General features: G+C 53.1%; 2 protein-coding genes and 3 long non-coding RNA genes across 12 annotated transcripts; 3 read left to right on the plus strand and 2 right to left on the minus strand.

Annotated features, from left to right (window-relative positions):
- Positions 1 to 38,747: 38,747 nt before the first annotated feature.
- FBLN2 (fibulin 2) lies at positions 38,748 to 131,333 on the minus strand. 8 transcript variants are annotated; one of them, XM_045493948.1, is made up of 18 exons: positions 131,222 to 131,321; positions 99,285 to 100,625; positions 69,050 to 69,161; positions 67,484 to 67,613; positions 65,111 to 65,291; positions 61,661 to 61,870; positions 60,931 to 61,044; positions 60,225 to 60,326; positions 57,857 to 57,997; positions 53,578 to 53,712; positions 51,531 to 51,668; positions 49,512 to 49,655; positions 49,256 to 49,384; positions 48,671 to 48,796; positions 46,460 to 46,576; positions 45,810 to 45,938; positions 42,252 to 42,375; positions 38,748 to 39,652 (listed from the first exon to the last, which is right to left on the minus strand). In XM_045493948.1, the coding sequence occupies exons 2-18, from the start codon at positions 100,564 to 100,566 to the stop codon at positions 39,295 to 39,297; spliced, it is 3,672 nt and encodes a 1,223-aa protein (XP_045349904.1). In that variant the 5' UTR covers positions 100,567 to 100,625; positions 131,222 to 131,321; the 3' UTR covers positions 38,748 to 39,294. The 8 variants fall into 8 exon arrangements, with proteins under 8 accessions (XP_045349904.1, XP_045349903.1, XP_045349906.1 ...); XM_045493947.1 differs by lacking the exon at positions 131,222 to 131,321 and adding an exon at positions 128,413 to 128,528; XM_045493950.1 differs by lacking the exon at positions 57,857 to 57,997 and having other exon boundaries at positions 131,222 to 131,333.
- On the plus strand, positions 123,190 to 124,837 carry LOC123606031. The gene is made up of 3 exons (XR_006716051.1): positions 123,190 to 123,242; positions 124,116 to 124,281; positions 124,559 to 124,837. It is a non-coding gene; the product is annotated as an uncharacterized LOC123606031 (long non-coding RNA).
- A 10,804-nt stretch (positions 131,334 to 142,137) lies between the features above and the next one.
- Positions 142,138 to 144,035, plus strand: LOC123607605. Its single transcript, XR_006716797.1, has 2 exons — positions 142,138 to 142,775; positions 143,603 to 144,035. It is a non-coding gene; the product is annotated as an uncharacterized LOC123607605 (long non-coding RNA).
- Positions 144,036 to 161,975: 17,940 nt separating this feature from the next.
- On the minus strand, positions 161,976 to 184,407 carry HDAC11 (histone deacetylase 11). Its single transcript, XM_045493954.1, has 10 exons — positions 184,296 to 184,407; positions 183,194 to 183,342; positions 180,895 to 180,995; positions 170,232 to 170,348; positions 168,955 to 168,997; positions 167,142 to 167,218; positions 166,029 to 166,091; positions 164,933 to 165,029; positions 163,861 to 164,039; positions 161,976 to 163,692 (listed from the first exon to the last, which is right to left on the minus strand). Coding segments are annotated over exons 1-10 (1,044 nt in total). The 5' UTR covers positions 184,298 to 184,407; the 3' UTR covers positions 161,976 to 163,476.
- Positions 184,408 to 184,509: 102 nt separating this feature from the next.
- On the plus strand, positions 184,510 to 188,068 carry LOC123606033. The gene is made up of 2 exons (XR_006716052.1): positions 184,510 to 184,937; positions 187,081 to 188,068. It is a non-coding gene; the product is annotated as an uncharacterized LOC123606033 (long non-coding RNA).
- The last annotated feature ends 37,679 nt before the right edge of the window (positions 188,069 to 225,747 follow it).

The raw sequence follows: 225,747 nt of genomic DNA on the forward strand, positions 1-225,747 counted from the left end.
GCCAGTAGTCACTGGAACATGGTCTAGAGGTCAGGCTCCTGCCACCCCAGATGTGTGGCAGAGTAAATGTAACATTTGAGCAGACATCACACAGTAGATCCGGTTGGGTGTTCACACATTAGTCATTTGTTCTTTCTGCTTATTTATAGGACTCTCATTTTTCACTAGGGCTAAAATGCACAGTCTGGGGGAACGAAGGATGAGTGGACCAGCTAATCATGGCACTCTCACGATCATTTGCCTGTCACCGGTCAAGGGCTGACATCAGCAGAGGTGTGCTGGAGGCTTCTGAAAAAATGTCTCCTATCTGATAAGAGACACACACGAGAAGAAAGTCACATCGGACCTTGCTCTCACCTCCCACTTCAACTCTACGGTGGCTGGCACTTCGGCAGCCATTTTGGAACCATGAGACACAACCCTGAAGGAAAGGTGAACAACGCTAAGGCAGCTACGTGGGAGAACTGAGTCCCTGATGTGTCTGTTGAACCCCTGAACCCACACTGACCTCCCCCCCCACCTCCAGACTTTGTGTAAGGCAAAAATAAATGTCCGTGATGGATGGACTTCTCACAGCCAAAAGCACCCTAAGTGGTTCTCATGCAGGGGCGAGTCAGGTTGGCAAGATGCACAGGTCCATTCCCAGCAGAGAGAACAGTATGTGTGAGGGTGCAGAGGTGCAGAAGGACTATCGCATCCCTGGAAGTGTAGCTGCTGCCAGAGCTGGGCAAGTCTGCGCGGTTGCAGGCTGGTGGGGCAGGGGGACAATGGAGTTTTAAGGACCAGCTCTGAGTTACGGGGTGAACTGTGGGTGGGGGCGGGGTGATGGGGGAGCGTGGCGGGGGGGGGGCAGGGGGCGCAGGGGGAGAAGCCAGGGAGGAGGTGAGAGGGAGGATGGGGAGGAGGTGACAGGTTTGGGAGGGTGGGGAGGGAGGAGCAAGCAGGTGTTGATGGCTGAGGGACTGAGGCAAGGTGCAGAGGAGGAGCTGAGAATGCCTCAGGAGGGAGAGAACTGAGAACAGGGCCCTGGGGATAAGGACGCCGGAGAGAGGGAGGAAACTGAGAGGAGACAGAGAAAGAGGTCTGAGAAAAGACCAGAGATAAGTGCAGAAAAGGTTTCCAGCAGGAGGGGTGAAGATATGCAGCCTCCCTCATTCCACAGCAGACGGGAGGCTGACCAAACTAAGCTGGGCCATGCTCCTCCTGCTCCACACCCTCCCGTGGCTCCCATCTTCCTGAGGTAAGAAAGAGCCAACATCCTCACAGCCACCTTTGATGCCCGAAGACCCCACTCCCCACCCCACCTCACCTGCCGCTACTCTCTCCTTACAGTTTGAGTCACACTGGCCTCCTTGGTGTTCATGGAATAGGCCAGGCATAGTTCCCCCCTCCAGGCAGGACTTGGCACTTCTTGTGCCCACTGCCTAGAACATGCTCCCTTTGAATCTTTGCAAGACTCATTCCCTCACCTCCTTCAGCGAGGTCTTCCCTGACTACCTTGATAAGACAGCCCCCTCCCACAGTGCTCCCCAGGTCCCCTCCCCTTGGGTTATCCTTGTCCAGAGCCCCTGTGTGCAGGATGCTATATGTGTGCATACACAGCTGACCCTTGAGCAATGCAGGGGTTACAGGCGCCGACTCCCTATGCAATCAAAAATCCCTAAAAAAAAAAAAAAAAGGGGGGGGGGCGCCTGGGTGGCTCAGTTGGTTAAGCGGCCGACTTCGGCTCGGGTCATGATCTCGCGGTCTGTGAGTTCGAGCCCCGCGTCGGGCTCTGTGCTGACAGCTCAGAGCCTGGAGCCTGTTTCGGATTCTGTGTCTCCCTCTCTCTGACCCTCCCCCGCTCATGCTCTGTCTCTCTCTGTCTCAAAAATAAATCAACATTAAAAAAAATTAAAAAAAAATCCCTGTATAACTTGTGACCGCCCCAGAAACTTAACTATTAATAGTCTGCTGTTGACCAGAAGCCTTACTGATAACATAAACAGTCAATTAACACATTTTCTGTACATTATATGTATGATATCCTCTGCTCTTACAATAAACTAAGCCAGAGGGAAGAAAATGTCACTAAGAAAATCATATAAAGAAGAGAAAATACATTTATAGTACTGTCCTGTATTTATCAAAAAGAATCCACGTACAAGTGGACCCACGCAGTTCAAACCTGTGTTGTTCAGGGGTTCGACGGGACTATAGCTACTTTTATATTTAGCAACTCGACTCGAGCTGAATGCCTGGCCCATAGGAGTGAAGGAGGAACATTTGCAGGGCTGCTGAGCGTATGAGGATCCAGCACAATAAAGACCACAAATACTCCTTCGGAGTTTGGCGACGAATCCGGAAAGCGGAAAGTGAGGAAGTGGAGACAGCAGGTACGGACGAATCATTCAGGAAGTTGGGGTGTGAAGGCAGAAAAGAAACAGGACACAGGGGAAAGGCAGCGAGGGAGGCCTTTCTTTCCCAGACGCATGTAGTTGACACAGGTTTGAACGCTGATGGAAGGAGCCAGTAGAGAAGGAGGAATTCAAGACACAGGGAGAGATGACTGGTGGAGAGGCTGGCCAGGGGCGGCGCGAAGGAGAGGGACCGAGAGCCTTGGAAGGCTGTGCCCGTAGAGGTCCATTTTGTTACCCTAGCTCTGAAAGTGGTCCCTGCAACTGGTAATAAGCAGGAGTGTTAATCATAACATGTGGCATTTATCAGGTGCCTGCTCTATGCCAGGCCCTGGGGGAAACTCTGCCACGTACCTACAACCAAATACCAGGAAAAAACTGAGTCTCTCTTCGCAACGCTCCCTCCTTAGGGATAATGAGCATCATGTCAGCGTTGGTGTTTCCTCCTTTACTTGGCTACCAGGAAGCTCAAAGCCAAACTTGAAGATCAGCTTTTAAAACTGGGTAGAGAATTGTGTGGCCCATGAGTTGCCTTCTTATTTTCTTCCCCGACTTGACCACTAGTTAGATTTGTATCTTGTCTTGACTGGAAGTTTTCATTTGTCATTGCAAGTCTGTGGGGCTGCAGTTCACAGAAAATCTACCTAGCAGTGGATCAAAAGAAGACAGTACAGTAAAACCTGGGGCTGTGAGGAACTTGGTCTGCTAACGTTCCGCGAGACGAACAAACATTTCTAATAAATTTTAACTTGATGAGCGAGTGATATCTTATAATACGAATAGTACATGATGAAATGTCACACGATCGCAATGGAGCCAATGGTTCCTGAAATTCACTTTGATAAACAAGTGCTTTGGATGAAAAGCATGTTTCCAGAACGAATTGTGCTCACAAACCAAGGTTTTACAGTAGTTTGTGTTTCTCTCTCATAACCAGGAGCCAGGAAGTATATAGATCAGGCATAGGCAGCTAGGGACCTGGGCTCCCCCTCACTCTACTCTGCATTCCTTCAGGTGTGCTCCTGGAACTCATGCTCACAAGGTGGCTGCAGAACTCCAGCCTCAAATCCAAATCCCAGGCAGAAAAGACCTACCAGAGGATAAACAGTACGTTTCCTAAAAGTCCCTCCTAGCAACTTCTTCTTAGAACTCATCAGCAAGGGCGGTTTCCCATGCCCAATTGTACCTCAAGGGAAGCTGAGAAAGGTAGTTCTTTACCTGGGCAAAGTGCAGCTCTAAACAAAATCGAAGTTCAGTTACTGAGAAGAAGGGAAGATGGGTAAGATGCCGTTGGGTAAACGGCAGTATCTACCATGGTTAGCTACATTTTTCTCTTTCCTCTTTCATAGAATAAAGACAAGTACACATGTTGCAGTAGAGCATAAAAAGCCCTACCGTTGGCCAGGTAGCCATAAACTCTGTGTCTGTCTCATCTGTGGTTTTGTCTTCGGTTCCTCAAAAAGGAACCAAGCACCTCTCGCATGGAGATGTCATGATCCCCATTTTATAGGTGAGGAAATAGCTCTTCCCACAGTCATCGGGCTTAAGGTTATTATTCTGTAGAGGAGGGGACGTGGTCCAGAGACATCAAGTGACCTGCCCCAGATCACACAAAGTCGTGGCGGACACTACAGGTCAGGTCTCTGGAGAAACAGTTCAGATTGAACCTGGTCTGGACACAACTCAGCCCTGAAGGTTGACTAAGACAGGCTTCCTGCATTTCCCCAAGATACTGGAATCCCTACTTATACCATTACCTGGTGAGTTGGGATACAGTCACCTGTGAGTGAGTCAAGCAGCTGCTGTAGGGTCAGGCGAATGAAGAAAATAATTAATAATAACTTTCAACCAAATTCAGGGTGAAACCGCTAAACAATGAACTCGAGTGCTGAAAAAAAAAATTGTTTTCATCTAAAATTCCATTTCCTTGGGTCAAAAGCATTTTCGGCAGGATGGCTTTCCAATAGACCATGAAAACCTGACCGTGCCCATCCCTTAATAAGTGCCGGAGAAACCCTGGGTTGGCGCCCTGACAAGCTGCCACCCAAATCACAATACAGTTTCAGCCCCCAGAGAGGAATCAAAGTCCCCATTATTAAAATGTGTTATTTATGGCTTACAGAAAGTCCTCCAGACCCCTGACAGCTCAGGAATGAGCTCAGAAGTTAACTCTTCGATATTATCGGGGTCAATCCATGTCTCCGGATTCTTTACCCCATGTTCTTCTTCTTCTTTTTCTTCTTCTTTTTTTTTTCCTTCCTTTTTCCTGAAAGGCACGTACTGAAGAAGAATTTCATTCAAGACACAAAGAAATGACGAAGCTGTTTGGGGAACTGCCTGAGTCCTTTCGCTGCTCAAACCTCTGATTCATCCGCCCTTTCTGGAAAGACAGAAATGACTTCTCACGTAATTGAAGGTGGCCATGAGGACAGGAGAACACAGGAGGTGGCCGGGGATGCACAGCATGAAGCTGGACAGCTCCTGGAGACCCTCTCATCCCACAGAGGCTCACAGAGGGCACAAGGCCTTGCTGTTGTCACATAGCAAGACTGTGCCCCAGTGCTGTGGGAGGTGGCAGGAAACCAGAGTCCCGGGGCCAGTGCTGCCCTCCTGAAGGTCCTTGGCAAAGTCCTGACTCTGCTTGGAGCCTCAGTGTTCTCATCCGTAAAATGGCTATGGACATGAGCCCAGTGCATTTCAAACACTTTTTTTTAGTGGTTCAATCTTATTTGTTTTTCAAGCAAAACCATGCAAGGAATCCCCAAAACATACTTTAAAATGAAAAATGCAGTCACTTTCCTCCTGGAAAACCCAGATGCGAAAGGAGCCCAGGAAGGCTGTGGTTCCACAAAAGGCTGTTTGAACTTCAGGCATGAGCTGAGCATTGAGACACTTCCTAGTGGAATCTGAAGTCCTGCCATTGAGGGAAGCTGTTCTTTTAACCCCCACCTGAACTCTGACTGTGGTGGCACCACACACAGGGCTCCCCAGTGCAGAGACGGGGCCCTTGCTGGCTGATGGGACCCTGCTGGGAGGTGAAAGAATAAACCCTGCCTTGCTGGATGCTGGGGGCTTCGAGCCCCCTACCTGCTGATCCTTCCCCAGAGGCTGCACTAACCAGGGTAAAGCACGGGAGTGAGCAGCAGAATGCGGGCTGGAGGCCAGAGGGCCTTCGGTTAGGTCCTGTGTCTGTGAACCGCTCACGGGGTGACTGTGGCCAAGTCATTTCCCTCTCTGAGTCTGTTTTCTCTACAGGTGCAACGCCAAGGGATATATCTGCCGGGATTATTTTAGGTACAAAGGATAGCGAATCCAAGCTGGCTTCAAAAACTGGAAAAGTGGGAACCCGTGTGCACTGTTGCATAAATTGGGGTAGCATAAATTGGGGCGGTCGCTATGGAAAAGAGTAGTATGAAAAAATTAAAAACACAACCACCGTGGGATCCACCCATCCCACTGCCGGGGACATATCCAAAGGACATGAAAACAAGATACTGAAGAGACGCTTGCACTCCTATGTTCACTGCAGCATTATTTACAATAGCCAAGATAGGGAAGCAACCCGCGTGTCCATCAACTGATGAGTGGATAGAGACGTGATGTATATACACAACGGAATACCACTCAGCCATAAGAAGGAAGGAAAACCTGCCATTGGCAACAACACGGATGGGCCTGGAGGGCATTATGCTACATGAAACGAACCTGACAGAGACAGACAAATGTCCCATGGTATCATTTATAGGTGCAAAACTAAAAAAAAAAAAACCCCAAAAAACAATAAAAAGTCAAACTCTTAGAAAAAGAGAGTTGGAAAAGGGTTGCCAGGGGCTGGGGGTGGGGGAAACAGGGAGAGGTTGGTAAAAGGGTACAAACTTTCAGCTACAAGATGAGTAAGGTCTGAGGATATAATGGACAACATGGTGATACAGTTGATAACGCTCTATCTTAGAAGTGAAGTTTGAAAATCACTAAGAGCGTAGAATTTATTTGTTCTCACATATTTGTGTGAGGTGATGAATGTGTTCATTAACTAGAGGTGAGGAACCCTTTCACAATGCCTAGGCATACCGACCCATCACCTCGCACACTTTAAGTACGTCACAAATGTGTCAATTATACCTGAATAAGGCTGGAGAGAATAAATAATTAAAAATGCTTAAAAATGAAATTACAAATGCCCCGGGCTCCCAAATTGCAGCCATGTAGCTCCAAGCCCCTAGAAAACAAGAAGGCACTCCCCTGATGGCACCAAGCAGAATCTCAGACTGGGACCAGCTGGCCAGTCTCAGGTCACGTGACCACCCCTGACCCTCAGTCACTGTGGTTGGGGCATACTTTTGTCTGACGGGCCATGTCTGGGTCACATGCTCATGTATGAAGCCTAAAGTGACAATTCACTCCCCTTCCAACCCGTATTATCCCCCCAAAATAGTAAGTGTCCCCTAAGAAGGCCAACGGAGTGTGGGAAGGCCAAATCCACAGAGGACCACTAGAGAGAACTAGGGTCTCCAGCGGGTGTAAACACAGAACCCCATGCTCAAACTATAGCTCAATGCAGTGCCCAGTGATCTGATGCAGAAGAAAGTTCAAGTTGCTTTTGTTGAACGAATAGGGTAATTTAGGAGCCCGTTCACACACCGCCCTTCCCTTCTCTGTGGATCCCAGCTGGGATGTTGGAGGACCCATCTAGCTCCCTAGAAGTGATGTTCTGATGGCCTCTGGAGGCTGGAAATCATGGTCCGTACTGCCAACAACAGCTTGAGATCACGGACACTGTGCCAACCTGCCCCTTCCTGCTGACAGGCCCTCAGATCATCTTGCCTAACCTCCCATCAGACAACTAAACCCTCTTCAAAAAGCAGCCTCTCCAACCTCCTCCACGCCTCCTTGGTGAGGGCCCTCATGCTCCTGGTACTCACCCCACTGGGTGCTATTGTCTGTTTAGCCTTTACGCCAGCCTATGAGCTTTGCGAGGGCAGAAGTGGTGCCTGTTTTCATTGTTGTGGTCCCAGCCTGAAGCAAGAAGGCTTGGTAAATATTGTATGGATAGGCAAGTGGGTGAATGGATAGATGGATGGATGGATGGATGGATGGTGAGTGGATGGATAGGTGGATGGGTGGGTGGGTAGTTGGATGGATAGGTGGGTATGTGGGTAGTTAGAAGGATATATGGTGTATGTGGATGGGTGCATGGACAGATGGATGCACGGATGGAAGAAATACACGTATCCTAAGATGACCCATCTGTTTCCCAGAAAATAGGACTGGGAAATAGCAGTTACTCAAACAGAACTACCAGCTTCTCGCAGTGTCATAAATACACAGAGGGTCCTGTCCCCTGCCCTCTGATCCAAAGACTTGCCTGAACCCCCTTTACTATTTCAGGACAGCCCTGCAGATACTAGAGGAGGTAGTGACCAGGATCCCTGGGGCTGCATCTCTAAGTTGAGTGGCCCAGCTGCTCTAATCGAGCCCCAAGAAGCGAGGTCTCTGCTGCCTGGCTGCCCCTTGAAGACATACCCAGCCTACACCTGTCCTGTCAAGGATCTCAGCTCTAGCACTTAAGGGATTCTGAAGGATGAAGGCAGCGGTCGTCTTCTTCCTTCTAGGCTCTGTGACTTAAGTAATATGGTCTGGGGCACATTTGCTTGTCTGTACCACACAGGGACTGAGCTCCTGACCACCATGGACAGTGCTAAGCCGTACCTCCTGAACCTGGCCACGTGTGGCTTGCATTTTAGACCATATCCTGGATTCACATTCATTTCTAGTCAGATGCACTTTGCATGAATTCTGCCAGTGTGACAAGGCCATTCTGATTCCTGACTCGGTCTGTGGCCTGTCCACAGCTTTGGGCCACCTCCACCTCCATTCTTGGAGCAGCCAAGGGCAGGACATGGTGGCATGTCCCCCTGAGAAGCCGTGGCAGAGAAGGAGGGGGTTGGAGGGAGGAGATGGGATAGAGACGGGAGAGCAATGCAATGCCCTCGCAGCGAGTCCCTGGGTCAGACCCTGACCCTTGACCCTCCTCTAAGCATTTTTCCACCCTTTGCTTTCCCCCTTATCCGGTGCTCAGGATTCCAGACCCCCTTTGGCCAGAGGCTTCCCAAAGACTCAATCCTACTTTCCCTCCAAGAATCACTAACAAATACATGAAACACAGTGTGTTTTTTACTTTCCAGATGGGGAAACTGAGGCCCATTGAGAAGGTCTCTCAGAGCATCAGGAGCCAGATTGGATTCCACCTCTTAACTTATTGCCACCACTTAAACTGCAGGGCTGCGCAGTGGTTAGACAAGGGGACCCAGTTTCCAGGGTAGAATTCCACTTCCATCCTCGGTGAACCAGGCCACCTTGGGCAAGGACCTCTCTGGGCTCAGTTTGCCCCGTTGTGAAATGAGGATAGCGTGGCACTTACTCCACACTACACAGGTATTACGTAGATTAAACGAGATAGTCCGAGTCAAGTGCACGAACAGCGCCCCAGGCATAGAAAGTCCGCGTGGTTTCACTATCATGTGCCAGACGGAGTGCTGGGCACTGGACACATTGTCGCCTTTTTCCTCACTGCACACCGGCTGGTTAGAAAGCATTCTTCCCATTTTACAGCTGGGGAAACTGAGACTTGGAGAATGAAACCAAGTCAGCCCCTCTGCTCGCCCCTCAAACTTCCCAGTGTGTGTCCTGTTGAACAAGAGGAGGACAGCATCCCCTGTTGGGTCGCTGCCCACTTGCTTCCAAGTTCACGGTTATCCTAATTCTCATTTCCAGGCTCCAGCCTGGACCCGAAGGAGACTGTAGAGAATGGAACAGAGAAGGCTCATTTTTCCCTGTCGAGGGAGACGAGGGCTGACCCTCAGCCGGTGCCATCCCTACTTTCACTTGGGTGCCCCACCGTACCCCTGAAAGACCTGGACCTTAAGCAAGTAAACAAATACACAGAAAAGACAAATTGCAAAAGTGACAGTCTATAATGAAAAGAAACAGGACAATAAAGAGATGGGGTGGGCAGGACTAGGATGGCCAGGGGACATCTCTTAGGAAATACAATATGAGTTAAGAAAAGGATGGATCGGGGCTATCTAAAGGAAGAGGTTCCAGAGAGGGGAACTAGCAGGTGCAAAGGCCCTGAGGCAGGGATATTTGACGTTTGAGGAACAGTGAGGTGGCCAGCATGGCTAGAAAGCACTAGAAGAGGCACTGAGTGGGAAGAGACGAGGCTGATATTAAGGATAGCCAAGAAAGCAGTCAGCCTCTCCGGGTGGTATCAGCTCTTGCAAAGCATGGGAAATTGTGCTTGGAAAAGGGTAAAAAACAGAGCACAGATCACTTTCAAGCCCAGAACATTTGGCATACAAACTGACACACAGATGCTGGGAATATGAACTGATATCAAGAATCAAACATTAAAAATGCACATCCTTTGACCAGACAATTTCAGTCACGGGGAATGGGGAATAATAACTATAGCAGGGAAAATCTAGAAAACACCTAAGTATCAGCGGGGGGTCTGGTTGTGTGTATTCCATGTCAAGGCCACAAGGTACGATGTGGCCGCGTGAAATGATGCTGCAGAGAAAAGTTTACCAACACGGGAAGATGCGCGCTACCATTAAAATGAAAAATGGCATGGTCCCTTCTTTCTAAATATAAATCTGCATGCATAACCACAGTGAAAGAGACTAGAAATGCAAATGATCCTCTCTGCGGATCCTCTAAATGCTAATGACCAGCTCTGTAGGAGGAAACTGCAGGCAAATGTTCAGCTCTTCCTTTTGTTTAGCTGGGGTTTTTCCCCCAAAGTTACTTCAAGGCCCCCCCGAGTTAAAATGAAAACTTTAAAGAGACTCATGGCTTTGCGGTTCTGTCCCCAAGATGGTGCCCAGAGTGCTGGTGAGTGCTGGGCTGCGGCTCCGGGGGATGTAAAAGATATGGTGACCATCCGCAGCCCTCTGGCCATGTGCTGACCCACAGCTGAGTTCTCTAACAGGACACTCTCCAGGGCCTGGGGGAGCCCACGCTGCCCTGGGCTGACCCAAGGGGAAGGGAGGTGCAGGGCAGGGCAAGGCCAGCCAAGCAGCCAGGACATCAAAGGCCAGCACCCACAGGACCGTGCCAGGGGGCGCTTGCCCTGCACAGCCTTCCTTCATGTCTCCACTCACCCATTTTGGGAGATACTGCTGTCCCCACTTTACAGATAGGGAAACTGAGGCTTAGAGAAAGGGGCCAACCCACCTATGTTCTCACAGCTAAGCAGCACTAAAGCCAAGACCCAAATTCAGGCCCGGAGGACTCCAGGGGACACGTGACTGGACAAGAGGGCACACTTATGGCCAGGAGCCCACCTGCACATTCAGCATCTCTCGGTGCCTACCATATGCCGGGGCCTGCACAGGGCAGCTCAGCACATGCCCTCGCCACAGCCTCATGATGGGCAACTAGGCACAGAGAGGTTAAACAGCTTACCTGAGGCCACACAGCCTGCAGGTAGCAGAGCCTGGGGCTCCAACTCCCCTCTGCACACTCCAGCTTCCATAAGGGGTGAGTCCAGAGAGAGCTAGGAAGAGAGTCACCTCCTGCCCCTAAGGACTAGCTGGGGAAACCGAGGCAGTTGTGGGTGGTTGCTGGGAGCGGCTGATGATCCCCTTCCCAGGCACCCCAGCCGCCCTGCCCTACCGTCCAGAAACTGAGGATCTTGGGTGGAGACTGATCAAAGTATCCCCTGGAGGTGTCCCCAGAGCCATGGAGTCCCACAGGGGTAGTGACTTGCCCAAGGTCACACAGCACAAGGGCGAGGCAGGGCCCACAAACCTCCCCCCAGGGCCTGGGCTCCTGGTACTATGGGCTGGAGTAAGGGGGTTGTCAAGGAGAAGGAAGGAGAGAGCCCACGTCTTCCAGGCAGAGAGAGATTCCTCACGCCTGGCGATCACGTCATCGGCCGGGACGCCACGGCCCCCGGAGTCACCGTCCCCGTCCTTCATGACCTCATCTCTTGGCTGGGCCCCAGCACAGCGCCTGGTGCCTGGAATCAATACCTCTTGGCAGGGCCCAAGGCCCCCTTGTCTTCCTGTCCGCCCCTCCCAGGCGGCCCTGCCCAGCAGCACATCGACCGGCTCCCAAAGTCCAGTCGGAGCTGCCTGTCGCCACTCACCACAGGCTGGGAGTGAACCCCGAGATCTTCAAGGAGCTCAGACTGATTCTCCTCCTGACTCACCTGGGCTGTGCCACTGAAGGTGGGAAAGGCAGCTTGCACCGAACTCCAAAGGCCCCCCTGACACTTCCTGCCCCATCAGGGCAGCTCACGCAGCCTCCTTGTGATGAGAGGGTGATGGATCCAGCTTACAGAGTGGCCTTGGGGTTGCACTGGCAAACACAGTGCCTGGCAAACAGTAGGTGCTTAATAAGTGCTAAGTCCCTTCTCCCTTTAGTCTGGATGCTTGTGAATGCACGGTGGGGGCCGTTATCGTGCATAACGGGAACCTTGCACAGGAGGCTGGGTGGGAACTACAACCTCCACTTGACAGATGGGAAAGTGGAGGTCTGGGGAGGGCCACGTGGACACAGGTGTAGAGTCCAGCACTGCAGGACTTCAAAATGCAGCTCGAGGCTGCAGCTCAGGGCCTGGGCTGGAAGGCCTCTGAGAGAACCTGTCACCCAGCCCATTTCCTGTTCACAGGTGGGAAAACCAACAACCCTGGCCCCGAAAAGGTCAAGGCAGTGCTACAGTTCACAGAGCAAGTCAAAGGCAGAGGCAGACAGGGGCTGGGTGTCCACACTCCCAGGCCAGTGGGGAGGAGAGGTCTTCAGGACCCAGGACTGGAGGGTACAGAGACAGGAGGGGCCCTCCGCCATGCTCTGTCCTCACTGGGCTCCTGAGGAACTGATCTCCCCGGGGCATGCTTTACCAGGAAACCGGGTCCCTGCTGCCCAGCCCCCACCAGCTTCGGGGCCTGGAGTCAGGTGGGAGGGGCAGACGGTAGGGAGGACCTGACCCTGACCAGTATGTATGCGAAATCAATGCCCAGGTGCCAGGCAAGCAACAGGAGAGAAATGAGAGAAGCCGTTGGGGCCGACAGACTGGAGGGGGTGGTGGGGACTGAGGCAAGCAGGACAGCATGGGCCCCATCAAAAGGGAGGCGGACTCGGTGCCAGCCAGTTGTTGCTGGAAATGTGGGCTGGGGTGGGGGCGGGGCTTCTGGATTGTTGTCATAGTGTTGTCAAGAAAAGCAATAAACACAGATTTTAATTTAAAATCTCCTCATTGAATCACTGAAAACGCAGTCTCAGACAAAACCCACGTGCAGGCTGAAGGAGGCCTCTCCAGAGAGGGGGGGAGCAGGGGGAGGGACAGGCAGGAGTAAGCATGGTGGACAGGAAGGCACCTGGGGAGCGGCCAAGTGGCCAGGCCAGTCAAGGGAGGCCAGCGGGGAACCCAGGGGGCCTACTCGGGGCTCACCACTCAGCCCCAAGTTCACTGGGTGATTGTGCACATGCTTCCTGGCCTCTCCAGAGCTCCGCACGCTCCCTTTCCCCTTTGCTTTTCTCCAGCTTCTGGAAAGGAGGCGTCCATCCCTGAGTGGCCCACCCTGCTCTCTGCAGCACAGCGTTCGGGCCACGAGGCAGCACTGTGGGACAGGGACCCTCGCGCAGGCACCCTGAGATTCATGAGACCCTCGGGAACAGCCCTGAATGTGCGGGTTTGGGATAATTCCCGGTGTCTTTGCTGATGCCTTTCCTTTCTCTCCCAACCCAGGGAGCAGAGGGGGGCTGCTGAGAACCGGGATAACGTGGATGTGTTCTGCCGGGGGGTGGGGGCAGTGAAAGCAAACCCTCGCACCCCTTTTATTCAGGGCACAACCCACCCCCTGCAGCTCACTCTCACTGGTCCAGACCCCCCCAGAGGACCCTAGTCCCTGGAGCCCCTGAATGTGTTACGTCCCATGGCAAAGGAGACTCTGTGGATGCGGTCATTAAGGATGTGGAGGTGGGGAGACTGTCCTGATTATCCAGATGGGCCCAGCATCGCCATAAGGGTCCTTAAAAGGTGGAGGCGGGGCGGGGGGGGAGGGGGCAGAAGGCCAGAGTCACAGAGAGACCGAAAGCTGCTGGCTCTGGAGGCGAAGGAGGAGGCCACCAGCCAAGGAAGGCAGGCAGCCAACCAAAGCCAGAAAAGACATGGAAGGAGATGCTTCTCTCCTGGTCAGTCCAGGAGCAGCGAGCCCTGCTGACACTTTGGGTTTATCCCCATCCGACCCATTGTGGATTTCTGACCAGCAGGACTGTAAGAAGAATAACAGCGTTAAGCCACAGTGTTTGCGGGAATTGGTCACAGCAACAATAGCAAATAATGCAGATGCCAAGTCGGCTAGAAGAGGGAGTCGGAGAAGAGCGGCCGGAGGCTGGGGGCGAGGGGGCCCTAGTGCTTCGGCCCAAGCGGCAGGCAGCCCTGGGAATGTGCCCCCTGGGACAGCGCCCTAGCCCCCGGAACGGCTACACGCCTTCCTTAGGTGCAGCTGTGGGGAAACGGGTGGCCTCGCCTCACCCAAGCTAAGCTGGCCTCTGGCATCTAACCCAGGGCAAGGCCAACGGGAACATGCACCCTCCTCCCCCAGAACTGCCGCAGGAAGGGCCCAGTCCGTGTAAAGGCCAGAACCTTCCCTAGCTCTGCCAGAAACCCTGCCAAGTGAGGCCTAGAACCACAGCAGCCCCTTTGCCATCGTGAGGATGATAAAGCCCAAGGGGGCCAGGACCAAGAGAATGACCGGTGAGAGCTGAGGACAGTGGCTGCGGAGAGGGCAGAGGGGCAGAACAAAGAAGACTGGGGAGAGAGAATGGGAGACACTCCCTGTCGCTGAAGAAGGGAGGACAGCCCGTGGGGACACTGAGCCACCAGCACCTCGCCTACATTCTCCGCACGGGGGCCAGAGGTGTCCCATGAAAACCTAGGTCCGATCGTGACACTCCTCTGCTCGGACCTCCCATGGCTCCCACCTCCCCCTGAGCAAGGCCAAAGTCCTTCCTGTGGCCACAAGGCTCTGCACCATCTGGCCCCATGGCCTCCCCACCTCCTTCCCCCTCAGGCAGCCTGCTCTGTAACTCAGACACACCAGCACAGGCCTGCCTGAGGGCCTTTGCCCAGGCGATGCCCTCCGCCTGGTTCACCCTCTCTCAGATGCTCACTGGGCTCACCCCCTCCTCCCTCTCTTTCAAGTCTCTGCCCAAATGTCATCCACCCAGGAGAGTCCTTCCCTGACCCCCAGGCATCAGAACTGCAATCCCTGCCATCACTCGCCACCCTAGGTCCTGCTCGGTTGGCTCCCTAGACCGTTTATTCACTAATACGTTTTCTTAATCGACTGTAGCTCCCCGAGGGCAGTGCCTAGAGTGCTGCCTTACACACAGTAGCTGTAAAACACACACCTGAGCCAGAACCTGGAGGCCTCCAGGTGGAAGTTCCTGCGCTCTGACCCCACCCTCCCATCCCCACCCAGGGCCCGGGCTTGCTCTCGGGCGCCCCCCACTGCCCGAGCCGGCCCTTGGCGCCAGACCCTGCAGGCTGCACAGACAACTCTGACTTAAAAAGAGCAGGCATTCCTGGGCGCCCCCCTCCCATCAGCCCTGGCCCCAGGCCTCCCGTGCACGAAGGCACGTGTGCTGACAGGCCGCACGAGTGGATTCCAGGAGCCGAGGGAGCAGCCCGCCGGGCCCAGAGAGGCTGTCCACCGTGGGGCACCACCTGCCCCTGCCCCCCGAGAGCCCCAAATCTGCTACTTGAGCAGGGGGGGAGGGGGGGCTGCTCCTTGGCACACAGGCACGCACACACATGCACACACACTCTATTCAGAAGTTCTACGACCTCAGAATCTTAGGGGTCGGGAAACTTGTTTAATCCTTATTTAGCTTGCGTGGTATTCTTTAAAGTCTGGGGCATGGCGAATTGTACATATCCAAGCCCTCAGCCCCCTCATGAGTCCACGCACAAAGGCCCATGAGATCATTCTGAGGCAGAGTCAGCTGGTAGCCCCAAGCACCGTCTTCCCCTTCTTTCTCTGATTTTCAGCTGGGCTCCCAGAATAAAGGCCTCATTCCCAGCCTCTCTTGTATTTAGAAGTGATCACGTGACTAAGCTCTAACCATTGGGAAGTATGAAGTGATGCCCAGCATCAACTTCCAGGAGCCTGTCTTAAAAGAAATCTCATACCCGCCCTTTGTCCCTTTTTCTCCTTCTATCCTTCCTCTGTCCTTCTGCTTAGAACTCTGATGTGACGGCTGGAACTCCAGCAGCCATCTTGGACCACAAGAACCAGATGTCCTTGGTTTTGTGATGCCAGAAGCTAGAAGAAGGCTGGTCTCCACGCCAGAACTGTACCACCTAGCTCTGGACTTAAATATGAAAGAGAGATTTCTTCCTCATTGAAGCCATTGCTCTTTGGGGTTTTCATTTACAGTCTGACCCTCTTGTTGCATAGATGAGGCAAGTGAGGCTGGGGTCAGGCACAGACCGTGAGTCAGAGCAGGGCCAGCACAGAACTGAGGCACTGGCCTTATCTTCTTGTAATCCCCTGGGTGGATTCCTCTTGTGATCCCCTGGGAAGTTTCCTCATTTCTGCTTGAGTGGATTACAGAACCCACTTCCCTCAAGGTCATGCAGGCCAGCCTTGGGACCTTCCACTCATGGAGGTCCCAAGGCCCCCAGAGGCAGCCCTGGGCGGAAGCCACCCAAGGCCTGGGCTCCATCAGAGGCATCTGTGCGAGCCTGGGCAAGGCCCTCCGCCTCTCTGGACCTCATGTACACTTCATCAGCCCCAGTAACTTCCCTCCATGTCTTCCTTCCCTCACTTCCTCCAGAACCCAGGATTCCTGGGTTCAAGACCAGACAGAGGTCACCAGGAGTCCCCCAGCCCAACCCCTGTCCCTTTCCTGGCATCCCTAGTAGATGGTCACCCAGGTGCTGCTTGGACACATCAGGTGCCAGAGAGAACACTTTCTCCCCGACAGTCCACCCCAGCCCTGCTGAGTTCTGACTGGGACACCTGGGCCCCCAGGCCTCTGTCCCAACCCCACCCCCTGAGCTCACCTGAGGACAGAGGCCAGGACCCGAGGCCGCTCCTGTCCTCACTCATGGGCATTTGCCGCCCTGCCACCCTCTGAATTCTGCATCCCCGGAAGACAGACAGGAGAGTGGAGGGAAGGGAATGCCCACTGACTGGGCTTCCCCTCAAGTGCCGGATTTTATTTCCGCAGATTCAAGGCTGCAGAAGCTGACCCGGGCCCCGCATGCTGAGCCTTGGCTGTTAACCCGGCAGAACTCTGAGTGCCTCGTACATCCTCGCTCTAATTTTCATAACAGTCCTCTAACCCTATCATTAGCCCCATTTCCGAGATTAGGAAACTGAGGTGCAGAGAAAGTCGTTCATGGTCGTGGCCCTAACAAATCCAGATTCGACCCCGATGTGCCCGACTCCAAAGTCCGGGCTCCTTTGGGGAGCCCAGCCGCCCCTTGCCCCCAGAGCAGGCCCCGGCCATGGGGTCTGAGCACTGACTGGCCCACCGCCTCCAGGGCCCCTCCCATAGCCCTCGTCAAGACAAGACTCCAACTTGCAGGAGAAATTATGAATAAGGCAAAAGAAAGTTATCCTGGCCCCTGTGCATGCCTTAAGTATTTAAATTCTTTTTCATAATTATCTCAAATAGTAATTATTGCAGGAGCAGATGCGCTTATCACAGACAAGAAACCACCTGCCTTCCCATTTTTGTCAAAAGTGGAAACACTGACATTATTTCTGCGATTTGCTTCAATAGCTGTTTTCACTGTAAATACCACCTTAACCACAAGAAAAATACCCTGGGAGACGCTGGAGGTATTCGAGGTTTCAGAGGAATTATTCCAAGTGGGCTGTAGGTGTTTCACAAGGACGCGGAAAGAGAGGGGCACAGGAAAGTGGCTTCCCCTCCACGCCAAGGGAACAAGGGCACGAGCCGAGAGAAGGCCTTTATCCCTCTGGGAGGGAGTTCGCATGATACTTACTCCCCAACACCCCGTCCTCCTCTCTGCCCCCAGAGCCCATCCCACTGCCACCTCCCTGGGCTGGCCGCCCTCTGGAAACACCTCATGTACCCCGAAGGACATCAACATTAGGAGGCTCCCTTCTGGGCTCTACCAGAAACGAGGGGACCCCCTTCTGATGGAAAGTTCTAGGAATTCAAAGACCGAAGGAGTAGGTTTCCAAGCACAGAGCATTGCTCTCTCCTCTGGCACCGGTGGGCACAGGGGAGGCTGGGAAAGAAAAAGGAACCTCAGAAGCTATGGCCTGAGAAGCGCCCACCCTAGCAAGCTCCTTCCTCTGGGAGCACTCCCTCTGCCAGAGCTGGCTACCTACCGCCTACAGGGAGTGTGCAAGAGGGCCTGGGTGGTCCAGGAGAGCCCAGGGCTGGGTGAGAGGCTGGGGACAGGGGCCTTGAAGGGGCAGGTGCCAGCTCCAGTCAGGATAAGCTGTGACCAGGAAACTGGCATCTCAGATTCTAGTCCTGTGTCTGCCACAGGGTGGCCCTGGCCAGGCTGACAACGGGGTTCCCATCTGTCAGATGGACAGGCAGTCTTGGGGGGGGGGTACAAGTTAAGCAAATCCCTCCTGCTCAATATTCCCATCTGAATAGCCAATCTCCCTCCCTCCCTCCCTCCTTCCCTCTCTCTCTCTCTCAGCTCTATACCCCCAAGTCATTAATCCTCATCATTATAAATTATCATCACCGAGCATTTACTAAATGCCAGGTACTGTGCTGAGTACCTAGCATGCATTATTACATCAGCTGCCTTGCACAGGATTCCCACACCACAGCCCTACCATCAGCCCCGTCTTCCACATGGGGAAACCGAGGGTCGGGTGTAAGCAAGTTGCCCAAAGCAAGTTAATGAGCCAAGGCACACATCACTGCAAACGATGTTACAGAGACCTACGACGGCCCCCACAGAGATGGAGCTCTGACTGTCCCCATTTCACAGACGCAAGCATCAGGAGTTTAGCAGGCATTGTTCCTGCTGCTGAGGAGGGAGCAGCTGCAAGGACTGGCACAGAGACGCGGGGGCTCTGTCCCCAGCCCCAGCTGCCCGACAGCCCCCCAGCGCTCAGGTTCAGCCCTCTGCCCCCCATTCTCTCCCAGTCGTGTTCTCTGCTGCCCCCGTGTGGCCACCAGAGCTGACGCAGCCTTTCACAGCCTTTGGGGTCCTGTGAGACGGCTTGAGTGACGAAGGGGTGGCGGGAGTGGGAAGAAGGCAGGGGGGGCTGGGGAGTGGGGCACAGCCCTTCTCTTGAGTCCCTGTCAGCCCACTTCAGCCACTCCAGCACATTCTTACTTCCGGCCTTCGCCCCGCAGGTCCCTCTGCCAGCCACGTCCTCCTCATTCAGGCTTGCAGCCCTACGATGCCACCTGTCTCCTACCCAGGCCTCCGCTGTTGCTCTGCTCCCCCGTCCATCTTCCTACTTGTCACTACCTGCCATCACATTCTAAACTTATTTGTGGACTGTCCATTTCTCCGGCAAAATAATGTCAGCTCCAGTGTCTGGCACACAGTAGGTGCTCAATAATGACTTTTGAACAAATGACTGCTTCAACATTCCCATCCAGTGGTCATTCCAACTTGCTCACCCCCATTATGGGGCAGCTGTGACTAAAATGGGAGCACTTACTCACAAACTTGGGTCCTGTCTTCCTAAGGGTCCCAGCCCTACCCACAGACCTACTGGCCCCTCCTGTCCCTCCTGCCCCAGGACAATCTTACCCAGAATGAGGGACAGGAGCTGGGACCCCTGGGGCTGCACTTGTCCTGGCTGAGCCACTCCTCACAGACAGGGGTCTCCAGGGTTCACTGCACATCTCAGAGTCCACTGAAGGGTCTGGACCCGAGCACAGGAACCAGGGAGCTCAGACAAGAGCAAAGTTGAGCTGAACATCTCCTTCACTGCAAGCATAGATCTGTGGTAATGTGGCCTGACAGACGCAGCCATGCACTCAACACAATAAATTCATGCTGTTCCATGCTGATACGAAGAGGTTTGCAGAAATGAATTTGGTCTGGATATTGATCATGGAAGAGACATATAGGCTCAGCCATCTTCGTCCCACCCACCTCTTTCTGGCCATGTGACCTTGGGCGAGTCCCTTAGCCTCTGACTTCGGTTTCTCTTAGGTACAGTGAAGGGTTAGTGAGAATGGCCACCAAGTTCCCTGGCACCCTGGGGGCCCCCAGGTCATTGCTGTTGAGTGTGTCGCCCCTCTGGACCTGTGCCTGGCAAAAGCACCGCCTCCTGGTAGGCCTTCCCACCCCTGCAGCTGCTGCCATCTTCCGTCCGTGGCTCAGGGAATGGCAGCCTCCGCAGGCAAGAGGGACATATGGCTGGGAGAGGGGCGGCGCCCAGGCCCAGAGGGACAGCCAGTGGCACTGAGAGCGACTGTCACCCACTCACCCAGCACCCTTCCAAGATGGCCTGACAGCAGCTGTCATTGTCCCCTTCTGGATGGCGGGGGATGGCCTGTCCCAGGGCTCCCTATACAAGCCTCTCTCATTGTGTGACGCAGCTAGGGGAGGCAGCCGCTCAGGTCTGTTGAATACCTACTGTGCGCCATAGCCCGTCCTGGATGCGCCCCCTCAGCCCCGATGGGGGAGGTGACTGCGTCCCGTTCTACAGGTGGGGACCCTGGAGCTCCGAGTGCTCAGCAGCTACTCACAGTCGTGGCCTGGCACAGACCCTGCCTTCTGCAGCTCGACCTGCTGGGGCCTGCCATGTTCCTTTTTTTCCCCGGAAGGGAAAGTTTGGGCCAAAGGTCTCCTGGAGGCTCCCGGCCCTGAGGATTTATCCATCTGCTTTTCTCGACTTCCGGAGGCTCTGCAGCTCCTGCTGTAAGTGTCTCGGTTTCTGAGCCCGTGAGTCAAACATGATGTAATGAGTGATAATAATTCCCACTCCATGGAGGCAGAACTGCGCTGCCTCCTTCGGCCCTCCCCGCAACCCTGTGAGGCTGGTATTGTCATTAACCCCGTCTCACGGGCCAGGAAACGGAGGCACAGAGAAGGTAAGGGAGTTACCCACAAAGAGCTGGTACCCGGCAGTGTCGGGGTTTGAACCCAGGGCCTGGCTCCAGGGTCTGTGCTCCTCACCACTCTATACCATACTGAGATTCAGAGTACACAGAGTCCAGAGTTCTGAGGCTGAGATATGAAAGCTGAAGTATCACAGACACAAAAGAGGGCGTAACCTCCTTAATCCAACGTCCCCCTGATCTCTGCCTTCCCTCTCTGGGAAAACGGGGTGCCCAGAAATCTCTGGGTGCCCATGCCCTTCCGAGAAGTGACCCAAGATCTCTTACTACCTCTGGGCGGCCGCTTCCTTGAGAAGGGGCACCCCAAGGTGGGCTTGGGGCCGCTGCTCTGGCTCCCTCCAACTCCAGTCCACTCATAGAGGCGCTTACTGGGGGAAGTCTGAGCCGGCCCCATCAGCCTCCCCACCGGCAGTGGTGAGTGACCAGACCAAGGAGAGGGTGGGACCCCACATAACCCCCCTCTTGGGGAACGGGATGAGACCCTCAGGGCCAGGCCTGCCACCCACAGGGCCTGGGCTCCTGTACACATTTCCCACGGCGCCGCAGCGCCCCCTGGTGGCGTCTGGCTCCAGCGGCGCCCGGCTCTGGCCTTGGGCGCCTGAGGCCCTTCCTGCTGGAGCGGCCGGCGGGGAGTGGGGATGCCCTGGGCGGCAGCGGGGCAGGGGCGCGCCCCGGGAAGGGGAGAGGCGCTCAAGGCCTGGCTGGGAGCCGCTCAGGGACAGGGCGGCTGGCTCCCTGGGAGGGCTGGGCCTCACCACCTGCCAGAGGAGACTGACTGGCCCTTCAACAGAGCCCTGGGCTTCTTGCCCCCTTCCCCACACTCCGTTCCCCAACCCCCACCCTCACCCCTTCCAGGCCTGGGCAGCAGCCAGACAGACCGGAAGACAGAGACCACACCCCCGAGCCCAGAGGTCACGGACCTTCCGGCTGGCAGCTCTGTCCTGGGGAGGCATGGGCAGGGGTTCAACCTCCCCACCAATCAGTTGTGCCCAACAGGCAGGCCCTCCCTTCCTGCAGCGCCTGAGGGGACAGCCGGAGCCCAGGGGATGTCTTCAGTTGCAATCCTGCTGACAGCTGTCACTGTGGCCAGTGACGCCCACCCAGCAGGGCCCACATTGTGCCTCAATGGGCACGGGAGCAGGGAGATGGGCTCAGCATTGATTTTTCTTAAAGCAGAACCGTGTGCGGGTGGAAATGCCAGGGCTGGGGACATTAAGGAGGGCAGGGGAATGGAACACCTAAACACAGTGGGTTGGGGCCATGCCGGTGGTCCAGATGCCCTGGGTTTCCTGTGCCCCTGATCCTTCACCATTCCGCAGTACACTTGGCCCTTTCATCATCTGCTTCACACACGAGACGAAAGGGAGGCTCAAGGGTAAGGAGGGTGGCCAGACTGGGGGTCCCCAGTCTTGGGCACTGGCCCTCAACGAGCACAGACCTCAGGCAGAGTTCCTTCCCCAAATCCAGCAGCAGGTGGGGTGGCCCCCATCAGGCAGCCCTTCCCGGATCTCACAAAGGGAGGTTAACGCTCCCTCTGCTGGAGCCTAGCGCCTCTGTTTCCATGGCAACCTCTCTACCCAGGACAAAGCGAGGCCTCTGAATTACCCACATCATGCTGGCAGGCTGCCGGAGAGGGAGAGCCCAGGCCTTAGGGTACAGACGGGGAAACTGAGGCAGAGCCTCAGTTGCTCTGAGCCCCCCGCAGACTCCTGTGTCTTCCCCATCATAGCACTCATCACGCCACAGAGTCCATCTACGAGGGACCCCCAGACAGTAATCGTACAACTAAATACATAAAATAACATCAGTTGAACATGTTTGGAAGAAAAATATAAAAGGGTAAGGATGTGGGGAATGATACGGGGGCAGGGAAGGGCAAGGACTTACTGTAGATACGAGGACAGGGAAGACCTCCATGAGGAGGTGACAGTTGACAAACGAGCTGATACAAAGGAGGGGAATCTTATGAACACCTGGGAAACAATGTTGCAGGCAGAGGGATCAGTAAGTGCAAAGGCCCTAAAGTGGGAACGTACTAGACAAGGTCAGGAACAGCGAGCAGCACTATAGTGGACGTGGAAAGAGACTGAAACAGAGATGAGGTCAGAGAGGTGAGCAGGGGCCAGAACTCAGAGGCCTTACAGACCACGGGAAGGAATTTAAATTTATCCTGGGTGTTATGGGAAACCACGGAAGGTGGGAGGCATTGAGGACAGACAAGTTATTTACAATAAATGTTCAGGCAGCTTTGAGGAGAAAGGGTGGCGAGGATGGGAGGGGTGTGGATGAGGGAGGAGGCAGGTGCAGGGCTCCAGGTGAGAGATGAGGGCGGGAGCCAGGCTGGGGGCAGCACAGGCAGGGGACATGGCTGGGTTCCAAAGTGTTCTGAGGACTGATGCTGAAGGAACTGCCTGTGATTGGATGTGGGGGTTAGCAAGAAGTAAAAGCTAAAGAAGAGGTTGGGTTCTAGAATGTTCTGAGGGTCCAGCAGGCCAGACTCCCTGATGGTTTAGATGTAGGTAGGGGGTGAGAGAGAGGAGCCTGGCTACCCCAGGCTTCTTTTTTGTTTTAATTTTTTTTTCACGTTTCTTTATTATTTTTGAGAGAGACGACAGAGCACAAGCAGGGGAAGGGCAGAGAGAGAGGGAGACACAGCATCGGAAGCAGGCTCCAGGCTCCGAGGTGTCAGCACAGAGCCTGAAGAGGGGCTCGAACTCATGAACCAGGAGATCATGACCTGAGCCAAAGCCAGACTCTTACCCGACTGAGCCACCCAGACGCCCCGCTACTCCGGGCTTCTAAACGAGCAACTAGCTGACCAACAGTGCCGCGTCCCCTGCATCCCCAATCCCACTCAGGCTTGCCAGCCCCTCCCCCGCCCCCACCCTTCCCACTGTGACTTCCGGAACTCCCGGTGAGGCCAGCAAACCTCTCCCCTTACTTCTTCACCATCTGAGCTGCCACTGTGGCTCCTGAAGAGCCCTGCTGAGGGGGCTTCCTCTCTGACTCCCGGGGCCTGGAGGGACGGGTGGGCAGCGGTGCAGGGGGATGGTGTAGCTAAGGCCTTGTGGCTCGGGGGTGGGGGGAGCTCCCCCAAAGTTAACAGTGTGGGGTGGCTGGTACAAGAAGGGGAGGGCCACCAGGCAGACACGAACTACTGGTGCCCTCTGCAGGTGCACACTCGTCAGTGAGCACACACTGCCCCTTATGCCTTCCACGCTTGAGGAAACTGAGGCTCATGGAGGCGGGACGTCCTAGCCATTGTCAGTGAGACCAAGGCTGGACTGGCCTCAGGCCCCACCGGTCGGAGACTTGCCCCTCACCACGGCTGCTGGGTGGGCCTGCCCGGAGAGTTCCCGTCCCACAGCACTGACAGGGTGATTTGTGTTCACTTTGGGCCCAGTCTGCAGGGGGACGGTTGTCTCAGGGTGCCTCTGCTCCTCCTGCCCCCCTCCTGGCCAGCTCCTCCGGGCCCCCAGCTCTTGGGGTGGGAACATCAAGGCATAAATCCTGACTCGGCCGACAGCGCCCTGGGGCCGACGCAGAGACCCACTGTCCCCTTCCTGTCCCCACCCTTCCTGGCGTGTTTCACAGGGTCAGAGTGGCTGGGGTGGGGAGGACCAGCTCATAAACCTTGGCCCCGGTCGGGCCGGACCAGCCTTGAGCTTCCGACCTGATACACGGATGGAGGAGAGGATGAGGCCTCGCCCAGCAGTGACCTTTCAGGGCAGAGAGAGAGAGAGAGAGAGAGCCACCGAGGGCTGAGCCCCACTGGGGACCCTCAGGGGCCTGTGTGGAAGAAGCAGCAAAGCCCCCGCAAGGTGCCTACAGAGAGGAACCTCGGGCAGATGCTTCAGTTATTTGGTGGTAGTGCCACAGACAAGCCCCAGCCTAGGACCCCCCACCCTGACTGCCACTGTCACCACCACTCTGCCCTGCTCCTCCCTTCAGCAGACAGTCGGACAAACTCAGATTACCACCTGAATAGCTGGAAAGGCCCCAGCCTTTCTCCCAAGCAGCTCATGGGGGTGGGGAATGCACAAGTATGTTCGTTTATTCACTCAGCAAACATTCATTAGTGCCTCCTTTATGCTGCACCTGGCGCTAAGTGCTGGAGACGCAGAAATGCCGTTTATCCGCATAAATCCCGAGATTTACGGGCTACCCTGCAAGGACGTGTGAAGGCAGTGGGGGCCCGAGCAAGGAGGTGCCAGCTCTCTGGGGGCAGTCCAGATGAGTAGGAGTTCGCCAGGCACTCCCAGCACAGGTAACAGAATAGCGGAGGCATGGAGGTGCGAAGGTGCTTGGAGGGGGTTGGGAAGGGCTGGCAGCTGGGGTGGCTGGAGTGCAGGGAACAGATCGAGAGTGATGGGTGATGAGGCCGGAGAGGTCAGGGTCCCCAACGCAGGACTGAGGAACTTGGACCTGATGCTGTGGCGAATGGGGAGTCATGGCGGGAGTTACACAGGGGAGACCGAAGCTGAGGGCCTCGTCTGCCGGGTCAGCCTCAGACATCTCCTGACATGGCAGGTGGAGACAGCTGAGGCTCAGAAAGACCAGGCATCCTGCCCCTCATCATCCATGGCTAGACAACCTGAGCAGCCCTGGGCAAAATACCGAACCTCTCTGGGCCTCGGTTTCCACATCTGTAAAATGGGAGTGGTCACAGAAAGGAGGATGAGTTTGGTGAGGCGAGGAGGCTTCACTTGTAGCCCACCTGCCTCTCTCAGCGGAGGCAGGGAGGCAGGGCAGGCCCGCCCCCCCAGACCACTCGCTAGCCCCGGGCACTCCCGGGCAAGGTCTCCTCCGGAGGCCAGAAAGACCGGGCTGAACAAGGGGCTATAGGTCAGGCGGCTGCCAGAACCCAGGCACCAGAGATCAGCATCCCCCCCGCCCCACACGCTCCCACCCCTGCCACCGGAACAGCGGTGGACCCCCCCCCCCACACACACCGGATGCTCCCTGCTGAGTTTCCACTCGGCCACAAAAACACAAGCACAGACACCTCCACTGACACAGATACCACTGTAGGCCCCGGATAGGGGGTAGCCCTTAAGCTGGTGTGCTTGTGAGAGTTCCTTTACAGCTGCTGTCCCTGCCTAACTGTTAGTGGTGCCTCTTTCTCAAGTGTACAGACCTAGGGGCTAAATTATATGCACAGCCGCCTCATACTGGACGGACACTCACTGCTGTAGCCTTTCTTCTTAAGAGGGCTTCTCAGCTAAGTAGGTGTGTACATATGCAAATTTGTTTTGTGTGCAAATTTGTGTCCTTGTGTGTGCAAACATGCGTGTTTGTGTGTGCATGTGTTGTGTTTGTGTGTATACGTGCACACGTTTGTGTATACGTGTGTGTGTGCCCATGTGTTTCTGTGTGTGCATGCACGTTTGTGTGTGTGCCAGAAACGTCTTTGGCCGTATGGGGGCGTCTGTAAGCTTTTAAATGCCAATTAGACTGAAATTACAGTTATCAAAATACTAAAAGGAAATCCATAATATGGCATTATGCGGGCTCCCTTCTTAACACAGTGAATAGCACGGTCTGGCAGCAGGTCTGACACCCACGGTAATTTCAAAGTACTGATGAGCTTCGATGATATTTTGAGACAATCCGAGAGGCGGTGTGAACACAGCTAATGCTGCTGTGGGTTTGCTGCCTGTGTGAATAAGGAAAGGAAACTCTACAACTCCATTAGGTTAGTAACGAACAAAAGATATCGGTCTTGCGCATCCCTAGGCACAGATCCCCTGATTTCTGCCCTGGGATGCAGAGCCTCTAGCCCTGCCCCAGCTCCCCCGCCCCCTCAGGGACTCTCCCGGTCCGTGCCTGCGCGGCCGCCTGCAGTCCCGCTCACCAACGCCAGGTGTCGCCGCATACACGCCCAGCGGGCGGCAGCCTCCGCAAGCCCAGACCTCGCTTCAACCTGGGGCGGGGTCTGTGAGGCTGGAGGGAACGGCACCCAAGAGTCCACCGGCCCGCCTCTGGGGAGTTACCGCTGCGTCTCCACTCCGCGCCTGAGAACTTCCGATGCTTCCCCAAACCCCTCACTTCGGTGTCAGCGGGTTCCCCTCCCTGGAATGCCCGCCCTGTTTCTTCACGTGGGAAACTGGGCAAAACCCACTGGAGGCAGCACGTCCTCCAGGAAGCCTTCTCTGATGCCAGTGTAATAGCCCCTCTAAGAGTCCACAGCCCCCTGCGGCTTCCTTCTCATCGCAGTGACTGTGCAAATGGTCGTACCTGTTTCTATGTCTAACTCCCCAGCAGACCGTGAGCTTCTGGAGTCTGGGTGGGGCAACACAATGAGGTTTTTCTTTTGTTGTGTTTCTAAGAGACCGTTTTTCAGGGTGGTTGTAGGCTCGCGGCAACATTGTGTGTAAAGTGCAGAGCTCCCATGTACCCCTTTCCCTACACATGCACAGTCTCCCCTACCATCAACACCCATCCATGAATCTACATCAACACGTCATCATCTCCCAAGTCCACAGTAGACAGGACCACTCTTGGTGGTGTACATGCTTTGAAGACGTATGATGATATGTGTCACCATTAAAAGTATCATACAGAGTGGTTCCACTGCCCTAAAAACTCTCCGGGCTCCCCTCCTAGGCATCCCTCCCTCACTCCTAATACCTGGTGACCGCTGATCTTTTTACTGTTTCCCTAGTGTTGCCTTTTCCAGAATGTCATATATGTTGGAATCATATACTACGTAGCCTTTTCAGACTGGCTCTTTTCACTTAACAATACGTATCTCAGGTTCCTCCGTGTCTCTTGTGGCTGGATTGCTCATTTCCTTTTAGCACTAAATAATTCCATTGTCTGGATGGACCACTGTTTATGTACCCATTCACCTACTGAGGGACAGCCTGGCTGCCTCCACGTTGGGGCAATTATGAATAAAGCACAACATCCATGTGCAGGTTTCTGTGTGGACATAAGTTTTCAACTCCTTTGGGTAAATACCAAGGAGGGTGAATGCTGAATTACACAGTTAAGAGTATGTTTGGTATGGTTAAGAAATTGCCAAGCTGTCATCCAAAGTGGCTGCACCACTTTGCAATCCTTCCGACAACGAATGGGAGTTTTCACTGTTGCGCATCCTCACCAGCATTTGGTATTGTCGATGTTCTAGATTTCAGCCACTCTACTACATGTGTAGCGCTATCTCATTTTAATTCACACTTCCCTAATAACATATGATGTTGAGCATCTTTTCTCATACTTGTTTGCCATCTGTATATCTTTTTTGGTGAGGTGTCTGTTCAGGTCTTTTGCCCGTTTTTAAATCAGTTTATTCGTTTTTTAACTGTTGAGTTTCAAGAACCCTTTGTATTTTCTGGATAACAGTCCTTTATCAGTGATATCTTTAGCAAATATTATCTCCTGGTCTGTCACTTGTCTTCTCGTTCTCCTGAGCCCTGAGCTTTTGCAGTCAGAAACACCTGGGCCTGAATCTATGCGACTTTAGGCAAGTCACATGCTCTAAGCCTCAGTTTCCACTTCTGTAAAATAGGAACAGAAGCCCTCCCTTCTGGTTGTAGAGGGGTAGAGTGAAATCTTAGCAATGCAGAGCTTCTAAGCACAGAGGCTGAAACCTGGCAGGGGTTGCCGGGTAGATGCTGGTGGAACGGAGGCATGTCCGTTCTCTGGGTGGTGCACTTTGCCCACAGCTCCACCATTAAGGCAACTGGCCGTCAATAGTGGCCCCGTCCACGGCAGTCCAGGCCCGGCCAGGTCAATAAGTCCATTTGCCAGGAAAATTCTTATGGGTGGGAATTCTTGGTCCCACAGGCGAGGCAAAAGAGCAGACCCCAGGGCGACCACAGCCTTGGGGCGAGGGACACACCTGCTGTTCAAAGGGAGGGTTGACCACTCTGCCGAAGTCAGGGCGCCATCCAGGCCACGTCCCCTTGAGGACCATTCCTCACTCAGCATCCAAAGCTGTTCCCATCTGGCCTCCCCCAGACCTCGAGCCACTACTCCTGGCATGCCCTTCCCCCCAGCCACATTGGGCCATGGGCAGAGCCTCTAGTGTGTCCATGTGGTATCACGGTCCTCCTTACCATCAAAAACACCTTTCCCTCATGCCCACTGGTCCCCATCCATCCCTCTCCATTGGAGGTAGAGCGTGGGCTGAGGCTGAAGCCACCAGGGGGCGCCATTGCTCCACAGATATGCCAGAACTCAGCTGAAAACTTTGGAAGGAGCCGCCTTTATCCCACTGGCTGCACAGCAGCAGGGAGGGGAGGACAAGGGACCTAACAAAACCATGGGATCTGGCAAGACAGAACTTCAAGGCTCCATCCTGTGTCCTGACCCTCCAGGCCCACCTTGCATGCCTCCTGTGACGGGGCACTTACTACCTCTAGCCAGGCTGCCTGGCCATCACAGGCTGGCTCTTGTGAGAAAAGCGGACTTTGATCTTTACGGACACCATGAGGTTTTAAGGGACCACAGGGGCTGCCTCATCAAGATATTTTAAGAGAACGGCTTTACCCTGGGAAACTATAAGCTGATGTGAAATACTGGCTCAACCAAGCAATGGAGCACATGGGCCCAGGCTCACCGGACGGGGCCCTGGTTTGTGGTGTAGCTCAGGGACTCGGATAAAGCAGGCCTTGGATGCCCGGTGGGGTGCTCAGACACCTCCACCCCCACAGGGGCCACGGCACTGCTCACCCCGTAGCTTGGCCTGTGTTGGACAGTGAGGTCATCCATGGGGACAGAGGCTGACGTGCTGCCTTTCTGGAAGGCAGCGTGACAAAATGTGGCCAAAATAGGGGTGCAGGCGTCCCGTGACCTGCAGTTCACTCCTGGTTTCCTGTCCTGAGAAGTCCCGAAAGAGGCCCCAGAGGCATGAGGACGTGGACGTTCACGGTGGCAGAGTCTGGGGCGTCGGTACCCAGGGGCGGCCTGGGTGTTGTCACAGGGTAAACTGTGGGGTGTAGGGGGCGCCCTCGGAGGGCTCTGCAGCAACAGGCCAGACGCACGCAGCAACAACAGTAACAGTTTAAAACGGGACGAGTGCAAAGTGATTAAGCAACTGAAGCCCATCTGTAACACGAGACCGTCAAAGAATTAAAAATATGCGCACAAAAGAAGGCAGCAGGGGAAGAGGGAAAAGGTAACTTTATGTGGGCGAGACCGACAGACACGACCTCGGCCAGGTGGTCAAGGTCAACACCAACCGTGATGTGTCATGGTAACAGCACGCACCCTTGATATGCTGTGACATCCGGAGTCTTCCTCCCCCCAAACCACAGTCCCTGTGGAGTCGTAAGGAAAACAGCAGACGAGTTCCGTGGGGCGGCGTCTTACAATGCACCCGATCAGCACTCCTCCAATGTCAACGTCATCTCAGACAAGGAAAGTCTGACAAGCCATCAGGGCCAAGAGGAGCCATGACTAACGGTAATGTGGTACCCTGGGTGGCATCCAGGGACAAAGAAGGGCACTAATTAACAACCCAGGAGATCTGAACGAGAGGCGGACTTCAGTTCATAAAAGCATATCAGAGTTGGCTCACTCATTATGACGAATGTGTGGAATAGGGTAAGACGCTAACAATAAAGAAAACTGGGCGGGGAGGTGTGTGGGAACTGTCTGCACTGTCTTTGCACTTTTTCTGTAAATCTAAAACTACTCTAAAATAAAGGGTTTGGGGCACCTGGGTGGCTCAGTCGGTTGAGCATCTGACCTCGGCTCAGGTTGTGATCTCGCATTCGTGGGTCAGAGTCCCGGGTCTGGCTCCGGGCTGACAGCTCAGAGCCTGGAGCCTGCTTTGGGTTCTGTGTCTCCCTCTCTCTCTGCTCCTCCCCGCCGGGAAGGGCAGGATGGGGATGCAGACCCAGACCCCAGGGATACGCGTGTGGGCGAGTGCCAGCCCTCCCCGCAAGGTCTTAAAATCAGTGCAACAGAAAGGCCAGTGGCCCCGGCGCTCCCCGCACGGCCCTCTGTGCACAGACACACCGGCCATCCCTCGTGGGTCCCAGGAGGGAGGTAAGTATTGTGACGGCACATCAGCACAGACACCCCTCCCAACCCCACCGTGCGGGTGCCTCTGTCTCTAGTTGGCTCTGCCCAGAGAGGGCAGGCAGGTTGAGCACAGCTGGGCCCCAGAGGCACCAGGAAGCCTCAGAAGGGAGGTCAGGGGGCAGGCGGGGGGCCTGCTGGAAGGGGTGTGTGTGTGTGTGCGTGTGTGTGTGTGTGTGTTGTGTGTGTTTGCAGGGTGGCTGGCCTCCACCTGACACACCTCCGTGAACTGCCTATCCCCAGGGTCTGGGGGGCAAAGTGCATGCAGAAGAGCAGAAAACAAAAACAGGAGCTTGAATGTCACCAGTTTTGGGTAAGATAGTTCCAGCAGACTTGTCTAGTGTGGTGAGTGAGTCACTGGCTTGTCCTGGAGGTAAGGAGGCAGGGACCTGGGCATGAGATAAGGCTAGAGTGATAAAACCAGGTCCAGAGGCCTTAACCCACCAAGGTGCTTACCTCCCCAGAGGGATCGACCCCTATAAGGACCTGCCTTCAGCCCTGTAATCCATTCTCCAGACTGCAGCCAGGGGGATGTTTGTACAACACAAATCTGGCCCTGTCCCCACCCCACAGGGGCTCCGCAGCGCCCCACGCTGCCTGGATGAGATCAGAGCCCTAGCCGAGGCCTCCCTGTCCAGCCTTCAGTCACTCCCCGCACTCCTCACCCAGTCTCCAGGCGTGTCAGCCTTTGTGCCCATCTCGGGAGTTTGCATGTGCTGTTCCCCTCACCTGGCACACCCTTCCCCACTTTTTACAGCATCCCGTTGGATTTTCCTGTTGCATTTAACAGACGACTCAACCAAACTAGTTTATGCAGAAAAGAAAGTAGTCACAGGAAAATTTAAAGGCCATTGGGACTGCAGGGCTGGTGGTGCTCGGGGCTCAGGTGCTGCCGTGGGGACTGTTGGTGGCCTTTAGCAGGGCTGGCTCCTGCCTCAGCATTCACCTGCAGCAACATGGGGGCAGCAGCTCCAGGCCTGATGGCCCCTCAGGTTCAAGGTCAGCCCAGAATTCCCAGGAAAGGTCTCACGGCACCTCCCTGCCTCTCGGACTGCATCAGGGGCCCACCCTGGAACCAATCACTGTAGCAGGAACACAGGTGCTAATCGGTCAAGGCCGAGCACAGACGGACTCCAAGGTCAGGCAGGGAGTCCCAAACAGAAAGTGAGGCGCTGTGCTCAGAGCCGGGGGCTTGCAAACGCAGATGCCCTGAAAAGCCCACCCCTTTGGCCTCCCAGCTTTATACACACTTTCCTCCCTCTGCAAACTCCCAAACAAGCTCACACATCAATCGAAAGCATCAAAGCCAAGCATCACTGAGCCCAAGCCTCGGCTCTTTGGCGACCGTGAAATGTGGGTATAACTCCTCATGCCGTAAGTCACCCTCCATACCTAATGTCCACGGTAGAAAGAGGCAGAGAACAGCCATAATAATCCCCATCGCATTCATACCCTTGGGTGCTTTCTGATGAGATCAACTTCAGGTTCAGCTTGTCTCTTGCTGTGGGATCACAAGGACAGCAGAAAGAGGTGCCCGCTGCTGTCCGAACTCCTTATTTTTCCTTCTAAGACCTTGGATGATATGGCAGGCGGACCGTCCAGCACCTTCACCACCACCAGACGGCAAGAAGTACCATCTCTGGGCCACGGCAGGCCCCCCCCCCCCTGCCTCTCCCCATCCTCAGCCAGCTCCACATTCAGGGCTTCCCCTTTCTAACACCACACTCCTGGCCCGGTTTCTGCACAGGCCGTTAAGTGGTGAGTGAGAGAAAACCCAATCTAAACCAGTTTATGCAGAAAGGGGTTCACAACCTCACATAACCCAAAAACCCCAGCGTAAGCCTAGTGCCTCTCTCCCCTGGTCCCTTGAACCTTTTGGCTAGGATCGGTTTGCGACAGAGATGACATCACAGAGTAACTATCGCCTCTTCAGCGTCATCCATCCGTGTGTGTGCACGAATTCAGCTCTAAAATCAATGCCAAGACAGGATTAAACGTGCCAGGACTTAGTTAGGGGAAGTGCCTGAGATAGAGAATGGGGAGAGGTCTGGGCAAGAACCCGGGGGCAGGAGAGGGAGAGGGAAGTGCCGAGTGGAAGCATCCCTGACACCATCGGTCTGAGGAAGCTGAGCAGCACTGTTGGGGACCCTCTGTCCGGTCGGCCATCCATCAGAGGACATCAGGAAGGCACCTGCCTCAGTATCCCTGCAAGGCCAGCCCCTACTGGGAGCATCCTTTGGGAAGTGTGTGTTCTTGTAACATGGCAACGGCTTGCAAAGCTTGGCAGCTCCAGGTGAGGGTGGGGCGCCTGGGTGGCTCGGTCCGTTGAGCATCCGACTTCGGCTCAGGTCACGATCTCGCGGTTCGTGGGTTCAAGCCCCGCGTCGGGCTCTGCGCTGACGGCTTGGAGCCTGGAGCCTGCTTCAGATTCTGTGTCTCCCTCTCTCTATGCCCCTCCCCCACTTGTGCTCACTCTCTCTCTCAAAAATAATTAAAAACTACATTTTTTAAAAAGCTTGGCAGCTGGGGTCTTGGGTCACTTACACACCCATACTTGGAGGTCTGCAAGGCGTATCCTCGTGGTGCCCTCCCTCTCTACACAGAGGGTCTGGTGAGCCCATCTGTGTGGCAGGAAAACTCAGAAAAGGGAGGTGAGGAGGGTGACCACAGCTCCTGTCACTAGGGCTGGCCCACAGGTGACCGCCGATACTCGTCCCCTCCTCCCTCTGCCATCAGAAAATCCCCTCACACCTTTTTCAGGAGTTGGGGGCTCAGCTGGTGGTTTGACCCAAACCACATCCCGAGATAGCTTTTGCTATTTCGCACCTTGACCGTCATGCCTGTCACTGTCTGGGGTTGCTGCGTGCGTCTGTTCACAGGCGCAGGGGCGCAAGGGCTCCTGAGGCAGTCAGGGCTCCTCACATACCCTCCCTGCCCCACTATGTCAAAGCGGCCCTGCCCCCTCTGCTAACCAGGGTCAACGACACCATCAGGGTGGAGGCCCCACTCATCACCTATTCGTCCTGGGCAAATGAGGAGACCAACGCACCTGGACAGCGGCTGTCACGGGTAGGCTGATGGGACCTTTGCCGTTCCCCCTGGGAAAAGTGTGCTCCCCTTTAGGGACCAGGACCTCCAACCCTGGGGGCCCTGAGTCGCAAGGACAGGAAGACAAAACCACTCAGTGGCAGGCAAGGCCTCTTCTGCTGCCTCGGATCCCAGACGGCTTACCCTTCCTTGGGGACACAGCATCATAGGGGGTCTCGGATTTAACGGGGTGCCCCCACCCTCGTCGTGTTAGCCTGCTTCCCTCCAGCTGGCACTCCACTTGCACCTTCAGAAAGCCATTCCCACACTCTGTGAGGCTGGCGGCCTCTGGGTCATGCGGTATGCACATGACCCGTGGGTCCCCTGGTCACGGGCCGGTGTCTCAGCTCTTCCCCTGTGCCATGTGCCGGAGGGCCACATACTCTGTAAGCCTCCATCTATCCCAGAATGGAAGGGGGACAACAGAGTCACCTCGCTACCAAGTGGTCCGTTGGTCTCCTTGCGGAAGAGAGACGAACGGGGGCTCCGCGTTCATGCTTGTTGTACTCAGAGGCACATGACCTCAAAATTCGTGTGCTCATGTGGGGTGGCCAGTCGTGAAGACCGGCTAACGTCGCCCGGATGAACCATTTTGTTCTCCTGGCTGGCCGTCATCCTTCCCTGGCGGACGCACACTCGTCGGCATTAACGTGTCACACAGAAATCCTCACGCTTGTGCCCGCTCCCACCTCTCTACCCACAGGCCTCCACCCAGAACCCCTGTCTCCAGTCATCCCGCCCTTTCGTGTCTAGACCTCTGGCCAGATGGCCCGTCAACGGCCACCATCCACACTGCCTCACCTCAGGTCACTTCTCCTTCCACACAAAGTGGCTGGCTGGGACGCTGCCCACAGCACCACCCACTGGGAAGATGCTCCCTGTCCGCTGTCTTCCCAGGTCACTTCTGGATGTGGCTGTTAGGCAGGTGCATCCGTTTCCAATTCGCACCTGTACTGAGCTGACCGTTCCTTTAACCAAGCTCTGGCATTTTCTTCCTCTTCCAGCTGGTTGTAGAGAAACTTCCACAAGGCAAAGGGGAGAGGCTTGGAACATGGGTGACATGGGGGTCTGAACCGCCTGCTCGTGGAGCCCGCTCCCGCCTCTGGTCCTGCTCAGGCCTACCCGTGGATATGTTTCCACCTGACGGCGGACTGTGATGGGCTCATCCAACTTTACGACTTGGTGGGTCTGACAGACCCAGCATGGAGTGAGTGGCTCCAGACGCACAGCCACGTGGTGCCTGTGGTCGATTGTGTGGCCTCCACTAGGGCCCAGATGAACACACATCTGGCCCAAGTGGGAAGGCCGCCTGCATGTCTATCTGGGCCCGCTGCAGACCCCTTTCCTGCTGCAGCCCCGCCCAAAGCTGGCAGCTTCTGCCACAGAATCAGCCATCAGTTTAGTCCAGGCCGTGAAGAGACACTCTGGCAGTGAGTATGCCCCATCCCCCGGGTTCCTCGCCCAGGTGTCCCACAAAAGTGCCCCGAGCTCAGTGAAGTCCTGCTTATCCAGCCTCTCATTCTGGCTCTGCTGGTCAAGTACCCTCAAAATCCATCTCAGGATGGCTCTTCTCAGCACCTGCTGGAGTTTTTACAATTCTTGGGTGTGCAGTCTCTTTCCTTCTTTATCAAGTCCAGCACATCTCCTGCCAGGTTATGCTGGGATTTAACCCGAGTTATTGGCCCGGCAGCCAGGAGAGGTGAGGGTGGCTCCCGAGGGGGCACAGGCTGCCTCGCAGGGTAGTGGCAAGCCCCCCCCTGCGCATCTCCAGAGGGTCAAATGCCCAGATGTTTCCCTCCATTTTCAAGGCCTCGGGTTTCTCACCCTGGGGCCCGTGGGTTCCCATGACTAATCTTGGCTGAGCAGCAAATGTCCCTGGAGCTCCGTGACTCCCACAATCAACCAGGTCTGCAGCCTGCCACTCAGGGGTGTCTGCCCTTCCCCTGCAGCAGGCAGGTGCCTCTTCGTAAGCTGCCTTTGAAGGGCTCTGCCTCACCGTCAGCCATTACCTGTTAACAGCCCCAGATTTCTCCTTGTCCCTCTGCAGGCCAATACAATCTAGCAGTAACCGGCCAGTTCTGCTGTCTCTATGAGCATGGCTCCCTCGTGTTTTTCAAATGCGTGCATCATCGCACCTGCTGCAGCATCCCCTCCGCTGGGACCACACGCTCCGGGTGACGTCATTAGCAATGGTGCTGCCACCTTGTGCCGGGGACTTTGCGCGCCCCAACCACCCATCAGCCCCAATACAAACTCCGGACTCCAAAGGTTCCTGTGAGCGTCCCTGTTGGGTGATGGTCTGTGGGGATTATCACACATTGAGCCCAGGAGAAGGTAATGCCATCCGGGAGGCCACAGTGACAGTGTAACCAGAAACCCCATACTCCGAGACTCCTGGATTCTGCCTTGTGCGTCTCTTCCATTGGCTCGCTTTGATTTGTATCCTTTTGCTGCAATAAAGCTGTGAAGATAAGCAAGACACTTTCTTGAGTTCTCTGAGTCATTCCAGAGAGTTACCGAAACTGAGGGTGGTCACAGGACCTCTGAGTTTGCAGCCGGCTGATCTGAAGTGTGCCCGCAGCGGAGACCAGCACGGTGGCCGAACCCACCGTCCCTTCCAAAGGTGGAAGAAGTGGCATACACACGGAGAGAAAGGGCGTTGTAGCTGAGGGGGAAGAAAGGAATGGGTTATGCGGTGAGGGAACCCTAGCATTCCACTTATCCAGCGTTACGTTAATATCTCAGGAGAGGCTTGGAGGGAGCGGTATGGTCTCTTAGCTTGATTATACCCGATGGGCAAAGCCAAGCCCTCTCCTGCCTCTGGAACCTGCCAAGGTCGAACGGAAGCTGCCAACCCGAGTGGGCCGACCTGGGAGACGTTTAGTCCTACAACACACAATGGGCTGGGCAAGGTGTCAGTGACAGCGTGGGACCCAGCCTTATCAGCCGGGCCTCACCCACCCGCTGGACATGCTGTAGCACCCGCACCGTAGGTGGGTTTCCACGTGGCATCGACGGCCCCGCGGGTGGCAACTCTGAGTTACAGCCTCCTCGGGATGGAGGAAAACAGCCGGGCTGAGCAACAGCTGAATCTGGCTAACCGCTAGCTCATTTCTGTGCTTCACAGCTCTGCCCAAGCGTATCTTGAGGTGCCAACGGCGGCAGATCAGGGGGTGAGAGAAGTAAGTCTACACGCAGATGCCCAAACATGACCCCTCCGGGGGCTAGAATTCGGCTTACCTAAGGGCAGAGCCCTCAGCGCCTGGGAGGTGAGCTCTGGGCCCCTGGAATGTCCCGACAGGACTGGCTTGGCCTGGGGACGTGGGGCACTGGACAGTCTAACAATGTGACTCATAATGGGGGCTTTGGGGCAGGCCAGATGGCTCTGACCTCCAGGAAGGACTGGACACCAAAGGTCAGCCGTGCTCTCAGTATGAATGACCAAGCTCCAAAAAAGTGCTGGGCACCAACGGCTTCCTGGTTGGGAACACCCTGTGTGCGAACTGTCACCCATCACACCAGGAGAGGCACCCCTCCTGGGGATACGGACCCCTCCTACCCTATGCATCATTCCCCTTGGATGATTCTACCTCGTTCCCCTTTGTCGTAACAAGGCTATCATCCTGGACTTGGCACTTCCCCGAGTTGTTCAGGTGAATTAACGAACCTGAGGGTGGTCACGGGGACCCCCAAGTCTGTGTCCGGCATCCTAAGCAAGAGCAGTCTTGTAGAGACAGTCCCTCAAACTACGGCTTGCTCCTTGCACTTGTCCTCAAACTCCTCGCAGACGTGGAATTCTAGAATCGCTGAACCTTAAAACCTCTAAAGTCAGAAGGAAATCTTGCTCTCCGAGACCCTCCGGGAGAGCCAGGCACCAAGTCAGATCCTGTGGGCGGGTCGCACAGCAGCCCCGCGAGGGAAAAAGTGCGGCACTCCCCTCCACTGATGACGCAACTGCAGCCCAGAGGGGTGATGTCACTTCGAGGGTGCACAGGGAGTCTCCCTTGAGCTGGGGGAAGAAGACATAACCGTGTGGGACAGGGCCAGCAGCCACCAGCCAGATGCTGCCCTAGCCCCTGCTGGTGTCCCTAACCTGCCTGTTGAGCACCTGCTGGTCCCCACCTGCTAAGTGACTATGCCTGACACGGCCACTAGCCCTGGTTTCCCTTGAGGACGGAGCCAGTGAGGAGGGCAGGGAGGAGAGGAAAGGCCATGAGACAGTGAGGCCTCCCCGGCAGGCTTACAGCAACCAGCTTTGAGGCCGGCTCATACCACTGTTGAAAACGTTTAAATAATCGCCGCATCTTACATTGGAAGATTTTACATCAAAATGTGGTCTGGGAGCTTGCCTTGAAGAATGAGAACATCTGGCCGTGCGGTGGGGGTTCCCAGGTGGCAGCATGGCTGGAGCCGTGTGGCACACACGTTCGCACGCGCACACACACACACAGACATGTGCACTGCTGTTCTGTGGCACAAGCCTTCCTTCCACTGCCAGGCACAGAGCACTGTGATTCTGTCTCTGCTGTTTCAATGCCGGCTGCCACCCACCTGCCACCCACCACATCTCGTTCAAGGCCCCTGGAGTCACACACTGCCTCCATCTGAAATCCGCTGGCTTAGAGAAAGAGCCAAGGGGGGCGGCAAAGGTGCATGTGGGGGACTCAGACCTAGGCCCAGACGCCCGGGTGGCCTTGGGCCTGTCTCTTCCCTTCTCAGCCCTCCTCCTCTGCCCCAGCCTCAAGGCCCCAGAAACCTACATGGGAGAAAAAAGATGAATTCTCATCTTGGGGTTCCTGTCCACATCCTTTGTCTGACCTGATGCTTTCAGGCCCCTGTGACCAGGACCAGTCCTGGAGTCTCTAGATGATATCCCGAGTGACAAACAAGCAGAGGTCCACATTTGGGGAAGGAGGAGGAAGAAAAGGAAGAGTAGACAAATAAGAAGGATCCCAAAGCTGGCATGCATTTATACTGCGATCCCTTCAACCCCAAGGGAGCTCCTGGTTCGGGGCAAACTCCCTGAGTGAGGCCTCGAGGAAGGTCCTGATCAACAGACGCATGGGTCAGGCTAGGGAACCCTGAGACACGCAGATACGGTCGTCAAACGCAAACACTTTACAAAATAAGTAAACTTTTTTCTTTTTTCACTTTATAACCCTTTGTTACTATTTGAATATATTTTTTTGCAATGTGCACGTACTACAATTCAACAAAACACTTAACATGGTTTTTTTTTTTTTTTAAAGTAAAGAGCAAATCACAGTGGGATATGAAATGGAATATCAACTTTGGGGACAGGTCACCCAGTGAAGTCCAAACACCCCGTCGTGGCTGCTGTGTTTCCTCTTCAGTCACTGTTCGGCCTTTGGCCCTCTGACTCCACCCACAGAGCACCTACAGTGACCCTGAACTGCCCTCAAAGCTTCCTCCCTCGGGTTGGGGCACGGGAGAGGCCCAGGAATTCAGTAGGAATCAAGTCAGCAAAATTAAGTTAATTTACAGAGTTATAGTAAAAACACCACCGTCACCCGGCCCCACACATGCGGTGTTCAGCAACCACGGAAAGGTGTGCACCGGCAGGGGGCGCACGGGTTGGTGCAGGGACACAGCAGGAGGATCCTGGGGTTCCGTCGCCCCCGCGGGGCGCTCAGGCGGGCACAGGCGGGCAGGCGTCTCACAGGGCAAAGGTGGTAAAGAAGATGTGCATCTTGGCCAGGAAGGTGGTGACGGAGCCCTGACGCCAGAGCTTCATCTCCACGTCCAGGGCGAAGTCCCGGGGCTCACGCACCAAGCGCTGCAGGTAGACGACGCCCGTGAAAGCGTTGAGTGGGCGCGTGCCAAAGTAGCCCTCCTCGTTGCCCTTGGTGATGGTCAGGGAGATGGTGTCGCCCGCGAAGACGGGCACCGGGCTGATGCGGAAGATGTGTGCCGGCACGAGCAGGCCCGTCTGGAAGTTGAGCTGGTAGTACGTGATGCGCGCCGGCGAGTTCTGGCACTCCAGGAAGTCACGGCATGTGGTGCGCTCGCACTTCCTGTGGGATGCACGGGGGCTCGGTCAGCGGGCCCGGGGGCTCGTGTGCGTCCACGCCTTCCCGCCCCTGACGTCCGACCTGTCTGCGACACGGCGCAGGCCTCAGACGCGGGCTTGAGGGCCGGCCAGCCCCGGCGTACCGAGTCACCTTACCTCTCTGGGCCTCAGTTTCCTCATCTGTAAGACGGGCTACTAGCCCGTGGTCTCGCCAGCTGGCTGGGCTGAGTTAATAAACGCGCAGGGCTTCGCGATCGGCCTGGCACGGTGTGTTAGCAGCCCTCGGTCATGCGTGTGTCCCCCACTCGCCTTCTTCCTCCCTCCCTTCATTCTTACCCACCTTCGTCCGCCTTGTTTGCACTCGCACGCTTGCCATTTGCACAGATTCCTTCCCCGGGTACAGCGTTTTGATGGTTTTAATCATTTTCCAAATTCCTTTTCTTCTGCAACTGACTCTCCGTTGGAGCCATTTCCTCTCCTCACTCGGAACGGCCTGCCCTTTTCCAGGGGAAGCCTCTCCGCAGACCGGGGCCAAACGCCCGTGTGGGGCTCCACCTCACCCCCCACCTGAGGAAGCCTGGAGGCTCGGCCAAGCCACGCAACAGTGACAATGGGGGGTGAGCCTCCACCAAAGCCACCGGGGGCCTCGATTTCTGAGCACAGCACCCCTCTGTCCCTTCCTGACTCTCGGAGCCACTAAATCACCGTCTACAAGCTCACTGCTTCCAAAACGGACACTGCTCAGGCGCCAGGCCCCAGCAAGCAGCTGTACAGGATCCTCTGAGCAGAGGTCCCCAACCGGCGAAGCGCGACAGGCACCACGACAACCACCACGTCACCAGCCACAAGTGACTGAGGCCACAACTCACCGCTGTCTTTCCTCATCTCATACGCGTGCCTGCCCCCAGGTGGCGCTGCTCTCATCCCCACGTTGCAGAAGGGGCCACCAAGACCCACAGAAGGGAGGCTACCTGTCCAGGCCGCCCCAGCCACACTCCCCTAAATGTCCCAGCGCGCATGCACGTGGATGCTACGGTGTATGTGGTGCTGAAAAACGGCAAACTGCCAGCAGGGCAGCCGGGAATCATGAAGGCATCCATACTGCTCGTGGTGTGCTGCACGCACAGACGTGAGACAGCTAAGAGGGAGAAACTTGTGCCAGGCAGGCTAAGAGGGAAGGTGGACACGCTCAGCAGCCATGAGATTTGGCTGCAAGGCGGGGGGGAGGGGCAAGAACTTTGGCCTTGACCACTTGTTGTTGAACTACTTTTTTTAAATGTGTATTCATTTTTGAGAGAGCGAGCACAAACAGAGAAGGGGCAGAGAGGAGGGGGAGAGAGGATCTGAAGTGGACTCTGAGCCTGTCAACACGGGGCTTGAACCCACAGACTGTGAGATCATGACCTGAGCCGAAGTTGGACATTCAACCAACTGAGCCACCCAGGCGCCCCTGTTGTTAAGATAGTTTTAAAAGCGGATGTCACGTTTGCAATTCTAAAAATGTACATCTGGAAAATACCTTACAAAGTAAAATAAAGTGGGCAACAACTGAATTATAGGAAAAACAAAAGCACTCTATAAGAACGTATGTTTAGTAAAGAAAGGACAAGAAAGGGGAGTCTGGGTGGCTCAGGCGGTTAAGCATCCAACGTCAGCTCAGGTCATGATCTCGCGGTTCATGAGTTCGAGCCCCACGTCGGGCTCTGTGCTGACAGCTCAGAGCCTGAAGCTACTTCAGATTCTATGTCTCCCTCACTCTCTGCCCCTTCCCTGCTCATATACACTCTCTCTCTCTCAAAAATAAATAAAACGTTAAAATTAAAAAAAAAAAAAAAGGGGGGGGGGACAGGAAGTATGGCAAAATGCCAAGAAGTTATCAACAAGAAGTGTGGTCACCGGTCCGTAAGATGGTCCCGGGTGTCCCGCCTCCTGATGGTCATGCCTCATGTGGTCCCTCCTCAGGGTACCCCACCTCTCGTAGTGGCGAGCTGTGTGGCCAGTGGCAGAAGGGATGGTATGTCACTTCTAACATTAGATTAGGTTACAAAGGGCTGTCACCTGCTCTCCTGATGACCCGTGCCAAGGGAGGCCACATCACAAGCAGCCTCATGGAGAGGCCCACGCGGGGAGGAGCTGAGGCCTGCTGCCCACAGCCACGTGAGCGAGCAGCAGGGTCCTGCAGCCCCAGTCAAGCCTTCAGATGACGCGGCTCCATGAGACTTTGAGCTGCAACCACCCAGCTAAGCTGCTGCCGGCTTCCTGACCCTAACAGCCATTTGTCTGTAAAGAGGCTGAGTGTTGGGATAATGCATTACACAACAGCAACTCGTGTGTGTGTGTGTGTGTGTGTGTGTGTGTGTGTGTGTGTGTGCACGCACGCGCACGCAGGAGCAGAGATTTTCCGCGAGTTTTCTTCCCTTTGCTCTCCACACCCTGAGCAAGGTGCTTCTAACTTATACCACGTGTGGTCAGTTAGACCACAGACCCAGTGGCTGGGGCCTGTGAGGAGCAGGAGGGGCGGAGGCAGGCGCCACGGCCTCTCCCCCGGACAGCACGAGATGGGTGCGGGGGTCCCGGGCCTGGGGCCGGGCGGGGGCACTCACGTTTCGGAGACGCGGACGTAGTTCGGAGGGCACTCGAAGCGCAGGCAGCGGAAGCCGCCCCGGATGTTATAGCAGGTCTCGGCCTCAGAGCAGTTGTGGGTGCCCAGCGCACACTCGTCCAGGTCTGGGGGGTGGGGGAGAGGAGGGTGAGGAGTGGGGTCCCCTGGCCGGGGGCAGGAGTCCACACCACCCTGGCCCACACTGCAGGCCCGGGTCTCAGGGCAGCTCGTCCCAACGGTAAGCACACAGCTCCCAGACCACCCTATGCCACACGTACCCGCCCAGGGGCCGAGGACCCTGCTCTAAAAACAATCATTTGTGTCTCCTGAGGGCTTCCCATGCTCCCAGAATAAGAACCTAGTCCCTTCATGGACACCACAGGCCCCTCTGGCCCTTCTCCGTCAGAGCTTCTCTCCTTCTCCTTAGGCTGCAGCCCTATGGGACTTGTCTGGGCTGCTCCAACACCCTGACCCCTATCCCACGGCAGGGGCTTTGCATATGCCGTTCCCACTACTGGAACTTTCCCTACATCTTCCCATGGCTGGCTCCTTCTCATCTCTTGGGTCTCAGCTCAGGGCCACCCCCTGCAGGATACCCTCCTGTCCACCCTATAGTGGTCCCCTCCCATTTCATTCTCCTTCTACTTCCTGTCCTGCTCTGAAACACACTACTTAGTATGTCCTGTGTCCAGCCTTCCCTCCTCAGTGTGAGCTCCAGAAGGCCAGGGGTGTGTGTCCCTCTTGGTCCTGTGGTGTCCCCAGCATCCAGCAGGGTGCCTGGCACACAGCAGGTGCTCCACACATACGGCCAGATGGAAGTGAGGGACCCATCCCTTGTAAATACAGACTCAAAGATGCACGGCGACGAATGCCCCCCCCCCACACCGCACAGACATGCTCACACTCCCTGCGTGCACACACACAAACAGGCAGATGGCTGAGCACACCCATATGCTCACGCATACCCACACAGATTCACAGAATCACAGCCACAGGCATACGAGGAGGGCCCTTTCAGGATGCTGAAATACACACACGCACACACACACGCACACACGTATGGATACATATCTGACAAACGCTCAGAGAAGCACCCATGGGTGTGTGTGTGCACGCATGTTGCACAGGCAACCTGTAAGTCAAGTAGGATAAAATAAATGGGTTCCGGAGACCCCGTCCGTGAAGACCAGCTGCTCAGCTCAGACAGCGTGGCCCCCGGGGGCCCCACAAGGGCTGCCCCTGGGGTGAGGGGAGCAGAGTCCCTGTCAGGAGCTTCCCTGGGAAGCTTCTGGTTTCTTTCTCCAATCCTCCACACTGATCCAGTTTAGGGGTTTCTCCTCACTCAATCCTCATGCCAGGCCTGTGGGGTGAGGGTCGTGGGCCTCCCCAGACACAGGAGGGGCACAGCCTTGCTCAAGGTCGCACAGCAGTCAGCAGGCAGCTGGGGCTGGAAGCCAGGGGTCCAAATGCGATGCCACGCGGTGGCAGTTACAACAACGGCAGCCAAGCTGCATCCCGAGTCTACCGCCTGGCGTCCATGCTTGAGGCCCTGCTGCACTCACTCACTTGTCCCCACAACCCCACGAGGCAGGAACGGTGTTACTTCCCACCCTCACGTGTGCTCAGGGTTCAGGGCTTGAACCCCCAACCCGTCCCAGACTCCAGGCTGTGGGCCACCACCCCCTGTGGCGACAGATCAGCTGACATTCATTCACCTCTCCAAGCCTCCCTCCCTTTCCTCCTATGCAAACTGGGTCACGATCCCCATTTCCCAGGGTGGCGCAAAGGCGAGTGGGAGAAAACAGGGCAGGAGTCAGTGGGACCAGGATGGGCGCGGTTGTCGTCCTGATGGTTCATTAACTGAATCCACATGAAAGGAGGGCCTTCTGCTCTTCCCCCTTTGGCCCCAGCTATGCTTGGGCGGCCCACAATGGGAGCAGGAAGTCCTGACCCGAGCTTGGGCAGGGGTGTGGCGGGAAGCAGGAGGGAGCTGCTTCTTGCTGTCTGCCCACCCAGTGCTGATGGAGATGCCTAGAAGTAAGCAGGAGGAGAGCCAAGGGTCAGCACCACTGCAGCCTGGCCTCACCACGCTCACAGGAAGCTACCAAGGACTTCCCTGTGAGCCCGGGGTCGCTGCCCCTCAGTGCTTCCAGGCCCCTCGTATCTGCGGGGCCCTTGACCCTGGAGCCTCTCTCGGAGAGGTCAGGCCAAAGGGAGAGCTGGACAAGGCCATATACCCAGGGGGTGTATGTACACACACACACACACACACACACACACACACACGTATCTATACTGGCATAACGAGACTGGAAAAAATGCATCTAAGTATCAGTAGTAGTTGCCTCTCCATTCAGGTGAGTGGTTGAATGTTCAGTAAGCACCTACTGTGTGCCGGGCACTGCCCTACATGCCAAAGAACGAGTCACAGCCTGTCCTTCACGGAGCACGTTTCTAGAACACGCTGCCGAGTCTCAATTCCTTCACATTTTTCTGTCCTTTTTTTTTTTTTTTTTTGACCACTGAAGAGAGGCAGGATTTACTGTGACATATTAACCAGCAGGTTCTGTTCTCTGCTGGCTGTGCTCCCATCCTCCCGCTGGAGCCGTGAGACCTCGGTGGTTGGCCTGAGTCACAACAGGACCAGGGAGCACAAAGAGGGTCACCCCTTACATCTGAAGGTCAGCGGGCTATAGACGTGGGTACCACTGGTGACTCAGGAAGTGGACATAACCAGGCAGAACCACCAACCCGCGCTCTGTCCCTGTCCAGCCTGTGACAGCAGGGAGACTTTTCCAGCAAGAGAATCTGGAGGGGAAGCAAAGGCTATCACATGTGCAGCGGGGCCCCCGTCTCACCTGACCTCCTGATGGAGGCTACAGATGTAGCAGGGACAGAAGAGAGGTAACCAGTGCCCTCCACCTTGCCCAGGTGGCTTGCCAGGCCTAGCTTTGGTGGCTTCAGGAAGTCCCAATGGAACCGAACTTATAATCGTGACTTCCCAACTTAGAAGGAAGATTAGAGGTCACAGAACCTGGTCCCCATCCACGGAAGTAGCTGCAAACTGCAAAAGCAGGTGACTGCCCACCTAGTCTGTGCATCCCCAGTGACGGGAAGTCCCCCCTCCCCAGTCCCGTGTGGCCCTACCCAGCTCTGCATAGCTCTGGCTGGGACAATGTCTTTCTGCATGCAAGCTTAGTAGACGCAGCTGCCTGCGGATGGACATTACAACCCCTGAGCTACAACCCTGAGGCTGCTCTCCAGGTTCCTCACCCGCCTTTTAGGACCACCACTCAGGATGCCTGTCCCTGCCCCAGGAGAGGGCCCAGAGCTCAGCCCAAACCTGGAAGACTAGCCCAAAGTGAGTCAAACAGAAGAAGACTGTCTCCTTCCTCATCCCGGGCACAGACCTCAGTTAACGTGGCCACCAGCGACATCGGCCATTCCCCGTTTATGCACTAGGTGTCGTAGCTCCCATCGCACAGCAAGCTGTGTAAGGCTTTCTGGGCCTGCTCAGAGCCTGCCCGAGGCACTGGTGGGGCAGGGACCCCTTGCTTACCCTTGCAGGACCTCCCATTGGCCGTCATGGCATAGCCGTGCTCCGGGCATGCACACTGGTAGCTCCCTGGCACGTTGATACAGCGGAAGGTACAGAGGATGCCGGCTCCCTGAGCACACTCGTCAATGTCTGTCAGAGAGAGGTCAGCCCCTCGTGAAGCCCCTGTACCCGCAGGGCCCAGACACTGACAGTCATTCTGGCCCTGCCACAGCCCGGGAGCCCAGGGGCCCATTTTACCAATGAGGACAACAGGGCACAGAGAGGGGGAAAGAGTTGCCAAAACCCACACAGCAAAACGGGACTCCCATTCCAGTGCTCACTCCCTGGGGCTGCTCCATCATTGCTGCTATCGGCGCAGGGCCGAGAAGTTACCAGGCACAGGCCTGGACAAGGTCTGTTAGCGCAGCCTCCGTCTCGCTGAGGCCAGGACCATCGCTGCCACTTTATGGCGGAGAAGCCTGAGGTCAGGGCTGGGGAGCTCCCGCCCCGGGTCACGCAGCCGAGCAGATCGCAGGGCTCAGAGTCCAGCTCTGATGTGACACTAAAGCCTGTGTGTGTCCTGCGTGTCCCCGCCCGGCACGGAGCCTCTGGAGGCCCGCAGGGGAAGGCATGCCAGTGGGTCAGGGGGCCCCCGGGCAGGGGAGGGGTACCTGTGCAGGTGTGCCCATCCTCGGCCAGCTGGTAGCCTTGACGACAATAGCACTGGTAGGAGCCATAGGTGTTGGTGCACTCCTGGCTGCAGCGCCGGGTCTCACACTCGTTCACGTCTGCAGGGAGACCAGCCTGTGGTCGAGGCACAGTCCTCCCGGCCCAGCAGTGAGGGCCAGGGCCCCAGCTGACCTGGAGCCTTAGCTTGGGAAGCCACTCATTCCAGCCCCTCTCAGGGGCCAGTGGGGAACCAGAGACCCCGGAAAGGGCAAGGAGCCCACCGGGGGAATGCAGCTGAGGCAGGGGCAGGGCCGGGGCTTGCTGGCAGAGTCTCGGCCTGCTGCCTGGAGGAGGCAGCTACAGAAAGATGGGGCTCAGGTCTCCCAGGCGGGGAGTTAGATGCCACCCTATGGAGAGCCCGTAGCGCCTGGGAGAGACAGCTCTGGGAAGTATCATCTACGCGCCAACCCCTCGAGGGCTGGGGCCTCGCCTGCCTGCCCTGATCCCCAGGCCTGCCACTGCATGGGGCTGGGGGGAAGGGTAAGAGCTGCACATATGGGCGTATGGGCCAAACGATGTGGCAGCCGATGAACGAGAGGTCAATTCGTGGCTCCGCTTGAACATCTGCACCCTGAGCTCCTTGAGGGCAGAGACGCGGCTTTCCCTCATCCAACCAGGAACTGCTGAGCTCCTACAACATCCCGGGTCTGTGCTGAACTTGGGAACTTAGCCGGGAACAAGATGGACAAAACTCCACTTTGCGGAGCTCATGCTCACACGTGTGCTGGTAAAGAAGGGGAAGGGGTCAACTAAATGAGTAAAATAACCAGTATGTCAGAAAGGGCAAATGCTGCGGGGAAAGAGCAGAGAAAGGGACAGGGAGGGCTGCAGCTCTGCAGGCGTGTGGGCATCTGGGGGAAGTGTTCCAGGTAGAAGGCACAGTAAGAGCAAAGACCCTGGGGTGAGCGTCTGCCTGGTGCCCTCAAGGGACAGCAGCAAGGAAGCCAGCGTGGTCAGAGCAGAGTGAGCCAGGGGAGGGGAGCAGGAGCAGTCAGTCATGTGGAGCCTGGTCACACTTCCCTGCCCCTGGGCTGTCCCACGGGAGGGCCAGCCCAGGGGTCTCAAAAGGCTCTCCTGCCCAGGAGGGAGGTAAGAGCCCCTAAAATGGGAAGGGCTGGGGAAGACGGTGCCAGCTAACCATGGCTGGAGACCCACATCCCCTTCCCTCGCCGACCCCCTCACCCCTCCACCGAGCCACCTCGGGACTTCCCTCCATCCCAGTCCTGCCAGGCCTGGTCCGACCATGCCACAAACACACATGGGAACAGCATGACAGTCCACACATCTGAGAACTTGGCCTCAGATGCCAGCCCGTGGGCAGGGTCCAGCCCGTTCACGTGCTTGGCTTAACTCACAGTGTGTCTTTTGAAAGTTTAAATCCGGGGCGCCTGGCTGGCTGAGTCGGTTAAGCGTCTGACTTCAGCTCAGGTCATGATCTCATAGCTTGTGGGTTTGAGTCCCATATCGGGCTCTGTGCTGACAGCTCAGAGCCTGGAGCCTGCTTCAGATTCTACGTCTCCCCCTCTCTCTGCCCCTCTCCTGCTCGTTCTCTCTCTCAAAAATAAACATTAAAAAAATAATAATAATAAATTAAAAAAATAAGTTTAAACCCACTGTAACATGTAAAAACCCAGCAGATTTTACACAGATACCTAAATGTCTAGCATCTGGAAAACCAGGAAGATCGGGTCGCCCCGGACTGATGCTGCTGGGTGGCACCACCCACAGGTGCCGTGCGGCTGCTGCTATTTGGTGGCCGCTGGGCTCTCCGGGTGGCCAGGAACCCTGCCTCATGTTTCACTCACTTCTGTTCCTTGCCTGGACCCCCAGGCTGTGCGGTCACGACCAGATCAGAACCCACGAAGAGGCAGAGGCTGGGCTGCCACCCGGGTCTGAAAGGAGCTGCCGTCCAGGGGTACAGACGCCTCAGAAACCCATCCCTCTGGTCCGAGATGGCCGGGCTCTGGGCCCTCCAGGAGGGCCCACGGCAGGAAAGAGCCGGACCAGCTGAGGCCAGGGTGCATTTGCAGAAGTAGGGAAGTGGCATGAGGTAGGGACGGGGTCTGTGAAGCTATGAGGCCAGGACCCGGGCGAGATGGCTTTCCATGGTGGCTCTGCATCTGTGCGGGGTCGGAGGTCGGGGCCAGTGGTACCTTCGCAGCGCTTGCCATCGGCGGCCAGCAGGAAACCGGAGGCGCAGGAACAGCGGTAGGAGCCCAGGGTGTTCTCACACGTGTGCTGGCACAGGCGGCCGGGTGAGGTCCAGCACTCATTCACGTCTGCAGGCGAGCGGCGGGCAGGGCGTGGGTGGCCCGTGGCGAGGGCCAGGGTGGCCCGGAGCCCGCTCCCCCCACCCCCAGGTAGAAGAGGGGGCTGGGTGAGGACAGGGACACAGACACCCGGGAGGGACAGGGAGGAACCAGGACAGGGAACGGGAGAGGCAAAAAGACCGGGGCAGACGAGAAAGGCAGCAAGGGTGTTGGAAGGAGGCTGCAGGCAGAGCCAGGGATGAAGACGGACACAGCAAGGGGCGAGAAAGGAGGGTGGCAGCAACCAAGACCGAGAGAAGCAGGGAGGACAGCAGCAAGGAGGCACCGCCGGGGAGGATGGCAGCAGGCGGTCCAGCCGGGGCCGCCCAGCGTGCCAGCAGAGCAGGGCGGAGGGAGGAGGAGGCCTGAGGGCCGGGCGGGGGCAGCCGGACCCCACGCGGGGGCTCCCGGCCACCAGCGCCCACCTACCGACGCAGGCCCGTCCGAAGGCGTCCCGCTGGAAGCCAACTTTGCAGTCACAGCGGTAGGAGCCGGGGAGGTTGTGACACACCTGCCCCTCGCCGCACTGGTGCACACCAGTCTCACACTCGTTCACGTCTGCCAGGGGAGGCGAGCAGGGCACCCTGAGGCCTCGGCTCTCCCTCTGCGAGGGCCTCCCACAGGCAGAGGAACCCAGGAAGGCCCAGGCTGGATGGGAGGCAGGGAGGGGGGAGGTTGGCCTCACCCACACACTTGGTCCCGTCCTGGCTGGCATGGTAGCCTCGCCCACAGAGCAGCGGGTTCCTCTGGCACGTGTAGGAGCCCACAGTGTTGACGCAGCTAAAGCCTGGCCGACAGGGCTCGGACAGCGACGTACATTCGTTGATGTCTGCAGAAGCGGTGCGGGTGATGGGGGGCCTGGCACAGCTGAGTCCAGGGTCACACAGGGAGGTGGCCGGTGTGGGGCTCCAGACCAGCCCTGGATAGGGCTGCAGGGTCACACCGTCCCAGTCCCATGTCCTATGACCCCAGGGCCTTTTCCTCCAAGAACCTCGCCCGCTGGGCGCTTCCTACCTTCTCACAGTTGCCCTGATGAAGCAGCTGAAGGCAGAGGTCCCCCTACGGCTTCGAGCTGAGTCCTAGGCTACCTACAGTAAGTTGTGCCCCTGCTCTGCGTTTTCCCACCAAACCATCAAGCTCATCGTCCATCTCTCCCTCACACTCTGCCCTAGCCTCACTGTTTCCTCATCATCCCATGATGCCCCAGCCCACCACAGGGCCTTGGCACATGCTGCCTCCCCCCCCCCCCCCACTCTCTGGCCAACACTGCCCTCAGATATTTTCAGGGCTGGCTTCCTCTCTTCCTCAGGTCCCTGCCCCAATGCCACCTCCAACCATTCTAGGTAGATGAGCCCACCCCCCTTTTTAAGACTGTTTTCTCTACTTGCTTTATTATTTATCAAAGCACCTTTGAATAACTGCCACTTCTATAAATATGTTTGCCTATTCAGTCCCTCCTTCTCCAAAATGTCTCATTAAAGTGCCAGAACTCCCTGGGGCACCTGGGCGGCCCAGTCAGTTAAGTGTCTGACTCTTGATTTCGACTCGGGTCATGATCTTGCAGTTGTGGGATCGAACCCTGCATTGGGCTCCGTGCTGAGTGTGGAGCTTGCTTGGGATTCTCTTTCTCTCTCTCTCTACACCCCCACCCCCTCTCCTGCTCGTTCTCTCTCTCAAAATAAAATAAACTTAAAAGGACTGCCAGAACTCCCTGACATGTAGAACCAGGCACATTTTCAGTGCTCCAAAAATGTTGTCAACGAACGAATCAGTGAGGAACTGTTGGCCATCGGGCAGACGCCTCCCACCTTGCCCTGACCCCGGCTGGGTATCCCAGGGCAGATCGCAGGGACCTTCTTGTGCCCACGACCCTGCAGTGACCACGTGACATTGCTAGGGTCACACAGTGAGGAGCTGTAAAGGTGGTGCCCCAGAAAGGCGTGTGACAGAGCCACACTCTCACACACCCCCGGTTTCCGTCCACACCCAGTGGCCGGCCTTGCACACCTGCCTGCCTTCCCACCTCTCCGTCTGCATCTTTCACCCCGCCCCACCCCCACAGGGTTGAGCACAGCCTTGGCCATGCCCGCACCAGACGCCGTCAGTCCTGCGGGGGCTCTGGCGCCCTGCCTCTGGGCCAGACGCACTCAGGAGCCCCGGGGGAGGCAAGGCTGCCAGCCAGCAGCTGTGTGGACGGAGTCGGAGAGTGTGCGATCTCAGACCCACGCAAGGACAATCAGGCCACCATATGCAGGCCTTAACCCAGGAGTGTGGCACGAAATCAACCCGTCCTTTCGCCTCATCCGTCTCACTAGCATTCTCTACAAATAGAAACTGTAGTGAGTATCACATATAGCAGAGAGAGTAACGTTTTGTGGCGTCTGTGTTCCGGCCGCATGTAAATGTGTCTCTACCAAGTCAAGATATAAAAACATTCCCTGCGGCTAGCTAGGCTAAAAGAATCTGAGACGCACTCATGCCCACAGATGGGTAAGCAGAGGCCACAAGAGAAGGAGCCCAGCCAAGGTCAGACAGCTCGGGATAGTAAGCGTTCCGATTCCCAAGTGCCTCCTGGGGCACGGACATGTCTATTCACGGGTAGGGACGCTAAGGCTGGGAGAGGGGACGAGCAGCCAGCAGGGAGGCCCCAAAGCCCCCTCCCAGAGACCGCCCTCCCCCCGCCCCGCCCCTGGGCCCTGCTCACCCACGCAGTTGCCCTCGGGGTCCTGAAGGAAGCCATCCATGCAGCGCGGCCGTGCCTGGCAGTAGAAGGAGCCCTTGGTGTTCTGGCACGTGAAGCCCGCCTGGCAGTTGTGTTTGCCCAGCTCACACTCGTCCACATCTGCCACGCAGAGGCGGGGTGTCAGGGCTCAGCGGGGTGGGGGCGGGGGGGGGCTGGCAGGCCCCTGCCCGTACTCCCCACCATGACCTTGACGACGACATCGCCACACTGACCGAGCTCCTCTGCAGTACCAGGCACTGTCCCAAGCACTCCGAGATGGATTTATTTACGCGACGCTCGCGACAAGCCTAGGAAGCAGGTGCTGTGACAAACCCCATCCTCGACAGGGGGGACTGAGGCACACACACGGTTGGAGCGCTCGGCGGCACTGGGCTGGGCCCTGCTGTACACTTCCCGGGGCCGGCAGAAAGGAGCGTGAGCGCTCATGCTCAAGGGCCTGCGTCCAGGCCTCTTGGGAGGCGGTGCGGCCAATGGAGCCACACCCAGACAGCTCCGAGCAGGTCACCGAGGGCCCCTCACCTCTGCACAGCACTCCACTGTTTACAAAGTGCTGGCACTGCCCTTTCCCTCACGCTCCCTGAAGCAGTCACACCAGGCCTCCTTCACAGATGAGGAAACGAGGAAACGGAGACGGGACGCGGGAGGGCCACACACACGCTCAGCCGCGGGGCGGACGCTCACTCAGGTTTGCCGCTGACTGCCAGACCAGTGCCTGCATGTGTGTCTGTCTGTGCTCCTGCCACCTGTCCCTCCTTGCCTCCATCCACCCCCTGTCTGGTTTCCAAGGCCTCCGCCACCTTGTCACAGCAGCCCAGTCTCTGGGAGGCCCTGCACGGGGTTCCAGGCACCCGGATGTGAACCAGGCATGGCCGCCTTTCAGGGACCACCACATGCCTGCGGAGGCAGCCCCTCCACAGACCAGAGTGGCTAAGAAGGAGGTGGCCAGCACCCCGAGGCGACAGAGCGGCAGCGGGCGTGGGACACGTCCAGGGGGGCGGTGCCCCTTGCCAGGCGTCGGCGTTCTCGGGTTGGGGGTGCTGGCCCTGGATCCATGTGTGCACACATGTGTGCCGAGGGGACGGGGCTCATCTCTCATCCCCCCTCCCAGCTGCTGCCCCTACCCACAGCTCAGGGCCGGACATGGAGCTTGCTAAGCCCCCCCCCCTCCCCTGAGCTCATGCCCGACCCTGGGCCACTCCTCATCCACGGTTTCCGGGTTTGCAACAATTACGCACCTCTGTAGGTCTTACCTCTTTGGTGACATCCTCCTGGACATTTTTAGTTAGAAAAAAAACCATGCTTCCCATCACCTGTGAAACAGGCTCTCAACCTCCTCCCTAATGGGGCCTGCCAACCCCACCCCCATCCTTCCACACTCCCAGCCTGCCTGTAACCCCGAGACTTTCCGCTCTTTGACCATGCCAAGATCTCCCCTGTCCCCAAAGGCCTCACACTCGCTGTTCCCTCTGCCTGGAGCCCCATGACTCCACATCTGGGTTCCTCGGACATCACCTCCGTGGGAGGCCTCTCTGGACCCCCACCGAAGGGAGCGCCCAGCCCACAGACACTCCTGCCCCCCCATTTGCTTGTGCAGCCTCTGTCTCCCTCATCAGGGAGTGACAGAGAAGGACACCGTGCCCCAGCAGCTCAGGATGTATCTGTTCAAATGGTTCAAGGAAAATTCTCCCTCTTCTTAGGAGACTAGAATTTTCCAGTGGAAGGCACACAAGTGAGCCTTCTGTGGAGCTCTACCCCAACGTACAAACAGGGGAACAACTCCACACCAAGACACCAGCAAAGGTCGCAAGCCCAGGAGCACACTCTGGCTCCCCACCACCAGCCTCAGATGCCCCCACCCTGCCCCAAACACTGTCATCCGTGGGGGCTTCCCACAGGCAAGAAACCCAAGTGCTTGGGGCCTGCCAGAGGGAGAAGGCTCTGGGCAGCGTGAGGGTGGGGCCAGGGGCAGGGCACAGCAGGGGTGGGGTGTCCAGCCTGCCCCCCTCACCTGTGCACTCGCCGTCCTGGAAGGCGTAGCCGGGCTCACAGGTGAGAGCCTTGTAGCAGTGGAAGGAGCCCACGGTGTTCACGCAGTGCTCTCCCCGGCTGCACGTGTGCAGGTCTGCCACACACTCGTTGATGTCTGTGGGGGGAGGGGCCGTCAGAGGCCATGGGGTGGCGGCAGGACCTTGCCCTGGCTCAGCCAGCCCTGCCCTCGAGGCCTCAAGGTGCTCACCACCCAGAGACTCACACGTGGTTGGTGTCCACCTGTCTGTGCATCCATTCATTCAACAAAGATTTATCAAGCATCTGCTGTGCCAACAAGCATTGTTCCTGGCATCAGATCACATCCATCAGTGACTAAGACAGACACAGCCCTGGCGGAGGCCCAACAGATAAATACACAAAGTAGGGAGGGGGGTGGTCACGAGTGCTGTGGAAAAGACAGAGCAGGGCCAAGGAAATAAGGAGTGTGTAGGGGCAGCAGGGAGGTCAGGGAGGGATCGTCCGACAAGAGGGCCTTGGAGCAAGCGTCTGAAGGGGTGACAGAATGAGCCAAGCAGACATTCCTGGCAGAGAGGACAATGCACGCCAGGGCCCCGAGGAGGGAGCCTGCCAGGCAGATTGAAGGACTGGCCAGGAGGGGGTGTGGCTGCAGGGGAAAGAAGAGAAGAGAGTGTTCGGAGATGGCAGAGCAAAGTGGGAGCCACAGAGGGTTCCGGCAGAGGACTGAAATAGCCTCGCTCATTTGTAACAGGGTCCCCTGGCTGGGTGGGAATGCTCGGGGGTGGGGGGAGCGTGGAGGCTGTTAGGACAGAAGATGGATGCTGGGGTTCAGACCACCACCCACGGAGGTGAGGAGAAGCCAGCTGTTTCTGGAAAGGCAGTGAAGGTAGAACCGACTGGATCCGCTGATGGATGAGACGGAGGTGAGCAAGAAAGAGAAGCTGAGAGGTGTGCAGAGCTTTCTGGCTGAGCAGCCAGACAGGCAGGGGTGCCAGCCCTGGCGATGGGGACGGCTTTCAGAACCAGGCTGGCAGGGAAGGTCAGAGCCTGTGGACACATTGCATTCGAGTGTCAAGAGGCAGCCAGGCACACACGTGAGTTCACTGAAGGGGTCTGAGCGGAGACACTAACCGGGGAGTGGTCAGTCGCTGAGGTCACCCAGGGCACAGGACACAGAAGAGGCCAAGAACCCACTTGGGATGAGCAAGTGGGAAGGGGAGAAGCCGGTGACGGTGTGCAAAGGGAGGGCAGGACACTGGAGAGTCAGCCAGAAACTGCCCCAGGCCTGGCGCTCTGGATGACGGCCGGCCGGCCCAGTGCCTGCCGCCTCCACGCTCCAGCAGGCAGGGAGGTGCCCCAGTCAGCTGCTGATGGGTTCCTCCCTTCACACACAGTAACCAGCACCCATCCTGTGCCAGGTGGCCAAGCGGAGGCGTTGGCCACAGCGCCTGCCCTCAAGGGAACTGCCAGCCTGCCGTGGGGACGGGACAGGGAGGAGAGATGCTGGGGAGAAAAGCGATAGGCTCGGAGCCCTGGCCTGTCAGAGTCACTTCTCGGGGGCAGCGACAGGTGAGCTAATTCCACGAGGATGCTGGAGACCAGGTGGAAGGGGGCAGAGCAGGGCAGTGAGGGAAGAGACTCCCCCAGCCTCACAGGTGAGCCAAATGGCATACGGGCCAGGCTGACCGTGAGACTTCAGTGGGGGTGGGGAGGTGGGAAAGGGAGTTTGGGGCCAGCAGTTCCCAAGGAAGGCTTGGCTGGGCAAGATGAAGACTTCTGATTCACAGGATGGATGGACAGGGGAGGTATGTTCCCACGACCCCAGAAACGCCAGAGCCCCAACAGCCTGGGAGGAATCAGGTAACAAATAAAAGCAGCCGGTGCTCAGTGAGGTTCACTAGGGGCCTGGCGGTTTACAGATGCAGCTTCACAAACGAGGAAATAGGTCTCCCAGAGGGGCTGTGACCGGACCAAAGTCACATAGCCTGCACGTGGCAGCAGCAAAAAGGGAACCCAGAGCACCCAGCCTAGAGCTGCGCCCTTTCCACGCTGCTGTGGGAGAGGCCCCAGAACCCTCCCATCATCTAGCAGCACGGCCCATCTGGGACACTTTTCCCAGGGGCCAAGATGGTCCGCAAAGGGCTGGGCACAAAAGGCAAACAGCAGAAATTGCACGTCCATCAGGAGTCTTCTGAACCTGGCCCCACCCGATCCCACTGTGGCTTCCATACCTCCGGTGATGGGGGGCTCACTACCTATGCAGGCTGCCTCGGCATGACACATTTGTTGAATCATAACAATGACGTCAAATACCAGGACATTCTTCACACAGACAATCTCTACAGTGACTAAGGCGGATGTTATCACTATCTCATTTCACGGATGAAGAAACAGGCTCAGAGAGCTGAACTGATTTGTCTGAGGTCTTACAACAGGAAAGCTCAGAGCCAGGATTTGAACCCACACAGTCTGGCCGCAGAGGCCATACTCTTCATCTGCGTGTGAATCTCCCATGTCACCAGCCAGGGTTCATGAGCATGCGTGGAGCGAACAGATGACCGGCAGAAGACACCGGTACCCATTTGTGCATGAATAAATGATGGAAAGACCAAGTGCTAACAGATGGTAAGACAAGCAGGTCAGTGGAACAAGAGGAAGGACAGGAGACGCCCATGTGTCTGTGCAGAATGAGCAAGGAGGGAGACACGAAAGAATGAGAATGTGAGCTCATAAATTTTGCTGAATGAAATACATCTTTGCTCTTCTAGTCCCAGAACCTGTTTTCTGGCTACCTGGTGACCCCTTTTACTGCAAGATCTTCTGTCCAGGCCACCAGGGGAGCCCGCACACCCAGGCACGGCACGGGCATCCTGGGAGGGGTGCTTGCAGGCCTGGGCAGGATCCGCCTTCCCAGACATACACACACAGACACGACCCAGACAGGAAGAGCCGCCCAGCCACTGACAAGCAGGTTCAGGAGGGCTCATGTTGTGCCGACGGCTGGGGGGCCAAGGGCAAACATGTCTGCAGCCGCCCCTCAGCCCAGCGCCGTGGGCCCATCTGCCCAGAGGCGGAGGGTGACGAAGAAGAGGACATGTCCAGGCTGGACATGGTCCCCAAGCACAAAGAAGACAGACGGGGCTCTGGTCACGTGCCCTGGACGCGCTCTGCACTGCTCCTACCTGCACACTTGTGTTCAAGCTGTTCCTCCCACCCTGCACGCCTTTCCCGATTTCCAAGTCCCGTCCATCCGTGGAGATCACTGCAAATGCCACCTTCTCCGGGAAGTGTGTCCAGATGCCACCAGGTGGAGTGACCTCTCCCTTTGCCTGTGCCTCTGCTGGAGCACTTCCAAGAGTCTGTCCTGAGTCCCTGCTACTTTGGGTCTATCTCTCTGTACAGGACCATCACGTTTCCTCCATGAAAATATCAGACCCCCACACTTGGTGCCCTCCTCACTCCCTGTGGGGCACGCCTGAAGCCCTAGCCACTGGCCCACATGAGCACCAAGAGGCAGGAGGGGAGGGCCGTTACAGAGCACCGGGCCCACCCATGCTTGGGCCAGGAGCTGGGTACCACTCGGTACCACCCCCTGCCCAGTCCTCTGGCCCCAAGGTTAGAGGCAAGGAACCAGGCTGAGAGGGAGCTCCACTGTTCAGCGTCACACAGCAAATGAACACTGAGTGGGGGTGCAATGTGGGTCTGCCAGACCCCAGCTCCATCTTCCGCCTCTGGAGGGGATTCTAGTTGTACCTAAGGACAACCTCAGCAGCTGACATCACGTGCTCACGATGCCCCAGGTCTGGGCTCCGGCATGCACATGTCATATAATCTCCAAAGGAGCGTCAATGTCTCCTCTTTTCACAGATGATGAAACTGAGGCTTGGAGAAGGGAAGACATTTGTTCAAGGCCACAGAGCTACTAGGGGCTCCTGTTCCAAACCCAGGCCTCCCTGCCTCCAGACCCCACGGACCCCCATCCTGCTGCCTGGACGTGCGACCTCCTCATCGCAACGCCCCAGCCAAGTCACGCATCAACTACCTTTCTGACTCGCAGGCACGTGCGTCCCTGAGGAAAGCAGCCTCCCAGTGGTGTCAGTAGAGAAGCGGGACAGGACACCAGGACAGACAGGGCATGGCACGGAGCAGGGGGGTGCCGGCCGTGCTGAGAGCTCATATGCAAAGGGCAGGCCCTTTAGCATGTGGCCACGGCATGGCCGCTTGGCGTGGAGCAGAGCAGAGAGCCGTGACAGTGGCGGCAGGCGGGGGCTCTCGCTTACCCACGCACTTCCTGTGCATGTTGAGAATAAAACCCTCAGCACAGAGCACCGTGTGGCTGACACAGTAGAAGGATCCCAAGGTGTTGACACAGAACTGTCGCAGGCTACAATCATGAGTGCCCATCAGGCACTCGTCTTGGTCTAGGACAGCCGCAGGAGGGAAAACAGAAGGGCCATTAGAGAGGCGTGGAGCATTCAGTGACAGAGAGGGAAACTGAGTCCCAGGGAGGGGCAGGGACCTGCCCAGGGCCTTCCAGCGCATCAGTCGTACCTCTGGGCTTCGGGCCCAAGTCTGCGTTTGTACAGTCACATGATATCAGAGCCAGAACCCCAGTAAGGACAGGTGGCAAGATGAGGCTCAGAGAGGATGGCAGGGTGGGACCAGAGGCCGTCTCCCACCCAGCTCCGGAAATATTCCACCTCCAGAGGCAGCCAAAGGAGCCACACAATGGCAGGTGTTGCAAACTCAAGTGCCTAAGGGACCAGGCTGGCAACATATACAGGAGAAGGGGTCAAGAGGGAGGCTCTATGGGGCACTTTGGGGTCTGTGCTCTGTTCCACTGGGGGACCAGGACTGTGAACCCCTTGTGGGCAGAAGTTTGAAGAGAAACCTGAAATCTTGTCTTTTTTTTTTTTTTTTTTAAGTTCTTGAGTTTTCACGGTTGGTAACTTGCTTGATTATTTTAAACGGAGCAGAGCCCAGCAGGACTCCCCTGCAGGGCTGGCTGCACCACTCCAAATGCCACCTGTAACCTCTGGCCTGGACCCCACAGCCGTCACCACCAGGGGTCCTGCAGAGGCCTGGAGACACACAGACACTGGCCTGAGGCCTGACTGGGACCCGGAGGAGTCCCGACACAGGAGAGACACATTCCTCACATTTTCAGGGCTCTGAGAGATGGGGAGCAGGGCCCAGAGGGCACTTGAGATCTGCTCCTACTGCCTGGCCATGGGGTGGTTTTCGTCCACAGCAGAACACAGTCTTGGGATGACCTGAGTGGTTCAGTTGGTTGAGTGTCCAACTTCAGCTCAGGTCATGATCTCACAGTTGATAAGTTTGAGCCCCACGGACATCAGGCTTGCTGCTATCAGCACAGAACCTATTTGGGATCCTCTGTTCCCATCTCTCTCAGCCCTTCCCCCATGCATGTGTGTTCTCTCTCTCTCAAAAATAAACATTCAAAACACAAGTAAAATAAAATAAAACAAAACAAAAAAAGTAAAGTAAAATAAAATAGGAACACAGTCTCAGCCAAGGGGCTGGATGTGGGGTCCCAGGATGTGGCAGGGATACGGGTATTTTCTCAGATAGACTTAACCCTTTTAACAAATATCATATGACGTCACTCATACGTGGAATTTAAGAGACAAAACTGATGAACATAAGAGAAGGAAAGCAAAAATAATACAAAACAAGGAGGGGGACAAACCATAAGAGACTCTTAAATACAGAGAGCAAACTGAGGTTGCTAGAGGGTTGTGGGGAGGGGGATGGGCTAAATGGGCAAGGGGCACTAAGGAGGACACTTGTTGGGATGAGCACTGGGTGTTGTATGTAGTGATGAGTCACTAAATTCTACTCCTGAAATCATTATTACACTCTATGTTAGCTGACTTAGATGTAAATTTTTAAAAATAAGTAAATAAAATTAAAATAAAAAACAAAAGACTTAAATTAACCCTTTTACCCTTGGACACCCATCAAGGTCACATCTCCAGAACCTGAACCTGAACTAAAGCATTTCCTAGCCCGTCCCACGCTCCAGGCCTGGGAGGTCCTGCCACCAGATATGAGGAGGTGTAGTCTAGAGGTCTCTCAGGCATCATTCACTGTGGGAACCACCCCAGCAGGTGTCGGATCCAAATGCCCCCAAGTCCTGGTCCACCGACGTCCCACCAAGACAAGACCCGGTCCTGATGGGGTCGCAGGTGTGAAAGCCACACGCTTTTGGACCTTCTTTGGCCCTTTTGTGAATGGCAGAGTTACCAACATCTACTGCCCCTTCTTTGGATTCAGTAACAGAACTGAGCGCATGCCATTCAACTGGGGCTCCTACTCCCCAGCCTCGCTCCCCATCAGAGGCAAATGTCACTTCCAGGTCCCGCCTTCACAGCGGGGCATGGACATCCCCCTTTCTCTTTCTCCACACATGACCACAACAAGGACAAGGTGGTCACAAACCAACCTCAGCCTCGCAGACAGGGCGAGTTGGGAGTGTGGTCCAGGGATCTTGTAGAAATACAAACCCTCAGGCCCCACCCCGGACCCAGGCCGCCTCGTTCTGCCTGCCCCGTCTCCCTTCCGGGGCCCCCACCACAGGCCAGCTCAGGTTGGCACAGGTACGAGAGCAGCCCCCGTGGATCTCACCTTCACAGGACACACCATCCGCCATGATGGCGTAGCCAGGGAAGCAGGAGCACATGGCTGTGTCCCCAATGACGCTGCACACCTGCTTGCAGGGCCCGTTGTCTGGGAAGAAACCACACAGAGATCAGGGACCACTGGGCTCATTACCCCCGGCTCCGCCCTCCAGGCAGAAGGAACCCCACACTCCTGGTCCTTTTCACGAGGTCCCCGGTAAACCAGCTAGCACAACTGGTTGGTATCTGGGACAATCACCACCAACACTCGGATACCAAACCCCTCCCAGGAGTCACAGTGCTGCCAGAAGGGAAGGGGACAGAGAGGACAGAGAAGAAGGGACAGCAAAGATGCAGAGACAGAAGGAACAAGAAAGAGGAAGAGAGGAAGAACAAAGAGAACTTTCTACGCAGTACTGCAAGCAATCTCCAAGACAGTTCTCAAGCAAGGATTTTATTCTCTCAGTACTCTAGGAGCTGAGACAAAAGCAGCTAACTGACTTGCTTGGGGTCACACCCTGGCCCTCAGCTCCCCCCATCCACAACCTCTCCTCCTACCAGCTACACTCTCAACTCCTGACCTCAGACAGGTGAGACCAACCAAATCCCCAAAGCAGAAGCACCCCTTTGGCAGGAGGCCAGCTTGCACATGCCCAGCACTGGGGAGTTCACCCCCTGCAGGCAGCCCAGACCCACCCCATGGCCCAGGTTACCTTTGCAGGTGTTGGGTTGTGGCTGCGGTAGCAGGATGGTGTTGGAGGCCACTTGGGAGGACTCTGGTTTCAACGCGGACTCCTCTGGGGCCTCCGGCTGTGGGGGGTCACTGTCTGTCATGGGCAAAGCAGACAGGAGGGGAAGGATGCATGTCTTCAGCCTGGCCTCAGACTCAACTCACACCCTGGGCACCACGCCAGGCATGTGTCAGAGACTGCCTCATTTAATCCTCTCCTCCTACCCATTTCACAGGAGAGAAAACTGAGGCTCAGAAAGCAACATACTACATTACAGTTATTTGGGGCAGAGGAAGAGAGGAAGCAGGGGAGTGAGTATCTATCCCTGGAAAAGCAGCAAGCAGAAAGCACCCCCAGAGCAGGCGCTAAGGCAGCCTTGTAGGCTGTCTGTCAGAGCCTGACCCCCTTGGGCCCAGTGCTGGGTACACAGCTTGAGTTGGGTTGGTGGGAGCCTCTGCAGCCTGGGTCCTGGCCCTGCACTGGGGTCTAGGGTGGGGTTCTGGGGCTGCCCGGGCAGACGAAGCTTCAGATGGAGCAGATGGAGTTTCAACCTGCCTGCCTGGCCTTACAAATCCCATTGCTAGAGGCTTCCGATTCCCAGAGATTCCAGCATGTAGGGTGACAGGAGGGCAAGGAGCCCATTGTGGCCATCACAGGACCACCATGCTCCACTGGCAAGATCAGCCCCTGCCCCAGCCATCTGGGTCCTTACCTGGCCGGCAGGTACGGCCATCGTCCTGCAGTGAGAAGCCAGGAAAGCAGGCACAGCGGTAGGAGCCCACGGTATTGATGCAGAGATGCTGGCACAGCTCCCCTGGGAGGAGCAGGCACTCATCCTGGTCATCGCCAGGCAGGCTGTTGGGCAGCTCAGTCTCCGTGCCCAGTGACAGGGCCTCCCGGCTCGCCAACTCTGCCTCTGAAACTGGAGCGGGGGTCAGTGCTCATGATGGGACACGAATTCACCCAGCGGGTGGCTGACACTACAAGCCCCCAAGGAAATCAGTGTAGGTCCTCGTCAGAACCTCTGTGTGCCCAGCTAAGATAACATGGATGGACAAAGGATGGATGCATCGATGCATCGATGCATGGGTGAATGCGTGGATGCATGGATGGATGGATGGATGGAAGGATGATAGATGATGAATGCAGGGAAGGATGGATGGATGGATGGATGGATGGATGGATGGATGGAAGGATGGAAGGATGATATATGAACTCAGGGATGGATGAATGGATGGATGGATGGATGATAGATGATGACTCCAGGGAAGGATGGATGGATGGATGGATGGATGGATGGATGGAAGGATGGAAGGATGATATATGAACTCAGGGATGGATGAATGGATGGATGGATGGATGGATGATAGATGATGACTCCAGGGAAGGATGGATGGATGGATGGATGGATGGATGGATGGATGGAAGGATGACAGATGATGAATGCAGGGAAGGATGGATGGATGATGGATGCATGGATGGATGGATGGAAGGATGATAGATGATGAATGCAGGGAAGGATAGATGGATGGATGGATGGATGGATGGATGGAAGGATGATATATGAACTCAGGGATGGATGAATGGATGGATGGATGGATGGATGATAGATGATGACTCCAGGGAAGGATGGATGGATGGATGGATGGATGGAAGGATGATAGATGATGAATGCAGGGAAGGATGGATGGATGGATGGATGGATGGATGGATGGATAGATGGATGGATGGATGGATGGAAGGATGAAGGAACAGACCTCCAGCAACAAGAATGCACCCATCAGAGCCAGGTCCAAGTCTTTGTGCCCTGCAACATGACAGGGCCAGGCCCACAACAGTCCTCAGGAAGCTTTGGCTAAAGTGTTGAACTGGATCCAGACCCCTAGTCTCAGTGACATCTGGGAGGACCACCTCTAGCAACAGAAAGACCCCAAACATGTGTTCTGTCAAACAGAGATCTGAACTCTTACTCAGGCCTCCCTTAGCCATGTCACTTGGGCAGTACTGGGTCTCTCCATGCCTCCCCAGGCTACAGTGGGGAGCAGGTGAGTGTCGCAAAGAAGGCTCCCGGGGTTGAGCTGCACTGGAAGCTCTTCATATAACAGTAATAGGATGGGGAAGGGAGGGGGGCCTGCAGCCCTCCACATTCCTAGTCGGCATGGGGCTTCAGCCTTGCTCACTAGCCCTAGACAGCTGAGCCCCACAAGAGACCAACTGCATGAGGTCACATCTGATAAACATGTTTCGTACTGAGGATGCTTACACTGTGCTCCAGCCCGGTCAGCCCTGGCCTGGCACATGCAGGTGGGGCCGTGATGACTGGTGGTCCAGCCCGGAGTCCTGGCACTATGGGTGGGCAGCAGACAGACCTGGGCCCGGGCTCCAATAAGCATGCCACACCCTGGGCATCATTTCTAGGATTCATGTTCAGCCCACCCTCATTAGCATGCTCTTCAAACAATCTTCCTGGCAGGGGGGAAACTGAGGCTCAGAGGAGCAAAATGATTTTGCCCAAGGTCACCTGAGCAGGACTGGAACCCAGGTCAACTTGACCCTGCCATCTACGTCCCCTAAGGCCCGGGTTATCCACCAGTTCCCCACTAAAGGACAGGAACATGTACCTCTGCATCTGGACCCTGACTAGCCCTGTCCCCATCTTGTGACTCCTGAAGCCTAACTTCCTCCCAAACTTCACCTTGAACCAAACACTTCCGGGTACTCACCAGGCCTTCACACTGCTACAACAGGCCCCTACAGCCAACCCCAGCGAATGGTATTTCCTTGGACTGGACACAGATCAGTGTCCACACTAGCCTGGTAAGGCTAGCCACTCCCTCTTAGTGGAGTCTCTGTGGGTTCACTGGGACACTGCATCAGGCTCCTGCTGGCCCACAGGCACAGTGGAGGCTAACGGTCATGAGTCCAGAAGACATCCCTAGCTAGGGTGACAGAAGCTGGACATGGCACCTAGAACAGTGACCACAGCACGTGGAGGTCAGAAGAAGGAGGAGACCCCGGAGACACTGAGGGCTCAGGCAGCAGCAAACAGCTCCAAGCTCTGCACTGGCACCAGAGTTCTCATACCCATAGCCTATGGCTGTTTGGGAACAGGGACACAGAGGAAGAGGGCGCAGGGCTGGTCAGCCCTCAGAGGGCTTGTGGTGGTGAAGGGAAGGCCACCAAACAAACCCATAATCCATTCAGTTATTGGTGAGTGACTCTCAGGGGCCGAGCACTGAGAATATAGGGAGAAAAGACAGGGCTGGTCTGAAGGGGCTGATCAGGTGGGCAGGGCAACATTTATGAATGCATTCTCTATACTGGTTATATCCTGTACCCCGAAGACACAGAATGGCACAGTGAGAGGGATGGAGAACACATGGATAAAGGAAGGGTAAATGAATGAATGGATGAGTAAGAGGTTTCCTGGCTGGGCTGGTAGGTGAATACATGAGCAGAAGGCAGATAGATGATGGATGGATGGATGATGGATGGATGATGGATGGATGATGGATGGATGGATGATGGATGGATGATGGATGGATGATGGATGGATGGATGATGGATGGATGATGGATGGATGATGGATGGATGGATGGATGGATGGATGGATGGAAGGATGGACGGGCAGAAGGTAAGTGGATGGGCTGCTGGGTAAGTAGATGGGTGAGTAAACAAATTTATGCAAAGATTGATGTGTGAGTGGATAGATAAGGGACAGAGGAATGGATGGTGTACTGGAAGCATGAATGGATGGAGGAATGGACCAGGGGCCAGGAGAATGTGCAGGGGATGGTGAGATGGATGGATGGATAAAGAGCGGACGGGAAGGAAGACATATGGATGTGTGGATGAACAAAGACACGGGAGGGTGGGTGAGTGGAGAGTGGAAAGGTGGTAGGGGGTTGGTGGTTTGGTGGCTGGAGTACATGCATAGCTGTATTCGATTACCATCTCAGAAATAATAGGGCAGAGTCACCATTGGAGGGTACAGAAGAACTCTACCTAAGAGCCGAACTTGTGCCTCAAGCCACAGGTGACAGTACACAAAAGGTTCCTACAGGAGGCAAGAGGGCATCTGACCTTGGCTAGAAGCCCCCAAAGCTCTCTCTGCCTCTCACTCAACTGGCCTACACACCGTGGCCCAGTGGGCAGCACTCACCTCTCCGCGGTACGGCTTCGGGTTCCAGAGGCCGGCGGACCTCGGGCACAATGAGGGGGTCTTCACCCTCACAGCAGGAGAGCATGACGTGGTTGCAGGGGTAGCCCAGGTTGGGGTTCGACTCACACGAGTGGCCCTCGGCCCGCACACGGAGTCCCAGCCCACAGCAGTCACAGCATTGCTGGAAGGAGAGGGGCCATCACTGCCCACACTCTGGCCCCTCAGAGCCCATCTGCCTTCCTCACAGACCGTGAGCCCATGGGACTCACTCAGGGCCCCCAGGGCACAGCCTGGGTCCAGGCTCGGGGACTGGGATGAATTCATCCTTGTCTTATTTCTTCCGGCCCCGTATGTGCTCCCTGAGAGCAGTGCTCCCTGTCTCCACTTCCCATGTCTGGCTCAAAGCAGGGCCAATATAAGCTTTTTGCAATAATTAACAATTGGCCACCTATGAAAAGAACCACAAACTAACCCCAGACATACCCACCCCCCCACACACCAATATTGACTAGCAGAACCCAGTTCTACTCAGGCCCCCTAAAAGACAGAATTTCTCTTGAAGTTAGAGACAGGAGTGATATGATGCTTTCAGGAGAGCTTCAAACTAGGGCTGACTCAGCTTGGAAGTGTATCTCTTTTGCTCTTCTCTTTCCTTGATTTTGGTTGGTGTGATGGCTGGAACCCCAGCAGCTATCCAGGGTCATGAAGTAACCCGGAAGATGGAAGCTACAAGCTGAAGATGACTGTGCAGAGAAGCAGAAGCCTGGGTACCTGAAGGTATCACATAGATCCACCCCATCCCAAACTGTCTACCTCCAAAAACAAAATATTTAATCTGTTGAAACTCCTGTGGTAGATGGATTACAACAATAGCCCCGTTCGTTCACTCTTCACTGTTCTGTTGTCTTTGCAATGTGATAGCTCAGTTTCTCCTTCAAAGGAGAGAATCTATGTCCCAATGGCTTGATTGGGCCTCAAAAGGCCTTGCACATTTCTACGCCCGGTGTTGGAACCCAGCCACTAACGGAATAAGCCCAGGTTAGGCTGCTGGAGGTTGAGAGACCACATGCAGCAAAGAAAAGCTGGCACAGCCATCATCATCCCAGAGCGGTGCCAGGAGAGCCATCGGCTTGTGGCAGACGGGTAAGCGAGCCCAGCCAGATCAGCTGAGTATGGCCTAGGTCAGCAACTCATGAGTTAACTCATGAGTTAAGTGAGGCATAAGCCACTAAGCTTTGGGCTGGTGTGTTATGTAGCAATAGCTCATGAATTCTCCAGACCTGCACTTCCCAATGGTGAGCACAGCCACCATGTCCTTAATAGTTTGCATTATCTCTGACCCTCACAGCCACCCCAGAAGACGTGGATTATTAGCCCCACTTTACAGATGGAGAAGCTGAGGCCTAGAAAAGAGGACTGGTCCAGGGTCGAACACACACAGTGGAATGCCAAACTTGCCTGGCACCAAAGTCCTTTCCCTAATATCAGTTTTTAGGAAATTGACCCCAACATGACAAAAATCAAAGTCCAAATCCTCTCCCAAATGGTGCCCTCCTTGTCACAGTCATCCGGGCTCGTGACACAGGCTTCTTTCCACTCCTTCCCTTCCTCTCTCTCCCAGTCTCCCGCAAACACCTCCTCCCGTGGTTTGTTCCTGAGACTATTCTACGGTCTTAGGTTTGCTCTCGGCCCCTGCTGCAGACAGTCAGCTGTCCACCCCCACGGTCTGTTTCCCCTTCCTCCTGACGTTCAATGGACACACGACCTCCCCAGAATACACTGCGTTCCCCAGCCTCCCTTGATGCTAGGTGTGGCCACTGGGCTAAGTTCTAGCCAATGCAGTGGAAATGGAAATGCCTTCTGTCCTCAAGGAAGGCTCTTCTTACCCCCACGTTCACAGCAGCATTATTCACAAAGGGTACCAGGCAGCTGTCGGTACCCACTGACAGAAGACTGAATGAACTGTGTTACTTCTGTACAACGAAGTGTTATTTCACCTTGAGAAGGAAAGACAGTCTACACATGCTACGACATGGGTGACCGTGGGGACAAGATGCTAAGTGAAATGAGCTGGACACACAAAGTAAAAAAAAAGAAACAGAAAGCCCTCCGGGGGCAGGAATTTTCACGTGTTACTCATTCCTGCATCCTTAATGCCTAAGACAGCCCGGCACATGCTGGTATTGAATAAATATTTCCTGACTTAATTGGCCGCTATAATAACCGATGATGTTTTCTGTACAGATGAAGAGGCCCCCCACCCCAACCCCAGGCAAGAGTGTCACTCCCTATGGGGGAGTCCCCCAGGGAGCCTGACGCCCCAGCCCTCAAGGACCTCGGGCCCAGGCTACGAATGCCGCAGGTCAGGCTTGCCTTGTACAAGGAGACGCCACAGGTGTCGTTGTCCTCGGCCCCACAGGCCTCGCCCTCCTTGGCCCCCATGACGCCAGCCATGCAGCTCTTTTCCTTCAAGTAGGACACGCAGCAGTGCTTCTGGGCTGTCCTGCAACAGAGGTGTGCATCAGCCGCACCCGAGCGCCTGCCCCCATCCAGGAGGGATCACAGGTCCCATTTCACAGAGGAGGAAACTGAGGCTCAGAGAAGGAAGCCCCTCCCAAGATCCACTGCAAGCAAGACCAACGCTGGTGGCAGGGGCATCAGCAAAGCTAGCCCATCCCCCGCCCAAGAACACGCGTTCTATTTCTGAGCTTAACCAGGAACACTCGGGGCCTGGAGACCACCAGACTCCATGCTGTCTATTCCTGACCAATGTGGGAGGGGGTCAGCATCCTGAGGTCCCCACAGGGCTGAGAAAGACAGGGGGACTCAACCCCAGGAAGCAGAGGGCAGCTCAGCCTGGAAGAGAGTAGCCTCCAGGCTCCCTGGCCATGCCTCCCAGGGTCTGTAGGGCTACCCCGGGCAGAGGTAGCTGATGAGCCAGCACACTAATAGGGGGGCTCACAGGGAGGTGGGGTTCAGCCTCACTTGGGAAAGGGCATGTCGCAGTGGGAGCTGTAAAGTGATGGGACTGTCTATCTATGAAGGGGTGAGTTTCCCATCACAAGACAACACAAGCACACTCTCAGGGCCCCTAAGCTCAAAACTCCTGAATGATAACATTCTCTAACTCTTAAGTAGCTCCTGAACTGGTGCAATGACAGAAGAGAAAGGAAAGAGACAAGGCTAGAACTTAAATGTTTCCAAAGGGCACACAGTGGTCCAGACATTAGGTGACAGGGGGTCTAACCCTGGCCGTGCTCCTGGGGAGCCGTGTGGCTTCGGGTAAGTCATACCACCTCTCTGAACCTTGCCCTCGTTGTCTAGAAAAACAGTAGGTTGGAAAAGAAGGCATCCTTGGGGAAAAGGAGGTGAATGGCCGGCCGAGACGTCTTCGGGGCCTGGCACCAAAGGGGCAAGGGTATAAATTCTTCCTTTGCAGACAATACAAGTCAGAAGAAACAATCAACACAGGCAGCAAAGGACAGTGAGAGGCCAGCCTTTTGGAGACCCCAGGGTAGCAGAGTGGGGAAAGAAAGAGGGCTGAAGGCTCCCGGCTCAAAGCCAAGGAGGAAAAGCCCGTGCGGGCCAAGCACTGCCCCGGCAGCAAGGGCAACATACAGCGAGTGAGGCACCCAACCGTTCCTGGATGATAGTGGTTCTTTAACACTTGCTCCAAATCGTAGGATCTTTTTACTCTGCTCATCAGTCCAGCTACAAAAGTACGTGCTTAGCTTAGTCCTGCAGCCAGGCTTGGGCTCCCCACACCTGGAGAAAGCCGGCCAGCAGGCTCACAGCAGCCACAACCCAACTGCCCCCGTACACCCAAGACAGGTGAGACTCGTGCTCACCTTGCACTGCCAGGGCCCCGGGGCCAAAGCAGGCAGGGATCTGGAAAAGGCGAACAGGCAGCTCTTCCTGCTCCAGTGTGCCCACCCCTACCTGCAGGCGTCACCCTCAGCGCCACTCTCGGGGATTTCCAGGCATTCATCATTGTCGATGGCCCACTGCTGTCCGGCTGCACAGCACGTCTCGATCAGATCCTTCGTGGAGACTGTGGGTGGCAACATAGGCAGAGTCACTACTGTGGAGGAGGCATCTGGTTCCAAGGTCTCCCAGGGCCAGCAAGCACAGTAGATGTTGCTGGTGCTGTCCAGACCCCCGTTACTGGGCTGGAGACTCACTCGCCCCCAGCCCACAAGGACGACCTTCTTCGGAGAGCTGCCTGCGAGGTTAAGTCCACCCCACGGGGGAGGAGGCTGGGGAAGTATGGCCAATACGGGAAGAGTGGGGGTACAAAAGCCCAGCCCTGCCTCTAAGGGGACAGCCCTGTGGAGCTTCCTGTGGGATGGAGAACATTGGCCAGCTCCTTCCCTGCCCCCCTCCCCAGGCAGCTTCTCCAAATGAACCACCACACACACAAAACCCTCAAGTCAGGCTCTGCTTCTAAGGAACTTGACCTATGACACCAAGATAAGACAAGGCATAAGAAGCAAAAGCAGCAGTGAGGGAAGTTTAAAACTCGTCCGGGAAAGTTCGTGGGGGAAATATTTGTGCCTGGGGAGAGAAGGAGGAGGCAGAGGTAGGGGAATGTGTTAAAACTGAAAGGCACAGACCACAGCTTAAAAAAACAGATGAATTTGCCCACCACCAAATTCAAACTGTATAAAAAAGAACCCCATAGACAAATAGAAGAGACTGCTGACAGGTTAGAAGGCATTTCTGGAATGTCTAAAACTGGCAGGACGTCTAGGTGGCTCAGCTGATTAAGTGTCTAACTCTTGATTTCAGCTCAGGTCACAATCTCATGGTTCATGAGATCAAGTCCCACATCAGGCTCTGCACTGACAGTGCAAAGCCTGCTTGCGATTTTCTCTCACTCCCTCTTTCTCTGCCCTTCCCCTGCTCATGTGCGTGCGTGCTCTCTCTCTCTCTTTCAAAATAAATAAACTTTTAAAAAAACTGGCAAATAATTGCCAGTGAGAAAATATAATAACCTCCTGAAAATTAATATTAAAAAAAAAGTAAAATACCTATTAAACTAGAAAAATTTTAAAAAGCAATGCATGCCAGGCACAGGTGGGAACCCTCCTGCCCTGGGGGTGGAAGGGGTCACCGGCACAGCCAGTCTGGAAGGAGATGAGGTACTGCTGACACAATTAAGTATATACCTCATCCTGACCCCAGTGGTCCTGCTCCTGGCTGTGCATGCCAGGAAAGTCCTCCCCCAGGCTCACTACAAGGATGCAATGCTTTGGCACCATTTGTGGAAAGGGGTTGGAGGCAGCCTAGGTGTTCATCAGTGGAGGAGTGGATGAATAGAATTTGGGGACGTGCTCCATGGAGGACTCCACGTCTGTCAGAAATAATAGAATAGACGTACACCCAACAACATGAAGCAGGACACACACACAGCAACGTGGAAGCTCACAAAACAGAGCGCTGGGGGGGGGGGGTGGAGCGGGAGGGGGAGGAAGAAACCAAATGAGATCTATTACACAAATTAAAAATATTGCACACAAAATTATAATATGTTTTTGCACATAAATTAAAAACACACACATGCAAATTAAACAGAAGAGAACATTTACCTCGGGTGGGGCAGAAGGTGGCGATGGGGACAAGGGCCAAAAGGGAATATATACATAAATAAAACAAGAGAGAGTCTTACAGAGACAATAACATGTCAGGTGCCAGAGATGAGTACAATTCACCCAACCATTTGGCTCTGAGATCTAAAAATAAATGACATGCAAAGATAAATCACATCTAAGCCAAAAGACACATGAAAAGGTGCTCAACATCACTAATCATAAGGCAAATGCAAATCATAACCACAATATTAAAAAAACACAAGAAATAACAACCACTGGCAAGGATGTGGAGAAAAGGGAACCCAAAGGGGTTCCCAAAAGGGAATGCAAAGTGGTACAGCCGCTGTGGAAAATATATGGAGGTTCCTTAAAAAATTAAAAATAGAAATAGCCTATGGTCCAGTAATGCCACTACTGGGTATCTACCTAAAGAAAACAAAACACTAATTTGAAACACCTCTGTTTATTGCAACATTATTTATAGTAGCCAAGATATGGAAGCAACCTATATGTACATCTATATATAATGGAATATTACTCAGCCCTAAAAAAAGAATGAGATCTTGACATTTGCAATAATATGGACGGATCTAAAGGGCATTATGCTAAGTGAAATAAGTCAGACCAAGAAAGACAAATACCATATGATTTCACTTACATGTGGAATGTAAACACACACACACACACACACACACACACACACACACACACAACAAATGAACAAACAAAAAACCCCAAAGAAAACAGACTCTGCCAGAGGGGAGATAGGTGGGGTGGGTGGGATAATGAAGAGAATTACAAGTCACAAATTTCCAGCTACGAAATAAACAGAGATGAAAAGTACGACATAGGGAATACGGTGGATAATGTTGTACTAACATAGTATGGTGACTACATTTATGGTGCTCTGAACAATGCACAGTATTGTTGAATAGATATTTTGTACACCTGAAACTAACATAACACGGTATGCTATTATACTTGAATAATAATTTTGAAAAACAAAGGCAAAGCTCGTCTAGAATACCTGCATGCATGCTTGGGGGCAGCAGGGTGTCACAGAATAACTTTGAGCCTGGGTCCACCTCTTTGTGCTACCATGTGTAGGCATTTCTTCTCTCTAAAGACTCCATGTCCTTCTCTGCTATGAAAACCCTTAGCTGCACAACCACTGAAACCTACGAAGACTCTCTAAATGTCTTTGAGCAGGTCATATAACCCAGCAGAGCTGAGGAATAAATGTACCAAGGGATGTCAGCTGCCTGCAAGGTTCCAGGAAAAGAGTGACAGCTCACTAAGAATCATCAGTTTCATCCCCTGAGTGGGCATTTCAAGTTATTGAACTCTTCTAAGTTTCAAGTCCCGTTCCTTAAAAGAGGGAAAATAAATTTCAGTAACAACCTGAGGGCTGTACGAGAAGGAATGAAAACAATTCTTAATAACAACCATCTACCAGAAACAAACTCAACATTAGACGCCTGCCTCACTGAAGTGAGAGATACGAAAAAATGCCTACAACACTCTATTTGGTATTGTTTTAGAGATAGATACTAGCAGATACAATAAAGCAAGAGAAAAAAAAAAGAGGCAGTAGAAATAGAAACAAAGAGATAATGGGCAGCTCAATCCAACTTTGGCTCAGGTCATGATCTCCCGGTTCGTGAGTTCAATCGCTACATCAGGCTCTGTGCTGACAGCTCAGGACAGACTCGGATTCTGTGCCTCCTTCTCTCTCTGCCCCTCTCCCACCTGTGCTCTGTCTGTCTGTCTGTCTCTCTCTCTCAAAAATAAACAAACAGCAAAAAAAATTTTACAGAGAGATGATGGTCATTATTTGCAGATGTTATGGTTTCATCTTTCTAGAAAATCCAAAGGAATCAAAACTCACACAGTACTCAAATGAATACTAATTAATAATAATTATTATTATGTGGTAGCCAAAATCAAAACCAACGTACTCCGTTTAGTGGCTTTCCTATACGAGAGCAACAATTAAATAGGAAAATAGTAGAAAAAATTCCATTCAAAACAGAAACAAACCTAGAAATAAATCCATCATAAACACGCTAAATCCACATGAAGAAAAAAATTTAATTGTCTAAAAGATATAACAATATATTTTATTAGAAATATATATCATGAGGCTGGACAGGAAGGTGGGAAGATTCAATACCTTAAAAGATGTCAATTCTCCTCCATTTAATCTACAAATTCAATGCAACCCAAAATCCCAACACAATTTATCATGAAACTTGTCAGGCTAAGATTCTAAGATTCATCCAAAACAAGAAATGTCTAAGAATAACCAGGAAAAATTCTGAAAAGAAAAGAAGAGCATACTTTAAAGTTCCAATAACTAAAGATACAAGGAGATAAATGAAACAACAGAATTTAGAAACAGAATGATATACATTTGGGAATTTAGTATGTGATAATGGTGGCATTCAAACTCAGTGTGGAAAGGACTGAATATACAATGTTGGGACCTACTTCACACTACACACAAAAATAAAGTCCAAATCCAAAGGCAGGATTAGAAGAAACCTAAGAAAATAATTTTAGGATAAAGAGAGCCTTCTTCAGAAGTAAAATCCACAGAAGAATGAAATTGGACCCTACCTCACACCATATACAAAAATCAACTTAGGGCGCTTGGGTGGTTCATTGGGTTGAGCCTCTGACTCTTGATTTCAGCTCAGGTCGTGACTTTGTAGTGGTGGGATCAAGGCCCATGTCAGGCTCCACGCTAATCATGGAGCCTACTTAAGATTTTCTCTCTCTCCATCAGCCTCCCCATCCCTGCCCACACTCTGTCTCTCTCGACCTCTTTCTCTAAAATAAATTTTTAAAAAAATATGTTTTCCTCTAAAACATCAACTCAAAATGGGTTAAACATTTAAACGTAAGACCTGAAATTGTACAAGTCCTAGGAGAAAACACAGGCAAAGATTCTTGACATTAGTCTTAGCAATGAGTTTTTGGTAATGACACGAACACACAAGCAACAAAAGCAAAAAATCAACAAGTAGGATGACATCAAACTAAAAAGCTCCTACAGCAAGATAAACAATCCATAAAATGAAAAGGCAAGTTACAGAATGGGAGAAAATATCTGCAAACCACATATCTGATAAGGGGCTAATATCCAAAATACAGAAGGAACTCATATGATAGCCAAAAAAAAAAAAATATATATATATATATATATTTTATTTTAAAATGGGAAAGGGACCAAAATAGACATATAAATAGTCGACAGGTATGTGAAAAGGGGCTCAACATCACTCATCACCGGAGAAATACAAATCAAAACTGCAATGAGATGTCACCGCACACCTGTTAGGGTTGCTAATGTCAAAAGGCAAAAGATAACAAGTGTTGGTGAGGATGTGGAGAAAAGAGAACCTGCCTGCACTGTGGGTAGGAATGTAAAGTGGTGCAGCCACTATGGAAAACAGTATGGAGGTTTCTCAAAAACAAAACCAACAAACAAAAAACTATGGTTTAGCAACTCCATATACAAAATTTTCCAGGTATACATCTGAAGGAGATTAAAGCACAATCTCAAAAAGATATCTGCACCCCCATGTTCATTGCAGCATTATTTACAATAGTCAAGACACGGAAGCAACCTAAGTGTCCACTGATGGATGAATGGAGAAAGATGTGCTCTGTGTGCGTGCGTGCGTGTGTGTGTGTGTGTGTGTGTGTGTGTGTAATGGAATGTTATTCAGCCATAAAAAAAAAAAAAGAAAGAAGGCAATCCTACCATTTTCAGGAACATGTTTGGACTCTGAAGGTATTATGCTAAGTGAAATAAATTAGAGAAAGATAAATGCTGTATGATCTCACTTACATGTGGTATCAAAAGAAGCCAAACTCAAAGGAACAGAGTAGTTTGGGTGGGTCAGGGGGGTACTCTGGGGAGATGGGGAGATGTTGGGCAAAGGGCACAAACTTCCAGTTATAAGATGACTGAGTTCTGGTGATCTAATGCCCAGGATGGTGTTTGTACACTTGAAAGTTGCTACGAGAGTAGATCTTAAAATGTTCTCACCGTAGACAACAACAAAAAATGGCAACTATGTGCGGTGATGGATGTTAGTGTTATTGTTGTAATCACCTCACAGGGCATATGTAGAGCAAATCATCACACTGTATACTTAAACTTACACAATACTGTATGTCACCTATGTTTCAATAAAGCTGGCGGGGTGGGGCGGGGGGGAATAAAATCCACAAGTACAAAGGAAAACCTGAATACAATAAAGTGTAAAATACCTGTATGGCCAAAGACAGCATATCCAATCAGCCCCAGCTACTCTCTTACCCCGTCACTCCTTTTCAAGGCTCCTTGAGTAGCATTCATCACTATGTGAAATCTTGTTTACTTATGAGCTTACTTTTCCGCTTGCCTGTTTCTTTCTCTACAACGGCACTGGGGTCTCTGTGGCCACGGAAAGTGATGCCACCATTCCGTGCTTAATCCTTTCGCATTACACTCCGGGCACGTGGGAGTCACGCCTAGCTCAAATACTTCTGGTGATGGGGAGCTCCCTCCACCCAGGCAGCCTGTCCCTTTTCTTCACAGCTCAAGTTCACAGCTTTCTTTTGCTGGACAGAACTCTTCTTGCCCCAAGCCTTCCCCAAGACTGCCTTACTGACATTAGGAGATTACAGTGGATCCCTGGGTCTTAGCCAGCTGATATGAGATGGGTGCCCTATCGAAGCAACAGTAGCAGCTAAAATGAAGTGGGAGCTGGGCTCGGGTCCAAGCACTCTCATCCTCACAATTTCGATGAGTACTCTCGTTTGCCTTATTTACAGCTCAGGTGGCGAGCCAGAACTCCCAAGCCTCAGTTTCCTAACTTCTCTTTCCCTCTCCAGGCCTCGGCTTCCCCACATCTGTGGCACAGGCTGCTTGATGTAGCTGATCCTGAAGGCGCTGTCTGAGAATCTAACCAGAACCAGCCTGAGAGGGGGTGCTGCTTCCCTGTGGATCGACTGGAGTTCTCTTCCTGCCCCCTCCTTGATCAGAAGCCAGGTTCCAGCCTGTGCTTGGCAGACTTCCCACCATTCTCCCCTGGCCTTTCCCACTCCAGCTTCCCCCTGTTTCAGACAAAGGAACTCAGAGGCCGTGAACCCTTATGCTGGGAGGGCCACCCACTTGGAGCAGGAGGGGGAATCCGTATAGGGGCCAAGCCTGGTGCTGCTCGGCACTGTCCAAGATGTGGGAGGCAGAGCCGGGCAAAGCCCAACAAGATGTGTACCCCTGTATCCTTGTCCAAAAGACACACCCGCCTCCCCTACCCCAGGGCTTCGAGGCTCGGCCCAGAGGCCCTCTCCTCCAGGTCTCCTTCCTTGACCACCCCCTCTGAGCTCCCCAGACTCTGTCTTTCCCTCTGGTTCTTTTTAAGTTCCCAGGCACCAATCATTCAAATTTCCAGTTCTAGGGTTTACTTCTTCCCTTCTCCGTCTCCACCCCGGCCCTGGCTGATCTCATCCAGTCTGCGAGCTTCAAGTGCCTTCTCCAACACGATGCCCTCCCCCCACATCTGTCTCCAGCTGTAGTTTTTTGCACACACATGCAGCTGGCTAAGGAACCACCACCGATGCTCCCTGGTGTTCCCACTGCCAGAATCTGTTCGGCAACAGATTTCCCCGGGTCTTCCCTGTGTCAATGAGGGGCCCCTGGAAACCTCAGGACCCTCCCGGGCCAATTCCTCCTTGCTCACCTCCCTCCATCACTCATGGGGCCACCTTGGAAGTGATCCCAGTCCAGCCACCTGGCCCCTCACCCTGCCACCACCACTTGGCTCAACAGGGCCCCTGCTCTCACGGGTATCCTCCTCCAGGCCATTTTCCAGAGGGTGTCAGAATGAGTTCACAAATACAAATCAGATTGTGTCTCTCCTCGACCCACAGGCCCCCAACTGTTATCCCTTCTTTACAAAGCCCTGCTGACTGCCTCACCTCATCTCCTTTCTCTGACCCTCTTTCTCACTCACTCCGTCTACTCCTTGAACTCCCTGGGCTCATTCCTGCCCCCAGGGCTTTTGAGTGTTCTGTACTTTCTGCCTGGAATCCTCTGCCCTTTTCCTGTGCCCTGTCCCAACCCCACTGTCTACAGGGCTGCCTTCCTTTTCTCCTTCAGGGCTCTCACCTCCTCAGAGAGGATCTCCCTGACTCCTGTATCTAAACTAACCTCTATGCCAACCCTTTTCACACCACCCTACTCCGCCTTTTAACCCTGGCCTTCCCCAGTCCAGAGTCAGCTCGGGGAACCTATGGTCCACAGACCCCACTGGATGGCCACTGACGTATGGGATGAAGCACCCCTCCCTGGTGTGGCAATCACAGCCCAGAGTCATGCCCAGCTCTCACCCTGTACCCTAGCTACACATGCTTCCCCTTACCACTTTGTCTTTGCACATGCTGGTCCATGTTAGGAATGCCCTTCTCTGCGCTGTCCAACTATCCATCCCTAACCAGCCAATTCATATATGACTGCCTCTGAGCTCCCACTGGCACCCACCTCCATCCCGGGGGGACCAGCAGCCCCCTCCTCTGGCTTCATTCATGTCAGCACTCGGTACATGCTTTCACCATAATGTCACTCTCAGATGACATGCTTGACTCAGCCACCAGACGGAGAGGGTCTCGGGAGCCAAGACTGGGTCTGAGTCCTCTCAGGACTCCCAGGGCCTGGTGCTGAATGAAGTATCCCGGGCCCTTGGTGTATATCATGTCAGGGAAAGCTTACATCAACAACATGAAGTCAGATGATTATCTTGATCTTCCAGATGTGTAAATAGAATTTAAGATACACAGCCCAGGGCACAAGCTTAGGAAAATGAGGAAGGAGAAAGAAGGCACACCATGGCCCGTCCACCTTGCCCGCACCGCCTCTACGTGGCAGTTTCCACCGGGGGTCCCAGTGGGCCCAGACACGTCCGTACCATCACCGTGAACATGGGCTGGGGGACATCAGCAGGCCGCTCATCCTCTGAGCCTCCATTTCCTCGCCTGTAAGATGGGCGAATAACCTCTCCCTGCCATACTTCACAAAGTGGGGAGGTGAGAAGATTCAGTGTCTGGCAAAAAACAGATGCTCAGGAATCAGTTCCTCCCCACCCCTGGCACACAGCAGGTGTTTGGGGACTACTCCCCAATTAACTAATTAATTAAAACACGAAGGAACTGGGGTGCCTGGTTAGCTCAGTCGGTTAAGCCTCTGACTTGGGCTCAGGTCGTGACCTCACAGTTCGTGAGTTCAAGCCCCGCGTCAGGCTCTGGGCCGACGGCTCAGAGCCAGGAGCCTGCTTCGGATTCTGTGTCTTCCTCTCTCTGCCCCTCCCATGATCACGCTCTGTCTGTCTCTGTCTCTCTCTCTCTCAAAAATAAATAAACATTAAAAAAAAATTTTTTTTAAAGGCAAGGAATAGACTAATAAAGGGGCAGATAGGACAATAACCCCTTTAGCACTGGTAGCCAATGGGGCTTTCAGCAATCTCTCCCTGCCTTTTTTGCTCTCCTCTGGGCTTTCACGGACTCCCTCATTTCTGGCCACTTTGCCACCTTGCCTGAGCTCTTGGCCAAGAGGCCGTGCGGTGTCCCTCGCCTGCTGGTTATTTGCAAGCACTATGGACAGGACGGGAGGGGCATCTCCCACGTGACAGCTACAGCCTGGCCCTCTCTCTGGCCTCCAGTGACATGGGCCAGCATCACATCCTGGCTTCCAAACACTCCACCACCATCTGCCTCACGGACTCTGGCAGGGAGCCTGCCTCTGACATCCCCGAGTAGCAGAGGGGGAACAAACCCACTCTGGGAAACAATCACCTTCATCTACTAAAGCGGAAGATACCCAAAGCCAATGATGCAGTGATCTCACGTTCGGGTATATGCCCAGGAGAAACAGGTCCCCACGGGCTCCACCTGGAGACCCACAAACAGAAGCCCCGAACTGGAAACAAGCCAGGCGCCCCTCCACAGGAGAAAGGGTGAATAAGCCGTCACAGGACCACGTGATGTGAGCACATGCATTACAACCACACACAACAACACGGACGGATCTCAGACAGGACCTTGGGGGGAAGAAGCAAGTCACAGAAGAATACGGCGTACTGCCTTTTACATGAAGTTCAAGAAAGGGAAACAGCGGGGTGCCTGGGTGGCTCAGTCGCTTAAGCGTCCAACTCTTGATTTTGGCTCAGGTCATGATCTCATGGTTCGTGGGTTCGAGCCCCACATTGGACTAGAGGCTGACAGCACAGAGCCTGCTTGGGATTCTCTCTCTCCCTCTCTTTGCCCCTCCCCTGCTTGTGGTCTCTCTCTCTCTCAAAAATAAACATTTAAAAAAAAATTTTTTTTAAGTAGTATGATTACAAAATTCTAAGACCCAGACTAAAGTCTAAGTCTTTAAAAAAATAAATAAATAAAATAAAGTCTAAGAGTCTTTTAAATTGTGACCTAAACAATGACATTAGCCAGACATAAAAGGACAAATATTATACGATTCTACTTACATAGGGACCTAGAATAGGCAAATTCAGAGAGACAGAAAGTAAACTAGAGGTTACCAGAGCTGGGGGAGGAGGGATGGGGAGTCTGTTGGATGGGCACAGGAAGTCAGTTTAGGAAGACGAAAATGTTCTGGAGACGGATGATGTACCATGTGAATGTACACGTGTCACTGATTTGCACACTTAAAGCTGGTTCAGGGTGCATGGGTGGCTCGCATCTGAGTTTGAGTTTGGCTCAGGCCATGATCTCAGGGTTCGTGAGTTTAAGCCCCACTTGGGGTGAGCTCAAGCCTTGCTTCATTCAGGTGAGCCCTGGTTCTTTCTCTCTCTCTCTCTCTCTCTCTCCCTCTCTCTGCCCCTTGTGGAATTCTCTCTCTCTCTCTCTCTCTCCCCCTCTCTCTGCCCCTTGTGGAATTCTCTCTCTCTCTCTCTCTTCCTCTCTCTGCCCCTTGTGGAATATTCTCTCTCTCTCTCTCTCTCTCTCTCTCCCCCTCTCTCTGCCCCTTGTGGAATTCTCATTCTCTCTCTCTCTCTCTCTCTCTCTCTCTTCCTCTCTCTGCCCCTTGTGGAATTCTCTCTCTCTCTCTCTCTCTCTGCCCCTTGTGGAATTCTCTCTCTCTCTCTCTCCCTGTCTCTGCCCCTTGTGGAATTCTCTCTCTCTCTCTCTCTCTCTCCCTGCCCCTTGTGGAATTCTCTCTCTCTCTCTTCCTCTCTCTGCCCCTTGTGGAATTCTCTCTCTCTCTCTCTCTCTGCTCCTCCCTCACTTGTACCCTCTCTCTCTCAAAAACCAAACCAAAACAAAACAAAACAGTTCAAGCGGCCACTGTTATGTGTATCTTACTGCAATGAAAAAAAAAAAAAAAATGCATTGCAGTGTAAAAAAAAAAAAAAAAAAGTGACCCAGCACTTCCGCATCCAGAAATCTAAACTGACAGACTCCCCTTCCCCACGGGCTCAAACATGCAGGACTGGGATGCTTGTTACAACTGAATTTGTGACAGCAAAGATCCAGAAACAACCCAAATCTCACCAACAGGGCAGTGATTAAATAACTGATGTTCTATCCGTCCACTCTCATGCAGATGTTAAAAAGAATTAGACAGAACTTCATTGCACTTCTAAGGTACAATTTCTGAATGTACTATGAAGCATTAAGAAGAAAAGGCTCAGCGCTGTAAAGATGTCACCATCTATCACTTTAAAGGGATGCGTGGACGTACGTGGAGTATTTGTGGAAGGACATTCGGAGATACCGATGACATTGGCTGGCTTGGGGAAGGACCCGACCGTGGGAGGGAGGAAGCAAACTGACATTTCACGGTCTGCCCCTTTTGTATTGTTTATCTGTTTCCCGTTCGTGTGCAGGTACTGCCCATTCAAGAGGCATTCTGTGATAAAAAGGTCCTGAATTCTGGAGATTATACCCTCCTTTGATCACAGGACAATGGGTGCCCTGAACAAGCCAGCCCAGAGGTCGCGACCCCTCTAGACAGTCCCCCACCTCCCAGACATTAAAGCCCTAAAGAACTGTGCTTGGGAAATGCCGCCGAAAAATGTGTGCACCTGGCAGGAGGGTGATGAACAGGCCATCTCCGCCAGCGCCCTGTTTGGACAGGATGTTTGAGGGGCCTGAGCAAACAGCCCAGTGCTGCAGCTCTGATGCTCCCTGCAGCCTGGTATTCTTAGGGGCGGGTACCTGCAGGCCCTGGGAGTGCCTGGAATCCTCTTATAGTGACTGCAAACTGGACAAACAAGAAAGATTCCTGAGTTCCGTGTCCCTGCACCAGGATCACAGACACGATGGCCACACACAACCGGAGCTCCTGGGCTGAGCCCACCCGCCAGGGCCCACCCAACTCAGCCCCTCCGAGATGTCTTCCTCCGCCACCCGCCACCCAGCACCCGGGAAGGGCAGTCCCCAGCCTCCGGTGCCCTTTCCAGCACCTCCCATCATCCTGCTTCCTTGTGTGGGGGTGTTTACTGCCTGCCCACATCTGCCCAAGTCACAGGCGCTGGGCTGGCTGCTCTTGCTGATGGGCTGCAGGCTGGGTCTCTGCTCTGGCTGAGCCGCCTACAGGGGCGGATGGGGGGGTGGTGGGTGGGGGCCCTGCTGGCACTCACTGCATCTTCCCTTCAGCTCTAGAAAGGGGCTCCTATGCACACCCCCATTTTACAGAGGAGCAGTCTGCTGCCCAAAGAGGAGGTCCCACTCGCCCCAGACCACATAAGCAGCCAGGAGCAGCCACAGGATCCTAGGGGAGCGGTGCCTCCAGACTGCGGGCCACTGAGCATAGTGCGGAAGCCAGCAAAGGAGAGGGTGAGGAAGGAGGCAGGCAGGGGGGGTCCAAGATCCTCTGTAGCAGCTGCTCCAAGGGAAGCAGCCCCCCCTCAACTCCTCAGGCTCCTTCCCCATTGTCACCATGGGCAGAAAAGAGACTTACTTGTATACAGCCCCTCTCGATTTCTGACAAGGCCAACAAGGACAGTCTTTTCAACACCTGGTGCTGGATGAGCTGAATATGCATTTGAAAAAAAGAATGAAGGGGCGCCTGGGTGGACTTCAGGCCCAGGTCACGACCAATGGGCTGTGAGCTCGAGCCCTGCATCAGGCTCTGTGCTGACAGTTCAGAGCCTGGAGCCTGCTTCGGATTCTGTGTCTTCCTCTCTCTCTGCCCCTCCCCTGCTCAGACTCTGTCTCTCTCTGTTTCAAAAATAAAAATTTTTTACAAAAAGAAAAAAGAATGAATTTTGATTCCTACTCACCACCCCCCCGCGAAGAAACACATCTAAATATGATCTAATGTGAAAGGTGAATCAAGTTAAAATGTCCAGAACATAACATAGGAAAATATCTTCACAATTCTGCAGCAAAGATTTCTGTAAAGAGACACAAAATACATTAACGTAAAAGTAAAGATCAGTAACTTGGATTTCATTAAAATTAGGGATCTGGGATCCTCAGAAGACAGCATTTGCAATGTACTCATCAGATACCATCATTAAGAGAGTGGAAAGAGGGGGGGCACCTGGGTGGCTCAGTCGGTTAAGTGTCCAACTACGGCTCAGGTCATGATCTCACGGTTCCTGAATTCAGGCTCTGCATCCAGCTCTGTGCTGACAGCTCGGAGCCTGGAGCCTGCTCTGGATTCTGTGTCTCCCTCTCTCTCTGCCCCTCTCCCGCTAATGCTCTGTCTCTCTCTCTCTGTGTCTCAAAAATGAATAAGCATTAAAAAAATTTTTTTTGTAAAGAAAGTGGAAAGAGGGGCACCTGGGTGGCTCAGTTGGTTGAGCGTCCAACTCTTGGTTTTGGCTCAGGTCATGAGATAGAACCCCACCTCTGGCTCCTCACCAGGCATGGAGTCTGCTTAAGATTCTCTCTCTGTCTCTCTCTGTCTCTCTCTCTCTGTCTCTCTCTCTCTCTCTCTCTCTCCCCCTCTCTCTCTGCCCTGCCCCCACGGACCCTCTTTCTCTCTCTTAAAAAAAAGGAAGAAAGTGGAAAGAAAAGTCACAGAACAAAATACGGTAACATGTGATCCAAAAAAAGACACACAGAATAAAGAACTCCCACGAATCAGCAAGACAAAGAAGGCCAATTTCAAAACAAGCAAACAACAACACAATGGCCAACAGTAATATGAAAATGTGCTCAACATCATGAGTTATGAGAAAATGCAAATTAAAACCATAACGAGATATCACTACATAGCCACCAGATTGGCTGCAATGAAAAAGAATGACAACATCCAGCGTTGGCAAAGATGGAGAGCAACTGCCCGTGGGGAGGCAAACCGGTGATATACTTTGGAAAAAGGGCAGTGTCGGCTAATACTAACCAAATCGCTTATCGTAGCAATCTGATTCCTAGGTGTCTATCCACCGTGAATGCCTCTGTTGTCCAAAGACTCTTGATAAAAACGTTCACAGCAACTGTATTCATCACAGCCCAAAACTGATAGTGGCCCAAATGGACCTCCATGCTAGAATAGAAAAATAAACCATGACTTGTTTCCACAATGGAACAACAAAGAGCCATCTTGCTAAACGAACCACTGCCATATGCAACATGGTGAGTCTCCAGCTATCTTGAGTGGAAGAAGTTAAATGCAAAACACCACACGGTTCCCATTATACAAAATAAATTCAAGGACTGGCAAGATGGCGATAAAAGTCAGCATCGTGGTTCCCACGGGGGAGGGAGAGTAGGAATGGCTGAGAAGGGGCACCAGGAAAATTCTCAAGTGCTTCAAGTGTTTTATGTCTTGATTTGGGGTGGGGGGCCGCCCTGGTGTATTCGTATGTGAAAATCCGCTGAGCTCTTCTGTTAAGATCTGTGTGCTTCACATATGCTGCACTTGACAAAGAGCATAATAAATACAATAAAAATACGAAAATAAAAAGTTGTAAAGGGAGTACTGTTACATTAATCAAGACTTAAAAACACTCAAGAGTATCCATGGCATAATTTAGCACAAACTTCTAGAAAGAAGGAAACTCAGAAGATGTAACAACTACATATGAACCAAATAATGTCTAAATCACCCTTGATTAGATATTACTTTACAAAACTAGGCAAAAATACACTTTGGGGACAAGGTGAGGAATAAGAATATAGTCTGAGAATCGGATGGCATTAGGGAATTAGTAACTGAGTTAAGAGTAGGATCATGGTACGCAGTAGTATTGGAGAGAAGCGTCTTTATTTTTTAGAGTTACGCCATATACACGGCGCCAAGACTGAAATGCTTCCATCACACGCATACACACATATGTGTGCACACGCACTCCATCTCAAAGGGGACAGAGGAGCAAGACCTACATAATTAGGGGGCTGAGACTTCCCTGAGCCCTTAGAGCAGCCCCACTGAGGGTCCATCCCAGCTGCCTGGTGTGGGCCGGGTTCCAAGTGGAATCCGGGGATGCTGGTATGTTGTGGCCGGTAGAGCCACAGATACGAAGGGGACTCTCTGGTGGGCTTTGCCGATGTGGAGGGCCTGTGAGGCCCCACGGCACGTGGCCGCAGCATGATCTTTGGGAAGCTTTGGGAGGTGGTATCTGAGCAGCAGGATGACCCATGGACAGGCCCCACCCTCCACGGCTTTCCAGGGAGCAGATGGTGGGATGGGGTGTGTGCCTGCCTTCTGCATTTTAACTGGCCATTTTCGCTGAGGCATTTACGGTTGATGAAAAGTCAACTCTGTGCAAAAAAAGAAAAGTAGCTTGCACAGAAGAACAGGCTTTCCTGATCAAGAACAGTGCAAAAACGTTTGACAAGCTTAGTTCTGTTCAAAGGGAGTATGCAGGGGCATCTGGGTGGCTAGGTCGGTTGAGCCGCCAACTCTTGATTTTGGCTCAATTCATGGTCCCACGGTCTGTGAGTTCGAGCCCTACATCAGGCTCTGCGCTGACAGCATGGAGCCTGCTTGGATTCTCTCTCTCTCTCTCTCTCTCTCTCTCTCTCTCTCTCTCTCTCCCCCTCACTCACTCTCTCTGCCCCTCCCTCAAAATAAATGAAATTAAAACAAACAAACAAACAAACAAAGGGAGTATAAGGAAGTGGCATCATTTTTAGAGGATGCCACCCTAGAAAGAGTCACCAGACATAGAGAACCTTGAGGCAAACTCTGAAAAGCTGAATGGGACCAGCCCCATCTTCTGAGAAAATAACTTTCCCAGAACAGGGACAGGACAAAGGTCCATATGCTGGGACACAGGAGTGGGCAGCTCACATTCTAAGAATGAACCAGTCATTGGAAGATCACTCCAGAATTAGAACATGGCAAAGAGCCTTCTGAAACAGTACACGTGCCCAAGGGCGGATGCCCATTACGGTCCTTCACCAACTGCTGGCCTTCATCTAAAACACGAGACGAGCTATCCCTCCTCCCGCTCAGGATCACCCCAGGCTCCTGGCCATGTCCATGGCCTGCTGAAGCTCACAGAGGCACCAGATCCAAGGGCGAGACCCCTCACTCGCTGTGCTCCTGGAGGAGGCCTCTCCCAGCCCCCACCCAAGTGCAGCCTTCCAGTATCACTCCAACCTCAAAGCAAGTATGTGGACCTTCCAGAACTTCAAGACACTCGGGATGTGTTCTGTTCCTCCTCAAAAAGCACTGTGAATTACATCTCCTTCGTTATGAGTTTAAGAAACTTGCTGCTACTTAAGACACTCTATGGACTTCTGCTCACAGAGGAGTCTGATGAAATTCTGGTTCTCGGGACGGCGTTTTGTTCTATACCTGAATCTTACAAAGGACTGAATTCTATTTCACTGGTCTTTCTGGATAGTTCGATTTAATTACCCGTCCATACATACCACACATATATACAGTTTAGTAAGAGAGGTTTAACTATAAGGCAATTTTGGTTTCCCCAGGCCAGTTTTTTTTTTTTCCATAAGAGCAAGGTAAACATTTATTTTTACCTTAATAAATAGTGATGGGTTGAAAAATTACAAAAATTAAAATATCGCATAAAAAATTGGGTCAGTTTTTTTTTTTTTTTTCCTCCTCTTAGTGGCAAACAGGAAGCAGGGCGTCACCAAGGTTTCCTGCAAAGCCCCAGGTGGCGGTGCTGACGTGGAAATCTTGCCTGGAGAAGAGGCAGTGGGTGCCCCAGGCTCAGTCACCAGAAGAGGCAGAGAGGCTGCGAACCTGTGATCTCAGGCTCCCAGCATTCCCAGGGGGGATACCACAGGGCCAGGCTGGGGCCCTTCCAGAACCAAATTCCCAGTGACTCTGCCCAGCAACTTTACATTTCTCTTAACTGACATATTTGGGACTACAGCCCCACCAAGCCCTGACTCCACCTAGATCTTTATCGGATCTCTCCCCCACCCCCCACGTACCTCCATCTTCTGTCCCCTGCAGCCTCCAAGGGATTGGCAACTCAGTACTCAGCAGAGCAATGAGCCCATCCCAGGAGCCCAGGAGAGGTGGGCTGACAACCCCACAGTCTACACTGAGGGCCACATCTGGGTGTCAGTGGGAGCAGAGAGCTAGGATGCCAGAGAAGCCACCCAGAGCCCCGTTCTGCCCTCCACTGACTGAGCACCCTCAGGCAAGACCCTTGGCCTCTCTGTTCCTGCATCCAGGTTTCAGGGGCCATGGGGTGACAGACAGGGAATCAAGGATCCTTCTTTGGGTGCTTACCCACCACCCACGCACTGCCTACCTGCCAAGTGGGGCAAACTTGATGGGGAAGAGACAGAAACCCAGCCATTCTCTAGCCAGGTTCCCACCTCTGGCCGAGATCTCGGCCTGGCACTCCAGACTCACACACCCACTGTCAAGGCAATGTCTCTACTGGAGTGTCAGCAACTGTCTCCCACGCCTCCAGAACGAGACTGTGAGTAGCCCTTGACCGTAGATTTGGGGTCACTCCTCTCAGGAAGCACATCCCCCAAACCATACCTGGGAGGTGTGGCATCTTGGAGAGATCCTGACCCCTCCCCAGCCACACCTATATATCCATCCTCCACCAAACCTGCTGCCTGTCCCCATCTGTCCTGGATCTGCCCCTGGCCCCGCTCTTCGCGGACAGAGGCTGGCCTGGAGGGGCTGCAGCACGGGTCCCCAAGCAGGCATGGCCACCTCTCCGGAAGACCACAGCTCCTTTAGGACCTCAGCTCTTGCTAGGTTCCCCTTCAGGCCTGGGTGTGAGAGATGCCAATGCTTGCACGGGCCCTGCTGGTCCCCTAACCCCACCCTCACTGTGCATGTGGCCTCTTCACTCTCTCCAGTGGCCCTTCGAGTGTGTCACTGGTTTCCTGGGCTTTGACTCTGCAGGGCAGGGAGGCCTGGGAGGAAAGCACGCTGGGCTGGGAGTCGGGATTTCGGGGCCCATCCCCTGAACTCACGGAGAGTCTTTGGCCACCCCTCATCCACCTCCGGCCTCTGTGTCCTAGCTGTGTAATTAGGGGTGGGAAGGGGTAGGGAAGGTGGTGCTCTGTGGGTCTAAATTGTGGCAAACCGGACCACTGCATGCTTCACCGGGGCTTTAATGTATGTGAATTCGTTGGCAACATTTACAAATTGGGAGCCTTCATATAAAATTCCAGATCCCTGGCTTCTTTTGGACAACCCAAACTTAGGGGCCACGCTGGACCTCCCCTGCCCCAGGGCAACAATCGGAGCTGGAGAGCAGCTGCATTCCAGGTGCCTTCCTGGTCCCACGGCCCCCACAGGACCCCATCAGCTGGTGGCTCTTGCCTTCCAGCTGCCTCACCTCAAGCATCTGGCTTTGCTTCCCCATCCTGTGCCTCCAAAGGTCTGCTCATTATAGCAGGTACACGCACCCCAGGGTGGGGCTGGGGGGTGTTCTCCTTTTCGGTTCCCACCAGATCCCTGGCTCAGAGCGCGTGGCCCATAAACATGCTGAGTGAGTGAGTGGGACAGACGAGAGGGTGGAGGCTGCGGGCTCAACAAGACAGGTTCTCTCACTCTCCCCCACCCCACCCCACCCCTCTCAGGGGCTGGGTGCTCTCTGTACCCAGGCAGGTGGCTCCCTGCAGCCAGACTGTGTTCCTCAGCCTCTTCCACCCTCCCCGACATGGATCCCAGAGAACCCCGGAATCCCAAACTCTATCCCAGGAAGGGTTCCGAGGGCCAAGGGCACACACACCGCTTGGACCCTGTGTGCCCCTTGTGGGCCTGTGACACAGGGCAGTCCTGGAGCCCCGGTCTGCTGACGAGAACTACATACTCGTGCCGGGCAACTAGGCAAACCCGAGGAGGCAGTCAGGGCAAAGGGCTGAGAGTCCGTGGTGGCAAACGTCTGCTTCATTGCCCTCAGTGGCCGTGGACAACCGCCTAACCTCTCTCTACACCTCAGTTACCCCACCTCTCGTGACAGGGGCGTCACGAGGCTTAGCACCCCGGTACACATCCCGTGACCAGCACGGCAGCAGCCGTGGAACGAAGGCTCCCACACACAGGCCAACCTGTGATGGTGGAGACTCACGGAGAGCAACCCCTCCCCATCTCTGGGCTGTCGGCCTCACCGTCAGGCTGCACCACTGAAGCAAAGACCTCAAGACAGGGCGTTCGCTGACTCAGTTGGCAGGTGCTGAAACAGAAGCGCAGGGTGGGGAGGGAACAGCCGGGAGGAGCCCTGCACATCTGGAGGCAGCTGGAGTGACAGCGCAGGGGTGGGGAGCAGGGAGTGAACGCCCCCCACCCAACCCCACTAGGCCTGGCCTCGTTGCTTTTTCACCAGCGGGAACAACTGTCAGCCACCAGAAAAGACACACACATCTGTTCACGTAAACAAAAACATAAGTCCGCACCCGCACCCCCACCCCCAGAGAGCAGGGGCCCTCTGACCAGGGAAAGATGGCAATTCAGTCCTAAGCAGCTGCCCCGTGGGGGCTGACAGCCCCTCTCCTACTCCTCTCAGTAATCCTGGGCCAGTAAGATGGCTCCCCCATCTTGCGGATGCAGAAACTGAGGCCCAGAGAAGGAGAGTCAACTGCCTGAGGTCACACAGCCACAGCGGCAGAGGCAGGATTCACACCCAAAGATTCACCCTCTGAGGACCAAGCTGGCTCATCTCTGATACGACGGGCCCCAAGCCCATTTTCCCAGTATGGAGACTCCTGGAGTGGACAAGGAGGGCCCAGGAGAACTCCAGCCCACACGATGCTGACCTCAGTCTGCAGAGGCCTCCCCCTCAAAGCCCCAGATGCTGCAGGACAAAGGACCCAGAGGCCACAAAAAATCCTAGCGGGGGCTTGGAGGAGATGCTGGCAGGCAGAAGATACTGACACCGCCCTTGGGGAAGCCCTGAACACAGACTCCTCAGCTCTAGTTCAGCAAGGCACCCAGGATTCTGGGAGGCTCAGGGTACAGGAGGCCAAAGGGCTTGGTTCAGCCTCAGGACAGCCACATCTGCTGTCTCAGGTTCAGCAGATAAACAGGAAGCAGCCCAGAGCACAAAAGAGACCCTGGGGCTGGAATCAGCACACAGGACACCAGCTGTGAACAGAGCCCTCCTATGCAACAGACCCCAGCCCAACACCAGCCTTCTGCCAACTGAGAACACAGCTGTAGGAGGCAGCCCTCAGGAAAGCCCATTTTACAGATGAGAAAACCGAGGCCCGAGCAATAATGCAATTTGCCTAAGGTTGCACAGTCTAGGGAGGGGCAGAGCCAGCTCAAACCCGGGGAGCTTTGTACCAGGCCTACCTAAGGAGGCAAGCAGGAAATCCAGACATGCCTTAAGCATTGACAAACCCGGGTTCAAACCTGGGTCCGCCACTTGCTGCTGGGCCACGGGCCACACAGACGTTTCCCCCGTTGTGGGAAGGGACTCACTGTAAAGTCGTTTGGGACTAAGTGAAATGAGGTACATGGGGCACCCAGGGCAGCGCCCGGGGTAGATTCACTGCACTGAAAGCCCCAATTCTCCTCCCTTCCTTTATGCACACCCTGCGCAACGTGACCTCACAGCCCTTGAACCTGGGCTGGCCTCATGACCGGCTGGCAACAAAACGTGGCAAACGAAACAGGTCTGCTAGTTCTGAACCTAGGCCCAAGCATCCTTGCCTGCTTCTGGTCTTTCTCCCGGAGCCCTGTTTCCGGGGTGAGAACAAGCCAGGGCTAACGCGCTTGAAAGGCACAGAGTACAGAGAGAGGAGACGGGACACCCAGGCAAGGCCGTCCCAGACCAGCCAGTCCCCACGGAACTGCCAGCCGACCACAGACACTCACAAGCGTGAGCCCAGCTGACATCAGCCACTCCTGGCAGCCCCATGGACTTGGGAGCAAAACTGAACGTTGATTGTGCGGTTGGTTGCCCCTCACACTACTATGGCGATAGATCGTTCATACCGTGACCAAGGTATGTCCCCAGAAGGAAGGGCTGGCGCTGGTGTGCTGAGAGGGGCAGAAAGACCAGCTGGCACCCCCACACGGGGTTGGCCAGACTAGCCGAGGAGCCCTAGGCTCCTCACCCTAGGCGGGAGGGGTGGGGGAGCACAAAACCCTCATGTACACTAAATCCACCCCACCCCACATGCCATCTTCCACCTCCCAGGCTGGCCAAGTTGAGAACATTTTAGAGCACCTGCTTCATTTTCTCCTTAGCGCCTTGCACCATCTCACACAGATCTTCCATACTCCTGTGACTGTGTGTCCCCCTCCAAGCCCACCACGGAGTGGGAGCTCCGTGAGAGGGATGGGAGGTCCACCCATATTCTGATCACTGTGCTGTGTCCCCAGCACCCGAAGCCATGCAGGAGGCACTCGGTAACTATTTGTGGAATAAAGGAACGGGAAAACGCATTCTCCTGTATTACAGGTATGCGCAAAACGTGGCACCCTTTTCAAAGGAGGTTGAGCCGACATCTACCAAGGTTGTTAAGTACGCATCCTGTGTTTTCTAAAGAGGAGCACACGGGAGCCAGCACCTCCCAAAAGGGGTGTGTGCGAGCAGTCACGAAAAGACTGGCTCGAGCAGTTACACGGCAATACTCTTCCTAATGGTCAGACTTGAAACGGCCCCAACACCCCTTGACAGGACAATGAACAACGGGACTGGGGTCCACACATACAGCGGAGCACCCCTCAGCAATCAGAAGGACCAGCTAGAGCACACGTAACCCGGGGAACCCCGGAAAGGCTGTGCTGAGCCAACAGGAGCCAGACGCAACAGAGAACAGACTAAATGGTCCCATTTATAAAAGTCTGAGAGCAGAAAATTCACGTCTGCTGTTAGAAGTCAGGGCGGTGCGTCCCCGGGACGTGCACTGAGGGGGTGACCTGGCTGGTCGCATGATGCTTTACGATCTGAGTGCCTGTCACATGGGTGTGTTCATTTGTGAAGACGTATTAATGCGCTGTGTGCTTCTGATAGGTTCTATTGATTATACTTCAATAATAAGGTTACAAAAAATATCTAAAATATGTAAAGAAATGCACAATGACCCAGCGCTCCACACCATGGATATTCAAAGATATTCACTAGAGGGGCGCCTGGGTGGCGCAGTCGGTTAAGCGTCCGACTTCAGCCAGGTCACGATCTCGCGGTCCGGGAGTTCGAGCCCCGCGTCAGGCTCTGGGCTGATGGCTCAGAGCCTGGAGCCTGTTTCTGATTCTGTGTCTCCCTCTCTCTCTGCCCCTCCCCCGTTCATGCTCTGTCTCTCTCTCTGTCCCAAAAATAAAAAAAAAAAAAAAAAGATATTCACTAGAGCATTGCCTTTTTTTGACAGAGAGAGAGAGACAGAGGGAGAGAGAGAGAATCCCAAGCAGGCTCCACACCGTCAGCACAGAGCCCGACTTGGGGTTCCATCTCATGAACCGTGAGATCATGACCTGAGCCAAAATCAGGTGTCAGATACCTAAGCGACAGAGCCACCTGGGGAACTGCTAGAGCGTTGCTTTTCAATGGCAAAAGGCTGGAAACAAGCTGAACATCCGTCAGGAGGGACTGGAAAGTAAAGCTGGAACACTGGCTGGTAAGGGGACTCTCCACATACTGACAAGGAAGAACTCCAAGATGTGTTGTTAATGGCAAAAAAGCACAGGGCAGAACGGTGCGCATGATATGTTAGTGTTTGCATACTGACCAGTGGTTCTCAAGTGTGGTCCCAGGCCCTGGAGGGCTCCCAAGGCCTTTCCGGGGATCCCTGAGGCAGCATTATTTTCATAACAACACTACATCACTTGCCTTCTTCATGCTCTTTGTCCCACGAGTATACAGCAGAGCTTTCCAGAGACAACATGACATTGTGATGACGCCATCGCTTCAGCGGCTCATGGAATGTGTGCTGTGTGGTCTGTGTTTTCTAGAATTTTCTAAAGTGAGCTCATGAAAAGATGGTCAACATCATCAGCCATCAGAAACACTGCAAATCAAAACTGCAGGTACCACTTCCCAGCTGGTGGGATGACTGTACTCAAAAGGACAGACAATAACAAGTGTTGGCGAGGATGCGGAGAAGTTGGAACCCTCACGCATTGTTGGCGGGAATGTAAAATGGTGGGGCTGCCGTGGAGAGCAGTCTGGCGGTTCATTCGATGAGTAAACATGCCGTCACCACATGACCCAGCAATTCCACCGAGAGAACCAGAAGCAGCTGTCCGCACAAAAGTACGTACGTGGGCATCGACAGCAGCAGTGTGCCCCTAATAGCTGAGAGGTGGAAACACAATGTCTGTCAGGGGATGAATGGATGAAAAACACAGTAATCCACACCACAGAATGTTATTCAGTCACAAAAAGGAACAAAGTACAACGCTCGCTGCAATACAGATGAACCTTGAAAGAATTATGCTAAGTGACAGAAGACAGTCCCCCGAAGACCACATATTGTATGATTCTGTGTCCAGGAATGTCCAGAATATGCGAATCCACAGACAGAAAGTAGCTTGGTGGTTGCGGGGGGCTGAGAGAAGGAGGAAATGAGAAGGGGCTGCTACTGGGCATGGGGTTTCTTTTGGGAGTGATGAAAATGTTCTAAAAGTGGAGTCTGATGATGTCTGCACAACTCTGAAAAAAACTACTGAATTGTACACTCTTAAAGAGGGGACTTTATGGTGCATGATTATATCTCAATAAAGCTGTTCTGAAAGAAGGAAGGAAGGAAGGAAGGAAGGAAGGAAGGAAGGAAGGAAGGAAGGAAGGAAAGAGAAAGAAAGAAAGAAAGAAAGAAAGAAAGAAAGAAAGAAAGAAGGAAGGAAGGAAGGAAGGAAGGAAGGAAGGAAGGAAGGAAGGAAGGAAGGAATAAAGAAAAAGGAAAGGAGAAAGGGAGGGAGGGAGAGAGGGAAGGAGGGAAGAAGGAAGGAAGGAAAGAAAGAAAGGAAAGGAGAGAGGGAGGGAGGGAGGGAAGGAACATAGTTTTAAAAATTAAAACAAAGAAACCCACTACAGGCCTAGCCTTGGCCTGTGACCCTAACTATGGGGAGTGGCCATGAAATGCACCCATTTCCTCCAAGTGCTATATGCTGTGGGACAGGCAAATACAGGGAGGGCCCAGCTAAGGCCACTCAGACCCACTGTGTCTCCAGGTGCCCCGTGGGAGCCAGGAACCCACCCACCCCCCACACTGGGAGACTGCAGCCCCCTGCCCAGTTCTACCGACACCTCCAGAAAAGCCCCCATCCCCTCTCAGGATGCCAGTTTCTCTTCCATGAAACAGAATGGCCACACAGACCACGGGAAGAAAGTCTCTGCTCTCACAGGTGCCCCCAGCACAGGACCCGACCCCACTGCCAACCAGGGCCAGGCAGGGGGTGGAACCGGGCAGCGCTGGTCCAGCCAAGCACAGAGCGCGCACCCAGTCTGCAGGGTGGGCAGCCCCCTCCCAGCTCCCCCCACAGCTCGCCTGGGGCACACAGGCCTGGTGTGCCCACAGCTGCCAATGTTCAAGGAAAGCCCGAGAGCTGAAATTTACATGAAACCTTCCCATTTCAACCTATTCCCAACAAAATTCCACTGCTTACACAAGTGCTCTGCAGAAAGAAGGTAACGGGTGGACCGAGGGGAGGGGCGTGCGCCATTTTGACAGCACAGCAGGGAGACGCGTGGGCAACACCGGCCCACGTCCTCACTCCACGCAGGCCTTGCTCCTAACGCCTTCGTCCTCACCCCAGCCTCGGGCCCGTGCAACCATGCCATTCTGTCAACAAGGAAAGTGGGGCTCAGAGGGGGTGACGTCCCAGATGTCCCAGGCCCCAGATCACACAACAAGTCAGCGGTGGGCTTCAGACTGAGGACTGACGGCGGATGTGCAGGGTTTGGGGGGGGGGGGGGCGGGACCCTTGTCTGCCCATCCTGTCGCTTGCGGTAGGCCCCACACGGCCCTAGCAGTCAGATACCCCATTTCAAGGCCCTGTGGTTTGGGGTGAGGACAGGAAGGGCTGGCCGGGCCCTCTTGTGAGCTCTCCCGGCCGGGCTCTGCTGCTGAGTAGGGTCACAGCCCCCACAGGGTGATTCCGTCCCCAGCCTGCTCCAGGAGCCTGGAGCTCTTGCAGGAGGTAATTCTGTTGCATGCAACCTGGGCTCAGGGGTCCAGAATCCCAACCAGGTTCCCTCAGGCCCCACACAAATTTAAATCTCCCGCAGGCCAAGACGAGAAGAGAGGGAAGGGTCTGTGAGGATCCTCTGGGGAACAGGAAGAGTCTAGGCAAGTCCCTTTCCTAGAGTCACGGCCTGGTAATTCTGGGCAGGGGGTAGGAGGGGGCGACTGGAAACCCACAGACATAGGGAAGGCCCAGTGATTGTCCTGTGTCCCTCCTTCCAGCACCCAGAGGGAGTGCTGCACTGCACAAATAAGATCATACCACCTCCTGCCTTACACCTTCAATGGCTCCCCACTGCTCTTGGGACAAAGACCCAAATCTTCATCCTGAGGATCAACACCATCACGGTCCCCTACCCCTCCCCAGCTTCATCCCAGCCACACAGCCTCCTTTCCATCAATTTGACTCCCTCCAGCTACAGGGCCTTTGCACGTGCTGCGTCCTCAGCTTGAAGCACTCTCTTCTCTCTGCTTGCCACCTACTGGCCACTCAACAAGCCTTCATGCTCAAATATTACTTCCCCCAGGAAGCCTTCCGTGATCCCCAGAAGTCAGATCCCCGAGACAGACTCGCAGAGCACACCCACCTCCTTCCTCAGCCCTAGTCATGGCTCAGAATGTCACTGGGTTATCTCCCCCACTAACCCGTAAGCTCCCCAGGAGCAAGGATGGTGCTGGGTTTTGTTCTACACTGTCCATTCAGCATCTGCCACAGCCCATGGACACACGAGGCACTCAGAAATGACAGGGATGAAGACAAGAAGAAACGCAAGGGAACCCTGGATCCACCATTCCCTGCATGTGTGTCCGCAGACGAGCTGCCTGATTCCTCTGCTGTGACCTAAGGGGGCGGCAGTGAGTATTAAAGGGGTTAATTATCACAGAGTTCTCACGACGGTGCTGGCACAAGTCACAAACACTACAAGGGGTGTGCAATTAATACAGTTATTTGAGTTTACAGTTTCTCTGTTAACCGGAATGTCAAAGCATCCAAGGACGCCTGCCCTGCAGAATCTGGTTACATGAGGGTCCTGAGTAAGGGGCCCCTTTCCTGCCACGTGGTCTGGGGGCCCACAGGGGTTTGGCTGGAGCCTTTTCCCAGGAGGGGGAAACTCCGACTTCCTGAGGGCCACCCTGCCCCTTGGGGCCCAGAAGGGCAGTGGGGAGAAGTCCCTGGCTCCCTCCATCATGCCAGCCCAGTGGCAGAAGGGGAAGGCACTCTCACAAAGCCCCCTGAGTGACAACAGACATCAGACCCCTTCTCCCCGGCCCAGAAAGCCGGGCATGTGGCTTCCATTAGACCACATCTGGACATGCTCAGAGGCAGCCGGGATCCCTGGCACGGCTCCGCCTCAAAGACGAGACCCCCACCCCAGCAGGGCCTGGGGCAATGGCTGGAAACCTCCTTCTCCTGGCCCCAGGGCTGCCATGGCAACATGGCTGGGGGTCATTTCCGGCCCCACGGCCTGCCTCTCAGCCAGCCCCACTGGTGAGCAGGGCAAAGCTACCTCCCCAGCTTCTCCCCACTGAAGGCCCCTCCATCACTTGGGATGCCCCAGTCCTCTCCCCCCACAGCAGCAGCCAGGGGCCTCTAACGTCCCCACTTCCCAAAGGATGCTCAGTCAGGCACCTGACCCCCACCCATGAGCTGTGTGTCCTCAGTTGCGGCCACGAAGAAATCTGTGTGTGTGCTTATCCATTTAATACCCATCTCCACCATCACACCTCGGAAGGGAAGAGGCTGTGCCAGCCTTGTTCGCTGGCACACCCCTGGCACAGACAGCGTGCTCCAAAAACATCTGTAGATTGGAGAAGAGAGGGGGAAGAACCATGGCTAACAGTTTTAACTACTCAGCAAGCGCTGAGCTCCATGCTGAGCACTGGGCACGCATCAGCTCCCTGAAACCTCAAGACATCCCCATGAAGCAGGGACTTTCCTGCTTACAGATGGAGAAAACGAGACCGGAAACGGCGAGCCGCCTGCCTAAGTTGTACAGGTAGTGGAGCAGAGTGCATGGATTGGTGGGTGACGTTGGGAACACTGGGTGAGACGAGGAGGAAAGACGGATGGGGTGGTGGGAGGCAGGCCGGTCCTTGTTTATCTGGCCAGGGCCAAGCTCCCCCAGCTCCCAGCATCCCACACCTTCCTTTTCTTGCACACCAAAAAGTGCAGCCGCCTGTCCATGCCCTGATGACTCTCTCTGGGCTTTCCATGTGCTGGGCCCTCTGCCAGGACAGCCCTCAGATGGGATAAGGGACACCCAATCAGGGGCCCCTGCCCCCAAGCAGCCCTCCTCAAAGGCCACACCCCAAAATCCATCTGAGAAAGCTCAGGGCAGAGGAAAAAAAAAAAAAAAAAAAAAAAAAAAAAAACTAGGGCTCCTCAGAACAAAGAAAGTCTCCAAGATTCCAAAGGCCCAGAACCACAGAGAGGCCTCTGGAGCAAGAGGCAGGGGTGGGGGCGGAGGCTACAACCCAAACACACTGCATGTACCATGCTCCAGCCAGGCCTGCAAGCTCTCCCCGGCTACACATGTACTTCATTACAGCCCCCACCCCACCGCACCCCACACAGGCTCCCCACATCCTGCAGGCTCAGGGCTAGGTGAGGAGGAGCCCCCCTGAAGCCCACTGCCCTGGGTCCGGCCCACCAACTCCCCCTGTGGGACCTGGAGCCACACCTCTCTGACCCGCATGCTCTCAGTGCTCAAGAAGAGCCCACCTCCCTGGCATGTGGGAAGGATCCAGCCACGGCAACGGGGCCTGGCACCCGGGAGGTGCTCGGCAAGGGTAAGTTCTGCGCCCCACTCGCCATGACCGGGCTGGAAGGAGAGCCATCTGGCTGGGGAGACTGACTGCAGGTCAGGGGAAGCCTGAGGCGTCACCCCCTCGCCGCAGAGGCACAAGCTGTGCACAGTCTATGTCCGACCAGAGCCGCAGGACTTGAGAGCTGTGGGCAGCAGGGTGGGCGTCCGGGAATGCTGCAGAAATCCCAGATCCCTCTCCTCTCTCTCTCTCCCTCTCCCTCTCGCTCGAGAGGAAGAGAGACAGGGGGAGAGGGAGAGGGAGGCCCCCTCGTGCCCCCCGCTCCAAGAAACCTTCCCAGACACCACCCAGGCATCCCTCCCTCACAGCCCCCAGCCTACGGACATGGGCCATAGCGGTCCATTTCTGCCTCCCCAGGGCCCACCAGGGCCTGTTCACAGTGGATGCCTCAAGAAGGCTTATAAGGAACATTTACACAGAACACAATAGGGATTGAACGGGACGCAGACTCTCAGCTATGGGGAGGGATCTCTAGACCATCAGACACCCGCCTAGGGTACCCTCAGAGGTGAGCCAGGGAGCCAGGGAGGGGTGGTGGTGAGGGGATCAGACAAGGCATAAAGATTCAGGGAAAAGCTTCCTGGAGGAGGTGCTGCCTGAGCTGGCTGGGAACAGTGTGAGCAAATGGGTGGAAGAGAGGGAATGTGTCAGTATAAGGTGCTTGTGGGATGGAAGGGGAGCTAGGGTGAGAGAGGGTGACAGGGGGTGGCCAGAAAGCCCCCACCCATTCCCTTTCATTCACCTTATGTTTACAAAACACCAACGGTGTTGCAGGCCCTGCTGGAGGCCCTCAGGCATAGCAGAGGAGATGACAGATGCGGTCCCTTCACTCATGGTACTAACATTCCACTAGGGGAGACAACATTAAAGAAACTATATACTATAATGCCAGGTATTTCTAGGAGAAATTCAAGCAGGGTAAGAGAAAGGTGGGGTGCTCTTTTAACTGGTCAGAGAAGGCCTCTCCGGGGAGGTGACCTTGAAAAGAGAGCTTACAAGAAGGAAGGAATGAGCCAGATGGACACCTGGGAGAACATTTCAAGAGGGGGGAGCAAGTGCAAAGGCCCTGGGGCTAGAAGTTACCTGACAGGGGGTAGGAAGCCAGTGCAGAGCGGGTGAGGGGGAGAGACCCATAGGGACTGAGTGTTTAAGCCCCAGCCACAAATTCATATGTTAAAACCCTAATGGGGATGGTATATGGAGATGGATCCCTGGGGACATAATTAGGCCATGAGGGTAGAGCCCTCGGGATGGGATTAGTGCTTTTCTAAGAGATGCAAGAAAACGCACCCCTTCTCTCGTGTATCTCAGGTGAGATATACCCTCATCGGCCAGGCAAGGACATAACGAGCAGACAGCCAGCTGCAAACCGGGAAGCAGGCTCTCACCAGACACCAGGTCCGCCGGCACCTTGATCTCGGCCTTCCCAGCCTCCAGAACCGTGAGAAACAAATACTTGTTGTTTAAGCCCCCTAGTCTGTAGCATTTCTGTTAAGAGCAGCCAGAAGAGACCAAGACAAGGGTGACAGAGAGGTGGTCCAGGAGGTCACACTCCAGACTGTGCCGAGCCTGTGGCCCGAGAGTGAGTTCTGGCTTCTACTCTGAGTAGGTGGGAGCTAGAGCAGAGTGCTGAGCAGAGCAGGGACGAGAATGACAGGTGTGTAGACAGGACCCCTGGCCGAAAGGGGTGGCGACCTGGTACCGGGTTCTCACAAGGGGCCCCAAGAGGCCACATCCCTTCTGCTGCCACCGCGGGATGGAGAACACAGCCCTGCCCAGAGGCTACTGTCAGGGAGAATGTGAGCAATTAGCTGTGTCTGCAAAACTCCCCACTTCCTGCCAGGGCACCTGTGGACCCCACTGGGCACCGCCTGTCCCTGAGCTAGAACCCTCCTCAGGGACCCTCCAGCCCTGATAAGGTATGCCTAAGAAGCCCTCAAGCACAGCCCTAGAGGCAGCCCAGCGCCTACCGCAATGGGGACCTCACCCCTACCTACCCACCCCAACCCCAGGAGCAAAGCCAGGGAGAAAGCTCCATCATGTTAGAGTCCCCGGCCCCGTAGTGTGGGGGCTGGGCTGGCTGCCTCTAGCCTGGCCCCACAGACTCAGCTTCCCCTGCCCCAGGTAAATGTGCAGGGACCTGGGGCACTGAAGGGGCCCTAAGGCTGCCCATCGCTGGGCTGAGTGCTCCTGGAGGAACTAGAAGAGAGTCTTACCTTCAGGGTTACCTCTGGGGACAGAATGGACAGAGTTGGGATCCGTGTCCTCCTCTGGCCGAGAATGGAGCAGCACCGGCAGCTGCCTGGGCGCTTCCTGGGTAGGTGGGACCCAGGCTGCCTCACGAGGAGATGTCGTCAGGATGGTGTGGGTACTGGGCTTCGTCGTGCCCTCGGGAGAGCTCGGTGTGGACTGCGTCGGGGGGACGCTGGCTGTGCTTGACACCGGAATGGGCCCGGCTCCCTCTTGCCCGGCCCCGCGGGGAGTGACCTGGGCTTCCGGGATGAGGTTCTCTTCAGGCCCCGCCCTAGCCTCTGCCTTGTCCTTCTGGGCAGGGAGACCAGGCCCAGCTGGGCCTTCAGTGGGCCGGCCATCCAGCTCCCCGGGGCCACCTGCGGCTGGCTGCTCCCTGAAGGTCAGCTCCTCTGTCTGCCCCTGCCCTGCCCCGTGGCTGTCCTCCGTCACTCTCCTGGCTTTGGCTTGCACGGGGGCCGGGGGACCCAGGGCAGCAGCCGCCGTGGGCCTAGGGAGGGCGGCCGGCCAGGGGGTGGCCTGGATGGCGGAGGACGGCTGACTGCCACCTCCCAGAGCGGCTGGGCCCCCTGGGCCCGCCTGGAGCTCTCCCGCCAGGGCTGCTGCAGCTTCCGCCTCGGCCACCTCCTGGTCATAGCTGTAGGGGTCCTCGTAGTGCCTCTCGGGGTCACCCTCCTCAGCATCCGAGAAGTTCCCGGCGGCAGCGGCACCTCCATGGCAACCGGGGAGCTGGTAGCAGATGAGCTCACCCCCGCTGTCGGGACAGTGGCAGGCCCGGCAGGGCGGGAGGTGGACCGTGTGGCCAGCAGCATACTTGCGACCGCTGTGGATGCAGCCCACCTGGCCGCACTGCGGGCAACTGTCGGCCACCAGCACGGCCTCGATGCAGTTGGGGGGCAGCTCCGGGCACAGCATGAACTGGCAGCTGATCTTGCCACCACCAGGCGGACAGGTGCACTCGGTGCTGCCGAAGTCCACGAAGTAGGACTGGCCGGCAGGCACCCGGCCACGCACAAAGCCCCCCTGCAGGCAGTCGTAGTACTGGTAGCCTTCACAGGCACAGCCCCGCTGCACACAGGTAGCACAGCAGGCGCCCGGCTCCAGGGCCTCCTCAATGCAGTTCTCCAGCGGCGGGCACTCGACACCCGTGCAGTCCTGCCTCGGGGCCGCCGTGCCGGCGCTCGGGCCCAGGGCCAGGGCCACGGCCAGGGCCAGCCAAGCTCCTGCGGGCTCCCAGAGCAGCGCCATGGTCCCACGGCCAGTCCAGATGCCGCCTCAGGATGAACTGCGTCCTCTCCTGCGAGGCCCTGGGGGGAGCAGAAGGAACACCCGTCAGCACACAGGTGGACGGAGCCTCGGCCACCTTCACGCAGGCGTGTGCGCCCCTGGAACACGGCACACCCACGCACACGCTCCCGGTCGCGACTGCTCAGACGCACAGACGGGGGCATCCACAGTCACTCAGGCACCACAGGTACTGCCGTCCTGTCACCAACACGGCCCCAACTCAGGGCCGCTGACCCCCCCCCCCCCCGCCCTCACCTGCCTTCTGACATATGCCTCCTGAGAGGGAGCCTCCTGCCCACAGTCACACACACACACACACACACACACACACACACACACACACGACCACCCAAAAGATTTCTGTTCTGCAGCCATCCACCCAGAGGCTCGGGCTGCCAGCCAGAGGATGTGGTCAGACAGACGCTGAGCAGGAACAAGCCCCCCCTCCCCGCAGCCAGCCGAGCCACCCCACCCCGACTGCAGCCCTCAGACCCCAGGGCTCAGGAACACCCCCCAACAGACCTCCTTGGACTACAAGCTTAGCCACAGGAGAGGTTCCTGCCAATGTCCTCAGCTGCCTCAGCAAATGTCACCACCATTCCCAGAATTATCCCCGAAAATTCTGTCCTTCATACCACCCACCCCCACAAGACCTGTCCACTCGCTCCCAGAACAGCTCTCTACCCTCTGCCCTCTTCTCCTCATTTCCCTGGCCCTCCCCCACCTCCAGCCTCACCTCCCATCTGCCCTAGGATATGCCCGTCACGCTCCCCGCCCTCCCCAACTCCACTCAGCCCTTTCTCTGCGAAGCCGTGTGACCTGAGAGCAGCTGACCCCAACACGCTGTGGCCCCAAGCTCTGTCGACGCTTCCCTGCTCCGGCAAGGGCAGATCTGCCATCCGGGTGGGAACCGCCCTGACCCTGCCCTCACTCCCAGACATGGGCTCCTTCTCCACCCACCGAAGCGACCTAAGCTATTGTTTGCAGTCACTTTGCTAAAACCGGCTGGCTTTCTAAAAACAGGAAGGAGAAGAAATACACAATAAAGTGACATCTCTAGTATTTTAAGTGTTTGTCATTGCAAACCTAAAAATATATAATAATAACTTCATCGAAGTTTCTGATAGGAGGAGAGAGGAAGCAGAGAGCAGAGCCACCAGTTTCTAGAAGACGCAGCCTCATGCTGCCCGCCTCCTGGCTGCGCCCAGGCAGAGCGGGCGGGCGGGACTGGAGTTCAAGGGTCAGGGGGACAGTGACAGCAACTCAGCAGCACCCAGCACGGCGGGACAAGAAGGTCTGCCTCTGCTGACCAGTCAACCAGAACTGGTGCTGGGTTATGGCTTCATAAGACGGCTTCATGGCCGTTCTGCCCGTGCAGACACTCTGGTGTGGGGAGGCAGGTAATAAACCCACAGCAATTTGGCAGATTACTGAATGCCTGGCAGTAAGAAGCACAATGGAGAAATGAATGACAGAAAGCAAGGAAATGTGACAGGAAGTTACTGGGCTGTGGGAAAGCCTATTTTAATAGCGGTGGTCAGGCAAGGCTTCTCCAAGGAAGTGCCATTTCAGCTGAGGCATGAATCAAAGGAGATGGCCATGTGAATATCTCTGGAGGTAAAGGCATATCTGTATGTCAGCTGGCCAAATAGCAAGCGCAAAGGGCCCGAGGCAGGACCAGCAGGGGGGAGATGAGGAACAGCAGAGGGCCACCATAGCTCGGCAAATGAGCAAGGATGAGTGTGGGAACAACAGTCAGATCAAGCAGTGCTTCTGGAAGCCTTGGATTAGAGTCTGGAACCATGTGATGGGACTCTTTACTTAAAGGAATTCACCTGGCTGCTGTGTTGAGAACGGGGGAGCTAGACAGGAGCAGGGAGACCAGGGAGAGGGCATGAGATAGCCAGGGTGGCAAGGGAGGGGAAGCAGGAGAGGATGATGGAAAGGGGAATTACTGAGAAGGTAGAACTGACAAGATTTGCTGATGGACTGGATGGGGTGTGACGGGAGAGGAGTCTGGGATGAGCCAAGGTTTTGTTCTGAGCCCCTGGAAGGATGGAGCTGTGGCTTCCTGAGGCAGAGAAAGCTGTCAAAGGAGGGCCTGGTGGGGGGTGGGGGGGTCAGTGGGGACAACTGCAGCCCAGTTTGAGCCATGCCAAGTTTGAGAAGCCCAAGGAAAGCCCAAAAGATGGCAAAGACACCGACAGACGTCCCCACCCCCGACCCGAGCTGAGAAGCTATCTCAGAGGGCGGGTGGCTCCATAACGTGCAACTAGGAATGGGCCATGGGAAGACCTGGGGCCTGTGATCCCCACTGACCAGGGGGATGGCCCTCTACCTGGAGATGGTGGGGCACAAAGGCCCCAAAGCGGCCCTTGAGTCCACTGTCAACAGTGTCATTTAAGGAAGGAAATCTTCGCAGACCAAGACCAAAACCCTCTTCCCACCTCTACCCCAATCACACAAACAACACATCCCCCAGGGGCAAACATTCCCACCACCGGCTGGCAGCCTTCTCCCAGACCTTCTCCCAGAGGAACTTTGGTCCCAGCCAGCCCTGCCACACTCCACCCACCCCACCTCACTTTCTCCCACGAGTTGGTCCCCTAGTTCCTCTCGGCCCCCTGGGTGCCCTGGCCCTTGATCCCCCCAAGCGTCACATTCTGCCCACACCTAGGTGATTGCAGATCTTGGGTTCGCCCATCACTCCCACCCCAGGCCCAGGGGAACCATAAAGAACATCAGGCCCTGGCTTTGTGTTATTTGCTGTGCAACCCTGAGCAAGGCCCTCACCCTCTCTGAGCCATTTGTATATAGTGAAGAGGCTCCATCACACCTTAGGTCACAGCAGGGGGCCCACAGGTGCTGGTTAGCCGAAAGTGTGTTTTGTTTGTCCCACACAGTGGGTTTTCGGTTTTAAATTAGTTACCAGCATTTACAAATTAGAAATGTTCATGTGAAAATTCAGGTGGGAAGGGAAGGGGCGGGGAGGGAAGGGACGGGGGGGGGGGGGGGGGGAAGGAAATCCAGGTTTCTGACTCTTCCTGAAAACCACCAAGCCCTGGCCACCCTCAGATGTCACACAGGGAATGGGCTCCTATAGTCTCCATGGCCTCATCACTCACATACATGTGGTGGGGTGTGCTTGAATTCAAGGTCCCCCAAGGTCTGCCCCTAAACTGGAAACCTCACGGTCATTCTATGATCTCCAGCTGAGAGAATGCAAGCCTGGGGCCCTCTACACGCTGCTCAGAGCCTCCTGGTGCCATCTGAAGGTTGCGTGCCCACCTTTGAGAAGGGTCCACAGGTGAAAAGCTTTCCTCCGTTCAAGGATGGACCAAGCTGCTAGGGGAAGGGGTGAGCTCCCTGTCCCTGGAGATAGGCAAGCAGGGCTGGAAACACACAGGTGAGAAGTAGGAGACCACAATCTCCACATTGCTGGTTCTCAGATTCAAACATTTCCCTCCTGGAGACTCCAGCTGCTGTTTTCCCACGGCCCCCACAGCAAGTGGCCCCCTTAATGTCTGGCTTCTGCCGACACCCCCTCCCTCCAATCTAAAAAGAAGAGCCACAAGAGGAGGGGCTGAGAAAGGGAGCCTGACCTCCCTGCAGGGGGGAGCCCCAGCAGCCAGACTGTGGTCACAAACAAAGAGCCTAGAGCCAGGCTGCCCAGTGCCTGCAGGCTGGGTCACACACTCCCAAGGTGGGAACTTATTAAGGGCCAGGGAAATGCAAAGCAAAACTCTCACAGATCAGACTGGCAAAGCTGGCAAGTGTTTGCACATTAGTAACAAGAAAATTGTTATTATTATAATGCTAGTTGGCCTAAGTGACCACTGGAGCAGACACCCTGGAGAGTGACCTACATGCCATCAGGCCCAAATGGGCACGCACTGCGGGCTTGCAGAGTTCTGCCGCCAGCAAACTATCCAAAGAAATCTGCAGCAGGTCCACAGGCCCACGGTCGTCACCGGGTATTCATCCCGTGGTCGGTGGGGATACCACAGCAGGTGCGGGCCACTGTGCCAGTTACCTGTCCCTAGATCCACTCCCCTACCCTTATCCACCCTGCTCTGCACCTGGAAGGCTGACCTCTTCAGACTGGAGGTTCCTGCATCCTTCAACAGCAGCCAGAGGGAAGGAGAGAGAGAGTGGGGAATCTATTCCCCATCTCCCTCCCTTCTTCCCTCCAGGGCAGGGGTTTGGTCACAACTCCAGTTGGGTGACCCTGCTGGGTTCTGAGAGCTGCCTCTCCCCTACCCCTGCAGGCCCAGGGCTCCAAGGACTCCCCACCCACAGCCATGACTCCAAGAACTGCCCCAACCCTGCCCACACTTCTGTTCTAGGTCTCCTCATTAACCACTCCTCTGGTAAACCGTGTGAGCCCCACCCCCACCCCGTTTCCGGCTAGGACCCTGACAGACACACACCCACAAAGACCCTACAGAACTCTAAGTCAATGATTTGGTGTGCACAGAGCAACAAGGATGGACCTTAAAAACAGAACACTAAATGGAAAAGGTAAGAAAAAGCACAAGCCAGCCCGACACCGTTCATGCGGAGTAAAAATACACCCGCCCAAGGTAAAATACACCATTTGCAAAACTCAGGCAAACAGAAACGCACTGAGCAGAACTGGATGTCTGCCATAGTGGGGAAATGGAATGGCGTGGGGAGCAAAGATAATGGGAATAAACCAACCAATAAAATAAAAGCAGGACCCTGCAGAGACCAAAATAATAGTGTGTTATTATTGAGGAGTATAATTAACTTAACTATTAGTGCCTGAGGTCTAGCTGAATAAACAAAAAGAATCCCACGTCCTAACTGGGCCCCCTCTACAAGCAGGAACCCCACCAGCCTCAGGGAGGGTTCAGTGGGGGGGTCCTTCCTGCACCCAGCTCCAGGGTGGGGCACGGTCCCATGACCACACTCAGCCAAATCCACAAAGCTTATCCCCTCTTCACTGTGACTGGTTGAGGGATGGGCCTAGGAACACCAGTGAGACTCAGAACCCCAAGTCCTCCCATAGGGGAATGGCAGTGGGGATGCAGGGCCGCCTGGATGAGGCCCGGCAGCTTCCACCTGGGTCTCTGAGGGCCCTGGGCCACCAGGGAAGAGGTGTGACCACCCTGCCAGCGAGACCACATGAGCCCAAGATCCATCCCTCCTCGTCACAGCACTGGGCGTGTGAGTCCACTCTGGATGCCCCCCATCAGCCCAGAGGCCAGGTGAACACCACTGATGTCCCCAACTGATGCCATGTGGAGCTGAATAAAGGACCAAGGCAGCCTGAATTCCTGAGCAAATTCCATGCTGCTGTTGTTGTTGCTTTCCTCCGCCAAGGGTCGGGGTCGCTGGTGATGCAGGGACAGGTAACCAGAACCACTGGGATCTAAGCAATGAAAAGCAGATGATCCAGAGGGGGACACCCCATGGGACAAATGTCCCCCACCTGTTCAGCACATAGGAAAAGCAGAGAGAGGAAACAGACCTGAGATAGAGCAGCCCAATTTGTGTGGGGTCCTGACCGGCCCCAGGTGTGAACTAACCACATGAGAAAGACATTTCAGCTACTTGAGGGGTTGCAAGGACAAAGTAAGGAGCAGCCCATCATTCTGTGAGGTGTGATGGCTGGCACACACTGGCATTTTTTAAAGATGAATACTTCGGGGTGCCTGGGTGGCTCAGTCGGTTAAGCGGCCGGCTTTGGCCCAGGTCATGATTTCACGGTCCATGGGTTCGAGCCTCGCGTCGGGCTCTGTGCTGACAGCTCAGAGCCTGGAGCCTGTTTCGGATTCTGTGTCTCCCTCTCTCTGACCCTCCCCTGTTCATGCTTTGTCTCTCTCTGTCTCAAAAATAAATAAACATTAAAAAAAAAAAAAGATGAATACTTCACCTTTTTTATTAATACTTAATTTGGTCATTGTGTCTGTAATATGCCCTAATATATTTCAGCATGAACAAAGGTCAAAAGCAAAATGGCAAAATGTTCACAACCGTGAGATCTAGGTGAGGGGTGTCTGGTGTCCTTACGGGTCTCTTCTGTTTCCGTTTGCCACTCTCTACAACGAAGAGCCACAGTGGGTGTGTAGGGGGGACTGAAGGCCAGGAAGCCACTGACACTCACATCCAGGAGTGTGTCCCGCTCGGGGTGGGGGGGGGGGCGGGGAGGGGGGTGACTCTTTGACTCCCTGAACTGGAGATCCCAGAGCGGCCTCCAGGCAGGACCAGCAGGGGGTGGGGGGTGGGGGTCGCAGTCACGGTCTGGGCTGCCACAGCTTCCGTCTTTGTTGATCAGACACCTGCTGTGGGTGGGGGGGGCCAGTGGGCATTCTGATATAGCCTGGGTCAGGTTCTCACGGGTGGGGGTGGGTGCACACTCAGGAAGGATCCCTTCCCAGGGAGCATCCCCCAAGATAGGTGGCTAAGCGCACTGTGTGGAGACATGCCTGCTCTCTCACCACCCCTCGCAGGGTTCCAGGGGCTGGCAGCATCAGGAAGGGAAGTCCTTGGCACAGCGGAGTCAAAGGTGCCCTGGGTGCTCGTCAAACCTCAGCTACCCTCCCTCGCTCTGTCTGCAAGCTCCTCTCTCTGCTGCCCTCACTGCTGCTGCTCCCAAACTCAAACACACATCTCTGCAGCACCTCCTACAGCTCCCATCCACAGCAGGCCCAGATGAGAATGGTCTGGGCCGGCCAGGCCACCCTGGTGTCCCCCAGATGGCCCTGGGAGACACCGATTCATCGCCAGGGCCGTTATCAAAAGCGGGGTCTGGCTCTATACAGCGTCAAATCACAAGATAAGGAAATGCTTCCTTTCGCCCGTTCTCTGATCCTTCTGATCTCGACAAGAGCAGGCTTGCCAAAGCCAGCAAATAAAAGCATGAGACATGCAGTCACAGTGGAACTTCAGATAAGCAACGCATAATTGTTTAGCACAAGTATGTCCTGTCTATCTTAATCATCGTCTATCTGAAATTCCAATTTAACTGGGCATCCCACATTTTTACCAGGAAACCCCAGACAGAAAGAAAAGCCCAGGTTGGTGCTGGTATGGCTTCAAAACTTTTTAAATATTTACAGGGGGTTCTCTCTTTTTACACAAGAGACAGCTATATGAAAACAATGGGACTTTCAAGCACCTGGGGATGACAGAAGGGAAATAAACACACAAGACACTTGTAGACTCACCAGTTACAAACATGTGAGTCATCAGGACCACCTGGCCCTGCTCCTTCCAGAAGCCCGGCCCACACAGCTGCCCCCTGTGCCCCCCCCGCCCCGCCCCCCACAAGTCCAGCCAGAGAGGGTCACAAACCAGCTGTCTGCTCACCGTCCACGTTCGGGGGCCCGTGTGTGCTTTTGAAATTAGTTGCTGATGTTATAGCATTTCAGTGTCATTAATGTATAATGAACTTAATGATAACATTTAAAACCAGAACACTTTGGGGGAACCTGGGTGGCTCAGTTGGTTGAGCATCTGACTCTTGGTTTCAGCTCAGGTCGCGATCTCACAGTCATGAGATTGAGCCCCACGTCGGGCTCTACACTGAGCGTGGAGCCTGCTTGGGATTCTCTGTCTGTCTGTCTGTCTCTCTCAAAATAAATAAACATTAAAAAAAAAAAAAAAAAAAGAAGACTTTGCACTGAAGCTAGACCCCCAACTTCTCCAGGAAAACCAGAAGGTAGGACCTGACAGCAGGGTGTCTCTGGTCCACGGCAGGTCCACAGTCATTCCCCGTTGGCATCATTGGACTCCCTGGTTCCTCTCTATCCCCTCGGACCCTCCTGGGCCTCGGGCTTCTCTTGTCCACACCCAAAGGACAGAGGCCCAGAGGAGGTGGGAATTCCTGCTCCCTCCTGCCCGGGGTCACCTCCTGAAAGTCCTGGTCTCCTGGGTTAGGACCCACCTCTTCTCTAAGTGGTAGACAGTGGGGATTTTGCCCCTTGCAAGGATCCCCCTACTGTCCAGGTGGCGTAGGAGGCCACAGTATGTCAATCCTAGCAGATTCCGACAGCATCCCAGTCGTACAAGATACACAACCATGGCGAGGAATGTGGGAGTTACAAACTGTCTTTCACGGAGACCCCCAGAAGCAGAGCCTGACATGGGTTCTCATGCATGTGACTTAGTGGGGGACGACTCTTGGAAGAAAGGGAAGGGACAGAGGGGACAACACTGGGCACAGATGTGCTACTGGCTGGAGTCCGGCACCAGCCTGATCCCTGGGGAGCCTTGTAGTGCGACTGGCACCCCAGGGCTCATCCCATTCAGGGACCTCAGACAGTGACTGGCCAAGGGCCACAGTGGGGTGAAGGGGGAAGGATAACTTGCCAGGCATGCAGTGGGAGGCAAGACCTGTGGGCCAAGGACGAGGATCTGGAGAAGGATGCAGGTGGGAGCCACTAGCAGCCAACACCTGGGGCAGCTGGGGGATGAGTGTGCCCCCAGGTGACAGGGACCAGACAGGGCACCAGCAATGGCCACAGCATCACACACACACACACACACACACACACACACACACACACACACACCAGGCAGAGGCAGATAAAATAGTACAGTCCTACAAAGTGTCCCAACACCTACCTTTAATTTATAATTCAGTCTGAGATCACCCCAAGCTCAGAAAGGTGAGAAATAATGTACTGAAACAGCATTTGCATACCAACGTTCATTGCAGAATTATTCATAACAGCCGAACGGGAGAAGCAGCCCAGGTGTCCGTCAACCGATGAGTGGATAAATAAAATATAGTCTCTATATACAATGGAATACTACTTGGCCTTAAAAAGGAAGTTCTGACACAAGTCACAACACGGATGAACATTGCACTAAGTGAAATAAGCAGGCATGACGGGACAAATACTGTATGATCCCACTTATATGAGGTCCCTGGTGTCATCAAGCTCATAGAGATTTAAAGTAGAATGGTGGCTGTCAGGAGCTGGGGTTGGGGGAGGTGGGGAACTGTCCAACGGGGACAGAGTTTCAGTTTGAGAGACACAAGTCCAGGAGATGTGATGTTTGCACAGCAGTGTGAATGTACTTAATGCCACCAAACTGCACAGTTAAAAATGGCTAAGATGGTCCATTTTATGGTATGTGTATTTTACTACAGTAAGAAGCAAAAACGCATGCACTGTGGGGCCAGAAGTGAGTTATTAGAGAGCACAGAAAGGCAAAGAAAGAAGGACTGCACTGAAGGCCCAACAGGAAACCAGGGCTGTTCCTGAGACCTCCCCTTGATAGTAAGCTTCCTGGCAGCCAAGGCCAGAAGGGAAATCAAAGGATTATCCAATGCTCCTTGTCTGATCAGAGGAAGTCATCTAGTTCATCAAGAAAAATAAACTTGTTCTTGGCACAAAATATTAGCGGGGATTTTAGCTGCTGGCTAGGTTCATATTCAACGATCACTTCCTCAGTGCCAACACAATGCCAAACCCTGGCCCCAGAGTTTCCAGGGAAGGTCAGATCACCAGTAAAAGGTGGCATGGGGGTTTGAACCCAGGTCTGTCCAGCTAAGGGAATACAGCCAGAGTCCTTTAGCTTGTAGATATTTATCACACACTTGCTACCTCCCAGCTCCTATTATAGGTACTGGGATGTGGCAGAAAACAAAACCAGCAAATGGGGCCAATGTCCTGGTGGAGGGAAAAGACAAGGAACAAATAAATAAGAAGATAATACGGGCATTGTTTAGAACAGGGACTGGGACCCTTCTTTGGCAAGAGTGGTCAGAGTAACCACATGTAAGAGGCGACATCTCAGCTGAGACTTGCCTGGCAAAAATGTGGTGGCCGTGCAAAGATCTGGGAAATGGCATCTCAGCAGAGGTAACAGTATGTGCAAAGGCCTTGAGGCAGGAACCAGCCTGACACACTGTGGCTGATATGCAAGGAACAAAGAAGAGAGCAGGATATGGCAAGGTGAGCAGCAAGAGGAGAAAAGGTGGAGGAAGCGATGTGAAACTGAAAAAAGAGAGAAGCTCTGAAGAGGAGGTCCACCAGTCCCCCAGGTGCAGTGCCCCCCAGAGAACTCAGCGAAGCATCTAGTGCATTTAGCAGACACTGTTCCAACAGGGTGGTGGGACCAGCACTGCGTCCAGCACACTGAGAGTTCAAGAGGGAACTGCAGACATCCTTTTCAAGGAGCCTGAGGAAGATTCCAGTCTATAAGGTCCAAAACCAGGTAAAATCTGAACATCATACAGGGAATGCAAATATAGGAGGCAGAACTGAAAAGCCAAGCTAGAATAGTCACCATAAAAGTCTGGTGGGGGGTACCTGGTTAGGGGAGGGAGACAGGGAAGGGCCAGAGGAGCTCCTGGGGGTGGGCGGGGGTCCTCCTGATTCACCCAGGTAGTGGTTACACGAGGGCTTGTTCAAAGGTACGCTGACTTTTATGTACTTTCTTTGTATGTGTGCTTTTTCACAATGAAAGAGTTTTTTTAAAGAAAAGAAAAAAGGGCCAATTATAGTAGCCCAGGAAAAGAAAACAAGAGCGAGAGAGGGTGTTGGCAGAGACATGGGAAGGGGGGGGGGGTGTGAAAAACAGTCACAAATTACCAAAAGAAAAGTGATCACGTTTGGCTTCTGTCTTTGCAGTCTTATTTTCCTTCATTTCCTTGTGGGCGAAAGTCTTTATAATTGCTGGCGTCCTTTGCAAGAAGACAGGGCTGGCCGTGAGGAGAAGGGTTACAGGGCCAAGGGTTTGTCCGGGAGGTGGGGGTCTGGGACAGCCTCAGCGGGAGTGTGCCGGCCAAGAGCCAGGCAAGGCTGAAGGCACAGGTCAGTGGCCTGAAATCCCCGAGGAGGCGGGAGGAGCTGGGGACAGTGTGCAGGGGGACACCGCATTTCGGAGCTGGGTGCAGAGTGCTGAGGAACATCAGGGCCCTGGGGGGGGCCATAGAGAGGGGCAGGGAGCCTTGTGTCCTCACATGCTCACTGGCCCTTGGGGATGGCCAAAGGGGTGAGCTCATGAAAACACTGTGAAAAATCATCCTTCAAATAGAACAGCCAGGGTAGTTTCCCCTCCCTACCCTCTCCTCCCTTTAAAAAAAAAAAAAAGAAAGAAAGAAAAAAAAAGGAAATGAATAAAAAGCTCCTTATAGGCTGAGCGAGAGCTGACCCTGTGTATATAATCACTAATCTCATTACCAACATAAGCAGGTGAAAAATTACAAAGATGAATGTCCGTGACTTATAATCAACCTTTGAGGAAAGAAAATGTTGCTTTTGGCACCGGGAGGGAGCTGCTATTTTCCTTCCCCACAAGTCACAACTCTGGAAAAGAGGAAATGCTCCCAGAGAGGAGCGATGAGAAATGGGCCTGCCCACAGCCACGCTGAGCTCACTGCTCTCCCCACCTGGCGTCCTACGCCCTCCACCCGGCCCCAGACGGATGGGCAGTGTCACACCCTTGACCTCTCCCTCTCTCCGGGAGATCCAGGCATCTTCCACCCAGCCCGCCCTGTCCCACCCTCAGGAGGCTTTTCGTCAGATCTCCTCACACCCCTGCTCAACATCCTGAATGGTTCCCTTGGAGAACCCAGGAAAAGCTATGCATAATACACCACCCTCCACCAATGAAAGGGAAAATGTGAGCAAAGCTTGGTAGTGGACAGGGGGTGGTTTCTGACCATCCCATTGTATGTTTACCTGCCTTCCAAGAGCAGCCTGGGGGCTTCATTCTGGCATCCACACTCCCCACCCCGGCCCCCACTATCAGGGTTTCCTATTCCTGTCACGACATGCAGAATTCAGACCCGGACACCAGGCCAGCACGAGCCCAAGAGATGCAATACAGGTGAGATTTGGGGCAAGGAGTCTCTCTCTTTCCCACTGGACTGGACATGAAGTGATTTAATGTCCAGGATCCCTGAAGCCATCTCATCCTCAGGTGGAGGATGGCACCAACACCCAAACAAGAAAAACCCAAGAGGTGGGGAAAACAGAAACAGTGATAGCTGTCGAGAACCTGGACCCAGCCACGCCTAATTGAAAAACTGACAGGAACCCAGCGTGTTAAGCTAACCGGGACCAGGTTTTCTGTCGCTTGCAATTGAGAGTCTTAACAGAAAAACGGGCAAATACCAAAAACTTCTGTGTATCATTTTAGGCGTCTCACAGACCCCTGGTTGAAGACCCCTGGCCCAGGAATAAAGTGAAAACCCCTAAGGGTGGCATTCAAAGTCCATCACCATCTAGCCCCACCTGTCTTCCAAGCCCATTTCCCTCTGCTGTCTTCCATTCACCCAATTCTTGATAAACTGGAAACTCTGGTTCCCAACCCCTCATCTTTGCTTATATCGCTGTCCCAGACCAGGGTGCCCTCTGTTATGAATCTCTGAAGACTAAAATCCCAGCTCCTACTTTAAGGCTAAGCCTTGTAGATAGATGGACAAGGGGATGGCTGGGTGGGTAGGTGGATGGATGGATGGATGGATGGATGGATGGATGGATGGATGGATGGACGGACAGATGTGTGGGTGGATAGGTGGATGGATGGGTGGATGGGTGGGTAGATGGGTGGATGGGTGGGTGGATGGGTGGGTGGATGGGTGGATGGGTGGGTGGGTGGTGAGTGGCTGATGAGTGGGTAGCAGGTGGAAGATGGATGGATGAGAAGGTGGATTAGTGGATGGGTACGTGAAATGGTACGTAGATAGAGAGTTGATGAAGAGATGGATGGGTGAACAGACCGATGGTGGACAGATCATAGATTCATGGGTGGGTGAATGAATGGCACACAGAGGACAGATGGAGGGGAAGGTGGGTTAATGGGTGGGTGTATCAGCGTGGGAATGAATGGCTGAGGCACGACTCGATGACCAGGCAGGCAATGGATCAGTGGACAAGTGGAGGCATGAATGGTAGGTGAGTACACAGGTGGTCGGGCAGCAGACAGGTAAGTTCTCCTGATGCTCAATCAGTGCTCTTCCCAGACCCCCCAGAAAACCCTAGAACAAGGCCAAAGGCTCTCCTATAGGCCAGCATCTCAGACAATTCTTGGCCACGGTGAATAGCTCGGAAGCATAGGCCCCAGCGTCGCATTGGCCTACATTCACAGCCTAGCTGAGCAGATTCCCACTGTGTGACCACAGACCAGAAGCTGAGCCTCATTTTCCCCATCTGTTAAATGAGAAGCATCATGCTCTCCCTACAGGGTGCTGTGTGCTAAAATAAAGAATTATGTGCAGAGTCTAGCCCTAGGCATGGCATAGTCAGAGCCGACAATAATTTCCATCCTATTAAAATAAAATTGTTCCAGGGCCTAGAAAAAGAAAAGGGGTGGCCTTCTCTCATTTTGTAAGACTAGGAAAATCCTGATACCAAAACCAGACGTGGATACTATAAGAAGAGAGAAGTATAGGCCAGTTTCACTTATGAATCTAGCTGCCAAGTCCTAAATAAAATACCAGAAAATTGAATCCAGCAGCATATTATGGGGATAATAATATATTGTGCCCAAACAGCATTACCTCAGGAATGCAAGGGTAGTTCAATATTAAAAAATCAATGCAGTTCAATAAAAGAAAAATCCTAAAGGATCATCTCACTAGATGCTGGGGAAAAAAATTCAATAAAATTTGACATTTTGCGATTAAAAGCTCTGAGACTAGTCAGCTCCTTCTGGTAAAAAGGACCACCTCCAGGCTCCTATGGAAATGGATTCACCCATCCCCCCCCCCCCCAGAAAATAAACTGGCCTTGGGGGAATTTAATGCTTTTCCCAAAGGAACACAGAGGTGGGATTTTAGGCACTGTGGCAGGCCAGTGGGAGAGAACACACGAGGATGTGTGCATGTGTACGTATGCACACACACACACACACACACACACACACACACACACACTCCACACACGTGCTGGGCCATCCTCCCCTTCTCCAGCCCCAGGCAGTGGGTCACTGCTCCCCAAGGCTCCTGACCATTCCCTTCTCCTTACCTTTGCCCCCTCCCCTTGGCCCAGACCACACTGTCTATTCAACACCCCAGGGACTTGCTTCCTGCTCCCTGCCACATCCCTGGCCCCCCACCTTGTTCAGAGCTCCAACAGAGCCCATCCGGTCCTACATCACTTCTCTAGCCCCAGTGTAGACAGCCCTGCTGACATCACCACACGCTGTCCTGGACAGGCTCATTCTGCCACCAACCACATTTCAGAGATCCTATCCCCCACCTAACCAGATGGAATGCCAAGACTGGAAGTTTCCTTACCCCTACTTAGGAGCTGACATCTTACACTGACATGTCCACCTGCTGGTCTCCCCAATTGGACTGTGATTCTGAGGCAGGAATCCTGCCCTCCTGTTCAGCCTTGACCCAGGGTCTAGGCCACAACAGGTGCTCAAAATGTTTTGGGTGGGTGGGTAGATTAATTAATTAGTGTGTATGGCCCCAGAAAAGGACTGACAGAAGACACAGGATGACTTATAAACGTGAGTGTTACCAACACTCATCCCAGAAGGGTCTTTTGTTTTTTTTTAGTGTTTATTTATTTTAGAGAGAGAGAGAGAGGGAGAGAAGGAGTGGATGAGTCAGGGAGGGGCAGAGAGAGAGGGAGACACAGAATATGAAGCAGGCTGCAGGCTCTGAGCTGTCAGCACAGAGCCCGACGGGGGGCTCGAACTCACAGACCGTGAGATCATGACCTGAGCCAAAGTCAGACACTCAACTCATTGAGCCACCCAGGCGCTCCCCCCACCAAGAAGGGTTTTTGAAATTGGCAAAAACTTGCCTGAGGTCACCTGGAGAGTCACGGCCCAAGCTGGGAGCCCCACACCATAACCGCAGGTGCGCACCCACCCTTTATACAGAAGCCCTTTTTTCATGTGTGCTCTTTGAGCCTCATGACTCCATGAAAGGCAGGGGTGGAGTGTAAAGGGACAGGCAGAAAGAGACGAGACAGAAAGGCAGACAGAGAGCAGCAAGAGCAAAAGCCAAGCAGACACACAGACAAGACACAGACAGACAGGAGGAGGAGATGATGGAGACAAGCAGGCAGGGCCGGCCCACAGCAGCCCCAGGCTCCCCTGGCTGCCGCGGCATCTCGAAGGAGGCACCAGCCGGGGAAACTCTGTGACTCCCTCCGGCCTTTGCTGTGCCCAGCGCCCCTATTTATTCTCACGGGCCTGAAATTCAGGAACTTCTCAGGGCTGCCAGTGGGGCGGCAGTGTGCAGCAAATGGTGGGTTCTGGCCCAGGCTGTGGCATAACCGTTGGGCCCCTGGTGCCATCAGCCGCCCCACCACAGCACAGACAGACAGCAAGCAGGACCGAGCTCTGGACTCGCCCAGGCTGCTGGGCCACTCCAGTGTGTGACCCTCTGAGAAGCCATCTGCACATGGGCCCAATAAAGCAGCCTCTCAGCAACATGGGCAGTGGGGGATGGGGGGTAGGGAAGGGACTCAAGGAGATGATGTAGAGACCCTAGCACTGTGCCTGGCAAACAACAGGCACTCAATACATGCTCAATATTTTTAAAAATTACTGTTCCCAGCTACTCTAAATCTGTCACACCTCCTCAAATCTGCCCGTTTCCTCGGTTCCCTCTGCCAGGCACATCCTTCTTCCTCTTAGCAAACTCCTATTCATCCCATCCCCTCACCATCCCCTCCTCTGAGAAAGCTTTCCTCAGAGTTCACAGATGCTTCTTTTGACCCCCCTGCACTCTGTACGTGGAGTGCCTGAATCTTCACAGGGTTCACAGACCAGAAGGATGTGAACAAGAGGGTTAGACCAAACCCTCGGAGAGTAACGGACTCTGCCCACATCCTCACCACGGGGTAAGTGTGGTTGGGTTGGAGGCCAAGACCCCACAGCCCCCACCTCCTCTCTCAACTCCCTATTTAATGAAGGTCTAGCCCAGATGGGCCCCTCAAGTGAGATAGGAATGGGGAAAGAAAGTGTAGGCCATTTATACAGAGCAATCCAGTGATGCTGTGGGGATTCCCACCCTTTTCTCCTGGCAAGAGAACCCCAATTTCCCTCTGGGGAGCCATCCTCTCTCGGGCTACATGGACCACATGATCCCAGAGCTGCCAGGCCACCTGACTGCCACATGGCTGAGTCTGCCTGAGAATAACACAGCATGGAGGATGGAGACACAGTCCTAAGGGCATCTTTAGAGCCCCTGGATACAGCCAAGCCTGAAACTACACCCTGTACTTTTCATTCCATGACTTTTCTTTTTTAAGTTTATTTATTTTGGGAGACAGCGAGCATAATAAGCGTGGGAGAGGCAGAGAGAGAGAGAAAGAGAGAAAATCAGAAGCAGGCCCCACACTGTCAGCATGGAACCCAACCTGGAGCTCAATCTCATAAACTGTGAGATCACGACCTGAGCTGAAATCAAGAGTCAGACGCTTAACTGACTGAGCCACCCAGGTGTCCCCATTCCATGACTTTTTTGTTTATGTGATACTTTCTCTCACCTACGATCAAAATAATCCTGACACTTATGATGAGAAAGTCAGACTAGCAACCGTGTTGTCTGCTGCTGACATGACTCCAAGGATGTTTGTTTCTGGAATTAGTAAACTTGGTCCCTGCCATAGGCCCCTCTGGCACTGGCAGTCTGCTCCACTCAGGGCCCGTTCTCAGGGACTGTCTGGAGACAGCCCAGAGAGCCATGTCAATATCACGACCCCACCGCTGGCCACAGCCCATTGGCCAGGGGTGGAAGTTTCGCCCAAGCTAGGCCAATCAGGGCTCTTCCCCGGGACTCTGAACTGGGAACTAAAGGAACATACGGACCATCCGGTGGAAGAGACTGTGAGCCAGGAGGCCTCCAAGCTGAGGGCAGGCACGTTTCAGTCAATTGGAGAGAATCAACCAGGCGCACAGAGAAAAGCAGAGACAAAACGAAGTTGGGGTGTCAGGCAGGCTTGGCGGCATCGGGGTCCCTAGCTGCGGCCTTCTGGGGCCAGTAGGTCCCTAGTCTTTCCTGACGATGCAGCGGAGCCCTCTGCTCCTCCTGAGAGGCCTCAAGCAAACTCCACATGGAGGAGAAATCCCTCACCCCACAACACATAGGCCCCCTAGGAAGCCGGGAACAGGGGAAACCATCCTGAGGGACAGAGCCCAGGGCGTGGCGGGGCCACCGTGCCTTAGGCTCAGGCCCTACCACCCCCGTGAGACCCCCGAGGTCTGGAACCGAGGGAGGGTCACTGCTCCCAGCCCATGCACAGGAAGCCACAGCCATTCCAAGGGAGCACACCTGGGTCAGGCATGTCTTGCCTTGGGGTCACAGTGGGGCATTTCAGGCACAGGCAACTGACGTCACCATATCCTCTCCATGGCCAGCACTCCAGTAAACTAGTCTGTCTCCCTCGTCAGGGGGTAAGGTCAGCCACTCCATTCAAGAAAACAAGTTGCAGGGGTGAGGGGAGTAGGGCAGGACTTTCCCTCACGCCAGGGCACGTGGCTAACTAAGGGCTCACCGGCCATTACTGTGCGTGTTACTGGCATCACCCATGAGAAGGAACGTTAATGGCATCCGCTCACTGCACTTCACCGCCTGCGAGGCACTTTGCTGCCTAGGCAGGCCTAAATTCCCCACGTCACCCAAAGACTGGGCCCAGCCTCACCTCACCAGGTACCATCAACCTCTTTCCTCAGCGCTGGAGCCCTGGCCCTAAGGCCCCAGCCCCTTACCCCCTTGGCATGGACCCTGGGCCACCCGACGCCTCAGGGAAGGCTCCCCACCCCCCCGGCCTGAGAACCAGGGACTTGGTCTCAGAGAAGACATCCCTGCTGGAGGGACTGCAGCCTCCTCTCACAGCCCTGCCCAGCAGGAAACATGCCAACAAGCGCCCAGAAAGTGGGAGGGGGGTCCCCAGCAGACGGGAGGTGTGGCATGACCAGTTAGAGGGGTCTGTCCAAGTGGGGCTACAGAAGACCGTGCAGGGTGAGGTCAGATCTCAGGCACAAAGCAGGGGTCACGGAGGCCTGGGGACAGTAATTATCCCCCTCCTCATTCTCTTTCACAGAGAACATCTCCCTGACACTTGCCAACCTTCCTCTGTACCAAGAAAGGGCGGGTCCCACAGCCGCAGGCTGAGGCAGGGAACAGAAGCAGCTATAGGACCCGAAGTCCTGCTCGGAGGCTGTTACCTACATTTTCATGGGTATTGCTGATTTAGGGCAAGTCTGATTTTTTTGTCTACTGTTGTGACAAAAGATCTCCTTTTAAATAAATTTAACAGGGGAAGGATTTTTAAAAAGATACTATGGGGCGTCTGGCTGGCTCAGTCAGTTAAGCGTCTGACTTCAGCTCAGGCCATGATCTCACAGTTGATGGGCTTGAGCCCCTTCATCAGGCTCTGTGCTGACAGCTCAGAGCCTGGGGCCTGCTTTGGATCCTGTGTTTCCCTCTCTCTCTGCCCCTCCCCTGCTCACACTCTGTCTGTCTCTCTCTCTCAAAAATAAACATTTTTTAAAAAAATTAAAAATAAGTAAAGAATAAAAATATACTATGTATAACATCAAGGCACAGGAGGTTGGGAGATATGGCAGAAAATGTGCTAGTATTATGCTAATTATCCCTTTATCAGAAGAGGAAGCCGATACCCACTGGCTTTTTCCCCAAGAAAGGACACAAGGCCCCCTACGGGGCCTGCCTTCATCAGCCCCTGTAATCAGACAACAGCAGCCAGAGACCCTGGGGTGCTGATGGTCAGACAACATTTGAAGGAATCCGCTCTGAGGACATGCCAGGGGAGCAGATAAGGGACACTGAGATGCTCAGCCAGCACCAAACCACCACGAGGACAGCTAATCTCTCAGCTCCTGAGGACCAGGAAGGCTGACGCGGAAACCACAGTGAAGAGCTCTGGCCGTGTGTGCGTGTGTGCGTGTGTGTGTGTGTGTGTGCGCGCGCGCGCGCGCGCGCCCGCACATGTGTATGCGCACATGCCTGCAGGGGGTCAAGGAAGGTACAGTGTGTCTGTGCCTTTGAGGAATTGGCACAGGTCAAGCCCACCCATGCCTTGACCCCTTGCGCTGCCCTGGTCCTCTGAGATCCTGTCCCACTGTGCCTGTCCCATGCATTCCCAGCCGGCTGTGCTCTCCTGCTCAGACTCCTTCCCTGGTCCCTAGGACTCAGGCTACAGACTCTTTGGGGGCTGGGGAGGTGTTCTCAGGGGTCCTGAGAGTTCTCTACCACAGTATTTTTAATGTTGTATTTTCATTGTGAGGAGACAGGAGAAGAACAGAATTTTCTGCGTCACCTAGAGCTCACTTAGGGACCGAAGACACAGCTGGGAATTCAGGGCCAGGATGGGAGACCCAGGCTGAGGAAAGAGCTCTGGGAGGCTCATCAAGGCCTGATGTGTCCTGGGGGCACCTGAGTGGCTCAGTCGGTTAAGTGTCTGACTCTTAAAATTTTGTTTAATGTTTATTTATTTTTGAGAGAGAGAGAGAGCCACAGAGTGAGAGTGGGGGAGGGACAGAGAGAGTGGGAGACCCAGAATCCGAAGCAGGTTCCAGGCCCTGAGCTGTCAGCACAGAGCCTGATGCAGGGCTTGAACTCACAGACCTCGAGATCATGACCTGAGCCGAAGTCGGATGCTTAACCGACTGAGCCACCCAGGTGCCCCAAAGTGTCTGACTCTCGATTTTGGCTCAGGTCATGATCTCATGGTTCATGAGTTCAAACCCTGTGTTGGGCTCTGTGCTGAAAGCATGGAGCCTGCTTGGGATTCTCTCCCTCCCCCTCTCTCTCTCTGAAAAATAAATAAACATTAAAAAAAATAATAATAACTGATGTGTCCTGACCACAAGGCCAAGGGCTGGCCCCTACGCAGACCATGGCGTCTCAGTGATCAGAATATAGAGACACAAGACAGGAGAATGGGGTCATGGCACTCAAAGAGCCTAGCTAGCACGCATCAGAGAAGCACTGTGTACCTACCAACAGTCGTGCTTGGGGCTTTCCACATGTCCTGCAGTCTGCTACTAGGCAGGCCACGACTACCAGGCCCACTTCACAGATGGAGAAGCTGAGGCTGGGAGACACGGCCCTCATTATCCAGGGTCATGGGACGTGTGCCAGCACCCTCCTTGCTTCCCTGGCCTGGCAAAGCCCTCACCCCACCGTCACTCCACACGTCAGGCCCTCTTCCCACATTTCAGGCCACTCCTGGGCATCAAACAGCAGAGCCGGGATGAGGAAACTGAAACCCGAGGAGGTGAGATTAAAGGCCCAGGAGGCCAGGGTCTGCCTGAAGGCAAGAAGCCTCCGGTGGCCGCAGGCGGCCATCCCACCCCAGCAGCAACGGTGTGCATTGCCCCTGCCCCCCACCCTCTGGGCCTGGCCAAGTCTCCCAGCCCCCGGGCGGGCAGGCGGCCCACTTCCTCACGAGCACTGTGACCCGGGTGGGGTCACTCTGGCCTACAATGCAGCATCCCCCCCACCAGAAAAGCTAGGCTCCCCACCCTCAAGGAAGGAAATAACCTTTCCCCAAACCAGCACTTTCTTTGCAACAATCTCCATATATGAGAAGACAGAGGCATTTTTGCAGTGTTTCCAAATTCCAATAACCGTGAGGACAATGGTGCAAAATGACGCATGGCCTGACCTGACAGGGGCCCCGGGAAGGGACCCGACCGGAGCAGGAGAATGAGCAGTGCGTGCCAGCCGTGCCTGTAATGAAAGGGCAGCCCATCCGGAGCAGGACCCAGAGGCGGACAGACCTGGCTCCCGCTCCGTTCCTCCTCCCCACTTGCCGTGTGACTACAGGCAGGCATGCCCCTCTCTGAGCCTCAGTTTCCCTGCCCTGTCACTCTCACAGGACTTCCACCTACCATTTTACCCTCTCCGGTCCCACCCTCGTGCTTGGGCTGCCAGAGGGACCGTCTAATGCTTTGGCCACGTCCATCCTCTTCTAAGAAATGCCCCAAGGCTGCCCAGCTCCAGTTCACAGACCAGGATGTGAGGTGCTCCATTGTCGGAGTCTAGTCCACGAGCACACCCGTACTTCCCACCTGCCCTTCTCCAAGACACGCTGGGTTTTCTCCCGTCCTTGTCTCTCTCTCACCCTTTTACCTTCACATCACAGTGCCTGTATCACCTCCTCCAGGAAGCCCTCCCGGACCACTGCCAGACTCAGCTAGGTGCCTCTCTGGTTCTCATGACCTCTAGGCTGTCCTTCGGGACAGCCCTGACTGAAGCATGTCAGAACTGCCTGTGTGCACCCCTGGGGCCCTCGGGTTAGCATGGGAGGGACACCAAGCCACCCCACACCAGAGGCTACTGCAAGCACCCCAAAACCTTGGGCACACATCCTTGGCGTGATGTCTAGGGAGCCACTGACCAGGAACCTTGACTTCATAAGCCTCTCCCTGGCTGTTCAAAGCAATGCTCAGCCATGGTTCCTAACCCTCCCAGAGAACGACCACAATTCCACTACTCGCCATTGCCCCATAAGGCCCAGCTCTAGGCCCCAGTGGTCTTCCCCCAACAGCCCAGGGGTGCGAAACTTTAAAATCTCAATATGGGTAACCTGGGTGGCTCAGTCGGTTAAGCGTATGACTTCAGCTCAGGTCATGATCTCACTACTCGTGATTTCGAGCCCCGTGTCGTGCTCTGTGCCGACAGCTCAGAGCCTGGAGCCCGCTTCAGATTCTGTGTCTCCCTCTCTCTCTGCCCCTGCCCCATGCTCTCTCTCTCAAAAACAAATAAACGTTAAAAAATAATAATAATAATAAAAAGTTTTAAATCTCATTCAGAGCTCACCCCTCCCTGAATTGAATGTGTCACACCAAGAATAAAAATGAAAGCCCTCCTGTGGCCCCCAGACCCGGCCTACCAGTGGCTCTCCTTGAGCATGGGGGTCCTGATCTCCACCTGTTCCAGGTCATTTGTACCTGCTGTGACTACTCCACCCAAAGTGTCTGCTCCCCTGCTTCCTCCGATGTTCTACCCCACCTCCCATTCTTGGACCAGCTTTGCCATTTCTTCATTGCATGCACGGCCAGCACAGGACATCACAGTGAGCACCCGTAAGTCTCCTGTGTGTGTTTCCTGCCAGAATGTGCTCTGTGGGGGCAGAGGATGTTGTCTTGGGCACTTATTCCCAGCACTTAAAGCAGAGCCCAGTACCCAGTGGATGCCCAAGAAATATCTGCTGAATGAAGGAATGAGTGATCTCATTTTCTCCTTCTGTTAACCCTAACAGAGAGAGATATGACACCCATTTTACAGAGGAGGAAACTGAGGCTCAGTGGGGTAAGTCACTGGCCTGATGGGAGCACAGCCTGTGGTGTCAGGACTGTGAATCTGAACCCTACAGGATGCCAAAGCAGGGGATTTCCTGCACCTGACTGCCCCCGGTTCTGGACCTGTAGCCAGCCCGGGGCGGGGGGGGTGGGGGCTGACTATGGAAACAGTCTCAGGACTGAACAGTCAATGCCATGGTGCCCACGCCAGGAAGAGCCAGCAGTCAAATCACCAGAAGGAAGCACACCCACAGGAAAAGGGGGTAAGAAACAAGGAGAGAGAAAAAGGGTGGGATTTTTCTTTTGTCCATTGGCCAAACTTTGCAAAAAGTGACTCTGTTACCATCTAATTTGATCACAGTGGAAACTTTTGCATGCCATGCCAGGAAGAAGTCCGTCTGCTCAACAACAAGGTCAGTAAAGCAGGGAATTTAAAAACCATCCTCAAACACTCCCACTTAAAATTCACAAACCAACAGTCACCCACCAACTGCCCGACTGCTTTTTAATTTGATGTTTTGAGCAGGCAATCCAGTCACATGGTTCAAAAAGCAGAAAATATAAACAAGGCACAGCGTGGGGGGTGTCACCTAACCCTTGCACCCCAGGTCCCCACCTGCCCACTCCAACCCACCCCCACCCCCAGGTAACCACACCAGTGAACCTTGTTCTTTATGCACATACAAGCCAACGTGCATTTGTATTTCTTTCTTCTTCTTCTTTTTTTAGTTTATTCATTTATTGGGGGGGGGGGGGGAGGAGGGGCAGAAAGAGCAAGGAGAAGAAACGGAGGATCCCAAGCAGGCTCCACACTGTCAGCACAGAGCCCGATATGGGGCTCGAACTCACAATCCTCAAGATCATGACCTGAGCCAAAATGAAGAGTCAGACACTGACCCGACTGAGCCACCCAAGTGTCCCATGAATTTGTTTTTCTTATTTGACATAAGAGTAGCATGTTTTAGGGGCACCTGGGTGGCTCAGCTGGTCAAGCGTCTAACTTCGGCTCAGGTCATGATCTCACAGTTCGTAGGTTTGAGCCCCACGTCAGGCTCTGTGCTGACAGCTCAGAGCCTAGAGCCTGCTTCAGATTCTGTCTGTCTGTCTCTCTCTCTCTCTCCCTCTCAGCCCTTCCCCCACTTGCGCTCTCTCTCTATATATATACCAAAAATAAATAAACATTAAAAAACTTGTTTAAAAATTAAAAAATAAAAATTTTTAATAAAAATTTGTTTAAATAGTATGCTTTACATGCCATTCAGCACCTTGTTTTCCTCTCTTAACAGATCTTGAAAGACCTTTCTTTCCACAGAGAGCATCCTCATTTTTTGTAGCTGCATAATATTCCATGGCGAGGCTGTGCCAACATCTACTTAACCAGCATCCGTCACCCTGGATCTCAAACGTCTGCCCACAGACCCGTCTCCCCCACCCGCCCATAGCTTCTCAAGGGTGAGAACTGCACCCCAGCACGGGGCCTGGCACAGGCCTCCTGATCTTATGGCTCGAGGGTGTGTTTTAAAACAGAAATCAGATCTCACTGCTCCTTCCCTCAAAACTTTTCAGTAGCTTTCAAACTCCCTGCCCTGCCCCTTCTTCACTTCCTCAGCCCCCTCCTTCCCCTCCCTTACCCACTCCCACCTCCTCAGGGCCTTTGCACTAGCTGTGCCCCTTGCCTGGCATTCTCCCTCACCACTCTGGTCTCAGCTCAGAAATCCTCTCTTCAAAGGACCCTCCTCGCCCACCTGGATTTGGTTGTCCTGCGGACTTAAACTTCTCTACAGCATCTGAAATCAACCTAACTCATTTGTCACCTGACTCGCCCCACCTCACCCCTCCAACTAGAAAATAAACTGCATGGGAGCAAAGACAATGTCCGCACTGTCCACCGTGAGTCCCTACCTGGACGGTGCCTCACCTAGGATGTGAGTCCCGCACTTGGCCCAGGGGAGCCAAGCTCCTGCAGCAGCTCCGCCTGACAGAATTATTCCTGCCAGCCCTCACAGAGATCATGGGACCATGGGAGCACAGCGGCCAGAATCCTGTTGCAAAGCTACAACTGAACTGCATCCCGGGGCCAGGCCTTCGTCCGGGGGAGGCCCTTCGGAGTTCAGGAAGCCTGGGAGGCGGGCTACACCCAAATGCCTCCTGGAGAGCAGAACCCAGGATTCCATCCTCCCCTCCCCACTTCAGGACCATGAGCACTGGGAAGCCATCAGAGGATATCCACTTTACGGAAGGTAAGACTGAGGCCCAGAGAAGGGAAGGACGGGCCCTCTGCACTACCTTGTACAGCCCAGCAGGAAAGAAAACCTTCGGCAAGTATGAGGAAGAGGCCAGGGCTGCCCATCACCCCCAGTCACTCTGGAAGGGCAGGTCCTCATTCAGTCAGGCCAGCAAACGTCCAGGAGGTGGCACATCACTAGGGCACTTCACTTACGTGAATGTAGCCACGTACATGTACTCACAAGAGACAGCATGGGAACTAGGTCTTAAAATAACACAGCAACTGCCCCACCCATGCCACCCATGGAGAGGCCACCCAAGGAATGGGAGCCGGGAGCTGGAGCCTGTTCCCCACCTGGGTCCCTCCTCGCAAGGCATCTTGGGCACCAAGGCCAACCTGGGCTTACTGAGGAAAATGCTCACACCCACGGCCCCCAGATGTAAGACCAACGTGAAACCTGACGTCCAACACAGCACACAATGATGTTCCTGAGGCCATACAGACTTGGGACTCAGGAATCTTCACCCTGGTGGTCACGGGGTCACAGAGACTATGACCATAAAGACTAAAGCAGAGGGGCGCCTGGGTGGCTCAGGCGGTTGAGCATCCGACTCTCGATTTTGGCTCAGGTCATGATCTCACAGGCATGGGATCAAGCTCCTGAGCGTGGAGCTGGCTTGGGATTCTACCCCGGCCCTCTCTCTCGGTCTCTCTCTCCCTCTGCCCTTGCCCCTCTCCCTGCCTCACTCTCTCTATATAAAATAAAAAAATAATAGTACAATTTAAAAAGCACAGAAAACTGCTGAGCTTTCAGGCTGATAAAAGGAACCTGGGTGGTCGGTCAGTTTGCATGAAATCTTCTTCACTTTAGGCCCTGAATTTAGCTCTACCCTGACCCCTGAAGAGAAAGCAGCTGCACTTTCCTAGGTCATTCCACAAGCAGTTATTAAGCATCTACCGTGTGCCAGGCGTGGACCTGACTCAGGGAATTCGCCCAGGGTGGATGAGACCCAAGTCCCTCCTCTTGTGGATTCCTTGGGGGGAGGGGGAGAGGGGGGACAAAGAGCTTGGCTGTAGGGTCAGGAAAATCTGGGTTGAAATCCCAGCTCTACCATGTGGCTGCTGGAAAACTCCGAGCCTCAGTTTCCCCATCTGTCAAACAGGGTAAGGATGTGACCTTGCAGAATCAATGACAGGAGCTAGGAAGAAATGTGATGGTCAAGGTCTGGCTCTGAGATCATTGCCTCCCTTCCATGGGGCTCCCAGGACACTGTCCCCCACAGCCCAGCAGAAAGTGCCCGCCATCACCACAAAGATGCCTTGTGGTCCAGGCCCTAGCATGCCTTTCAATGCACTGAAGAAGTATGAGGCTCACTCAAGGCTTCCCCAGCCATGGGTGAGTGGACTAGCCTAGACCCCTTCAGGGTGGGCAAGGCGGCAAAAACAGCCTAGTTTATGCAGCAGGCACAGCCAACACAGAGGCCTGTGCAAGGCAGGTAGGAGCTGAGAACGTACAAGCAGGCCTGGTGGAGACTTTGGCCAAATGGTGCTCCCTCCCACCCTCAGGGGCAGAAGGCAGGCAGCCCTAGCCAATGGGTACCGCAGGGGGACGTGGACCCTGAGCTGCCAGGCACTGCGATTTTTCAAGTGAAGATGGAAATCCGGACTTTTATGTGAAACCTGCCAATTTGCAAATGCTGGCGCTAATTAAATATTTAAAAATAATAACAACATGGTAAGAGCCAAACAAAACACACAGAGCCAGTCAAAGCTAAGGCTGGCAGGTTTGCACAGCCGGAGTAAGATTCTTTGATTTCACCCATTCCCTGCCCACTTCCCCCATCTCCCAGCTCTGGATGCAGGAGGGGAGGGTGAAAGTGGAGGGAGCGACACTTACAGGTCCCTCCCTCCTCCTGGCGGGGGTCTTCACCCTCATCTGCATGTGGGGAAGGTGAGGCAGGCTCAGGGCCCCAATCTTTCAGCTGCAAACCCACGCCGGGACCACTGTGGGGGCTTGCTCTGCCAGGGACCTAGACCAGTCCCTATTCGAGGGGCTATGGGTGATGCCCCGCACCCAAATCTTTTTTTGGTTTGGCTTGCCATGGTAACACCTGCTGGCTCACACCAGCTTTGGACCAGTCCAAGTGCAATCACCTGGTAACAGTTAAGACAGAAAAGGGCAACCCTGCTTGGGAGAGCAGGGTGGGGGAAGGGGAGAGGATGCAGGGGCTGATAAGGAGTGAGCAGGCTGGTGGAGTCTGGCCCATCCCCGAAGGCCCCTCCCTAGGCTCCCAATGCTCCCACAGCCTCCCAGGCCCCAGGGCAAGACAGCCTCGGCCAAGAGACATCCCCCTCAGCCCTACTCTGGCTCCCAGCAAACTCAGGAGAGCAGTGCCCGTTAGAGTCGGGAGTGTCAGGGCACAGGGGGACCATGAAGTTGGCGGCGTCTGTGACTCTGTGCAAGACTCAGTGCGTGCGGGGATGTTTGTTACTCCAGCTACACGCAAGACACGTGTGTGACACATGTGAGATAGATATGCCTGTGTGACAGACACACGTGTGGCAGACACGCATGCGTGTTAGGGGAGGCACACGCGTGGAACGGAGACACAACTGTGTGAGAGAGGCGTGCGTGTCTGGGAGACGCCCGAGCGAGAGGCACGTGTGTATGAGGCATGGGTGTGCAAGAGCGACGTGTGTGGGAGATGAGTGTGAGGACCCGGATCGTGTGTGTGAGAGATGGGAGGGGGGGCAGCCCTGAGCACGGGACTTTATGACTGGGGGGATGGGGTGAGGGATGGTGGGTGCGCCCAGGCAGAGGGTGCAGGAACTTCTGGATACCGGTGTGGGTGCCTGTGTGGCAGTGCGCGTGACGGGCGGGGGGGAACTGACGATGTGAGCGTTGACGGTGGGGGTGGTGCCCAGACGACGGAGGGACCTGAGGGGCAGGGGGAGAGGGGGAGGGGGCACAGGGAAGGAGTGGAGCCATCTGGGGCTGGGGGGCGGTGACCGGCTGGGTGCAGCGGAGGGAAGGGGCGGCAGCACAGGGGGCGGGGAGGGGGGGTGGCTGGGGGGACCCTGCCCGCGGACCCCGAGACCCCCCCGCACCCCCCTCCCGGAGCTGGCCTCAGTGCCCGCATCCGTCCAATGGGACCGGGACCGGGATGGCGAGCCCGCGGCGGAGCGGGTGTGGACACCCCGTGGCTCCGGGCGCCCGTCCGCGGGGCGGCCGAACCGTCGGGGCGTCCGAGGGCCCCCAAGCCCACCGCGGCGAGCGGCGAGCGGCGGGCTGGCGGGGGCGCGGCGCGGGAGAGGAGGTGGGGACCCCGCGCGGCAGGGGCTCGGCGCGCACTCACCGCGGGGCGCTCCGCACTTCTGGCCGCCCGTCCGTCAGTCCGCCCGGCCGTCGGCGCGTCGAGAGCCGCGAGCCCCGGCTGTGCGCGGCGCGGGGCGGGGCGGAGGCGCGGAGGGGCGGCCCCAGCCGGCCCCGGGCCCCCTCCCCTGCCTCCGCCTCCGGGGCGGGGTCTCGCCGCGGGCCGGGGAGGGGGCCGAGCCCGTGTCTCTGGCGGCGAGCGTAGCCTTGCGAACCAAAGCCCAAAGACTGCCCCCCCGCCGCCCCCCGCCCCCGGCGCGTCCGCGGCGGAGCCCTGAGTACCCGACCCGCCCGGCACCCCTCTTGCCCCGCCCGGTCTAAACTCCGAGTTCCTCAGCCAGCCTGGGCCTCAGTGTTCCCACCTGGGAGATGGGCTCAGCAACCCGGGGCACGCTGGGAGGGCCTGAGGGTGTGGGTACCACACTGCCAAGGGGCAGGCGGTGTGATAGGGGCAGAAGGCAGGCTTCTCCGTCCCCCTTGCTGCCCACCCTGGGAGCTCCCGCGCTCCGCCTGACCTGCATGCACCCCCACACTGCTACCGTAGGTCCTTGGGCAGACGGTTCCCAGCCCCGGCTTCGGGGCAGTCCAGGTTTGTCCTTTTCCTCGGCGCATCCAGCTAGCTGCCTGTGACCCCGGTGTGACCTCAGCCTCCTCATCTCTTGAATGGGTTAACCCCGACTGGTGATGGGTAGCCCAGGAGAACCGGGTGTCATACCCACACCACAGGCCCCAACAGAGAGTGAACACACTGCAAAAGGGAAACTAAAGTGTCAGTTACTGTGGCTGTCATGCCCCGAGTTGAGGCAGAGTGGGGCATCCCCCGTCTGACTAGGAGCGGACCAGGAGCCTGTGCCTGGCAGGAGGCCCCGTGGGGAGCAGCAGTTGGCCCTGAGCTAGCCTCCCGCCACTTCCTCTCTGCCAAGGGCTCGAAACCCCATCCCAAAAACACACAAGCAAAATCTGGTGCTGCCAGTCCCACATTTAGCCCCAGGACAGCCCAGGTGGAACAGAACTGACCCTCAAGCCTTTGGGCCCTGCAGGCCTGGACTCTGGCACAGGGACCCCAAGCCCCCAGCCCCTTCCCACTGTCTAGCGTCCCAAAGGCCAGTCAGCCCCGAAGAGAGTCAGGATCCTGGAATTCTGTCCTTCCATCCCTCTCTGTCCCTCTCTCTTTGCCATCTTCTGTCTCCCAATTTCTCTTTTTATTGTGGCAAAAGTCACAACAGCATAAAATCCGCCATTTTAACCATTTTAAAGTGTCCAATTCAGGGGCATTTAGAACATTGACAACTTTCTCTGTGGTCCTCTCTTGGCCACGTCATCTCTACCTGTCTGTCCGTCTGTCTCTGTCTCTCTCTGTTGCTGTGAATCAACTTCTATCTGCATCTATCTTGGCCGGGTCTCTCTCTCTCTCTCAGGTCTCTCACTCTTGCCCCACTTTGTCTCTCCTTTCCATGTCTCTGTCCGTGTCTCTGTCTCTGCTTTCATACCACTCTATCTCTCCATCTGACTCTCTCTTCCTTGGTCTCTTCGTTTCCCTATGACTCTATCTCTTGCTCTCCTTGTGTTTCTCAGTCCCGGGGCCACACCTCTAGGACCCGAATCCCAGACCAGGACCTCCAGGACTGTCTTCCACCTGCCCAGAGACAGGTAGCCCAACAGTTGCCACCTCCCATCTGGGCAGCAGCCGTGTCCCCCCACCCCCACCCAGAGTTCTTGCTGTAGCCCAGGACAAGGATAAGGCCGCCAAGAGCAAAGGCAGAGAGAAGGGAAGCAGCTTGTTCAAGGTCACGTGGCCGGGAGGAGATGAAGCCAGGAAGTGCCCAGGGGCGAGGACGGGGCTGACCAAAGAAGAGCCAGGAGGGGATGGAGGGCCAAAGCCTGAACTGAGAACGTCGGTCCAGCCTGCCCCAGCTTTCGTCTAACCCTGGGCTCTCTGGGCCCTTTTGCCAGCTGGAGCTTGCTTTTCCCCAAGGGCCTTTGCACATACCTGCATCCTCATGACTGGCTCATCCACGTCACTACCCTAAGACCCCGGCAGAGGTGGAAACTACCACTCTCTCACTGTCTACCCTCTCTACTCTCCAGAGTACTTGTCACTAGCTGACTTTTTTTCTTCATTTAAAAGCGACTGTAGGGGCGCCTGGGTGGCTCAGTCGGTTAAGCGTCCGACTTCAGCTCAGGTCACGATCTCACCGTCCGGGAGTTCGAGCCCCGCGTCGGGCTCTGAGCTGATGGCTCAGAGCCTGGAGCCTGCTTCCGATTCTGTGTCTCCCTCTCTCTCTGCCCCTCCCCCGTTCATGCTCTGTCTCTCTCTGTCTCAAAAATAAGTAAACGTTAAAAAAAAATTTTTTTTTTAAATAAAAGCGACTGTAGGCAGCATAGCCTGCGGTTAAGAACTCCACCACTCACCAGCTTTGTGACTTTGAGCCTGTTACTGCACCTCTCTGGGCCTTGAATTCCTCAACTGTAAAATGAGCAGAAGGACGACAGGGCCTATCTCAAGGGGCTATTGGGAGGATTAAGTGAATCAAAAAATAAAAGTACTGTGAAGAGGGCTTAGCCCAAGGGAGTGTTTAGCAAATAGCTAATGAGTGAGTGATAGATTGAATCCTTCCTTCTGTCAGCAGGGGAGGAGTCCTAGGGTATAGAAGGCACTGGGCCTTGCCTCCCTTGCACCGTAACTCACCTAACTCACTGCCCCCTGGCGAGGCTTCCCCCGCTTCCCCCACCCCCACCCCCCACAGGTCCCAGGCCTGGAGGAGAGGCAGTGAGCCAAGATTTGGCCTCACCTTGCAGCGGAGGCGGAACCCAAGGCCTGGCCAGCTTTCACAAGATAAAGTGGAGACACGTTGCCCGTCCTCTGTTATCTGAGCTGCAGATGTGGCCAAGGCAGCTGACTCCTCGGAGTCCTGCCAGGGCTGTTATCACACACAGAGCGCGCATCACCCACCAGGAATTTGGAGCCCGGGGCCTGGCTGAGACGCCAGGGTTGGAGGAAGTTCCAGGCCGATAAGGCACAGATAGTGCTCACAGTGGGCAGTGGAGTTATTCACATCAGCGACAATGTGACCAGCCCCCCAGGCACCGAGGCGCCGCGGCTCGCAGGCCGGGAGCACACCTGTACCACCTGGCCAGCGGGGCTGGGGAGGAGAAGGCTCGGCTCAGGCTCACTGGGCTTCATGAGACGGAGTCCTCGCTCGGGTGGCCTCCGGGAGGTCACCACACCTCTCCCGTTTCTCTGAGAAATGGGAATAACGATAACACCCCCCATACAATAGCCTAGGGTCTAGGAGCAGTGAACTTGCAGCCAAATGGCCTTGATTTAAAGCCACATCCCCCTGTGTGACGTTCAGCAAGTGGCTTCAACCCTCTGGCCTCAGCGCCCTCATCTATAAAATAGTTGCTGCTTCATAGGATAGTTTTGAAGTCAAGATGCGGAGAGCAGAGTTTGGCGTGTGATAAGCCCTCAATTAAATGTTGTTGTCGGAGCACCTGGGCGGCTCAATCGGTTAAGCGACCGACTTCGGCTCGGGTCACGATCTCACCACTCATGGGTTCGGAGCCTGACACTGGGCTCTCTGCTGTCCGCGCAGAGCCCACTTTGGATCCTCTGTCCCCTGCCCCTCCCCCTCCCCCTTTCATTCCCTCTCTCTCTCTCTCTCTCTCTCTCACTGTTTCAAAAATAAATAAACCTAAATTTATTTTTAAGATTTGTTGGTGTTAATTGCACACAGCCGAAACCAACGTGAGCCCGCAACCCACCTGCGTGCAGACAGCACGGGGCTGCCCACTCCTTGAATGATGGGCCCGGGACTCCACACCAGAACTTCTCCGGCCGCCACTTCTGAGAGCTGATGGGAGGGGATGGGAGACCCCTTCCTCTGCGCTGGGTTCACTTAGTTGTAGCTCCTGCCTTCCCTCCCACATCTCTTGTGGCCACAGTGACTGGACAGTATGAGGCAGCTGTGTGTCCCTGGCCACAAAGAAAGCTAGGAGAGAGGGTGTTTGGGCCCAGCCAGACCGCCAAAAGGGAGAATCCCACAAATACGGGAACGATATTCAAGGATGATGGTGGCAATTTGCAGACAGAGGCTCTCCTCACCCAGGGAGGAGGCATTGCCTGCCATCCTGCTATCCAACTGAGACCCAGAACAGCATCTACACTCAAGCTCTGGAACAAGGCAGTCCTGGAGAATCACCCAGGCCCTTTTATTTTTATTTTTTTCAAATGCCAATGTCTGCATTCTACTCCAGAACAATTAAATCTGTCTCCGTGGGTGCGGCGAGGCCTCGGTATTTTTTCTAACCCCCAGCCGACTGTAAGGAACAGCCAAGTATGGAAAACACTGCTTCAAGGACTTCCCTCTGGCTTTCTTCTTCCAGCTGTGCCCCTCCCCAAGGAGACACCAAGGAACTGTGCCCACCTGGGGCCCATGACGCCTCACACCCGTCCTTGAATTCCCTCCCGAGTGGCCCTGAGCCCCCAGGTTTGTGCTGGCTTCTTCCACTCATCCCTCCCTCTCCCCAGGAGTGGGCCATAGCACCAGCAGACACATCCCAGGCCCGAGGGGTGGCTGCGGGCAGCTGCCGGCAGGTGACGTGAATGACGTTCCCAATCCGTGGGCACACAATCGGTCCTTGGAACCCAGGCCTGGACCTCACCCGGTCCTCTGGTCTCTGCCCCCACGCACACCCCTGTCTCTACTCTTCAACCCAGTGAAGAGCTGATTATACACCAGGGACTGATTCTACACCCCACTTCCCTGCCTTTCCATCCACCTGAAAGCTGTTCCATCCAGAACAGTCATGCCCCACTCTTCATGTTAGAAACCTAACTGTAGACGTTTTACGCAGACCCCTGGCCTCCTAGCTAAAGACACATCCCCAGCCCCCCGGCGGCCAGGTAGGAGGTGTGGCACCACTGAACGGAAGCAGAAGTGATGTGGCCTTCCCCTTCCCTCCCCCCTTCCTGCTGGCTGAGTGAGGACCTGGTGGTGGATAGAGAGCAGGAGAAGCCAGACTGTAGAGTGGGCAGAAGTCCTGCTTGGGTGAAAGGAACCCCTGAGCATCGCGGAGCCACCATACCCAGCCTGGATCATCCCCTGAAAGAGAAATAAGCTTTCAAATGCACAAGCCAGTGTCTTAGGGGCTCTTGGATAGAGCAGCCTAACCTGTACCTAACTAATAACCCCCATCCCACTTCAACCGCTGGCCCCGGTGCTCCATGAACAAGTCACAGACGCATTGTATGCACTGTTCTTCCACAGGCACTGCGCTCATGGTTCTGAGACCTCCGTGAATACCCATGCAATCTACATCGGCCGTGGCCACCAGCCTCCTGAGTGTCCTGCACAGAACCCTCTTCTCTCCATTCCGAGTCCACGGGTTTTGTTCGGATGGAGCCCTTCCTCCCTTCCGGGGAGGAGTGGGGGGCACCTGCTAAAGTAATCCGTCCAGATGAAGGGAGGAGCCCCTTTATTTCAGGTGGACTTCCTACGTCGGAGCCCGGGACGGAGGCGCTCTTCGTGCCGCATTGCCCAGCGGCGGGTATGAGCCTGTGGCATGGGAGCCACCGCGTAGGGAAGCCTGCTAAGAAGGAAACACCAGCTCGGAGGAAAGCCAGGCAGAGAGGAGAGAGAGACGGCTTTCGGATGGCCTAACATTTAAGCACCTGATTATAGCTTGGCCTGGCCAAGCCACCTCTGGATGTTTCAGTCACAAAGGCCAATACATCCCCTTTGGGGCTTCAGCCCATTTCAGTTGGGGCTCTATCACTTGCACCCAAGAGTCATGACCAACAGAATTGGTCTCATCGAGGCAACGTTACCAAGCACGTCTGGCGCCTGCACTCCCCAGGCTTGCTTCCGACACCGGGGCTAGTTAGCAATTAGGGATCAGATTTTATGATGTCCAGACTCTCCCCAAAGGTGCTTTGTCCTGAATGAAGGAGACAATGACTGGAATGAAAAATAAACTCCTATCTGTTAATCATACACTGCGTGCCAAGCATCGATTTGAATAGGCACCTTCTATTGATTCATTCATTTCATCCTCCAAACGATCCTAGAGATGCTGGATATTATTACCCCCATTTTACAAAGAGTCGGGCTTAGCGGCATAGCCAGGGCCCCTGCCCAGAGCTGTCTGACTCAGAGTCTGGACCCTTCGCCCTGCCCTTGCAGAGGGAGGAATGGAGCACGCTGCAGTGAGGCCGTGGGCTCCCCTTCCTCGTGTACGTGAGCAGGGACTGGGTGACCCCTTGCCATAGTGGTCGGAGGGGCTGAAGCACGCAGAACGGGGTGTGTGGAGAGAAGAGGTGGGGAAAACGTTACAATTTTCCTTCTGCTCTGGGGCTTCTCTGCACTTTCCCAAGCTGTCTGCTTCTTACAGGAAAGCTGGCCAGCCCGACGCCTCCCATCTGGGAATGGTCAGCCCCTACCTCCTCGAGGCCCGGCTTGCTCAGCTCATTCGTGACTCACTCCCACCCGTCTCTCCGCCTGGTGTGATGAAATTTCTGGCACTTCTGAAAAGTTCTGGTCACCCCAGACAAGACTTGGTTCAGCCTTGCCGTTTAAGCCAGCTCTCCTGGCAGTGGGCAAGACCCACTGAGCGCTGAGCTCAGAGGCTGAGATCTACCCAGTGGGCTGCAGGCTGCAGTGGGCTCCCTACTGGAGCAGCCCAGAGAGGGAAGGGATTTGCTTAAGGCCACACAGTGAAGCCCAAAGGGGCCGAAAGGGGCCCTCGAGACAGCGAAAGCAGCCCAGAGACAGGAGGCCTGGTCCCAGCAAGCGTCTTGTCCACTCTGAGCCTCAGTTTTCCCACTTGTGAAATGGGAGAGGCTGGCTCTGACTTTAATAAATAAGTTGGAGAAAACATACAATAGAACAGTTAACACCAGCAGATCTACCTTCGCAAGAGAACGCCTTCCAGCCGCTTTTGTTCTATACGTATGTGTGTGTATACAGGAAAGTGTGCGTATGCATGGATGTATTTACATACAGATGTGCACAAATTCTAACGGACATTTTTTTTTTCTGCTCCATTTTCCTCTCCATATATCGAAGCCATTTTTCTATGTCAATAATGTATCTACACAATCACTGTCAACAGCTGCAGAGAATTCCACTGTCCGCTTTTGCCACAGTTTACTTATTTGACCCTCCACTGATCATTCCTAGTTTTCTTTATTATAAAAACTGATTTGGGGCGCCTGGGTGGCTCCGTCGGTTAAGCATCCAACTCTTGGTTTCGGCTCAGATCATGATCTCACGGTTCGTGAGTTCCAGCCCCACGTCAGGCTCCACAGCTGGCAGTGTGGAGCCTACTTGGGATTCTCTCTCTCTCTCTCTCTCTCTCTCTCTCTCTCTCTCCCCCCCCCCCCACTCGCACTGTCTCTGTCTGTCTCAAAATAAATAAATAAACTTAAAAAAAATTAAAAGCTGATTGGAAAAACAACCCTCAATCTGTGTATTTGGACACTTGTCCCCCTCCAAGAAGTTGCAAGGGCAAAAGGCATGTACATTTTTAACTGCTTTTGAGATATACTGCCAAGGACCCTCCCCGGAAGTTGTACAAATTTCCTCCCACCAATAATGGTGAGAATACCACCTCTGGGTGTTCTCAGTCTTGCTGATGTTTAGTCCATCTCTTAGGTGAAGGTAGTATTCTGTTATTTGAAGTTGACCATCTTTTTAAACAGTTACCAACCACCTGTGTTTCTTCTAGAACTCCCGTACATATTCGTCATTCATTTCCACTATTGAAGTGTTCGACTTTAGCTCGACCATTTTTAACCATTCTTTATATAGTAGGAGAGCTGGCCCTTCATCTCCCACGCACACGCAGCAAACACCCCTGTTTTAACTTTGGTGCTATACTTTTTTTTACATATACAGAACCTGTAAAATGTGATGTAGAAAAACCTACCGCTATTTTCCTTTGTGCCTGGAAAGGCTTTCCCCATTCTAAGGCAGACATAGTAAGCTACCTATGTTCTCTTACGGTGCCTTTTTCACCCATCCATCCATCTTTCATTCACCGTTGCCCTTGCATCTAACCCCAAGGCCTCTGGCCACCCCACCCCGCACAGCTGGCGGCTGGGTCCTCCAACACACTACCTTGCTGTGGGGCAGAAATTTTCAGTAATCCCTGGAAGCTTCCCCTTCTAGGAATGTGCGGAGGGAAGGCATCTCTGCTTAAATAACAAATCTTGGCCTCTGAGACTCAAAACAATCTCTGGTTACCTGACAGGGCTTGCCCAAGCAGTCCTCGGATATCAAAAAGGTTAGAATGCGGGTAATTATGGCCACCAGGAAGGCGCATCACTGAGACCTCCTGCTTCAGGCGGCACAGGTGGCTGCCCATCCCTGTAGAGCCACCATTGCATTTCTGCTGAGGCCACAGTGAGCTGCTCCCCACCCCACCCCTCCCCGTGACTACTAATGCAGGATCATTCCAGCAAGACTGGGGCTTCCCCCAGCAGGAAACTGGCCAAGGGCTCCCCCTCATCCGGCCTGAAGCTTTCAGGAATTGCGCCACATTCCGAGATGCTTCCTCCCCGTCCTTCTCCCTTCCCCATCTCTTGTAGCAAGTGTCTGAGCTGCATTGGCCTGAGTTTCTCCTGCCTTCTCCCGCTCCCTCTCCCAGTAATGTCCTCTCGCATTTATCCTGTCTTGGCAAAATTAGTTTCGGCTTCTTGACCTAAACTAATGAGATGATAAAGGTAGTAACTAAAGTCGTCACTGTTACATGCTTATAAAGCTCGGCTACAGCCATCTCTCTTGTATCCCTCTCTCACACGCTGGAGGTTAAACGCTGTTCCCACTTTACAGATGAGAAGACTGAGGCTCAGAGACAGGATCTCTGTCTTTGGTCAAAATCCAGGCTCTCTCCTTCCCACCAGGAATCTGGGGAGAGCCCCGTGGCCCCCGGGAGTACCAAGGTCTTCAGTCTGGGCATCCAGGTCCGTAGCGTTTCCCCTGGGGCCACAGCCCAGAAGGCTCTGTGTTTGCTCCTCCAACTCTGAGACCCTTGGGCCCCTCTAAGCCGTAGGAATGTCAGGCAGACAGTGCCCAGAACCCCCTTCCCTGGGTGCAAGGAGCCCAGGTCCCCCTGCCCCAACCGAACTCAGAGGATGGAGCCAGAAACTCAGCTATGGGATGGGAAGGCAGCATGTCCATTCTTAGGCAACTTTAGGTGTTGAGCGAAAATCACACACAGAGTGGTGATTGCCTTCTTCAATTCCAGTCGTGCCCTCTGTTGCTCCAGACTTTCCTTCTCTTCTTCAGTCAGAGCCCCAAGGCTGCTATTGTCCACGCCAAGCCACCCCAGCAACTCCGGTACCCCGTGGACAGCTCGTCCTGTCCCCCTCCCAGGGCCGGGCCAAGCTGAGCACAGGACCCGGGGGCGGTCTGCACGGCCCAGAGAGCATTCACCTTCCACATTCCAACCTTTAGACTTCAGGTAATGTGGTCCAAGGTAGAGGCAGTTATTTCATGCCAACACACACTGACTCCAGGATCTCTCAACTTCCCAGCTGAGCACACAGGGCTCCTTGGCTCTGCGCTAACCCAACTGGGCTCGGAAACCTGTGAGCCGGCCAGGCCATCTGTCCTGGGCATCTGCACTGAGCTGCCCTCTGGTCCCTTTCCAGCCCACGCAGTTCTTCTTGAAGCCTGCTGGGCCTCGTCTTCCTTCCACCCTCCTCACCGAGGCCCTGATAAGGCAGCCGGCAGGGGACTCGCACCCTCTGCAGCACATCAGCCAGCTGGCTCCGACCCCAGTGGGCAAAGAAGGTCCCCGGTGAGGTATATCTTAATCCCGCATGGCTATCTGTCCAGCCCTGGCCTCCTGACACGCTCGGGACGTGGGCCCAGTCTTGGCTTCACACACCTGATCTCCACTCACCCTGAACTGCCCCCCCCCAACGGAATCCTTCCTCAGTGTCCGTCCATCCATCTGTCCACCCACGCACGGGTTCTGGAGCGACACTGCTTGGGTTCGAGCCCAAGCTCTGCCGCTGACTAGCTATGTGACCTGGGAACGTTCCCTGCCTATGTCTCAGGGTTCATAGCTGGAAAGTAACCTCCAACAGCAGCGTGCTATTGTGAGGACTGAGGGAGCTAATACGTGGGAAATGCTTAGGAGGCGGCTTCCACACGGCAAGTGCTCAGTGAGTCCTGGCTATTCACTCCACAGGTCTTTCCTGAGCACCCACTCTGGGCCAAGCATGGGGCCCAGCAGGAGGGCAGACTCCCCCTTGCCGTCACGGAGCCTGCCACGGATATACATTCAGCAGCCTCGCCAACAAACAGTAAGAAGCACCTGAAGAGGCCGTGCAGGGGAGGCAGCGTGGGGCAGTGGTCAGCCCACAGATGCTGGCGCCTCAGTGTCTGGGTCCTAGCTGCATGATGACCGGGGGAGGCTCCCAACCTCTCTGGACCTCATTTCCTCCTCTATACATGGGGACAGTGGCGCCTAACTCATCAGGTTTCCTGAGGGTTACATGCGCTCACAGGTGGGCAGGACCTTTACAGGGCCAGGCACATGGTAAATGCTTAAGGAAAGTGCTCCCTGGGGGTGCTGTGGAAACTGGGGCACTTTTTGAAGGAAGGGCTGTGGGACAGAGGATGTGGCAGGCAAGGGGCCACAGGAAGAATTAGGCACTTCTTCTCAGAGCAAGGGGAGTCCTTGGAGGATTTCAATGGAGCCCCCAACGAGGCGGGTGGTAGACTCCAGGTGGGAGATGATAGGGTTCAGACAGGGGTAGTGGCACCGGGAGGTGACAGGATCGGAGAGATACTGAGAAGAGAGACTGTGCACTCACGCGGGCATCTCACCAATGCAAATAGGAACATTTACAGTATGTCTGCTTACATCGGTTCCAAAACCAGCCCGAACTAAATAACAATTTGAGAAAGTATTAACTTGTTGAGACCTTGCAGCTGGGGAGGGGCTCAGGAGAGGATGTGATGTTGGGAGCCAGGAAAGGGAGAGGCAGGGATGACTCCCCAGCTTCTGGTTCAGGAGGTGCCCCTGATTAGCTGGGGAGGGGTGCTGGTCTGCAAATCATAGTGCACTTGACTCAAACAGGCTTAAGCCCAAAGAAGGGAGATGGTAAATTCCATAAAAGAGCAGAGGGATGGACTTCAAGCATAGCTGGATCCAGGTCTGCAAATGTCTCCAGGAACAAGTTTCTCTCCCCTCGTCCCTCAGCTCTCCTCCCCTCTCCTCCATTTACCACCAAAAGCACCTCTCCTGGTGACCAAATTTCCCAGCAGCTCCCGCCTCCAACCCTTTCCATCCAGACAAAATGAAACACTAGTCCACTCATCTTAAAGTTCTCTCTGATTGGAGGGTCTTAAGTCAGATGCCCAGGCCTAAACCAATCACTGCAGCCAGAAGAATGGGCTGTGCTGATTGGCTCAGCCCAGGTCCTATGCTCTCCCCTAAAAGCCTGAAACAGGGGTGAGATGAACTTCTAAATGGAAACTGGGGGCTGCTGCCAGATGCTGGAGAGGAATCCATGAATGGCCCTGGCAGGGTGGGTGACTTGCAGCCTTGGACCTGAAGCTGATTTTTGTCGACATTAGATTCAGACAGTGTCAGATAATAGCACATATTTTTAAAACATGTTCTCTGTAAAATCCCCAACAGTCACAAGGGGACTTCATCAAGTTTGTCAGTGGTTGGCTGTCAGCCAAGGGAGCCCCTGGCTAGTCCAGCCAATGAGAGCCCAGAGATTCCTGGATCTCACACGTCATTGACTCACACTAGGCTGGGTACCAGGGGCCAGGCGCAGCGCAAAATGCGTCTGATAGGAAAGTCCTCGCCTGTGGTTGGTGACTAATAATAAAACAAGCAGGTTACGCCCATTGCAAAACTGTTAAGCCGGCAGGAGGGAATGTGATACGAGCCCAGTTCTGATTCCAGTTATGTGGAAATACCAGAATGGGGGACTCGGAGAGACAGAGATACCAGACCTAGAAATCCTCTCCCGCGCCCCTCCTTAGCTGCAAGCCCTCTCCAGTTTATGCATCCTCAAATTGTTATTGAGTTCGGGCTGGTTGTGAACTTGACGTAAGCAGACACACTGTAAATGTTCCTATTTGCATCGATGAGAGCCCCCTATCAGTGCCTGTAGCCGTTCCTTCCTTTCTTTTTAGTGCTGTATAGTATTCCTCCGACTGGCTAACACAGAGCGATTCTCTCGTCTACGGCTGTTTAGGTTGTTTTCTGGGTTTTCTTTCCTCTTAACAAATAGCGCTGCTGTAATGATCCTTGTACCGGTCTTCCTGTGACATTTGTTTTAGTGCTCTGGGGCCAGCGGCCAGGAGAGGGAGCGCTGAGTCATGGGGTGTGCACATGTTCAAGTTCACCGGCTCATGCCAGACTGTTGTTTCAGAGGGTTCGTACCCATCCCGCCAGCTGCTGCTGAGGGCTGCACCTCCTCGAAAAGCCTTGTCAACATTTGCCCACGCAGCAGGTGTGAGATGGTATCTCGGTGCGGTTTTAATTTCCGTGTCCCTTGTCACTAACGAGGATGAGCATCTTGACATGTGTTTGTCAGCCATCTGCGTTGCCTCTTTTATGCAATTTCTGCGTATGTCTTTTGCCCCTAAAAAACATTGTATTCTTCTTGGAAATCACTGATTTCTAAAGCACAGTCTGGCCATGTGACTCCCTGCCTTTAAGCCCTTCTGTGACTCCCAGGGGGCCTCAGAGTAAAGCTCACGCCCAGTGGCCTGGCCAACAAGGCCCTACAGTGGTTTGGCTCCCATCTGTGTCTCCATCCTTGATAGGAGCTGTTTCCTGACACTCTCTTCTCACATTCTCCCCTCCCCTCTTCCACTTGCTTGCCTACACCCTGCTTCTGCAACCTTCCAGCTCCTGCTTGCTCTGAGTCACTGCCAAAAAATGCCTCCCTCTCCCTACGGACCCCACATCCTTGCCTGGCTACTTCTTTCTCAGCCTTCAAGTCTCAGCTAAAACATCACCTCCTCCAGGGAACCCTCCTGGCTTCTCCCCACCCCCACCCAGACTGTAGGGCCACAGCGCCTGCTCACTCTGTCTCAGGGCCACCACTCCTGTGCCGGAAACTGGACGGCAAACTTCCTGAGGGCCAAGACAGTGACTGCTCTGCAGGCTTATATTCTTGGTAACTGGAAATGTGGCCGCAGTCGGCCAGCTCTCTAAGAATCTGTGGAAGGGGGAGAAGGAGGGAGGGATGGCAGGGGCAGCACGGGACTGGTAAAGAGAAGTGCTTTCACCAACGCAGACCCTGGGAGGGACCCAGGGGCCACTAGGATCCAACACTAAGGTGGAGGAGGGGAACTGGGTCCTGCCTCCCCCGCTGACGGATGGAGCTTTCTAGACAAGCCTGATATCTTCTCTGTCTCAGTTTCCCCATCTCAAAGAAGGGATCCCCAGCCTTCTTCCCAACAGAGATGTGCCCCTGGATGGTCGGCCTGAGGTCTGACCTACAATTTCAGGCCCAGTGAGCTGGCAGACCCCGGGCCAGACAAAGGGGCCTTGTTCCCAGCCTCTTTCACGGAAACTCCCCCCCAACAGCTTGGCCCCAGCTGAACAAAACCACATGCCAACACGTGGGAGGAGGGGGTGGGTGTGCAGGCAGCATCCCAGCACCCCTCTCAACTCCAGGCCCTGCCCAGAGTGCCAGAGGCCACAGACGCTGAGGAGAGCTCCCCTTCTGCTGCCCCCCACACCCCCAGCCACTCCCGTCTGAGTCTCCTGTGGGGCAGGGGGAGCCAGCCAGAGCGTATGCCCTCTTCTCCTGTCAAGCGAGGCTCACGTCAACCCTCCAGGCAGGCTTTGCCACCAGGCCCACTTAGCAGATGAGAAATGCGGGAGGCTTAGAGGTCATGGTCACGAGCCCTGGGTTCAGCCAGGAGAGGCAGAGGGCAGACCACACGTGGGCAGCCTGACTCCACTGCTCTGCTGCCCTGAGGGGTCCTGCCCGGGACCACACCCCAGCGCACTCTCTGCCATCAAGGTGGGCTGCAGGGGGCGTCCTCTTCCACCAGACCTCACCCTGGCCTCCCTGCAAGAACACCCGGGCCGTGCGGCTTCCCCTCAGAGAGTCCGAGAATGGAAAGGGACAGGGTGTCAGCGCCGGCCTGCTCGACAGCTTCCAGGGGAGGAGGGGGAGGCCCCAGCCCCACTCGTCACTTCACATCTGGAAATCTGAGTATCCACCCTGCCTGCCTGCCAGCCCTCAGAAGGTCTCCTGCAAAGAACTCAAGTTCCCAGCCTGCCACCCACAAGCTGTGTGATGCGGGGCAAGGGCCTCCCCTCTCTGAGCCTCCATTTTCTCACCCTCGAAATGTGAGTGAGGGCTGGGGGGGTGGGGGAGTGGGGGGGGTGGGGACAGCACAACATGGAGAGTATGCCAAAGCCGAGGCCACTCGACCCCCCGGAGTTACAGAGGGAAAATAATGGAAGGATCAAGTGTGGGCAAGAAAGTGAAGCAACTGGAATTCTTGTCCGCCGCTGGTGGGAGTCTCACATGGTACAATCATTTTAGGAAACTATTTGGTGGGATTGACTAAAGCTGAGCACATGCACAGCCTATGACCCAGAAATTCCACTCTTGAGTGTCGACTCCAGAGGAGGACAGCATGTGTCCTCCAGAAGTGAGGACAAGACCTTGGTCCCCAGCAGCCCTGTTCGTGATTCCCCAGCCCGGACACCCACACAAACGTCCAACAGCAGTGGGATGGAGACGCAGGTAGCGGTGCGCTCGCACAGCCGAGGGTACCGCAGCACAGCGAAAGCAAAGAGTTCACGGCCACGCGCACCAACACGGATGTAGCTCACTAATACAGCTCCGAGCTCAAGTTGGGCTCAACAGATTACACACGTATGAGTCCGTTGTTTACCAAGTTCGACAACGGGCGGAACGAATCCCTTGCCGTTAGGAGTTGGGAGCAGGTTCCCTGTGTGCGGTGGTGACCGGAAGGGGGCACGGGGGCGACTCTCAGGGGGCCGGCTGGGTTCTGCTTCTTGATCTGAGTGCCAGTTTCATGACTGGGTTTGATTTGTGAAAATCCAGCATGCACACACTTAGGACGGAGGCCTAAGGAGTTAATAAAGGACAGGGCTGCGGGGTGAGCTGTGATGTCCCTCACTGGTCTGCTTCTGCTTTTATTAAGACTCTAAAGGGATGGCTAGAGAGTGGCCCAGTGGCAGACAACATCCATGCCCTGCCCATCACCTGTCAGCCTGCGAGGGACGTCACTGTGGCCTCCGTGGTCCCCGCTGCACACACCAATGGCTTCTGTTGACAAGAGAGCACCTGGCCTGCAGGACAGCCCCAGGTGCCGTGGGGTTCGTGCCTCCGGGAACAGCCTCAGCCAATAAGGGGCAGGACTGGTGGGCGCACATCCCAGCTTCCTCGGCCCATGCCGGGCAATTCTGAGGTTTGCTCTGCACAGTCCCCTCAGGGTCCCCAGCTGGCTCGCGCCCCAATTGCCTCCAATGGTGACTCTGGTAAACGCAGCTTTTGTTGGCTTTCTTCCTTCCCCTGCCTCACATCGTCACTGTGGTTTCTGGAATCATATCCCAAATACACTACCTGCACTCAAATCCTTGCCCCACGTCATCTTTTATAACCCTAAATGTCAGGACAAGAGAGAATGACGGAGGGAGGGTCCCCATCAGGGGAGGGAAGCCAGTCCCAGATCTGACGAGAAGACCCCATGTGGCCATGGGCAAGTTACCTGCTTATCTGAGCCTGTCAGTAGCACAGGGTGCTGAGATTCTCACTTTAGCAGGAACTGGTGGCCATGACCCAGAGCTGAGGACAAAGAAGTCCCTGAAGCCCACATTTTAAAGAAAGCCAGACGAGGTTCCTGGGTGGCTCAGTCGGTTGAGCATCCAACTTCAGCTCAGGTCATGATCTCACAGTTCATGAGTTCGAGCCCCGCGTCGGGCTCTGTGCTGACAGCTCAGAGCCTGGAGCCTGCTTCGGATTCTGTGTCTCCCTCTCACTCTCTCTCTGCCCCTCTCCCGCTCACACTCTGTCTCTCTTTCTCTCTCTCAAAAATAAATAAACATTAAAAAAAGTAAAAAGAAAGAAAGAAAGAAAGAAAGAAAGAAAGAAAGAAAGCCAGAAGCCGATGAGGGACGGAAGCAGCCTGCAGCTCCAGCCGTCATCCCAGGAACCCTCTGCCCTACCCCATCAGTCTGCATATACAGACCACCAGGAGGAGGGGCATAAACTGTTGCTTATGGGGGCAGGAGCCAAGCTTCCTTTCCCCCCCGAAAAGTAAAGCCCCCTCAAAAGCCAGATTGCTAAGGGATTGGATAGATCTGCAAGGAGGGGAGGTGGGCACCCCACTCTCTGTTCGGATGTCATCTCTTGGAATGGACCAGGACCCCTGGGTCCTGGGCCTGTGTGCGCAGGGGAGAAGAGAGTGGGAAAGATGGGGGCAGGGCAGGCAGAAGGCACAGGGACTGCCTGTCAGGGCCCACGGATGGTCACCACAATAGGGGGCCAGGTGTGGACTGCCTTGCCAGTTCCTTGCCCAATGGAGATGCCTGGCTATGGGGGGACGACAGCAGCAGGGGACCTTGCTGGGAGCAGGAAATGAGCAGGTAGGAAGGAATCCAGCGGCATCTAGGGGCTTTTTGCAGAGGGGGCTTCTCCCAATAAGGCTTCAGGAAGAATTACATGTGCCCAGGAATGTGCTGGTGGGGATGGAGGCCACACTAAGGATACCGTCGGCATTGATAGCCTGTCAGTGCAGCCTAGGAGGCTACAGAGATGGACAGAGAGAGGCTGGCCTTCCTCCCGGCAACCTCCTGCCTCCCCGTGTTGGATTGCAGAAGAGGGTGGGGAGAGCAGGGGAAGACAGGCCACGCCCTCCCCACCCTGTCCAGGGCCACAGGCAGAATCCAAATCTGAAGGAAAAAGGAGGGGTGGGGGAGGGAGGATATTTTAAGTCCCCAGTGACCTGAACCTGACTCTTCCTGTCAGAGAACTCCAGGTTTTGCCCCCAAACCCTGTCCGCATCTGCCACACCAGGCCCCTACCCACTGTGCAGACTAGGGGAGTCGGCGGGGGGTCTCTACTCCCTTAGTGATTTTTCCAGGAGCCACCAACTTCACACATCATGAACCCTACCCCAGAGCCCTTCAGGCTGCACAGATGGGCTCGTGCCCACCCAAGGCCCCACCCAGGGCCCTCCGCCTTGGGGCCCTGTCCAGCTTTGCTGACTGAGCTCATGAGCATGGCCGGGGTGTGGATGTGCTGAGAAATAGAAGCTTTCCGCCCACCCCCACAAGTATGGCAAGGTAAAGCACAAGCCAGACTCATCCCGAGACACAGAGGCAAAAATCCTAAACGAATAGGGACGAACCAAATTCAGCCATCTCTAAAAAGGCAATGCAGCACGTGCAAGTATGATTTATCCAGCGGCACGAGTCCGGCTTAACTCTGGAAGAGCAAATCCTTTCGTTCGTCACGTACGTAAGCGAAAGGAGAACAACCATACGGGCGTCCCCATAGGTGTGGGGAGAAAAATGTCTTTCCTCAGGTCAGCATCTCCTCGCAAGCCAGGAACAGAAGGGAGCTTCCTTCATCTGATAAAGTAGACGCGCACCCGTAAACTTGTATACGCAATATGCAAACTCAACTTCTACCGAAAATTGCAGGTAGAGCCTGAGCTGAACGCGCCCGTCTCACTTCCATACCAGTTCCCTCCTCCCGTCAACAAGCGTCCCTCTGCTGGGTGTGGAGGTCACAGCAAGGCCCAGGGCGTCTGTGGAACCAAGCATGCTCATCGGCTGTGCAGAGCCCTCATCCTGTTGCAGAGGGATTAGATGCCTTAGAGGTTTGGGAACAGACAGGACCCACCCCAGTGCCACCACATTAGCCTCCCGGCCTGCCTTGGCCTCCCCTCCCTCCCAACATGAATATCATTGCCACTTTTTTTTTTTTAATGTTTATTTATTATTGAGAGACACAGAGAGACAGAGCACGAGCAGGGGAGGGGCACAGAGAGAGGGAGACACAGAATCTGAAGCAGGCTCCAGGCTCTGAGCTGACAGCACAGAGCCCGATGCGGGGCTCGAACCCACGAGCCGTGATATGACCTGAGCTGACCCAGGCCTGAGAGACCCAGGCCTCTCAGGCTGCATAACAGACACCGAATGAAAACCTGACGGTGTGAGTGGTGGCTGGATGCTCAAAGAGAAACGTGGTGATTCAGCCGCACACGCCACCTCCAGCCCACTTTGCTCTTGGGTCCCCACCGCCATCTGCCCAGCCCCACAACCAGTCCTTCGCCAGCAGGATGAGTGTGGCCCTTTCGCCTGTGTCCCCATTCTTCTGCTCTGCCACCTCTCCCCTGGTTCACGCAGACCCCTGTGCCCACCTCACTGTGTCTTGCTGCTGCCTGGCTCCCCTCTGATCTGCCCAGAAAGCGGCCATGAGGAGGCGCTTTTGGAAACGCACCTTGTCCGCAGAACTCCTTTCCCTAGAAACCTGCCTCGGCCCTAGTGCCTTGAGGATGGAGTCTGACCGCATCATCCTGGCCTTCAAGGCCCATGTGAGCGGGCTCAGCCCTCCCCTACTCCCTGTCTCGTGTCCCACACATCTGCCCCCCTTGCACACCACACCGTTCGTACTGCCGTGCCTTTGCAGATACTGTTTCCTCGCCTTTTTCCCTGGTAAACTCCCACTTGCCCTCCAGAACCCGGCTCAGGCATGGTCCCCCGCCCCTGTGTGTCTGCCTTACAGCTCTGATGACCCTCACACCTGAGTCATGACTGACCCCCCACGGCCAGCTGAAGGCCTGGAACAAAATGGGGCCAAATGGATAAATAAGTGGATGGAGGGATGGATGGGGGCAGAGATGGGTAGAGAGGGGACTAGGCAGAGGGATGGAGGGATGGACAGAGGCTGAATGGAGGGAGGAAAAGACAGGGAAGGGGGCTGGAGCAAGGGAGAGGTGACTGGAGGGACAGACGGAGGGAGGGAAGGGAGAGGGTGGGACGTGACAGCTCTCCTTACTCCGCTGCTGGTGAGGCCCTTGGAAAGGGGACGGCATTTTTATCTGCCCTGCGGATCTCCCACAGAGCCTGACCCAGGGGTGAGTGTGCAGCAGGAACTCAGTAAGCTGACAATGAGCCCAACATGGATGTGCAGGAAGCGGTGACCAGGGTGAGGAATGGGGCCCGGCGGGTGGGGTGGAGGGAGCAGTCAGGAGGCTGGGGGCTGGAGAGGTGAGACACTGATCAGCAACAACAGAGGCAGAACCAGCTGGGCTTGGTGACTAGGGACATCGAGGAGGAGGAGAGGGGGGCACGGGGTGTGGAGCCAGCTCAGGGAGCAGGGGTGAGCCTGGGATGGACGTGCTGAGTATGACTGTCCATCGGGGCTCCGCCCAGAAGCAGGATTGGAGTTCAGGGGAGTGCTCTGGGCCAAACCAGGTTTGGAGTTTCTAAAAGAGAGAGGCTAAAGGAACATGTGGGATTGAGGGAAATTTCCAGAAGATCTGGGTGGGAAAAGCCAGGGAATGGAGGCAGAACCTTGGGGTGGAGTGAAGAGGGGGGTGAAGCCAGTCAAGAGGAAACCAGAGAGAAAGGGTTGGGGAGGAGCCAGGTGGGAAGCCCCAGAGAGGCGCAGTCCACAGAGGGTGGCAGAGAGGGTGCACAGGGGGCATTCCGTCAGGGCATGCTCCCTGCCCTGAGGCCCCCTCTCCCGTGCTGTCCTGCCCTTGGTGTCAGACAAATGAGTGCAGAGAAAGAATGAAGGAGCTAGGGCTTGGCAGAACAGTCATCATTTGCTGCAGAGTGGTGGGGTTGTCCACCAAGCAGAGGCAGCCAAAGGTCATGTTAACAGAGATACAATGTGCAGAAAGTGGGAGTGGTGGTTCTGGTAAACTCGTCCCAGTCACAGCTGCCCCCAACCCTCTCTGGGCTCCATCTGGAACCTGGCCATCCACAGCCTCAGTATGGGACCTCTTACCTCCTCCTACTTCAGCTGTGCCTTCAGCAACCCCCTCCCCGGCCCAGCCTTGCCTTCTACTCCGACTTGGGATTTAGAGCCACCTTCTGTAGGACTCAGTTTCTCAGACCCAATTCAGCTCTTTCTGTGGCTGCTTTGACCCAGTGGCCGACCTAGTGTGTTGGACACTCAAGATCACTGTTCACAAGCCCTGTTCTCTATATGCCAAACTTTTTGCTTGTAATAATCACAAAATGGAAATATTTTATGTGTGAACAAACATGTGCACTTACCCAGCAAAAGCGTTTCATTCCAAGTTTGCATTTCTTTTCACTGTACGAAATTTTAAGCTTAAATAAAAACTCTGTGTGGTCACACAGAAAGGACCTAAGTCAAATACTGCTCCTTCCATCGTTATCATCACTGTGCAATTAGTGATTGTTTCAAGTTCACTGCCCCACACGAGAGTAGATGGTGCCACAGGCGGGTGGAGACGCCAAGTTGCCCAAATGTGGGTGCCTGGGTGGCTCAGTCGGTTAAGCATCCAACTCTCGATCTCGGATCGGGTCTTGATCTTGGGGTGTGAGTTCAAGCCCCACCTTGGGCTCTGCACTGGGCGTGAAGCCTAATTAAAAATGAACGAACGAATGAATGAATGAATGAAATTGCCTGAAGTCTTCCAAACTGTCACAAACTTGCCCTCCAAACATATGCTCGTTGTTAAGTCCCCACGTGTCTGCGTGTCTGTGTAGGGGGAGTTTATACATTAGCAAAACATGCGAATCTGCGGCACGCATCTATATTAAAACTTAACAGTATCTACTGTAATTGTTTACAACAGGGAGGAATATTTTTATCACTGATCCTTTTTTAGAATTCCCAGAGCATGGTGATAATAAAAAGCAGACCGCCTTTTGGTGGGGTTTGTTACTGATTCAAATCAAATCATGTACAGTCCACACACCCCCTGTGGGCTGTGCCAGGAGAAACTGGTCCCACCGCCTGCCCTTGGTCCATCGTGGTCCTCGAGTGGCACCAGCTGTGAAAGAGGCTTTCTCCTACTGCCCGGGCCTAGCATTGTGACCACCACACAGGGCTGTGGCTGGAGCCTTTGTCTTTTTCTCTCGGCCCACCTGGTAGGCCGGTTATCAATCGGGTCGCCACCCCGACGGTGTCCTGGCCAGGGCAACCACCAGGCCCCTGACATGAGTGGCAGGACAAGCCCCGGGGGGGGGGGGGGGGCGTCTCTGAGAATGAGGACACTTCTGGCTCTGCCCTATTATTCCAGAAAGACACTTGTCAGGGTCCCTTCCTCACTCTCCCAGCCCGGATGGTCATGAGCCCACTGCCATGGAAATGCAACCTAGTGGCCAAGCCCCCCTCCAGCAGGAATCCCAGGCTCGGCAGGCGGCCTGGATTAACCCATGTCTGCTCTGCCAAGACTGATGACCCTCATCCCACGTGCGGACGGGGCCAGCCTGAAATCTGCGTCTCACAAACGGCCTTTGTTCTTCTGCCCCTTGCCCCCGGCCCCCATCGCGGCCTTCCCCACAGCCCGGGAGAAAGGAGGCTTCCTGCCCTATGTCTACCACCAGCAGGCTTTGTGCTGGCCTGCCCTTGTCCTGCAGCTGGGAAAGTTGCTAGAGAGGCCAAGCGTGGGCTTTGGTGTCCCCCCCCAGGGGGGTTTGCTCCCGATGGCCACACACGAGCTACACAAATACGGGCCCGTTCCTGAGTTGCCCTGTGCCCCACTTCCTGGATCTAGAGATGTTCGACCTCCCGGAACATATCTGAGGGCGACGGGGGATCACGTCCCCCTCCCTCCTTGCCACGATTCCAACACCCAAGCCTGGACCAGGCCCCTGGTAGTCACAGAGACTCCTGTGTGAGCTCCCTCCCCTTCACAGTCCACCCAGTGTCAATGACACTGAACTAGTGATCTCCCTCAATCTCTGGATTATTACCCAGAATAACACTTGTACATCATACCAGCGGTCCTCAGATATTTGGCTCTCACGGTCTTCCAGGTTTAGTACATGAAAACACAGAATGCCCAGTTCAGTTTGAATTTCAGATAATTACCAAGTAACCTTTGTAATATGAGTGTGTCCCAAAGACCGCGTAGGACAAACTCACATTTTATCTGGCGACCCTATTCTTTACGCTCTTAAATAGCATTGAGAACTTCAAACAATTTTAGTTTATGCGAGTTGTAAATATCACCATTGGATATTTGGAAACTAGAATGGAAAACTTGTTTGAACATACATCTATTTTCTTAAATAATAAATAACATATTTGTGTGAAAAATAGCTACTCTTTCAAAATGAAAAGCCAATGAGCTTGCATTTTTGCAAAGCTCTTTCTTTAATGGGTGGGAAGGGATGCTTAGAGGGCAGGGGCCTCCCAGATGTGGGACAGAGCTCTGCCCCAACCTGGGCAGCTGGCCACTCAGCCTTTCCCGCTGCAGGCCTCGGAGTCCAATGAGAAGTCCCCAGGAACAGTGTGGAAAGAGCCGGAGTTGAGAAAACAGAGTCCCAGAAGAGCGGGGGACTCTCCACATCTCTGCAAAGCTCAAACTACAAAGGGCTGGGTGCCCCTCAGAGACCTCCCCAGCCTGGGGGAGGAGGAGGGAAAGAGGGGGGCAGGCCAGGGCCAGGGGCGCAGGCGGGGGGCATCTCTGCCGTGCTGGGAAGCAAAGAGGGAGGGAGGCAGGAGAGCACAGGGTGAAGGTGCAGCCCATGAGCCCACGGCTGTCGATGGGGCAGCCGGTCATTCACAGTGAGCTCCGTGGTCTCCCACTGGTGACGCTCCACTCTCACTTCCCTCTTGTCCTAAGTCATCACAAGTTTCTGTAAACAGTCTAACCCTGGTGCTGCAGGGCCCCAGGGCAGGACCTCCAGCATGCTGGGGCCAGGGTGTCTGAGAGAGAAAGGTCACCCGACCCCCACCGCAAGGCCTGAAGTTGCTGAGGAGGGAGGGAGGGAGGACGTGGGTCCGAGTCAGCGGGGGCACTGTGATCCAAGCCCGCCCCCCCCCCCCCCAGCCCCTGACTAAGGAGGCCGCCGTTTCAGGATCAGCCTGGGAAGGCATCAGCTCTGAGGATGCCCAGGGCTGCCGTGTCTAGTGACATGGGCACTGGTGGAGCGTGCCAGCTGTGTCTGCCGAGGGGGCACTTTCTTCTAACGTGCACGGGGGCATGCTGAGGTCTAGCACTGGGGCCTGCTGCGTCTTGCCAGCCCTCCCAGAGAGGGAGCTCTGGCCCCTGGAGCTTTGGCCCCAGGCCAGGATGCCTGGTCCAAGTCCCAGGCCCTGCGGTCTGACTGTCAACCCCGGCTGGACACCCTCTCCTCACTGTCGGCAGGTGCCGCCTCCCTCCCCCCACCCAGCATTCCATGTGTCCAGCCACCATAGGGAGCTCCCTGAGTGAGCTTTGTTCCAGCATCCTTTGGGAAAATATTTACTCACCGCCTGCAGGCTTCTCCAGGCTCCCGTTTCCAGCTCTCAGTGGGGAGCGCCACGGTTCGTACTGGACCCTGGCCGCCAGCCCCTGGCGCTGGGCTCAGCAGGCAGGGCCCACTCTCCATCCTGTGACCAGGAGACCTTGGCAGAGCCCCGGTCGATCCTGCACCTTGCCCTCTCTTTCCCACCATCCGGCCCACGTTCCTGGGATGGGCCCAAGTTCCCATGGGCAGAGAACGTGTCCCTGGGCTGGCATCGTCTGGGAGAGGCAGCTGAGGCCTGGCCTAGAGGTTGCCAGGGACTTGGGAACCGATGCCAGCATGAGCATCACCCGTGCCAGCTTCCTCGGGCACCCTAGACAGGGAAGTGAAGGTGGAGGAGGACAGAGGCACGGAGCACCGACTACACCTTGGGCCTTTCGTGCGCACTGTGTCCAAAGTTCACACATCGAGGGCATGACTCTCCTGTTTGTAGAAGAGGACGTGGGGACTCAGAGAGGAGAAGGGCCTTGCCCAAGGTCACGCAGCTAAGAAGTGACATGGGTGGGATTTGAACCCAGGACCCAGTCTCCAATGCCCCTCAAGGCAGCCTCTCCCTGTTTGGGGCTGGGCCTGACCTGACCAGTGACGGAGCAGGCCACAGCCTCCTTTCCACCAGCAGGTAGGGTTTGGAGTCAGTGACCTGGAGCCCCGGGTTCACAGTGACCCTGGGGCCCGAGTGCCACACAGGAGCCATGTTCCTCAGGCCCGTGAGGGGGCTCCTGTCTCAGTTTCCCCTGCTGCCAAGAAGGCTGGGCTCTGCTGCCTCTCCCGGTTCCAGCGCACAGGAATGAGACTGGGGTCTGCCTCCCCCGGATCTGCCCGCCCGGGACCCAGGGGGTGCTCCCCCAGCCCCTCCCCTTCCCGAGGGCCCCCGCGGCTCGCTCTGCAACCCTGTGCAGTTCTGGGGAATGTGGTCCATCCGCGCGGCCCAGGGGCCGCTCTGCCCAGCCCAGACCCAGGCTGGGTCCGGGCAGGAGGTAGGTGGTGGACGAGGTGGGATGGCTGAGGCTGTGGTAGGGGAGACGCCGCGCCCGCCGGACATGCATACTCCACTCATAAAAGGGCAGTGCCTGTGTCTGCCTCCCAGATGCCATCAGGGGTGTGGAGTCCTGAGTGGCTCCTGGTGCCCAGCGGGCACTCGCCAAGTGTCGCCCCTTTGTGCCACACCTCCTGTCCTCTTGCCCCATGGTCTTGGGGGGGAGGGGCACTCAGAGAACAGCAGCTCCGTGCACTGGTGTTCAGGTGGAGGCGAAGGACCGAGGTCCTGGGGGCAGCAGGGCTACCCCGGGTCACCTAGCATGACCTCCACCGGTAGGGGCCGCGCAGGCCAAGGAGACAGGGGAGCCAAGGGGCGGGCGGGGCTGTGGCTGACAACTGCTCTCTCTTCCAAACAACAGCAGGGGACGGCAGCCAGAGAGTCGGGACAGCCTGTTCCCATAGCTGGGCCCAGGGGAACCTGGCTGACCACACCTAGCTCTGCTGGACCTAACATCTGCTCAGCAGCCAGCCCTGTCCCTCTCAGGCCTCCATTTTTAATCCCATGCAAAGGGAGGTGGGACGTGAAATACTCCGGGGCCCACAGGTCCACTTTTTCTGCTGCTGATCGAGCTGGCAGACGCTCCCAGGGGGCAGGTGGCCCACGCCCTGCCTCGGGGGCAGTTCCCAGGCTAAAGGAAGAAGGAATGGAGGAATGGTGGGGGGGGGGGGGGGGAGGGAGGAAGGCAACTTTCACCTACACTCTGCCTCCTTCGCACAGCCTCGGGGCACCCACACACTGGGCACACTGAGGTTCGGAGATGGGGAATGACAGCCCTGCGCCACTAGAAGCCCGCCAGGAACGACTTACGGTCATAATAATCGTGACAACTCATTTCTGGAGCATTCACTACACGCCAGGCATTGTTGTAAGTGCTTGGCCTGGGCCCATTAATCTATCCCTCACAGCCTGGCTAAGACCCACCCCCCATACTGAGATTATCCCATTTTACAGATAAAGAAACTGAGACCAGGGAGATTAAGTCATTCACCCAAGGTCAAAGGAAAGTGGACCCCAACCAGTGCCGTCCAGAGGATCCCAGAGCTCCCTCATGGGCGGAGAGGGAGAATTTGGTTCCTCCCACGCCCACTGGCGTCTCACCCGGAGCCCCCCAGGCTGGCTGCCAGCAGCAAACCAGAAGCCTCAGGCAGAAAAACCATTGTGTTGGCCCAGGGCTCCTGGAGGGGCCTGGGAGCTCCCCTTCTCTATGTCCCGCTGCCAAGAGGTGCTGACTGGGAGAGCAGGGAAGGGCCCGGAGGGGCGTAGGGAATGGGGAGTGCTTGCTCAGGAGTGGGGTGGGGGCCCCATGGATCCAGAGGGGACACGGGGGCCCCCTGCCCCCAGAAGTGTCAGGGAGAAGTGCATCTCTAGCATGACGGGCCAAAGACCATTCCTGGCCTGTTCCCCCGCAGCCTGGAGGGCAGGGACAGCCCCGACAGGCACAAGCCAATTTCCCTCACAACTGGAACAGTGACAGGGTGTTTATGGAGCACCTACCAGGTGGCAACAGGCCCTGCTGTGAGTGCAGGCTGGCAGGGCAGACCAATCCCCGCCCCCTCACGGCCTGGCCGCGGGGGCAGACAGTGGGATGAGCTGTGACGAAGGCTGTTCACTGAGCACCAACTACAGGCTGGTGGTTCCCACACCCACCTGACCCTCCCAACAACCCCGCAGGTGGGTGTCAGCATTCGCATTTTTGATAAGTGGCGACTGAGGCTCCAGATGAGGGGGTGGGGGGTACTTGTCTGGTGTCACCCAGCTAGAAAAAAAAGGCAGTGTCAGGACCCCGTCCCAGATCATCTGACGCCTGGGCCCACAGCCTCCCCTAAACCTTTCCTGGAAACTCCTGGCGTTTAGGGTCGTGGGAGTGAGCTATCCCGCACAGGGCAGAGTGGGGTCAGGGCCCCGGCTGGTGAGGAAGCCTCCCCCTGTGCTGGGAATGGTAGGGGGGCTGGACCTCACTGGACACCATCCTTCCTTTTACGATGATACATTATTTATCCAGCTTAAGCCACACATATGTGAACTCTCCAGATAATGTTGTTAAGCAACAACATAGTTATAATTTAACCATTGAAGAGGAAATGAAGTCTATACAATGTCTGCTCTGTGTCCCTAGAAAAATTACTATTGCAAACCATTTTTAGGCCACAGCACCGTAGGGTAAGAACCGAGCTGCTTATTGAGATAAGAAAATGACTTGTATCTACACAAATGGCCTCAAACCGATGCTGCTGTTGTTGTTGTTGTTGTTGTTGTTGTTGTTGTTATGTCTGTTCGTTTTGTTCTGGTTTGTTTTTAGGCAGGCTTCATGCCCAGTGTGGAGCCCAGCACGAGGCTCAAACTCATGACCGTGAGATCAAGACCTGAGCCAAGATGAAGAGTCAGATGCCTAACTGACTGAGCCCCCCAGGCACCCCCGTTAGGTCTGCTTTTAATGGTCGTTCTGTGTCCTCTCTTGTTGTTGGACTGTATCTCTTTTCTTTTTTTAAGTTTATTTACTTATTATGTGAGAGAGAGAGAGAGAGAGAGAGAGAGAGAGAATCCCAAGCAGGCCCTGCGTTGTTCAGTGTAGAGCTCGACACGGGGCTTGATCTCACGAACCTGTGAGCCAAAACCAAGAGCTGGACACTTAACCGATTAAGCCACCCAGGTGCCCCTGGACTCTATTTCTAAAAGCACTTCAAGGTCTGCTCTGGAAAGTGAAAAACAAGCTTGATGCATCTTGTTGGTGACTGGAGTGTCAATGATTCTGTTGTGAGCATGGCTCAGCAACAAAGGCAACTTATCAGAAGAATAAATTCTACTAAGCTCGAGCTCAGGAAGCTCTGGGCACTTAATGACTGAAATTGGGGACTTGACACAGCATGGTTTTTAGCCTGTATAGCAAATTTGTGCCAAATAGAGAAAAGTTCCACTTCCTTAAGACACTTTACTGCCACCTGCTGGGAAATTGTCCTGATAAATACACAAATACATTGTGATAGCAATGCACATAGCCCTATTTAGAATTGTGTAGTGCACAACTTGTACAGCTGTTCATGGCAGTTCTGTTTTGATGTCACCAGAATTTTTATCACATCTTATCACATTTTATCTTTTTCTGCCTCCATTTTACTCTTTCATACGTTAGATGGGCTTTATCTTTGTGGTCAAAATATGACTGCTCTATAACTCAAGAAACAAGGTCCCTTCCCTTGTCACCCCAAAATAAAAAAAAAAGTCTAGGTAAGGACTCTGGTCCAGGTTGAATAACATTGCATCGCTAAACCACCTCTGTGATCATGGAAAGGGGACGTGTGTCAGTCAGAACAGGCGAGGTTATGCTGTGTAAGAAGCCACCCAAGACCTCAGTGGCTTAAATGACAAAGGGTTATTTCTCACTCATACTGAATGTCCACCCCTGTTTGAATGGGGACTCTGCTCACCTTGGGCTTTCAGGGACCCAGACTATCAGATGCTATGGCCCAAAACATTCTCCCACCATCACCATGACAAAGGGGACAGGAGGACCCAGAAAATCACCCACTGGCTCGGAAAGCTTCCACCCAGGAGGTGCACAAGCCCCTGAGCTCACAGTTCATAAAGAAAGTTCATGGCTACATCCAACTTCAGAGGACAGGGGAGTGGGGAGGCGGGTACAGCCCTGCCCTGGCCTGGAAGGAGGGGTCTGGATGAGGATGCTCTGAACTTGAGTCACGTTGTTGCCTTTGGGGCAGGGCAGCTAGGCTGGGAGTAGGCAGCGGACTGTGATTGTTACAGCCTGGGACTGGGGAGTAGGAGTTCCTCAGGAAGCAGGGAGGGTACCGGCTGCCCCAACAACTGCCCAGGGTAGCAGCCAGGAGCCAGCCAGCGCAGGGTGGGAGGCCGTGTGTCAGTCAGGCAGCGCAGAGCAGCCACACCCAGCCCCCCGGACACTGTAGCCAGCAGGAGCCCCGAGGGCCCCACAGGGACCAGAAATCCAGGGAAGAAACACACAGACTGCAGCACAGGGAGAAGCGCCCAGGTGGCCCTGCCTGGATTCCTCAGAGCTGTCTTAGAGGCAGCATCTCTACCTGTGCAGTTCTTGGGGCGGCCGCGAGTGGGTGGACAGGTGCCAGGTGAAAAAAGAAAGCTTGCCGACACCCCTTAGAGCTGTGGAGCCCATTTTACAGAAGCTACCAGCGCTTAGATGGGTCAAGGAACTTTCTCAAATTCATGGAGCTAATTGGGAAACCTGCATTTACTAAGCGACCACCACATGCCACTTCTCGGGGGTTCCTGTCTCTGCTGCACGGGCAAGAAAGCACAGAGGTCGGGGGCATATCGCAAAGCTGAGCAGGCCCACCTCTAAAGCCTCAGCCCTCCCCGTGGTGCCCTCAGGATTCGAAGGGGTTGTCTGAGGCGGGGGGAGCCGAGGGGAAGGAGCGGTGGGCATTTAAAAGGATGATGGCTCTGACACATGATCAAGGAACTCGGGGAACCAAATGGGCGGCTGCGGGCTGCGTTTAAGGCACATTCCTGAGCTCCGAAAGGAGAAATAAAAAGTGTTCCCTTGTCTGTGAGTTGAAGAGACAGCAATATTGTGGTGTAACTAGGACCAGATGGGCTCCAGGAATTTCCAAAGGCCTTTTAGCATATTAGACAAAATAGCCTCCCAGCCACACACCATAACTTTGTCTGGCCGCCTGGGTATCGGTTACCGAGACGACCAGCAGGCTGCGCGCTCTGGCTCCAGGGTCCCAGAAGGGAGTGGGCCTCTGGCCCAGCAGGAACCCCTCCCCCTTTGCGTGTGACACATTCCCCTGAGCTCCAAGGCCATTGCACACTCAGAGCAGGAAAAGGGGTGGGAAGTCCCAGAAACGGCCTAGCCAGAGGGCCCCCTGATGTGCAATCCTTCCCCCCACCACTCCACCTTCCAGAAGGAGGAGGTCACGCTCCCCCGGGACACCCAAAGGTGGAGCATACACAGTGGCTCGGCACCAGACTCTGGGGCGAGCCGGGGAGCATACCCCGGCTGGGACACAGACCCTCCCCGCACCCCCTTTCCTCGTCTGTGAACACGGCTGCGTGAGGATGAAGCCAGGCAGTGCACGGCCGGTGCTTGAACCGTGCCGTGAACCCAGAAGCGCCACGCTGTGTCGGCCGCCATCCTGATGATCTTTGGAAAGCTCTGACTGTGAGAGCAAGCGTCCTGCCTCATTCCCGTCCGAAGAGCATCATTAGCTGATATCGGTTGAGCACTTGCCTATGACGGCACGTCTTCTGGGGGAAAAGACGCGGGCTCAGGGCAGGGATTTGTCTCACCGAAGGGCGCGCAGCTAGGGAGTGGCCCCGCAGGTAAACTCATCCCGGCTCTAGCCACTGTGTTTACACTGCCTCCCAGGGGCCCAGCGTCTCCAGGCCTCGGGTGCACTGCCTGTGCAACAAGGGGCTGGACAGGGAGGCAGGAGGGTCCCTCCCACACTCACTCTCTGGATCCGAATTCTGTCCTCGAATGACCCAGAGACCACACGACAGCCCCTCCTCCATCATCTCGCTCAGTCCTTGTCGAGGGAGAAGTGGGTCTCAGAGAAGGGATGCTACCTGCCCGGTGTCACTCTGCAGGCCGGTCGTGGAGGCAGGTTCGAGCCCAAGGCTGGCCAATTCCAAAGCCTGTGTCCCTTCTCTGGAGACCTCCTCGGCAGAGCTCCTACTCATGCTGTCACCTGCGTCTTAACCCTAATAGTGACAAGGGAACGCAGAAGAAAGCACGTGGTGGGGGCGTGGGGTTGTAGAGCCCATTCTCCTCCACTACTTGGCTGCGTGTGGCTTTGGGCAAGTGCCGTGTGCCTCTCTGAGGCTTGGTTTCCCAGCCTGTAAAACGAGGCTCCAGGTCCCTTCCCAGGGAGGCCACTGTGAGCATGAACACAGGGAGGTCAGAGGTCGTGTGGCTCACGGTGGGAGGGCTTCCTCAGGTCCTCTTCCGGACACTACTTTCTGCACACGCTCGACACGGCCCCTCTGTCCCTCCCTCCTGCCATCCCCTAGAAGAACACTGAGGGAGGAAAGCCAGGATTGGGCTCTGGTTCATTTGCTTGCCAGGACGTCAGGCTCCTTAACACCCTTCCGTGGGCCTCACGTTTCCTAGAGACAAAGTGGTGGTGGTGCCAGCACCGAGCCAGGATCTGAGCAGGCCCTCGGACAAGGGCAGCCTTCCTTCCCTCTCCTCCAGCCCAGCACGCCCCAGCCAGCTGCGGTGGCACGAGGCTGGGCCTCCGTGTGCTGTCTGCCCAATGAGCAGGTGGGACAGGTTGTCCGGGGACCCTCGGCTCTGACTGTGCACACGCCAGTTCACAAAGCACTTCTCAGCTGCCTGCCCTGTTTTATTTTTAAAAATTAACTTTCTGCTTGCAAAATTCGAGCTGCAGAAAGCCCAATGTGCATCCTCCGGCCGAAGAACATCTCAAGGGCAGGACAAGGAAGCTGTTCATCTCTCCAGGCCCCAGCTCAAAAGCAGACAGACAGCCACCTACCCACGTGCTGCCACAGTGCCCTCGGCCTGGCCCTGCCCCACTGTCCAGGGGCCACGGAGGCTGTCTTTCCCCTCCAGGTTCCTTGTCTCATCTGGACTCTGGGGTGCTGACATGTGCCTCTCCCAGGATTGCTAGTAAGGGTGTGAGCCACGGAGGGGCTGACAGGTCCAGGTGGGCTACAGGACACGAGCTCCCCCACATATTCTCATTCCAAACCCCTGCCGACAGGTCTGGTTATAGGAAAAGGGCACTAGTTTGGGGGTCACATGGACACGGGTCCATTCCCTGGCTTTTCCATCGCCTGACTTGTACTCTTTACTTCTCTGAGTCTCTATGTCCCCATTTTTAAATGGTGATCATGATGATGGCTAACCTATATAGAGGACTTACTCTGAAAATTAATAAAGGAAAAGCTTCGCTAAAACGGAGCCAGGAGGCCAGAAGGGGGAGCTCTCACACCACACCACTGGCAGCCAATTACAGGAAGAAGGGTCAATTAGGTCCCAAGGGAAGAATCCCCAACAGCAAAGAATCCTCAGTTATAGCTCCCAAAAGGAAAAGATGCACATCACATCTCCTACGAGAAACTGACTACCCCAGCAACTCAGCCAATGAGAAACTGTCTGAACTCATGCTTCTCTCCAACTGGGCCTTCCTTCAAAACAACCCCTCCCAACTTCCTCCCCTTCTCCATAAAATAATGTTCCCTCTCCTTGGTCAGATTACTCTATGGTTTTTGCCATAGCTTGCTCGTCCCAAGTTGAAATTTTCTGCCGTTCCCAAATAAATCCAGTTTTGTTGGCAAAATAACGGGTTTCTTTTTAAGATCAACTCCATGCCAGACACTGCTTTAAGCACCTTACAAACTCATTTCATCCTCATGACAACCCTGTGAGGTAGGTACTATCAGCCCCATTCTACAGAGACATAAACTAAGGCACAGAGAGGAAGTGTCGCCCAGCTAGCAAGGGGAGGAGGCAGGACTCCAAGCCAGACTGGTGAAGGATGGGAGGCTCCTACTTTAATCCCCTGCAGCCTCTGAGGTGCCTGGGTGGCTCAGTGGTTGAGCAACCCACTTCAGCTCAGGTCATGATCTCACTGTTTGTGAGTTCGAGTCCTGCATTGGGCTCCATGCAGAACCTGCTTGGGATTCTCTCTCTCTCCCTCTCTGTTCCCCTCCCCAACTTGTGCTCTCTTGCTCTCTAAATCAATAAATCAATCAATAAATAAAAATACCCTGCAGCCTCAAAAACCATCACGGGATCGTATCGCTCCCAGGACAGGGCACTGAGCCTCCCCATGCTGGCCCTGGGCCCAGAGCAGGATGTCCCCAGCCAGTGCTGGCTGACCTAAATGAAACCAACTCAAGAACAGGCTGCTTGCAGGAGGTCTTGGCCCTAAACGCTAAACATTTGGCTGAGGATCCAGGGAGGGTCCTAAAAGTCTCCTTCAGATCTGCCTGGGAGTCCTGCTAGGCAGGGAAGGGCCCTGGGCCAGCACCCACCTTTGTTTATGCCCAAGGCAGTGGGCTGGTACATTCATTTCCGGCCTCTGCCCCCCACCAGGGCTGTATTAGCCTAGCCTCGGGCATTCCGCGGGTGGCTTAGTCATAGCTGGGCGCTGCCGTTCCAACGCCTGTCTGAGTGCCCCCCAACTGGCCCCAATGGAGAACAGAGCTGTAACTTAGGCAGATGAAACCCCTTCTCCCCAGGCCTCAGCCAGCCCACCAGCCAGACGTGGCACCAGGGTCTACAGGAGGAGCAGGGAGGGGGCTCTAACAGGCTAAGCCACTTGTCTAAGGCCCCACATTCAGGCCCAGGTAGAGCATGGCTCCCACGTGGGCTTGGGTTCCAAGGTCTGCCCGCTCCCCTGTGTGCTGGGGGGGAGGGACTGCCCTGCCTCCCATGCCAGATGTTCATGCTCCAGATCTCTAGGAGGCTCTGGATGGAGTCTCCTGCAGAAATCTCATGCCTCCTGGGCATCAGGGCTGCTCCCAGCGGGCTCCACCAGAGAGTGCTTTCCCAAGCTTTCCTGTCCCCCAAGTTCTCCCTATAGCACATGTCCGACCCCGGACTTCCCCCAGCCTGTCCCCCCTCTCACCTGGGCTGCAGGACCTCCCCCTCCCCCCCCCATCCTGGTCAGCAAGGTGCTCGGCTAGAGACTCAGCACTTCACAAAGTTGGCACGTTCCCTTGGGTTTTTATAACTTGGGGTATCACTTACCAAAAGCAGACAACTCAGGTCTTAAGAACAGACACTAGGGGCACCTGGGTGGCTCAGTTGGTTAAGCGTCTGACTTTGGCTCAGGTCATGATCTCACGGTCCGTGAGTTCGAGCCCCGCATTGCCTGCTTTGGATTCCGTGTCTCCCTCCCTCCCTCCCTCCCTCTCTCTCTCTCTCTCTCTCTGCCCCTACCCCCGTTCGCACTCTTTCTCTCTGAGAGAGGCCATGTCCGGCCTCGTTCGATGTGGATTTTAAATCTTTACTTCCTCTAATCCTTAGGAGGTAAGGATGCTCCATCTCAAGAACACACAGCAGCCGGTCCGATCAAGAGCCTTTATGGTTCTCTACAAACATAAGCTCAACGGTGATGAAGCCAGCCCACTGCCTGCCCCCACGTGTCACAGGCCCCAGGTGGAAATGAGGGGATGTTAGGTACCTTGAGTCAGATGCAGAGAAACCAACGGCAAGGGCAGGGGGCGGGTGAGGGGGTCCAAGGGCGTGGTTAGTGCCTCGAGGTCTAGTCCAGGAGGTCAGCCGTTTTGACAGTTCACGATTTTGAAGCCCTTCCTCCCGTCCCCCAGCAGAGGGAGCACCAAGGGAGTGTAAGGGAGAAAGTGGGGAAATGCAGGAGCACCCCCAGATGGTAATGAACGGGAGTCCCCCAGGTGTGGTTGACCGGGGACCGGGATGTGCCTCCGCTGGCCCACTTTTTCTCCCCACCCCACCTTTGATCGCTAAGAACACACTCAGGTAATGAAGGGTGGATGCTCTCCCCACCCAGCTCTCTGCGGGGGGGCCAGGGTGCCCCCTTCAGATTAGAGCTGAGAATAAAGTCAGGGTCTGGGGTTTTTCAAAGACCAGAAGTCAGGGCCCACTTGGGACCTTGGACACTGGAAGCAATAGCCCCACCTAAGGCCCTGCCCCAGGTCCTACCCATTACAACCCACGGGCCAGGATGGATATGTCTGCCCTCCTTCCCAGAACTCCAGCCTGACCACCGGCATCACCTGGGGCCTCAGCTCCTGTAGGACCTGGCTTGGCCACCTGTCCCCATCCCCAGTGTCCCCTTCCGGGCCTCACCCTCCTCTGTCCCCTCCTCAGCGGGGTTGGCAGCCCCCTCAAGCCCCCAGTGCTGAGGCCCATCTCTGACAGGCAGGACCATGACTAAAGCACAGATTTGGAGCTCCTCAGGCCTCTCCTCTCCTTATCAGCACCGAGGAGCCCTAGGAAAGCAGGTCCAGCCCTTGCTTTATTGAAGGGGAACACCAGAGGGGAGATGCCACTAGAGCCCCGTTCCCCGCCACCCCTTACATCCAGGACACCCAGGACCAGGTGTCCTGCCTGCTGGCTGGGAATCCAGAGTCCCCCTCCAGAGGCCTCGCTGCAGCACCCAGCTTTCAGGCTCCCCCACACGGACACGGGCACCCATGGCTCCCCATGCCCTGCCCGAGGTGAGGGTGAAAGGGTGGGGCAAATCACATGACTCGTGCCCCCAAAGCCTCACCTGCCCTTCTCCCTCCTCGGGAAACTGCCTGCCTCTGCAGGGCCTCGTCAGACCTGGGGCCCCACGGGAGGTCTTCTGGGACTCAGGCCCTGCCTTCTGCCCCCGCCCACAGAGGGGCCTGGAGACCCTCTGACACCCAATGGGGAGAGCGGAGGGGCTCCCCCTAAGGCCAGCCCGGTCGAGGACGGGCCCCTGCCCCTCGGCACCTCCTGGCAGCTGCCCCCACCACCCCGTGGTTAGAAAAGGAGAAGCGCTGAGGGGCGGGCCGGGCTGAGGCAGGCAGGGAACCGCGCAGAAGAGCAGAAGGGTGGCGTGGTCAGGGCACCTCGGGAGGCAGCAGAGGGGTGTCCGAGTTCTGTGCCGAGACGCTGGGGGACTCAGACCCAATGAGCCCGAGGCTGTACAAATTAAGGATGGAGTCGGCAATGATGCGGGCCGTGCGCTTCTGGTATCCGCCCGAGGTCACCATGAGGATGGGCACCCGGCGGCCGCGGACCACCCGAAACACCAGTTCGTCCCGCTTCACGATGCCCTGTGGGGGGGAAGGGGAAGGCTGACTCGGGCGAGCGGCTGGGGCTCTGCGGCTTCCGGAGAGCCGGCTTCCGGCTTCCGCTGTGATCGCCGCTGCTTCCGCCCACCTTCCCTACTGCACACAACCCCCCCCCCCCCCGCTGGCACCCCCCTCAGGGCGGGGACGCACCTGGGGGCTGATGGACAGCCCCCCAAGGCGGTCGCCCTCAAGGATGTCTGTGCCTGCGTTGTACACGACCACGTCCGGCAGGTGCTCCTGGAGGGCTTTCTGGAGGTTCCTCTCCACTTTATCCAGGTACTCGTCGTCCTCCGTGCCCCACTCCAGCTCCACCTTCCGCCTGATGGCCTCTGAGGGAGAGACAGAAGTAGCCCCGTAGGCAAAGAAAGGCCAACGAGCTCAGGAGGGCCCAGTCAGTGTCCCAGCAGGATCGGACGCAGTCTGACTCCAGCACTGCTCCCCCTCATTCATTCCGCCCCAAATGAAACTAAAGAGCGCCAAGAACCGCAAAGGGGGCGCGGCCAAGGGAGAGAAGGGAGTGCAGAAGAAACACTTTGCCCTGGGGATTTCCAGACCCCTGTCGATGACATCTGGAGCCTCTGCCCAGAAATGAGGACCCTGCTGTGCCCTCAGGCCCAAATCCAGCACCTTAATCAGAAACCAGGCCCCTGGGCCACACCTGGGGCTGAATGACCCTGAGCAGATGCACCGGCATAAACGTGCCCTTCCTGCACTTGTGTCCCCTATTGGCAAAGCGGGCGGGGCCCTGTGTCTTCAAAGTTCATCTGAGAGTCTCCGCCTTTTGGCTGGTAAGTTTAACCCCCCTGCATTTATTTTCACAACTGTTACATTTGACATCTGAAAACGCATTTTGTGTTTTCGACTTCTATTTTGTATTTTCGACTTCTCATATTTTTCCTCTCATTTCTTTTTTGTCATTCCCTATTTGCCACCAGACAAATGCATACCGAGGAGGGGTCTATTTTTATTCTCCTGGTGGGTACCCTGATGTAAGGACCCGTGCATGTGTTTGTCGGACAGGTTTATGTGATCTTGGGTGGGTCAAGTGACTTCTTTAGGTCTCAGTTTGCTCATCTATAAAATGGGAACACACCCCCACCTCCAGGGCTGCTGAGGACAAATGAAGTGACTTCTGCAGAGGCCAGCATGTAGGGAATACTCAGGAGAGAGCTCCATATGAGCACGACCGCACTTAAGACTGAGGGATGAGGGGGCAGCTTACGCTTGGCGAAGCGGTCCCCGGGGTAGATATGGCGGTTGTACACATCCATGATGTACACGCGCTTGTCACCCATGAAGTCCCGTTCATGCCCATTGCCCTGTGGAGAGGACACAAAAGCTGCTTGCACACAGGGGCCCTCAGCAAGGCCAGGAAGCCTGCATACGCCCACCCCAGGAAATGCCCCATGAGCCTGCGGAGCTCAGCTGGTCCCTGGAGGCAAAGGGTCTCATGGCTATTAAGTAGCAGAGCTGGAATTCAACCTCAAAACGCAGCCCCATGACCTTCTAGCATGACCTTGAGCGGGGTCCAGCCCTCTGAGTTTCCTCTCCGTGGAATGAGAAAGGAGTTCTAACCCTGCCACCCTCTAGAGTCTGTGGTGGGATCGGCTGGGATCAGGGACGTGAAAGGGAACCCGTAAAGGGCTGTGCGGGTGTGGCTCAGTTCCGGAGCTCAGTGTCATAGGACTCCACTGCGGGGTGCCCAGCGGCACACAGGCACAACAGCAGTGGGGGGGGAGGTGTCCTCAAGAGCCCAGGTGACGCCCTGCCCAGTCTGACCGGAGGAGCCAGCCCCATATTTGGAGCCCTGAGGAAGAAGTAACCCGGAACCTGAGCAAGCCTGAAATCATGCGTGTGAGCATCTGTCTGAGGTGCAGCCCCACAGTAGTCCTCAGCTCTGTGCAGGGGTGGCACCCCAAACTGACTAGGAAGCACTGGGGAGCCACAGCAGGCTTCAGGGCGTGAGAGTGGTGTTGCCACCCTGGGCTTTAGGAAGAGCCATCAGCCAGGTGTGTTGGGCACTCAGAAGGGAGGACGGATCCTTTGGTTTGACAGAAACAATGAGGCGGACCCCGTGCCCTGGCTGGGCTGAGTGGCGCAGAGGGACAAAGACCGACCCTCCACTTTTGGCCTGAGGCACAGAGGATGAGCAGCGAGGGGAAAGGCAGATCAGGGTGGGGGGAGCAGAGGCCCAGCTTGGGGCTTGCCAATGTTCCCAGGGGGAAGGGAGCCCCCCACAGTAGGGGGCTGTGGGACAGCTGATGGGCATCAGCTGGGGGGGCGGGGCCATGAGACTGCAGCCCCCACAGGGTACTCACCTGATGGGCATCGAGATCAACGATGGTGGCTCTGGAGATGCCCTCCACTCGCTCAAACAGAAACTGCCAGGGGAGGAGAGGGGGAGGTGAGGACTCAGACAAGCCAGAGGACATAGCCCCTTGGGGATTCCCAATTGGCAAGGGGTCAGGTGGGAGGCCTTACAGGCTTGTGGGCAATCAGGCCACCGGGCAAAGACCTCACACACTCAGAACTGTGTGGCTCAAGAGAAGCATGTGTGCATGGTTAAGGAAGGCTCCCTGGAGGAGGCAGTATGTGCTGTGCCCTGAAGGGCTGGAGATTAGGAGTGGGGCAGTTGGGCTAGCTCTTAGAGAAAGCCCGGGATTCCTACAGGAATATATATGGGTTAAGAAGGTGAAACCTCTCCCCAAGGCTGTGCCCTCTGCCTTATCCCACAAGGCCAAGTTCTCATGCCTCCTCTGGGAAGCCCTCCTTCCCCTCCCTACCCCCAGGAAGGTCTCCTGTGTGTCACCCTCTCTAAATGACCAGGGTCTGTTGACCTGCTTACTCCCACCATTAGTCTGTGTGCCCTAACACAGAGGCCCCTGAGAGAACAGGGGCCACGTCAGTCCATTCCTGATGCCCAGAACAAGGCCAGGCACAGGGTGGTTAAGGGGGGCTCTGCAATCCAGCAGAGGTGTCGGCCAATGCCAGCTCTGCACCTTTCAGCCGTGTGACCTTACCTCCCCAGGCCTGGTTTTCCTCATCTGCACACATGAGGATTAAATGAGGGAAACCTGGGTGGCTCAGTCGATTAAGCGTCGGACTCTTGATCTCATGGTTAGTGGGATTGAGCACGGAGCCTGTTTGGACTTCTCTCTCTCCTCTCTCTGCTCCTCTCCTGCTCCCTCCCTCCCTCCCTCTGTCTCCCTCTCTCTCTCTCTCTCTCTCTCTCTCTCTCTCTCTCTCTCCCACCCCAGGGGGAAAAAAAAAAAGGCACAGAAAGTGTCAGATCTGCGTTGGAGTCCCTGCCAGCTTCCTCCCCTTCTGAGACTCAGTTCCCTTCTCTGTAATGTGGAGGAGAACCCCAAGTTGGGGGGTGGGATTCAAGGGAGGGCTCCTGGAGGTGAGCCCCCACGAGTGCTCGGGCGCACCTTGATGGCCAGTGTGATGTCCGCGTAGGCACAGAAGCCTCCGCCCCGGTCACTGGAGCAGTGGTGGAAGCCTCCACCTGAGGAAGGGCAGACACAGCGTGCTCAGGGCCAGGCACTGCCCCGCCCCTACATCCTCCCCGCATCCCGTCCCTGCTCAGCTCCCAGGGACAGGCTCCCGGGACTCCAGGTCGGCAAGTTGAACTGAGCACCTGGGCGCGTCACCATCCCTGGGTCAGGAGGTAGCTTTGCCATCACAGCCATCCCTACCCGGAGCAAGAAACCTCTCAGGCTGTCCCAACAAGCGAGTCCACAGTGCCTGTCACAACCCCCAAGGGCTAGGAGCTTATCTTTCCCCAAACTGTCCCTTGCCTCTGCAGAGCCAGGCAGGCCTCCAAGAGACTTCCCATGCCAGGGAGGGGTGGTGGGGCTATGGGGGACCCATTTACCCTGGGACCACCCAGATTCTGCAGGTGGTAGAAAGGGATGGTCAGGAAGGCCACCTTCTGATGGTCTTGGCCACCCATGGCCATGGGGAAGGCCTTAGACACCAGGGTCCGGCCACAACCTCCCCCCTGAGAGCCCATTGCCCTGCAACCTGAGTTTCGGGGGCCTCTGAAATTGAGCCCAACAACTGCCCCACCCAGCAGTTAGGGTCCAGGGCCCACAGCTACAAAGGATTTGCCTATTCTCATGCCAAGAGGCTGTCAACGGACCTTAACAAGATAATAGCCAATAATGAACTCCTAACCAGGCACAGAGCTCACTGAAACGTCCCTATAGCCCCTAGTGGGGGCACAATTGCCATTACCTCCATTCTACAGATGAAGAAACTGAGGCACACAGAAAATCAAGCAACCTGCCTGGGATCACACAGCTCACTAACAGCAGAACCAAGATTCAAACCCAGGCTGGATCAAGACCTGGCCTCTTAACCTCTATCAGGTCATAACATCTTCCACGGGGGAAGGGCCTTCCGAGGCCCTCGTGGGGACCCCGCTGTAGACACACACAGGGTGTGCCTCTTTCATCCATCTGTTCAGCAGTAGACCGTCACATCACGGTGATGTCAGATCTGATGTTCAGTACCTGGCAATACCAAGATGGAAGAGACCAAGCCTTGTGGAGCTCACAGCCAAAGGCGGGGGTTCTCTCCCACACCCATTTCTTCATCGATATGATGGGGCTGACATGATAATGCCCAGCTCAAAGGAGAGGCCAGACAGTAAAGAGGTTTGCTAACTGTGAAGTGCTGTACCTCAGTGAGGGACACATAAGGAAGGGATGAGGAAAAACGTCTGTGTAACCCTCCCATGAGCCAGTCTTGGGGGAGAGTCCAGGGGACCCCGGAGTGCTGGCCCTCAGGTCCCTGACATGGCATTGACCCTGGGCCTGTCTTCCCATTACGTGACCGTGGCCCTGAAGGCTGTCCTGGGCCCCGGGAGGCTGATGGAGTTTTTCAGGAAAGACTCTGAAATTCTGCAGGTTTCAGCCCCATGCAGGGCTGCCCAGGGGATGACCCAGGCTTTTGCAGACAGAGTGAGCCCCTTGTCACTGGAAGTATGCAAAGGCAGGGCTGGGGAGCCATCTGGAGAACTCTTTTAGATGAGAATCCCACACCAGATGGAGGCACTGGTTGGTCCCTCCCAGGCACCAGATGGCCGAATCCCCACCCCCCCTCCAGACCACTTTAAGAAGGAGGTTCAGGGTGGCTCTGAAGGCACCAGAGCATCTGAACTCACAGTGGTTGCCTTCAGGTTCCTCCTGGCCCTCCCAGCCCAAGGACCCAGCAAGCCAGACAGGCTGGGGTACTCACCCACATTGATGGCCCAGCCTCGCTCCATGGCCAGCTTCCCTGCCTTTGGAGACAAGCACAAGTTGAGAGGCATAGGCAACCAATTCCCTCACTCATTCATTCACTGATTCACTGATTCATTCATTCATTCCATAAACACCATTTCCAGAGAGCTCTGACATAGGATGATCTATGAGGTAGGGTTCAGGAGACCCCCACCCTCCAGCAGACTCAGACTCAGTCTTGGAAGTACCAGACTGGCTGCTGTATGAGAACTGCAAAGCCGCAGAACTGCAATTCTGAGAGGCGACTAGAAGAAATCAAAGTTAAATAGTTATGATCACACGTGAGCTGACAAGGATTTTGATGAGGCTTTCAGTGGAAAAATAGACAATCTTTGACCCACAGAAATACGGTAGGCTGAATACCAAAATCTTGTAGGAAATCATGGTTTGGGAGTGGGCAGTGATATTTAAAAAAAACAAAAAACAAAAAAAAAAATTCCAAAGCTAAAAAGAAAACTATAGATCAATAGGTCTTGATCTGGCTCTGGATGAATTCATCCCACACCTAGGGGGCACCTGGGTGGCTCAGTGCGTTAAGCCTCTGACTCTTGCTTGCAGCTCAGGTCATGATCTTGCAGTTTGTGAGTTTGAGCCCCACATTGGGCTCTGCACTGACAGCTCGGAGCCTGCCTGGGATTCGCTCTCTCTCCCTCTCTCTCTGCCCCTCCCCCTGTTCATGCTCTGTCTGTCTCTCAAAACAAGTATTTATGAAATATTCTTTAAAAAAAGATTATCCTACATCTAAATCTGAAATGTTTCTCTACCTCCAATTAACTCGGCAGCCTGTGGCTAAATTTAAAGACAACTACATATGGGATGAAGAAGCTACTTTTGCTGTAAGTATTCTTTACTGTCACCCCCATGATGGGCAGTGAGAGAGCATCGCCCATCACTGAAGCCATGGGGGCTTGGTTTTGCCATCTTGACTTGAGAACACTATAGCCATAGCTTGAGGATACACCCCCTGGGGAAAGGGGATATATCTTATACACCAGCAAATACTGTAACTCTCATAGGAGGTCATGGGGGAAGGAACAAGGAATTCTAATGTCCCCAAGTGGGAAAGGCTTTGGGAGAAAGAGTCATTGTTACTGTGCCTTGAGGACTATTTAGGATTTTGTGCAACTACAAAGTGGGAGGAGAGTATTCCGGATGGAGAGCCCAGAGTGGGCAAAGGCCCGGAGGTGTGGGGTCCCAAGCCCAGCCCTTCCTCCCACCTGCATCCCCACCTACCATGATGGTTCCTCCCGTCTGGGTCCGAAGGGGCTTCAGCACCTTCCTCTGCACAAGGAAGTTGGGGAGAAAGATGACAGGGGGGATCTCTGTGATGGTGGCAACAGCAAAGGACCACTGTGGAAGGAGACACAGGTCGTTGTGCCCAGAGCGCAGAGGCAACAGCTGGGAAATCAGATTGCCAGTTTCCAGGTGACCTGGGAGAACTTCCAGTCAAGTGCAGTTCCTTTGGTAAGAAGTGAGAGCCCCTGACCCAGCTTTGGGCTCAGTAAGAACCGTTCCTTGCCTTAAAGCTGTTGGCCCACATTCCTCCAAAGCCCTTGGCTGCCCTCTTGCGCCCAGAGCGAGAGCTGCAGAGGACGCCAAGTCACAGGGGCGTTAGACCCAGCCCTGGCCCAGCCCACCCACTGTACAGAAGGGGGAGGACACTGAGGCCCTGAGCTGGGAAGATCTTTCTTTCCAACGTCACACAGTGAGTCACTGGCAGAACCAGCACTGGAAGCCCAGGTCCGCTTCCCCGCACATGATCTCGTCATCCACTAGGAATCGGTCCTCCCTTCAAAAGGCGTATCAGGCCCTCGTTTCTGGCTACCGAGGCAGGAGGGTCTAGGGTACCCAAAAGGCATTCGCACGAAGATTAGGACACAGCTTTCCCTGTGACCCTCCCAGACCCCGGGGCAAATGTCCATGGGCCCAGATCCCGAACCATCTGCTGCCTGGCTGAGAATGTACCTGGATCCGTGCTCCCTGCTCTCCTCTGACCCCAGGCAGAGCCTCAGAGGGGCCCAGGGCACTCTGTAAATATTTACTGAGGCTCCAAGGTGGGGGCTACTCCTGTCCTTCTGACACAGCCCACAGCCGAGCAGGGAGGCACTCATATGCAATGTGGCAAAGCCTTTTGATGGAGAACATGGTCTGGGTCCAGGTGGGAACGCAGTAGCTTTCTGGAGGCAGTGACCTCCAAGCTGAGTCTGAAGGTGAACGGGAGTTGCCCGGATGTCACAGTCAAGGTGAAAAGACAACTACTGGCAAAGGGAAGTGAGTCCGCGCTCACGAGAAGTTGGGTACAACTGGGGCGGGGCCGGGCCTGTCCCGTAGGGCCTGTGCTGCCAGAGAATGTTCTCTCTCAGACAGCCTCATCCGAGCAGCAGGGAGCCATCAGATGGTGCTTGCCCAAGCTGTTCTGGCTGCAGCAGAAGAACCAATTAGGAGAACTTGAATAGAAGCAGCAGCAGCCCCAGGGAGGAAGCGAGAAATAATGAGGGTCCAGAGGAGGGGAGATGGGGAAGGTTAGCAGATAGCACGTAGGGGATGGGCAGACAGAGGAGTCCAGGATGCAAGGTTGGAACCCCAAGACTCCAACCCTGAAGGCAAGGGCCAGAAGGGTAGCCCACTGTGAAAATCGAGGGCTGTCCTGGGACAGGGTGGGGGTGGGGCAGAGGTATGGCCCTCAGGAGGCCAGGCCAGGCAGAGAGGAGTTTCAGGAAGGAGTAAGCCAAGGGAGGTGTTGAGAACGGGTAGCATGGCCACTGGGTTCTCCCACCAGGGGAGGAGATTTAGGGCAGGAGAGGCATGTTCAGTAAGGGTGAGGAGCCAGCAGAGAGGAAAGAGGATGGGCCAAGGATGAGGTAGGACAGCAGAAAGGGCATATGCCTGGGAAGGTCCTGGCAGGCGCCTTAGCCGGGGGCACTACTTGAGGCCAGGGAGAGAAGGCAGAACAGGCCCCATGTCAACTTCCATAGGGTCCAGGTGTGCTGGGAAACCCAGGCTGCCTGAACTGCACTGAATACCTGTGTGGCCACCCCCAGCCCCCACCCAGGCCACCAAGGCTGAGGACAGTTGTAGGCTGGGGAAGCCCTCACTCAAGTGAAGGAGCTGGTGAACGTGGCCTATGGCCCACAGACCACTTGAAAAGGGAGGTGCCCCTCCAGCCTTCCTCAATCCCCGGCCTCCCAGCTGCACCATGGAGGCATCACAGGGCCTGGGAGGTGGTACGGGTGCTAGACCTGAGACCAGCCAGGAAGGCTGGAATGCTCCAAGACCTGTCCGTGTGCGTGTGTGTGCATGTGGTGGGGGACAGACCCAGAGAAGGGAAGGTGGCCAGCTCTGACTGTTCGTCACACCAATCCCACTGCCCAACACAGGCTTGGCCTATGGGAGGCATGGAACCATGGTTTTCTTCCTTTTTTTTTTATTTTTCATTAGGCTCCATGCACAACGTGGGGCTTGAACCCATGACCCTGAGATTAACCGTTGCATGCTCTACAGACCCAGCCGGCCAGGAGCCCCAGAACCACAGTTTTCTATGAATAAACAGTGAACACAACAACTCAGCCACTGAAGGAACACGTTAAGCCACTGCCTCCCTCTCTCCCTCAGCAAGCTAGCAGGGAATAAGGATTGGAAGAAAATGAAAGCTTATCCCAGCCTCCTGAGGGGTCCCATATAGACACAAAACCACGAAGGGGGCATGTTTTAAAGTATGTTCCGCAGCAACTGCCTAGCCCAGCGCGCTATCAGGAAAGGGTTCCACATCAAATGACTCTGGGAAACACTGCTTATGTTGTCCACCTCTTGGAAACTCACATGGGAAACATGTAAAGGGCTCGAAATTTTGCCGTACAGAATCCTATCCACTGCCCAAGTTTTCTGGCCACAAACCTCTGCCGGCCTGCCTTACTTTTTACACAACGCCTACTGACCTTTGGGAAGCTGCAATCACGTGGGACACACTAGGGAAAGAATCTTCCACAGGCCGGGTATAAAGTCACCAGAAGCGCGTCTGGGATGTAGCCAAGGGGACCAGTCCCCTTGGGGGAAGAGTCACGTCTGCCAACGTTTCTCCACTTCCGGCAGTGAGAGATGGTGCCAGACGGCTCAGCCCTCTCCCGGGCCCAGCCGTGGCCTCTGTGCAAGGCAGTGGTGCTGCCTACTGATGAGCTAGACTCGTGCTGTCCCATCCAGCGGCCACCAGCCACACGTGGCTACTTGGGTATAATTTTAAATGAAAAATTTTTTATTAGAATTTTGTTACTTCAATCAAGAAAATAGAATTTCGTTCCTCAGTCTCACTGGCCATAGTTCAACTGCTCGATAGGCACGTGTGCCTAGGGGCTACTGGCCAGGGCCATTCCAGAACATGTGCACCGTGGCAAAAAGTTCTATTGGACGGAGCTGCTCCAGAAAAACCACCAGTGGCCAGGGTGAAAAATAGACGGGGTGGGAGGGGCAGGCTGGCGGCTGGGCCCTGGAGGAGGGGGTGGGCGGGGAGGTTCTACACAGGGGCATGCAGGGCAGCAGGCTGGGATGAGGGCACCCAGATCAGGCCCTCTGAGAGCCTGGCCCCAGGCAAGGGCATTGAGGGATGGGCTAGATGGGAGTACGGTGGGGACAGGGCTCAGAAGTCCTCCTCAGAGTAAAAGCTGGTCCGACTCTGGGCTTTGCCACTGCTGTGTCAATTTGGACACAACCCTTACTTCTGTCTCGTCTCCTCATCTATGAAACAGGGACCCCTCCCCACCAGGCCTAAAACGGGGCCTTAGACCAATCTGCCAGGCCTGTCCTCAACTCCCCATCTGAAGACCCCCCCGGCTCCACCCTGACCCCTGCCCTTGCCTCATCTTTCTGCACAGCACCTGTCTCTACCTGGCGTTACAATATGTCTCAGTTGTTATCTGTCTGTTCCAGAAGGATGCCACAGCCAGGAGTGTAAGCACACACTCATTCTCATTCCTGCTATACAGATGATGCTGAGAGTGAAGCCTGCACACAGCAGGTGCTTAGAGCACATGCCGCCCACCCTTGCCCAGACTCCTCCCTGCCTACACACTCCCTGGAGGAGGCCACCTCCCCTGCACCCTGCACCGCCCAGGAGAGCTGGATGACTAGCTGATAAGGGGCTAGGACAGTCTGGCCCTCTGTTCCCAAGACAGCACAAATGCAGAGCCCTCCTGGGGTCAGGTGAGGCCATACGTGTGCCCAGCTGCTTCCCCTCCCCCCCTTACAAGTGTCACCCGAGGCTTGCCCTCAGGGAATTCCTTGCACCTCCATCCCCACCACAGGCTCTGCTTCTAGGGCCGTGCTTCTCCAAGTATAGTTCCCAAACCAGCAACACCAGCACTTGAGAACTTGTCAGAAACACAGAGTCTCAGTCTCCTCTCCAGACCTCCCGAATCCAAAACTCTGGGAGTAGGGACCAGTGATCTGCATCACGACAAGCCTTCCAGTGGATTCCAATGCTTAAGCAAGTTGCAGAACCACTGCTCTAGTGAACTTGAGCCCATAGTGCTGAATGAATGAATGAATGAATGAATGAATGAATGACATAAACAGAGGAGGTTTTACCACCCCAGCCTAATGCCCACTGCCCACCAAAAGGCCTGGCCTGCGAGCTTCCCCAGTAGAGACTGGCTGCAACCCCATGTGGAGGCCCCAACTGCTTGGTTTGGGTCAGAACTTTCCACCAGTGGAAGTGGGAGCAAAAGGAGAGAAAGGAAAAAAATCCGCACCATCATCTCAGTTGATGAAGAAGGAGCCTTTGACAAAATCCAACACCCTTTCATGACAAAGTCCATCAACAAACTAGAAATAGAAGGGAACTCTGCCACACTGGCAGAGGGCATTTATCCACATGTGCACATGCAAACACACACACACACACACACACAATCACATAGCTTTCACCATACACAGTGCTAAAAAACTGGAAACCTTCAGCCTAAGATCGGGAACAAGAGAGGGATACCCACTTTTGGGATAGAATAGAAGGATGCCCCTTCTATTCAACCTCACACTGGAAGTTCCAGCCAGAGCAATTAGGAAAGAAATAACAGGTCTCCAAACTGTAAAGGAAGAAGTAAAACTAATCTCTATTCACAGATGGCATGATGTTAGCTACAGAGAATCCTAAAGAATACACACACACACACACATACACACACCCCTATTAAACTGAAGAACTTATCCAGCAAAGTTGCAGGATCCAAGATCAACACACAAAAATCAGTTGTATTTCTATACCTTAGCAACAAATAATCCATAAAGGAAATTTAAAAAGCAATTCCATTTAAAATAACAATGGAAATAATAGAATACTTGGGAATAAATTTAACCAAGGAGGTGCAAGACCGGTATACTAAACACTACAAAACACAGCTGAAAGAACTTAAGAATCTAAACAAATGAAAAAATAACCTGTGTTCATGGGTTCAAGACCTAATATTGTAAAGATGGCAATACTTTCCAGATTCCTCTACAGATTCAACACAATCCCTATCAAAATCCTGATGGCCTCTTTTGCAGAAATAGAGAAGCTGATCCTATAATTTATATGGAATCTCAAGACACCTCAGACTTAGAGAACACGCAATTTCCAATTTCAAAACTTACTACGAAGCTTCAGCGATCAAAACAATATGGCAGTGGCATAAGAGAGACATATACATCAACTGAATAGAATGGAGAGTCCAGAAGTAAATCCATACATCTATGGCCAACTAATTCTTTACAAGGGTACCAAGACTAGTCAATGGGGAAAGTGTTGTGTCTTTAGCAAATGGTGCTGGGAAAACTGGAGACCACATGCAGCAGATTGAGGTTGGGCCCTTACCTCACACCATATACAAGAATTAAGTCAAAATGGGCCAAAGACCTAAATACAAGCTAAAACTCTTAGAAGAAAACATCAGGGTCAATCTTCATGACCTTGGATTTGGCAATGGATTCTTAGATGTGACACCAAACACACAAGCAACAAAAGATGAAAAAGATAAGTTGAGGTTTAGCGACATTCAAAACTTTTATGCATCCAAGGACACCAGCAAGAGAGCGAAAATACAACCTACAGAATGGGAGAAGATATTATTGGCAAATCACATAACATCCAGAACATACAAAGAACTCTTAAAACTCCATAACCAAATGTTTTATTCGGCCCGTGACTTGAGCAGACACGTCTTCAAAGAGGCGATATAAATGTCCACCAAGTGGCTGAAAAGATGCTCAGTGCTATTGACCAACAGGGAAATGCACATTACAGCCACAATGAGATACCACTCCATACCCACTAAGGTTGCTGCAGCCAACCAACCAAACAAGCAAAAATCATAAAATAACAAGCGTGGGTGAGAATGTAGAGAAATTGGAACCTTTGTGCACAGTTGTTAGGAATGTAAAACATGCAGTTGCTGTGGGGGTCATTTTGCTGGCCCCTTGGTTACCCTATGACCAGCAATTCCACCCCTAGGCATATAACCTAAATAACTGAGTACAGGGATTCAGATATGGACTTGTACATGCATGTTCATAGCAACAAAAGGCTAAAAGCTGGAAGCAGCCCAAATGCCCATCAACTGAGAAACAGATAAACAAAATGTCTATCCACACAATGGAATATTATTGAGCCGCAATGAGGAATGAAGCGCAGACTCACGCCATGGGATGGATCATTCTTGAAAACGCTACGCTTGTGCTTGCTGATAGAAGCCTCACGCCAAAGGTCACGTGCTGTGTGACTCCACGCATGTGAGGCATCCAGAAAAGGCAAGTGCAGAGAGCTAGAACACAGGCTGGTGGTCGCCAGGGGCCGGGGAGAAGGGGAATGGGAGCGGCGGCTTTGTGGGTACCAGTTTCCTGTCGGAGCGACGAAAATATTTTGGAACTAAACAGCAATGGTCGCACCACATCGTCAATGTAACAAATGCCACCGATGTTTACCCTTTAGGATGGCTACTGGCTAAGCTATCTGAATTTTACTGTAATTAACAAGAAAAGGAGACAAGAGCCCCCTCGGGGAAGAAGAGAGAAGTGAGAGAGAGAAATCAGAGGCCCGGGGAGGGGGCCCAGTTCCCCAGAGACTCTCTAAGCCTTTAGCCTCCTGGTATTCTGGTGCGAGGGTCTGTCTCCCTCCCAGACAGGACTCCGAGTGCTGGGAGGTCGGTGACCAGGCCCAAGAGGTGTCTGGACTTCCTGAGGCTCAGATGAGCTTGGCTTCTCTCTCTCTCTTGCATGCCGCATACCCAGTCTGAACCGCAGAAAATTCTACTGTTTCCTCTTCTTTGCAAACTCCAACTCCTACCACTCCCCCAAAACCCACAGCCGCTGTTTCCAGCCTCGTCTGAGAGCCCGGATCTCTCACCAGATTACTGTGACGACCTCCTTCTTCATTGATCTTCCTGCTTTTGTCTTGACAGCCTCTTCTCATCACAGCTGCCAAGCAATCCTGCTAAACCCTAGATCAGACCACATCCCTCGGCTTAACACACTCCTTGGCTCCCACCTCCCTCAGAGCAAACAGCAGTGGCACAAAAGGCCCCTGTGTGGTCTGGCCCCTGATCGTTTTCTGACACCATCTCTTGCCAGTCTCCTTCCCGTTCCCTCCAATCCAGTGGCAATACTGGAACACACTGCAGATACTCCTGCCTCAGGGCCTTTGCACTTGCTAATCCTTATACTCGGAATGCACTCCCTCCAGATGCCCACACAGCTCACTCCCTCACTGCCCTCAGTCCATGATGACATGTCAGTAAGTCCCTCCCTGACCTCCTTATTTCAAACTGCAGCCCCTATTCCCCCTTTCCTGCTATACTTTCACCCATGGCACCGAGTGCCTTCTAACACACCAGATCATTGACTTGATTATCGTGTCTATTGGCTGACTCCCCCAGACGTCAGCTCCATAAGGAGAGGGACCCCATCTCTTTTGTTCTATCCTACCTCCCCTGGAACAGAGCACAGTGCTCACTGAACAGTTGCCGGATCCAAAACAAAACAAAACAAAACACTTGCCGTATAAAGGTATCCCGAGCACTGCCTAGCTCAGGGTGCACAAGGACGAGACGTCAGATCTGTGTCATGCCACCCCGCACCCCAGGCAAACCGTCACTGGGGTTAGCAGAAGGCAGGAGCCTGGCCCTGGCCCAACCCAACCAGCACCTTCAGTGGGGCAAACTCTGGGCCTTGCGCACAGTAGGCGCTCAATACACATTTCTCTCCCTGAATGGCCATCACCTGGCAAACATCAGGTACTGTATCCCCATCAATGCCTGGATGACTAAGCATCGAAGGCCACACCAGGCCAGGGCCAGGCGTGAGCCCTGGAACATGGGTGAGGCAGCGCAGGGGGAGAGGGTGACCTCCCACAGCGCACACAGAACAGCCGAGGAAACCAGCAGGAACTCTCCAGGGCACTGTTCCAGATGCCCGCAGCAGAGAAAAAAAGAAAAGGAACATTGCAGAGAGCTGGGGGGAGAGGCGAAGGGGAGGAGGATGAATAGAGGCAAGGGGAATGCTCCTGAGCTGCAGCCCCTAAGTGCCAAAATGGGCATGGTGGTTCCTGCCTGAGCATCAAGGGCACATCATACCATGTGGCTCTCCCATGGTATCTGGAACAAAATCCAAACTCCGCCCACGGCTTGCAAGACGCAGCGTGGCCTGGTGCTGCTGGCCTCCCTGACCACATCTTGTGCCACCTCAGCTTTTTATTCCCTTGAGCATCCTTCTTCCCTCTAGGAGGCAAAGTCCCCTCCCCCTGTAGGTATGTGGTTCTGGAACATTCTTCCTTCAAAGCTCCACACGCTCTTCATTCTTTTGTCTCAGCTCAAACCTCACCTCTGTGAGGCCCTCCCCGACCACCCAGTCACCCTCCACCCTCCACTTAAGTTACCCTCTATTTTTTTTCCCTTCACAGCCCTTGGTACTCTGTGATATCCTCTCGGGTCGTTACTTCTTTATTTCCAGTCTTCCACAACAAAAATGCAAATCCATGGGAGCAGAGAAACTTGCTTATTCTTCATTTTGTACCCAGTACACAGTCAGTATTTGGTATAGATGTGTTGAATGACTGAATGCTTCACCTTAGTAGGTGTGATGGAAATCAGCCTGTTTCTCTTTTTGCTCTTGCTGCCAGGGAGCTTCAAGCCAAATATATAAGCTCAACCATAGCATCTTGGTTAATCCTTTCAGTTGGCATGTCTGAATGCTCCTGCTGCCCTTGACCTCAATTGCCTACTCAGGTCTCAACCTGTTAATACTTTTTTTAAATTATTACCTATCACATAGTAAGCTGTCTTTAGGCTTTTGGGGGCCCAAGGCCAGGGACACAGTCAGCCCTGCACAGTTCCCCTGAAGGCTCCTCAAGCAGGTGGCATCCTGGAGCCTAGCCCCCCCTCCCCCTCAGCCTTATTCTGGCACATTCACATTCAATCCACCCTGGTCCCACTCTGTTCTGGTCTCTCCCTGCCTGGACCTGTCGCCATTGGTCCCTGTTCCCCACCCTCACCCTCTGGACTCTGTAAGGCATGTCCTCCTGGCCCAGCTCCTGGGCTGTGGACTGTGACCACGCATGTCCAGGCCCCAGGAAACCAGGGCAGCCAAGGACTGGGCTTCCTGCCAAGGCCTCGCACACCTCTCTCTCCCAGGAGCCAGGTTGCAACCTCTTCCTGGTAATCTTTCATGAGCTGACACTGTCACGGCTTCATCTAGAATTCTCACAGCTCCGGCCAGAGTGGGGGAGGAGGGCAGGTAGCAGCCGTGACCAGGAACCAGGAAGACAGACTGGCTTCTGGATGCCCTGCTTGGGGTCTCCCTGAGGGCTGCTGGACCTCCTGGGTGACCTTGAGCAGGGCCTAGGCTTTTCCACCTATAGAGGGGAGGGGCCTGGTGACCTCTGGCATGTGCTGTGGCACTGAGTCTAAGACAAGGAGGGGGTCAGGGCTCTGGGCTCCCACACTGTTGGCAGAGGACCTGTGGCATCCCCGACCATGCCCCCACCAGGGCAGGCTGGCAGCACCAGGTTCTGACGCACCTCCCCAGCCTCACTTCCCCTCTAGGCGAGCTTCCCACGCAGAGGCCTCAGAACCTCAGCACTGATGACAGCTTCACGAGCTCCTCTGGAAAAAAGTCACAAGCAGGCAGCCTAGAGGCCCAGTTTGGTCTGCGGGTAGGATTTACAAATGTTGAAATGAGCTGCCGCATTAAGAAACCAGGGACTGCCACTTAATCTGAATTTCTCACTTTTCTTTGAAAGCCAGGCCTTCTGGCCACGTGGGGCCCCCAGGGCAGCTGAGAGGCAGCCACCCACTTGGGAAGGGGCAGGAGCCCCCCAGTTTGCCCCATACACCACCACTACCACCTGCCTGGCCACTTGTGTATATCCCTTGCTCAGACCTGGGGAGTTTCACACTAGTTTTTGGCCCAACAGCTTTCAACAAGTCTTTAGCAGCAGAAGCTCTTAGAAAAGAACCTCAAACGTCAGCCCGATATAAAAATAGACCTATGTGGGACAGCTTTGGTTGGATAAGGACAAGGGGCTGGCGTCCCCTCACCCAGCATGTCAGCAAGGGTCTCCGAGGCCTGTTCATAGAACACAGATTGAAAGGCACTAATGTAGAAGCTCTATGAAGGTGCAAACTCCGCCAAGTGGTCATCCCTGCTTTCATACCCCCAGGGATGGGGAGCTCACTACCCCCTGGAGCAGCCTAACCCATCCCTGGTATCTGCCTTTTTGACACCTCTCTCCTTCTCTTGGGGACCACAAACTCACATGATCCCCCTGCATGAGGGGCAGGAATGGAGCCCCTTGGGACTGTGCTTCCCCAGACCGAGCTGCCCCTGCTCTGACCACCCCTCCCGGTCAGCAGCCCTCCCCAGGCCCCAGACCCTGTACCTTGAGCTCGTTGAGATAGCGTCTCGTGTGCACCACCAGCAGATCCTCGTCCGAAGCCTCCCGTGCCTCCACCAGCATGCCATCTGACAGAAGCTTCTCTTCTGAAACCACAAAGTGGGCACCCTGCTTCCCTGATGGCCTCATGGCCGACCGGCTCCAGACCACCCCTCGGAACAGGCTGCAGGCTTAGCCTCTGCTAGCCCTGCCCCAGAGGAGGTGGGAAACGGCTGGCTTTTGAAAACCGGTCGCCTCCCAGGCCAGTGCGGACAATGGCCAGAGGGCATTAGGCATTGGGCATGAGGCGATCCTTGGGTTTCCCAAGCCACCAACAGCTGAGAGGTGAGCTGGACAGCTTTCACAGGAGGTGGCACATGGGTCGATAAGGCTGACTCAAAATGAGAAAAAGCCTTATCAGTTCTCCCTCTCCACCTTCTGGTGATGTCACGGGAGGCCCAGGGTGGTGTGGTGTCTGCCTAACCCTCGCTCATCTCCCTTAACCCAAAAAGCAGCGACCTCACAGACTGCAGCACCCTGAAGTGAATCACAGCTTTCCTGCATTTATTTTTTCACCACGACCTTCTATTTATGGCCAGTGAAACTGGCTTTTCCCATTTAGATGATATAATGTTTCCTTTTAAAACAAGTTTACTTCAGTTTTTTTTAAGCAGAGTCTAAGTCAATAAAAAAAAAAAAAAATGAAGTAAATAACGGAGCAGGTGGTATAAGGAAACGGCAAGGTCCCCAGAGTGGTTTGCAAATAACTGATGTCGGGGAAACACTGCAGTATTTTATCACCCCTCACATCCACCAGACAAGATTTGCTCTGTTTCGCCAAAGAAGAAACAGGAAGTGGTCTGGGGCACAGTGAGAATAGGACCATGATGCTCTGGGTTTTAGGGAATCAAAGGGACAAGGTCAGAATCCAAAGAAACTGTTTTAATGTGTAACCCTTAGAAAACAAATGATCCCATACATTTTCCGCACATAGCTCCACATGCAGAAGGCACTCTCCATCGCCCCTCCCCCCAACAACATTCCAAGTCTCCCCACTGCCTTCAGGCAAAGGGCCAGCTCTTTTCCTGGCAGCACCATGTGGCCCCTGCCTCCTTTCCACCCACATCCTCCGAGGAGGAAGGACTCAGGAGGACTGTCAGCTCAGAGATGAGGGAGACAAGGAATCCTATGTTGAGCTACTGGGTAACGCAGGATCCCAAGAAAGGGCAATGGGGGGAGTGACTCAGGCTGAGTCTGCTGGAAACAGTGCATGAAGGACCACAGTCAGGGAAGCAAGATGAGCAACAGGCTGGCTCCACTTATTCTCACCATCCTGGCACACCACTTGTCCTTCTTCTACTTAATAGTTTCCTTTGAATGCTCACTCTGGTTACTATTGCAAATGGAAAATCCAAACCAATTGCCATAAATAGAAAAACCAAAAATAGAAAACATATGCGATACAAACAAACTGTTATTAATCTGTAATTTGATTCTATTTTCTGCAACAGTGTGGCTCGCTCTAGATTTGTTAAAAAGGGAGATGCGCTTAGGTGTTAAAGACAGGCTAGCCCCAAAGCGAAACTGTCTCCGTGGCATGATCAGGATTGTGTGATTTAAAGATCCACAATGCCTCGTCCTATGCCAGGTAATGTTCCCTACTTCTGTTAACTGAGGAACCCCTAATGCAGGGAAAAGGGAGAATATTCTCGCACTAGCCTGCTGTGATGCCTGAATTTCCCACCTAAACCAGACCCCTGGATTACAAACCGAAGTAGAAAGCACAATCCGGAGCACCACCTTGCTCAGTGGAATGCGCTGTGACAGGTGCGAGCCTGAAGCTCTGGATTCCAGACCCCACTCTGCTACTTGGTAGCTGTGTGACTTTGGGCCTGTTTCCTAACCTTTCTGGGCTCCAATTTCCTCCATCTGTAATCAGTAGGGTTTGGAGCAAAGGCTCTCTAGTTCCTGGACTCTCGGAGCTTATGGGGAACAGACACTGGATTGCTCTAAACTTCACCTTCCTGGTGTCCATCCTAAATCAGCCCCCCTTCTACTGGGCCTCCACGGACAGGGACAGGACTTAAGCCCACAGTGATGGGGAGCAGTGAAGGTCTGAGGCAGGGACATATCATGCTCAGACACCTGTACTGAAAAGACTCTGCCCGCATGAGTGGAAGGCAGTCTGAGGGCTGAGAGTGGAGGTGGGAGACTGCGGCTTGTGTCAGGGAAGACACAGGGAGGGGCCGGGAGAGAGGGGTGGGTTGGAAGAAGCAGCCGTAGGGTCTGATAGGGCCTTCCATACCTTTCAGGAAGCTGATCACCTTGCCCCATTTTCCCGCATCAAAGGGGTGCAGTTTCTCCAGGCCCATGAAGGTTATGTTGTAGCGTGGTGAATACACGATGGGCCAGCGTGTCTCCGGCACATGCTGGTACAGCTGAGTTGTGTGTGGCCTTCCGTGTGCACAGGGACAGACACAGAGACAGGGACAGTCTCAGTGTGGAAAGCAGCCTCCTCCTCGCTGCCGGCTGACTTTGACCACACAGCTCCACAGCCGCAGGAAAAGGGCCTCTTAGCAACAGCAACAACGGTCATGAGAACAGCTCCTCACTGAGCATTGGCTCTCTCCCTGCACTGTCCAACCCAAACCTCACCGGAGCCCTGGGAGGTAGGTGCCACTGGTCCCAACAAAGGCTTGGAGGGGGAACCAGGTGTGCCCAAGGTCACACTGCGGGTGGGTGCAGCACCGGCTGTGCACCCAGGTGTATCTGGCTGCCAGGCCTCGGCACGTCCCCTCCACATTATTACAATTATTCTAAAAAGCTGTGTGGCCCTAGGCCTCAGTTTCCTTAAGTAAAACATGTGGCTGTCGCGAGATGATGCACCGAAACAGCTGAGCACAGAGAGCGCCCTATCCCTGAGAGCTGGGGGTGGGGATGACAGTTCCCAGAAACAGCAGGTCGGGGTTCACGCAGACTGAGGCCCAACCCGCACGCAGCCAGGAATGGAGATCACCTCAGCCTAGCAGCGCAGCTGACCCCCCTCCCCCCCCATTACACCTCCGCACAGGGACCAGAAACACGGCGCCAGCTGTTGCCACTGCGGGAGGCCTCCGCACAGCCGGTGGAGCCCGGGATAGGGCAGACGTCAGACCCGCGCCTGTAGCTGGGCCCCGCCCGGGTCGGAGCCCCGCGACCCTCACCGATCCCTCGGACCGCAGAGAAGTGGCGCGAGGCCGGCCTGGGCGCACCCGACCCGAGCGCCCCCTCGCCCGCCATACCTGGGCACGCACCTGGCGGCCCGCCGGGTAGCCCGCGCACTCGCGCTCCCGCCCACGGGGACCCCTAGGAACCCCGGGGTCTTGGGTTGGCGCCCCATCCCGCGCCCCCACCCCTGCCTCACTCACATCCCGGGGCCGGGCCCTCCCTGCGCTGGCCACTGCTCGGCGACCGGGCGGGGCAGGGCACGGCCCCGCCCCGGACACGCCCCCGGCCTCGGCCTCCTCCGCTGGGGGCGGAGCTCCGGCAGGCTCGACTCCGCCCCGCTCGGGCCCGCGCCTGCGTCACAGAGCGATGGAGTCCCGCAGCGCACTCGCCGGCCGATCGGGGGCCACGCCTCCAACGCCCATCAAGCGCGACGTGCCGCTTTGCGCAGACAAATGCCCAGTAGAATCCCGCTTTGCTTGGAAGGTCACGCCCCCTAAGGGGAGGGCCGCGCGAGTTTTCACCAGGCTCGCCGCAGACATTTGCCAAGTGCGGGGTCGCCCCGCCCCGGAGGAGGGGCCACCCTATGCCCCGCCCCCCGCCGGCCGGGCTCCCCTGCGCTCTCCCAAGGCTGGGACTTAGGCCGCCTGGTTTCCCGGCGGACTTCGCGGCATGCGCGCTGTGTGACCTTGGGCCAGCGTGCGCGCTCTGGGGTCTCTGTTTCCACGGGTAAAATGGGATGGTGTGGTGCTCTGGCCCTGCCATCTGGAACCTACTGGAATCCATGACCTCTCCGACTTGAGTCCCTTGCGCGCCCTCCCCGCCCCATCTGTGGGGACTCCCAGGTGAGACAAGCACGCCCTACACGTCAGTTGGGCTCTGAGCCTCAGTTTGCTCGTCAGTACAGCCGGGCTGGTGATCCAGTCTTAAGGGGACAGTCGGGTGTCCGTGCTCATTCCCCTGTCTCGCTTCCCCAAACCAAGCCAAGCCCGAGCGACAGCTGGGAGTGTCTTGGGGCTGGACCCTGGGACGAGGCTCCAACAATACAGCCCCAGAGGCCAGAGACAATGGGCCTCTCTGTAGGCCCAGCTGTCCCCGCCAGCCAAACAAGCAGCTGACCCGAGGGCTGCCAGGAACAGGGATCCCTGGTGGCTCCGTGAGGGCGCCCGTGGGCGTGACAGAGTGGGGACCGCGAAGGGGAAGGACCCAGACTTTTCAACAGTGCCCTCCAAGTGCCTGTCACTTGAATGCATAATGGCACTGGATTCTCACAACCAAATCCTATGAGGGGCTGCTGTCATCACCTAATTTTTTCATGAGGTGAGCTGAGGTCTGGATTAAACCTAGACTAGGCCACCTGTCAGCACCATGACCTTGGGCAAGTTGCTTAGCTCTTTAGTCCTTCATTTCTGCATGTGAAAATGGGGTGATGCCTTCCCACCTACCTCATGGGGAAGTTGAGATCATCAAAAGAGATCATAATACTGATTATTGTTTAAAGAGCACCTAGTGTGTATTAGGTTCAATTCTAAGAGCTATGCTCACTTAATCCTTGTAACAACCCTAGGAGGTGAACTATGGTTATTCCCATTTTACAGATGAAGAAACTGAGGCACAGAATGGTGAAATAACTTGCCCAAAGGTCAAGGATATAGACAGATGTAAACCATAGCCACAGAAGGAAAAAAGTAATATCTGTATCTATATATATTTTTTTAACATTTATTTATTATTGAGAGACAGAGAATGAGCACGGGAGGGGCAGAGAGAGGGGAAGACACAATCCAAAGTAGGTTCCAGGCTCTGAGCTGTCAGCACAGCCCGACGTGGGGCTCAAACTCACAAACCACAGAGATCATGACCTGAGCCAAAGCCAGATGCTTAACTGACTGAGCCACCCAGGCACCCCCCCCCCCAAAAAAAATATTTAATAACAAGAGGCAAGAAAGTGTGTGCAGTGACCCTGTTTCATTGTGAGAAGTTCATCTCTGGGAACTTTGTGTGGTTTGGAAAGCCACACAGATAAATAAGCCCGTTGTTGGGAGAACGAGGGCGTGGGGCAGGCTGGAACGAGGAAAGCCACAACCAAAAAGAGTGTGAGATTGCTCTGGGTGAGAGGGTTTTTAAGTTGTCCCCTGTGTGGCTGAGGAGGGAGGTGGTCTGACGAGCCCGGGGGCTTGGGAACACCTTCCAAACAGCATGCCAGCCTGGACCACTGACCCACACTGTCACCCGAGGGAGAAATAAACTGTTATTATTCATACTGAGTGTTTGGGAGGCTCTTTGTTACAGTATCCTAGCCAACGCACTGCGCTGGGACACAGCCGTGAACATGAACCCGGCAGGCAAGATCTGAAAACCTTGGTCAAGCTCGGTTTAGTGGCAGATACAAATGTTAAACAAGGAGACAATCAAATTGCAAACTAATCAGGGCATGAGCGGAAGAGTGGCAGAGAAAGAAGGTGCCCCCTGATTTAGGCAGTGGTCATGAAGCACCTTTGAAGAGATGTTTTTCGCTTTTTAATCACGTCTACCTTATTTTAAAATGTCATTGTGATGTAACAAGACACTGACTTATTGCACATTACAGACTTATTACCCGCCCCCCCCCCCCCGCTTTGTGCAATCTTAGAATATATTTCATCTTCAGATGAATACAAAACCCTGAAAACATAACACCCCTTTTGGAAAATGCAGGCATGCAAATGACAACGTTAACTGCAGAAATGCACCGAAGAGGAATAATAAATGGCATGGATCCAATATTTCAATATTAGTTAATATTAGTTAAATCGGCATAATATTGAAACCAGGCCCTTTAAGTTCTAGTAAGCACTCTATTTCCATTCTAGTCCCTTGCAACAATAACAACATTAGCTAGTGTCCTTTAAACTCTTAAGAGTGCCAAGCACTATTAAACATATGCAATGTGGTTTATTATCTGTTTTATTGATAAAGAGATGATTTATTTCCTTATTTTTATTTTAGAGAGAGAGCAAGCTAGTGGGGGAGAGGAGCAGAGAGGAAGAGAGAGAAGAAATCTTAAGCAGGCTCCACACCCAGCATGGGGCTTGAAGGGGAGCTTGACGATGGGCAGGTCAACCGGGAGATCCATCCCATGACCCTGAGACCATGACCTGCACCGAAATCAAGAGGGGGCCGCTCAACCGACAGAACCAGCCAGGTACCCCGATAAAGAGATTATTTTCAAAGTTTATTTATTTATTTATTTGAGAGAGACAGGGACAGCACAGCTGGGAAAGGAAGAGATGATGTTTCAATGAGCAGAAGACACGGCAAGTGCAAAGACTAGAGGCCAGGTGGAGCAGGAGAAGGTAGTGTAGGTTTTATTCCTACCACAATGGGAAACTGCATACCAGGCAGAGTCCCAATAGGATAGAGCAGACCCATTCAATAGGGTTTAATGAAAAGGGTTCAGCAAAGGGGCGATTTACCCCGGTGTGTGGGCATGGGGAGGATGGTGTTGTAAGGAAATCAATGGGCTGGTGCAGTCCCTGGGCTGGCAATAGTGGGGAGCCACTAACCCCGAAACCTGAAGTAAGGAGGAGGGGGGGCGGTTTCCTAGAAGCAACAGGAGACTCAGTGATGGGGTGAGGGGCCCCCCGGTGAAAAGCTGTGGCTAGAGAGACACAGTCACTGCCGAAACTGGGAGTAAGTCAGGGAAATACCCCAACTTTTCTCTCCTCCCACCCTCTGATGCCCGTCGGTGCCTCCCATTGGCCGAAACCAACTGGGAGCCAAAGACCAAGGATGCCCAGGTGATGGCATCCAGGGGGATCAGCTTTGTTGGGGGTACACAGAGCGGGTGAAAACTGTGGCCAATGGATCTGGGAGGTGGGGGCTAAGTGGAGAATAACCAGAGGTGTTCTAGATGACCTTGAAGATCTCTCCAGCCCTCTCTGAGCCAACTCTGTAACAGAAATGGATTGGACTCAAAAACTTCCCCTCTTGCTAATACTGGCTGCAAGCATCTCGTTGTTCTTGAGCACTTAACAGGGACTGTCACTGTGGAAACCTGATACTCAGGGTTGGTCACCGGTACCTACCATCCAAACCACCAGCCCTGGAGCGGGTCCAGCCAGGTGACCAGGTGATGCCCAAAGTTGGAGAAATCATGGCACCTGTGAGATCCCCTGGCCTCGGGCTCCACCAGATCAGGTTGGCGGGGCCTCTGGAGACCAGCAGAGAGGTTTGGACAGCCTGGGAAGGATGAAATCATTACTCCCATCTCTGGGCTCCTACGGGTTTGCTCTGCCAGGGAGGACTGGCCCTGAGGGAGTTCCACAGCCACGAGAACTCATTAGCTCACAGTGCTGCCTGGATACTCACTCCAGGGCACGTGAGGCCAACAAGAAAGCACACAGGCACCCAGATTCTCCCTCAACTGCACACATGGAGGGAGGCACAAACACCCCACAGCTACAGGCACACCCCCAGGCATGTACACACAAATGCACAGACACAGGCACAGATGCTCACAGGCAGACACGCACCAGCCGTGTGTTCGGCCACGGCCCAGCCCACGTCCGGCCACCCTGCTGATCCTTTGATCCTTCCTGTCTCGGTTTTCCGGATGGTCCCAGGATGAAGAGGGCACGCCCCGCCATATGCTCCTGTGGATCCCTGAACCTCCCTGGAATGGGTTGTCTTCTTCATCACTGTCCCTCTGCCCCAGAAGGGGAAGTTCCTGGAACACAAATATTGAAGGAAGAAAGGAAAGAGGGAAGAAACGGGGAACAAATGGAGGGAGGCAGAGACCTAATCGTGATAAAGATGCGACAGTATGATGTAAATATGCCAGGGCCCATTCAGGATTTGTTGGGCCCGGTGTTTATACAATGGGGGAGGGGAGCTGTTTTTCAACTAGGAAGACCAAAATGATGAACACCGATGAGAGAAAGAGCCTTGGAAGGGGCCTGTGTAAGTGAGGGCCCTGGTGCTGAACAGGAAGGCTGCACCTGTCAACATGCTTGAAACATGGACATGTTTCTAATACTAACATTCTAACACATGCAGGAACACAGACACTAGAAGCCTTGAGTCCCAGACACGTATGCACATGCACACACACACACACACACACACACACACACACACGTGTGCACAGCTCTAGGCTCTGGTTGCTCTCCAGCTGGGCCCTCTGGACACCAGTCTTCAGAGGCCCCTGCAGCCCTCACTTAGAAATTAGGCCCTGGCCCAGCTGCCTGCACATCAAATGAGTGTGTGCTGATGGACCCACCCTCAGGTGTGCACTTTGATGTTTCAGAGGAGTGGACTCTATTCCTGCCTCCTCACCTGGAGCCCCAACCCCATGCCTACCTGCCCGCTATGAGCTGCCTTCACGCCACAGGGCCAGGGGGACGAGGTGGGCGCTGTCTCTGGAGAGGGGCTTGGTCAACATTCAGTGAAGTGTCAGCCGCTGGCCCTTAGAGCCGGCAACACCCCCCAGCATGCCTCCCCAACACATTCTACTGCCTTTTCCCAAGGATGGGACACCAAGGCCCAGACAGGGAGGTCGTGGGCCCTGTGCAGGTTCTCTTGGGGAACAGCAGTATGTGACACGCACACACCCATCACAAGCATTTCTGGAATGCCAAAGATTACAAAAGGTTTTCTTGTTCAATGCAGGAAAGCATAAAGCAAACGAAAATGGCTTGTAATGCTGCTGTGCAGCTAATCCCAGTGCCATTTTAAAAATAATGCAGGCACACATTTAGAAAATGCAAACGGTTCCAAAAGATTACAAAGTGAAAACCCGAACCTTCCTTGCTGTCTCAGTCCCTCTCCCCGGAGATGATCACTCTTTGCATTTCCTTCCCGAATACGTTGCTATACTGGCTTTTACTGAAGAAAAGAGGAGAATCACTCTGCCCGCTATTTCGTACCTTGCCAGTTTCCCACCTAAAACACATCTCTGCAGATCTGTCCACGTCAACATGGCCCAATCTGCTGCCTTCTTTTTAATGGCTGTGCTTTATTCCATGGTCTGTGCTCTCTGTCAAGGTGTATTTATTCCCAGTTTCTTTGCTCTTAAACACTGTACCTGGATGTACTATTAGTATTTCCGTAGGGCCAGTTAAAGCAGAGGCACTCCATCAAAGAGTATATGCGTTTTTAATTCCGGTAGAAATTGCCAAAATGCCCTCCAAAAGGGTGGCATTAATTTGCACTTTTATCAGCAATATACAAAAGAGTCTGTCTCCCTACACTGTTAACAATTTTGTCAAACAGAGTGAAAAGTCAGATCTCAGTGTTTCTTAACAGCTTTGCTGAAACATAATCCACATGCTATACAGTCCACCCGCTTTACGTGTTTACAGTGAGGTGTTTACAGTTGTGTCTCCATCAGCATGATTAATCGTAGGGCATTTTCATCGCTCCAGAAAGAAACCCTGCAGCCATTAACAGTCACTGCCCAGTTTTCTCCCTCCCTTAGCTTCTGGCAACGGTCAGTCCACTTTCTGCATCTATAGATTTGCCTATTCTGGACATTTCATAAAAATGAAATCGTATGGGGCGCCTGAGTGGCTCAGTGGGTTAAGCGTCTGACTTTGGCGCAGGTCAAGGTCTCACGGTTGGTGGGCTTGAGCCCCGCATCAAGCCCGGTGTGGAGCCCCACAGCACGGAGGCTGCTTGGGATTCTCTCTCCTCCCTCCCTCTTCATTCCTCCTCCACTCACGCTTTTCTGCCTCTCTCAAAATAAATAAACTTTAAAAATGAAATCATATCGTATGTGGTCTTTTGCGTCTGACTTATTTCACTTCGAATAACATTTTCAAGGTTGTTCCAAGTTGCGGCATGCATCAGCACTAACTCCCTCTTTATGGCACAACATTCCGTTATGTGGATAGACCACATTTTGCGTATCCATTCATCAGACGATGGACGCTTGGGTTGTTTTGGGGCTTTGGGGCTCTTGTGAATAAGGCTGCTGTGAACATTCATGCACACATTTTTGCGTGCATGTGTGATTTCATTTCTCCTGGGTATATAGGACTTGGTGTCGTTTTAATAGGCGCTTCTTTTGAGTGAGGTTGAACATCTTCAAGAATTGCCTGTTCAAATGCATTGCCTATTTTACTGTGAGGTGGTCTGCATGTTTTCTATCTGTGATATTGTGATTTATGACAAGAAATATATATTTGGTCTTCATCCCTTTCTGGGCATCAAGCCCCTAAAACCCTTGGGATTTTCTAAGCAATGAGAACCATACAAGGTGTCTTTTTTATGTTAATGGGGGTACTTTGGGAAAGCATCTGTGGGTGGGAGCTGGTTGCCAAGGGACCCATTTGATGAGAGGGCTGGAACTTTTAACTTTTAACTCCGACCTCCAAGGAGGAGAAAGGGGCTGGAGATTGAGTTCGGTCACCAGTGGACAAAGGTTTAATCAACCATGTCTAGGTAATGAAACCTCCATAAAAACCCTAAAGGACTGGGTTTGGAGAGCATCTGAGCACATGAACATGTGGCGATCTGGGGAGAGGAGGATACGGAGGCTCCTCACCCTTTCCCCACACACCTTGCCCTTTAGCTCACTCTTCTATCTGGTTGTTCCCGAGTTCTGTCCTTTCATAATAATCCAGTAAGTAAACTTTTCCTGAGTTCTGTGAGCTGCTCTAGCAAATTAATCAAACACAAGGACGGGTCATGGGAACCTCTGATTTATGGCCAATCTATCAGAAGCACAGGTGACAACCTAGACTTGCCGTTGGCATCTGAAGTGGGGCAGTCTTGTGGGACAGAGGGATCTGAGGCTGTCTCCTGGTAGAGAGTGGCAGGATTGAACTGTAGGATTCACAGCTGGTGTCTGGGAATGGCTTGGGAGTGGGGAAAACACCCACACGCTGTACTTGGGGAGCAGGATTATAACTGGTGTCGGAATCACACTATCGATCTGAGCTCTTTGTTAATCAAGAAAATGTAGTATCGTAAACACACTTTTCCAGTTTGCCATTTGTCTTTTGACTTCATTTGTGGTATATTGTGACATTCAAACATCAACATTCTTTATGTGTTCACAGTTAACTCACCTTTCCTTTTTTTAGGCCTATAAGCAGCTTAGGCAGGTGTTTCCCACCACGATGATAAATCTATCCATGACATCCTGGTTTTCGTTCCTCCTCCCTCTTCTTTTGTAACGATTCAAACTTGGATCTATGTGGGGTTTATTCTGGTGCCAGGGATAAAAATCCAGTGTTCTTTGTAGATGGTGAAATAATCATTTCAACATTATTGATGGAAGAACCCTTCTCGTCACCACCAGTTTGAAACTTCTTTACCATAAATTCACCTTTTACCACTTTACCGTAAATTTCATGTTCCAGTGTCTTCAAACCTGCTTCAAGACCCTCCAACGCAGTGCTTCTCGATCCTGGTTGCACATCAGAATCATGTGGAGGCATTTAAGGAAGCACCAATATCCGGATCCCACCCATTGGATCAGAATCTCTGGGGGGTAGGGCCAAGTATCGCTTTGTTTTATTCATCTGCTTTTTTTGGAAGCACTATATGGGTCCTAATATAAAGCCAGGCCCAGGAACTAGTCACCCCACTGACTCTTCTAGCTATTTCTTCTTTTCTTAAATTTTTTTAAATGTTTTATTTATTTTTGAGAGAGGGAGAGAGACAGAGCATGAGCAGGGGAGGGGCAGAGAGAGAGGGAAACACAGAATCTGAAGCAGACTCCAGGCTCTGAGCTGTCAGCACAGAGCCTGACGTGGGGCTCAAACTCACGAACTGGGAGATCATGACCTGAGCCGAAGTCGGACGTCCAACTGACTGAGCCAACCAGGCACCCTTCTTTCTTCTTTTCTACCAAACTCTGTTTTAATAGGGTTGGCCCTGCCGTGACTCTTCTTTTTCAGAATGACCTTGGCCATTTTTCACATTTGTATTTTTCCAGATGAACTTTATTATCATCATCAAAAAAAAAAAAACCCTGTTATTAAAAATTAGGCCACACTGATCTTATTTTCAGTCAACAAATATTTATTGAGCACCTACTACTTGCCAGGCACTAGGGGATGGAGGAGTGAACATGATAAGAATTTCTGCCTTCCAAGACCTCACCCACTATTGGAAGGGACATGCGAGTGCGGTCCAGGAACAATTCTCTGAGGAGGTGACGTCTGAGTCTAGTCTGCATGTTATCTCTGGTCCCAGGAGGCAGACCTGGCAGTGGTCTCCCCAACATCCCCTTCCCCTGTGCCTTGCTGACAACACCCCAGCTTTGTTTAGGGCAGCAATGTGGCTTGCCTAGGTGACACTTCGTTTTCCCGGGCTCTGTAGCACACAGTTCTGGCCAGTTCTGGCCAAGGAGGCCAGATTACGCGGGATTACGAAACCAAATGGCATTCAAAGACAAGAAAACCTGACTCAATGCCAACTGCTTACCTCTAGTAGCATGAAGAAAATAAATCCTTGCGTTTAAGTCACCAAGAAATGGACTGTTTGGGGGTGCCTGGATGGCTCAACCAGTTAAGCATCTGACTCTTAATTTCAGCCCAGGCCATGATCTCACAGTTCATGAGTTCGAGCCTCACATCTGGCTCCATGCTGATAGCGTGGGGTCTGCTTGGGATTCTCTCTCTCTCCCTCTCTCTGCCCCTCCCCCACTTGCACATGCTCTCTCACTCTCTCTCTCTCTCAAAATAAATAAACAAAAAAAAGAGAGATGGACTTTGTTACTTATGCCTGAAAAGCATTCCTGTTACAGCCTCCACCGGAGGCTTTGTCAAATAACCCATCCATGTTCTTGACATTGCAAATTCAATAAACAAGTAGGAATGACTTGGCAACATAGAACAGTAGAGGAAGCATTCTAAAACTTAACAAGATCTGGGCACCAGCATCTCAGGTTTTCTTTTAATTATGGTTTAAAAAAATAACAAGATTAATCATAACTATTTTGAAGTTTACAGCTCAGTAGTGTCGAATATATTCACATTGTCATCCGACGGAATTCCAGAACTTTTTATCTTATAAATTGGAAACTCTCTACCCATCAAAAAACAACTCCCTGGCCCCCTCCCCGGCTAGCCCTGGTAACCACCATTCTACTTTCTGTGTGTGTGAATTTTTTTTTTTAATATATATACATTGCTTATTTTCAGTAACAAATAGATCCTATTTTCTGCGCATCAAAACAAGAGTAATTGTGGCCTCCTTGATCCGGAAAAGGTGTGCATGTGAGTCCAGACAAATAATATTTGTCTAATGCTAACTATTAGTGTTCTTGAAGTGCCTGCACCTCTAAAGTAAAATTATATTAATTTGATCACTCTGGGGATGTCACAGAAATGGAATCATACAGTATTTGTCCTTTAGTGACTGGCTTATTCCAGTGAGCATAATGTCCTCAAGACACATCCATGTTGTAGCATGTGATACGATTGCCTTCTTTTTTTAAGTCTGGATAGTATTCCTGTTTTCTTTATTCATTCTTCCACTGATGGACATTTGGGTTGTGCCCACCTCTTGGCTAGTGTGAATAATGCTGTTATGAACATGGATGTGAAAATACATCTTTGACAGCCCGCTTTCAATTCTTTTGGATATACACCCAGAAGTGAAATGTGCTGGGTCATATGTTTAATTTTTTGAGCAATTTCCACAGTGCCTGCAGCATTTTACGTTCCCCAGAAGAGTGCACAATGGTTCCAATTTCTCACATCCTTGCCAACACGTGTCATTTGCTGGTTTGTTTGTTCTTGATAGTGGCCATCCTAATGGGTGTGAAATGGTTTCTCATTGTGGTTTTGATTTGCATTTCCCTGATGATGAGTGACGTGGAGCATCTTTTCACATGCTTGTGGGCAAGCATATATATAAGATATATATATATATAAGTATATATATAAGATCTGTATATCTTCTTTGGAGAAATGTCAGTCTTGTCCTTTGCCCATTTTTTACTTGGTTGTTGTTGAGTTTTAGGAGTTCTTTATATATTCTGGACATCAGCCCCTTATCAGACATACAATTTGAGAATATTTTTTTCCCATTCTGTAGGTTGCCTTTTCACTCTATTGATTGTGTCCTTTGCTACTCAGGAGTTGTTAAGTTTGCTGCGGTCCTATTTATTTTTGCATTTGCGGCCTGTGCTTTTGGAGTCACATCCAAAAAGAATCACTGCCCAATCCAGTGTCATGAGGATTTCCCCCTGTCTTTTCTTCTAGGAGTTTTATGGTTTTGGGTTTTACGTTTAGGTCTTCTATCCATTTTAGCATGTGAGTTTTTGTGTTTGAAACATGCTCTGTGTGGCCAAGAAGTGTGTGGGCCTCAGGAAAATTGAGGTTCTGACATTTGGCCATGGTTGGGCCTAGACACCGTTCTCTTCAGATTATTGGATCACGGGGCTGGTACATCTTAGGTGGGACGGGCCCTTCCCCAGTACCAGTGAGGATGCCCACTGGTCCTCATCTTAGGGACTTTCATTCAGCAATCGCCAGACCTTCATCACCCCCACCATTATCCACAAGGTCAGATGTACATCATTCAGGCAGCACACATTACCTTGATCTTCCCAAGGGCCACTGGGGGTGGTGGGCAGGCCAAGAAGGATGCTCCTTTTGCAGACAAGAAATGGAAAACTTAGAGGTATCCTCATGTCCCAAGTATGATTCTAACTGCAGAACTCTTCCTTCTATACTGAGGTTTTCCTCTCTATGAATATTTTTAAAAATTGCTAATACAATCATATGGTATATACAACAATCCATCCTGGGAGAACTGAGCTGAAAGAAACAATTTTAACGAAATTTTAAATCATTATATATAAAAATGCTGCTTTCAGCTTTGTTTGGAGTAGCCACAAACATTGGCTTGGAATTGGGTTGGAATGTTCCCAAATACCAAACAATAAAGGAAATGGTTAGACCAATGAGTGGAATCCTTTGCAGTTAAGGGAAATCCATCCCATGACGGCTCTGGGAGATGTAAAAATGCATACCCTAACCTAGCAGAACTGTGTGGAACCCGTTTATAAATAAACACTGACTACATAAAAGCCATTTATACCGTGTTGGTCAACTTCTCACATGTGCTCACAGCCATTTTTACCCTTCTCTTGCCCTCTAGCATCGCACGCAGCCAATGGTCAGCAGTGGAACAACACTGAAGGATGGGAAGGCAAGAGAAGTCAAAGTATTTCTCCTTTTCTCTGCTCCCTGTGACATCTCTGGTAATGTGGCAGGTAGTTCTCCTCTGTGGCTTCTCCTTCTTGTCCCCCAGGGATTTTTGTGGCCCTAGCTCCTACCAGGAAGGCTCCTCCCATGATTCTAGCTCTTGCGAAGCAACCCCAGCTCCTGGGTAACATGGAACACTGATGCCTGTCGCTGTCCAGAGGAATGATGGTGGCTTCCTTCTGGGCTAATCAGTGGGATACCTCATCCATTTGGCTCCCAACTGCTCTATTACCTCAGGAACCAATTCCCTGTATTAAATTCCATCTGAGTGGTTTGCGTTTTCCTGGCTATACCCAGGCTGATACCTACACTGATGGAAAAAAAATTTTTTTTCACATCGTAAAGATGGTATGTGTTCATTGTGCAAAATATGGAAAATCCAGAAACATATACAAATGGAATAAAAATCAGCCATAATACCACTACCTAAATTTTAGCTCTATTACCATTCCTCACATTTTTAAAATACGTGATACTGTATCCTATATAATTTTATAATCTGCTTTTTTAGCAAACAGCATAGCATGCAATTTCTCCATGTTGTTTATGAATTCCTTATAAATAATGTTTTGGATGGCTATGCATAATATATCATCAACTGGATGTAATCTATTGTTGGACATTTAAACAGGTCTTTTTTTGCTAGTATAACTAATGCTATAATTAAAATCTTTTTGTATATAGGATTTTCCCTCCTGAATTTCAGATTACTTCTTTAACTAAATTGAACCAAAGGTGTGAATAATTTAAAGGTCCTTGGTATACATTATCAAATTACATCCTATAACTACTGAACCTGTTTACACTCCCAGAACCTCATGAGAGGACCTTGTCTACCACTAAGGATGGGACCTTCTATGCTTTGGATTATAAAGCTCCTTAACTGATAGGAGAAGTGCTCTTATACATGACATAAAATGTCAACAATCCCAGTGGGTCTAGGCAGAAGGGTTCATTTCCTGGGGGCAAGCATAGGAGTATAGGAAAAAGCCATGCATCCATTAGCTATTGTTGCATCCAAAACTTAAAGCCTTAAAACAACAAATACTCGGGGCACCTGGGTGGCTCAGTCGGTTAAGCTTCCAACTTTGGCCCGGGTCACGATCTCGTGGTCCATGAGTTCAAGCCCCGCATCGAGCTCTGGGCTAACACCTCAGAGCCTGGAGCCTGCTTAGGATTTTGTGTCTCCCTGTCTGTCTGCCCCTCCCCCAGTCATGCTCGCTCTCTCTCGCTCTCTCTCGCTCTCTCTCTCTCTCTCTCTCAAAAATGAATAAACATTAAAAAAATGTTTTAAAAAAACCCAAATGCGCATTACTTCCTGTGAGCCTATGGATCACTTTGGTGGTTCTGCTAATTTGGGTCAAGCTTTGGTGATCTTGGCTGGGGTCAGTTAGGATGCCTTGGCTGGGATGACTCAACCTTCTGAGTTTGTCTACTCTTAACTCACTGAGTGTATCTCTCACATCCTTCCAACCAGTTAGCCCAGGGATGTTGTCATGGCAGTGACAGGATTCAAGAGACAAAGCCACAACAATCAAGGGCTTTTTCAAGCTTCTGCTTGTATTAAGTCTCCCTCTATTCCACTTGCCAAAGCAAGACACAGGTCTTGACATAGGTCAAGCCTATGGCCAGTGTGGGATGGCACTACCAATGGATGTGACTAGTAGGAAGCAAGAAACATGGGGGCCCTTGCTACAGTCCATCTACCACAAGCTGCATCCTTGGCAGATGGGAATGTGATCGCCCTAGCAACCAGCAAGGGCCACTCCTGAGGCCCAGAAGGTATGAAGACAATATCTCAGTGGAGGCTGCTGACCTGCCTTCAACACATACGTTGCATTGCATTGCATTGCATTGCATTGCATTGAGGGAATAGGAAGGGTGGAATGTTTGAATCAACACCCTAGAGGAATGAGATCTGGAAAGAGAAATTAAGTTGGGGGACAAAAAATAAAGAAAAGTACAATTCTTACATGCCCGAGTTTAGCGACTAGCATTCAAATGCACAATGAATGAGAAAAGAATTGGCCTCGGGTAGAATGGAGAGAGGGCAGGAAAACACTAGCATGTTATGAAAAAATTTCCAATGTTGGAGGGATACAAAGCCTCCTATTCCTTTGGAATTGCCAGTTTGGGGCCAGTAGGGTCCTTAAATATCAACCAGCATAATCCCCTCATTTCAGAGCCCAGGAAACAGAAGCTCAGGGAGGTTAAATAACTTGTCTGAGATCTCCTGGCGAGCTAATAATGCAGGAGGTGAGAACCCGCCTGTGGTTCTCTCTGCTACGCTGAGCTGCTGCTGGGGTTTGCTGCAAACACTCAAATTGCTTCTTAATTGGAGTCTCCTGCTTAATTAGCTGCTTCCTGAGCAGCCTGTGCTCCCTGTTTGGAAATCTCAATCAACATCATCATCTCTAAATTGGTGTGACCCCGCTCTTCTCATGTCTTCCATACAGGGATTTGCTTCATGGTTTTGCCCAGTAGGACAGCTGGGGACTGGAGGAGGCTTGCAAACGGCATTTGGAGAGCGCGCGGCTGTTCTCACCACCACCCCCTGCTCCTGGGACTTCTGAACAATTCACAACCTCACCAGGAGGGTCAGGACTGGGCAACAGGCAGATTGGGCTCAATGCTAAGTTTGCCACTCACCTCCCCTGTGATCTTGGGTAAATCTCTGCCCCTCTCTCAGTCTCAGTGACCACTAAAAGTCTCCCCTACATTAAGTTTACCAGGTTTAGTGGGGCACCTGGGTGGCTCAGTCTGTTGGGCATCTGACTTTGGCTCAGGACATGATCTCATGGTTTGTGAGTTTGAGCCCTGCAGCGGGCTCTGCGCTGACAGCTTGGAGCCTGGAGCCTGCTTCAGATTCTGTGTCTCCCTTTCTTTCTGCCCCTTTCCTGCTCACGCTCATGCTCATGCTCTGTCTCTGTCTCTCAAAAATAAATAAACATTAAAAAAAATTACCAGGTTTAGCAAATAAAAATGCTCATTTACATTTGGATATCAGTGAACAATAAATAATATTTTAGCGTAAGTATATTCATGCAGGATGGGACATACTTATACTAAAGTTTTTTGTTGTTGTTTAACTGAAATTCAAATTCAACTGGGCATCTTGTATTTTGTGTAACTCTACCCCAAATGGAAAATTCCATTCCATTTTGTTCTATATAAGCTGCCTGGTGCAGCACTCAGAGCAGAGAGAGGTTGGGCTAAGGCATCTGCTGCTAAGTATGAATCCCAGATCTGTCACTTGCTCCTTTGTGATCTTGGGCAAGTCCCTTTCCCTCTCTGAACCTCAGTTTCCTAAGTTACAAAACGGACATGTTAATTTCTGATTGGTTTTCTCTCAAGACTAGGTGAGCATAAGTGAAAAGGTATAATTAGCCTCGTATAGACTGCAAAATGTGCTACAAGCTAGAACATTTTTTAAGAACCCACTGCATGTGACACACTCCACCAGCTATTATAAGACATAGTGATGGCAGTGCAATTGGGAAGACGTTTGTGTAAGAAACGAAATGCCTGAGACTGCCTTTCAGAATTCCTTCATACAGTGAAATTTCGTCAGGAACCTCAATTTGGCCTGCTATGAACTGATAAGGAATTAGACGCTTTAGGGGAAAATCTGTGACGTGCTGGGAAAGAGTCACGCCTGGGCTTGATTCCAGAAAGAGAAGGAGTGTCTTTGGACAAGTTGGGCTTTCCAATTTCCACTGGGGAGGGGACCTGACTGATCCAGTGATCACATGCTTTGGTTCGAGTAGAATCTTTCCCATCTCACCTTCGGGCCTTGGATATGCCTCTGCTGTTGGGGTGAGCTGCATTTGATTCCCACCTTCTAGGAGACTGGACTGATGGGGCGCACATCAGTGGAATTGCCAGGCCAGAACAGCCTCTTATTAAAAGAACTCTCTTAGCCACCCGGAGTATGGGAGAAAATATTTGCAAATCATCTATTGATAAGGGATTTGTTTCCAGAATATATAAAGAACTCTTCCAACTCAAAAAAAAATCAAAAATGGGAAAAGGATTTGAATAAGTATTTCTCCGTAGGAGATACACAGATGGCTGGTAAATGCACAAAAAGATGGTCAGTATCACTCATCGTTAGGGAAATGCAAGTCAAACTACAGTGAGATGCCACTTCACACCCATTGGGATGCCTATAATTAAAAAAAAAAACACAAAAACACCAGCAAACAAACAAAAAACAGAAAACGACAAGCGTTGGTAAGAACGTGGCGTCATTGGAACCTCATGCGCTATTTGTGGGAATGTAAACTGGTGCAGCCTCTGTGGAAAACAGTATGGCAGTGCCTCACAAAATTAAACATAAAACTACTATATGATCCAGCCATTCCACCTGTGGATATGTACCCCCAAAAAATTGAAAGCAGGGTCTCCAAAAGGTATGTATACGCCGATGTTCAGAGCATTATTCACGACAGCCGAAAGGTGGAAACAAACCAAACGTCCGTTGACAGATGACTTGGTAAACAAAACGTGGCCATACCCATGCAATGCAGTATTATTCAGTCTTTTTTTTTTTTTTTAACATTTATTCATTTTTGAGAGACAGAGTGCAAGCAGGGGAAGGGCAGAGAGAGAGGGAGACACAGAATCTGAAGCAGGCTCCAGGCTCTGAGCAGTCAGCACAGAGCCCGACACGGGGCTCGAACTCGTGAACCGGGAGATCATGACCTGAGCTGAAGTCGGATGTGTAACAGACTGAGCCACCCAGGCACCCCACAGTATTATTCAGTCTTAAGAGGTAAGGAAATTCTGTGCTTGTTTCGGCAGCACATATACTAAAAAAGAGGGAAGGAAATTCTGATACATTACAACATGGGTGAAACTTGCAGGCATTGTACGAAGTGAAACAAGCCAGACACGAAAGGACAAACACCGTATGATCCCACTTATATGAGGTCTCTAGAGGAGTCAAAGGCACAGAGACAGAAAGTACGATGATGGTTGGCAGGGGCTTGGAGAGGGGGATGGGGAGTTAGAGTTTGATAGGGACAGAGTTTCAGTTCCAGAGGATGAAAAAGTGTGGACGTGGATGGTTGTGATGGCTGCACAATGACATGGAGGTACTGAATGCCACTGAAGCGTGCACTTAAAAACGGTTAAATGGCAAATTTTATGTTATGTGTGTTTTACCACAATGAAATACAATGAGGGGTAAGGAAGTGGCCCAAACGGGTTAAAAACGAAAGAACCCTTTCCCTTTGGGAAAGCAGCCCCCACCCCCACTTCAGTCCAAAAGGTTCTCCAGGGGTGGGCGTTTAATTCACACGCAGCCCATGATTGGTCAGGGACAGGTGTACGACCCGAGTTGGACCAGTGAAAACCCTTTCTGGGACTGGGGTTGGAGCCTTCGGAAAAGGCAGCTCCTCCGTGGAGGCTGCGAAATTAATGGATGAGGAACGTACACCGGAACTGCTGGTGAGCCCTTTGCCTCCGGATCTGAAGAGCCTAGCTGAGAGTGAGGCCAACTCATCAGGAAGCAAAGTGGGGAGACAGAGAGACAAGACCCCAGATTGTTTGAGCCATGCTTGAAGCCAGTTCAAGGCCTGCAATCAGTTCCTGCAGTCCGCAAACTCCCTTTGTTTTGGTCTGAGCTAGATTTTCTGTCACTCACCACTGATGGATGCAAGGCTCCGTTCCCCTAAGATATGCAGAGAGAGGCTTCAAATGAGGGCAAAAGCCTCCAGTGGCTCAGCCCCATGTTACTGATGGATTCATACACAACTCCTATACATTGAATGCCTGCTCCCCTCAGCCCTTAAACAGGCAAACCTCAAGGCAGGCAATTTCCACCAGTGTTTGGGATCCAATAGCCACACTTTGTGGGCAACCTGAACAGGTCTTTAGGAATGTGAGCCATATCCCATGCCCTCTCCCCCAAACTCACCCCTCATGGTGGCACTCAAGGCTCACCCTAATTTGGCAACCCCCCTGGCTCTCTACCACAGAACCTTCCCCACCCATGTGACTTCAGCCCCACTCTAAAGCCCAGGAGATGGGCTCTGCTTCCCAGCCTCTCCACTTTCCCTCTTCCTATCCCTTCTGCCTGATGAGCCTTTCTGCCCTGTTAATCCCCATCTTTCACTCATTGACTATCTACACAAACATAGCACGTTGCCATCCCCTCGGAGACATGTCCTTGATTCCTGTGCCCCTAATTGACACTTAGCTCACCCAGTTTGACAGCCTCCAAGAGCCCTTGGTCTGAACCTGGAGCAAAGAGCATTCTGGAATATCTCAAGTATCAGAGCCCCAGCCTGAGCCTATGCTGAGCTTGCCCTGGGCTCGGAGTGGTCCAGGCACATCTGAGAAGCCAAGAGGGCTAAAGAAGAGTCACCAAGTGGCCATTCTCGAGACTCGAGGCTACATATGGGCCCTCTCTGAGCTTCAATTTCCACATCTACAAAGGGTGGATAGGAAGTAATACCATGGGGGCATCTGGGTGGCTCAGTCAGTTAAGCGTCTGACTTCAGCTCAGGTTATGATCTCATGGTTTGTGAGTTCAAGCCCTGCACTGGGCTCTGTGGTGATAGCTCAGAGCCTGGAGCCTGCTTTGGATTCTGTGTCTCACTCTCTCTCTGCATGTCCCCCGCTTGTGCTCCGTCTCTCCCTCTCTCAAAAAAAATAAATAAACATTTTTTTAAGGAAAGAAATAATACCATGTACCTCATATAGTTATGATGAAATTAAGTAACATAAGCTTTCCATGACTACTATATCCCGCCATACATTAGCATTTACATGCAGGGGTTAAATCATATGCACATTCACTTTCAGTAAATTAACCCCTTAACACTCCCTGAGTTCCCACCCATGCAAATTGGGTGTTGGTCTTCACTGTCCCAAGGAAAACAAGGCCACAGCCAAAATGCAAAGAAACAAGAAGTTAATGATTAGCTTTTGAACTTCTGAGGGCCCTAAATTCTGTTAATTTCAGGACTTTTCAAGGGAAAATTGACTATAATGCATTTTGAGTCTTACATGCAGGCTTTAGAACGTAACCGCCGCTTAAGACAGAAGTTCCTGTATGTCCTCCAGCCGCCTCCTCTGCCAAACCACTGGATCTAGGGTGTTGGAGGCTAGTCCAAAGACCTCAGTTGTGGTGGCTGAGAGGGCCAGGCAAAGAGAGGGCCAGCTGCCAAGTCCCATCTATAGCTCCATTGCCTGAACTGTGGAACACCAGCCCTGCAAAGTCTGGGGGAAGCTCATTTTCTGCCTTGCCGGTTCTCTCCTGGCCCTGATGCCTGAATAGCTCTGTAAAGATAAGTCTGCCTGTGGTGGTCAAGGACAAGAAGGAAACACACAGCCATCATTTCTACGTTGTGACAGGGTGCCATGATGGTGGATGGTCATTTACTCTGTGTTGCAGTTGCCCAATTAGAGGGATTTAGGGTTTTGGTTTTGTCTTGAAGAGATGTTGCTGTTTAGAAGTTGTATTTCACTTCCTAGTCCAAATGAAGTTAAAAAAAAAAAAAGTCACTTTAGAGCAAATTGTGTTTATTTTCAGAAGATTTATTAAGTGCCTCCTTTTATTTTACCTAAGTTACAAAGTTAGCTTACCTAAAAAGCGAGTGTGGAGGGTACTGATTGCCTTGGGAGGAGATTACAAGGGGACCCACTAGCTAATCAAAGCTAGTGGCTGGGGAAAAGTTGGGAAAATTTGCATTAGCACCAAATTACCTCTTGGGCACATAGTAATCAAGATCCCATCCCGTTCTCTTTAGAGATTCCACTATAGTAAACCTGTCTGGAAGATTGGGGTGTTTGGACTAAAGACCCCTTGCAAGAATGGACATGAAGAAATCACCATTGGGACATATTGACTCAATGCTCAGTGTGTGGGTGGAGGGAAGACTTGTACCAGAACTAGGAACCCTGGCATGGTGGGTGTGATTTGAAGACAATGGCTGAACATGAGAGTATACACCACAGCCTCAAACAGGGTGGGACAGTGCTGTGGCCAACGGAAGGATCCAGACCAGTGAGAACATCAGCACAGGATCAGGTTGCATGGGACCAACGTTCAACAGAAATACCCTGTGGCAGGGACAGAAATAATCCCAGCTAAAAACCGGGCACTGCCACGGGCTTGGTCAAACTCTCAAGAGTTCCTCTGGGGAGGGGTGCCTGGGTGGCTGAGTCGGTTAAGCAATTGACTTCCGCTCAGGTCATGATCTTGCAGTTTGTGAGTTCTGTGCTGACAGCTCAGAGCCTGGAGCTTGCTTCAGATTCTGTGTCTCCCCCTCTCTCTCTCCGCCCTCCCCAACTCGCGCTCTGTCTCTCAAAAATAAATAAAGATTAATAAAAAGTATAAAAAGAAAAGCTGTGTTAAAAAAGAGTTCCTTTGGGGGTAAAAAAGAAAAAGGAGAGTTCCCTTGAATTGCTAGACTGAGTAATTCCTCAAAGATTTCCGACGATTCAGGAAGAAAAACAACTTATCTAGTATAGGCAGACTCAAGTCTGTTTTAATATGAAAAATTAGACGTGAAGTTCCTTTGTACTCCCAAACTGCTAAATTAAGCACAAGCTATCCTTAATTTTGTTGTTAAACTGTCTTTTCAATGACTCCTCCCCCCCCCCCCCCCTTTTGTCACAGTCCCTACCTGAGGTTTCTCTTTTCCTTTTCTTGTTTGCTCCTAGGTCTGCAGCTGTGACTGCAAAATCATGGGTTTGATTATTGGGATAAGGTTTAATTACCTCTCACTTGAAAGGGAAAGCATAAACTAGACCAGGTAGGCATGTAAGGTAACTAATTTCAATTTTTTCCCCAGTCTCGGCATCCATCCAGGACTGCTAAATTGATCACTTTGTCAATACATCTGAATTCCTTCTAATCGTGGTTCCGTTTCCCAGGAACCCTTGGTTGTGCTGGAATTTGTGCAGGGCGAGGGAAACTTGAGCTTTGGGGCTGGCAGAGAGAGATCACGTCCTCAAGGGGCTGTGTCCAGGTTGTTCGGGGAAATCAGAACCCTCTCTTCCATATACTGATCTTTCCATACCCAGCCTTCCTTTTACTGAATCCTCTGTATTGGTTAGGATGAAAAATTGGCCTTTATAACAGAGACACCAGAAGCAACAACAAGCTTAGATTAGCTAGAATTTTATTTCCCTGTCTCATGGGGTTCTTTATTGGGGGGTGGGGGGGTCCAGAACAGGTAACCCAGCTCAGGAACGATCCAAGCTCTAACCGTTGTTCTGCCATCCTCAAGCAGGGCTCTGGGCCTAAATCAGGCGCTCCTGCTTCCCACGGCGCGCCTTCGGTCCCCACTGTAGAAACAGAAAAAGCGGAGAGGAGGGCAAGCACCTTCCTTCAAAGGGCACGCCCACAGGCTGCTTACAGACTCTGCTTGGATACTATTGGCCAGGAGCAGCTCACATGACCCTGCTTACATACTATTGGCCAGAACGGAATGACGTGACGGCAGCTGCAAGCGATTCTGGGAAATGTGTTGCACGGGTTACCCGCGAGCTGGGCCAAAATGCCTGGGCTCCTGTAACCAAGGCCAGAAGAGCAAGAGGGTCCTGGGGGATGAAGGGGCCTCCCCACCAGCCCCGTGGAGTGGATTTTTGATGGGAGAACATGGAGCCGACCAGTGAAAACAATGAAGAGCCACGTTCTCGGTTGCAGGCCGGGTTCCCAGGGAAGCAGTCTCTGAGAGGTCTATTTGTGTGCAGGAGGTTCGTTCGGGAGTGCCCTGGGGGATGACACCCAGGAGGGCATCAGGGATCGAAGGAAGCAGCAACGCATGTTGGGAGAAATATAACTGCCACACAGTTGCAAAAAGATGCCTCAAGGGATGCCAGGATTGGGGAGCCGGTGGTGGAGAGAGCTCGGGAGCTACAACATCCATTGCATCCTTCTTTTCCTACCCCACCCCAGCCAGGGGAGCAGAGAAAGGCGTGGAATTAGGTTTGGCCAATCCCATGCCGTCATCCAGGATTGGATCCTTCAGCAGCAGGAAGCCGTGGTTATGGGTAGTTGGAGGCCATACTTTGACTGTTGAGGAATAGGGACAGGCAGAGGGCCCACTCCAGCAGCGGACATCTGCTAAAGATCCCACTGCCCAATTCCCTACCACCGGCACCCTGGGTTGTGGCTCATTTTGGAAACCTTTCCTCCAAATATCCCGGATCTCCTAGAATCCTTACAATAAGCCCCCCTTCGGGACTAAGTCAGCCAGAGTCAATATTTGGTCTTTGCAACCCCAAAGCCGCTAATCTCAGGGCACCTCTAGGATGGTTCATTGAAAGAAGAATGTCAGGGTGTGACTGTGTTTTTAAACACACCGTGGAGCCCAGTAGATGAGATATAAGCAGGAAGCAGTTTTATTCTTTCTCACAACTGCCCTTTTCCAACCAGCTCTGGGGACTTGTGTCTCCCCATCCTTTAGGCAGATCTCATGGTTTTTGGTCACTTTCTGGTGGAGGAAGCAGCTCACTGGGTAAAGCAGAGGAAAATGGGGCTCCCAAAACGGACCTAACGGAGCATCTCCAGACATTGCCCACTCCTTCCCTTGGCTCCTCATTGTACCGGTAGAGGAACTGAGGCCCAGAGAGGGAAAGTGACTTACTGGGTGTAACTCAAAACAGAGGTGGAGGACAAGAGGGAACTGCATTGGTCTCTCGCGGACAGGGCATGGTACTGGGCAAAGTTCGCCCTGCTCTTGCATGGCTCCAGGTGGATCCCACTCTTCATGGCCATCTGAATTTGTGGGACTGGTTCATTGGTGATGTTTATCCTCCAGATATTGTTGTTCTGGAGCAGCCGAAGGACCACATGACCCAGAAGAAGGCCAAGACCAGGGTTTTAATCTTAGGGCAAGGACATCAACTCATTCTCCTCCGCAAAATGGAAATAACACAGAATGAGGTTCATCATCAGTTCAAAGGTAACCGATGCTCAGAGAGGGGAAGGTAACCTGGGAAATTCCACAGCTCAGAACCCAAGTGTGGCGGGTCTTTTGCAAGAATGGTTCCAATCCTCAACCAATCTCCATACCTGTACTGTTTAAAAAAAAAATTTGGTAAAATACACATAACGTAAAGTTGACCGTCTGAACTATTTTTAATTGTACAGTTTGGTAGTGCCGAGTGCCTTCACATTGTTGTGCAGCCATTCTCTAGAACTCTCCACCTTTACAAGGTTCAGTTTTACAAGCTGAAACTCTACTCGGTAAACAACACCTCTCCATGCCCCCCCACCCCGTCCCCCAGCCCTGGCACGTGGCAGGGTTTCCCTTTTTAGGGCTGAATAATATTCTGTTGTGCGCATATGTCACATTTTGTTTATCTGTCAATGGCCACTTGAGTTGCTTCCACCTTTTTGACTATTGTGAATAATGCCACTAGGAACACGAATGGACAGATACCTCTTCAAGGCCTTGCTTTCTTGTGTTTGGAGTATATACCCAGAGGTGGGATTGCTGGGTCAATTTTTGGAGGAACCACCCTACCGTTTTCCGTGGTGGCTGCGCCATTTTACATTCCCACCAACAGCGTACAAGGGTTCCAATGTCTTCATGTTCTTGCCAACACTTACTATTTTCTGTCATTCTCCTAGTAGCCAGCCTGATGCGTGTGAGGCGGTACCTCATTATGCTTTTGATATGCGTTTCCCTAGTCTGTGCCTTTTGCAGTGTGACGTGGGGAACCCTCCCATCAAGAGGTGGAGTCTGTGCTGGTTTATGCTTTGCTTTGGTGGTTACTGGTGGTTATTTTCCGTGGCAAGCCTGGACCAAAAGAGGCCCCACACGCGTCTGCTCTCTCCCTGGAACCTGCCCAGTACCATGTCAACAGGCCCAGGCTAGCCTGCTGGAGGATGAGAGACGTGTGGCCCAGTTATTCCTGTTGCCCCAGCCGACAGCTGGCCAACTGTCAGGCACGTGCACATGGCCACGCTAGGCGTGCCAGCCCAGCCAGGCGGTCACTTGCACCTAGGAGGAGCCAAGCCTGGTTCACATCAGAGCCGCCCAGCTGCCCCATCGAGTCACGAGCAATAAATGATTGGGTTTTGTTGTTTTTTAAGCCACTAAGTTTGAGAATGGCTTGCTGTGTAACAATTGCTCACTGATATATCGGTGTCCAAGCTCCTGCCCTGGGGTTTGATTCTCCACTTTCCATGGACTGAGACTCTCCTGATTTAGGACAGGTGAAACTTTTACCTAATTCCTGGAAGAGAGAAGACCAGCTCCTTCTCTGGCATCTAGCCCACAGAGGTGGAGGGACTCTTTTGGAATACCAGTCTTCCCCCCCCCCCCAACCCCACTCCCTAGTTCTATCGAGATCCAATTGACCCACATCACTGTATGAGTTTCAGGCATGTGGTATGAAGGCTTGACTTCCATATATTTTGAAATGATCACTACAATACGTTTAGTTAACATCCATCACCTCACCTCACGTAGATACAATAAAAAGAAATGGGGAAAAAAAGAAAAAGAATTTCTCCTTGTGACGAGAATTCTTGGTTCTTAACAACTTTCAGATATATCACACGGTGGTGGTAACTACAGTCATCGTAATGTTTATCAAAGCCCTCGTATTTATTTATCTTACATCTGGAGGTTTGTACCTTTTTTCCACCTTCTTCCAGTCCCCCCTCCCTACCCTCTGCCTCTGGTGACCACAAATCTTTTTCTATAAGTTTTCTTGTTTTTTGTGATTTTGAGATTCCACATATAACACACATTATACAGTATTTGTCTTTCTCTGACTCATTTTGCTGAGCATAGTACCGCCAGGGTCCAGGCATGTGGTCTTGTTTTTTAATGACTGAGGAATATTCCATTGTATATATGTTTACTCATGTCTTCTACCCATTTCTTAACTGTTTCTTTCTTTCTCTTTCTTTTTTCTTTTTTTTTTTTTTTTTTTGTGTGTGTGTTGAGTTTGATAAGTTCTTTACAGATTTTTGGATGCTAACCCTTTATCAGATATATCATTTGCAAGTATCTTCTTCCATTCCTTAGGCTGCCTTTTCATTTTGTTGATTGTTTCCTTTGCTGTGCAGAAGTGTTTCATCTTGATGAAGTCTCAATAGTTCGTTTTTGCTTTTGTTTCCCTTACCTCCTATATGCACAACCTCTTTATCCATTCATCTGTTGATGGACACTTAGGTTGTTTCCATGTCTTGGCTATTGTGAATACTGCTACGCTGAATGTGAAGATATGTTTTCAAGTTAGTGATTTCATTTCCTTTGGGTGTATTCCCAGAAGTACAATTGCCGGATCATATGGTAGTTCTAGTTTTGATTTTCTGAAGAACCTTTACTGTTTTCCATAGTGGCTGAACTAATTTACATTTCTACCAAGAGTACACAAGGGTCCCCTTTCCTTCACATATCCACCAGTGTTTGTTATCTCTTGTCTTTTTGGTGATGGCCATTCTAACAGGTGTGAAGCCATGTCCCTCTTGGTTTTGATTTGCATTTCCCTAACAGCTAGCAATGTTGAGCATCTTTTCAGGTTCCTGTTGGCCATTCATATATCTTCTTTGGAAATGTCTATTCAGGTTTTTTGCTCCTTTTTTTTTGTTTGTTTGTTTATATTTATTTTTGAGAGAGACAGAGCATGAGCAGGGGAGGGGCAGAGAGAGAGGGAAACACAAAATCCAAAGCAGGCTCCAGGCTCTGAGCTGTCAGCACAGAGCCAGATGTGGGGCTCGAACTCGTCAACCACGAGATCATGACCTGAGCTGAAGTCGACACTCAACCGACTGAGCCACCCAAGCACCCCAGCTCCTTTTGTTTTTTTAAGCAAGCTCTATGCTCAACATGAACCCATGACCCCAAGATCAAGAGTTGCATGTTTCACCGACTGGGCCAGCCAGGCACCCCATTTGCTTTTTTTTTTTTAAAGCTAAGTTTTAAAAATTTATTCACTGAGAGAGAGAGAGAGAGAGAGGGGGGGGGGGAGGGGCAGAGAAAGAGAGGGAGAGAGAGACTCCCAAACGGGGTCTGCACTGTCAGCACAGTGCCTGACGCAGGGCTCAGTCCCACAAACTGTGAGATCATGACCTGAGCCGAGATCAAGATCCAAACACTTAATGCACTGAGCCACCCAGGCACCCCTGCTCCTTTCTTAACTGGATTTTTAAAAAAATTATTATTACTATGTTTGCTACTGAGTTATATGACTTCTTTATATTTTTTGGATATTATCCCCTTATCAGGTATGTGGTTTGCAGATATTGTTTTTTTTTCATTCTGTAGGTTGTCTTTTCACTTTTCGCTTCGTTGATGGTTTCTTTTGCTCTGCAGAAACTTTTCAGTCTGATGTAATCCTGCCTGTGTATTTTTATTTATTTTTAAAAATTTTTTTCAACATTTCTATATTTTTGAGAGAAAGAGAGAGGCAGAGCATGAGCAGGGTAGGGGGAGAAAGAGAGAGATACAGAATCCGAAGCAGGCTCCAGGCTCTGAGCTGTCAGCACAGAACCCGACACGGGGCTTGAACTCACGAACTGCGAGACCATGACCTGAGCTGAAGTTGGAAGCTCAACCGACTGAGCCACCCAGGCGCCCCTTGCCTGTGTATTTTTAATATTGCTGCTCGTCATATCCAAAAAGTCATCACCAATGGCCATGTCAAGGAGCTTTTTTCTATGTTTTCTTCTAGAAGTTTCATGTCTTCAGGTCTCATATTTAACTCTTTAATCCATTGTGAGTTAATTTTTGTGCATGGTGTAAGATAAGGACCTAGTTTCATGCTTTTACATGTGAATATCCAATTTTCCCAGCACCATTCATTGAAGGGACTATCTTTTCTCCACTGAATATTCTTGGCTCCCTTGTCCCTCCAAATATTAGTTGACTGAATATACTTGGGCTTATTTCTGGGCTCTCTGGAATCTCAGTATTTTTTTTTTAATGTTTATTTATTTTGAGAGAGAGAGAGAGAACACGCTGTCATGAACTGTGAGATCATGACCTGAGCCAAAATCAAGAGTCAGACGCTCAACCAGCTGAGCTGCCCAGGCACCCCTGGAATCCCAGTCTTAATTACTGCCCTTAATGGGATGCCTTTGGTTCAGTCCTCATGTGGGCCTCAGGACCCATCACGTACTTATCTTCCTTGTCTCCCCAGAAGGCAGACAGTCATTAACCAAGCATGACTGAGGTCCATGCCAACTTCTGTGTGCCCTTTTGAAGGTGAATGAAAGTGAGGAAAGAGAACATACTTCCCCATAGTGGCTGCTTCCAGTTTTGAGACCCTCCACGGGGGCTGGAGAGATCTTTACTGTTACTAGGCCCCCAGGTGGATCCAAGATGCACCCTGGTCTGGGAACCGAAGTCAGGATGCCTGTGGAAAGGCTCAAGCAGGTGAGACACCAGGTCAGATCCATGTTTTAGAATGATTCCTCCTGGTGACCAGCATGCTCACTGGGTTAACAGGCCTCCCCTGCCACACCCTGCCCCCTTCACCATCCTCCCAGGTAGAGTCAGGCCTTGGCCCTGATGGTCTCCCATGGGCCCCTGAGGTACTCTTGTGGCACGCACCCACACATTCGCCATCTCCTTCACCAGCCCCCAGGCTCACAGAGGTCTCCCAGTAGCTAGCACAGGACCTAGAACAGGTCGTGGTGACAAAGAGAACAGCCCGCCCCCATCAGACTCCCAGGATTCCGCGCCCGTACCTGCCGTCCCACCTTGAAAATCGTGGGCGGGGGTCCAGCCGTTCTATAGGCTTACAGATATGTTTTCTCATCCGTAAAGTGGGAATGGGAATGGCACCTGCTTCGCGATGCGCTGTGAGGTTTCAACAGCTTCCTGCAGGAAACAATACATGGGCATGCGCTGGGGTCCTCACGTGTCTTGCTGATTCATCATTAAAATAAAATTTGAAATCTGAATTCAGGTATAATGCAGAGACCTAAAATATATGTTGTCTTCATTTGCCAAATCACGGTGTGGAGCCCGTCCCACTTCAGAAAGTTGTCCTTTTCCGATGAATTTCCCTCCCCACTAGGGGCCACCACTGCTCTGATTTCTAAAAGGATAGATTGACTTTCGTCTGTTCTTGAACTTTGAGGAAACGGAGGCATACAGATTGCACTGTTTTTGTGTCTGGCTTCTCTCATTCAGCATTAACGCCTGTGGGGTTCGTGACTTCACGCTTATTATGGACTGACATTCCATTTCCTGAACACACCACTATTTCTGTGTCCTCCTGTTGCCAGACAGTTGGGTCACTTCCAGCCTGGAGCAAAGAGGAATAAGCCTCCTGTGAACAGTCGTGTGCAAGACGGGTGTGGGGGGCATATCTTTTTACTTGGGTAAACACCTAGTGGCGGAGTTGCTGGGTATAAGCAATTGTATAATTAATTGTATAAGCAGCCGCCAAACAGTCCTCCAAGCAGTTTTGTCCCCACCAGCAAGGAAGGAGGGTTCCAGCTGTTCCACAACCTTGGGGACATTTGGGGTTGTCACTCATATTTGTTTTAGTTGGTGTGGTGGGTGGGAAATGATGTCTCACTGTGGCATTACTTTACATTTCTCTGATGAATGATGGCGGGCACTTTTTCATGTACTTATTGGCCATTTGTGTATCTTCTTTTATGAAGTGTCTGCTCATTTTTACCCACTTTTTTTTTTTCAAACTAGGTTGTTTGTCTTTCCAGTATTAATTTGCTAGAGTTTTTTTTTTTTTTTTAAATATATTCCAGAAGCAATTCCTTTGTCAGATATAAGTGTTGAGAATATTTTCTCCCAGTTTATGTCTTGCCTATTCCCTTTTTTTCCCCTTTGGTGTGTAATTGATAAATAATAAACGGCAGGTATTTAAAGCATATGAACTGATACATTTTGATATATACATATATAAGTATATGGAAACACTGTGAAAACCGTCATCATAATTCAGACACTAAATACATCTGTCACCCCCAAAAGTTTGGCGGTGCTGCTTTGTGATTCTTTCCTCCTGTGCCCCCCATCTCCTGCCACCCAGCCCCAGACACCCATTTATCTACTTTCTGTTACTACAAATGAGTTTATACTGTCTAGATTAAAAAAATTTTTTTTAACATTTATCCATTTTTGAGAGAGAGCGAGACAGAGTGCAAGCAGGAGAGGGACAGAGAGAGAGGGAGACACAGAATCTGAAGCAGGCTCCAGGCTCTGAGCTGTCATCTCGAAGCCCAACATGGGGCTCAAACCCACCAACCGAAAGATCATGACCTGAGCCATAGTCAGATGCTTAATCGACTGAGCCACCCAGGCGCCCCTGTGTTGTCTAGATTTTTGTATAAATGAAACCATAGAGTATGACTCTTTTTATGTCTGGCTTTTTTCACTCAGTAAAATTATTTTGAAATTCATCCGTGGTATAGTATGTGTCAATACCTCATTCATTTTTACTGCTGAAATGTACTCCATTGTATGGATACACTATTCCTTGTTTATCCCTTTTTCTGTTGGTGGACATTTGGATTATTTTTAGTTTTTTGGCTGTATCAACCAAAGCCCCTATGAACATTCATATACAAGTCTTTGTGAGACATATAATTTCTTTTTCTGGGTAAATGCCTAACAGTAGGATTGCAGTGAGATTGCCAAAACATGTAGCAGGTGTATGTTTGACTTTTAAAAAAACTGCCAAACTAGGGGTGCCTGGCTGGCTCAGTCAGGGGAGTGTGCAACTTTTGATCTTGGGGGTGTCAGTTCGAGTCCCACATTGGGCATAGAGATGACTTAAAAAGATTTTTTTTTTTAATTTATAAAAACTGCCAAACTAATTTCCAAAGTGGTTGTGACATTTTACACTCCTGCCAGCATAGGATTCCAATCCCACTGCATCCACCCCAACATTTGGTGGTCCTTTTCATCGCAGCCATTCCAATAGGTATGTAATGGTAGCTCAATGAGGTTTTCATTTCTATTTCTTTAATGATTAATAACGTTGAGTGTCTTTTCATGTACTTATTTGTCACCCGTTTATCTTGGGTGAAGTGTTTGTTCAAATCTCTCATGTGTTTTTTTTAGTGGAGTTTTCTTATTGAGTTTTGAGGGTTCTTTATGTGTTCTGAATACACAGTCCTTTATCAGATACATGATTTGCAAATACCTTCTCCTGGTCTGTGGATTCTTTTCATTCTCTTACCAGAGTCTTCAAAGAGCAGAGATTTTAAGTTTTGATGAAGACCAGTTTATCCATTTTTTTTCTTGTTTGGTTTTGTTATTTAGAAATATCTGCCTGCCCCAGGGTCACAAAAGTATGTTCCTGTGTTTTCCTGTAGAAGGTTTATGGTTCCAGCCACAATAGATTGCACACTATTTTTTATGTATGGATTTGATTACTCCGTTGTTATAGCATCATTCATTAAAAAGTTTTCATCTCTTACTTGAATTATCTTTATATAAGATATCTTTATAAGGACAAAGTATCTTTGTAAAGGGTCTATTTCTGGACCGTCTTTGTTCTACAGATCTGTCTGCTCTTATGTCAGTATCATAAATGCTTGAGTACAGAAAGCTTGATTGCTAGCTTTATAGTGAGTCTTTCAGAAGTTTAAGTCCTCTGAACTTGTTCTTCAGAATTGTTTTGGCTATCCTAGACCCCTTGCATTTTCATACACATTTTAGGATCAGCTTGTCAATATCTACTAACCAGCTTTGTTGGTTTTATTGTTTCCTTGGATTCGTGTTGAAATTTCAGGTGAATTTGGAAAAAAATTTTTCGGTCCTCTAATGGATGAACATAGTGGTGTATCTGCCCATTTATTTAAATCTTTAATTTCTCTTGCCATTGTTCTGTAGTTTCCAGTGTAGATATCATACCCCTATTTCATTAAATTCATTTCTAAATATTTTATGTTTTCGTTGCTATTACAAATGGTGTCCTTTTACATTCTCTTCTACTTGCTTGTTGCTAGTATATATAAACACGAGTTTTATGTATCGATCTTGTATTCTGAAGGCTTGCTAAATTCACTTAATTTTTCTAGTTTTTTTTATTTTGTTTATTAAGATTCTTAAGTTTTCTGAATACAGGATCATGTTGCCTGTGAATAGAAACAGCTTTATTTCTTCCTTCCAGTATGTATTTTGTTGTTGTTGTTATTGTTGTTACCTGTGAGAAGTAGGCCCACCGACCTAATCAAAGGAGGGACGCAGACACTCAGAGCACAGTGAAGCCAGACTTTAATCAACATTCTTGCAAAAGCAGGTATCTGATGGACAGACACACTGGGGGCAGTTATAGCAGACAATTTATCTCCTAGCGTGCAAGTCCCTCCCCTGATTCCTCATTGGCTGAGCATTACAGAGGTAAGTCCCTCCCTTGGTTCCTCATTGGCTGAGTACTACAGAGCTTACAGCCTTACCTGGATGTCACCTATGCCCATGTAAGGCAAAAAGTAGTCTGATTGGAACAAATGTACATTCCGTGAGGTGAGGCACAGACTCAGTCCCTCCTCCCTTTGTTCTTTGGTGTATGCTCATTGCAGAGCCCGTGAAAACAACCTGGCGAAAATGGAGCCCAGGAAATGGACAGGGGAGGAAGAAGCAGGAAGTGAAGTGTCTAAGGGTTTGGGACTCCATTGTGTGTGTGTGTGCGTGTGTATGTGTGTGTGTTGGGGGGGGGGGTTGGTTGTACATATTTCCATTAGGTTGTAAATCTACTGGTAACTAGGCAGCACAGCTTCTATTTGATATTTCTGAGAATGAATCCCTCCCTTACTTCTCCCTTCTGAAAATGAATCCTTCTCCCTTACATTACCTTGCTGCACGGGGCTAGAACTTCTGGAACGATGTTGAATAGAAGCGATAAGATTAGACATCCTTGTCTTTTTGCTGAGATGGAGAAGAGTCTTCCGTGTTTCAGTATTTCCAAGTTTCACCAACAACAAACATGTTGGTAACTGAATGCATTTCATACTGCACCTTATTAGCCTGAAGATGTTTCCTTTTCTTCCTACTTTGCTGACAGTTGTTATCACAAATGGGTATTGAATGTTCTCAAATGCTTTTTTCTGCCTCGATGAGATGGTCCCAATATTTTCCCCTTTTATAATGTTAATGTGATGATGTGTATTGACTGAGTTTTGAATGTTAAACCAAATTCGCATTCCTGGGATAAGGCCCTGGCTTCTATTCTCCCAATATTTTGGTAAGGATGTTTATGTTTCTAGTTAAGAAGGATATTAATCTGTAATTTTCTCTTCTTGTGATGTTTGGTGTCAGAATTATGTTGGCCCACTAAAAAGAGTAGGGAAGCATTCTCACCTCCTCTATGTTCTGGAAGAGATTGTGTAAATTAGAATTATTTCGTCCCTAAATGTGTGATAGAATTCCCACTGGGAAGCCATCTTGTCCTGGAATTTTCTTTGCGGGAAAGTTTTTTATTGTGACTTTAATTTTTTTTTTTTTTTTACCAGCCAAAGTGTCATTCAGAGTTTTAATTTCTTTTTTTTTTTTCTGTTTTGGTTAGTTGTGTTTTTCAAGGAATTTGTTAATTTCATCTAGGTTGCCAAATTTATTAGCATAAGTTGTTCCTGATACTGAAAACTTTAACATCTCCTTCAGTGGACAAGAAAGTAAAATGAAACATCATGAAGATATAGAATATTTAAATAATACTATCAACAAACACGTCCGAATTGGTATTTGTAAACTATTATACCGAATACTTGTAGGATACACATTCTTTTCAAGTGTCGTAAAGTATTCACCGCATATATACCACATGCTAGACCCTAAAACAAGTCTCAAAAATTGTATTAAATCAGACATTAATCAAAATAAGCTATTCTTCACTTATGATAAATAAGTGTATTTATACAAATAAGTATTAAATCAGACATTAATCAAAATAAGCTATTCTTCCACTATGATGGACACAATAAAGAGAAAAACAGAAGCTAACAAGTGTTGCCGAGGATGTAGAGAAGTTGGAACCCTTATGTGCTATTGATGGGAATGCAATTGAAAGCAGGGCCTCAACGGTGGTATTTGCACACCCATGTTTTTTTTTTTAATTTTCTTAACATTTTATTTATTTTTGAGAAACAGAGAGACAGACCATGAGCAGGGGAGGGGCAGAGAGAGAGGGAGACACAAAATCCAAAGCAGTCTCCAGGCTCTGAGCTGTCAGCACAGAGCCCTACAGGGGGCTTGAACTCATGAACTGTGAGATCATGACCTGAGCTGAAGTCAGACGCTTAACTGACGGAGCCACCAGGCGCCCCTGCACACCCATGTTTATTGCAGCCGTATTCACAGTAGCAAAGCAGGGGAAACAGCTCAAGAGACCATAGGCCAGTGAATGGGTAAACAAATGTGGTCTACACACCCAGTGGAATATCATTCAGCTTTAACAAAGATGGAAATTCTGACCCAGGTTACCACAGGAATGAACCTTGAGGACACTGTGCCATATGTGAAATAAGTCTGTCACAAAAAGACAGATCCTGTACGATTCCATTCATATAAAGTTCCTAGAGTCAAATTCATAGAGATATAAAGTAAAATGCCATTTGCCAAGCACCTGGGGGAGAGGGAAGTGAGAGGTGTTGTTTCATGGGGACAAAGTGTCAATAATGCTAGATGAAGAGAGTTCTGGAGACCGATGGTGGTGATGGTCATACAAAACTGTGAATGTACTTAGGGCTACTAAACTGTGCACTTAAAAATGGTGAAGAAAGTAGTTTTCGTGTTATGTTTATTTTACCACAATTAAAAATAAAATTAAAAGGCTATCTACACAATCTCAAGAACACTTGAATATTAAACAATCCACTTTTAGTTAAGTGATGAATAAAAAAGCCACAAGGGAATTTGAAAGTATTTTGAACTGAATGATAGTGAAAACACAGCGTTTTGAATTTGTGAGAAGCCAAGAGGCTTAGAGGAGATTCAAAGCCCTTACGATGGTTAATTTTCATGTGTCGGCTGGATGGGGCCACGGGGGCGCACAGACATTTGGTCAAAGGGTATTCTACGTGTGTCTGTGAGCGTGTTTGTGGGTAAAGTTAATATGTGGAAAAGAAAAGGTGGGGGGGGGGCGCCTTGGCTGGCTCAGTCAGTAGAGTGTCTGACTCTTGATCCCACCAGTGGTGAGTTCAAGCCCCATGCTGGGCATGGAACCTACTTAAAAAACAAACAAACAAACAAACAAAAAACATCTGACTGGGTAGCCTGAGTAAAGCTGATTGTCCTCCCCAGCGGGGGATCCAATCGGTTGAAAACCTGAAGAGAATAAAAAGCTGAGTAAGAGGGAACTTCAGTTGCCAGACTATTTCAGCTGCGACATCTGGTCTCCTGTCTTCAGACTGGAACTCACACCTGAGAGCTCTTCTGGTCCCAGGCCTTCAGACTCTGACCAGAACACCATTGGCTCTCTTGGGTCTCTAGCTTGCCGACCACAGATCTTGGGATTTGCAAGCCTCCGTAATCGTAATCTTGTGAGTCATTCCTTATAATGAATCTCTTTAGACATGCACACACATATACTCATATCCTATTGGTTCTGTTTCTCTGGAGAGCCCCGCTAATACAGCTCCAAACAGTTATATCAGAAAAGAATAAACTTTGGGGTGCCTGACTGGCTCACTCAGAAGAGCATGTGACTCTTGATCTTAGGGTCATGAGTTCAAGCCCCACATTGGATGTAAAGATTATGTAAATAAATAAAACAAAAAAAAAAAAAAAGAAAAGAATGAACTTTTTTTAAAGGAATACTTTTCTCTGTTTTTTTTAAAATGTTTATTTATTTTTGATAGAGAGACAGAGCACAAGTGGGGGAGGGGCAGAGAGGGGGGAGACACAGAATCTGAAACACACTCCAGACTCTGAGCTGTCAGCACAGAGCCTGACGTGGGGCTCGAGCTCACGAACTGTGAGATCATGACCTGAGCCGACGTTTAACTGACTGAGCCACCCAAGCACCCCAAGAATATATTTTTAATAAAGTACAGAACCAACTCGCTAAGGTCAGGCGGAAAGTTGAGATTACTTGGTCCGGCAGTCTCTATGTGGGAAGAGCCAGGTGAATGCAGACAGCCGGGTTCCAGGATCGAGGGCTTAACCCCCAGGCTGCATCTCAGCTTATGGTCCTACCGTTGGCTTGTGTCAGGCTTGCAGGGGACGTCAGTCAGATGGAGGCCAGTGGTCAGGCTGACCCTAGGGGCGTGGTATTCCCAAGGGCAGAATTTGGACCGGTGGATGGAGAACAGCTCTAGCTGGCAAGGCAGATTTGGGATTGACCTACAGCAGAACGCATGACAGGCAGGTGAGATGGCAGTGAGTCCTTTGTCCCTGGACGTGTTCAAGAGCAAAGTCAGACACTAACTTGTCACTATGCACAGGCAAACCCTATAATTAATGTTCAAACCAGGATTTAATGGACACTCCTCAGGAAGCTATCATGTTCTGCCTAATTTGTCTTGTTTTTTTCAAGGATTATTTTTTACAAGTTATAATTTTCTGGTTCTTGGTCTAAAGACTGAAGATACTTTATTTTTTTATTATTGAAAAAAAATTTTGATTTGTTTATTTGCTTTGGTAGAGATGGAGACAGCATGAGTGGGGGAGGGGCAGAGAGAAAGGGAGAGAGAGAATCCCACACAGGCTCTGCTGTCAGTGCAGAGCCCAATGCGGGGCTTGAACTGATGAAACCGTGAGGTCGTGACCTGAGCTGAAACCAAGAGTCAGATGCTTAACCGACCGAGGCACCCAGGTGCCCCAGACCATGAGGATATTTTAAATGGAACATGGCCCGTTTCCCTGTCTGAAAAGAAACGTTTAAACAAACAAAATGGTCTTGTCCTCAGGAGTATGGAGAATGCATTCGGATTTCACCCCAGTCTCAGCCCCCAAATACATCGGGCCCAGGCTCTGGGTCAGGCTCTGGGATCACAGGCATGTCACTCTACCTCTCTAGGTCTCAGTGCACTCATCTGTAAGATAGGTATAATCATAAAAATGTGCATTTGCTGGGTCTCTTAAAGCACCTTCCCAATTGCTGTGTCCTGCGCTTTGATTTTCAGCGAGGATAAAAAGATCGCAGAGGAAAAGCAGCCTCTGAAAAGTAGAAAGCTGAGTGCACACAGAGGGTGTAATTTTCTCCTGCCTGGGAGGGAAAGAATCCTGAACTTTAGAGACGAAGCTTTACGGGATAACGTCTCTTCAGCATCCGAATGCAGCCCATTTTTGGCAAAAGACGCATTTAGTTCCGTGACAGGCAAACATCTCATCCCAGCTCAGGGATCAGAATTTGGCATTTGAGAACAACAAAATGTTTCATGGCAGCAACTGGATAGCCTTTTTATTTATTTATTTATTTTTAATAACTAATCTCCTTGGGTCGGTGTGTCCCTGGGCTGACCCTAGCAAAATAAAACTGAGACTAATTAGTGTAGAGGAGATAATACAGATGGGACCAGTTCCTGTTTTCATGGACATCTCCAACCCAGAGAATAAAAACAAGAAAAGAGTTCTGATTTTTAAAAATCACGTCCTTGGAAATATCCTTGGCAGTGGCCTGAATGTAAGGTGAACTGGGTTTTAATTCTCGCTCTACCAACCGAGTGGTTATGTGACCCTTCAGAAGCTATTTTCCTTGTTCGGTTTCCAAATCCGTAGAGGGGATTGGTTTTACTTACCTGCTGTGACATACCCCCAGTTTCTGGCACAGAGCTCCTAAAACCCTTGTGATTTCCTATGTAATAATTGCACCAGGAACATCCTTTGTTCTAATATTTGGTCTTTGACTCTGGTTCCTGACACAGAACTCCTAAGTCCCTTGGCACTTCCCGAATGATAGGAGTGTGTTTTGTTCTAGTGAGGTGACTCTTGGTGATCTCTTGGCTAGCTTCAGCCTGGAGGCTGGTCCCCAGAAAGACCAAGCCATGATCAGAAGCTTAGAACTTTCTGTTCCCCCCACTCCCAATCCTCCAGGGAGGGAAGAGGAGCTGGAGATTGAATTAATGATCAATCACGCCTGCATGATGAAGCTTGAATAAACACCCCAAAGCGGAGTGTTCAGAGAACTTCCGGGTTGCTGAACACATCCATGTACCAGGAGAATGGCACACCACAATTCACGGGGACACTTGGGACTCTTCCTGACTTTGCCCCATGCACCTCTTCATCTGACCATCCGTCTGTAGCCTCTATACTAAACCAGTAAGTGTAAATAATTGTTTCCCTGCGTTCTGGAAGCCATTCTAACAAATTACCAAACCCAAGGAGGGGATCATGGGAACCTCAGTTTAGACCTGATCAGTCAGAAGGGTAAGTGAGAAGACGAACTCGTGACTGGTGTCTGAAGTAGGGGACGATCTCGTGAGACTGAGCCCTTAACCTGTGGGATCTGACACTATGTCCAGGTCGATAGCATCAGAAGTGAATTGAATTGTAGGACACCCAGCTGGTGTAGAATTGCCCGATGGGTGGAAAATGCACACATCTGGCACCAGAAGTGAAGTGAAGTGTGGTAGCAGTGTGAGAGTAATGCAGAAGCACAGGAGTGCTTTGTCTATACAGCTGCCGAGCTGTGAGGAGGGAATTACATTAGGAGAACAGTGCTAACCCTGTAAAGAGCTCACCACCCAGCAGAAAAGGTCCATGCTTCTTGCTTTAGAAGCGTCCTCTGGGACACCTTCCCCCTTCCCCACCCCTACTTGACACTGGGTTGGGAGGTGTCTGATGGGCCCCCAGAACAGCCTCTGTTTTCCACTGTCTAAGCTAGCGTGCACTCTGTTACTTTAAACTTTATTGTATTTTTGTTAACAACCATTAGACACGTCCTTGCAAAAACCCAAACTCTAGGAAAATACACAGGCGGAAACAAAAGCTCACCTACTATTCCATGCCCCAAATGAAAGCCTTGGTGGTCAGTCTTCCCCGCTAGACTGTTCGAAGTTCTGGTCACCAGGTCTGATATAGGGTGGGAGTTGGGGGGGGGTTCCCCCTACACCACCAAGCGATGCTCCGATGCCAGCCCAGCTGTCTTGGAATTCACCGCAATTCTGACGCTCTCTACCCGGGGATAGTGCCATCCCACAGGCTAAGGGCTCAGTCCCACCAGACTGGCTTCCATTTCAGATGCCAGTTGACAGTCCAGGTTGTCACCTGCGCTTCTGACCAGTTGGCTATAAATCAGAGGTTCCCACAACCCACTCCTTGAGTTTCTGTGAATTTGCTAGGAGCAGGAAGCCCATTTACTCACTTGATAGTCGATTTATTACAAAGGATATTAAACGATATTTATTACAAAGGATATTATTTATTACAAAGGAAAAAAATCAGTCAAATGAAGAGATACCTGGGGTGAGGTCCCAGACAAAGGAACTTCTGTCCTCATGGACTTTGGGGCACATGGAAGCATTCTGGTCCCCAACTTGGAAGCTGCGAATCCCCTCCTTTTTTTTTTTTTTCTTAATGGAGGCTTCATTACATAGTTAATTGATTAAATCATTGACTGTTGGTGACTGATTCACCCTCCAGCCCTTCTTCCTTCCCTGGAGGTCAGGGTGCCGGACTGAAAGTTCCAGCCCTCAATTCCTGGTTGGTTCCCATGGCAACCAGCCCCCACCCTTAGGTGCTTCCCAGAAGTTACTTCATCACCTAAACCCACTTGTGGTGGAAAGGGGCTTGGGAACGACAAGACTCTCATTTTACTGCAAGGGCTCTGAAGCAACGTTGGCAACTGAGGACCAGAGACCAAATACTGTGACCCAAGTTGCTCTTATCGGTCAGGCAATTTCAAGAGTCTGGGCAGCTGTGGGCCCGGAACTATGGACACAGAGCAAGCATACATGAGAAATACATTTTGGTCATCTGAAAGATAAAATACGCATCTCCTGTAAGTTACACTATCTCACACGCTGTAAAAAACCCGAGACGCCATTCAATCCTTCTCTGTATGCCCAGTTCGCCCACTGGAGGAGTAACTATAAGGACACTCAACAAACATCTACTAAGTGAATCAGCACTCCGTTGACTTCATTGTTTGTTTGTTTGTTTGTTTCTAAAGCATGCCGTCTGCATAAATAGACGTCTAAAGCTAATCTTTCATATAGTTACAAGAGCTTACAATCATTTTGTTGACATTGTGGCAAAAATTCAATGGAGGAAATTTTCAAAAGATCTTACTGGCTTTATTCAGTGATTTGGGGATTAGGCAACATCCCATCTAGCAGATAGAAAGGAGCTGTACAAAATGAAAGATTTTTACAGGACGAAGGGAGGGGGAAGAGGGAAATTCTACTAGGCAAAAAAGCAGGTTGGTTATTGCAAGGTTACTTTCCTACAGGGGAAAGAGGGTCAGAGAGCCTGTGCTGTCAGCACAGAGCCCAATGCGGGGCTCGAACTAGTGCCAGTGCTGATCAGGCGATTCCTGATGGGATGAAAATGTAACTAACTTTCTCAGGGCCACACAGCCGAAGGTAGGTAGCAGAGTCGGGATCTGGCCAGCATGTGCAAAGGCCATCGGAGTGAGCATTGTCCTGGATGCCTAGGTGGCTCAGTCAGTTAAGCATCCAACTGTTGATTCTGGCGCAGGTCATGGTCTCACAGTTCCTGGGTTCGAGCCCTACGTTGGGCTCTGCACTGACTGAGCGGCTGCTTGGGATTCTCTCTCTCCTTCTCTCTCTGTCCCTTCCCCACTTTGCACAGGCAGGTATGTGCTCTCCCTCCCTCTCTCTCTCTCAAATAGATAAATTTTTTTTTTAATTTTTTTTTCAACGTTTTATTTATTTTTGGGACAGAGAGAGACACAGCATGAACGGGGGAGGGGCAGAGAGAGAGGGAGACACAGAATCAGAAACAGGCTCCAGGCTCTGAGCCATCAGCCCAGAGCCTGACGCGGGGCTCGAACTCACGGACCGCAAGATCGTGACCTGGCTGAAGTCGGACGCTTAACCGACTGCGCCACCCAGGCGCCCCGATAAATATTTTTTAAAAAAGTAATCAGTATCCAAATGTGGGCAGTAGGAGTGGTCTGCTCTAGGTGCAGGTAGTAAGAGGATGTATCATCTACAGAGCATTTAAAATCAGTAATAAAAATGGACTGAATGAAGGTCTCTGCTTTTTATTATCACCACACACAGGCCCTATTAAACAATGTCAGTGCATATTTATTATTTATCACAGTGATCAAATCCACAAATCCTGGGAAACACAGCTGTGGGTCTGAGTTCTGAGGAATTGCAGTGGCTACTACTGAGGGTTTAAAAAAATCTTTGTGTGTGTGTGGCCAATACACATAACATAAAATGTATCATCTTCGCCATGTTGTGTCTACTCACATTGTTCGGCAAATAATATCCAGACTTTCTCTTCTTGCAAAATGGAAACTCCGTCCCCATTACATAACTCTCTGCCCCCCTCCCCCAGCCCCTGGAAGCCACCAACTCTGCTCTCTGTCTCTGTGAGCTTGACTACTGTAGGGACCTCATGTACGTGAAGTCACACAGTATTTGGATTTTGTGACTGGCTTATGTCACTTACAGTGTTCATCCATGTTGTAGCATGTGTTAGAATTTCCTTCCTTTTTATTTATTATTATTATTTTTTAATTTTTTTAATGTTTATTTACTTTCGAGAGACAGAGAACACACACACACACACACACACACACACACACACAGGAACACGCATGCCACGCATGCAAGCGGGGGAGGGGCAGAGAGAGATAGAGACACAGAATCTGAACAGGCTCCAGGCTCTGAGCTGGCAGCATAGAGCCTGATGTGGGGCTCGAACTCATGAGCCATGAGATCATGACCTGAGCTGAAGGCAGATGCTTAACCGACTGAGCCACGCAGGTGCCCCTATTTATTTTTTTTTAACATTTATTTATTTTTGAGAGAGAGTCAGAGCATGAGCAGGGGAGGGACAGAGAGAGAGTCTGAAGCAGGGGCTCTTGGGGCTCAAACCCACCAACTGAAAGATTGTGACCTGAGCTGAAGACTGAAGTGTAACTGAGCCACCCAGTCGCCCCCCCTTTAAAAAAAGGTTTTTTTTTAACATTTATTTTTATTTTTGAGAGACAGAGAAAGACAGCATGAGCTGGGGAGGGGCAGAGAGAGAGGGAGACCCAGAGTCCAAAGCAGGCTCCAGGCTCTGAGCTGTCAGCACAGAACCCCCTGTGGGGCTTGTACTCATGAACCAAAAGATCATGACCTGACCTGAAGTCGGATGCTTAACCTACTGAGCCACCCAGGTGCCCCTGAACTTCTTTCCTTTTTGAAGCTTGGATAATATTCCACTGTATGTTTCTGCTATATATTCCTTACCCATTCACCTGTTGCACACTGAGGACATTCATCTGTGGAACATTTAGGTTGCTTTTACCTTTTGGTTATTGTGAATAGTGTTGCTATGAACACGAGTGTACAAATGTCTATTTGAGTCCCTGCTTTCAGTTGTTGGGGTAAATACCCAAAAGTGGAATCGCCGGGTTATCTGGTAGATCA

Source organism: Leopardus geoffroyi, chromosome A2, assembly GCF_018350155.1.
Source record: "Leopardus geoffroyi isolate Oge1 chromosome A2, O.geoffroyi_Oge1_pat1.0, whole genome shotgun sequence".
Classification (NCBI taxonomy): domain Eukaryota; kingdom Metazoa; phylum Chordata; class Mammalia; order Carnivora; family Felidae; genus Leopardus; species Leopardus geoffroyi.

Coding starts and splice junctions, on each gene's coding strand:
- HDAC11 (XM_045493954.1), bottom strand. Junction 167,219..168,954: donor AGGCTGGGCCATCAATGTGG/GTGAGTACCCCA, acceptor GCCCTTCCTCAG/GTGGAGGCTTCCACCACTGC. Junction 164,040..164,932: donor CGGGGACCGCTTCGCCAAGC/GTAAGCTGCCCC, acceptor TCTCTCCCTCAG/AGGCCATCAGGCGGAAGGTG.
- FBLN2 (XM_045493946.1), bottom strand. CDS start 100,566: ATGGCGCTGCTCTGGGAGCCCGCAGGAGCTTGGCTGGCCCTGGCCGTG. Junction 69,162..99,284: donor CCCCAGAGGTAACCCTGAAG/GTAAGACTCTCT, acceptor TGCCACCCACAG/TCTCCACGAAGGATCTGATC. Junction 61,045..61,660: donor TGGCCGTACCTGCCGGCCAG/GTAAGGACCCAG, acceptor TGCCCATGACAG/ACAGTGACCCCCCACAGCCG.